General features: G+C 38.8%; 4 protein-coding genes, 1 non-coding gene and 1 pseudogene across 10 annotated transcripts; 2 read left to right on the top strand and 4 right to left on the bottom strand.

Annotated features, from left to right (window-relative positions):
* Positions 1-4625: 4625 nt before the first annotated feature.
* Positions 4626-42903, bottom strand: RALBP1 (ralA binding protein 1). Of its 3 annotated transcripts, none has more exons than XM_070420659.1 (10): positions 42732-42903; positions 29720-30015; positions 27282-27740; positions 24146-24495; positions 22589-22750; positions 20799-20930; positions 14972-15079; positions 8309-8430; positions 7946-8069; positions 4626-6337 (listed from the first exon to the last, which is right to left on the bottom strand). In XM_070420659.1, the coding sequence occupies exons 2-10, from the start codon at positions 29961-29963 to the stop codon at positions 6071-6073; spliced, it is 1968 nt and encodes a 655-aa protein (XP_070276760.1). In that variant the 5' UTR covers positions 29964-30015; positions 42732-42903; the 3' UTR covers positions 4626-6070. The 3 variants fall into 3 exon arrangements, with proteins under 3 accessions (XP_070276760.1, XP_070276762.1, XP_070276761.1); XM_070420661.1 differs by lacking the exon at positions 42732-42903 and adding an exon at positions 36956-36975; XM_070420660.1 differs by lacking the exon at positions 42732-42903 and adding an exon at positions 30135-30224.
* Positions 42904-72387: 29484 nt separating this feature from the next.
* TWSG1 (twisted gastrulation BMP signaling modulator 1) lies at positions 72388-110508 on the bottom strand. Of its 3 annotated transcripts, none has more exons than XM_070420665.1 (5): positions 110423-110508; positions 101365-101521; positions 85870-85969; positions 78256-78522; positions 72388-75425 (listed from the first exon to the last, which is right to left on the bottom strand). In XM_070420665.1, the coding sequence occupies exons 2-5, from the start codon at positions 101485-101487 to the stop codon at positions 75244-75246; spliced, it is 672 nt and encodes a 223-aa protein (XP_070276766.1). In that variant the 5' UTR covers positions 101488-101521; positions 110423-110508; the 3' UTR covers positions 72388-75243. The 3 variants fall into 3 exon arrangements, with proteins under 3 accessions (XP_070276766.1, XP_070276765.1, XP_070276767.1); XM_070420664.1 differs by lacking the exon at positions 110423-110508 and adding an exon at positions 103282-103462; XM_070420666.1 differs by lacking the exon at positions 110423-110508 and adding an exon at positions 102618-102680.
* On the top strand, positions 83570-83676 carry LOC139014702 (U6 spliceosomal RNA). The gene has a single exon (XR_011472268.1). It is a non-coding gene; the product is annotated as a U6 spliceosomal RNA (small nuclear RNA).
* Positions 106594-217149, bottom strand: ANKRD12 (ankyrin repeat domain 12). 2 transcript variants are annotated; one of them, XM_070420653.1, is made up of 13 exons: positions 216861-217149; positions 185073-185210; positions 172916-173063; positions 165073-165141; positions 159783-159929; positions 156420-156620; positions 153479-153621; positions 150287-150434; positions 125102-129801; positions 120992-121090; positions 115559-115702; positions 110423-110518; positions 106594-109418 (listed from the first exon to the last, which is right to left on the bottom strand). In XM_070420653.1, the coding sequence occupies exons 2-13, from the start codon at positions 185157-185159 to the stop codon at positions 109233-109235; spliced, it is 6168 nt and encodes a 2055-aa protein (XP_070276754.1). In that variant the 5' UTR covers positions 185160-185210; positions 216861-217149; the 3' UTR covers positions 106594-109232. The 2 variants fall into 2 exon arrangements, with proteins under 2 accessions (XP_070276754.1, XP_070276755.1); XM_070420654.1 differs by lacking the exon at positions 165073-165141.
* On the top strand, positions 208794-209201 carry LOC139014014 (small ribosomal subunit protein eS17-like; annotated as a pseudogene).
* A 4081-nt stretch (positions 217150-221230) lies between the features above and the next one.
* On the bottom strand, positions 221231-242264 carry NDUFV2 (NADH:ubiquinone oxidoreductase core subunit V2). Its single transcript, XM_070420663.1, has 8 exons — positions 242157-242264; positions 235021-235086; positions 233501-233563; positions 233297-233413; positions 230004-230172; positions 228263-228372; positions 224069-224145; positions 221231-221386 (listed from the first exon to the last, which is right to left on the bottom strand). Exons 1-8 carry the CDS (start codon positions 242208-242210, stop codon positions 221293-221295), a joined length of 750 nt encoding a protein of 249 aa, XP_070276764.1. The 5' UTR covers positions 242211-242264; the 3' UTR covers positions 221231-221292.
* Positions 242265-275005: the final 32741 nt, after the last annotated feature.

Genomic DNA, 275005 nt, shown 5'->3' with positions numbered 1-275005 from the left:
GCCTCTTTAAGATGAATAATCCTCTCAAACCGGAGGAAAAGAAGTTGAGCCTGAAATAATCGTAAGCAAGACTGTGGTTTCTGTTGTATTTTTGAATTTCTGCTATAAGCTTTTATAAACTCATGCTGGATGTAGAACATCTAGTAGGGCCGCTGGGAGGAGCTGGCCACAAGAGAGAGGCACCAATGGGAGGAATGGGAAGAAGGCTGGCTGGGCTCATTGCACCCAAATGCACCTTGCACTAAGCCCATGGATGGACACACTGGGGGACCCACATGGAGAGTGGCCAGACCCCATGACAGGGCCTACAAGTTCATGTAGTATTTCCTTCCCACTAGAAAACCAGTTGGCATTTTAGGGGAGAGTGGGGAAGGAGACCCAACTTTCAGATCCTCCATCAGAAATTCCAAACAGTAGTTTTGTGATCCCTTGAGTAGGAATATTTTGACCTTACAAAAATTCCAACAGCCCAGCCAAAGTGGCTCAGTTGGTTATGTCATCCTGTGTACCAGAAAGTTGACTACTCAAATTTGTCAGTTCACATACCTGGGTTTCAGGTTCGAGCCCCAGTTGGGGTACATACAGAAAGCAACTAATCAGCCCTGGCCGGCTTGGCTGAGTGGATAGAGTGCCAGCCTGTGGATTGAAGGGTCCCAGGTTCGATTCCGGCCAAGGGCATATGCCTGGGTTGCGGGCTTGATTCCCAGTGGGGGGCGTGCAGGAGGCAGCCAATCAATGATTCTCTCTCATCATTGATGTCTCTCTCTCCTTCTCCCTTCCTCTCTGAAATCAATAAATACATATTTTTTTTAAAAAGCAATTAATGTTTCTCACTTCGATGCCCTCTCTTCTCCCCCCTTTCCTCCTTTCTTCCCTCCCTCTCTCTAAACATGTCCTCAGGTGAGGATTAAAAAAAAAATTGCAACAGTAACATGTTTTTGATGAAGGAATTTTCTGAATTCCATTAAGCCAATTTTTATTTTTAATCATCACCCAAGGATACTGATTTTAGACGGAGGGAGGGAGGGAGGAGGGAGGGAGGGAGGGAGGGAGGGAGAGAAACATTGATTGCCTCCCATATGCATTCCTACAAGGGATCAGACCCACAACCTGGGTAAGTACCCCAACGACACTCCAACCAACTAAGCATCACTGGTCAGGGCCCATTAAGCCAATTTAATTCCTGAATCCATTTTCTATAGAGAATAAACTATTTTTAGTTTTATCCTACAGAAATTATTTTCCTTAGGAATTCTTTTCCTTGAAAACTTGACAAATATTCCATTCAGTTATTAGATTTTATCCTGTGACATTTTACAGTACTATTGTATTTATTTTTTAGGTTTTGTTGATTTAAATTTGGCAAGATTTGTTAGTTTGAGCTTTTACTTGGTAATTTTAGCTGATTTTACCATAAGACTCTTTCGTACTGATTAGGTGTCTTTTTGTTGTTTTTTGATTGGGGTAAAGTTGGTTAATAACATTGTTTCAGGTGTATAACGTTATGACATCTTACTACTGTATTGTGTGCTCACCATCCCAAGTCAAGTCTCTTTCCATCACTATTTGATCCTGCTTACCCTCATCTTCCTCCCTCCACCCCTCTGCCATTCTGTTCAATCTGAGTTTTTGTTCATTTGTTGCTTTTATTTTTAATATCCCACATGAGTGAAATCATACAATTGTCCTTTTCTGACTTATTTTCACTTAGCATGATACTCTGAAGATCCATCCATATTGTCCCAATTGGCAATATTTTACCTTTTTTTATAGCTGAGTAGTATTCCATTGTATATATGGTACCACATCTTTATTCAATCATCTGTCAGACACAGGTTGTTTCCATGTTTTGGCTATTGTGAATATTGCTGCAATGAACATAGGTGTACATATATCTTTATAAATAAGTGTTTTCAATTTTTGTGGGTAGATAACCAGCAAGAGGGATTACTGGGTCATAAAGTAGTGTATGAATATGTATGTATGAGTATATACATACACACACTTTTTAAAAAGATTTTTAAAATTGATTTTTAGAGAGTGAGAAACATCCATGTGAGAGTGAAACATTGCTTAGCTGCTTCCTGCACACCCCCTACCAGGGATCTAGCCCACAACCCGGACAATCCAGACAAGTGCCCTGACTAGGAATCAAATTGGCAAACTTTCGGTGCACTGGATGATGCCCAACCGAGTCACACTGCCAGGGCGGTAGCTTATATTTTTAATTTTTGAGGAAACTCCATACGTTATCTATAGTGACTGCACCAATTTACATTCCTACCAGCAGTGTATAAAGATTCCCTTTTCCTTATATCCTCTCCAGTACTTATTGTTGGTCTTATTGGTAACAGCCATTCTAACAAATGTGATGTAATATCTCATTGTGATTTTTATTTGTATTTCTCTTGATTAATGATGAGCTTATTTTCATATCCTCGGGAAAATGTCTAATTCAAATCCTCTGTCCATTTTTTAATTGGACACTCCAACCAAGCCATAGTTGGTTTGTTGTTGTTGAGTTCTTTATGTATTTAGGATATTAGCCCCATATTGGAGGTATGTTAGTTTGATGTAGTCCTATTCATTTATTTTTGCTTTTACTTCCCTTGCCTTTGGAGTTCACAAAAACCCCTAGGGTTTAGTGCCTATGTTTTCTTCTGTGTGTTTTGTTTCAGGTCTTATGTTGAAGTCTTTAATCCATTTTGAATTAATTTTTGTGTATAGTACTAGCATCTAATTTTCTTTTTGCATGTGACTTTCTAGTTTTCCCAACACCATTTATTGAAGAAACTTTCCTTTTTCCAGTGTATGTTTTTGGCTCCTTATATAGTTGGCATATACTAGTATGTGTGGTTTAGGCTTCTGGGCAATTCTGTTCTTATTGGTGTCTTTTTCTGCCAAAACCATACTGTTTTTATTACTGTAGCTTCATAAAATAGTTTGAAGCCAGGGAGTATGATACCTCTAGCTTTGCTTTTTTTCAATGTTGCTTTGGTTATTCAGAGCTTTAAGATTCCATAGAAATTTGAAGACTTTTTTGTTCTATTTCTGTGAAAAATGCCATATTGATGGGATTGCATTAAATTTGTAAATTGTTTTTTATATAGTAAGACCATTTCAACACCAACCTATGAACACAGAACATCTACATTTCCTTGTGTCTTCACTTTCTTTAAACATCATCTTGTAGTTTTCAGTATACAGGTAGGTCTCACCTTCACTTCCCCTAAGTTTATTATAGGTATGCTGTCATTTTTGATGCAATTCTAAATAGGATTGTTTTCTTCATTTTTCTTTCTGATGTTTCATTGGTAGTATAGAACACAAGGAATTTTTGTACATTGATTTTGTATCCTACGACTTTGCTGTTTATTGTTTTTAACAGTCTTTGGTGGAGTCTTTAGGGTTTCCTATATGTAGAATCATGTAATCTGCAAATAGTGAATTTTCTTTCTTTCCAATTTGGATGGCTTTTTTTTCTTTTGCCTGATTGTTGTGGCTAACAATGTCTTGTTCCTCTGATAGCTGTGTTCACTGTTAATGATACCAATAGCTGTTATTAATTGGATACAAAACATCTATTGGGCAGTGTTTTGAGATAGGAATCTCGAAGAACTGCTTGCAGTTTTCTCATGGAATGAGTCAAGCTGTCATGCAGCCTTGGGGAATGTCATGGTCCAACCCCCGTGGCTCTGTTATCAGGTATTTCAGTGTTACTCTGAGAAAGTACAAGTTTGGGCACAAAAATTTGAGGAAAGAAGTTGTGTAGGAAACATTTCCTAGGCCGACCTGAGGAAGAGCAGAAATGGAGGGGAGAGGCTTCTTACAGGGACTCAATTGGCTTACTCCTCCGTTTCAACTACTAATGATGCCAGAGTACGGGCTGACCCTCCCAGTAGGCCGGTGCCAGTCCACGAGAAAGATCTCAGGGGCTCGGGCAGAATGAGAATAGGAACAGTGGAGTGTGGTGTGTGCATGTGTCACATTGTAGGGCTGCCACCTATCTTACGTGGTCATTCTGAGATCTTTCTGTGTTTTTTGTTTTGGTCTTTAAATATCTACAGTAAAATATTGGTTAGGATGGTGCCTCTCAAATAATGTGCATTTCACTCACCTGGGAGCTGGGATGGCAGCACCAGCTGCTGAGCCCAAAGCCTAGGAACATCCAGCAGCAGCTTTCCTGCAGGTGCCGGGAAGCAGCGAGGGCCAGCCAGGTACAGGGTCACACATAGGATGAGTGTAGCTGCCTGCTCCAGCTGCCCCAGTGTTCCGTTTGGCTAACCATCGTTATTAGAGAGCTGAGGCTTCCATTTGTGACCAAGTAACTGGGTAAGGAACACAATGTGTGTGAGAACATTTTTTTCACTCTAGGACCTTAAAGAAATATCAAACCAACTCCTTGACAGCCAAAACCTACTCAATTATTTCAAAGAAAAAATGTATACAAAAAAATGAAAAGCATTTTTTTCTCAAATGGCTGTTGAATTTATTTCCTTGATCAATAATGGTCCTGGCAAAAATTAGTTAATCAACACTGAGAGAACTGTAATGAAATACTAAATTTTAAAAATCCATGATACCTTGATAGAAATTAGAGTTTACACAAAAAGAAACCTCCAATATTGCCAGCAAATATAAAATGAATGTAATATGACCAACAGGACAGCAAGAAGGCTTTTATACATTTATATTTGACACCTGATCATATTTTCAGTCACCATAGTATCTTCTCTCCAGGTTTAAAAAAATATTATGCTGATTTCTATAACAAAGCTTTCTTTTCGTACAAAAATCAAATAATGGCCAACAAGTCACAACAGTGCAATAGGTAGAAGATAAAAATGCATCAAACAGGTGCCGAAAATAAATACTAACTAGGAGGAGGGGAGGATGAGCCTCCTGGGGGGTTGTTTCCATCACCTTGGCTGTGGGTCTTCACAGCCATGAGCTGACCTCCCTCTTGGGTGCCATTGATCTGGGCGGAACAAAGCATGACTGAACAAAGGTGCCTGAGAGCCCCCTCAGGTCACCAGTGAAGTGGCAAAAGCAAGGAAACAGAGTCGGGGATCACAGCTATCGTTAAAAGGAAACGTTGTTTTTTCTATTGCTCAGTCTCATCAATTGGGAGTCCATCGGCAGTTCACTGAAACATATGGATAATTGAGAACTTTTGTTTAACAGCATATATATGGCTTATTCAGGCAGAGAGACATTTACATTCTAGCCCAAGCAAGCAATCAAAGTCATTCTGTTTGTAATGGAAGGTCAGTAACATAGATTTCTGGTTTGAGAAACAGATCCTTTATGTGGATTCCTTAGGTCAAGGTGGCTACCTCAGACCAACCCAGTGAAGAGCATTTGCTCATCAATAGCAATGAGGACCTAGAGGAGCCAGGCTGCTCCAGGGCTGGCAGGCCAGCTGCACAGGCAGCTCTGCCTGCCACCAGCCAGGCCATCCTGGTGACTCAGGAGCAAGGACTGTGTTTTAGGACGGTCGAAAGAGAGGGTGACAAGAGTGAGTAAAGGTAACCCCAGTAAGAGCCATTCTGGCCAGTCAGGAATTATGAGGCAGCTCCCCATGATATAATCTGCACCAAAAAGGTATAAAAGGCACAAGCAAGAGTGACTAGGTAAGCAGTGACCCTGGAGGGTGAGACGGGGGCGAGCCACAAGGCAAGAGCAGTATTTGCCTTGTTTGGTTCCTCCCCTTAAACGAGGGAGAGAGATCCGATTCTGCCGTAATAAAAAAGCAAAGATGATTTTTGGTTTAAAAAGAAGCCACTCAAGGGTTAAAATAGTTATTTTAAGTTAACAAAGAAAACTAATCTTCAAATAAGCTATCTGGAAAACTCATCTGTCCCCTGTAAGCCTACAGCGCGTCCACTGTGTTCTCCTCCCATAACCTGAGCCTGACGCAGAGAAGTGTGTGTGTGTGTGTGTTTAAGAAGGAAGAGTCTCTTGGAAGAAAAGGTATCTTTACAGAATGTACAGCAGAGAGTTGTCCAGTCTGACTCTCGGGATTACAGTAAGATGCACAGGTCTGGAGATTTCCATGACCTCAGGATGCTCAGATGGGTGTCTCCTTCCTGTCTCTGCTCGGGGACGGCTTGGCCTGCTCCTTGCCTGCTTTTGGCTGCTCTTTAGTTGCTTTTGTCTCTGGGGCGCTGTCTCTAGGTGGTTGGACAGCACCCCCACGCCTCTCAGGCTCCTCTTCCTCCGGTGCCTGTGGCTCAGACTTGGCTCGTTGCAGCTGGAGCAGGCGGAGCTGCACGCGCAATTCGATGATGGCCTCTCGCTCTTCATGGATTGCTTGATTCAAATGATTGTTCTTTATCTTAAGGAATGACAGAAAAGAACCATTCTCTCAAAATGACAATGATTCCCAAAAGACAAAGGGTAATTGACTGTACCTTCGCTACACTTCCCACTGGCTAATCAGGGCAATATGCCAATTAACCACCAACAAGATGGCGGTTAATTTGCATACATAGGCTCCAAGCGGTGGAGCGAAGCCAAATGGCCCCGAAGCCAGCTGAGCAGCGAGGCCTCCCGGCCCGAGATCAGTGGAGCCCCGAGGCCTCCTGGCCCCGGGAGCAGCGAAGCCTGACGGCGGGGGGGGGGGCGGGGGGGGGAGGGCCTCTGGCCAGAGCCCAGCCAGAGCGAAGGCCTGGGTCCCAGGTGCCAGAGAAAAACTGGTGCCAGCAGCCAAGGGAAGGGAAGGCCTATTGCACGAGTCTCTTCGTGCAACAGGCCTCTAGTCCTACATAAGAATCTATTTTTGTTTTAGTCAATTTAGTTGTGAAGTGAAAGACATGACCATGAATATGCAACTGAGGCCCATAAAAATTCAAGATATAAACTCTGTTCCAAAACACAAAAGAGTATCTTAAGACAAATGTACTAATAGAAAACAATTATTTTAATAAGGTTTCTAGTGTTTAAAAAGGCAGATCTGGACGTCTGTTGGATGAAAGATATTAACTATCTTGTTCAAACCATGAGAGTATTGTCTTTGTATCCCAAGTACTATAATCCTAGAATATATTTTCCTACATAGGATTTTTAATATAATCTGTAAAATGTGAAGAAAACAAAATAAGGTGCCAACATGAAATCTTCCTAAAGAATGGAAGCTACCTGGTGGCCGAGGTCTCAACGACTGCTCTGCTTTTCCCACCACACCCCTGGCTATATAGCAAGTGTCTTGACCTTGAGCCTCGCTGGGCAGCCTTTATGAACTCTGTCCACAGGTTCTGTGGAGAGGACTTTTGTGGGTGGTGGATTTGTATGGAATTCATCTAATTTTCTATGAGGTAGATAAGTTCTGGTTTCCCCAGGAGCTGAATGCACCTGAACAAGGGAAACAAAGCTGTTTCACTTTCTTACGTTTCCTTTCTAAGAAGAGAATGGCCTCTTTGAACCTTTAGATTAAACATCTAGAGACAATGTTTTATTTGGGTTAAGAAGGGAAATTCTGATCAAGATCATTTACTTTTGTTTTATAGCACAGTTGTCTCCCAGTTTCCTAGTGCCGAGTTTACTCTCTCCGGCTGCTTTACAGGTTAAGGTCTAAGAGAAAACTCCCAGAGGGAGGTTCAGGAGGTTTTTCCTTCTTGCATTAGCATTTCTTTTTCTGTTCACCTTCTCTGTGAACACAACAGACCACTAAAAGCTGCTCAAACTGGCACCGTCAGGTGAGGCTTAACCCAAGTGGGAGAGAGGTCTGTGTGGTACTCTACAGTCAGGGAAAGTCACCACCTCAGGGACCAGGCCACACCTGTGCCATCTGCTTGGCCAGCAGTCAACGTTCACCTAAGCTCCTCTCTACTCAACCTCCCCAGTTGGTTACCAAGGAGAAGAAAAATTCTAAGGGGAAATACATAGTTGCTACAACTTTCTAGAAATTAGTGTGATTTTTGGTTATTGTCCCCCAAAAACTCACTTCTAGTTCTTCATTCTGTCTCTGTAAATCTTCCAAAATGATCTGAAGCTCCTCTTCATCTTCACTCTCGCTCTCACTCTCAGAGGAGTACTCCTCCGTCTCACTCCGGCCGTGCTGCTGACGACTAAAGGGCGAGAGATCCAGAAAAGTATGCTTGTCTGTTACCTCCCTTCTTTTAGATTTACCAGGTTTTCACAAGTCTATTTGATATAACACCATTTTTAACATTTAATAAATAAGAAACTTAGGGTGATTAATTTTGCATGCCTAATTCTTTTATATGAAAGTCTGAGAGCTGAAATCATTATGCTTATATCTAAATAAACATCTGGGAAGTTTCAAAATCCTTTGCCTCTCCTTTACCTCTGAATTTCGGCAATCTCAGCTCTAAGGCGCTCGATCTCTTCTTTCTCTGAGGCAATCTGTCGGCGGAGAAACTGCTCCATGGCTAGAAGCTCCTCCTGTTCAGTCAGGATCTCATTCTCCTAAAATAATGATCAGGGTGAACACCTTTGAGAGTAGGACTGGAGTGTAAGATATGTCACTCTTTTGGGGTCTGTGTTGTCTTGAATTCTTTAGCCTCATACACATAACACACTAGTAATGGGAAAGCTTGCTGTACTGCACAACCAAAAAATACCCTGTTTCTTTAGTGCCAAGAAAAGGCTCCTTTGAGAAAAGGTAAACTAAGTTACTTGGGAGGAATGACTAAGTTTTTCTCAACACATAAAATGCCACTCAGGAGTCCATGTTCTCATTTTGCAAAGCTCCTGTGGGACTTGCACACTGGGCACAAGGCCGAAGTTCAAGTGTTTGCCTCCCAGTCCTCTCAACGCCTCCCCACTTCTCAATAAAGGGAGAATATTTGGGGCCCAGGTGGCCGGCCTCCAACAGTGTCACTGAGAAAAGAAGAACCAGATGTACAGCTGCTGTCAGCATCACCTACAGCAGATCCTGTGCAGAAAAGATGTTTACAGAAGAAATCTCACTGCAAGCCACCATCCTCCTTAAACCACGCCCCCAGAGATAACAAACAGTATATATTCTGCTTTAACAGAATATAGATTTCTAAGACTGATCAATTCAGCCCTGGCTGGTTTGGCTCAGTGGATAGAGCGTCAGCCTGAGGACTTAAGGGTCCCAGTTTCGAGTCCAGTCAATGGCACATGCCTGGGTTACTGGCTCCGTCCCCAGTAGGGGGCGTGCAGGAGGCAGCCGATCAGTGATTCTCTCTCATCATTGATGTTTCTATCTCTCCCCATTCCCTTCCTCTCTGAAATCAATAAAAATATATTTAAAAAAAAAAAAAAATATATATATATATATATATTTAACAAATAAATAAATAAATAAAACTGACCGATTCACCAAAGGGGGAAAATCCCTATCTGCCCAAGATCTAGCCTTTCAACATAACACAGACAAAACTTAGGAGGTAACAGATGGAAGGCTATAGAAATGAGGGCTAAGAGGCAGGTGTCTACAGCATTTTTTTTAACCTAAATAGCTCGTTTATTTAAAAAGATTCTTTGGAGGGGTCCTAGGTGAGGGAAGTAATGCCTTCTCTTCACCTTCAGCCCTGGCAGGGGTTACGGGCAGTTTTGCTAACACACACCACACACCACACACACCGGGTGCACCCAAGGGTGGCCTTTCATGGAGGCCAGAGATGTGATCCTTGGAGCTCAGAGTGCCCACTCTAGCTCCTGCCAAGGGTGCTCGGGCACCGTGAGGTGAGGGTACAGAGGTAGCCCCAGTCTAGTTGCAGCCTGGGTCTCCACGAAGCAGGGAAGGCAGCCCCCAGCCCCAGAGCTTATCTGGCAGGACCTCTCTCAGTGCTGCGAATGCCTGAGGGCAGGATCCCCTCATCCTGTTACAGAATTTCTTTCCAAACTAATAGGTATCAAGAGAATAAGTACCTATGATCAAACTTAAAGACATTATGGTCAAGTTCTAAAGTGAACCACTCAAGGCCCCCAAAATGCATGAGGAATCTCTTGGAGATGTAATATGCAATATTCCCCACATGTTTCTAAACAGACATGTTTATTTTCCAAGAAATATCGGATGGAAAAATTCTGAAATCAAAGCATAACCTGGGACTTCAGGGAAGAAGAGTTATGTGTTAAGCAGAACAAAATATTTTTCAGAAGTGACAGGAAAGAACTAAAACTTCACAGCCTTCAGGTATCCCACATACATGAGTTTTGGAGGCACAGGCTATTGTCAGAGCCTAGACCTCATTCCTTATTACTAGTAAACTGGGAGTTTCTAGAACAGATTAAGGCTGACTTGAGAGACTCATCTTCAGCTCTATTCCTGGAATAGGCACTCAAGAGCTATTGATCAAATCAATGAATGAAAAATAAAACAATTTATCAACAATTGACTTTCACTGCAAAGAATAAAATCAGAATATCTAAAAAGTGCTATTAGCAACAACTGTCTGTATTGGTACATTTCAAGGATCCCAAACTTTGTGATATCAGGAAGAATATATTTTAAATAGTTATTAAAGTTCAATATTATTAATATGAAACAAGTACCACTAATCTGTAAATCAGGGGAAGTACTTATAATTGGACCTATGTAGATGAAATGAGATTAAGTAAAGTATCTAGAACAGTGTCCAATAATCATTCAGTAGAAGATAGTTTTCTCTAGTTGAATATTTAAACAAACACCATAGGGGGTGGGCAAAAATAGGCTGCAGTTGTTCATATGGGAAATACAATAATTAGTAAATAATAACAATAGAACAAGAATAAACTGTGTCGTATATTCACAACTATACACCTACTTTTGCTGCACCCTGAATAAGTATGGCAAACAGCAGACAAGAGTCTAAAACCTCAAAATAAAGTTTGGTTAAAAGACTACACCTTTGGCCCAGTTGATGTGGCTCAGTGGTTGAGCACCCACCTAAAACAAACAAACCAGGAGGTTATGGTTCAATTCCTGGGTCAGGGCACACTAGTATGCCCGGGTTGTAGGCTCGATCCCCAGTAGGGGGCATGCAGGAGGCAGCCGATCAATGATTCTCTCTCATCATTGATGTTTCTCTCTCTCGCTCCCCTCCCATCTGAAATAAATACATTAAATTAAAAAAAAAAACTTACACCTTTGTAAATGAGCTTCTCAAATTATACAATAACCAATACAACTCCTGAATAACCAATGAGTCAAAGAAATCAAAACAATATCTTGAGACAAATTAAAATGGAAACACAACATACTAAAACTTATCAGATGAATAAAATTATAAACGATACCACAGAAATACAAAGGGTCATAGACTATTATAAACATTTATACACCAACAAATTGGAGAACCTAGAAGAAATGGGTAAGTTCTTAAAACATAAAATCTACCAAGACTGAATCATGAAGAAACAGAAAATCTGAACAGACCAATAATGAATAAGGAGATTAAATCAGTAATAAAAAATCTCCCAACAAACAAAAAAGACCCAGAAGAGAGGGCTTCATAGGTGAATTCTACCAAGCATTTAAAGAAGCATTGTCAATCCTTCTCAAACTCTTCCAGAAAACTGAAGAGGAGGCAACACTCCTAAATTTATTTTACAAGGTCAACATTACCTTCATACCAAGAGCCAGGTGAGGACACTATAAGAAAAGAAAATTACAAGCCAATATCCCTGCAAAAATTCTCAACAACATACTAACACCACATTAAAAAGATCAGATGGAATAATCAAGTGGAATTTATTTCTGGGATACGAGGATGGCTCAACATAATAAATGTGATGCTCCACATTACAGAATAAAGAATAAAAATCATATCCTCTCAATAGATGCAATAAAACAGTTGACAAAATTCAACTGGAAGTCCTAGCCAAAATGATTAGATAAGAAAAAAAATAAAAGGTAACCAAATTTGATAAAAATAAAAGCAAATGGTCATGATCTTATATGTAGAAAACCCTAAAGCCTGGCTGGTGTGGCACAGATGGTTGAGGGTCAGCCCATGCACCAGGAGGTTGCAGGTTCAATTCACCGCATATGCCTGGCTTGAAGGCTCGATCCCAGTAGGGGACATGTAGGAGGCACCCGATCAATGATTCTCATTGATGTTTCTATCTCTCCCTCTCCCTTTCCCTCTCTGAAATCAATAAAAACATTTTTTTAAGAAAGTTTATAAAAAAGAAAGAAAACCCTTAAAGACTCCACCAAATAATTGTTAGAGCTAATAAATAAAGAGTAAAGCTGCAGGATACAAAATCAACACTCAAAATCAGTTGCATTTCTATACACTAACAACAAACCATCTGAAAAATACATTAAGAAAACAATTCCTTTACAATAGCATCAAAAGATACTTGGAATAAATTTATGTAACAAGGTGAAAGGCCTAGACACTGAAACTATTAAACATTGATAAAAGAATTTGAAGATACAAATGGGAAAAATGTTCTATGTTCATGGATCAGAAGAAATATTTTTTAAAAATATTTTTTTATTAATTTCAGAGTGGAAGGGAGAGAGAGAGAGAAACATCGATGAAAGAGAATCATTGATTGGCTGCCTCCTGCACACCCCCTACTGGGGATGGAGCCCGCAACCCAGGCATGTGCCCTTGACTGGAATCGAACCTGGGACCCTTCAGTCTGTTGGCCGACACTATCCACTGAGCCAAACCAGCTAGGGCAGAAGAAATAATATTGTTGAAATGCCCATACTACCCAACGCAATCTACAGATTCAATGAATCTCTATCAAAGTTCCAATGGTCTTTTCCACAGAAATAGAAAAACAATTCTAGCCCTAACCGGTTTGGCTCAGTGGATAGAGCATCGGCCTGTGAACTGAAGGGTCGGTCCCAGGTTCGATTACGGTCACGGGCATGTACCTTGGTTGCGGGCACATCCCCAGTAGGGGGTGTGCAGGAGGCAGCTGATTGATGTTTCTCTCTCATTGATGTTTCTAACTCTGTATCCCTCACCCTTCCTCTCTGTAAAAAAAATCAATAAAACATTAAATTAATTCTAAAATTCATACAGAACCACAAAAAGCCAAAGCAATTTTAAACAAAATGAATAAAGTTAGAGGCATCACACTACCTGATTTCAAAATATACCACATAGTTATAATAATCAAAGCATTATGACACTGGCATATAACCAGACATCTAGACTAATGGAGCAGAATAGAGAGCCCAGGAATAAATCCACACATTTATGATCAATTAATCTTTGACTAAGGTGCCAGGAACACCTAATGGGGAAAGAACAATCTTTTCAAGAAATTATATTGGTACACTGGTTTTCCTCATGCAAAAGAATGAAATCAGACCCTTATCTCACTCCATATAAAAAAAAAATCAACTCAATATGGATTAAAGATTTCAATCTAAGACCTGAAACCATAAAACTATTGAAAGAAAACACAGGAAAGAGTTTCTTGACATTGGTGTGGACAATTAATTTTTTTAGATAGGACCCCAAAAACACAGGCAACAAACAAAAATAGATGGAATTGCATCAAATAAAAGGTTTCTGCATAGCAAAGCTTTTTTTCCCCAACAGAGTGAAGAGACAACCTATAAATAGAATATATTTGAAAACCATTCATGTGATAAGGGTTTTATATCCAAAATACATAAGGAACTCAACTCAATAGAAAGAAAACAACCCAATTAAAAAGTCGGCAAAGGACCTAACATCTCAAAAGATATACAAATGGCCAACAGATTTATGAAAACATGTTCAATGCCACGCATCATCAGGGAAATGCAAATCAAAACCACAATGAGATATCACCTTACACCAATTATGATGCAGAAAAAAGGAACCCCTGTACACTGTTGGTGGGAATGTAAACTGGTACAGCCATTATGAAAAACAGGAGGTTCCTCAAAAAATAAAAATAGAACAGTCATACTCCAGTAATCCCATTTATAAATATACATCCAAAGGAAATGAAAACAAGATACTGAAGAGATATATGCACACCCATATTCACTGCAGCATTATTCATAAGAATCAAACTACAAAAAAACCCCAATCAGCAACACATAAATGGATCAAGAAGTGGTGTGTACACACACATTCACAGAGGAATATTATTCAGCCACAACAAAGAAGGAAATCCTGCCATTTATGACAACATGAATGAACCTAAAGGACATGCTAAGTAAAATAAGCCAGACCGAGAAAGACAACTATTATATGATCTCACTTATACTAGTATGTGGAATCTAAAAAAAAGTCAAAACTCAAAGAAATATAGAGTAGAAAGGTTCTGAGGGGTGGGGGAAATAGGGAGATGTTGGTCAAAGGATTCAAAGTTGCAGTTATATAGGATGAGTAAGTCTAGAGACCTCATGTGCAGATATGATAACTATAGTTAACTAGAGGCCGGTGCACGAATTCGTGCACCAGTGGGGTCCCTCAGCCTGGCCTGCAGGATCAGACCGAAACCGGCTCTCCAACATCTCCCAAGGGGTCCCAGATTGTGAGAGGGTGCAGGCCAGGCCAAGGGATACCACTGCTGCATGATCGGGGCCAGGGAATGACACAGGAGGTTGGCCAGCCAGAGAGGGACTTCAGGGCACATCCGGCCCATCTCGCTCAGTCCCAATCGGCTGGACCTCAGCAGCAAGCTAACCTACCAGTCGTAGCATCTGCCCCCTGGTGGTCAGGGCACATCATAGTGATTGTTTGACCGGTCGACTGTCTGCTCCCTGGTGGTCAGTGCACATCATAGCGAGTGGCCTTAGCATATTACACTTTGATTGGTTGAACAGACAACTGGACGCTTAGCATTATTAGTCTTTTATTATATAGGATAATACTGTGTTGAATATTGAAAATGTACTAAGAGTAAATTTCAGGTACTCTCATCGCTAAAGAAAAAGTTAACAATGGGAGGCGATATATTAATTAACCTGACTGTAATAACCATCTCACTGTGTCTACCACCTCATCATTTTGTACACCTTAAATATATACAATTTTAATTTTCTTTAAAAAGGAAGCTTGCAGAACAGAAAAAGAGTTTAACTTACCTGGGCAAGGAGAATATTTATAACTTCTTCATTTTCATTCATTTCTTCTTTGGAAACATCCTCTTTTGAAAGACTGGCTATCTCTTGTGCAATCTTGGTTTCACACTCCTGTCAAGACAAATGAAAAAAAAAAAACTGGTCAGCCTATATGTAACACATATTCAACAAATCACACATTACCATTCTAGAAGTTTCCTTCTCATTTCCTAGAATTGAAAAAAATAACATTGTCAGAGGAACCATCTGGATAAATGGACATTTGTTAACAGGAAATGTTCATTGAAAAATGACATGTGGATCTTAACCTGTGGCTACAGTGTGAAAATGTGCAATTCTAGTTAATGTGCTCACCATTTCCAGAACCCTTTCACACAAATTGTCTTCTGTGGTACTTTTTTTGGTGGGGGATTTTAAGCATACAATTCGATTAGTTTTAACAAATGTATACAGCCAAGGAACCACCACCACAATCATAATCTAGAACAGTTCTATCACCACACAAAATACCCTTGGGTTCTTCCACCATCTGTTGTCCCTGGCAACCACTGATCTGCTTCCCACTGCTAAAGTTTTGCTTTTTCTTGAGTTTCATATAAATTGAATCAATTAGTAGTCGGTTTTATCTGGCTTCTTTCACTTAGCAAAATGTTCTTAACAATTCTATTTTGTTGTTTGTATCAGGAGTTTGCTGGATAATATGCCATGATGTGAATGTACCCCGATTTGTTTATCCATTCACCAGCTGATGAACATCTGGGTCCTTCCTAGTTTGACCGATTATAACTAGAACTGTTATGAACATTTTGTAAAAGCTCTGTGTGGGTATACGCTTTCTTAAATAACCACAAGTGGGATTGCTGGGTTATATGACAATCATACACTTAACTCTAAGAAACTGCCAAACTGTTTTCCAAAATTACTGTACTATTTTTGTACTATCAAGAGCAATATGAGTATCAGTTGCTCCATATTCTTGTCAACACTTGGTTTTTTTACTTTTAGCCATTCTGGTTGTTGTGCAGTGTTATGTCATTGTGGTTTTATTTTGTATTTCCTTAATAACCAATGATGTGGAACATCTTTGCACATGCTTACTTGCCATCTGTATATCATCTTTGGTGAACTGCCTATTCAAATTTTTGCCTATTTAAAATTGAATTGTTAATGTAATAAATATACCACTCTGGTGAGGGATGCTGATAATGGCAGAGGCTACACATGTGTGTTGGGGAGGGGATATATGCAAACTCTCTGTACCTTCCTCACATTTTGCTGTGAACTTAAAACTACTCTAGAAAAATAAAATCTAAAAAAAAATGAACTGTTTTGTCTTCCTATTTAGTTGTAAGAGGGCTTTTTAAAATAGATTTTTGTTCAAGTCCTCTATCAGATATGTGTTTTTTGCAAACATTTTGACACAGCTTCTGGCTTGTATATTCACTTTCTTAACAGTGTCTTTTGAAGTTTTAAAATTTTGGTGAAATGTAATTTATCAAATTTGTCTTTCAGAGTCCTATTTAACAAATCACTACCTAAGCAAGTCAGTAGATCTGTGTTTTCTCCTAGAAGTTTTCTTTAGCTCTTAGTTCAGTGGTTCTCAACCTTCTGGCCCTTTAAATACAGTTCCTCATGTTGTGACCCAACCATAAAATTATTTTTGTTGCTACTTCATAACTGTAATGTTGCTACTGTTATGAATCGTAATGTAAATATCTGATATGCAGGATGGTCTTAGGCGACCCCTGTGAAAGGGTCGTTCAACCGCCGAAGGGGTCGAGACCCACAGGTTGAGAACCGCTGTCTTAATGTATGATTCATCTATACCAGTGATGGCGAACCTTTTGAGCTCGGCGTGTCAGCATTTTTGAAAAACCCTAACTTAACTCTGGTGCCGTGTCACATACAGAATTTTTTTGATATTTGCAACCATAGTAAAACAAAGACTTATATTTTTGATATTTATTTTATATATTTAAATGCCATTTAACAAAGAAAAATCAACCAAAAAAATGAGTTCATGTGTCACCTCTGACACACGTGTCATAGGTTCGCCATCACTGATCTATACTAATAAAAGGGTAATATGCTAATTAGACCAGACGTTCTTCCAGACAAAGCCACAGCAGCTGCGAGGGCCGAGGGCCAGCAGTGCAGGAGGCAGCAGCGCAGGCTGGTCCAGCACTGTGGCCCCTTTCACAGAGGTCGCAGGAGAACCCGGTGCCGCAGAGAGGGTGGGGCCGCACGAGAGGGTGGGGACACAGCCAATTTCTCAGAGTTGTCGTGGTAGAGTCCTCTGCCCATGCCGGTCCAGTGTCACGGCCCCTTCTGCAGAGGCAGTGGGAGAGGGGGCTGCGTGATCCCGGTTCCAGTGCTGCCCCTTCCACAGAGGCAGCCACAGAGACGCGGCTTGGGCCAGTCCCAGTGCCACGCCTCTGCAGAGGCTGGACAGAGTGTGGCCTGCTGTGCCTCAACCTCCCAAAGCCCCTCCTCCAGCTGGCCTGGTCCAGGTCACCCCCCTGCCCACTAGTGGGCAGGGGGGCGGGGCCAGTGCTAAGAAGCAAGGATCGAGGGCCAGCAGTGGCAGCAGCAGCAGGGTGATGGGGGCTGTGCCTTCCCCTGATCACCCAGTGGCCTTCCACAGAGGGAGCAGGCCTAAGTTGTCAGTAGGTCATCCCCTGAGTGCTCCTGGACTGTGAGAGGGGGCAGGCCTGGCTGAGGGACACCCCCCACCCCCGTGCACGAATTTTCATGCACCAGGCCTCTAGTTTCTAATGAAAGGTTCTTCTTTGCATATAAAGATCCAATTGTTTCAGCACCATTTGTTGAAGAGAAACTTTTTCTCCCACTGAATTGTCATCTTTGTTGAAAATTAATTGCCCTTATATGTGTGAGTCTATTTATGACATTCTATTCTATATGTCTATCCTTGATTACTGTAGCTTCATAGTAAGTCTTAAAATCAGGTAGTGCAAGTCTGCTAATGTTTTTGTTTACACTACTCTAGGTCTTTTGTATTTCCATATACATTTTAGAAGAACTTGTTAATTTCTACAAAGCCACCTGTTTAGATTTTTATTGAATCCACAGATCAATTTGAGAAAACCTAACATCTTAACAATATTGAGATATACGGCTCTATGTTATTTAGATCTTTTTTCTATTTAGGTTCAATATCTAATTGTCCACTGCTAACATACAGAAATACAATAGGCTGTTGTATATCTGATCTTATATCCTACAACTTTGCTTATATCCTACAACTTTAGCTAAATTCACTTGTTAGTTTTTGGGGGGTTTTATTGATTGATTGATTTTTGAGAGGAAGGGTGAGGAGAGAGAAACACTGATTTGTTGTTCCACTTACTTATGCATTCTTTGGTTGAATCTTGTATGTGCCCCGACCAGGGATTGAACCCACAATCTTGGTGTATTGGGATGACACTCTAAAACTCACTGAGCTACCAGGCCAGGGCCTCACTTATTAGTTTTTTATAGATTCCTTAGGATTTTATAGATAGGTGATCATGTCATATACATACACTTAGTTCTCTCCAATCTGTATCCTTTTTTATTTTTTCTTGCTTTGCTGCACTGGCCTGAACAACCTCCAGTATGATGTTGAGTACAAGTGGCAAGAGCAAAATCCTTGCCTTATACACCCAATTTTAGGAGAAAGCATTTAGAGTTTTACTATTAAGCACACTAGTCATGGAATTTTTCACAGATGCACCTTTTATCAGGTTAAGAAAGTTGTTTGCTGAGAGGTTTGTTGTTTTTTATACCATGAGTAAGTGTTGGATTTTGTCAAATGGTTTTCTGTTCTGTTGATGTAATTTTGTGGTTTTTCTTATTTTTAATCCATTAATATAATGAACTAGAGGCCCAGTGCATGAAAATTCGTGCACTCAGAGGGGTCCCTTAGCCGAGCCTGCGCCCTCTCACAGCCCAGGAGCCCTCGGGAAATGTCCACCTGCCAGCTTAGGCCAGCTCCCCAGGGGATCTGGCCTAAGCTGGCAGTCAAGACATCCCTCTGGCAGCCTGGGAGCCCTGTGAATGCAGCTGTCAGCCCAACTTGTGGCTCAGCAAAGCTCCCCGTGGGAGTGCACTGACCAACAGGGGGCAGCTCCTGTGTTGAGCGTCTGCCCCAGGTGGTCAGTGTATGTTATAGCGACCGGCCATTCCCAGATAGGTCTGTTAGGGTCAATTTGCATATTACCCTTTTATTATATAGGATTATTTACTTTTATCTTTAAGTCATTTATTCCTTAAAGTTGAAAAACACTTGATAGAATCTTTGAGTATTTTGGGTATTAATGAGCAGGCATGGTAAGTTAACATAAAGAAAAACTGATAATGGTAATCCATTCCTTTCTATTATTGACTCTGGTTTATATCATGATTCCTTTATCCAAGAAATATGTAGAAGCAAGAGAAATAAAAGCCAAACCTACATTAGTTCTATTCTAAGTCAGAGGCCCTTCATTTAAAGACATGGACAATGCTACCTGGTTAACAACTGCAACCATGAGGATTGGCTGGTCATCTAAAACCCGATTCCAGGTTGAATCATGAGGGGAATAACAACAATGAAAATAGGCATAGGAAGCAAAATAAAAATAAGATAATCTGGTAAACAGGAGAAAAGAAGGAAGAGAAATACACAGAGCTACAGGGCTTCGGCTAGTCCTGGAGTTCGTGTGTAAAAATATTCATGAATGTTTCTCTTTTTCAATCACAGTTTACTTTCAATACTATTTCATATTAGTTCCAGGTGTACAGCATAGTCGTTACACGATTATATAATTTACAAAGTGATCCCCCGATAATTCAAGTACCCACTTGGCAGCATACATAGTCATTACAATATTACTGATTATATTCCCTATACTATACTTTATATGATTCTTGACTCCTATGTAACTGCCAATTTGTACTTCTTAATTCCTTCACCTTTTTCACCCAGTCCCCCAACCTCCTCCCTTCTGGCAACCATCAGTCTGTTCTCTACTTCTATGAGTCTGTTTCTGTTTTGTTTGTTCATTTATTTTGTTCTTTAGATTCCACATGTAAGTGAAATTATTGAGTGTTTCTTTTCTGACAAAGCTATCCTCTACATAAATGTAAATCTCTAGCCTCAAAGCAATAAAAGTCCTTGGGTTGTCTTTTATCTTTTGGCACAACCACAATGGCAACCCACCAGCAATCATGCTCTCCCAGTCTGATAAATGCTAATGTTCCGTGGCAGTGTTATTTGGATCCTGCCATTGAATTGGCATGTGGGTTGTAAGATGGTCCAGAAATTTCGACTCAGCCTTGGTGTGGCTGGGAAACTCAGTCCCAGAGCCAAGCAACATACACTAAACTACAGGGGAGATCCAAAGTCTGACTCACGTACCCACACTTATCAGGAGTCACATGCCACTCTTCCTATTCCTAGGTAAAGAAAATACCTCCTGATCTTTAGTACCTCCATGTGTTTCCAAATATCTGACTCAAACTCCCCAGTGAAAAGTATCACTCTCCAACTGCTTCTCATGCTTAGGAAGCTCCTTTTACAGGTACAACCAACCAGGAAATGAAAAAAATATTTTTTAGTAAAATAATTTGTTCAAATGAAACATTTCTCTGATGCCAAGCTGAAGAATTAATCATTTAAAACTGGGAACTTCTAAACAAATAAATTTCCCATCAGGACCTTCACTTCAAGAAATGTGTATATAATGTATTTTTAAAAGAAATAACTTAAAAGAGTATATGAAAGATCCTAGCACATTCTTTTTATATTTTATTATAAACATAATGTACCAAAAATAATAAATGTACTCACTTGTCTTTTAGCTTCTCTGAGTTTTCTTTTGAGGGCTGTCAAAATTCTTTGTACTTCCCATAATCTTTCTTCTTTAGATAAATCCTTTATCCCACCCTGCAGATCTCGATGTAAACAATTCAAAAGAAACTCCTAGGAAACAATAAATCACACACTTCTGATCATTCACATCCTATCACCTTAAAATAAAACCATGCAATTTCTAAAGATGTAGAATCAACTGTTTTTTCTTTTCTCTCTTTTTAAAATTCTCACCTGAGGGGATGTTTACTGATTTGAGAGAGAGGAAGGGAGAACGAAACATCAATGTAAGAGAGAAACATTGATCGGTTGCCTCCTGTAGGTGCCCTGACAGCGGGGAGGTCCAACCCACAACCTAGCTGTGTGCCCTGACTGGGGATTGAACCTGCAACCTTTTTGGTGTACAGGACGATGCTACCGGGCCAGGGCTCCACTATTTTTTAATCATTAAAAGAATGAAGTAGCAGCACAAATTATTTTTTAAGGATATGACTAAAAAATCATTCTTCTTTGTTTTGCCAAGGCATTGGGTTCTCATTATTTACATTAGCTCGATAGTAGTTTATTTACATTCCTTCCCCCAACACATCATCAACTACTAAAAAATGAGGGAGCTCAGAGCCGATGGAACGAAGGAAGCAAGGATTTGATCATGTGTATGCAAATAAAAGATGTAATAATAATAAAATGTAAGTTTCTTATTTAGTCCTGAGTTTCTTAGCTTGCCAAGCAAACACACATAACCAAATGGAGCTGTTTTCTTCTATCAAAGTAGCAAGTGGGAAAGCACAGGATATGGGGTCAAGTCCTGGTTTATAGCTTAGTAACCATGTGAGACAGAGTAAATTATTTATAACTAGAGGCCCGGTGCACCAAATTCGTGTACAGGGTGTGGGGAGAGGTCCATCAGCCCGGCCTGCCCCCTCTCCAATCTGGGACCCCTCAGGGGATGCCCGACTGCCCGTTTAGGCTAACTGCCTCTGCCTGCCGGCCTGATCGCCCCTACCTTGCCCCCTGCCAGCTTGATTGCTCCTACCTTGCCCCCCTGCCGGCCTGATCACCCCTAACCGCCTCTGCCTCAGCCCTCACCCTAAGCTGCAGTCTGGCCTCCCTCTGCGGGAGATGACCTGGAGGATCAGGGGAAGGCACTGCCCCCGATACCCCACTGCTGCTGCCACTGCCAACCTGAGCCTGGGCCCTTCACAGCTGCGCCTCAGCCCTCACAGCCGCTGCGGCTTTGTCCAGAAGGATGTTTGGAAGGTTATCCAGAAGACATCTGCCCTAATTAGCATATTACCCTTTTATTAGTATAGATGTCAGTATTCTTATATTTAATATATGGTCAATAGCAGCAATCTTATCTCGATAAGCTAACATTTTTAGACTGCTTAAGACATTCCCAGAACCATGCTGAGCATCTTTAATGCATTATTTTATTTATTGTAATCTTCACATCAAATTATGAGAGGCCCCATTTTAAAATGAGATAACTGAAGCTTAAAAAGGTTAAGCGATTTGCCTAAAATCCATCAGTTAATTAGAAGCAGAGCAAGAATTTAAAGCCAGGTTTTTATTTCAAAACCTGTGCTCTCTCCATGATATTGACTTATCTTCATAACATGTGCCTAACATAGCTCCAGACATACTTTAAAAAGTACTCTACGAACAACAGTTCATCTTCTTCATCACTATCATCATCATCAGTCTCCAAAACTGTCAGAGCAAAGGTAGGCTCTTTCAGGGCTAACACACAGGCTGGGCTCACACACCTGTCTTCTGATCTCCTCCTTGATGCTCTCCTGGGTCTCTGGCAGTGTGGGCATAGTGGCCATGTTAGACCAGCGAAGAGGTTTTGTCACTTGCTTTAGTATCACATTTCCAAAGAGCTCTTGCACATGTGTGAAAAACACATACAGGACACGGTTGCTAATCTAAGGGAAAAAAGGAAAGAAAAGGATTTGTAAGAAGACTATTAACATTGTCTTGTTTCATTTAATTTGTATTTATTGCACGTGCATCCTTTAATCCTGGACATGACAATGAAAATTCTCCTCGATAGTGACTAGACATGCTTTGCTAATAAGCGGACAATTTAAAGAAGAGAATGGAAAAAATATTACTTAAGTCTGTACTTAATCACCATAAGGAACTGGAAAGAAAAGGATACGGAAGCTGATAACCAATTTATTTCTTCTTAGCACTATAAATCTTACCTTCTTTCTTATAAGTTATTTTGAGACCTTTTAACACAAACATCTGGATCTACTGAAGAATATGAAGAAAGTAAGAGCACTTGCAGTTGTAAAGCTGGACTGAGAGTTTGAGACCTCCAGAAACAATATCATCTGGGCACATTTGCATGGCCAGTTTTTAAATATGATGTTTCATATGCTAGATCAGGACATGAGGTTGGCTGAAAAGCTAGTAAGAAATTACTTTCTACCTAAAACTTACTCCTACAGCACACTTGAATCTTCTATGATACTATCATCCTTATTATAGTAATATTAAATAACAATGTAATATTTACCAAATTCTGAAATTCTAAGAATGATAACATTGAAATTTGAGAAACATTTTGCTTCCAAAGTATAATCAATGAGCAATAAAAGAATCTTTAGTAAAAGAAAATACACTCTTATACAGTGTACTTAGACAATGACTAATAATAATACAGTATATTGGCCCAAAAGGCTTAAAATAAAAAATATAAACATTATCTGATTTTTTTGTCATTTGTATTTGACCTGAGTAAAATATCAATAACTCTAATTAAAGGAAAACACATCCTCTATGCCAGCACCAAGTGAGCAGCAATAAAAGAAGGCCAAATATTTTTGTTATAAACAGATACCAATTAACACATCTTCTCAGATTAAGATTGTATGAAATGCTTCCCTAGGACCTATCTTTAGGAATGGAATCCTCAGCTTAAATCCCTAACTAAGCAAATGCTAGATCCTTTTGTGCATGAGTCTGATATGTGTGTGTGATATAATTAAGCAATAATGCTATTTGCAGAAATAGTTGAAATTCTATGGATGAACTCTGTAACTGCAAGTAGCATGGGTTCCTCTTCTTCTAATGAGAGACCACTATTATCAGGAACTGGTTTATAAACCCACACCAAAGACTACAATATTAATATTACATAGCTACAAGCAAATGGGAAAATACATTCATCATCCTCTGTGTTGACATTGTCCACATTGTGAAAGAAAAAAATAATAATATTCAGGCTAAACCATTATCTACTTTTGCTGGTTAATTGCTTGTACGCAACTCAGCAATGAAAATGTTCCCCTCCACCCCCATGGCACATGTACCTGAACAGTTGGGCTGAGCACTATAGAAATGTTCTGTATATTCATTTTCGTTTCCAGTTCTTTCGCAATAACATGGTCCATGTGCACGATCAGCCAGGAAATCAGAAGAAAGTTACATTCTGGCAGTTCTTTCAGTAAGCGTTGGAATTCCTGCACTTTCTCACTCTCTGTGCTCCTCCCACAAGCCTCTTCAAAGCGAGGCATAAGCTCTTTGGTAAGCAGATTTTCCGGAAGGTCTCGCAAATACTGCTTCAGCAAACTGGCTACAGTGTTAGGCTCATACTCTTCCAGATTTGGAGACTCCTCTCTGTCATAGGCTGCTTTCAGCTCATCCACCTTTGATTTAATTCCTTAAAACATTCAAATTCAGAGAAAAAGAATATCGAGAAGAAGAAAAATCAAACAGCTTTATTTACCCTTGTGCCCACCCCTTGGGGCGACATATGAGAAAAGCCAATCTGACAATGACAAATCTCTAATTATGAAGTATTTATCTATACAAGGTTCACACAATTCCTCTGTAAACAAGATAATAGGAAAGACTATAATTGGAGGGTGAATTCTACCAAAAGTTAAATGATAACAGAAACTCAATATTCAGAAAAAGAGTCATAGCAATCACGGACATTTTAAACAAATATGCCAATCAACTCAGGAAAATATTATTTTGAAAGTTAAAGATAGGTAGGTAAAAATTCAGGCAAAAACTAAACTACAATCTAAGCATAAAGTCTTGCTCTACATGGGCAGCCAATTGCTTTTTATAACTAGTCACAAGACTGACAACATAAAATGACAACTCGGTATATATAGAAGCATGTTCCAATTTTTATAAGTAAAATGCAAACAGTGAGTTCACTATCAAAACAAACTCTTTGAAAATTATTCTCCATTAAATAATCCCCACCTAATTTTTATTTTTAAGTTTTAATTCTTTACATATTTTCTTAATCTGGAACAGAGCTGGAACAACAAAAGGTAAAATTTGGGTTTTGCTTTTCTTACTAGACTGAAAGAAACACTGACACACAAAACGAATGTTTTTTAAACATTACGTAAGTTTTTTAAGTCTTAAATCCAATCTGTATTTAAGTAACGTAACAGTGACTGCTCATAAGAGTACAAAGTAGCTTTCTGTTGTTTTTTAATACTTAAGACTTTAGGCTAATTATTTGAAACAAGAACAACTTAAGGCTGAGCAACTGTAATGGCAAATGTGAATACTAAAGTGTCATCTAGTCTAAACAGCATTTTTAACTTATAGCACTGACATCTGGGATTTGGCATTCCTTATTTTATGTGAAAACCTTTTAATGGCATGATAATCAATGTGTACCTTATCTAGAACTGACAAAATAAAATCAGTCACTCCAAAGATGAAAGTATTATGAATCTCATTTTTGTATAACCTTTATTTTGAGGCAGAAAAGTTAGAAAATAATCCCTATTTTCTTAAATATTTTCCTTTTAAAAATTGGACAATTCAAATAAAGTATTCCAGGTAGAGAAAGAGCACATACAAAATATTAATGTATTTTAAATTTTAAAACTGGAACTTATATATGAATAAGTGAGAATCAAAAATCTCCAGCAGAAAACAATATTATTAGCATTAAAATAAAAAACAAAAAGTCACAGCCTTAAACTGTAGTACAGTGTGCTGAATGCAGCATACTACAGGAGCTTAAAAAGGTAAATAACAAATTGATCAGAGCAGGAGCTCAACCTCCAGGAGTCCACGGGGATAGCTCAATTTGAATGCTTTAATATACAAATGAAGGGTTCTGCAACTTTGTCTCCCCAAAAGAACACAGACATCAAAAATAAATAAAGATAAAAGACAAAATAATTTGCCGAAACCGGTTTGGCTCAGTGGATAGAGCGTCGGCCTGCGGACTGAAAGGTCCCAGGTTCAATTCCGGTCAAGGGCATGTACCTGGGTTGCGGGCACATCTCCAGTAGGAGATGTGCAGTAGGCAGCTGGTCGATGTTTCTCTCTCATCGATGTTTCTAACTCTCTATCTCTCTCCCTTCCTCTCTGTAAAAAAAAAAAAAAAAAAAAAAAGACAAAATAATTTTTTGAACAAAGCTATAGAAACTCTTCAGAGAAACTTTCACCAAAACCAAAGTTTTTTCATGCCTACCAAAACCATGTGAGAGAAGCAGCTTGTTTTAATACTGTTTAATTCTTTAAAAATCAATTCATCATAAATTATTCTTAAAAGTCAAGATTTTAAACTTATTTAAATGCTTATTTTTATGTTGCTAATGAGTTATAAATAAGTCGTATTCAATTTTTAATGTTTTTTTTTTCTATAAAGTAGTACTCTTAAATGGTATGTTATCTATGAGATCATGTAAAGGGTTTCCCCAATTTAAAAAAATGCCTGCGCTTTTTCAATAAAACTTAAATATCAAATCTACCTTGTAGAAATGTGTATGAACCAATTAAATGGGAAAACTAAGTCTAATTTCTTTATATATTCTAATGTGTATTACTAACTCAATCCAGGCTGCTGCAAGCTATCATCAACTCATGTGTGCAAATCCTCCTAATGAAAAGGAGAATCATAATCAAACTGCCAAAATATACAACACACACACACACACACACACACACACACACACACACTGTGAGGGATTTCTTCTCAAATGGAAGAATCAAGGAAATGAATGTCTTTAGGACTCATGTCACAATTTTCCTCACAAGTTAATATTTGTCTTTCCTTTGAAAAAATGGATGCAATACACAGATGACATATCATAGAATTGTACACTTGAAACCTATATGCTTTTATTAACCAATGTTACCCCAATAAATTTAATTTTTTAAAAAGATACAAACAGCCATAACCGGTTTGGCTCAGTGGATAGAGTGTCGGCCTGTGGACTGAAAGGTCCCAGGTTCGATTCCGGTCAAGGGCATGTATCTTGGTTGTGGTCACATCCCCAGTGGGGGGTGTGCAGGAGGCAGCTGATTGATGTTTCTCTCTCTCATGGATGTTTCTAACTCTCTGTCCCTCTCCCTTCCTCTCTGTAAAAAATCAATAAAATATATATATTTTTAAAAAGATACAAACAAAAAAAAAATGAAAATGAAGCTAATTTTTAAAAACCACCAATGTGTCCCCAATACCTGAAACTCTGTAGATGCCTTCACACTTCATGCCATACTTCTCTACATAATCTACACATTCACGGAAAACTGCCGGTAGTCGAATGCCATCATACATCATGGTCCTCTCTGCTGCATCAGCCAAAGGAATTCCAAAAATGGGTTTAAGATTTGGAACATCAATCTGAGGCACCTCTGGCTCCTGAATTGGCTTCTTCTTTTTCTTCTTTTCCTTCCATTGTTTAACAACATCAGCTGCTGTCAAGTCTTTCGACTTCTTCTCCTTATGTTTTTCTTCTTTGTGCTTTTCTTCTTTATGTTTTTCCTCTTTGGGTTTCTCTTTTATTTTAAAATCCTTCTCTTTCTTTTTAGAAAAGCTGGGCTTCTTGAAAACATGGATTCCCTTGGATCTCTTCATTTTGGAAGGACTTTCAGCTTCATCTCCGGAGCTATCCTCCTGAAAGGCAGCATAGCCTTCAGCTGCCAAAGAAATGCAGGGAGTATAACTTATATGTTTGTTTAATGTCAAACTGTTCATGTGCTTTTTAAATACAGGACAAAAAAATTCCACCTGGCACTAGCTACCTACCTTTTCACATCATGGCCAATCCCTCCTGGGTACTCACTCCTAGCAAAAATTGGGTTTCCTCTCAGCTAAAATGAGATGTTGCAATGACATCTCCTGACCACAAGAGGGCAACACGGAGAGAGCTAGTTATTCTTGAATAGTAGGTGGTGAAAAATGGTTTTATTGTATGTGTTTAAGTGGAATTTTAGTATTACAAATACACAAGAAAGTCCTACACGGAAGGCTAAGCAAAAGAATCCTATAAAATAGAGCATTCTTTTGTCATCTGAATTTACTTTATTTAGCTTAGATTTATCATATTTGGTCCCTGTATTGAGTCAAGTTCAAACCATGACAGGAACTGTACTGCTATTTAGATGCTCCAGTCAGCCCTCTATCAAACTTTGCTCTCCTGTCACTGTTTAGTTCCTTCTGAAGGCTGCATCAGAGACTGAAGTTTCATTTGGTTGGAGGACAAAATCAGGAAACTCCCTAATCTCCAGACGGTGGCCGAATCCATCAGCCCACTTCCCTGCATCAGAAGCCCTAGTTCACACACACTGACAATTGCTTTATATCATATCAGTTATCCTAGTTTTGTTTTGTTTTTTAATACCTATAACTCTCCTATTCTTTTTTTTTAGATACCTACTTTACTAGCTATTTTATTTAAAAGATTCAAGTTTTTCATAAATACCCTTCTAATTAAAATATCACAAACCCCACACCAACCAGAATGACAGAAATCTTAAGGTCACACTACTATGATGCACAGCAACTTGAGTTCTCGGACACTGATGGTGGGAATGTAAACTGATACACCACTGTGGAAAACTGTTTTACAGGATCTACCTGTAATAAGCATGCCTGTGAGTGAGCAATCCCATTCCCAGGCATGTACACCACAGAAATACACAACCATGTACAGTGATGTTTATAGAAGCACAATTAGTGACAGTCACACACTGAAAATAATCCAAATGACCAGTAACAGAATGGATAAATTCTAGTATTTCTAGTATATAACACAATGGAACAAAATTCATCAATAAAAATGAACAAATTACTGCCACATGAAATAACACAGGTGAATCTAACCAACATAACATTGGGCAACAGAAACTAGACACAAAAGGAAATCTGCTTCCATTTACATAAGTACAAAACCAGGCAGCACCAAGCTACGCAGAAAGAAGAGTACCTTCGGGAGGGTGGGAGAGCCCCTGTGCAAGGGCAGTAAAGGGAATTTCTAGGGTGCTCATAATGTTCCATTTCAGATCCTTGTGGTCGCTACACAGGAGTATCGGTTCTGTGATAACTCATCAAGTTGTACACAATCTATGCCTTCTATCTGAATGTTATGCCTCAAAAATAAATTAACTGAAAAATACTGTGAAACTCAAAATAAAGCAATACTTAAAAAACTCACGTGATTTGCTTTTAATGTACTAAAGATATATGCTTAAACAATTCATCCTTTCTACCAAATAGTGACTATAAACAACTGCATCATGGCATTTACTTAAAACAAATTAATAACTTTGTCATAATTCCAATAATGTGTACCCTCACTGCCTACACAACTTAGCCAAAAAGTAAAATTCTATAAGGGCAAAATTCCAATATGTACTTTTTATACATTAATTAAAATGACCACTTTAAGATACTTCCACGAGAAAACTTGACCATTCCTGGAAATTCAGCATTCTTTTGTGTGTGAGAAAGACCCTAAAATATAACTCTAATATACAAAAATTGAGACCTTGAAAAATAAAGAACAATAAATGTCAAACAGAAGTTTTTGGATATATTTCCAGAAGACACCAGGTACATATGACTGGAGTAGACATTTATCTAAAATATATCAAAAACAGAGAAAAATGGCACTTACTCCTTTTTTCTTTTTTCTTAAATTTTCCTTTTTTCTTCCCATAGTCTTTTTCATCATCAGACACTATATCAGGAGGCTCATGGAGGCTGTCATGGGGAGGCGAGGGCTCACCAGTGCGGTACAATCCAGGAAATTTAGTAGGGCTGATTTCCTCAGAGCTGGGGGTTCTGGTAAGACCACTGCCATGCTCCACCCTGCGATGTTCACTGGGGCTGCTGGTGGGGGGCAGGAAGCACTCGGTCATTCTGCCTCCCTGATACAGTGCAGAGGGCTTCTCTGTTACCTATCCATTACACCTGCACAGAGGGAAAAAGATCATCAGAGTCATCAAATGCCAATCAAAACACAAAGCACCACACACACACAACAGGGCAATTAATCTTGCATTTATAAGTCAAAAGTATTTTTTCATTACCCTCCTTTAAAAAGATGCTTTCATTTTATCATCTCAAGTTACATTCCACACATCATACATTTCAGTTCTCAGAGTTAGAAGCCCTGGGATCTTCAAGCATTAGAAAAATAAACCAAATGAAAATCAGAGTTAGAGTACTCGAAGTAGAATACAGATTACTATCCATCTTAAATTATTACTGTTTTCCTTTAAGCTATGACCAAACAACTATAAATAATAAATTAAAAAGACTATATACCTACACATGAATAGTTCAGTACCAAAATTTACAATACAGTTAAAATTATATATTTAATGATTGACACAATTATAGATCAGTAACTGTAGTTCTATGTTGCAAATAGTCCATGTGTTGATAATAACTATTCATTTTGCACTGCAATTACCTCATTTGCTCAATCGTAAAATACAAATAGTTTCACAAGAATGGACATTACAAAGGATAAACATTAATAAGAAGTCAAGGTTTGTTTGCATTTTTTCTTCTTTAGATGGAGGGTACATCATAGTCAAGTACTGTGTTCCTAAGTTACTTGCATTAGTTCTCATGATATTCAATTGAAATACTATTGGAATCACTTGTTTCTCTTTGCACTCACTTTTAAGGTTAATTTGCAATTTTAAAAATCCATAAGCCATAAATAACAAGACTGATAAACCTCTGATCATAAAGTAAAAAAACAAGCAAATATGGGAAAAAATTCCAAATCAATTAAAATATAAACAAATCAAGAGACCTATACAAAGAATATGAACAAGCAGCTCATAGAAGAATGACTAATATCTATACAAAAACAATGTTTAGCTACAATTATAATTCTTAAAACAAATTAAGCCCAGCTGGCATGGGTTTGATTCCCAATCAGGGCACATGCCCGGGTTTTGGGCTTGCTCCCCAGTAGAGAGGCGTGCAGGAGGGAGCCGATCTATGATTCTCTCTCATCACTGATGTTTCTATCTCTCTCTCCCTCTCCCTTCCTCTCTGAAAGCAATACAAAATAAAGGGGGGGGGGGGGGGAGACAATAATTACATTAAATGCAATGGACTAAGCATTCTAATTAAGAGTCAGAGATAATCATACTGAAAGAAATAAACAAGAGTCAACTATATGTTGTTTACACGAGATGTGCTTTAAAAATACTACTATACAGAATGGTTAAAAGCAAATAAAGGGAGTTCCAGTTTGGCTCAGTGGATAGAGCATCGGCCTGCAGACTGAAAGGTCCCAATTCGATTCCAGTCAAGGCACATGCCCCAGGGTTATGGGCTCCATCCCCAGTGGGGGGCATGCAGGAGGCAGCCGATCAATGATTCTCTCTCATCATTGATGTTTCTATCTCCCTTCCTCTCTGAAATCAATAAAAATATATATATTTTTTAAAAGGCAAATGAAGGTATACCATGCAAACACATATCATAAAAAGGTAACTAGAAGTATTGTCTGAAATAAAAAAGGATATTCCCACAACCATAACAGACATAATTCTACATATGTACATGCGTAATAACAGATTCAACTATATGAAGCAAATTTTGACAGAAATAAAGGGACAAATCCCCAATTATCATTATTACAGAACTCCTCTCTCAGTAAACAATAGAACAAGCAGACAAATATAGGCAAGAGTACAAAGCTAGGACACTAAAAGCACAAACCATAGAACATATTGATAAAATGGTTTTCATCACAATTTAAAGCCTCCACTCTTTGAAAGAAAATGAAATTAGGAAAATCAAATGGCAAGTCACATACTTGATTAAAATACCTGTAATACATATAGCTGACAACTCATTTCTTCAGGGAAAAAATGTATATGTGTACATATCATTGATTTGTAAGATACATATATCTGTACTATATATGTAAGATATATGTATCTTATAAATCAGTTAAGACAACTCAGAATGCAATGAGCAAAAAATATGACTGGACACTTCACCCAATAAAACATATAGTCAAAAAAAACACATAAAAACAATCCTCAATATCATTACTCATTAGAAGAATGCAAATTAAAAGAACAAAATACCTATACACCTACTAGAATTACTAAAACAAAAAGCACTGACAATGCCAAGTGTTGGTATGAATGTGAAGCAACTGTTGATGGGAGTGTAAAATTGCAAAAGCAATTCAGAAAGCTGCTTAAGTTTCTTATAAAATTAATATACACTATTCACCTAAAAATTCCACTCCCAGATGTTTACTCAAGAGAAATGAAAATCTAAGACAACCAAAGACTTGTCAGGGAAAGTTCAACGTACCTTTATTTACAATAGACAAAAACTTAAAATAGTCCAAATATATGTCAACAAAGTAAATAGTTAACATAAATTATGATATATCCTTAAAATGGAATATTACTCAGCAATAAAGTGGAACAAATTACTATTAGACACAACATAGATGAGTCTCAAAAGCAATAATGAGGAAAGACTCCAGACACAAAAGAATTCACACTGTATGAGTTCATGTATATGGAATTCCAGAACAAGCAAAACTAATCTATAGAAAGCCAATCAGTGGTACTGTTGGGCCAGATGTGGTCAGCTAGTAAAGTGAATGCAAAGGAACATGACAGAGTCTTTGGCACGATACTGGTAAAATGTTCTATATCATGATTGCAGTAGTGGTTTCATAGGTATATACAATTGTCAAAACACAAAGAACCACACTTTCCACTGGGTATATTTTGCAGTATATATACGTCAACTAAAGGCCCAGTGCACAAATTCATGCACAGGTGGGTCCGGCTGGCCGGCCCCGACAGAGGCTGATCGGGCCAGCAGGGGGAAGGGGTCACGGGAGGTTGGCCACCCCTCCCCCGCATCGGGCCGGTTGGCCAACCGCAGTGCGCCTCATAGCAACCGGTCATTCCAGTGTTCCAGTCGCTTGGCTTTTATATATATAGATAAGTTTTTTTTAAACTTTTTGAAAGAAACTGTCAAGCTGATACTAAATTTTTTAGAAATGGAAATAACTTAAAAAAGCCACAATCATCTTGAAAAGGAACAAAGTTATTAAAGCCAAAGTAATGATATTAATGGAACAAAAGAAAATTCAGAAAGAGACCCACATGTATATAGTCAATTGATTTTTTTTCAATTTTTAAAATTGATTGATTTGAGAGAGGGAGAGAGAAACATCGATTTGTTGTTCCACTTATTTATACATTCACTGGATGATTCTTGTACATGCCCTGACCAAGGATCAAACCCGAAACCTTGGCGTATTGGGACAATGCTCTAACCAATTGAACTACCTGACCAGGGCATCAACTGATTTTCAACAATGATTCCAAAGGAATTCATGCGGGAAAGGAAAGACTTCAACAACTGGTGCTGAATAACCATGTGGAAAAAAAGAGTAGCTCGGCCCTCTCCTTCACATCACACACAAGATGTAATTAATGATAAATCACAGACCTAAAACTTAAAAGCTAAAAACCATAAGACTTCTAAAATAAACCATATTTTTGAGACCTTGGGATAGGAATTTTCCAGACAGGACCAGAAAGCATTAAGTAAAAAAATTAGAACTTGTCAAATTGGACTTTATCAAAAGTAAAAACCTCTGCACATCAAAAGACACTGTAAGAAAAATAATCAAGCCCTAACTGGTTTGGCTCAGTGGATAGAGTGTTGGCCTGCGGACTGAAGGGTCCCGGGTTCGATTCCGGTCAAGGGCATGTACCTTGATTGCAGGCACATCTCTAGTAGGGAGTGTGCAGGAGGCAGCTGATCGATGTTTCTCTCTCATCGATGTTTCTAACTCTCTATCCCTCTCCCTTCCTCTCTCTAAAAAAAACCAATAAAATATATTTTAAAAAAGAAAAAGAAAAATAATCAAGTCAAAAAGGCCTGGAGAACACATTTGAGATTACACACACCCACACACACACACACACACACACACACAGAAAAAGGCCTATTCCAGAAAACAAACAGCTTAACTGGCTTGTAAGTTAAACAAATTAAATATTTTATAAATGTTCTTTATTAATAACTACCAGGCTAAAATTCACTAGAAACAGCTTTTCCTCATTTTTATAGTTTTTAAAAAGCATCTATAAATTAAAAGTCTCTAATCTAAAACTCCACCAGGGAATCCAAATACAGCTCATTAATATATTACATACTAAACACTAACCAGTATTAACATACTATTTGAGAATGCCAAATTTTGTAAGCAGTATTTTTCTTCTTGAAATGGTGTGAAAAAATTTTTTCTCAGAATTAAAAGAGAAGAGTGTCCAGATCATAAGGGACTACTAGTACCCTGCAAAGCACATCATGAGGTTTCAGAACATGAGGGATAGAAAGCTGATACTAAGATTCCTGCTGGATCTGGGACAGGGTAAACAACTTGCATACAAAGGACCAGGACCAACTTATCAACAGAAACACTGGAAACTTAAAAACAATAAAGGAATATCTTCAAAATTTTGAAAGAAAATTAGTTCCAATAACCATTCAAGTATATAGGTAGAATAAAGGCATTTCCACACCATGGCAAGGAATGTAGTTCCCATACATTTTCTCAAAAATCCTGATTACCTGAAATGCAACCCTGGAGAGCAGCAAAAGAAGCCCCAGAAAAAGCAGGCTTATCACCAACATGTGACACACTTCACACTGACCCTGAGGAGAGAAGAGCTCCAGGTGACAATGGGAAACACAGACACATCTGACCATGTGGAAAAGAATAGTAAGATGTGGTAAAAAGCCACTGGTCATTTAGAATAAGCTTGTCATAAGAATAGACTAAAATAGCAAATAAAAGTAACCATTAACTCTAAGAAAAATAAAAAGGTAGATGAGAAAATGAAATTGTAGTCTACTGCCTGGCTCAACATTAGACAGTATTTCTCTAATCATCATAATGAAAACAATGAATAATGATTCAATCAAACAACGTGCCCCACATGAGTCTATCAGAGGACTGAGGCAGAAACTAGGGGGAGGGTATGTGAGACCTAAATTCTCATCTACCATAATATCTAGTTAATAGACAATGTCTAAAACAGTATCTTAAAAATTAGCAGTTGAAGTGTATTATTTAGAGATAAGAAAATACCAAAAGAAATAGAGTCAAGAAAAAAAACTTAGACTGAGAGAGATACAATAATGAAGCAGGGCATAGCATTCCATTGTAAGTCTTTTAGTTCTATGTTGGGGGTCTTCAAAACCACCCCAGGATAGGTAATTTTCTAGAAGGACTCACATATCTCAGTATATAGTCATACTCATGGCTAAGATTTATTACAATAAAAGGATACAAAGCTGAAACAGCAAAGGAAAAGAGAGTAACAGTAACAACAGTAACAACATGTGTTAAGTGTCTGCTGGGCCGCTCCTTAGGCTCAGAGGCCAAGGCCTTTGTGGAGCCTGACCATGTAGGCATGCTCCATCTAGCATGTACCAAAATTCCAGACTCCCAGAAAGAAAGCAGATACTCAGCATAAACCACATTGGTTTTATAAATGGTTTAGGCACAGTGAGCCACTCTTACGCATTTAGAAAAGGTTTTGTATATAAGGAACTTGAGCAGTCAAGTTCCCAGATGCCAGCCAAGGGCCAAAGGGCCAACCTCATAAGCAAGCCTTTCTAAAGACAGCAGTTCCAGGCCTGCTCCAGTAGTTTTGCTCCAGTACTATTTGACTTGTTTAACTATCCTTACGAATTACTCTGAAAAAATTTAAAACACAAAAAGTAAAATCATCTCTCACCAAAAAAAGATCATTACAAATCTTATTTTAAAATCTAATAAAAGAAATAGAGCTTTCTCTCAAATTTTTAAGTTTATAAACTGAAATGGGAGAGAAATAATCCTTCAGACAAAGCAGATGAGGTTTAAAGGGTTTGACATCATGAACAGTGAAATCTTTCCCATGATAATATGTTTGAGGTTTTATGGCTGGTACCCAGTAAAAATGTAAACTAGTATTCACATTTACAGCCTTGACAGTAATTTCTCATGCACATCCTCACAGACCAAATATCATCCAATTTAGTTATATAATCAGTCCCTTCATATCCCCTAACATTTGTTTAAGGCTGTACTTTAATAGAGATTTTACTCTTAATTTAGGTTATTTCTTTTCTGTATCCTTCTTATACATAATCAGATTTAATCTATTTTAGTTTCTCCCCTACCCCCAGGTGCTTATCCAAACTTTTAATTAGAATCCCATATGCCACTCACAGAAATTCAATGAATGACACAGTGAATTAATGTTTTTCACTCAGCTTCCCAACATTCTCAGTGTTACTGATTAAAACATGCCCAAGACATGTTTGTAAAATCAGTTTTAAAAATATGAAATTCTAAAGTTCTTCATAATGAATATGAAATACTTTTTAATGCTGACAAGTATTACATGATTAATAACATGAAAACAAAATAATTTAACAAGTTATTTTAGGAGACTGGCATAATAAAATATGTAAAATCAACCTCCAGATGAGACCGAAATATAAAGAGCACAGATTATGTCTATTATTTAAAATGAAAATTCAAACTCTTTGAGGATTAGAGTGTCAGGTGCTAGAAAATAAGCAGCCAAAACATATTGAACCTAGCAGACAAATAATCCACCGTCAGCCTACAAGGTTAGAAAGGCTGGAAAGGACAAAATTCAGTTCTACAAATAGCTGCCCAAATAAAATAATATATTTGCATATTAAGTATTGGGGAAAAACCCACATTGGACTCTTGCCTTTTAACAAAATCCAAAGTGTTATCACTAGCAGTCATTCTAATACAGAAGACAAAAAAAATTTTTTTGATAAAAAACAATAAATACCATTTGGTACCTACCAGTGAAACAGATTATTTTCACAGGGATGATATATCCTTTGGTGGAGGGCAGGCCTCTTTTCTGCCACATTTCATAATCACAGGCTCTATCCTCAAGTAAATCTTAAATTAGAACTTAACTAAGGGGTGGGGGAGGAGGAGAAAAAACCTTATTTATTAACCTTTTTAAAAGCACACCACCAGTTACAATAGAAATTGGCTAAAAGTATCCAGTCCATGATCCAAAACAATGCCCTGAGGCACCCGGAGCACCAACTGGTCAGCAAACTCATAGAGGAGCCACGGGGTTATCTTGAATTTGAGGGAAACGGAGGAGTACAACGGTCTCCCCCTTATCCGCAGTTTTGCTTTGTGGTTTGCTGCCCACGGTAAACTGTGGTCTGAAAATACTAAATGGAAAACTCCAGAAACAAACAATTCATAAGTTTTAAGTTGTACATCGTTCTGAGCAGTGTGATAAAATCTCATGCCATCTGGCTATGTCCTGCCCAAACTAGGAACAGAAAGGAACTTCTTCAAACTAGTAAAGGATATCAATGAAAAATCCACAGTTAACATCAGACTTAATGGTAAAAGATTAGAAGCTTTCCTCCTAAGATGAGGAACAAAACAAGGTTTGCTCTTCCCACTTCCATCCAATGCTGTACTGAAAGTTCTAGTCAGGGCAATTAGGCAAGAAAATAAATAAATAAATAGTATTTATATTAGAAAAGAAGAAGTAAATATCTCTCTATTCACAAATGACATGACCTTATATAGGAAACCCAAAAGAATACACAAGGAAACTATTGAAAGTTACAGGACACCAGGTGAAGGTGTAAGAAAATAAGCCCTGGCCAGGTGGCTCAGTTGGTTGGAGCGTTGTCCAGTACACCAAAAGGTTGCAGGTTTGATCCCTCGATGTTTCTCTCTCACATCTATCTCTCTCTATTCCTCTCTCTAAAAATCAATGGAAATACACCCTCAGGTGAGGATTAAAAAAAAAAAAACGACAAAACAAAAAACAGAAATGAAGTCCTGCTAAATGCTACAATATGGAGGAACCTTGGAAACATTATGCTAAGGAAAGGAAGTCAGTCATAAATGATCACATGTATCAGTGATGGCGAACCTATGACACGTGAACTCATTTTTTTGGTTGAGTTTTCTTTATTAAATGGCATTTAAATATATAAAATAAATATCAAAAACATAAATCTTTGTTGTACTATGGTTGCAAATATCAAAAAATTTCTATATGTGACAACGGCACCAGAGTTAAGGTAGGGTTTTTCAAAATGCTGACACGCCGAGCTCAAAAGGTTCGCCATCACTGACATATATGATTCCATTGATGTGAAATGTCCAGAGTAGGCAACTCCAGAGAGACAGAAAGTTGATTAGTGGTTGCTAGTGGATGGGAGAGGGGGAATGGTGAATGACTGATAATGAATAAGAAGTTTTTCTTTCAGAGTAAAATGTTCTAAAATTTATTGTGGAGATGGCTGCACAACTCAGTGAATATACTAAAAGCCACTGCATTGTAAACTTTATTTTTAAAAAGTATATTTATATTGATTTCAGAGAGACGGGAGGAGAAAAACATCAGAGAGAACAACCAGGCCAGTGGGGGGGGGGGGGGGGCAGTTAGGGGCGATCAGGTTGGCAGCCAGTGGTGGTTAGGGGTGATCAGACTTGCGGGGGGGGAGGGGGGGCAGTTAGGGGTGATCAGTCAGGCAGGCAGGCAAGCAGTTGGGAGCCAGCTGGCCGGATTGTGAGAGGGATGTCCAACTGCCCGATTGGCCCCGATTCCCCGGGATCAGGGCTAAACGGGCAGTCAGACATCCCCCAAGGGGTCCTGGATTGGAGAGAGTGCAGGCTGGGCTGAGCCCCACACCCCACCCCCGTAATTCATGCACCGGTCCTGTAGTTGTAAAATAATGTTTGAAGACTAAACTTTATCTCACTATCTTTTAACTCACCCTGGCAGTGAGATGCAGGCAGCAGAAGACAGTCATTGATTGTCTGCCTCCTGCACGACCCTACTGGGGACAGTGCCCAAAACCTGGGCATGTGCCCTGACCTGGAATCGAACCATGACCAGTCCACTGAGTCATTTGTAAACTTTAAGAGAATAAATTTTACGTTACCTTAATTATATATCAACAAAACTGTTAGAAAAAAAGCAGTCCCAAGTCTTTGCCATGTTAAAAATCCCTCCTTTAACCTTTTATTACCCCCTTCTAATACCTCCTTCTATTCTTCCCCTCACAGCTAAGATTTGCTTATTCTTGAAGTAGTCTACATTTGCTTTCTGTCTCTGACCCCCCAATTAAAGGAAACCTAGCTTCTTTCCCAATTGTTAGCATTAAGTAGAATGCTACAAAACTATTATCAAATTCAATAGAACCTTCATAATTCTTGTTTAAAGTTCTCGCAGCATTTGAAGTACAGCTTCCTTTTCTTAATTTTTATCTTTTCTGGAGTTGGTTATGAAGTATAGCTTCCTTTTAAAATGATCCCATTTGGGTTTCTACGACATTTTCTTATGGTTTCTCCACAACTCGAAACACTTTGGCATTTCCTTTCCCAGTTCTTCTTCTATCTGGCTTTACATGTTTTTTTTTCTCCATGTCCTATTTCCAGAACTATTCTCCATCAGTAAGCTCTTCCTATGCAGCGTCATCAAAGGCTTCAGCGACCACTTACAATATGCATAGCCTGATGATCTTACCAAGACCTCTCTTGTACTCCAAACCCACACATCTAACCCTACAGCCGCGGTTTCCACCTGGATGCTTCCTAAATGACTTCCACTCAATATATTCAAAAGCAAAATACTGTTCCTCCCCAAATCCAGAATTCTGTCTCAGTATACTTTACCATTGTTTATTCAATCACCCAAATTAAAATCCAAGTCATCTTATCCTATTATTTCTCATTTCCCAAATCTATGAATCCTACCTTCTAAATATTTGTGGTATTAACCTATTCCACTGTTTCTCCACTGACACTACCTTTGTTTAGGCCCTTATCTGTCACCTCAATTATTACAAAAACTTCTAACCTTTCTGCCTGCTGCCTTATCTTCCCTTTATCCCTTCTGAAATTTATATTCTCCAATACCAAGAATAACCTTTCTAAATAAAACCCTTATCGTGACTCTCCCCTGATTAAAATCCATAAATTCTATTACTATCTATAGGAAAAGATTTCTAGAACCCTTAGAATGCCAGATACTTGAGGATCTATTTGTGCAGCCTCATCTCCTGCTACTTACCATAAACCCAAAACTTAAAATAAACCCGATGATATAGCGGTAGAGAGCAACTTTCCATTCGTAAAAATGTACCATGCTCTCTCTCATCAAGTCCAACTTTCCCTCTGTCTTAAGTTCCTTTCTTCCTTCAGTCATGCCTATGCCTAAGTTTAAGGACCTAAGGTAGAAAGAACCTGATATAATACTTAACACACAGCAGGTGGTTAAAACAGGTTGTGCTGGCTTAAGCCTCTCTTGTTTATCCTGTCTCAATGACCCCCACTTACTTACATAGTAAAGTTGAAATCACTTCAACTGATATACAAGACTATCCATAATTTGGTTCTGCCTAGCTCCCCAATTTCATGTCTTGCCACCAGCCTATACTTTCTCTAGCTATACTTGCAGATCCAATTCATTATGTAAGTTTAGACTCCCGTGCTTCTTGGCTCACACTGTTCCTTCTACCTAAATGCCCATCTGTCTGTGTACTTTTTATGCCTGTATACTTAAATGTTTTCATCCCTCCTAAATATACTTTTTCCTTACTACTGCCCCCTTCCTCAATCTCTTTTCTCTTAAGAAACTGACCACTACCTCCTTCTCCTTTCTACACTCACTGTACCCCATACTTTCTACAATTAAAGCAATCTTAAAAACATACTGTACTTGTTGACAATTCAAATAAGAGAGAGTCTTACCACTCTGAAGGCAGGGGCACTGCCTTTTCCTTCTGCAAGTCCTCTTCACCTAGTACAGTAGATGCTACACAGTAATTCCTCTATACTAAATGATCCACATTTTCCCTTATTCTCTCCACATATACTAACACAAGTTTCTATTGTGATTTTTCTTTAAAAAAAAAAAAAAAAAAAAAGAGCCCTAGCCAGTTTGGCTCAGTGGATAGAGCATCGGCCTAAGAACTGAAGGGTCCCAGGTTCAATTCCGGTCAAGGGCACACGCGGGGGTTGTGGGCTCGATCCCCAGTAGGGGTGTGCAGGAGGCAGCAGATCAATGATTCTTTCTCATCATTGATGTTTCTAACTCTCTCTTCCCTCTCCCTTCCAAAAAAGAACATACTTTTAGATTACATCCAGGACCCAATCTCTTCTGGACAAGCAGACAACTGTGCAAATACAACTGTACAAATTAAAGTTACTATGCATTTTCTGATACCACTTCTTTCTCTAAATTAGGGACTAAATGGTCCCTGAAAAGATCTAACGTGAGAAATACTATTTTGAAGAGAAAGCATTTAAGTTATGGTCCACTGCTTGAAGATACTTTGTTTAAAGAATTCTCTATGGTTACTGTTACACTTGCCTACCTACCCCACTGAAATCAAGGGTCTCTTTGAAAAGTGGGAACCGCTCCACTAATTCCCTCCTACTGCCAATACAGCTTACAGCAATTATTCACCTTCGGGAAAATACTCAGAAAGGAATTATCAAATCACCGAGATCACTCACAGAAAGTGAGGTTACTTTCTCATTCGCCGCCCCATTTGGAAGCGCTGCCTCTGGGATCACCAAACCAAAAGCGGGCCTATGCCTTATCACCACCTAACTATGTTGAGATAAGAACGATGTTCTGCCAAGAACGATGGAATGCTACTAAAGCGTTCCAGCACTGGACATGCCCACTCCACTCCACAAAAAAATCCAGCGAAGAGCTTTTCGAACGCACTGTCCACGCCACTGCACCGGACTTCTTCGGTACGCACATGCACGCAATCTCGAATTAACATTTTAATTATCTTCAAGAATTCCATCAGGCCCTAGGGGGAATAATGATGCTTGCTCAAGAGGGAGGCTCTGTAGTAATGAATTCCCGAACTTGAAACAGCATAATTACTTCAGGCAGGACTGGGGTGTGGAATGTTTTGTAAAACCTGTTTTACAACGATTAAACACACACACACACAAAACAGCTGACCTCAACAACAGCATTTTGGCAAAAGCACAGGTGGAAATGTGCTGTGAAAGGCATTCTGGGCCCCAGATCTGTCCGTCCGTTCCCACTGAGCCCTGAACTAAGGACCGCAGCACGCGGAGGAGCCCCACTGCTTACACCGGCGGTGGGACACACCAGGAGCCCCTCCCGGTCCGCTGGGCAAGCACTGGAGACGGGCCAATATTCGGGGTGCAACTGGAAAACAGTACAGTTACATAAAAGACTGAGCCCCTCTCCCGTTCCGAGGTGCCCAAGAGCTGCCCCGAGGCCTGGAGCCCACGGGGGGAGGGGCTGGGTTCCGGGCGGCGCTCCTCCAGACCTCGAGCACCAAATTACAAACGCGGCTGCCACGAGGGAGGCCCGGCCGGGAAGTGGGAGGAACGCGCAGCAAAGGGCGAGATCGGAGGAAAAGCCAGCCTGGGAAGCACCCGCACTAGGGGCAGCCACGCCCCCCACCCCCAACTCCAGCCCAGCCCCGCAGGCTGCCTGACAGACGCTACTGCCAGGCGGGTGCGGAGAGGGCTCCCCGGGCACGCGAGGGGGGCGCCCTGCGACCCCTGCGCGCCACCGCTGCCCCTCACTAACCTGTGCCCGCCGCCGCGCGACCGCCCACCCGCGCCGCAGCCACCGCCTCCTCGCGCTCACGCTGCCGCCGCAGCCACCGAAGCCTCCTCCTGCGCTGCGCCCCTGGCCGGCCTCGGGCGCCCCATTCTCACCCCGCCCTGCCTCCGCCTGTTTACAATGATTGGGACGAACGGGACAGGCTGGCCCAGCGCGCAAGCGCATTCCCTCCTCCCGCCGCAGCCGGCTTCCCGGGTCCTCCACTCTGCGCTGACGGCTAAGGCCGACCTGGGCACACGCCCGGTGCCCGCGCGCGGGGTGCGTCGGGAGGCGTAGTTCTCGGAAACCCAGAGCTCAGTCCACAGGAGGGCCCTTTGTGAAGGAAGCACACTACAACTCCCAGGAAGCACCGCGCCTCCTGCGGCCCTGAAGCTCGCGGAGGAGACAGAGGGAGCGCGCGAAAGAACGCGCCGCGCTGGTGCCCTAGAAGCGCCTGCGCAGTTCCTGGTCCTGGGGGACTGGGTGGGACGTACACCTACCGCCGCTGCTCTTGGTTTGGGGGCAGCGCCTTGAGAAGGGACGTACCTTCCCTCTGCACGCTCTGGCCAGTCTGTTCCTCAGCTACCGAAGATCAGGCCTTCTGTGCCAGCGGCTTCAGTCTCCTAACCAGTTAAACCAGCCTGGAAGGCCGGCCCAGCCTGCGCCTGGGTGGGACATCTTCCCGGCCTGGGGCTGGGTGGGGCAGCTTTGGCTTGGGGCGAGGACTCCTGCTCTGAGGGCTGTTGGTTAAAGAAAGCGTCTGGGCCCGTGAGGAAAGACTTGAAGCTCTGGGCCATCCTCAGAATTTCTAAAATAAAAAATAAAAAAAATCCAGGCGGGTTTGGTTCAGGGGCTGGAGCGTGGGCCTGTGGACTGAAGGGTCTGGTTTCCATGCCGGGTCAGGGCACAGGCCCGGGTTGTGGGCTCGATCCCCAGTAGGGGGCGTGCAGGAGGCAGCTGATAAGTTCTCTCTCATTGATGTATCTCTCCCTCTCCCTCTCTCTGAAATCAATAGAAATAAACATCTTTTAAAAATAGGTATTGACAAGAGTCGGGTTTGCTCTCCCGCCACCTTCTTTGGTTCAACATTTACCAAGAAACATCTGAGTTAGAACTTAAGAATTGCGCAGTGCACCGTGAGCTTGCAAATAGAACTGAATCTCGAGGAAGGGTGGAAATAAGGAGTTCCCCCCGGAAGTCCTTCATAAAGTCTTAAGGAATTGTTCTGTTAATGCAGGGCTGGAAGTCAGGGGTCTTCTGAAATGTTCCTGTTTTATAAAGTTGGGCAGCTTGGTGAGGGAAATAGGATTTGGGATAGATAGTCCTTCCCAACCCCTTCCATTCCTGGGTCGATACTCTCTTCAGCGCCTCCTTGCACATTAGACCTCTGTAACCATCTTGCAGGGCACCTCCCAAATCAGCTCCCTCTGATCCGACAGGAGGTCTCTCCCTTGTACTCTGCATTTTCTACCCAGTGAAGCCAGGCCCTCCGCCTGACCTTCAAGAGCCTCCCACCATCAGACACCAAGATACTGTCTTCTGCCGAAACCGGTTTGGCTCAGTGGATAGAGCGTCGGCCTGCGGACTGAAGGGTCCCGGGTTCGATTCCGGTCAAGGGCATGTACCTGGGTTGCGGGCGCATCCCCAGTGGGAGATGTGCAGGAGGCAGCTGATCGGTGTTTCTCTCTCATCGATGTTTCTGGCTCTCTGTCTCTCTCCCTTCCTCTCTGTAAAGAATCAATAAAATATATTAAAAAAAAAAAAAAAAAGATACTGTCTTCTGACTGCGTGTGGAGCTTTCTGGTTTTCCCTCTGGCAACAAAAGTGTCAACAAAAGTGTCGCCTGGTTGCTAAGATGGGCAAGTCCCCGTACCAGTAACTGGGCGGAAGGTAGACACTGACTCAAGTTGGGGCATTTGTGAGCCCTTGCTTGAAATGGTTATATGGACGTAGACATGGAAGGGGGAAAGGTTTCTACTGAGGTGCCGGAAGGTGAACCTGGTGGATGGTTAGCATGGTGGTGTGCCCGGGGAGGCTAAATAGCCATCTCAGATGGTGATTTAATTGAATTTACTTAAGGGAAGGGGGTGGGGGATGGGACATTCGAAGGGAAGGGCTGCACAGCACCGAGCCAAGGGGACATCGGGTCAATGATGGCAGCTCCCAGGAGCTGGAGTCTCATCCTTATATGCAGTCACTGGTGGGTTTGGGGGCTGAGCTGGTGGGTTGGAATAGGAATGGAATATGCAGGTGTGTGGTCAGGTGCCTCCAGGCAGTTTTCATTCCTTGTATGGTCTTAGCCCTGGTGTCCAGCGAGTTTTTCCTGGTCTTTTGTTCTCCTGTGCCCGGAGGCTAACTAATGGCCCTGAAGGATTGGATTGCCCTGAAGTCCTAAGAGTAACAGCTGCTGGCCATGTTCTTCATCACATAAACAGGCCTGTCTACCGTAGGAATGAATGAGGCCAAGGGGGGCGCGGCCGGGGCAGGTGATGTGGATGGGAAGGGAGAGAAACCAAGAGCTGGCAGCAGCATGAAAACTGGTTTCCGTTTCAGAGGCCATGGTTTTTATAGCTCTTCTTTAAGTGCTTTGAGCATGTGAGCCTAGCTGGGTGAGCTGATACGTTTATTTGTTTTTTATTATTTAGGACAAATTTGTGTGGTTATAGAACATACTTGTTTTTTGCCTCCTGAGTTTTCATTCCTCCCAATTGAAGCCGTGCAGCATAACCATACCCTCCAGTGGCTGAGCGTTTCGGAGATGGTCATGTAACCCAATCAGAACCAAGGAGCCCCACAGAGACTTCAGTTGAGGAGTGCAGTAAATTGCAGTGCCCTTGTTTTTCTGGTGTGGTGTAAGTACAAGAAAGCTAAAAATGTGCAACCATTTTGCGCCTACGAGAGGAAAGCCTGAAGGAAATGGGCGTAAGGGACAGGCACCAGAGAGCCTGAAGATGCAGTCAATATTGTCAAATGCGTTCTGCAGAGGAGAAGAACCATATGTGTGGTGGCATCACTAGAGCTGCACTATCAGACCTCACCTGTTTGGCCTACAGACTAATATCTACACTGTTTAGAATGGTGTCATACATGCCCTGTGTTGTGTAAGCAGGTTTGTATTGGGGGTTTTCTGTGATTCAAAACTCTAAACGTCCTAACTAATTCTGTTGGATTTCTTTACATGACATTGCAAGGTCCTGTCGAATACAAATTAATACTTAAAAATAAACTGTGGAAGAGACTTTCAGCTATGGCTATGTGACATGGCCAACAATTCCTCTACACAAGCAATTTTCAACTGGTGTGCTGCAAGAATTTTTAAAACATGCAAAACATGCAATAACTGACTAGTTAGGGGCACTGACCTATTTTCCCTTAGACCAGTGGTTCTCAACCTTCCTAATGCCGCGACCCTTTAATACAGTTCCTCATGTTGTGGTGACCCCCAATCTCATTGTTACAAATTGAACATAATTAAAGCATAGTGATTAATCACAAAAACAATATGTAATTATATATGTGTTTTCCAATGGTCTTAGGCGACCCCTGTGAAAGGGTTGTTCGACCCCCTAAGGGGTTGTGACCCACAGGTTGAGAACCGCTGCCTTCGACTGTGAAATAAAAAAATGACAGCCAACAACACAATAGCCATTGGTGTGAATGAATCAATATTATATTATTTTGTCAGATTGGCAAAAAATATATACTTTTTGGTGTGCCACAGAATTTTAGTAATTAGTTTGTGTGTACATGAGATGAAAAATGTTGAAAATCACTGCTCTACACACAAAATTTCAAATGTTTGGGTGTCATTTACTAATGTCACATTAGCCAGAGCATGTCACAAGCCAAACCCCAGGATGTAGAAATAGACCCCACAAAAATCTGTGGTCATTTATTTGCACTCTATGACAAGAACTCTCGAATCTCCTTGGCTTCTGAGGGGATGATTATTTACCCTCCAAGCACCTGTGAATTACCATGAAATGACACCTTTTTCTGAACCAGCTGCTTCAGGTACTGGCTAGCACTGTAAAAGCAAATCCAAGAACAAAAATCGTAAGTATGTTCACCGTTCTGATTATTGATAGAGTGCCTGACACATAATACATGCCTGATAAATTTTTGTATTGTAAAGCTGCTAAAACTCTCAGTAGCAAGTGATGGAAATTCAATTCAATTTTGCTTAAACAAAAAAGGAGAATTTGCCCAGCTAGAGTGGCACAGTTGGTTGAGCAACATCTCTCATCCACCAGAAGGTTGCCAGTTCGATTCCAGTCAGGGCACATACCTGGGCTGTAAGTTTGATCCCTAGTCGGCCACAAACAGAAGGCAGCCTAGCGATGTTTCTCTCTCACATCAATGTTTCTCTTTCATATTGATGTTTCCCTCTCTTTCTCTCCCTCGCTTTCCATCATCCCTCCTTCCCTCTCTCCCTTCTCTTTAAGCATGTCCTCAGGTGAGGTTTAAAAAAAAAAAGGAGAATTTATTGGCACACATAACCAAGTCTAAGATACTGACTCCAGGCACAGCTGGTTCTTGGGCATCAAATGCATCATCAGGATTCTTTTTTACCGTATTTTGGTTCTCTTTTCTTTGTGTTGGGTTTATTTTCTGGTAGACTCTCTCCATGTAGTAACAAACACACCAAGTTTATATTCTTAGATAGTGTACCCTACAACTGTATATGTCTTCTTCCTCTACTTGAAATAATAACATCTACTACTCATAGACTTGACTATTCTGTGCTAAGCACTGTACATTTAAGTTAAATGTATGTTTACGTTCAGTTAAATAAATATTTATATCACATAGTGATTAAGAGCATGGATTCTAGAGCCAGTCTGCCTGGATTTAACCCTATATTTATACAAATCCCAGATTATACCAAATAATTTATAGTTAATACTAGAATGCAGTTTAATTATTGTGTTTGGATGTTCTTTGCAATCACTCAAATTAACAATGAAGCTATACTAAATGATGCGACTCAAAGTTTGGTGGGGTGAGGGGGTGATGGAAAATGATTTACTTATTTTTTGTCTATACTTCTGCCAAATTCTTTCTTCTTTCTCTTTCTTGCTGAAGTTGAAATAGCATTATCTCTAAAACTTCCCCTTTCCTTTTGAGTTTTTGAAATAGCTTATCGAACCCCTCCTCAAAAGAAAGCATGGTAAGGCTTTCTTCAGCTCCAAGAAACCACCAAAATAACTGCAGTAGACCTCCTTTATTCATGGTTTTGTTTTTTGTAGTTTTAGTTACCTACGGTCAACAGTGAACTGAAAATATTAAAAATTCCAGAAGTAAACCATTTAGAAGTTTGAAATTGCATGCTGCTCTGAGTAGCACAATGAAATCCTGCTCCATCTGCCAGGACGTGACTGAGGACGTAACTCAGCCCTTTGTACAGGGTACCCACACTGTGTACACTACCTCCCCTTTAGTCACTTAGTTGCCATCTCGGTTATCAGATTGACTGTTGTGGTATCTCAGTGCCTGTGTTCAATTTTACTTAGTTATACCCCAAAAGCCATTCACATAACTTTTATTACAGTATATTGTTATAATTGTTCTATTTTATTATTTATTGTTAATCCCTTACTGTGCCCAATTTATAAATTAAACTCTATCGTAGGTATGTTTGCATAGGAAAAAGCACAGTGTGTATAGGGTTCTTTGATACTATCTGTAGTTTCAGGCATTCAGTGGGGGTCTTGAAATGTATCCCTCACTAATGGGAGAGGACTACTAGCACTGTATATATAAAACATATATGTGACTGGCTGGGCAAGTCCAGTGGGGATGGCTGTGAGATGACCTTCACGGATAGACAGAATTGACATGTAACTATACTGTCATCCAGGCCACAGTACTCTAACACTCTAACGTGTCCACAAGGATAAGAGGAATACTGTCAAAAACTTTGCAAAAATCTGTATACACAATGAACAGGCATAATTACACTAAGTAATGGGGCATAAATTTTTGGAATTTGATTATTGACTCTAATTACTACTATATGCCAGGGTCAACAAACCTTTTTTAAAGATATATTTGTATTGATTTCAGAGAGGAAGGGAGAGGGAGAGAGATAGAAACATCTATGATGAGAGAGAATCATTGATTGGCTGCCTCCTGCACACCCCACACTGGGGATTGAGCCCATATTGGGCACGTGCCCTGACCGGGAATTGAACCGTGACCTCCTGGTTCACAGGTCAAAGTTCAACTACTGAGTCACATAGGCCAGGCAACAGACTTTTTATTACAGGGCCAGAAAGTAAGTTGTTAGGTTTTGGGGGGCCATATGGTCTCTGTTAGAACTACTCAACTCTGCTGTTGAAATGCAAAAGCAGCCAAAGACAACATATAGATAAATGAGTGTGGCTATGTTCCAAAAATTCTTTATTTAGAAAAGCAAGTGGAGGTGCTTTGCTAACTTCTGCTCTACGAACATATATATTCTTACCTCATTTGCAAAAATGGTCCTAATGCTAACTACTTTGTAAGGTTGTTCTGGCACTTATAGAAAATAATATGATGGATCTTAAAAGTTCGTTAAGAAATTGTAACTATGTGTGGTGATGGATGTTACCTAGACTTATTTTGGTGATCATTTTGCAATATATACAAATATGGAATCATGTTGTACACCCAAAACTAAGATAATGTTATATGTCAATTCTATCTCAATAAAAATAAAATAAAACTCCTATTTGAAGTTGGGAAAAATATGAACCAAGGCACCGAAATGAGTCCCAAAGTCAGATAGATTTGGGGCTGAGTCTGGATTTGTCACTAACTAGTAACAGGTGACCTTGGGCAAGTTTCTAACCTCTCTAAGCTCTTGCCTGGCTAGATTGGACAACAGCTGACACACTCTAATTTTGCAGGGTTGTTGAATGGAGCAGTAGCATTTCTGGCTCATTGACCTACCTATGGTCTGGCCCTGGTGCAGCTCTGCTTGTGGAGACATGTCTTTAATGACTACAGATCTACTTCTCAGGAAAAGGAATCAGGTATTTCATCTTTTCACTGAAGTTGAAACAAAAAGAAAAGAGCCTTAACCAAAACAAGGCTTTGAAGTTCCCCATCAAAAGGATTTCCTTGTAGTGGCTGTTGAAAGCTTTTAAAACTACATAGGCTTTTATAAATATGGTGGGTTGCCATCTCCCTGGGAAGTTTATGTGTGGGTCTAATTACAACAGAGTATCAATTGAAATAATCTTTAGAAAGTCTTTGATTGAAATAGGAGCCTTTGGTAAGTAAGGGATGAGAAGTCTTCTCCTGGTAAATATTTAAGAGTTCCTTTGTTAAATATTTTACTTTGCAAGATAGGAGCTGCAGGTTTCTAGAAGCTGACGTTGGTGGGACTATAAATTGCTACGGCCTTACAAGAGAGAAATGGAGGATTTCTAACAAAATTTAAAGTATGCATAAACTGTGATCCAAAAACTTATTCCAAGGCTATCCTAAGGCCAAGATAAACACAAGGCTATTTATACTATCGTTATTTTTAATAATGAACACATTGGGGTCCAGCAACAAGGGATTGATTAAATCAATTATGATACATCCACTGCAGTAGAATACTATGTTTCTTATAAAAAAAAAAAAAAAAAGGTACTGTGTAGCCCTAGCCGGTTTGGCTCAGTGGATAGAGTGTAGGCCTGCTAGGCCTGCGGACTGAAGGATCCCAGGTTCAATTTTGGTCAAGGGCACATGCCTGGGTTGCGGGCTCAATCCCCAGGAGGCAGCCAATCAATGATTCTCTCTCATCAATGATGTTTCTATCTCTCTCTCCCTCTTCCTTCCTCTCTGAAATCAATAAAAATATTTTTTAAAAAGTACTGTGTATCTTTATGTTTTGGCATGAAAGATGTCCTGATAGACAGCAAACAGCAAACTTAGTTATCTGGACAGAATGTGTATGAGAATGTGTTCACTGTTTCTGTATTATTTGAACTATTTATGAAAATGATGCATTATGAAGGAGAAAAATAATGATGCTTTCTGTTTGGGAAGAAAGCAGCTGTAATTTGTATTTTCATTGCTCAGGAAACAGAGCAAAAAAGCAGAATATTGGACTGAAGAGATCTATGGTCACCCAATTCAATTTCCTCACATGGGATATAGATAGTAAGACACTCAAAAAACTCATATAACATAATTCTTAACTTGAAAATACAAATAGTACCTATTTTTTTAAAAACGTGTTGCTGAGAACTGTGATACAGAGTAAATTATATTTTTTCCAAAAAATAATATAATTTATTTTAATATTAAAAGCATTACAGATCTGATCAAAATTGTGTCATAAATTCAAAAAGACATATATCAATTCATCTGATTTTTTGTATGCATTATTTTTGTATGCATTTCAAAGTAAATTGCAGACATGAGTATACTTTATCCCTAAACATTTCAGCTTGCAATATTTGTTCGATAGTTCTTTTTTAGTTTAAGATAAAATTTACATACAGTGAAATAGACAAATATTAAGTGAACCATTCTGGGTTCAGAAATATGCAACACTCAACCCAGCCCCTATCTAGATAGATAAATTTTCTAGTTTTTTTTCATATGCAAAAGTTATTTGTTATTGAATTTATATGAGGTGATATTGCTTAATGAAATTGTATATGTTTCAGGTGTATGATTCTATAATACATCATCTGTAAATTGTATTGTGTGTCTACCACCCCAAGTCAAGTCTCCTTCCATCACCATTTAGCCCTCTATACCAGCGGTTCTCAACCTGTGGGTCACGACCCCTGTGGGGGTTGAACGACCCTTTCACAGGGGTAGCCTAAGACCATCAGAAAACACATATATAATTACATATTGTTTCTGTGATTAATCACTATGCTTTTATTATGTTCAATTTGTAACAATGAGATTGGGGGTCACCACAACATGAGGAACTGTTTTAAAGGGTTGCAGCATTAGGGGACGGGGAGCTGCTATGAACAGGTCAAGAACTATGCAGAGTCTGAAGTTTCATGCCTCATGCATGATAACAAAGTAACCTGCCAGTTTCATGGATGCTGGCAGAAGACACACAGACTCCTGAGTCAGACATAAAGGGTTTTATTGCTCATAGGAATAGTGGTAGCCAGAGTTTCAGCATTTGCCCCAGTTCCCTAGGCCCCATTTCCACAGGGTGATGTAACAGAGCCAAGTGACACCTGCTACACCCAGTTATGTCACAGGAGACAAACCCTGATCTTAGGGAACCTGAATCATTTATGACTGCTCTGGAGAAAGACATTATCTTGATCTTCCAAAGTTTTCTTTATACAAACAGCTCAGAACAAAGGCACCCAGTGCTTCTGCTCATAAGACATGCAAAAAACCAGAGGCCCATGCAGAACTGTCCCCAAACAAAACCTTCTTATACATGCCTTTTTGTGAACATGTTTTTTTAAAATATATTTTTATTGATTTCAGAGAGAATGGGAAAGGGAGAAAGATTTAGAAACATCAATGATGAGAGAGAATCATTGATCAGCTGCCTCCTGCATGCCCCCTATTGGGGATCCAGTCCGCAACCCAGACATGTGCCCTTGACTAGAATTGAACCTGAGACCCTTCACAGCTAGGGCTGTAAACATGTTTTTAATTTCTCCCGGGTAAAATCCTAAGAGTAGAATTGCTGGTCACAAGGTAGATGTTTCTCTAATGTCAGAATTTTTTTCCAAAGTGATGAACCATTTTATAGCCACCAACAATGTCTGAGGGTTCTTGTTATTTCAACTCTATCAATGTTGATATTGTCAGTGTTTTTAATTATAGCCATTCTGTTTAGTTGAAGTGACAAGTTAATTATAGTTTAATTTGCACTTTTTTAATACATTAATGATGTTGAACATTTCTATTTGCTTATTGGCCATTAATACATTTTCCTTTGTAAGATGTCTGTTCAAATCTTTTGCCTTTAAAAAATAGCTTTTTGGGGGGTCGTTTTATTATTGAGTTGTGAGAGTTCTCTATATTCCGGATACACATCCTTTATTAAATATATACTGTATTTTGCAAATGTTTTCTTCTCGTTTGCTTATTTATCTTAAGTGTGCCTATCAGCGAGTAGGCTTTTTTCAATTTTGCTGAAGTTTACTATTTTATGATTACTACTTTCTGGGTTCTGTCTAAGAAATCTTTGCCTGCTTCATAGTCATAAATATTTTTTAAAATGTTTTCTTCTGGAAGCTTTATATTTAAGCTCTTGAGTCTAGGTCTGTGATACATTTTGCATTATTTATTGGGTAAGGATGAGGTACATATGAAAGGTTTGGTTTTGCTTTCCATATGAATATCTGGTTGATCCAGTACATTTATTGAAAAACCTTTCCTTTCTTCATTGAACTGCTTTGGTCAAAAATTAAATAACTGTGTAATTTGTGTCTAGTCAGTTTCATTGACTTGTCTGTCATTACACCAGCACCACACTGACTACTATAGCTTAATAATATGCTTAAAGTCAGACAGTGTAAATTCTTAAATTTTGTTCTACTTTTTCAAAATTACTTTGGATAATACAGCTCATTTTCATTTTCATATAAATTCTAAAATCAGCCCATGGAATATTAGAAGATAGGTAGATATTTAGATTTGCAAGGTATATAACAGAGCAGTTATTTTAAGTATCACAATAAGAAAAACATTTTAGTGACTATATATTAATTTTTATATTTATTTTACATTTCTAAATTGATTACACAGAAAGCCAAATTAGATTTTTTAAAAAATATATTTTTATTGATTTCAGAGAGGAAGGGAGAGGGAGAGGAAGCTAGAAACATCAATGATGAGAGAATCATTGATCGGCTGCCTCCTGCATGCCCCCTACTGGGGATTGAGCTCCCAACCTGGGCATGTGCCCCAACCATGAATCCAGTTGTTGCCTCCTGCCTTAGAGGTCAGTGCTCAACCACTGAACCCCACCGGCTGGGCACATGTGCCAGTATTAATTCAACATTGTGGTTTGTATCACACCATCACATTAAAAGTAATTCAATTCATTACACCACAAGCGTGAAAATACTAGTAAAAGTCTCTGCTGCTATCTTGTAATTCATGGCAACCCTTCATGAAGGGTAGAATCGTGACTAGTTTGCCAGAGAGTAAATATGAATAACTAAGAATTCACAGATATATAAGAAAATAAACAACAAAAAGGAAAGTGCCAAAATAAACAAATTTATTTTGAAGCAACAAGTGGTAAGTCAAGGTACCCTGACAAAATGTTTATATATAGTCCATTTGTCATCAATTAAATGAAAAAGCAAAATAAAGATATTTGCACACATGCAAAAATCTATATATGTACCTCACACATATTCTTTTTAAGGAAGTTCTTGAGAATATATTTCAGCGAGATGAATAGAAAAAAAAGGGGGGAGGAGGGGAGACATGGGATATAAGAAAGAGTAAAACTGACCCAGAAGCCTATTATCAAGAAGGCTTGTTTCTTTCTTCTTTTATCTTTTTTTTTTTTTTTTTTTACAAGACCTAAGAAAGACACTTAGAAACTCCAGGAAAAACATAAAGTTGTACAAGATAGTCATGATTCAAACAGGAAGCAATCTAGATGGTACATGATTTTGAGCAATTGGTAGAGTATTAGAAAAAGGATCTTTTTTTGCTTATGATTCTAGGAACGCTTCTTTCAGGTAACACTGGAGTGCTGACATTGACCACGTACAGAAATAAACGGAATCCTAGCATTAAACAAAAAACCTATGCAGCCCAGCCAGTATGGCTCAGTGGTGACCCATTAACTAGGAGGTCACTGTTCGGTGCCCAGTCAGGGCACATGCCCAGGTTCCGGGCTCCATCCCCAGTGTGGGGCATGAAGGAGGCAGCCGATCAATGATTCTCTCTCATCATTGATGTTTCTGTCTCTCTCTCCTTCTCTCTTCCTCTCTGAAATCAATAAAAATATATACATATATTTTTTTAAATTATGCAGTTAATAATATCTACCTAGTGATAATAATGAACATATTGTTTAACGGGTTTGAACTTTAAAAATTAATCTACAGACAATCCACAGAAGACTAAAACACCTAAGTTGAGAGATGAAGGTTGGAGAAATCTAATGTTACATCCTGGAGAGGCAAAAATATTGCATAAAATTAATTGGACAAGAAATAGAGGTCTAAGTATATTATTTTAGGTTATAAAGGTTTAAAAAAGAATAACCAAAAACAAAATAACTATAAAAAACTGAGAATATTATGGTAAGTAAAACAAGTCAGGCAGAAAAAGCTAAGGACCATATGATTTCACTCATATGTGGGATATAAAACGGAAACTCCTGGACATAAACAGCAGTGTGGGCGTTTCCAGAGGGAAGGGTCTGGGGAAGTGGCGGAGGGGGGGGGTGGGGGGGGTGGGTAGGGCCTGATATATGGTGATGGAAGATGATTTGACTTTGGGGGTGGGCACACAGTGCAATATACAGATCTTGTGATTAGACATCCACACCTAAAACCTGTATGGCCCTATTAACCAATGTCATCCCAATAAATTTAATTTAAAAATAAATAAAATTAAATTAACTTTCCATGAAGCATTTAAATAAATATCTTTCATCATAATATTTTTTAAAAAAACATTGAGAAGAGAAGGGCAATAGTGTGGATGGAAGTCATCTCTTGAAGCAGAAAGTTGTTAGATAATACCTTTCTAATCTAGAAGTAGAGATATGAACACATTATTTAAAATTATGAAGGCAACTGCCAGAGAACCAAAGATAGAAAAGTGCAGGCCTGGGTTGTGAGAGATGTGTTGATTTTCTCCACAAATCCTGCTGTAGTCCATGATTTTTTTAAAAAAGTAATTTACATCTATTATGTGGATAAAATTTTAAATGAGAAAAAAATTTAGATGAAAATTTTCTGCACTATGTTATGGCATCAAAAATAGATCAAAGCAGCTGTCTTAAATGCAAGCAGTTTTTGGTTAGAAAACACCAGTTGGTTTATTTTTATAATTTTTCTGTTGAGTTTCTAAAAGTGGAGATAGAGAAGATTTCGAACTGCTATTTGATATTATTTGTTCAGAAATCATACATTGTGAAGAGATGACTTTTTTTTTCTCCATAAGTGAAAAGCCAAGTTGGATTATTTTTACTACAATTTTCTCTTTTTACATTGATTTTTGAAGAAGCAGGAAGAGTTTGATGTGCTATGGTAAGAATTGTGCTCAGATAAGTACATGTTACAGATCTGGTGGAAAAAAATTTGAATACTTTCTTTGGAGAAATGTCTATTCAAGACCTTGGCCTACTTTAATCTGGTTGTTTTGTTACTGAGTTTTAGGAGTTCTTTGTATGTTCTGGATATCAATCCCTTATCAGATACATGATTTACAAATATGTTTTCCCATTCAGTGAGTTTCCTTTTCACTCTGCTTCCACACTTTATATAGACTAAATTAAATGATACAGAACTAAGGGTAATAGAATGAAAACTACATAATGGTCCACCCCATTCCGTGAGCCAGCTGTGTCTGGGTGATGACCTCCCCAAGTAACAAAATGTGAGCTGGCTCATCTGACTGCTCATTGGATAGGCATTTGTGTGTCTTAAACTTTCTGTTTTAAGGCTGAAATTTTAAAAAAAGTCATTACTGTATTCTTTTTTTAAACCCGATCTTCTAACAAAGCCCTTTACCCCTCTGATTTATGAAGTCACTGCTTTGAGATCTCCCCAAGAGGCTCCCTCACCGGGAGTGGGAAATGCCCCTCTAGAATTTCCGGACCTCTTACTCCCCCCAGCATTTCCTCCCTCAGACTCTATGGGATGGATGAGCCATTGACACAGGTCCTCTCGTACACTCACATTGGTGAGGAGAATTTGGAAATACAGTTTTACAATTTAAAATCTGCATTTTTGCCAAGAGAAATCCCCTGTGCACTAACAAGGAAGAGTCAAATCTCAACTCTCAGTCTAAGGCTCATCGGTCTCCTCTGCTGCCTGGGCAGTTGTTGAAACAAGTAAATTCTTGGGCAAGGAAAACAAAGCTGCCGGAGAAGCTCCTGGCGGGGAGGCAGGCCCACGGGAGGAACAGCTGCTTGGCGCCCAGCCCTGAGCCCAGCCCCAGGGTCAGGGTGTTGCCCCATTTCATTAACTTCTGCAAGCTAAGAAGATTCAGTGCCGTTCTTATGAAAAATAAATTGCCCGTTAATATTAAATTTCAGGTTATTTGAACATTCTGTGAAACAAAAGCCCAACTGTGATTTTGGGACAATTCCTGTTAAGACAGATGATTTTCAAAGACTATGAATCATATTTCAAGAATATTGCTGACCACTGACATTTGAAATAAGATTTTAAATTTTTTTCCCTTTCACAAATATCATTTTGACGTTTGCCCTGGGGAATTTCTTCCTTGGCAACACATATAAAAGCTTAAAACTGGATGACGTTGACATTCAAAAGATTTGAAGTTTGTCTTTGATTCTTTCAAAAAGGAGGAAAAGAAATAAAAGGAAGAAAAAACCATTTAATGTCATTAAAGTGTCTTTGAAGGCACGATAGGCTTGTGCTGTGGAAACCTTAGATGAAATAGAAATACTTTCAAAAGGTCCAAATGGGGGGATTTCCCCCGACCTTTCCCACCCTCCTTTGCAGAGATGTAGAGGCTGAGGCCAAGTAATATTTGGTGCCGCCCCAACCCCCTTAGGACATATCCCAGTTAATAGCAAGGCTTCTTCACGCCCAGTTAGGTGGCCTTACCAGTCTCTCTCCAGCCCTTTCCAGGTCACTCTCTCATCACCAGCCTCTTAATCTTAAATCAACTACAACAAAATAAACAGAGCACAACCACCCTCTAATTTTTAAAGAGAGGCAGTATGCATTAAAAAGAATGAGATGGCTCTACATATACTGACACGGAACACTGTAGCATAAGTGAAAAGAGCAAGTGACAGGAAAATCAATTCAATATGATTCTATTCACCTTTTTTTAAAAAAGATGTATGTGTATGCATGATTTTAAAAAAATGGAATCTCACACACACACACACACACACACAATGCTTCAACCAACTGATCCACTGGGCCAGCCCAATAAGTTTTGTGTGTTTTTTTTTAATTATTTTATTTTTATTTATTTTTTTTATTAAATCTTTATTGTTCAGATTATTACATTTGTTCCTCTTTTTTCCCCCCCATAACTCCCCTCCACCCAGTTCCCACCCCACCCTCCTCCCTCACTCCTCACCCACTGTCCTCATCCATAGGTGCACGATTTTTGTCCAGTCTCTTCCTGCATCCCCCACACCCCTATCCCCCGCAAGAATAGTCAGTCCCTTCCCTTTCTATGTCGCTGATTCTATTATAATCACCAGTTCAGTCTGTTCATCAGATTATTCACTTGATTTTCAGATTCACTTGTTGATAGATGTGTATTTGTTGTTCAAAATTTGTATCTTTACCTTTTTCTTCTTCTTCCTCTTCTTAAAGGATACCTTTCAGCATTTCATATAATACTGGTTTGGTGGTGATGAACTCCTTTAGCTTTTTCTTATCTGTGAAGCTCTTTATCTGACCTTCAATTCTGAATGATAGCTTTGCTGGATAAAGTAATCTTGGTTGTAGGTTCTTGGCATTCATCACTTTGAATATTTCTTGCCATTCCCTTCTGGCCTGCAAAGTTTCTGTTGAGAAATCAGCTGACATTCGTATGGGTACTCCCTTGTAGGTAATTGACTTTCTTACTCTTGCTGCTTTTAAGATTCTCTCTTTGTCTTTTGCTCTTGGCATTTTAATTATGATGTGTCTTGGTGTGGTTGTCTTTGGATTCCTTTTGTTTGGGGTTCTCTGCGCTTCCTGGACTTGTAAGTCTATTTCTTTCACCCGGTAGGGGAAGTTTTCTGTCATTATTTCTTCAAATAGGTTTTCAATATCTTGCTCTCTCTCTTCTTCTAGCACCCCTATAATTCGGATGTTGGCACACTTGAAGCTGTCCCAGAGGCTCCTTACACTATCTTTGTATTTTTGGATTCTTTTTTTCATTTTGCTTTCCTGGTTAGGTATTTTTTGCTTCTTTGTATTTCAAACTGTTGACTTGATTCTTGCGATCCTCTGGTCTGCTGTTGGGAGTCTGTATAATATTCTTTATTTCAGTCAGTGCATGCCTAATTTCTAGTTGGTCCTTTATCACAACATCGAGGGTCTCATTAGGTTTCTTGTAGATCTCATTAAGTCTATCGACAGTTTCTAGAAAATTATTGAAAAACCTTAAAAGTGTGGTTTTGAACTCTATATCCAGTAGTTTGCTTTCCTCCATTTCTGTCATTTGTGTCCTTTTTCTTTGTCTCTGCATTTTTTATGCTTCCCTGTGTTGATACAGTGGTTTTCTGTGCTAAGTGTCCTCTAGGGCCCAGTGGTTCAGCCTCCCCAATTACCTGAGGTGGACACTCTTGGTGCACCCCTTTGTGGGCTTTGTGCACAGTCTTGTTGTAGCTAAGCCTTGATTGTTGTAGGTATCACTGGGAGGAATTGGCCTCCAGGCCAATTGTCTGTGAGAATCAGCTGTGTCTGCAGTGGGAGAACTTCTGTGCTGGAGACACCCCTCTGGGGCAAGACTTGCTTCAATGGGGCTTTGGTGCTCACTGAGTCTGCTCCCTGAATGTGTCCTTTATGTTTCCACGGAGCTGCAAACTGGATGGTCCCACTCTGACCTCTGGGCTTCCTGGCTCCTGGATCTCTAGGGAGGTGCTAATCTAGCCTTTGCCTGAGGCTACCCAGCAAAAGCCTCCCTGCAGGGCTTGGTGGGGGGGTCCCACGGGATCAACAGGGCGGGGCTAGCAGTTATGGCTGCTCTCAGTCCTGCCCTCAGAGGCTTTGCTTCTCAATGTCCCGGTAATTGCTGCAAGCCCCTTGGAGAGAAAGCTGCCCTCGAGTTCCGACTGCTGCCAGACAGACCCGCTTCTCCTGTATGAGTCTGGGTCCCTAGAGATTCGCCCGGAACTGGAGCTCAGAGCCTGAGACTCCCTCCCGATTGAAAACGACAACCGCGCCCTCAGCCGCCAGCCCGCTCTGCATGCACTCCGCACCTTAGTATTTTACTTCCGCACCGCACCTCCTCTGAGTATCGGTATGCTTTTCTCTTTCCTTCTAGTTGTAGAATTTCCACTCAGCCAGCCTTCCTGTGGTTCTGGATGATGTCCGTTCCGTCTTTTAGTTGTATTTTTGAAGTGGTGTGCGAGGCAGCAGTCTCTGGTGTTTACCTATGCCGCCATCTTGGTTTCTCTCCCAATAAGTTTTGACAGTTGTATAACCTATGTGACCACCAGGATGGTGGTTAAAAGGTAACTCCCAGGTTCAGACACTGTGAGGAGTGAGCAACATTTAAAACTTTTTTCCCTACCATTCATCTAAGACAAATTGCCTGGAACAATGCCGGCATTATAGCCTTCTGAGTTCTTAATTTCCTCCCCTCCTCTGGATGACCTTAGAGAAATTATGAAGGGGGAGAGACAGGAAGAAACCTCAGTTGGGCACCAGTGTAAACTGCATGCCAGGTGTTGACAGTATCATGGCCCTGACATCTCCCATGGCACAGCCTCACAACCAAACTGGAAAGCAGGAAGGACAGAGCTGCCCTCAGAGGCTGTGTGTGTTCTTAGGTCAAGCAAATGAAGGAGGCTCTTGGCAACCAAGAGTGAACAGCTACAGGTCAAGCACAATGGACTTTTCTTAGAAACTCCCAGGTCAGTGTTCAACCATTAGAGCTCCCGGGAAGCACCTCTGAAACAGTGACCGAGCAAGCTCCTCACATCCTTTAGCACAGGGACCGGGATGGAGCTTGGCCCAGGGCAGCAAGGGCCGGAGGGAGAGGCCACCACACAGCTTGTGCAAGGAACAGGCTGAGGAGGGACCCAGGGACAGATGGTGCTTGTACCAGACCTACTAGTAAAAGGGCCTGAGGCTCCCGCATCAGCGTCTTTAGGTCCAGGCTGCAGTGCCACCAATGCCCTCCTGGCTGCAGCTGCCATTGTAAATGCTCCAAGAGCGGACATTTAAAGCCGTAGGTAGCATGAAAGTTGTGGGCTGAAGGTGACTAAATGTTGTCTGAAAGGCCCATTTTTCTTTTAAAAAAATTATTTTTATTGATTTCAGAGAGGAAGGGAGAGAGAGAGAGAGAGAGAAATAGAGAGAGAGATAGAAACATCAATGATGAGAGAGAATCATAAATCAGCTGCCTCCTGTGCGCCCCATACTGGGGATCGAGCCCACAACCCGGGCATGTTCCCTGACCGGGAATCGAATCATGACCTCCTGGTTCATAGGTCGACGCTCAACACTGAGCCCAGGGGAGGGCAGGCCCATTTTAGTTGGCAGCACTCTGAGACGGTCCAATTGCAGGATCATCTTCACTTGAGTTATACCAGAGTGCTCAGACTTTCTGTTTCTGTTTCAGTTTTTTTTTTTTTATGACAGACTTGCTATTTTGAATATCTTTTTATTGATTTCAGAGAGGAAAGGAGAGAGATAGATAGAAACATCAATTATGAGAGAGAATCATTGATTGGCTGCCACCTGCACATCCCCCACTGAGGGGGAATTGAGCCCGCAACCCAGGCATGTGCCCTTGGCTGGAATCGAACCTGGGACCCTTTAGTCCACAGGCCAATGCTTTATCCACTGAGCCAAACCAACTAGGGCCAGATTTGCTATTTTTAAAATGTCACAGAACAAATAGATCTGTAAGTTATGCTTCATACATTTGGGGGTTCATTTTACGTTCTTCTGACAGTTCCAATATGTTTCTGCTATTTAAAAATTGGTTTTGGACCCTGAAAGTGAGAACTGTTGCAAGAGCTCACTGGGGACTTCCTGGGAAGGCAACCAATACCAACAGCTGGAGGGGCTCCGGGGAATGGAGAGAATTTCACTCAACTTTGCGGTGGGTTTCTGTGCAAGATGACATGTTGTTAGTAGGACGGCTGCAAATTGGACTTTGTGTGATGATAGCTATTCAGAAGTTTGAGTAACTTGCAAGGAAATTCTATAAAGTGTTAGCAATATTTAGAATTCTCATAATACATTGTCCGGTTAAAAAAACAGCATTTCATGATCCAGTTTCATATGAAAACGCTCAGAGAGAAAAAGAGCAGCAGAACATTGCATGACTTAGGAACTGGGGCTATAAGAAACGGAGACTCACAGAAACTTCTCAAGAAAACAGAGGTTCGTTGCCAGGACGCACCTACACAAGGATTCAGGAACAGCCAGGCCCGCCAGGACTGATGGTCATTCTGGACTCGGGCAGGTCTAGAGGATGAGCCTGCGCTATGGAGTGTGTGTGTGTGAGAGGGAGGGGGGGGAGCGGGGGGGGGGGGTGGGGACGCTTCTCTCTGCCATTTTCACGGGCCAGCTAGCTCCCTCACACCATCTTCTGCACCTTCTTTCTCACAGCTGCTACTTGGATTTTCTGTGCCTTCACAATGTTGGCTTGCACAGGGCCATCCGGGCTGCGCTGGTCCTCCTCGTGTGATTCTTTCCGCTAAGTCCCCACGGCTAACCTCCATTCTTTCAGCAGCTTCCCGTCCTAATGCCCAGGAGAGAATAGCCATGGCCCACCTCGTGTGTGCCAGCCTCCTTATTAGCCCAGCGCTGACAACTGGGCTGCTTTGGCAAACCTGCGCTCCCTGATCCAATTGGCAAGGTGACATGGGTTACTGTGAGGTAGCCCCTCCGTGCTGTGGCCAGTGGGAAATATGAGGTGCACTTGCCCCACTGGCCACAGGTAACACGCACGACACAGATAATATGCACAACCTGTTAACCAACTGACATGGGAATGAGAAAGGACGTGGCTCCACGCGGGAGACACGCCGCCGCCCTGCAGTGCCCTCGGCAGCACCTGCACCCACGTCTGGCAGAGCCTGCGTGGCCCTGCTTCCGGCTGCTGCGGCTCTCCGCTTCAAGTTTGGGCTTGAAACATTCAGAGAAGGCCCAGCCCTCACCCGCCAGGCCTGTCTGCTCGGTGCTCCAGTTTCCCAGCAGAAAAATCTGAATCTGCAAATGATTGCATTATGGGCTGGTGCTTTTTCAATCTGTTTTATGAACCCATTATTATCAGGAAAATCAAGTGTTAAATGAAAAATAGCGCCCCTCCCTTTCAGTGAATGTTTATTTTTCTTTTCACCTAGATAACAAAGAGAACCAGAAGAGCAGAGTCTGACAAAAAGACACAATGTTTGGTGATGTGGGTGCAGAAGTGCTGAGTGAGCGCCCGCGGTTCACTGACATGCACCTCTTTCTATGCGGCAGCAGGGGAGGGGATCTGCTGTTTGAATTTTGCCTCCAGAACTGCCGAGCACCTGCACTCTTGAATGCCATTCAGAACTTGTAACCCAGCGATTCTCAACCTGTGGGTTGCGACCCCTTTGGGGGTCAAACGACCCTTTCACAGGGGTCGCCTAAGACCATCAGAAAACACATATATAATTACATATTGTTTTTGTGATTAATCACTATGCTTTAATTATGTTCAATTTGTAACAATGAAATTGGGGGTCACCACAACATGAGGAACTGTATTAAAGGGTCGCAGCATTAGGAAGGTTGAGAACCACTGTCCTAACCAATAAGAGAACGTGTGCTTTCAAGAGCGCAGCTCCATTGCGGGAGCGGGAGTACGCCTGGCCTCCTGCCCCTGGCCCGGGAACCACCTGAGAGTCTGTGCTCCGGGCCCCTCTGCAACCAGCTCTTTGTTCTGAGTTCTGCACTTGAGCAGCAAGGTCTTCGGAGGGAATCTGGAATGTCTATTCAGAACAACTCACAAGAGGGGAGAGTTGTAAACACTCTTATAGACAAGGTTTGTTGTAAATTAAGTTACCTTAAAGTGAGTACACTCTCGTGTTCCTCCTCCCCACCCTCGCAGCGCTGGGTCCTGCCCAAATGGATGGAGCTCTTTTTTTTTTTTTAATATATTTTATTGAATTTTTACAGAGAGGAAGGGAGAGGGATAGAGAGTTAGAAACATCGATGAGAGAGAAACATCGATCAGCTGCCTCCTGCACACTCCCCACTGGGGATGTGCCCGCAACCAAGGTACATGCCCTTGACCGGAATCGAACCTGGGACCCCTGAGTCCGCAGGCCGATGCTCTATCCACTGAGCCAAACCAGTTAGGGCTACATATATTTTTTGATAGACACATACTTCTTTTTTAAATATTTTGACTTCAGAGAGGCAGGGAGAGGGAAAGAGGGATAGAAGCATCAATGATAAGAGAGAATCATTGATTGGCTGCCTCCTGCATGCCCCCCACTGGGGATCAAGCCTGCAACCCAGGCATGTGTCCTTGGCTGGAATGGAACATGGGACCCTTCAGTCTGCAGACCAACACTCTATCTACTGAGCCAAACCAGCTAGGGCCAAAATATATATTTTAAAAAAATGTATTTCTGTTCATGTCTTCTTTAAATTTTAGTTATTAGTTTTTGAAAAGTAATACATTATATGGCGCACAATTCAAAGGTATAAAAGGGTAGAATGACGTCTCCTTCCTACCTTCTCCTTCAGCCTCTGGGTGCCCCTCCCTGGAGACAGCCAGCGTTTTTGCTTTCTCGTGAATCTTTCCAGATATTTTATTTGTATACAAGCAAATATGTACATAAATTTTTCTCCGTGTTAAACAAATTGTAGAATATTATACAGTATTACACTTTTTTTCTGTTAATAATACATTTTAGGTATTATCCATTATTCTTCACAGCATTCTATTATAAGAATGCGCCATGGTGCATCAGCTACTTTTGGACACTTAGGTCCAATGTTTTGCATGACAACTAATGCTGAGTGGATGCCCTGTAGCACACGTGTGAGTGATATCTGTAGGATAGATTTCCAGACATGAAATAGTTGGGCCAGTGCCAAATGGACCCATCCCTTCCCCAGGGGTTGTGGAAAATTGCATTCCCATAAATAATGTATGACTGGTTTCCCACAACCTCCTCAATATTCAGTGTTTATGGTTTTTTTAAAAAAATATAATTCTTTATTGATTTCAGAGAGAAAGGGAGAAGGAGAGAGAGATAGAAACATCAATGATGAGAGAGAATCATTGATCGGCTGCCTCCTGCACAACCCCTACTGGGGATCGAGCCCGCAACCCAGGGTGTGCCCTTGGCCGGAATCGAACCTGGGACCCTTCAGTCCACAGGCTGATGCTTTATCCACTGAGCCAAACCGGCTAGGGCATCAGTGTTTATGGTTTTTTAAACACTGTTGTAAAAAATAATAACGTAAACGGAGCCATTTTAAAATGGAGTTGGAGCTGCCATCCAGAAGCGTTACCTTACATGTCTTTGGATTTGGAATGTTAAAACTGGGCAAAATGCCCTGGCCTGGGTTGCTCAGTGGCTGGAATATCAGCCTGCGCACTGAAGGGTCGCCAAGTTCTATTTCAGTCAAGGGCACCCACCTGGGTTGCAGGTTCAACCTCTGGCCCTAGTCAGGGCGCACGTGGGAGGCAATCAAGAGATGTGTCTCCCTCACATGATGTTTCTCTTTCTCTCTCTCCCTCTCCCTACCTCCCTCCCTTCCACTCTCTCTGAGAGCTCAATGGAAAAAATATCCTTAGGTGAGGATTAACAAGAACAACAACAAAAACACTGGGCAAAATAACCTTTGGACTGAGCCTAAAGTAACATTGTTTTCTAAGCAACTGTTTGCAAAGATAATAAGAAAGCAGATATGACTAATAGACTGAAAATTAGAAATTTTCTTTAGATTAACATCACTGCTAGCTTACTGCATCCATAGAAATGTCTTCCTTTTATTGTAATTTTCCCCTTTTGTCAATTTAATTATTCCTCTTCCCTTTCTCATAAACACCCCTTGCCTTTGCCTCCTAATTGGCACACTATTTGAGTTTCTGCCTGAATCAGTGCTTCCCGAAGAGCTATTCCTGGGATCTCCAACACATTCTTGTTGCCTCTCACTTCTTTTTAGGTTAACACTGTCGATTTCATAGGTGAAAAATGTTGACCACTGTCAATTTGATAGATGAAAATGCTATTCCCATGTTTTTATTTTGTGTTCATATTCTAATTTGCATTTCTTAAATTTTGTGAGAGGTTGAGAACCTTTAATAGTAATTGTTATTTCCTGTTCTTTGCATAGTCCATTTGTATACTTTCAACTATTTTTATATCAGGTTGCTATTCTTTTTTCTTACTGACTTATCAAAAAAACCTTCCCATTTTATCATATCTTATCATTGTTTATGATGTCTTTTTTTAAATTCCCAAATTCAAATTTTGGGTTTGTAGTAAAATGTATCAATCTTTACTGGCTTTTAAAATTTTAATTATAATTAGAAAGGCCTGCTCTATGCTAAGATTAAACATTAATTCTCTTTTCTGGGGGAAATTTTGTAGTTTAAGTTTTTTTATTTAAATCTTTGATTGATATGGAATTTTTTAAAAATATATATTTTATTGATATTTTACAGAGAGGAAGGGAGAGGGATAGAGAGTTAGAAACATCGATGAGAGAGAAACATTGATCAGCTGCCTCTTGCACACCCCCTATTGCGGATGTGCCCGCAACCAAGGTACATGCCCTTGACTGGAACCAAACCTGGGACCCTTCAGTCCATAGACCGATGCTCTATCCACTGAGCCAAACCAGTTAGGGCTGGAATTTCTTTTGGAATAAGATGTGAGGTATTATTCCAGTTTTATTCTCTTCTGGATGGTTAACGCTGTGGATTGAATGTGTTCTCCCCAAAGTTCACATGTTGAAGCCCTAATCCTCAAAGTGATGGTGTTTGGAGATGGGGCCATTGGGAGGTAAATGGGTTTATATGATGAGATTAGAGCTCCCAGGAGGAGCTTATAAAAGAAAGAAACAGAGAATCTCTTCCTCTGTGTGCACACACCAAGGAAAGACCCTGTGAGCACATAGTCAGGAAGTGGGCCCTCAGCAAGGACCTGGCCAAACTGGCATGCTGACCTCAGACTTCCTAGCCTGCAGGCCTGTGAGAGAATAAATGCTGCTGTTTCTGCCATCCAGTCTATGGTATTTGTTAGAGCAGCCCAAACTGACTTGGACAGTTGTTCCCACCACCTTTATCCTATACTTCACATTTTATGCATTTGGGACTTTTTTGGACTTTGTACCATAGATATGTTATTATGTCAGTGCCACTCTGTTTTAATTACTCTAACACTTATCACATGTTGAAAGTCCCTACCCTGATTTTAAATATACTTTGTAAAAAATATAGTATTGTTGTAGTGTTCTTGGTGTCCCGGATCTGTCTCTTGCTTTAACAGTGTTTGGACGGAACAGACCCAAGGACACCCCTTCTTCCAGCCTCCAACCACTCTCCAGCGTCTTATCCAGTCACCACCTTCAGAACCAATTCTGAGACCAGCCAACACACCGTTGTTGTTTTTTGTTTTTTCTACCTTAACACCCTATTGCCGAACAACCATGAGCTCCCACATTCGTCAGAATTATTCCACCGAGGTGGAGGCTGCGGTCAATCGCCTGCCCAGCCTGCATCTGCAGGCCTCCTACACCTACCTCTCTCTGGGCTTCTATTTTGACTGCGATGGTGTGGCTCTCGAGGGCGGCGGCCACTTCTTCGGCGAGTTAGTGGAGAAGCCAGGGCGCTGAGCGTCTCTTAAAGCTGCAAAACCAACGCAGTAGCCGCATTCTCTTCCAGGACATGCTGAAGCCTCCCCAAGAGGAGTGGGCAAAACTCAGGACGCCATGGCAGCCGCCTGGCCTTGGAGAGGCACCTGAACCAGGCCCTTTGGAGCTGTAGGCCCTGGGTTCTACCCGCGCAGCCCCTCATCCTGTGACTTCCTGCAGAACCACTTCCGGGTGAGGAGGTGAAACTCATCAAGAAGATGGGCAACACCTGACTCACATCCGCAGGCGGCGGGCCCCAGGCTGGGCTGGGCGAGGATCTCTTGGAAAGGCTCACCCTCCAGCACGACTAGGAGCCTTTGGAGCCCAGAGGCCTTTCAGAGGCCCCTCTGCATCCCCTGTGTCTGGCTTTTACCTGAGCCTCTTCCCGAAACTACTAGCCATTCTTTTAACCACCCTGAAGCCCTCTCCCATGCATTGGACCAAATGAAACAATAAAGCTTTTTTGCAGAAAAAATAAATTAGTATTGTTGCAAGCAACAGAAATAGATTCTTAAGCAAGATAAAGCATTTAACTGGAAGGCTGTTGCGGTAGCTCTTGGAATCAAAGGTATTAAATTGGGAAGGGCAGCATGTTAACTCCAGAGAATTCCATTGGTAGAACTTCTCTCCAGAGTGTGTCATCAATGTGACTGGGTTTCTGGGTCACTGTCTTCAACTTTCAAATTCTTGAGCTAGAGGTGGGCTTTCCTCACTTAGGTCAGGTGTCTTGACCACAGGGTCAATCAGCTGTGACTGGAATGCTGCATAATTACAACACAGAAGAGGCCACCTTGCGGTCACAGGGAGAAGGAAGTTACCCTAGTTAATGTCTACTACAAATTTGAATTCTTGACACTATCCTTCTCTGAATCCTCAACTTTGCTAATATGAAAATTTTTATATTGAAAAGTACGTGTTCAGACCTTTATTTAAGGCAGCTCTCCAGATCAGAAACAAAAAAAATGACTCTGAAGCTAAAAGCCAGACTGATGCAATGGTTACTCCTGCCCTGGGGGTGTTAGCTGATCTCAGTAACCAAGAGACTCGAACCTTAATTTGGCAAGAAAAAGACAGAGGGATGAAGGACAGGCCCATACAATGTAGGAAGTATAGCTTAGAAGCCCACCCCCAGGAAGCTGGAACCCTTTCAAGAGTCCCCCAAAAATATGGACGGGAAATAATTCTCTCTCTGGCAATGGGAGAACAAAGGATGAGGCAACTGTCTCCCTGAGAGTTCATGATCATGCACCTCCGTGCTGCTCTGGAGTTCAGATGTCTACTACTGATGTATACTTTAGTCCTGTAAACCAAGAAATTCACATCAAGGTTTTCTGGGTTGGTAACCCCTGGAGGAGTTTCAGATACAAAAACTCTTCCCAGAAAGTATATATCCACAATCCAGGCTACCTTGGACTGGCAAGGAGTCCTGATGAACACAAGCTTACCCTCCAAAAGTATAAAACGTATACAAAAGAGGCCACCAGGAAGGAATGAGACATAAAAGTTTAACCACTGAAATGAAACACATCAGAATGCTACTCTGGCAAAAATCTGTAGCTACAGAAAAACCTCAAAGTTGTGCCACTAGTTAGTCAAAATCATCCTGAGATAACCCAAATTCAGTAGGATATTATTTTAAAACAGTTGTGTGATCTTTGGAACATGAACAGATACAAGATCTCATCAGGTTCAGAGCTCTTGAGTTTTGCCTAAAGACATTTCCATACCTGAGGATTTCAACAAAGGGTACTTAGAGAAAAAGACAAAAACATATCTTAATAGTCAAAGATATGCAAAGTCCAATTTTGTTTTTAACCTCAGTGGGATGTGCAGACGTCTCTGAGAAGTTGGGAAAAGTAGGTAATGTGTATCATTTGGACCTAAAGGACCTGGATTATGGGGCTACTTGTTTCAGAATACTTTCCCTCTAACCCTGATGTTTCCTTCCTGGGTAGGAAATAATGTAGTGTCCCACTGGGCTTTTCTCTGCCCTCTATATTTATTGCCACAGCCCCCACTTCCCACCCCTGGGGTTCGGGGCAGACGAATAACTTGATTGATAAATTTGGGAAGAAAAATGGGCATGCTCTTCCTCTTGTTAATCAGTTGTCCATAAAGGACATATATTTTGTCCATAAAGGACAAAACAAGGCCCTCCTTTAGGCCTTGTTTTGGGGGCATGTCTGGCTAAATCTCAAGTCTTGACCTCTAATCTGGCCTCTATCCATTTTCAATCAGTCATAAGAAATGAGTTAACTGTCTTGCTCAATAGGAACCTGTTTTTCAACCTTGGAATGATTTAGAGGACTAGAATAATGATTTGAGACCTTTATGAGTGAGTCAGTGAAAGTGGTAAGGCGAGGGCGCAGAGGGAAAAGTGTCCCAGGCTGGTGAAACAGCATTTACAGGAGGACTGATGCAGCTCAGTGGGACTGCAATTGGACTGTGAAATGAAGAGGTCTCAGGTAGGCCTGGCAGGGTGGACCCAAGAGGCCTGCTGAGGAGTTGCAGAAGTGTGCTAGGATGTGCTATCACTCATTCATCCATAAAACAGTTTGTGCCTGCCGTTTTAGGGTGCTGGGGAACTGTGTCTAAGGTTTCAGAAAGGAAGAGAGAGGGAAAGACAGAAACATCAATGATGAGAGAGAATCATTTATCAGCTGTCTCCTGCATAACCCTCTCCGGGGACAGCCTGCAATATGGGCATGTGCCCTGACCCGGAATTGAACCATGACCCCCTTCCTGCTGTATAGCTTGATGCTTAACCACTCACCCACACCATCTGGGCTGAGAAATACTTTTGGAGAGTTACTTGCTGTTAAAAAAATAAAACAGGGTAAAAGGATTGGAGTGATGAAGGAAGGGGCTGCTACTTTATTATTAATTTTTTTTGGAGGGGGCAGCTACTTTAGAAATGGTGGTGGAAATATTTGAGCTGAGACCTGAATTAGAACAAGAAACCAAAATCTGCATAAAAAGCATACAGAGCAGAGGTAACAACTCATGCAAAACCCAAGGGTGGAATGAACTTGGTGTGCTGCAGAAGGGCACAGCCAGACGCAAGGGGATGGAGAGAACAAGAGAGAAGGTGGTGTGAGATGATGTGGCAGGGGATAGAGCTGCCATTCTGCAAACTCAAGGGTGCAACATTTCACACCTCATCATTTTCTTTAAGAACTGACTCTGAGCACGATCTCACCCAATGTCTGTCATGAGAGAGGATCTGTCACCTATCTCGCTGGGGTCTCACATAATCCTAGAGTTTGGGGGGCCCTCGACAATGAGGGCTGAGCTGAGCTCTAATATTCACAGGTTGAAACCTCTAGAAAAAGGCAACTGTAGGCTCAGGACCCAGGCCTCCTCGTGAGCTGCTGGGCAAGTCTTAGAACTTTAGCCTCTTCTAGGGCAGGTGAAGCTGGGGCAGGCTGCAGGGTCTGGGAGATCCACGCTACTTCCAGTTTTCTCTCTCAGGGCCCCAAAGTCACTCGCACTCTCCCTGCCCCAGCCAAATCCCTTAGAGCAGGCAAGGCTTCCGGAAAACAAAAGGCATGGCTCAGTGGTTGAGCCTCCACCTATGAACCAGGTCACGGTACATGCCTGGGTTGCGGGCTTGATCTCCAGTGGGGGGCATGTGGGAGGTAGCCAATTGATTCTCTCTCATCATTGATGTTTCTTTCTCTCTCTCTGAAATCAATAAAAATATATTTAAAAATACACCAAAAGGCAGGTTGTCTGTGCTGCTCTACTTCCTATTGAGTAACTCAAACCCTCTGAGGTAAAGGAGCAAAAAGGCCTTGATATTTGCTCAAACTGAAACTGGTTGGGGCACTAACTGCTGCTCCCATATTTCAGACCCATCACTCTGCTGCAGCGTGGAGGACAGAGGCAAGGAGGGTCGGAAACACAATGTCTGCCCTAAGGACATTTCAGTGGTGACTGTGTCTAACTTCAGTGGCTACCTTCAGTCAAGTGAGGGGATTTCTGTCCCAGTGACGGGCGGGGGGGGGGGGGGGGGGGGGGTTCTGCACTTTCCCAGGCTGCACTCTGAGTCACAGTGCCAGTGTGGGAGGGCAGGAATCTTTTCTCTTTGCTTCCGCACTGAGAGTTCTCATTTCAAAAGACCTTAGAATTATTGCTGACTCCATCCTTCCAGCACAGAGTTCAAAGTAAAATAAATGAGATTATTTTTTTATTGGTTAGGAAAAATCTAACCGTCTGAGTCATCACTCCTAACACCCACCGCTAAGGGCGTGTCTGGCAGCTTAGAAACTCAAAACATGCCAGGTGTGGCCAGGCCAGTGCACCTGTCTGGCCCTGTTGGGTCCTGCTGACTTTTCAAGCTTGGAGATATTCCCTCTCAACTCTGCACCTCCAGGCTGACCCTCTGCCTCTCGGCTCCACAGACAAACTGCCATGGGGACACTTCAGTGAAAAGACAGCTTTCCTGACCAAATGTACTGTCTTTCTTGAAACTAATCCTACACCCCCAAATTCGTCAGATCTGTCATACCCTCAAGTCACTCAGGCTGGTAATCTTGTCGCCTTGAATTTTCTGGTCCCCAGATCCCCTACCCATTAGGCTGTCAAAATGTGGATTCTGTGAAATGGCCAACTCTAATATCACCCCGAGAGGACTACTACAGGAGAGCTGGGAGCTATTTTCCTACTGTGATCTTTCTGTAACTACTTCCTACCATCAAATGATTGTGAGGCTAGTTGGCATCACAAGACCTTCGGAGCAAGGAGAACAGTTAATTATTTCATTTCAAAGGTTGCGCCATGTTGGAATAAAGCATATTTTTGAAAAGCAGAGAGCAAACTGCTACAGATCCTTTGTTCCAACAGAGTCGGTAGGGATATCCAGAGAAGGGGACATGCTTCGGCTGATACCTTAAACAATAACTTCACTAGACAGAAACCTCAAACTTATTTTGATGTTCTATGCTGAAGTTTACAAAATATACACACTCATTTCAATTTTTTATTAAAATACTTTTTTGTTCATAGGGACAACCAAAGGAAAAAGTACATAATTTTGTATGTTGTAGATCACGTAAAATACAACAAACAGAGGCTCATGGGAATGCAGAATAGATTTAAAAATATTCAAAGAAGCTTTAATAAAAACAAACTTTAAATATGTGGCTTATTTATATGTTTACCTCATTTTTCAGGAGTTTCATTTCTATTTTCCATTTTAATGCTACTGTGATTTATAAATAATTGTTCAAATAGTCTAACATCTCATAAATTTTTGTTTTCTGAAACCTCGGAAATCGTATTCTAAATGAAGGCCTCTCCTTTACAACATTCTATGTAAACAAAGACTTACTTTATTTGAATTACCATTTGATTTGGTGCCACTATAATTTCAGTAATAATTAGATGTTATTAGAAGATGGGGCAGAAAAACCTGCTAGCAAGGACATGTTTTACTATAGGAAAGAACCTTTTATATATGGCTTTTATAATGCCTACTGATTTAAAATTTAGTGTTTTTTAATCTAGTCATAAAAAAGGTAAGAACCTAATTTTTCATTTAAAAGAAAAATATTTTTTACCAGGGCTTCTGTTTGGTAGTGAATTGTGCTTAGAATGGTAATAGAAGGTCTACATTTTAGTGGTGCTACTTGCTTCCCAAATGTTATACTTTTAATTTGAAAAAAATATTGTTATTCAAAACCTGAAATAGAATGTTTCAGGTGAACTCTGTGTTTCAACACCTTCATAATCCAGAAAAATTAAGCATTACATTTAGGGATAATTTCTATTGGGAGAAAGAGAATATGAAAAAATCAGTTAAAACATAATATGGGTCAAGAAATTATCTTCCCAATGTAAGGGGAAAAGGTAAAGTACATTTAAAATTTTAATGATGAAGACCTAAAAAAGATGATAAATGCAGTTTTAAAAAGTTTGTTACTGTATTTAAGAAAACTTTAAGCATGTTGTTAATAAACTCAGAAGTATTCCTCTATTCACAGATAAATATAAAATTACTTTGAAAAACTGCAAAGTTGAATGAATCAACAGGCTACAGATTCCTTTAAAATTTTCTTAAGTCCAAGAAAACCTTCACCTTTTTTGGTATTAATGAAGAAAGGGAGCTAAAATGTTTTCAAGGCACTTTAAACAGAGGCATTCTAGGTACAAGTAAGAAAAGGATATCCCCAATGTCTTCCTATTAAATTCATTATCTAAATTTCAACTTTATAAAAAAGCTAAAGTACCTTGAGTATTTATTAGAGTTATCTGAAAGAGCAGAAAAGATATTAAGGCTTCCAACTTTATGAGGATAGTTCATAGCATTACATATGATCTTGTAACTAACTACTGTTCAGATAATGAATACAAATACAAAGTGTCTAACAGCATCCTCTATTTTTATGTAGTAAAATATTTAGACATACAAAGGTATTCCTAAAAAATTATGTGTAATTCAAATGTGTCCTATTTGAGAAATTAATAATTTTGTAAAGTTAAGAGTCTCTGTAATATAAATATGTTCTAGATGCTTGAAGATTGCAAGGGCACAGCTAAGCTTATCTTTATTGAAGCATTATATGAAAAGCTGACAAAATGTTCTGTAGTGTATTTGAAGTTAATATTATCTTGAACAAAGATTTTTTTGTTTCAAAATCTTAACCTCCTACTGTATGATATTTAATAAAAACATTTGATCTAGATATAAACCTAAAAAAAGATGACAAAGTAACAAAATAATTAATGTAAATAGTTTTACGTTTGTTTCCTGTTAGAATCCCCAGTATTTTCGACCTTCCCAATTCATACCCGTGAGTTCTCTTCTCTAGCCCCTCCTATCACTCATCCATAGCAGAACGTGGCTGTGTGTACTGAGGCCGAGTGGGCTCAGGCTTTGCCTGAGCACAGCTTCATCTTTCATCTTCGCCTTCTGTATAAGGGACAAATTGTTTCTTTGCTGCTCTTCTTGGAGTCTGACCTGGCAGTCATTTCCCATTCCTAGTGCTCTTCAAGCTGGTACCTTAAGTGAGAGAGATGCTTGAACTTCCTAACAATTTATTCTAGCAGTATATTTACTGTGGTTTCCTGGGTGTGCCCTGAAATTCTTGATAAATATTCTTCATTACTACCTACATCAGCACTTTGGGCAGGGGGATGGAAGAGAAGGAGAAACCTTCCCTAAAGTATGTGTATTATAGAATGGATTCCACTATGTAAGAATTTTAAATTGTAAAACATAGGAAGTATTTACTTTCTAAAACCAACATAAAAAGGTTTGAAATTAAGCTTTTTATGGCGATTTTAATGAATTCTCAGGGTAATGCATTGAGTATCTACACTATTTATAGAACAGATAAACAAGGCAAAGTAAAGAATGGCATACAACTATAAAAACTCAGTGTCCTAGTAGTACATGAAGAAATCATAACTTATGCTAACATGCTCTAACACTTCCAACACAAAAGGTTTTTGGCATGTTAGAAGAAAATGACATCAGGCTTTCTGTTAGAAACCTCAGCTCTTTCAAGTATTCTCTGTGCAATTGCTTCTCATGTGACCAAAGCTGACATGTATTTTTACGTTTGTTTCCCATTAGAATCCCCAGTATTCTAATGGGAAACAAACAAGAGAAAGGGCTTATTGCTGGTGGACAGTAAAATCAATATGAGCAGTTATCACAATTTAAAACATTGCTGAATTTGACATACTTTAAAAGCAACTCAGTCCAAATTCTTCACATCTTCTTAATCTGCTGGCATTCTGATGCAACCAGCAGACATCAGTGAATAGCTTTTCGTACCTTTCTTTTTGATTCAATTGCTTTGGTTTCCTTTTTTTTGCTTTCTTTAAAACATGCAGTTCATACATTTGACAGTTTTACTACCATAGTCAATACATTCTGGACCAATACACTCGCAGCAGGCGTTATGGAACCAGCGATATTTGGATGCCCCCATGGACTCACAGGATATTTTACATTGATGTATGGACATGCAGTCATCAAAATAAACCACTGTACACATGTGTTCTGAAAAATAAAAAATTAAGATTTCAGAGAAAGAAATAATAAAATGCTTTAGTACTTGGCTGGATGTTATTAACAGTTATTTTATCTTAGTTCTCTTACTGCTAGTCTGCACAGAACAACAGATGAAGTATAGGAAAAAAGATCTCATTTGCTAACTACATGGAGAAGGAAGCCAGAGTCTCCCACCCCAGCTGAAGAACGCAAAGGGCTTACTTAGTCACGTTGTTAGGTTTCAGATTTTGATCTGAAAGTTAGATTACTGGGCTTAACAACATGTGCCTTTTAAACTGGACATTTCTGATAAAATTTCCTATGAGAGAATTTTACAACTAAAAGAGGTTTGAAGAATACTATTCTAAAGTTATACAGAGAATTTATAATAAAATAAAACAAATAAGTAATTCAAATGATGATGAATGACTAGCAATGCTTGGTACAATTCAGCATTAGCTATTAAACTCTTAAGTCATATTAAGCAGACTGGGCATTGGCAGTGTAGTTGTAACTTTCTGATGTTAGTAAAAACTAAACTGACTTGAAATTAAATCATTCCAAGGTTTGATACACTTGTCTTAAGATATTAATGAAATACTTCAAAACACTGATATGTAGTGTCCAGATTCTCAGATGTTTGTTGTGTGAGTTTTGTTTAGTTGTGTGTATTTTCCCCCAGGAAATGTCTGGAACACTGCAGTCCTCAAACATGTGGTTGTCTTTGTTGTATTGGCATAATCAGGGACTTGTACAACCAGCAATAGCATTTGAGTAAGTTCTATCAGTAAGCAATATTTTCAGTTATAAGGTTTAAAAAATGTAAAAATGGATTTAAACTTGCTGAATGTAAGGACTGAACCTCATGTCACTGTAGCTTTAGTAATTGCTTATTGTATTATTTTAGATGCTAGCACTGTGTTGTGCATATCCTGATTTTATTAAAATAAAAAGTTGAACTGCAGATTCAAAAAAAAGAGAAAATACTTTTCTTACTATTAACAATTTCTAGTCCTGCTTTCCAAGCAACCACTTTTGATTGTTTCAATTTAAGTTCTACTGGTGGTTAACCCCATATGACTACCTAGGTAGGAGGATTTATTTATCTGAAATAAATAAATAAAGGACAATACAAACCATTAATTGAAAGTATATGACTAAAGGCTAAGTTATTTTAAAGAGCCATTTATAGAACTGATAAATCACCAGGGGTCTGAATAATAAGGGAAGGCTTAATGGCCAAAAACTGGACTTGTATTAGGAAGAATTAAAAGCAATGCTACCATGTAACAAAATAAGGAAAGTCACAAGGAGATGAGTGTAGTGTGCACAGGGATGGAGTGGAGGCAAGTCCGACTGCAGTGGATAGTTCGCATCAGAAGATAGTAGAACCACCGCTGGCTCCAGAAGATGGGATCTGGTTAAAGAGGGAAACTGAGGAGACTGGCAGAGCACTATGCCAGGCAAACTACAGGGGTCACCAGTGAGCCGGTCGGGTGGGGGAGCATTTAAATCTCCAAGTGATTGGTGCCTACCAAACTCACTTTGTTATTTATTCTACTAGTATTTACTGAATATCTACTAGGAAATAGCTATTGGGGAGTCAAAGAGTAATCAGAGAATTCAAGAAACTAAGTAGAAAATGTTAGACCTATGAGTTAACAGATGACAAATCAAACTGTAAATGTGGGAGGAGTAGGAAGTGGCTCACTCTACCTGGGGGGAGGGGCATCTAGGGAAGGTGTCACAGAGGAGAAACTTTAGTTCTGTCTTGAAGGATAATAACCTTCCTGATTATTATTTCATGAATTTAAATAACCTTTGAGAACATTTAATGAATTATTATTTAATATCTATTATGTTGATTATTTACATTATTATCATGGGGAAAATGGTAGCAAGACACATTCCATTCATTTATGATATCTTCCATAAGAATTTGTCTTATAGAGTACTTCAACTTAAAAGGAAATAAGAATTCTTACTTTGTGTATGATTAACAACTGCTGTTTTGCCTTTACTATCAATGGCCAAAGTTCATACTATTTTAGACAGGTAGGATTGAAATGGAAGGCACGCGCGCACACACACACACACAAAGAGCACAAATTATACTGTTTATGCATAATTCACCTCAGTTTGAGAAATGACTGCATTTCTCATAATTGCCTTATTCTTCCACAATAAAACTGTAAAACTTTTTATTTGAAAATATCATAGACTTTAAAAGTTATGTGCCTTTTTCATTCCAAAATAAATGTATGACCTATCCTAACAAATGTTCTTTAATATGTTTCTCAAAGTTGTATATGTCATTCTTTCCTTTAGTTTCCCTTCTGACCAATATTACTCACGGAGAACTGGATGCGGTTAATTTATACCTGGAAATTAGATGTCTGTAATATCATCTTGCTTACAAGGAAATTTAGCTGATAGATAACCTGGCATCATTTGTGGTACCAAGGCTATCATGAAAATCTGATTTCTAAGGACAGTTTGAATGTTATCTGATGGTGAGCAATACTGTAGTAAGCATCTCTGTTACTATCTTATGAGAAGAACAATTAAAATCTAACACAAATATCAAAATTAGGACCATGTATCCTATCACCTACTATAGCCTCTATCACTGCCTGTATGAAGGACTTGTGACAATATGCTTGACATGCCTCCTTATCTACTCAGGGATTTGTGGTTATTAAAATCTAGAGTTTACTTAAGAGTATACAAACTCAAAACCAAAAAGCTACTTTAAAAAGATAACCTTAATATAGGCTTCACAGACCACACAGAAAGTGAGGGGGCAGGATAGGAAAAGTCAACTGTTGGCAATAATTACCTTTGTCACTGGAATAAGGTGCGTGAACATTATTGCTGGGAACAGACACATTTTGGTGGTGTGGCTGGTTTACAGTCTCTAAAAATGAAACCAGATTCTCATGATGTGAAAGTTCTTCAGCAACAGGGAAGGAAACGATGTTCCAGTTCAGCTGAGTGTCTCCTTCGGTGAGTGCCCGGAAGAGAGAAGGGATTGGCTCATGAAGCTCCTCCACTGTGCTCTTTGAAGTGGGAGGCGTGTCGCTATAATTTCGAGGATTACACATACCTGGGGGTGTGAGGGGCAAAGAGAGTAAGTTTACTCTTTTCACTAATTGTAATGTCTTGAATTCTTGTTAGTTATTGCCCTGCAATCAAAGCTCCAACATATTAAAATTATGTGACGTCTAGCATTATACATATTTTTCTAGCTTTTGTTGCTGTTGAGAGGGACTTGAAGAGATGACACATCAGGATCATCACTGAGTGCCCATACTTGTTTTCTAAGTACCCATCCTCCACTAAGAGGAGCCAGAAGTCCTTGGAGAAAAGAATGATTCTAGGGATGGATCCTGGAAAGTACAAAAGGACCCTTTACGTGCCAGAAAGTAAAGAAGGGTGGGACATGTTAAAAGCACAGGAGGCAACCAGAAGGGGCTCCCCCACTGGCCAAATTGATAATTTACCACTAAAATAAGTAATGACAGAAATGGATTGCCACTTTGTGAATAAAATAGAAATTGATGAGTCCTTATATTATAAATAAATGAATGAGGACATGGAGGAGAATGGAAAGCTCTTCCTTTTACTTGAGTGCCAACTGATAAATGTGGAAGGAATGAAGGAAATAAAAGAGTGGTTCTCAACCTTCCTAATGCCGCGACCCTTTAATACAGTTTCCCATGTTGTGGTGACCCCCAATTTCATTGTTACAAATTGAACATAATTAAAGCATAGTGATTAATCACAAAAACAATATGTAATTATATATGTGTTTTCCGATGGTCTTAGGCGACCCCTGTGAAAGGGTCGCGCCCCACAGGTTGAGAATCGCTGAAATAGAAAAATCTCCATTTGGCAACCATCATAGAAGTGTATGATTCATGGAAGTTGTCAATGGATGGTAAGACCAGTGGGTGGAGGTTTGATGAGGAACATATTGATGTACTCTTAGAAAACTCTCTACACAACACTAATTGATTACAAAGGGGTTAATTAATGTGGAAAAATCTGGCAGACACCAGTGTAACCAGGAGATGAAGGTTAGCATCGCCAGTTATGGGACAGTTTGGTGTTGTGAGTCCCTTAATGTCCTGCATATCTTCATTTCGGTGATAGTGTTGCCAAGAATGTGTGACTTAAGTATGATCATCAGTCAACATTAGGTGGATCAAAACTGAGGATCATCCTACGTAACATAAAGTCTGTAGTCATTAAACCATCAAGGGAAAGACTAAGAGAATGCTTCAGTTGAATGAGTCTGAAGAGATAGACAACTAAATGGATAAGATCCTGGACCAGAAAGAAACAAGAGATACTGTTGAAATGGTTGGCAAAATATATATGGGGTTTGTGATTGGGAGGATTATATGCTAGTTATGTAGGAGAATGTCCTTGTTGTTGGAAAATACAGACTGGATTATTGAGTAATGATGGGACATCATTGGTCAAGCCTGCTTTCCAAACGTTCAAAAGAGATGAATGGTCATGGGGGTGTGTGCCCATAAATGTGTGTGTGTGTGTGTATGTGTGCGCGCGCGCATGCAGGGAAAGGGAGAGAGTCGGGGTACTAAGTAATGGAGCAAATTCATTAATGTTAATAACTGGGGAATCAGGGTGAGGGGTAAGTGAGTCTTTTTACCCTTCTGGCAAATTTTCTCTACATTTGAAATTATCTCAAAATGATGTCTTTTAAAAAGTATTTTTAAAAAGAGAAAATGGCAGAAAAAAAATAAGAAATGGTGACCATAGAAACTTCTTAAAGGAATCTTGCTATAGAAGAGAGAGCTGTTTAACCAAACCCAGCTTTTGAGCTGTCCCAGCTGACACTATGTGGAGTAGAAAAGAGCTACCCCAAAGAACCATGGCCAAAATGCAGGTTCGAAGCTAATTAAGTTATTATTACTATAAACCACTATGTTTTGGGGTAGGTTGTTTATAGTAGCAATAACACTAAACAGAGTTCTCTGGACTTCCTTTTGTGAATATTGTATTTTTTAAAAAAGATTTTTAATTAAGGGGTGGGATAGAGAAACATCGAACTGAGTGCAAAACATCTATCGGCTGCCTCCTGCACCCCCCACCACTGATCAAGCCTGCAACCCTGGCATGTACCCTGACCAGGAATCGTACTGGGAACCTAGACACATAGTCCACGCAGTAGTATACTTTTAAAGACTAAATTATGTTTCATTCTTGCTTAGCAACTATTAGGTCAAAGTGGAGTTTTTCTTCTTTCCTAGATTAAAAGTTTGAAAAGTTAGAGGAAATTTATAAATTCCTATATTTTATAAACTTAGAAGGAAAAACCATCTCATGTGTTTTCCACATTTTAGTTGAAGGAATATGCCAGAACCGAGGATAACAAGGTTGTGTGCGTGCTCTTTGTAAAATCTTTCAATATGCCTGAAAGTTTATGATTTAGGTTGTGTGACAGAGTGAGGGATTAAATGATCAAATATGATTCCTATGTTCATAAAGGAGGAAATATGCCCAGTTAAATTAAATGATTTGTCCAATGTTATATAATCTAGGACTAGAGCCAAGATTATGATGCAGCCTGATTTCGTGTCCACTTCTCTGATAATAAGTTGAATAATACTTAGAATATTTGTTTATATAAATGTACATGGTATATTCTTTCAGATTCTATAATTAATGAAAATTAGTAATCAGAGATAAAAAGGCAAACAACTTAGTTCAACAGAAGAATTAACTCAACATCTGCTGAGACTTTAAAGAAACTCCAGTGGACATTACAGATTTCATTGCATTAAAAAAACTGTTTTGGAGTTTTGTGCATTTAATAAACTTAGGTCAAAAATGATTCTAATTTAACTCTCAATACACTGCATTAAAACCTATAAGCATGAAGTAAATGTGTGCCAGGTAACAGTTTCTGTGGCACCCTCCATTGCCTGCCTAAAGCACTCTTCAAGTTCTGTATTTTTTTGTGGGGGCTATCCTACTGGAGGGAGGAGTCACCTTTTAAAATTTCTGTAAATTCTTTAGTTGTCCATATTCATTATGTACAACGGGTCAATTTCTGTGGAGAGTTACTAACCACCCACAGTTTAAATCAGTTAATGAAACATCTGACCATTATCCTGATGTTTATCACTGTTACAGAGCTTTTCTTTAGTTGACTAGAGAGTTTATTTTTGGAGCTCTCCTTTCTTTTCATGATCATTTTCTTGAGATAGTTTGTTACTTAGTGGCATTTTCACACAACAACAAAATTTAAATACTAATTACACTAAAAATTTTAAAGAAATTGGCTCTGCATATGACAGTTAGGGAGGCCAAATAATCAGGAAGCAGATGGCAACAATTGAAAAGGCAAGCATTTCAAATCCTTTCAGTACACAGAATTCTAATACTATTTCTTTCTCTGTCTTTTAACTTTATTTTTATTGTTTACATTATTACAGATGTCCCCATTTTCCACCAAAACAAAACAAACAAAACAAAAACAAAAAAAACCTGTGGTAGAGATCTAGGTTCCAAAATCCATGGGATTTGAGGAATACATTGGATGGCAGGGATGAAAATGAGCTGTAGTGGTTCCTCTTGCCTTAAGAGAAAGTCAGAAAAGAAACTAATTTTCTTGTACAAGGCAGTTGGAGGACAAAGCTTGGTAGACAACATATGAGCTGAAAGTCCACAGTTAAACAGGAAGGGAAGGCTGTACTCTAATGTGGGTCCTTTCAGAGGTCTGTGCACCACCCATGAAAAGTATGGGGACTGTTTCAACTTAGAAGGGAGGAGTGGCCACAGGCTTGCAAAGGACATCAAAAAAGCCTAAATTGGAAGAGAAATGCCTACAAGGGAAAGAGTATTGCTGTACAAAAGAAACTGAAATATCTACATTTTATCCTAGAAAATAGAAAGATTAACTGAACTTAAAATGAAAGATTAAGTTACATTATAAACTCACTCAAAATTTGAAACTGGTATTCAATCCTTAAAGGACAATAATTTTTTTTAAAGGTAACTAGCTCAGAAAAACACAAGTTGCTTCTAAAATTGTAGAGATATGAGCATGTGTAATTATTCTTACTCAGTAGAATTACAGACCTCCTTTCCTAGAAGTTGAATGGCACTGTTACCACTGTGCAATGGTTAAAATACACACACACAACACACTCACACATACACACATACACATGTTATTTTAGGCAATGCTACAAGTGCAATGCACTTGTGTGTTTGGCATCCATGTTTAAATTAAATGCTTACATATGCATATTAGGGGTTAATATGCTTATTTCCCTTTTTGCTTTCATTGTACATATTAAATTAACTTACATTTATTGATGTAAAATAATTCAAAGCTTCTTTTAGTTGACCTGACATAATAAAAAATAACTATAGCCATCAAATGCACAGAATAAACTGTTCATCTTGGGAGAATAATACATTAAGAATTCATTTATTAACAGTCATAAAACACTTTTATGTGCTGGAGTACCTTTTATGTGCTAGATACTATACTAGCTGTTAGAAATACCAAGATTAATCTAAGACCACAGAGGAAAAGATACTTCTGTCCTGGTTTTCTCAGAATTCACTACGAAACAATGAGGAAGAACAAACTGAAACACCAACTCCACCGTGGAAGAATATAAGAGCGAAATGTAATGGATTCAGCAGTCTCCCTCCCAAGCAAATGCAGCCACAGACTTCTGGGAAGACTCAGGAGCTGGAGACACCAGGTATTATTGCAGAGGCAAGCTTATTTGAGAATAGTTATGCTTCCACGACCCTGTCTCCCTTCTCCACAACTACAGGAGATGAGAGGGCTATTCTTTACAAAAATTAAACCAAAGAAGCCTGACCTAGAGAGCGGAGATGAGGATGAAAAGAAACAGAAGAGTAAATGACAGTATGCTGACATGGCCCCTCAGAAACCCAGAACATTTGCAGCCAGCCAAATCACTCCAGTTCCACCCCAGGCAAGAAACTCACCGGTCCTTCTCTGAAAAAGCTGGACAACCCTGAAGGGAAAGATCTACAGACAGTGAGATGGAGAGGGCTCCTCCGTGAACAAGCCAGCGCATCCTCCACTCACCTGAGAATGAGGCAAACTAGACTCCACGCCCTAAGTGACTAAGCCTGTGCTCACTTCGGCAGCACATACACTAAAATTGGAATGATACAGAGAAGATTAGCATGGCCCCTGTGCAATGATGACACCCAAATTCGGGAAGCAAATTTTTTTTAAAAGGGACTAAGTTTTACATATGAATAGATGGCCCAGGATTACCAGACATTTGAGGAAATGGAAATAGGGCAAAGAGTAGAAGGAAAAACTTTAACAACAAAACTCTGTAATTATTAGTCCCAGAAAGATATATAACACAAGAACAGTATGTTCCCCAAAAGGGACATTCACAGAAGGGCTCTTGGAAATTAAAAATAAAAGTCAAAATTTTAAACATTAATACAAAGCCTGAAAGAAAAGGCAATCTCTCAGTACGTATATTCCAATACAAAAAAACAAATACTAGGATTATTCATTTAATAAATCAGTGTTTACACCATTATGTATCAAACTAGTATGTAATACTATTTTACTCAATGGGTTGTTAAATTACTGATTTAACTAGAAGTACTGATAAAACTATATTGGAAAGATAAGCGATAAAGAGAGTTAAATCATCATCTACCATAATAAGAAGTCAATAGTTTCTAACATCAAAGAATCACGAAAACAACATAAGGATATTTAGAATTATAGAACAAATACAATACCGAAAAGATGAAAGTGGTTGTCTCTGGCACAGGATCAAAGGATTGGAAAAAGAAGCATGACACAGGCTTACTTTGGCATTGTATGCATATATCTAAAATATGTACGTATATCCCACTTTCATAAAAATAGACATTAATTTTAAAAGATTAATTTGGTGTCAATATGACACCATCCCTGTTATTAAAAAGTTTATACTCTATTAGAAAGGACATGCAAAATAACAAGTACAGTAGCACGTAACAGAAGCAATCTGAAGAGCACAGAGGCTCCAACTCTGTCAAGTGAGGAAGGTTCCTGAGACAAGACACCTGAACTTCAGTTTTAAGGACAGAAAAGAATTAACTGACCAGAGAGAGGATGATGAGTATTTCTCTAGCAACAGCCTATGTTAAGTTTTCTTTCTAAAACACAAATGGTGCCCGGCCAGTGTGGTTCAGTAGCTGAGCATTGATCCATGAACAAGAGGTCCCTGGTTTGATTCCTTGTCAGGGGACATGCCCGGGTTGTGAGCGCGATCCCCAGTATGGGCATACAGGAGGCAGCCGATTGATGTTTCTATCTCTCCATCCCTTCCTCACTTTCTAAAACAAACAAACAAACAAACAAACAAACCTACAAATGATAGCATTCCATAAACACACTTTTGCAACTTGCTATTTTTTTATTTAATACACTATGTAGACTGTTCCTCAGAAAACCTTAAAAACAGATTTTAGTTTCTGAAGGATCTTTTAGTGAAATCTTATATAAAGGAAGATAACCTATATTTTTTTAACATGTTAAGTACTTATTTTTTATTTACAACTATAAGACATGCTTCTTATAAAAAATTCAACAGTGTAAAAAAATTAAAAAGTAAAAAAAAATCCCATTTTTCCTCCATTCCTACTTCCTAAGAATAAGCTTTTAATTTCCTCTAAGACCATTTTCTATAAAAATACAGATAAACAGGGTAAGGCAAAAGTAGGTTTACAGTTGTTCATATGGAAAATAATATAATAAAATACAAAAATAAACTCTTATGTACTCACAACTGTAAACCTACTTTTGCCCCACCCTATATGTAAATACCATCTAATAAAGCAAATATAAAATAATGTTCTATATACGTATTATGTTGTTTTTTTTTTTTATATTTTATTGATTTTTTACAGAGAGGAAGGGAGAGAGATAGAGAGTTAGAAACATCGATGAGAGAGAAACATCGATCAGCTGCCTCCTGCACATCTCCCACTGGGGATGTGCCCGCAACCCAGGTACATGCCCTTGACCGGAATCGAACCTGGGACCTTTCAGTCCGCAGGCCGACGCTCTATCCACTGAGCCAAACCGGTTTCGGCCGTATTATGTTTTTTAAAAAACTGTTTTTATTGATTTGAGAGAGAGAGGAAGGGAGAGGTAGAGAGAAACATCAATGTGAGAGAGAAACATCGAATGGCTGCCTCCTGCAAGCCCCTCACTGGGGATTGAGCCTGCAACCTGGGCATGTGCCCTGACCTTTTGGTGCATACGACGATGCTCAACCAACTGAACCACACTAGCAAGGGCTACCTATTATATCTTATTTACACCCTAGTCTATACATTTATGTTCGTTAAAATTGCTTGCAGTCAGGACTCTCAGATAAGAAATATTAAGAAACTTTACTTCATGTCAACTTACCAACACAATCACAGCACTCATCCCAGAGGGTCCCAAGACACAGCATACATTCCTTGCAGCAGGAACAATTTCCTTCCCCAGGTCGGCACTGGCAGAGTTCCTACAAATAGATGTTCAAATTTAAAATTCCAAATAACTATATTTAAAATTGTTGATTATTTGCAGTAAAAAACATACAATATTTGCATTTATAGTAATTTACTCTTCATATAATTTTTAAAAAATACCTTAAAAAGAAAGAAGAAAGAAGAAGAGGGAGAGAGAGGTAGAAACATCAATGATGAGAGAATCATAATGCCTGGTCAGTGTGGCACAGTGGCTGCATCAGTATGTATTCCCACCAGCAGTGTACTAGGGTTCTCTTATCTCCACATCCTCACCAGCACTTGTCATTTGTTGATTTATTGATGGTAGCCATTCTGGCAGGTGTGAAGTGATACCTCATTGTACAGTCAAACCTCAGTTCATAGAAAAAAATGTTTCTGTTTTCAAACAAAACTTCAGTTCTCCACCCGACAAAATCCAGCACCCATTTTTGATAAAAACTCTCAGCAAAGTGGGAATAGAGGGAACATACCTCAATATAATAAAGGTCATGTATGAAAAACCTACAGCCAACATCATACTCAGTGGGCAAAAACTAAAAGCATTTCTCTTAAGAACAGTTACAAGACAGGGATGCCTGTTTTCACCACTCTTATTCTACATAGTGCTGGAAGTTCTAGCCACAGCAAGCAGACAAAAAGAAAAAATAAAAGGCATTCAAATTGGAAAGCGGGAAGTAAAACTGTTGTTATTCACAGATGACATGATATTGTATATAGAAAACCCTAAAGACTCCACCAAAAAACTACTAGATTTAATAAATAATTTAGCAAAGTAGCAGGATACAAATTTAACATCCTGAAATCAATGGCATTTTTATCCTATATAATAAAAGGCTAATATGCAAATTGACTGAACTGCGGAACAACCGGTCACTATGACGCCCACTGACCACCAGGGGGCAGATGCTCAATGCCTGAGCTGCCCACACAGGGAGCGCAGCTCAGCCAGAAGCCCTGAGCCGGGCTCATGGCTGGCAAGCTCAGTGGCAGTGGCGGGAGCCTCTCCCGCCTCCACAGCAGCGCTAAGGATGTCTGACTGCGAAAGGGCATAGGCTGAGCTGAGGGACCCCCCCCTCCCCCTGAAGTGCATGAATTTCATGCACCGGGCCTCTAGTATACCAATAATGAACTCTCAGAGAAACTAAAAAACCAACACTCTCCATTTACCACTGCAACAACAACAACAAAATAAGATACCGTGGAATAAACTTAACCAAGGAGGTAAAAGACCTGTACTCAGAAAACTACAGAACATTGAGAAAAGAAACACAAGATAAAAACAGGTAGAAGTATATACCATGTTCATGGGTTGGAAAAATTAACATCATTCAAATGTCCATATTACCCACAGCAATCTATAGATTCCAACACATCCCTTTTAAAATACCATGAGCATATTTCACAGATCTAGAATATACCAAACATTTATATAGAACCAAAAGAGACCCTAAATAACCACAGCAATCTTGAGAAAGAATAACAAAATTAGAGGAATCACAATACCAGATATCAAATTATATTACAAATCTATTGCATCAAAACAGCCTAGTACTGGCACAAGAACCAGCATATAGATCAATGGAACATAACAGAGACCCCAGAAATGATTATTGTTTTATTTTTTATTTTTAAAAATATATTTTATTGATTTTTCACAGAGAGGAAGGGAGAGAGATAGAGAGTCAGAAACATCGATGAGAGAGAAACATCGACCAGCCGCCTCCTGCATATCTCCCACTGGGGATAGGCTGGCAACCCAGGTACATGCCCCTGACCGGAATCAAACCTGAGACCTTTCAGTCCGCAGGCCGACGCTCTATCCACTGAGCCAAACCGGTCCCGGCGATTATTGTTTTAAACCACTAAACTCTGAGGTGGTGAAAGCTAATTAATACAGCTTGCTTCATAATCAAAGATTCCAGGTAATTCCTTTAGCCCTTAACACCAGACAGACACTCCTAAACAAACCCAACTTAAAGGGAAATTCTGTAGCCACCATTGCCCACTTGGCTTTCCCTGAGTCATGAGAACTTAAACACAACACATAATATTTATCCCTATTAAATTCATCTTATTACATTTATATACTACTGGAGTCACTTCATCATTCTAAAATTCCATGTTTTTGTCACTGATATTTAATCATACTGATAATAAACACTGACATGTAATTCCTAATTTTTCTTCTCCAAAAGTCCCCTAGCTGTTACACAGCACTTTCAAGAATCAACACTTGTACTATTCTCTAACCATTTAATTAGTTTGATGTCAATGTATATCTGAGACACAATAAGTACAAATTATAATATTTTAATACTGTGGAATTCTGTAGGGTTGGGCTGTTTTTCATGTATAGGTAACTTTGCTAGGTCTGTGAGAAAGAGAAGGACTAAATGGGCAAAGATTTTGTGAGAATTTCAGATGCCTCATCACAAAACTGGTGATGCTTGATTCAGAGAAGCTCAAACTTACTTGGAAATCTAGAAAAACAGTCACCAAAAGTAATCTTTGTGACTTGTTTCTCCATGAAAACCTGTCAGTCCTGTCTTTGGAATGAGAGAACATTTTCTGAGTATACATTTTTTTTAAAAAATACCATCAGAGTTAAGGATATGGATACTTTTGGTTTTTAGTATTATAAAGATTGCCACCTAGTCACAAGAAATAAAGGTTCTTTTAAAATTTTAATTTACATTTTACATAGAAAATATCCCTTTACTATTTTAGTTGCTTATATTTGCATTATCTATTTAGCTCAGGAGAAATGATTTAGAAAAGTAACAAATTTATTCAAAGAATATATGTTTCTCCTTTTTCTCTATCAATTTCCAAATGGTAGCCTGCTAAATGAATTAATATATGTTATGCTAAATAATTTTTAAATAAATGTCAATTTAATAGCTTCCATTAGAAAAACTGAGTTTGTAAAGCATTCATTATGCCTTTTATTTTAAAGTCAGGTATTTGTGAGGTGTTTTAAATTGGAACGAAAGGGTGAGTGATATCCTAAGATTACCTCTAACTAATGGAAGGTTAAAACTATGACGAAAGGTTGCTTGAGCCCTGGCTGGTGTGGCTCAGTTGGTCGGGCGTCGTCCCATGCACTGAAAGGTTGATTCCTGGTCAGGGTACATGCCTGTGTTGTCGGTTCCATTTCAGGTAGGGGGCATGCAGGAGGCAGACGATTGATGTTTTACTATCAGTGGATGTTTCTCTCTCTCCCTCTCCTTCCTGTCTCTCTCTCAAAATCAATTAAAAAATAAAAATAAATTAAAGATGCTTGAACTTGCCTGGATTACCCAGCCCTCAAGATTCAAATCTATTTCACACACTCTTACTAGATGCCTGTACTTTTACATGTCAGTGTGATAGAATAATGTATAGTAGTGATATACTTAATGATTATAATTTACTGACAGAACACAAAGTGAGAGGCTATAGAAAGCTGAGACATAGCTAATATTTTTCTGTCTTTCCATCTTACTATAGAAAAGACTGAAAAAACCTTTGTTTTAAGAAAACAAATTTAATCACATAAACTAAGAAATTTTACAAGTAAATAAGCCTCAGAACATATTTTTAAAATATCTATTTTTCATAACGAATGCAGTATCCTTTTCAGGAGATTGGGAAAGAAGAAAAACGAGATCCTCACACCAACCTTTTAGACAGCATTTGTAGCTTTTCAGTTTTCAAAAATACATTTAACTTCTCACTTTTCAGGAGAAAATTCCAGGCAAACTTAACATATGACATTTAGGATCTCAAAAACCTAACTTTAAATCAAGAGAGCAAAAATATATGGTAATCATTTGCTTTATGACTATTAAGTCAAGAAAAAATGGAAACAATTAATTTCCATGTGTAAATAATTATAATAGTCACATGTAGTGCACCAAGTAATTCATTTTTCCTATTCAATTTACATGTCTTTTAAAATCACACTATTGAATAATATTTGGTCATAAACATATTTGAAAAAGTATACTTTAATTTTTTGACAGCAAGCAAACTGTGGTTAGGATGAATGTTTCAAAATATAAAACACATTTCTAAAGTGCTTTGAACCTAAGTATTGGAAATACAAAAGAAAACAAAACAACTCAAAATGTAATTCTCTGTGATGAATCAAGGAACACAGAAAAAATTACTCCATTTAAAAATGTTCAGCAGAATCTTTCCAAGACACTTAAAAAGAAATCTTTTCCGCTAGCTGTTTTAGTTGTGAGGATATAAATGAATCCACCATAACCAGAAAGAGGTTGGGTCAAGATAAAGGTAATGCCTTAACATTTTTTTGATATTTATTTGATTTATAAATATTTTAAAAAATATTTACTAGAATACAAGGAAAAAACACCCAAATTCCTCCCATTTTGGTAAATTCCTATGCATTTCTAAGAAAATAATGATTGTATACTGTCCTATGCTAAAAAAAAAATAAGCAATTCCCTATTATAAAAATCTGTCAACATAATTTAGTGGCTGCATAATAGGACTTAAGTTCCTGACCCACACCTTGCCCATGTTCTCACCCTTTATCATTACCTTCAAAGACTTCATTATCTTCCATTTTACTATTATTTCAAGGTCTCCCATTTACTAAATTAAAAAAAAAGGTTGTGTTGAGAAGTTGAATTTTCTATTTGGAAAATTTGACTATTTATATGTTTTACTAACCTCACTATAACTAAACTTGAGTACTGCTCAGTTGAATGGAACATGTGATCACAAAGTTCACAGGAGTCCAAAAAAGACTGACTCAATGCTTCCATTTATTTACTGCACCACCTCCCTAAGTTCCTAACAGGGTTTTATTTTATCACTAACAGGCAATGTGCTAAGTGTTTTAAATGCAGTATCTTGAATCTCAAAGAGTCCTAATAATATAGTTATTTGATTTTTCAAGGAAGGTTATGACATTTGTGTATCATTCAATTAGTAAGTGGCTAAGGTTTGACCCAAGTTTTGGTTTGATATGACTGTTTTTGGAATGAGATATATGAAACTTATTTTTTTTATTAATTTAGCATTTCAATAATTATTGTTACTACTTTCTTAGAGAGAATGAGCCCACAATTAAATTTAGATAATCCTTTAGGTTGTTTAATTAATAGTATTATATAATTCATTCTCAGTACCTGAATACAATTAGAACTGCTATTGCCCAAGTTTAATCATTGTTTGTAAAGGTAAAGTATCATTGGTCAAGAGCTGCAAAACCAGAGTTGGAATTTAATGGTTAATTCTTCTGTTGCTTTAGTCAGTTAATGACCATATCACCTGCTTCCCTAGTCTGCAATTCTCAGAAAAAGTGTGGCTGTTGCTCATGGTGCTGGTACTGATGAAAAGGCTGAGGGAATGGGTTACTGATTCATTTGAGTTCATGCAAATGAGGCTCTGACATCAGGTCTTCTGACTCAAAGTTGTTCTGACTACCACTGCTCTTACATGTGAGAGCCAGCGTAATAATGAAATAAAACATCTGTTCTCTGTGTGAAGGGCTATACTAAATGTTCCTTACAGTTGGGTAATCGCACTGTTCAATAATTTTATAATGGAAAAAACAAAAACTTTATACTAAATGGAAAACAAAATTTTATACATTTGGCCTATCCCATATTACCAGCATGGGTATCTACAGAATTAGGCAAGATCCTCAAAAAGCTTATATGAAATGAAAATCTGGCAGGATGTAAAGTTTTGAGAAAGAGCCTAATCATTTAAAAATGTATTTCACTACATTTTAATTAGAAAAAACCTCCAATATGACATAGAATTTCAAATTTTTGAATGCCAAAAGACAGAGGTTTTATTTATTTATTTAGTTAATCCTCACCCGAGGATTTTTTTTCATTGATTTTTAGAGTGGAAGGGAGGGTGAGAGACAGAGAAACATTGATGTGAGAGAGACACATTGATTGGTTGTTTCCCGCACCTGCCCCAACTGGGCCGGGGATCAAGCCTGCAACCAAGGTACAGACCCTTGACCAGAATCGAACCTGGGACCTGTCAGTCTTCTGGCCGACTCTCTAACCACAGAGCAAAACCAGGTAAGGCTTAACATAACTATTTAATCAACTTTAACAGAGAATCTTATTCAAAGTTCTGGTGAGAGCTTAATCCTCTATGCAAAATAAATGGGGGAGGGGGACTATCATTCACCTAAGACTAAGACTAGACTGTAAGAGTAGAAATTTATTTTATGAACTTCCGAATTTCTAGGCTAGACATGGAAATTAATACATTGAGGAAGAATCTTATTTGCAACATATAACACTGAGTCTCATTTTGTCAGTCATAAAAAGGAAGTGGTATTGTTGGGTTTACCCTTATAAACTTTGGTATCCAAGTGAGATAATGGCAATCAAAATGCTTTTGTGACTCAACAATCCCTCTCGAAGATATTTACTCCAGAGAAATGAAACATGTTCACACAAAGACCCATATGTGAAAGTATATATCAACTTTATTCATAATCACCAAAAACTGGAAACAACCCAATGTCCATCAACCAGTAAATGAATAAACAAATTATGGTACAGCCATACAATAGACTACAACTCAACAATACAAAGGAAAGAAATACCTGAAACACACAATAATGTGGATGAATCTAAAAAGCATTATACTAGATGAAAGAAATCTGAGAAAAACAAAAGGCTACGTACTGTACGATTCTATTTAAATGTCATTCTGGAAAAAGTGAAACTATAGAGACAAAAATCCAATCAGTGGTAGCCAGGCACTGAGGCTGTGGAGGGGCTAGTTTTGACTACATAGGAGCACGAGGTAACTTGTAAAAGTGATGAAAATATTCCCTCTCTTGACTGTATAGAGCATATGTTTGTCAAAAATCATAGAACTCTATACCAAAAAAGAGAAAACTGTATGTAATTATATCTCAATAAATCTGACCCCCCAACATGCACTGGGAAATCAGGGAACACCTTATTTCACCTTTGAAAGACCAGAATGGTATACTATGGTACATAAATTTATTATTTTGATAAACCAGAATTGAAAAATATAAAGCACTATTTAAATGTAAGCTGATATTAAAGAAAGCAATACTGAAGATAGTTCTAACTCTGAAATCATAGTCCTCTATTTATTTATTTATTTAAAAATATATCTTATTGATTTTACAGAGAGGAAGGGAGGGATAGAGAGTTAGAAACATCAATGAGAGGGAAATATTGATCAGCTTCCTCCTGCATGCCCCCCACTGGGGATGAGCCCACAACCAAGGTTAATGCCCTTGCCAGAATCAAACTCCAGACCCTTCAGTCCACAGCCAACACTCTATCCACTGAATCAAACCGGTTAGGGCTATTTTATTTTTAAGCTAAAACTATATTTCTTTTAACTAACATAAATACTGTACTTTCTTTTTATAAAGAAGCATAAAATAATGCTAATAAAAAATGCAGAACAGAAAAGTTATATGTATAATATAGTTGTTAAAATCACCTCAACGTAGAATTAAAATCTGGAAAGTACTATATTGAAATATTAAGAGTAATCTGTGCTTGTAAAACATAACTATGAATGATTTACTTTTTTCTATTTCTATGCATTCTGTAAATTTTTTAAAATTATGAAAAATTTTTATAATGGCAAATAAACATTTAATTTATTTGGGTAGTATGATTTAAGAGCCAGATTAATGTCTGTACAATTATGAAAACAAATACTAAAAACACAAACTGAGGTTCTTAAATACTAAATTAAGTAAACTCTAAATATTTATAATATCTTGATTAGAAAAAAATAAAAAGACCCCGGGAATGTAAGAACAAAGCTAGTTAGTAAATGCATATTGCGTAAGCATCAGTAATCAAGGAAGCATTAGGTTGTACCTATGCTGATATTACACATTTTCTTAGATCAAATGGGTATTCAAAAACAAATATATAAAACAAAACATCTTCAAACAATTAGCCTTTATTCAAAAGAATAAACATAATCATATTATGCTAGGTTACAATAAATATATTTTAACATATTAATACTCTTTAAGGCAGTGGTTCTCAACCTTCCTAATGCCGCGACCCTTTAATACAGTTCCTCTTGTTGTGGTGACCCCCAACCATAAAATTATTTTCGTTGCTACTTCATAACTGTAATTTTGCTACTGTTATGAATCATAATGTAAATATCTGATATGCAGGATGTATTTTCATTGTTACAGACTGAACATAATTAAAGCATAGTGATTAATCACAAAAACAATATGTAATTATATATGTGTTTTCCTATGGTCTTAGGCAACCCCTGTGAAAGGGTTGTTTGACCTCCAAAGGGGTCGCGACCCACAGGTTGGCAACCCACAGGTTGGCGACCCACAGGTTGAGAACCGCTGCTTTAAGGAGACCATCAGACAAAACTTTCAAACTGAACAAAAATATCTCAGCTGAATCTTATTATCATGTTGTTTTTTATAAATTTCAACTGGTTGGTAATCTTTTGTTCTGAAAATAATATAAACTTAAGTGAAACACTACTGAGAACAGTAGTGTTCTCTGTGAGCTAAATAAATCAGCATACGAGTTCATGTATATACATGAACTTCCAACATGTTAAATAGCACCCATTTCTTACATAAACCTAGTAATAAAATTTTAAACCTTAATTTACTGTATAAGTTCCCCAACAAGTTTCTTTAAAATACTCCCATTGGGGTAAGGTGGAGGTAGGTACAGATAAGACTGGACCAGCTATTTGTGAATCACTGTTGAAGCTGAGTGATAGTTTAATGGGGGATTATTTGACTATTTATTTTTTCTATTTTATACTTGAAAATTTCTCCGTTTTATATTTGAAAATGTCCACGTCTTCCAATGATATCCTAATTTTTGTTTTAATATAATAATTTAACAAGTGAAACAGCCAGTGAAAATAAATTTGTCTCTACTTACAAATTTCAGCAGCTATTCTAACTGCATTACACATTTAAAGGGAAACAATGACTTATTCTTCTCTTAAATTACATCAGGCCTAATTCATTACTTTTGGACATTAATTCAAAGATTTTCACGAGGTGTTAACAGAAGCAAAAGAGGACAAAAATGAGTTAGAGCCACAACTTTTATGAGCAGGAAGTAAAATGAAGAGGAAAAAAACACTATAAGAAATAAGGTAATGTTTTTAAGAGAAAAAAGGAAACACTGTATATTATAAACCAAAATATTACTAGTATTAGTGACAAACCAAGATAATGTAGCAAGAAAATAATGTAGGATTTAATTAGCACTGATTAAGGAAAAAGGAAGAGAAAGTTAATTTTTTTTGTTTACTGTGATTAAGAAAGTCCTTAAGTTATCTGAACTATTTATATTTTTAACCTAAGACAAAAATACATTTAAAAAATTATAATTATTAATAAACTATTTTGATATCCCAACTTATTTCAATAAATCTAAGATTTATTTAATAGTTAAATAAGTTTTTAGAATAAAAAAGCAGACTGTTGATTTAGTACATGAAAGTGCTAAGTAAACACTCAGATAAAATAAATAATAAAATAATACATCAACAATCTCTGACCCTAAGTTTGAATATTTTCATTAAATATAATGTTTACATCATCCTAAATATGACCCTAAATATTTGCCAAAAGTACTCACAAGTCAATTAGGGTTTTGTGGGGTTTTTTTAGTTCTTAATACAAAAATGGATCTTGAGTTCTGAGGTAAAAGCATAATATTGATCCAAATTTTATATTCTTTTCCCACAGCAGAAGAAAAAAATAGAAAGATCTTGTTAAAAGGAAAATCCTATATTACCATTTTTTTTCCTGACATAGGAAAACTAAACCACTCATTATATCAGCAAGGAAATACACCATGATGACAATTTTACTTTCTTAATGTTTAAAGTTAGATTTCTTTCCTGTCAGAAGTACAAAATAAATATTTATGTAGGGACTACCCTTATTTGTAGCAACTGGTAGGAGTGGCAGGAATGACTGTGCTGCTTGTGGCCATGCTGGTAAAAATATTTACATAACTATGAGCTTCCAGGGAAATTTTTTTATATTTAGTTATTTCAAGAGTTGCAGAGAGCTCAATATAAACAAATGTTCTAGCTTATCCTCACAGTACATCATTTCAACACTACAGACGCTGTTTAAACCAAACCAAAATAACAAAAGGAAAATCTAAATTCCCTCTAAGATGTAGGAAGTAATATCTTTCTTTAAACTTTAATAGCATTGCCTTTCCTAAAGTATTCTCCAATGTTCATTTTTGTACATATTCTTGTTCTGTAAGTGTAAGGAGAGAAGCTATTATTATCATCTAAAATGTCAATATGCCTTGTACTTTGATGAATATAAAAGCAAAATTTTAATAACTTACTTTGTGCAATGGAAAGCAAAACTCCAGCAATTCGTAACACTCTTTTTTATTTCTTTAATCCTCACCCGAGGATATGTTGATTGATTTTAGAAAGACAGGAAGGGACACACAGAGAGAGAAACATTGATGTGAGAGAGAGAAACGCCCCACCAGGGATTAAACCTGCAACCCAGGAATGTGCCCTGACCAGGAATGGAACCCACAACTTTTCTGTGTATGGGACGATGCTTCAACCAACTGAACCACACTGGCAATTCTTAATCTTTCAGAGCATCAACCACCTTGAGAACCTCCTGAAAGCTATGGACTTTTTTCCTTTTTCATACTGTACATATACAATTTTTGATTCTGAGGATACCATAAACCTTTAAGAGATCCAAAGACCCCACTTAACAATCCTTGCTACATGAAACACCAATAGCCAAATTGTTCTTCAATTGAAAAAAAACAGGAATGGAAGAGGGCATCAAAGTTCAAGTTTCTATCAGTCCTGTTAGGCTACCCTCCACACTAGAGCAAAAGACAAGAATAGGGATCTACTGTCCACCTGCCCACTCCAACCACAGCAATAAAACCAGCCAATCAAAGAAACACACCAAAAACTTCTGCTCAGGAAAATGATCAGTCTCAGAGCAGAAGGGCTTCCCTGCCCCTCGAGTGAAACCCTCCAGTCTGTGTCCGTCAGCCCTGCCCACATATAGTCTCCCAACCACGCTTTGAATGCCTCATTCTTAACTATAATGGACAACTAAATAAAAATTGTGGAAGGCCTGCCACACCAGAGACATTAAAAGAAAAAATAATCTTGGAAGAAATATAAATACAGGTAACAGAATAAATTTCCAGTAAATATCTTCAGGGATACTTGATGAGAAAAAAGTTCATTAAAAAACAAGTGAAAGTTTTAATCTCTTCCCATCCCCTCCACCCAACTCCCCTCTGTGCCATGCATTCATGCCTCTGGACCTATTTTTGTTCATTAGATCCCACATATAACTGAGATCATGTGATATTTGTCTTTCTCTAACTGGCTTATTTTGCTTAGCATAATAATCTCCAGGTCCATCCATGCTGTCACAAAGGGTAAGAGATCCTCTTTTTTAACAGATGGGTAGTGTTCCACTGTGAAAATGTACCAAAGGCTTTTTTAATCCACTCATCTACTGATGAAGCACTTGGACTGTTTCCAGATCTTAGCTATAGTAGCAGCTTTATTTTTATACTAGAGGCCTGGTGCACAAAATTCGTGCACTGGGGTGGGGGTGGGGGTCTCCCGCAGCCCAGTCTGCACCCTCTCCAATCCGGGACCCATCGGGGGATGTCCAACTGCTGATTTAGGCCCCAGATCGGGCCTAAACCAGCAGCTGGACAACCCTCTTACAATCCAGGACTGCTGGCTCCCAACCGCTCGCCTGCCTGCCTGCCTGCCTGCCTACCTAATTGCCCCTAACCGTTTCTGCCTGCCAGCCTGATCACCCCCTAACCACGCCCCTGCCAGCCTGATCAACACCTAACTGCTCCCCTGCCAGCCCGATTGCCCCTAACTGCCCTCCCTTGCTGGCCCAGTCGCTCCCAACTGCTCTCCCCTGCAGGCCTGGTTGCCCCCAACTGCCCTCCCCTGCCGGCCCGGTCCCCCCCAACTGCCCTCCCTTGCCAGCCTGGTCACCCCCAACTGCCCTCCCCTTCAGGCCTGGTCTCCCCTAACTGCCCTCCCCTGCCAGCCTGGTTACCCCACCTGCCCTCCCCTTCAGGCCTGGTTGCCCCCAACTGCCCTCCCCTGCAGGCTTGGTCGCCCCCAACTGCCCTCTCCTGCAGGCTTGGTTGCCCCCAACTGCCCTCCCCTGCAGGCCTGGTTGCTCCCAACTGCCCTCCCCTGCTGGCCCGGTCCCCCTCAACTGCCCTCCCCTGCAGGGCTGGTCCCCCCCAACTGCCCTCCCCTGCCAGCCTGGTTGCCCCTAACTGCCTTCCCCTGCCAGCCATCTTGTGGTGGCTATCTTTTGACCACATGGGGGTGGCCATCTTGTGCGAGGGTGTGATGGTCAATTTGCATATTACCTCTTTAGTATATAGGATGTCTTTTATTAATTTCAGAGAGGAAAGGAGAGGGAAATAGAAACATCAATACTGAGAGAGAATCACTGATTGGCTGCCTCCTTCATGCCCTCCACTGGGGATCAAGCCTGCAACCCGGGCATGTGCCCTGACCAGGAATTGAACTGTGATCTCCTGATTCTTAGGTTGACGCTAAACCACTGAGCCACACCAGCCAGGCAAGCTTTATGTTTAATTGCCCAAACCTAGAAGCAATGAAGATGAATCTTAATAGGTGAATGGATAAACAAATTGTGGTACATCCAAAAAATGGAATATAGCTCTGGCTGATTTGGCTCAGTGGTTAGAGCACTGGACTGCCAAATGAAGGGTCACAGGTTTGATTCCCGGTCAAAGGCACATACCTCTTTGGGGCCATCTATCGAGGAGCCCCAGATGGGTGAGCAAGGCCTACCTCTTTGGGGAGATTGATTGCGGGGCTCCTGCACTGTGAGAGGGCACAGGCCAGGCTGGGGGGACCCTCCCCCCCAACTGAGTGCACAAATTTTGTGCACCAGGCCTCTAGTTTGACCATAAAAGAATGAAGTGCTGATACCTGCTATAACATGCATGAATCCTGAAAACATTATGTTCAATAACATAAGATAGACATAAAAGACAACATATTATATGATTCCATTCATATTAAATGTACAGAATAGGCATATAAAGACATAGAAAGTAGATTACTGGTTGCCTAGAGGTGGGGAAGAAGAAATGGGGAGTGACTGCTAATGGGTATGAGGTTTCTTTTTAGGGTGATGGAAATGTTCTAAAATTACATTATGGTGATGGATGCATAACTCTGAATACACCAAAATACTTTGAATTATACATTTAAATCAGTGAAATTTATAATATTAGAAGCTGTTTAAAAAAATCTAAGACAGAACATTTGATCACAGAATCATATTAATCAGTTTCAATAAGATATTATATGTAAAAACAATAATAAAAGGGAATGTTCTAGTTTTCATTATTTGAACTAATAGAAATTACAGACCTCTGAGAGTCAAAAAATAATTTGGAATTTAAGTGAATTTCCACCTAAACATGAATATAGTAATTGTTATGAGACTTTATTTCTATAATGAACAACGAAGCTACATTGAAACAACTGGGAAGTGAGCACAGATTCCCCATCTGACCATAGCACAAAGCTGGAATTAATGTACAGACTCTAAAATTTTCAGCAAGCATAAGCCTAAGCAGACATGCCATATCAAAACTTCCATGTATAAAATTAGGTGATATTAAAGAATTACTGGTAACTTTAAAATTGCTAATAGCTATGTGTTAAAGAGTTCTTATCTTTAAGAGATGGGTATTAGAATTATGGCAAAATAGTATCAGGGATTTGCTTGAAATTAAAACAGAACCGCAGTGGTCATTAACCATGAGTTAATGATTGCTGCAACTGTTGATTGTAATTGTTATCTATTATACTCTCATCTTTTCTATTTGTGCTTGAAATGTTCATAGTAAAAAAATTAAAAACCAACCACTCAACTAACAAACTTTTCTATTAAATGTTTTGGTTTGAAATGCAAAGTAAGAGTAAACAGAATTGAGATGGTGGCAAACTACATTCACATAAAGGCCATGCTTCCTAGAATTTCAATAATTAATGAAAAGAACCAAACTGTCAGAATTAAGCACAAAATGCCTCTGATCTATAAAAATCATTATTACTTCTAGTACAAACACACAATTGCTCTTATGTCAGCGTTATAGCCAAGAGGTAGCTGAATCATACTTACATAGAATTCTAGTATGTGTGGTTACTGAATTTCTTAGCCAACAGCCAATAATTAGAAGGGAGGCTAATAAACACACACACAAAGAGCATAAGACTGCTGATGATCTAATAGGATGGAAAAGAGAGAACAGCTATATAAGACATGAAGTTCACCACTAATGAACACAACTTTATGAAGAGTAATAACCAGTATGATTAGGGGAAAGGCCACAGGCTTTGGAGTCAAACACAGACCCACATTCTATAGCCACTTACTGGCTATGTGAACCGAGCCAAATTACATAACCTCACTTTTCTCTTGAAATGAGAAAATGACAATGGTAGCTACATTACTAGGCTTGCTTTGATGACTAAAAAAGATAATTATCATGTATTTTGGAAGCTGATTTTCCAATCCCAGATAACAACTTGCTTGCAACCCTGTAAGGAAACCTAAGCCAAACCACCCAGATCAACTGCTCCAGATTCCCAATCCTAAGAAACTACATGAGCTCTAGCTGGTTTGGCTCAGTGGATAGAGCATCGGCCTGGAGACTGAAGGGTCCCAAGTTCGATTCTGGTCAAGGGCACATGCCTGGGTTGTGAGCTCAATCCCCAGCAGGGGGCATGCAGGAGGCAGCCGGTGAATGATTCTCTCTCAACATTGATGTTTTTATCTCTCCCTCTCCCTTCCTCTCTGAAATCAATAAAGATATATTTTAAAAAAGAGCAGAAAAAGAAACTGCATGAAATAATAAATGTCTACTAAATGAAGTTGCTACATTTGGAGGTAATTTCTTACATAGAATAGACAACTAATACATTACGTCTAGCGTACAATTTGTCTATTATTTGACTAGCTAAATTTCCCCCCTAAATATAGTTAATCTCTTTGCTATGTAAACTAGAGTATACAAGAGAAACCCTTTAATTCCTCTGAACAGAGTGCTCATCACCTTGTAACAGCATGTTTATAAAGCTGGATATTATTTTTAGTACTGAACCTCTTGAATCTAACCTTGCTTGTATACAAGTGAACTAAGGGGGCAAAAACCCAGACCACTGTGTCTGTCATAACTCCGTACCTCATTTCTCACCTAATACACTGAATTACATGTACACTCTATATCTGTATATCTGTGCTCTATCTCTGCTCTACAATACACTTTAATATTAATAATAATACTCTTAGTCCTACCTGAATGAGGCATTTGCTCACATCACTAGCACAGAGTGCTTTGTTACAACTCAGGGACACAGGGATCCATGTCAGGAACACCAAGATGGCTAGAGTAAGCATAACAACAGAATGTGACTTCATGTTTCTTCAAAGACAATCAGTAATTCCCAGGAAGCTAAACCAAAACAAACAACAAACAAAAAACTTTAATTCAAAGGCAAGTGCTAGGGTAAAAACAAAATACAAAAGTGAAAAACAACATAAATAAACCAAACTCATTGTGTTAGAAGACTTTTGAGGGATCATTTAAAGGTCACTCAATGAAAGATTAAACATGAAAAACACCCTACAATTTTATATAATAATGTCTTGTTGGCCATCTTCAAAGATTTAGAATACTTAAATTTCTCAGACTACCTAGAAACAGTGACTATTAAAGTGGAGATATATATATATATAAATATAAATAAATATATATGTATTTATAGGTCATCAGTAACTTGAGAGTATATCAAGCAAATAACTAATTTTAAAACTACACTGATACTATTCAACTTTAGTTTTAGGCCTATTATTCAACTTTATGCCGGTATAAAAACTATTAGTACTGTATTCTAATCTAAAAACATTAAACAATATTTTAATTCTTAGAATTAAAACAAAGATTTTAAATGCAAATAATTCTAGTAATGATGATTATCTCATTGTTTCTTAACATAATTAGAATGAAGCAGCTCAAAGAAAGGAGTTGACAGTCATTCCTTAACTAATTTAGCAAGTAACAAAGGGGATGGTAAATTATTAACTGCATTATGCGAAGCTCTTCTTTTGATTCTATACCACAGGTACCATAGATTCTTCAAAATCATTAAGATGATATTACACTTTCAAACAAAGAAAGAAAAAAAAACCCAGGACGAATTCTGACAGTGGTTAAACAACCAATGTGGCTATTAACATTTTTAAAAAGCGAAGATATAACTTCTTAAGGTTAAAACACCCCCCCCCTATAGAACCAATTAAAATAAATGACTACTGATGTAAGAGGGATAAAAGGTACGTTTATAGGGCCTTTATAATTACCGTAAACTTTTATACTAAGTATTACGAAGTACAATTAAAGCAAAAACAGTAAGGTGAACGCGGAGAAGGCTTCGTTCCCAGTATGACTCAATTTTGAAAGAGAAAGCCCTGGTGACTGCTCCCGAGGCCACAGGTTTTCTTAAAGACCGTTAGCAACCCAATTACCTAATTTATTTAACAACACGTACCAAGTGGAATGACTTTTGGAGCCACCAGTGAAGGCCGAGAAAGGTATATGAAAACTGATTTTATCCAGAACTAGTTTCCATCCTACAGCTACCAAAAAGGGGGTTTTAATTTTTTCGTCTCTTACGGTTGTCTTCATCCTACTCCCAAAATCTTACTGGGAAGATATTCGAGTAAACAGGGGCAGACACAAAGCAGGCGGCAGAATGATCTAAGCGGCTTCCTGCTGTCTTTCTGAGTTAAGAACAAGCCCCATCACCACGGTCCCCGCCCGCCCTGAGCTGCTGCTGGGCTCCGGCGACCGTGCGTGGCCCGGGGAGCCGGCGCTGACAGCCGCCTTTGTGCCGCCGGGGAGGCGGCGGAGGCCCTCGCCCTCGCCCCAGCTCCCGGCGCGCGGAGCACCAGGCCAGGAGCGCGGGCCCCAGCGGCGCAGGAAAAGGGGCGCAGAGGGACCGCGGCTCGTGGCGCTAGGGCCGCCCGGCACCCCCCCGGCGGCGGTACCCCACTTTGTCCTCCGCGGAGGCGGGGCTCCGGCCGCGCGAGCGCTCCCATTCCTCCCGGCTCCCGAGAAGCCCACCGCGGGCACGGCCTCCGGAGGCCCGAGCTCGGGGCACCGACGCTCCCGGCCGCGGACGCCAGTCCCGGCCCGCGCCCGCTCCCGCTCACCGTGCGCCGCGGCACCGCTGGGCGGCCTGGCCCGGCTCCCGGCGGCTCGGCCAAGCTCGGACGCGCTGCGGGGCTGTGCTAGGGAGGCAGGCCGCGCCTCCGCGCAGTCCCTCCGCGCGACGCCGCGAGCTTCCAACACCTCAAAGGCACAGGCCCTCCCGGCCCCCGCTCCCGCCTCCCGCTCAGCACTCGTCCCTCTCCTCCTCCGCCTGCCCTCGGCTCCCCGCCACCGCCAGCTCCGCCGGGAGACGTCTCTCAGGCCCCGACGCCCCGGAGAGCGCACGCCCCCGGCCCCGCCCCGGCCCCGCCCCCGCCGGGCCATGGCTCCGCCCCCAGGAACACACCCACCCTGGCGCCCCACGCGCGCTTTCTCTCAGCCCTCTTCCCTGCCCCACATCAGGCTTCGCAGGCCCTACTGCCAGGCCCATTTCTCTGCACTTATGTGCTAGTCACGGAACTGAGCTCACCGAATCCTCACAGCAGCCCTGTGAGGCAGCTAGCTGTTACATGTCCTCTCAGAGCAGCGGTTCTCAACCTTCCTAATGCCGCCACCCTTTAATACAGTTCCTCATGTTGTGGTGACCCCCAACCATAACATTATCTTCGTTGCTACTTCATAACTGTAATGTTGCTACTGTTATGAATCGTAATGTAAATATCTGATATGCAGGGTGTATTTAGGCGACCCCTGTGAAAGGGTCGTTGGACCGCCCAAGGGGTCGCGTCCCACAGGTTGAGAACCGCTGGACTAGAGGGATGCTAGACTGAGGCACTGAGTGATCAGTGGAGCTGACCTTGTTCTTTGACATCAGGGTCGGGGTTGTTAAAATACAGGATTCTGGGATCTGCATGAGACCGACTGAATAAGGATCCCCCAGGGCAGAGCCTTCTTCCAGCAGCTCACTAAAGTCTGCTGTGCCCTGAGGGAGTGCCTGGCACTGTGCTTAGCATTGTGAATAGAAGTGAGGACATGCCATAGGAGCAGGCCAAGAAAAAGCTTACTGGCCTTTGGAGAAGACAGACAACTCGACAAATGGCTACAGTGCACCACTCCAAGCCTCAGTAGGAGAGGGCAGACCTAGCAAGCAGGATGCCAGAACTCATTGCAGCCCATATTTCAAGAAAGTGAATTCATTTCAACAACAGCTAGCATGTAGATAAAGGCAATGGAGAATTGTATTCAGTTCCTTCCCACAACCCTGGGAATTTGCAGTTGTGGCTCAGTGGTTGAGGGTGGACCTATGAACCAGAAGTCGTGGTTGGATTCCCAGTCAGGGCACATGCCCGGTTGCAGGCTCCATCCCTAGTAGGGGGCTACAGGAGGCAGCCTATCAATGATCCTTATCATTGATGTTTCTATCTCTCTCTCCCTTTCCCTTCCTCTCTGAAATCAATAAAAATATATTTTTAAAAAAGATTCCAGAAAGATTAAGTTGGAGCCCATTGGGCTATGATTCCCAAGGTATTTCTCCTTGGAAATACTGACCTAGTGCTAAAGTCTTAAGCTAGAAGCAGTCTTAAATGCCTTATATGTGGAATCCTGTTATCAAAATTAATTGAACAAAATAGAAAAAGAGGCATGGATACATGGGACAGACTGGCAGCTGTCAGAGGGGTGGGAGAAGGGTTACTGGATGAAGGTGAAGGGATTAGCCAAAGAACATATATGCATGACACCCAGACACAGAGAACAGTGTGGAGATGGCCAGAGGGAAGGTGAGGCAGGGGCTGGGTTGAAGTGGGTAAAGGGGAAGAAAATGGGGACATCTGTAATAGTATCAACAATAAAAATAAATTTAAAAAAGTACTTGGTAATAGTAAACTTAACAAAAAATTCTTATGTTAATATGAAGTTATCCTCTTTTGGGTAAGTATTTGTGTGAAATTGATGGTATTTTTTATAGTAAGTGTATTTTTTATATTGTAAACTACTAAATGGATATCCAAAATGGTGGTAGCATTTTGCATTTTTACCAGCAATCGAAGAGTTCTAGTTGCTCAACAGTTTCTCCAATTCTTGGTATTTTAAACATTAATTTTAGCCATTCTAGTTGGTAGATACTGGTATAACATTGTGGTTTTAATTTGATTTCCCTAATGACTAATGATGTTGAGCACTTTGCTATGTGTTTTTTTCCTTGCCATTCATATATCTTCTTTAGTAAAATGTTAATTGTTTTCTCATTGAGTTGAAAACTTTATCTTTACATTTTCCCGAATAAGATATTTTATCATATTTAAAAAATATATATTTTTATTTATTTCAGAGAGGAAGGAAGAGGGATAGAAATATCAATCATCAGAATTACTGATCGGCTGCCTCCTGCACGCCCCCTACTGAGGACCTAGGCCGCAACCCGGGCATGTGCCCTTGACTGGAATAGAACCCGGGACCCTTCGGTCTGCAGGCACTCTATCCACTGAGCCAAACCGGCTAGGACCAGATATGTTTTTAACCTATCTTTTCTCACTTACATTTTCATTTTAAGTGATTTTAAAGAAAAAACGTTTTAAATTTTAATGAAGTCCTATTTATCAAGTTTTTTCTTTTATGGTTTGTACTTTTTCTATCCTAATTAAGGAATTGTTGCCTAACTGAATGTCACTAAGACATGAATATGTTCAAGACCAATGTTAGTTTGTAGTTTTAAGTTTACTTTCTGATTTTTGTTTTTTTGGATAACTACTTCTGTGGAGGTTTTGTATCACCATTTTAGGTACAAGGGAAACTATGGTCCCAAGAAGCCACTAAGAAATGAATTACAAGGTATTTTAACCAATTAAACTTCAAACAAGCTTTTCCAAAGATTAGTATCTCTTGTAATAATCTTTTTGCCTTGAATGTTTGAAAGGATTTTTTAAAAATATGAAAATGCTTTCTTTAAAATACAAGAAGATAAAACTGTATCATGAGTTTCAAATGGGTAAGTTCCTCTGTATCAAGTTTTGGGGTTTTATGTCAGGATATCATAGAATAAAAAATACTGCTCACATGTTGGATAACTAAGGAAAATATTTAGTACAGTACCCAATTTCTAGAATAAGTGTATAATTCATAAGTCCATTAAAATGAGCTTCATGGGGTCTTTCCATAAGGTTTTTGCAGTTATGAAGTTTTGCAGCATGTGTAACATTTAAAATTCATTTTTGAGACATTACTGAATAGACTTGAAAGACCAATTCTTCAGATGCTGTTTGTTTCCCCAAAGTGAGTATTTCTTCCATTTTGCTAGCTGCCCAGGTAAATATTAGTGTTTGGTGTAGAGTCATATGGGAGTGGAAAATTAAAAAAAAAATTAGCACACACTTCACTTTTCTATAAAAATATAACTCTTTATTAAATAACATGCACAAATATCTAGTCATTTATTAAACAGATATGATTTAGAACAAGATTTAAAGAAATACAAATCCTTAGGTACAATTTAGTATCTTGTTCATAATATTTGAATAGTTAAGAAAAAAACCACTGATTAAATTAACCATCCTTTGTTCCTCTTTCAGATCCTAAATCTTTTTAAGCATATATATACTACATTCCAAGTTTTTTCTAGCATTTCAGAGCTTCAGAATATTTTTAATATCATAAGCCCTTAGCTACTTACTTATGTTTCCAGGAAAGGCATTCACTTTTCTTTTAAGCTATCCTGATTAGCTTTGTCATTTTACAAAGGAAATCTGCACAAGCAGAGTCATGGCAGAGATGCTCCAGCCACTTGAGGTACCATTGTAGAGGGTGAGAACTGTGGTTAATGCTAAAAAGCTGGGATGACTAAAACATGCCAGATTCCTGCGTGCTTGCTTTTTCTCTTCTGCAGCTTGTTTTGTTTGGCCAAACTGTTCTACCACACCCCCTTCTCAGGTTGGACCATCAGCACAAAATGCTTACAAACTTACCCTCTCATATTTTCTATGACTTCAATGCTCAAAAATCTGTTTGTTTTTTGTTTAGGCAAAAGAATACACAAAATTTGCATTAAGTTTTTCATATTAAAAAGTATTGCTTTTATAAATTAGCTTTTAATGTTCCCAGACTTAATAAACTTAACTTCAACAAAACCAGTGCTTCAAAATCTACCCTGCCTTTCTTGGCCCCATTTATCCAATAAAAAAGGCCAAAATATCTCATCTAAATTTCTAAACACTACTACATCCAACCTCTATATTAAAGTCCTTGCACTGTGTATTTCTTACACGTGCTTCTTTATTGCGCATGCCAAGTACAATATGAATTTAAATATAAATTGATGTAAAAATTCAAAAATCCCTAAGCTTAATATGTACCTTTGCACTCAACAACTTCAATTTTTCCATCAGCTGGAATTTCCAACTTGCAAGCTGAATTTTAAACACTTTATTTCTCATATATTCTTTTTACTTTGCTCTATCAGAATAAAAAACATCCAGTATTATTTTATAATTCAAGAAAGTATTGTGGAAAGTTCTATAAATTTTAATCTCATACACTTATAATCAATTTTACACATAACCTAACTTTCCTTTCAAAAATGTTTAATAAGTTTAGCAGCAGGTTTCAGATCAGAAATATTCCTGAATATTTAATCTGTATCATGGTATAGGAGGAGCTGGACTTTTTCTAAGTATATTGCTAATTATTTTATTAAAAACAGCATACCAAATCTTAATTATAAAATTCTGAAAATTATGCTTTATATCTTGATACAAGGAAAAAATACAGCATATTAATGAATTTTTCATAAACATTGTAGAGATCAATTGGAATATGCCTGTTTCTTTTACTCAATTTGACTACCAAATATCTCTCTTTTCATTGGAGTACTCAGCTTTTATTTTAAAAGTGCAAAGGTTATTAAGCTTAAAACATTATGCTTTAGCAAGTAAAAAAGTTTTACAATGATTTAACATGACCAATAAAATTTATTAAACATATTTTACATATATTCACAGATTCATCATACTTGAGTATTAAAATAGACATTTACAATTTCAGAATTTTCATTCAAAGGCATTTGGGGGTGGGAGGAGAGAATAAGCTCTACTATGAGGTGAAAAAAAGAGCTGTTTCTTTGTATGACTAATTCTAAATAATACACCCAACATAGTAAGTCATAGGTACTATGCCAGGAGATTAGTATGGAACACCTTACACTACTTTAGGCATCACTTATGGAGAGTTAAATTATAGGAAGAAGCATGCAATACAACTAAGTCACAACTTTACAGTTATGGTGATAAAAACAAGCTCACTCAAACACATGCATGCCTTACTTAAAAGTTCTGCTATCTGACCACACTACTGCTACACTCCATACAAACTACAACTTTGGTCCAATAAAACATCAGACAAAACAGGTTTACAATTATTCCTTTGTACATGTTTTGACTACTAATCCCTTTGTATACATTTTGACCATTAATTACAAGATTTACATCTGCACAATATGTATAAAATAAGTTATTAAAAAGAAAGACAATATCAAACTTTTGAAAAGAAAACTGTACAATTTACAAATATAATAAACTGAAGAAAATTTGTGCCAAGTTTTGCTTCCACATTAGAAACTATTTGGTAGGAATTGAACCTTTTAGTTTACTGATATATCTTAATAAAACTTGAAAAAGATTTGCATACTAGTGGTTATTTTGTTACTTAGAGTGCTAACAACTTCCAGCGCCATTAGCAGATTCTCAACTTTTTTAATATCTACCACAGCCTGCCAAATGTAATCATGACCTTTCACCGATATAAATAATAGTTTTCAATTAGAAACTGTTTGGACCCAAGAGCCAAAATATTTCTTTTCATTTTTTATAAAATGACAGTGTTTGCTACATAACCAATTTTAGTTGAACTTTACCAACAATTGTAAAGGCATGATATCAGTATTTTTGTCAAAAAGCAATTTTCCATAATATAACACTCTTGAGTCTCCATCAGTTTAAGATGACACGCGAGGAAGTAATGGCTGCTATATAGGAGTCAATTCAAAGTCATCATTAACATCAACAAGGGGAACATAAAACTCCTGGATTTCATAAATGCTGATAGATTTATAGGTGGCAGGATCAAGTTCCTGGAGTTTGAGCTGCCATTCTAATCTCTGAACGGCATTTAAAGCTGCAGCTTCATGTTGTTGCCTCATTAAAAGACAGGTCTATTAAAATAGAAGAGAAAAGTTAATCGATTATTCTATTAAATATGCTTTGTTTACTTCATGGACATAGTAGAGGTATAAAAAGTTTTTGAGTTATACAGGGTAAGTGTTTTACCCTGTCTGTATCCATATGCCAACTATTTCTGGGTCTTCAACTTCACGTACATCTTAATATTTAAAACTGCTGCTTCAAATAATGAGATTTCAAATTAACAAAAGAATCAAGACAATCTAAGGAGAAGTGATTTGTACTGAAGATCTAAAACTAAATACTTTTCTTTATAGATTTGCAAAATATATTTCTCTTATTGTTTTCTCATTCTTTCATATGTTAGAACTATAACCAGACTTGTATATTGGACAATAAACATAAAGATCCCCATTAGAAACTCATTTTTCTACACTGGTCCTGAAGAATAATATGGCTTTTATTTTCCAAGTGTGACCTAGTGTGAGGATTCGTGACCAGTATTTCCTTTCCTAATCATTCCTAATACAGCTGCAGGATCTGTTTGTGAAGGGGGAAACAGCCTGGCCAGGTACCTCAGTTGGTTAACATGTCGACCCAATACATCAAGGTTGTGGGTTCGATCCCTGATCAGGGCACATACAAAAATCAACCAATAAATGCATAAATAAATGGAACAACAAGTTGATGTTTCTCTCTCTATAACCCCTCCTCTCTCTTTCTAAAAATCAATCATTTTTTTTAAAGTTAAAATGAGCCCTAACTGGTTTGGCTCAATGGATAGAGCGTCGGCCTGCGGACTGAAGGGTCCCAGGTTCGATTCCGGTCAAGGGCATGTACCTTAGTTGTGGGCACATACCCAGTAGGGAGTGTGCAGGAGGCAGCTGAACGATGTTTCTCTCTCATCGATGTTTCTAATTCTCTATCCCTCTCCCTTCCTCTCTGTAAAAAATCAATAAAATATATATTTTTTAAAAAATGAAAAAAAAGAGAAGGGGAAAGCATCCATTTAAACTGAACTTCTCAATATACATACCTTTAATTTGTCAAATTTATCATCCACATCTTGTAACCAAGACATGAACTGTCTTGCATTAAAGCGATCCCTCACAGAAGTTTTACTGTCATCAGACTGAAAGAGAACATTAAATATAGTTGAATATAATAAAATAGAAAACCCACTTTAAAATCTATTATGTCATTATATCTTTTCATGTTATATTCCATTTTTTAAGGAATGATGAAAATATATTTTGAAAATATATATTTTGAATATATTTTGAAAATATATTTTGAAATATATTTTAAATTATTATCTGAATATTTTAAAAATTTGATAAAGCATTTATTTCCATATTGAGTGGACAGAGTAGTTATTAGAATTCTTAGGATGCTGGGTTTAATTAAATAAATAGAATCCTATTGCTCTGTGAGTCAAAGATGTTTCTCCAAAAGGCATGCCATATCAAGTATTATGCCTGTGACATTCTTTTTAAAGTAAAATTTATTTCATATTTAATTTAATGTTAAAGTTTATCATCAACATTAATGTAGGGAGAAAAAGTGTTAAGGTGGGAGACAATCCTTTGAGACAGATATTTTTTTTACAGGACCAGTATTTTGGAGTGCTCATAATGAAATTTTATATACCAGTTTTGAGGTAGGCTATATTCAACTGTCAGCTTTGTATCATACTGTGTAATCTTGAACTCATTATGTACTCTCTCAATTTTCAATTCTGTAAAATAGGATAAAAATAGCTCTTTTAATCTTTTTTTGAGAATTTAAGAGTCTCTTAACACTTGTAAATACAGGAAGCACTCAATCTAATAAACATCCTATATAATAAAAGTGTAATATGCAAATCAACTGAATGGTGGAACGACTGGTCGCTATGACACGCACTGACCACCAAGGGGCAGATGCTCAACGCAGGAGCTGCCCCCTGGTGGTCAGTGCGCTCCCACTGGGGGAGCGCCACTCAGCCAGAAGCCAGGCTCATGGCTGGCGAGTGCAGTGGCGGTGGCAGGAGCCTCTCTTGCCTCTGCTGCAGGTGGGCAGTAAGGAGCGAGAGATCCTGGACTGTGAAAGGGATGTCTGATTGTCGGCTTAGGCCTAATCCCCAGCAGGCAGGTATCCCCCAAGGGGTCCCAGACTGAGAGAGGGTGCAGACCAGGCTGAGGGATCCCCCCCACCCTCCCAGTGCACTGTCATGCACCGGGCCTCTAGTTTGCTATAATTATTACTACTATTACTACCAGTGCTATCAAAATGACATCCACGCATCAGGTAGCTTCACACTCACATATTTAGCCATTATCACTTCCTCCTTGGTCCTCAAGTAAGATGTTTTGACTACTTTACATTTTATTGTTGAATCTCTTTTTAATATTACAAGTTTATTTAGAAAAGAAAGAAGTGTAATAAGAGAGTAGGCTAATGAATGATCCAAGCCCTTACTCAGGAAAGATAGATTTATTTTTTTTCTTAGCTCCTCAGAGGCTATTCTCATATGAAACAAACCTGTTACTCAGATCTTCTCCTCTAAAGTCAGCTGTAAAATGATGGGTAATAGGTTCTATAGTTTTCCTTAAGAATAAGAATTTACTTTGCCTTTTAATTATCAGGCAGATTTAATTTAATTATTAAGACTGATCCTCCTTTTCAATGATTTTATAATTATTCTTAAGGTTTACTGGGAAAATTCACTTATTTTTGAAATTCTCTTTATAACCCATCTGGGGCTACAGATTTCTCAATAAAGCTGTATTTGTTCAGTATCAATATGTTTTCATCTGTCTTTCAGCAGAAAAGTCTGAATGTTCTGGTCCAGTGGCTTTCCATCTCTACTTTCAGTTTGCCTATGAATTTGTTTCTATTTTTACATGTCTTTGTCATTTCAATGAGTTTTGGGAGGAAAAAAAGTAAACAGATGTGTTTACTTAACCATTCTGAACTAGAAATCCTCAGAGACTTTCCTTATAGCTTGATTTATAGTTCTAAAATTGATTCATGACTCTGTAATTGCATGAAACTTAAAAAGTCATCAAGATACCACATGGTCTAGAGCCCGGCCTTTAGCAAGAGGGCTAAACTGTTCATTTAACTTTATTAAAAACTATTCATTCTTCCCTTTAAAATTGGAAATTATGTAAAGTCCTTTCTAGAAATGTCTATTTTCCTAAGGGTCAAATAGTTCTTTCCTAAGATAGATCCAATTATTCATTTTAATAATAGTTTCTGTTACCTTTGAACGCTCTCATTTGAATAAAACAGTTGGTGGCTTAAGAAAGTTAGAAATTGCCGAAACTGGTTTGGCTCAGTGGATAGAGCGTCGGCCTGCGGACTGAGGGGTCCCAGGTTCGATTCCGGTCAGGGGCATGTGCCTGGGCTGCGGGCACATCCCCAGTGGGAGATGTGCAGGAGGCAGCTGATCGATGTTTCTCTCTCATCGATGTTTCTAACTCTCTATCTCTCTCCCTTCCTCTCTGTAAAAAAATCAATAAAATATATTAAAAAAAAAAGAAAGTTAGAAATCTACTTATTTTGTTTAATCTCCTTTTTAGCACATGAGAAAAATAAAACATAAAATAAAACCAGAGAGAAATCAGTAACTTTCTCTGTAATATACTTTATATCCCTTGTATTTCTAGCTTGTCCAATTTAAAACAGCATTTCCTAGTCTCTTTTTTTTTTTTTGATGATATTTTATTGTCCACGTTTACACTTTTTATCTTAATTATTATATTCTCTTATGACCAATGAATTTCATTCTGGTTTATGAAACAAAAATATTCTGACAACTGATATGTCTAATTCAGGTAATTCATATGCAGCAGTAAACTTTGTTCAAGATACAACTACAGTTTTTCAATTATAGTAGGCACTTGAATAATATTTTGTTCTGTGCTGTGTTTCAATATAACGCTGATGAGATGCCATAGAAACTTAACCCTTGTTTGTATCAATGAGCCTATGGTAATACTAATTTCATTATATGTTGTTTTGCTTAAAGTTGCAGAACCTGTTGACTATGTTAAGTGAGGACTTACTGAGTATTAATTTATTCGAAAGACATCCAAGATCAAAACAAAACCTGGCCCTATTATAGCACGGTCGCAACTTAGAGGTTCGGTCTGCCTGTACTGTTTTCCAGCTTACAGTATCTTTCCAGCTGCTTGAAGGCCAGACTGAATGTACAAGTATCCACTTTAGAACCAAATTATAAATTACCTATAGGGACACTATCCTAAACACATATTTACTTTTATGGTATAAAGGTTTATGACATACACACACACACACACACACACACACGCATACACTAGAGGCCTGGTGTACGAAAATTCATGCACTGGAGGGGTTCCCTCAACCCAGCCTGCTCACAGTCTGGGAGCCCTCAGGGGCAGAAGGTGACTTGGCCATCAGGGGAAGGCGATGCCCCCATCACACCTCTGCTGCTGCCACTGCTGGCAGTGCAAGGCTCGGCTGGCCCTGGTTACCTGAGCCTCGGCTGGGCAGCTGACATCTGAGGCTTGCCTGCACCTTGGGCTGGCCCTGGCCGGCTGGTGGGCTGAACCGCACCATGAGCCTGCCGCCCCCCCCCCCAGCTGAGCTGAAAGGACTGGGGGATTCCAACAGGGCTGAGGGGACTGGGTGCCACCATCTTGTGGTTATGGGTGCTACCATCTTTGTGATGTGTGATGGTCAATTTGCATATTCCATTTTTATTAGATAGGATATATGTATATCCTTATATATGGGGTGAACAAAAGAAGGTTTACAGTTGTGAGTACATGAAACAGTTTATTCTTGTATTATTATTAATTATTGTACTAGAGGCCCAATGCACGAAATTTCATGCAAGAGTAGGCCTTCCTTTTCCAGCTGCCAGCACCGGCTTCCCTCTGGCACCCATGACCTGGGCTTCCCTCCAGCCACTGGCAGGCACCCAGGACCCGGCTTCCCTTGCAGAGGGAGGCCCCGCCCACCCGCTGCAGCTGGTCAGTGGCCTGGGCCTCCCTCTTTGGAGTGATTGTGGGGTGGGGCGATGGCTGGGCCCCTGACCAATTGCATCACACCTGCCTTGGCTGGCCTGGCGCCAGTTGGTGTCATAGAGTGGTCCCGGATGGTAATCTGACGGTCGTTCCGCTGTATGGTCTAATTAGCATATTATGCTTTTATTATTATAGATTATATTTTTCCATATGAACAACTGTAAACCTACTTTTGCCCATCCCTATATCCTATATAATAAAAGGCTAATACGAAAATTGACCGAATGGCGGAACGACTGGTCACTATGACGTGCACTGACCACCTGGGGCAGACGCTCAACGCAGGAGCTGCCCCCTGGTAGTCAGTGTGCTCCCACAGGGCGAGCGCCGCTCAGCCAGAAGCCAAGCTCACAGCTGATGAGCGCAGCAGCAGTGGTAGGAGCCTCTCCTGCCTCCACGGCAGCGCTAAGGATGTCCGACTGCTGGCTTAGGCCTGCTTCCCGTGGGGACATCCCCCAAGGGCCCCCGGACTGTGAGAGGGTGTAGGCTGGGCTGAGGAAACCCCCTCTAGTATATATAATACACTAGAGGCCCGGTGCACGAAATTTATGCTCAGGTAGGTCCCTAGGTCTGGCCAGCGATCAAGGCTTATCAGCTTCCCCACCTCCTCCTTCCCTTGCTCGCTCAGCACCCCACCACCGCCGCTGGTTGCCCACCATGTTCCGCGCCGTCCCCTGGTAGTCAGGGCACATCACAGCGAGCAATCGAACTCCTGGTCTCCCCTTGGAAGTCCTCAGGGGACCATTTCCATATTGGCCTTTTATTATATAGGATAAACTTTTATGCTATAAATATTATTAGACATGGTATTATATTAGAGCAGTGGTTGCCAACTGGTGGTCCGCGGACCACTGGTGGTCCATGAGGTCTGAAAGGTTGGCAACCGTTGGTTTAAGGAAACCTTTGGAGCAGCGGTCGCCAACCAGTGGTCTGTGGACCACTGGAGGTCTGTGAGGTCTGAAATGCTGGCGGCTGCTGTATTAGAGGACTTTAGAAAATGTTTTTCTCATTTGAGCTTTACTGATTGTTGAATTCAAATTTCTTCAATGGAAATACATTACAAAAAACCCCAAATTGTATTAAGAACATTCTAATTGTATCAGTGAGCACTGTACCTGAGCATCCAGTGGCACACTGTAGACTTCTGCATCCAGTAAAACAGTGCACGCACTAAATGGCAGTGTCTGATTTGCCAGTGTTCTTGCAGCTCTGTAATGAACTCGTAGAACTTCCTGTTCATTGGATACAATGAGTTTTTCCTAGTTGAACAAAGAATTTAAAAAAATAATTCTTTAACTACTTGTTTTTAAATAAAATATAAAACACTTAAAATATGCTAAAGAACTTTAATCTCAGAGTAGTTTTTTCTTTATAGTAAGCTTGAGAAACTTGAGAACTAGTGTTCGAAAAGTGTAAGTAAACTTTCTCTTTTTAAAACTGGCAGTCTCTTTTTAAAAATGATCTTGTACAGTGTACAATGGTGACTTTTAGTTTATTCACAAGATGTTTAATCACTACCACCAATTCCAGATCATTTTCATCACTCCAAAAAGAAGCCCCATACCCATCAGCAAAGCTACTCCCCATTTACCCTCTTTCCCTGGCAACTACCTCTATTTTTGCTTTTATGAATTTTTAAAAAATAAATCTTTATTGTTCAGATTATTACAGTTGTTCCTTTTATTTTTTTACCTCCATAGCTCCCTTCCTCCCGGTTCCGACCCCACCCTCTGTCCTTACCCCTCCCCCCGCACTGTCCTCATCCATAGGTGTACGATTTTTGTCCAATCTCTTCCCACACTCCCCCCACTCCCTTCCCCCAGAGAATTGTCAGTCCACTCCCTTTCTATGCCCCTGATTTTATTATATTCACCAGTTTATTCTGTTCATCAGATTTTTTATTCACTTGATTTTTAGATTCACTTGTTGATAGATATGTATTTGTTGTTCATAATTTTTATCTTTACCTTTTTCTTCTTCTTCCTCTTCTTAAAGAATACCTTTCAGCATTTTATATAATACTGGTTTGGTGGTGCTGAATTCCTTTAGCTTTTCCTTATCTGTGAAACTCTTTATCTGACCTTCAATTCTGAATGATAGCTTTGCTGGGTAAAGTAATCTTGGTTGTAGGTTCTTGTTATTCATCACTTTGAATATTTCTTGCCACTCCCTTCTGGCCTGCATAGTTTCGGTTGAGAAATCAGCAGACAATCATATGGGTACAACCTTGTAGGTAACTAATTGTTTTTCTCTTGCTGCTTTTAAGATTCTGTCTTTTGCTCTTGGCATTTTAATTATGATGTGTCTTGGTGTGGTTGTCTTTGGATTCTTTTGTTTGGGGTTCTCTGTGCTTCCTGGACTTAAAAGTCTATTTCTTTCACCAGGTAAGGGACGTTTTCTGTCATTATTTCTTCAAATAGGTTTTCAATATCTTGCTCTCTCTCTTCTTCTGGCACCCCCATAATTTGGATGTTGGTACGCTTGAAGTTGTCCCAGAGGCTCCTTACACTATCTTCATATTTTTGGATTCTTTTTTCTTTTTGTTTTTCCAGGTGGGCGTTTTTTGCTTCTTTGTATTTCAAATCTTTGACTTGATTCTTGCAATCCTCTAGTCTGCTGTTGGATCTCTGTATAGTATTCTTTATTTCAGTCAGTGTATGCTTAATTTCTACTTGGTCCTTTCTCATATCCTCGAGGGTCTCACTAAATTTATCGGCGGTTTCTAGAAAATTCTTGAAAAACCTTATAACTGTGGTTTTGAACTCTATATCCAGTAGTTTGCTTTCCTCCATTTCTGTCATTTGTGACCTGTTTCTTTGTCTCCGCATTTTGGCTGCTTCCCTGTGTTGATAAGAGTGGCTTTGTGCCGAAATCGGTTTGGCTCAGTGGATAGAGCGTCGGCCTGCGGACTGAAAGGTCCCAGGTTCGATTCCGGTCAAGGGCATGTACCTGGGTTGCAGGCACATCCCCAGTGGGAGATGTGCAGGAGGCAGCTGATCGATGTTTCTCTCTCATCGATGTTTCTAACTCTCTATCTCTCTCCCTTCCTCTCTGTAAAAAATCAATAAAATATATTTAAAAAAAAAAAAAAAAAAAAAGAGTGGCTTTGTGTGCTAGGTGTCCTATAGGGCCCAGTGGCTCAGCCTCCCCAATTACCTAGGGTGGACACTCTTGGTGCACCCCTTTGTGGGCTGTGTGCACAGTCTTGTTGTAGTTAAGCCTTGATTGTTGTAGGTATCACTGGGAGGAATTGACCTCCAGGCCAATTGGCTGTGAGAATCAGCTGTGTCTACAGTGGGAGAACTTCTGTGCTGAAGACACCCTTCTGGGGCAAGACTTGCTTCAGTGGGGCTTTGGTGCTCACTTGAGTCTGCCCCCTGAGTGTGTCCCTTATGGATCTGAGGAGTTGTAATCTGGATGGTCCCACTCTGACCACTGGGTACACTGGCTCTTGGATCTCTAAGGAGGTGCTAATTTAGCCTCTGCCTGAGGCTACCCAGCAGGAGCTACGGAGAGATCTGCAGATTCCTCTTCTTTGTTTGGGGTTTGGAGGTGCCCAGATGAGGCCCAGCTGTGAAGCAATGCAAGCTGCTGTGGGGCCTTGGGCCTTCTTTTGGATGTTCTAGGTCTCTCTGACCCAGCTGCAGTTTGTTAGGTAATTTTAGATTGCAAAGGTCCAGCCCATTCATATGCAAAAGCCTCTGGGCACAGTTTGGGTGGGCGGGTCTCAGGGAATCAACAGGGCGGAGCAAACAGCTATGGCTGATCCTCAACCCTGCCCTGAGAGGCCCTGGGTCTCAGTGTCCCATGGTAATCGCTGCAAGCACCTCTGAGAGAAAGCCGCCCTCGAGTTCAACCCAATGCCAGACAGTCCAGTTTCTCCCCATATGAGTCTGGGTCCCCAGAGACTCGCCCGGAACTGGAGTTCAGAGCAGTCGGGAGCTTGTGTCTCCCTCCCGATTGAAAAAGACAATCGTGTCCTCAGTTGCCAGCCCTTTCCACGTGTGCCTCCGTACCTCTGCACTTCACTTCCGCACCTCTTCTGAGTCTCAGTGTGCTTTTCTCTTTCGTTCTAGTTGTAGAATTTCCACTCAGCCAGCCTTCCTGTGGTTCTGGATGATGTCCGTTTTGTCTTTTAATTGTAGTTTTGAAGTGGTTGTGTGAGGCAGCAATTTTAGGTGTTTACCTATGCCGCCATCTTGGTTTCTCGCTTTTATGAATTTTATCTATTCTGAACACTTTATATAAATGTAATCATATAATATGTGACCTTTTGTAACTGGCTTCTTTCATGTCACATGTTTTCAAGGTTCATCTATGTCATACCATGTATTAATTAGTACACTGTTCCTTTTTATGGCTGAATAATATTCCATTGTATGAATATACCACATTTTATTCATCCATTCATCAGTTGTCGATCTTTTGGGTCGTTTCCAGCATTGGGCTATCATGAATAATGCTGCTATGAATATTTCATGCTTAAGTTTTTGTTTCAATGTATGTTTTTATTTCTCTTGGGTAAATAAGAGAACTGCTAGGTCACACAGTAATTCTATGTTTAACTTGTCGAGGAACTACCACACTGTCTTAAATAGCAGTTGTACCATTTTATATTCCCCCCACCAATGTATGAAGGTTCCAATTTTTTCACATCCTTGCCAATACTCACTATCTGTCTTTTAAAATTACAGCCATTCTAGCCCTGTGCGGTGGTTAGAGTATCAGCTTGCATACCGAACGATTGTGGGTCCAATTCCCAGTCAAGGGCACATACCTGGGTTGCTGGTTTGATCCCTGCTTAGGGTGTATGACAGAGGCAACCAATTGATGTTTCTCTCTTTCTTTCTCTATCTCTCTCTCTTCTCCCTCCCCTCCACTTTCTAAAAAAATCAAAGGAAAAAAATATTCCTGGGTGAGGATTAAAAACAAAAACAAAACCCAAAATAAAAATCACAAATATTTTCAATTCATATTACAGTTGTTGCAGATATTGCCCCCATATTTTTATACTCACTTCTTCTTTGAAATTCTATAGTTATTAGACCTGCGACTTCATGACACATGACAGCAGCTTTCTGTGTAAATTGTGCAACACAGCTGGCCAACTATCAAGCAATTCTGTAGCCAGTAGTTCATTCAGCCAACAAATGATAAAGCTGTTTGTCTTCATATTGGTCAGACATTTAAATTGCTTGGTAGTATTATGCAATTCTAAATTGTGTGATGGTCAATACGAAGGAGAATGAGTCATTTTCACTATCAAGATTCTGCAAGTTGCACAGTTCAAATGACAATTCTTAACTGTCTGTAAAAAGCATGGCTTCTGTAGTAGGTGCTTGATAGTTAAAACAACTATTGATATATGTGTTATATGATCTAACTTACTGCTCAATGACATGGGTCATGCATTATAAGTTCTGTATCAGTGCTTCCTTCTTTTATTTGTTCTCACTGTAATGCTATCAATTTATTGATTTAAAAACATTATTCTGAAAAAAACCCCCACAAAAACATTATTCTGAGAAAAGGTCTTATATTTACCAGATTGTTATAGGGGTCCATGGCACAAAAAAGATTAAGCTCTGCCCTAAGGAATTAATCATGTATGAATCAAAGACTTGTAGACAAGGTTTTGTTTGTATATAACTACGTTATATCATATTTGCAGAAGTCCCTGACTATCCCAAAAGATTAAGAAGGTGTTTTTTTATTTCAGAAAGGGAGGGTGTTCGTGAGAGAGAAATAGCAATGTGAAACAGACACATCAATTGGCTATACCTCCCTAACCCCAGCCCAGTACTCTCCCCTTGACTGGGTTTGAACCTGTGACCTTCTGGTGCGTGGGACGATGCTCCAACAAATTGAACCACACCGACCAGGGCCTTTTATGATTTTCATAAATAATTAGATAGGTTTCCCCCCTGTCATTTCATGCCAAGACTAACCACTAGAAACTGAAATACTAAAGTAAGGATCAGTAAGCACAGCCTCTGTAAGTACTTTGCAATAAACTAACTGGTACCAAGCAACAGTTCTAAAATGTAGAAATCCAAATGTCCAACTAGGAATTCACTGTTATAGTTCTGCAAATTCAATAAGAAAATTAGCCTGGCTGGCGTGGCTCAGTGGTTGAGCAAACCAGGAGGTCATGGTTCAATTCCCAGTCAGGGCACATGCCCGGGTTATGGGCTCAATCCCCAGTGTGGGGCTTGCAGGAGGCAGCCAATCAATGATTCTTTCTCATCATTGATGTTTTTCTCTCACTCTCTCCCTCTCCAAAATCAGTAAAAGTATTTTTTTTAAAAGAGAAAATTATTAGAAATTTTTATAAATTGAAAATATACTGAACATAAATTGTAACATGGGAACAGCTACCCTAAAACAGGCTTACAAATTCTCCATCTAATCAGATATGCACAAGGTAACAAACCATATCTCAAAATGGATCTAAATAAGAAAAATTCACTAATAAAAAACTGTAGGCCATTGTAATATATTGTTAAAAGTTATTTCTTAGCATAAATGTAAATGTAAACATCTCTTACCCTCTCAATGCTGTGTTGCAAACGTAGTTTCATCCTTACAACTTCCTGTTGCCGAAACAGCTCTTTGAGCGGATCTGACAGTGAAGGGGGTGGTGTAATCTAATTTTAAAAATATAATAGTTAAAAGTATTAGGTTTTATTTATAATAATGGGCTACACTTATAAAATTAAAACCTGTTAGTAGATAACTTAAAATGAAGATATAAATTCAGATGTTCTCTGAATTAAATAATATAGTAACAATTATACAATTACTTTTCAATTTCACCTGTTTGAAACCCTAAATATTCTTCCACTAGATACCTTAGAGCAGAGGTCACCAAACTTTCAGACCACTGGTTGGCGACTGCTGCCTTAGAGAATCTATATTTCCCCCTCTCTCATCCCAGCTTATAATTATTGTCAGCATTATTAGGACAAAGTAAGATAGCTCAGTATATTTGGCACAGTATACTAACTTAGTTGACTCTTTTGACTTTTCTGAAGGTTAAGAGAAACAGATAGTGTGTTTCATGATGTACAATAGGAATTATACAACACCATATATGAAAAGCTCTTGCCAAAGAATCAAACCTGGATCTAATCAAGACTCTATAATCAGTAAACAGTTTACAGGAATTATGGAAGACTGAAAAACCTGTTAAATATCATAAGGATTCAATTAGTCGAATCAATATGGAAAATATAAGACATAACTTTTTGGGGCTGATCATTTTTCAATAAGCTGGCCTCTAATTGCAATGATACATTTGCTTGATTTCTATGTCCTGTAAACTTTAAATTTATAACAAGAAGAGTTAAGTGGAGTGTTTGGTGCTATTGTTGTAGTTTGCAATCATGCACGCCTCTTTCAAGCAACACAGAGGAAAAGTATCTATTCCTTTGAGGCTGGAGTGTCAGAGAAAGCTTCTTTCAGAGGGTAATGCCTGAGCCTTAACCTAAAAGAAGAGTTAAGAGAAATGAATTGTGGGAAAAAAGGAAAGAGAAAGAAGAGAGGGAGGTAATTCCCAGAAGAGAGGATGGTATAATCAAATGCATGAAACAAACAGTATGGAGCTTGGAGGCAATTATAAGCAGGCTTGAGTCCCAGGAACATAACAGGAAGGAAAGAATGATGGATATGAGGATAGAGAGATCAGCAGGGGCAAAGTAATAAAGATTGTAGTCTAGTTTGTAAACCAGTTTTTCTTAAAATATGTTCCACTGAGCACTTTTGAGATAAGACAAGATTGGTATTAGATATGATTTTTTTTTGTTAATCATTCCAAGGATATTTTTTTCCATTTATATGTTTGTTTTAGAGAGAGAGGAAGAGAGGAGTGTCAGGAGAGAGAGAGAGAGAGAGAGAGAGAGAGAGAGAGAGAGAGAGACACAGAAAGAAACATCAATGTGAAAGAAACACATCAATTGGTTGCCTCCTGCACACCCCTTGACCAGGGCTAGGGATCCAATCTGCAATTCAGGAATGTGCCCTTGACTGGGAATCGAACCGCAACTCTTTGGTGTGTGGGCTGATGCTCTAACCACTGAGAAACACTAGATATAGGGCTAGATATACTGATTTTAAGGATAGTGTGGGGCATTCAGCTGTCTAGAAGCAGCTAGAAACATGGTTATAGAAATCAGTAGTGTATTCATGGCTGAAGATAAACTTGGAACTATTCTACAAGAGATAGTGCCCTAGCCCTTAATAAAATTATCACTGAGAGACAGAGACAGACACCTAAACAGTTATCTACAATATTATAGGGGAAGTATAAGGAAGACACAAGCAATTCTGCCTTGACTAGATTTCATACAGGGGTGACATCACAGCTTAGAACAAAGGCATGAAAGAGGATTATAAAAGGGGACCTGAAGAGAGCATTTCAGGCAGGGAGAACAGCACTGCCAAACTACCAAAACTAATGAACAAGAGATTTCCATAGAAGAGTTCAGATTGGCTGATGTAGTGGGTGAGTTTGGAAGTAGCAGTAAGAAAATGAAGCCAGATGGGTAGATTGGGGTCAGAATATGAAGTGAATGATTGTGCTATACTTAGATATAGATTTTAAGCTGTAGAAGACGGGAAGTCAGCTAATCACAGCTGAGATCTTTACATAAGAAAATAGCTTTCTATTGTTTTTAAAGAAATATAAATTTAACAAAAGAAAATGCTCCAGCAGAAAGACATGAAGAGAAAAAAGTAGTAAAAAGTTCTGGCCGGTGTGGCTCAGTTGGTTGGAGAGTTGTCCCATACACTAGAAAGTAGTGGGTTCAATTCCCAGTCAGGGCATATATCCAGATTGTGGGTTCAATCCCCAGTCAGGGAGAATGCAGGAGGCAACCAATTGATAGATGTTTCTTTTTCACATCAATGTTTCTCTCAAAAAAAAAAAAAAAAGGTGAAAAAATTCTTTTAATGTTCTAAATGACAGATAATGATGAGGGCCCTAAGCCAGGTATAGAAGAAGGTATAGATTCTGCAGAAAGTTCTAAGGTAGAATGGTTAGAATTTGCTGACTGGTAGGTTTCTACTTTGGTATCATCACTAATGGATAAAGATGTGTTTTTGAGGGAGAGAGAAATCATTCCTTGTAGTCTATGTGAAGTCTGAGGTCAGAGTGAATGCCATGGTGCATGGTTAAATCTTCCCCTTCCGCCTGCTTCAGCAATGAGACACTCATCCCCCAGCATCTAGGAGTGTTGGCTGACAGCTCTCACTGGAGTGCCTCTATAAGAATTACCTTTCAGGTAAGTGAGTTGGCCTGGCCAAGGTTATGTTTCTTCTCTGAGTGCAGGCTACTTATCAGGAAGGCCATCTCTGTAGAGCTCTTGTGGTTTCAGCTGAGGTCACTGTTGCAACTGCATTTCAGTTCAACTTCTTGCTCTGCCCAATTTGGCTTCCCTCACACACTTATAGGTATTGTTCCTGATAGCACTAACTAGTAAGTCTCTCACAAACAATTCCATAGTTAGCTTATGTGCAAGTTAGCTTCCTATGACAGGTTATCGGAAAGTCATTTAGGTAAGGATGCCTGGAGGCACCTATGTTTGATTCTGGAGGTCAACAAAAATGATATGTAGCTAGATAATAATTTTTTGGGACTAACTGGCACATGAAAAATTACTGAAACCATAGCAATAGGTAAGACCACACTGGCAAAAAGCTGACAAAATAATTGATTCCTAGAGAACTCTGATGTTTAAAGGGTGGGTAGAGGAGTCATTAAAAGAGAGAAAGGATTCATCAGTGGGGCAAGGGAATTAGAAAAGAGTGCCACCAAAAGACCAGGGTGGGAGTGGGAGAGGGAGAATTTGATTTAGACCAAGATGGTCACAATGTCAATAATTGAAGTCAAGTAGAAAGAAAAAGAAAGAGGCCAATGGATCTGGTAGTTGCAAGCTCACTGGTGACCTCTGCCAATACCTAATAGTCAAGGGGGAACAGGAAGTGATGCAGAGGACACAGGAGGCACAGACTACTCTCCAAGAGTGCAGTAATAAAGGAAAGAGAGGGCGAGCTTGACAACCTGGCAGAGTTACCAAGGGGTAACTTTTTCTCCCTTGGATGAAGGAGACTCAAATATGTTCGAAATGGGGGGATATAGGCCAATGTAGAAGGAAAATTGAAAAATATACTAGTGAGAAGTACTGTAATAGAGGAAGGTTCCAGAGAAGAGTGGACTGTATGGAATCAAAAGCACATATAAAGGAATTACCCTTTAAAGCAATAAAAACATATTTTTGGGACAGAAAGAAAAGCAGGTAATGAGAAACAAAATACTGTAGCTCAGTGTTGTTCAATAAGGCAACCACTAACCACATATGGCTACTGACCACTTACTGAAATGTGGGTAGGTTAAATTGAGATGTACTGTAGATACACCAGCACACCAGATTTCAAATACTTAGTATAACGAAAAAAGAATATCGACGGTCTCAATGATAACTTGTCCATATTGATTATATTTTGAAATATGTATACAGCTGGTTAAATATTAAAATTAATTTACCAGTTTATTTTTACGTTTTAAAATGAGGCTACCAGAAAATTTAAAACTCCATGTGACTTGCATTATTATTTCTATTGTACAGCATTGCAGATGTATATCAAGTAATCTTACTTACTGTGGGAATGCAAATCTTGCTTAAGGGATTTCCATCCAAGAGATATGATCCATTAAATGTCACATATTCATCATAATACTGAGGTGCTTGAGGAATAACACTACATAACAATTTGCGCTTTTCTTCAATTTTTTTTCTTATGTGCAAATACTCAAAATATGGATTTGCTCTCTCTGAACTGTATGGCTGAATCTCATCTAGTTTCAGAGAATCTACAATGGCTGCCAGAGACTGCTGAGTTTTCTCTTTTGCTTGTAGTAAAGAGGGACTCACTTGCACAGGCTGAGGTACACGTGACACTTTCCTTTTCCGTGGGTGGTGAACTTGAGGATCATCTTCTTCAGTTAATCTTATTCTTCCTCTAGGAGATGAAGATTCACTGTCTTTTTCTGGTAATATTGTACAACTAGCAAGAATCTGTTTGCTTTGATTTGCCACTGTATTTGCTTTGTTTCTAGTCATCCTCTGAGGAATTTGGTTTTCAGTTTTATCATCTTCAGCATTTTCTTCTAATTCTACTTTAATTAATTGCCCATATTTATGCATTTCTGGTTGAGCTGGTTGTTGTGAATGGTTTTCCAGACATGATAAAGTGCTTTGTTGTGATTCTTCCTCTTCGATGGAAAGCAAACACTTTTCACTTTCAAGACAAAGCTTTGGATTATCTTGTTCATTTAGGTTTCCTTTTGGCATTCCTGCATTAATTTCACATAAATCAGAATCACACTTATCATTCAAATGAGTTAAAACCAAACTTTCCAGCTTGCTTTCTTTTTCGTGTGAAATAACCTGAATATCAGAAGTGCTATTTTCAACTTCATGGCTATTGGAAGACTTATATATATGTTTGCTAAATGCATAATGTATATTTAGCTGGGAAGAGTAATCACTTCCATTAAAGTCCTTCTCTAATGGTAATATAGGCAAAGTATTAGCCTTCTCAAAATTTGGTGATGCTTCTTGAACAGAGTTTTCAGAGTACACTGGAACAAAGGTATCTGTCTTCTGAACATCTGTTAGGGCAAAAGTATTCTCCATATCTTTTGTAGATTCATTATCAGTATCTAAAACAGTACTGATAATCTGAACTGCATTTTTATGTTGTAAAATACCTGGATCTTGATTGGCAGCATATGACGAAGACGTATGTTTAGAAATAGATTCAGTGTCTGAAAGTGATTGGCTGTGGAAAGAGCCTGGTTGCTGTGAAGGTAGAAAGGATGCTGCATCCTGAGCACAAGAGTTTACTGGCAGTTCATTCTGGTGCAGGCATAAAAAGTCAGTATTCTGTTCTTTCAGTATTTTGTTTTCAGAATTACAAAAAACCTGAACAGAAGAATCTTGACCGGAAGTACTAGAATTTGGGCCGATGAAGTCACTGGTGCTTACTGAGTCCAGTCTATCTACATGTATCTCCCATGATTTATTTTGGATCACACCAATCTGATTAGATGGCTCTAAATGAACAGGACTGTCCATTGAAGTGCCCACTGGAGCAGAACTCTTGATAACATTTATATCAGCTGAAATATATTTGCTGTTTATAGATCTAGTTGGAGAGGTGGCAAAACTGGAATTTATGTTTGATACATTTGAAAGTTCTCTTTCAGGCACATTTGAGGATACCTCAGATTTGGGAGAAGGGCAAATATCTTTTGGCACAGCTAAGCCACCTTGATTGCTTTCTTCTGATGTTGTTTGGAATTGTTTTGTATGTTCACAAATGACAGATGGCATGCTACATCTTCGAACTTCTACAGTTGCTCTCCCCTCATTTATAACAAGTTTAACATCTTCTACAGAAGATGATCGGAGATGGGATGTTGGAAGTCTGCTTGTATATGGTGGTTTAATCCGCTCTGGTAGTTCAGCTAGGCTATCGAAGTCCTTTTCATGAAGTGCAGGAGATTTGGCAATTGGCAGAAAAGGTGACTGGGAAAAGGACATTTGGGAATCTGAACCCTCTAACAAAAAGTCAGAGTCATACTCAACTGGAGGTCTTGGGGTGGTTACTGTAGTATGACAAGAATCTTCTGAACTAGCAACAGAAATCATGGATACAGATCTGGAGCTGAGACCTGGCTTTTCATTCTCTGATCTAGGAGATCTGTTTAAGCTATTATCTGAGACAAAAGATGACTTCCCTAAATTCATTATATTTTTGGTGTCAACGGATTGTGATCTGTTACTTACAGCATCTTTAGACTGTTTCTCCTTGGTATAAGGCTCAGTCAACTCTGAACTCTTTGACCTAGTAAGCGCTTTATTTTTGGACTCAGCTAGTGTATGCTTTGTTTTTTCTTTATCTTTTACTTTAAGTTCTAAACAGTTACGGTTTTTCAACCGCTCCTTTTCTTTTTGCTTTATTTTTTCCTTATGTTTTTTGTGCCACTGCTCTATTTCTAGGTCTTTAAGACTTAGCATTCGTTCAAAACTTGTCTGCATTAAATCATCATTCACCAACCTCTTTTCTTTAGGTCGAGTATCTTTTGAAGCTGGTGATAACTTAGGTTTGGGCTTATCTGCTTCAGATTTTAGTTTGAATAAACTATTCAGCTGAATTTTATCCTTATGTTTATCTCTTTCTTTGTATCTGTCTATGTCTTTATCTTTTTTATCTTTTTCCTTTCCATCAGTTTTGAAAGGTTCATCTTTTGTTTTTTCCTTAAGGGATGTTTTTTCCTGTTGTGCTTTACTACTGTCTGCTATACTTGACCTCTTCTCTTCCTGAAAGTGTTTGGAATTACTTATATTTACACTTTCTTTATCTCTAGATTTTTCCTTTTTATCTACCTCCCTGTCTTTATTTTTGCTTTTTTCTGATTTAGTGTAGTCACTATTATCTGACTGCTTGCTTTTCTTCTCCATCATGTGCTTTTCTTTGCTTTCTGCTAGGTGCCTCTCTTTTTCAGGTTTGTCTTTGTCATGTCTTCTGTCTGTTTTTTCTCTACTTTTCTCTCTGTCATCAGGTTTTTTAATAGTAATATTTTTTATCTTCTCGCCTTCTTTATGACATTTCTCTGTATGATGTGAATATAGTTTGTCTCTGTCTTTTATTCTGTCAACACATTCACTAAGATCTAATTTGTCTTTGTCTGACTTATGCTCATGTTTTATTTTCTTCTCTTTTTCAGAATTTCTTCTTTCAGCTTTCTCAATGTCCTTTTCTTTACTTTGAAATCGTTTGTCAGATTTTTCCTTACTTTCTTTTATGTGCTTTTCTTGTTTTTCAATTTCTATTTCCTTTTCCATTGAATGTAACCTTATAGATTCCTCACTGGCACTTATACCTAAAGAACTAAATTCTGTTTCTTTACCTATAGGTATATTCTCTCTTTCTTCTTTTAAATCTTTTATTTTTTCCTCCTTACACGATTTCTCACTTTCCTTTTTAATCTTTTCTCGTTCTTCTTTAAAATTCCTCTCTTTTGAGACATGCTTTTCCTTGGTTGATTTATCATCTTTTATATTTTTTTCCAATTTTGACTTTTTTTCTGTTAGGGGGTCATGTTCTATACTCAAAAATATATCTTCAGTTTCATCACTTTTAAAAAAATTCTCTTTCCAAAATTCTCTATCAAATTCAACACTCCGCTGTAGCTCTTTAACCCCATCCCTATTTTTGTATTTTTCTTTTTCACCTTCAATTTCCTTTTTATGTTTTTCTTTTTCCCTCTCTTTATGTTTCAATTTATGCTTTTTTAATGTTTTACCTTCTTTGTCCATTTTTTTCAGTGTACAATCTGAGTTTTCAAATGTTGAACTATGGTCTTCATCCTTTATTTTAGCATTTGACTTTTCACCAAATTCTAAGTGGAAATCTTTCTGATGTTTGTTTTTTTCCTTATGCTTACAAGGTTTTACACTTGAACTTTCTGGCAAGAATTCCGATTCTGTATTATCATATCGAACAAGATCAGGCTGTAATGACATTTCAGAACTTCCTGGTGATAAACATGTTTTAGTGTGTTCTTGTTTTAGTGGTGTTGACTGCTTTTCACTTAGTCCACAAGAATGTTTGGGAGATTTACCACTGGAAATATGAAATAAATGTAATGAAGTATCATCTTTAGGGCTAAAAGATTTCCGAAAATTCCCCTCCTCTCTTGTCTTTTCTGAACAATCTACTGTAGCAATTGTCAAATTTGTTACTCTGGTATTTTCTTTCCCCTCTTTTTCTTGCTTCAGCTCTTGGTTCTCTTTATTTTTGTTCTGGTTCTTTAACTTTCTTTTAACTTTACCTTTCTGTTTGTGCTCATTTGAAACTCCATATTCCTTTTTGGTCTGTGTGTCGGAATTTGATGTTTCAGGTACAGAGCATGGAGTAGAAACCTTTTTGTTTGGAAGAATTTCTTCATCTGAACTTTCAGAACTTGAATACAAAACCCTAGATGGCTTTTGTTTTTTATTTTTAAATGATTTAGGGTAGAAAGCTTTATCCTGTTTTGCAAATAAGCTATTCTTTTCTACTTCAGATTCATTCTCTTTTCGGAGCTCTTTCCTAAGAATATGCCTATCATCAATCATTTTATTTATTTCTTCATCATCATCATCTTTGAACTCATACTCATCAAGGGCAGTTGAAAGAGGTGCTTTGGGAATTATTTGTTTACTTTCACAGATGATAGAGTCTTTCTCTGTCTCAGAGTCAATATTTTCATCAACACTGGAAGGATTTACAGACTGAGCCTCTTCAGAATCTAGAATAAGAAAAAAAAAAATCTATTGTTGGTTGAAAGACAAATGTCAGAAAAATAAGACAGAGAAAAACATAGCATATACAATAAACATTTCAAACAATTCAGAAAAAAATTTCAGAATTACATGTGAATAATGCAATAAAAACATGTAAGAACTCTGCTACAGTGTCATGGAAAAGTTTTATAGAGAATCTACTTCAGGATAGGATTCCTTAATACATCTAAAAGCACATGATATACTGAATTTACAATACAGTATCAGAAATAGGTAATATAAAGCAGGGGACTGGATTTCAGGGGAAATATTGAATACTAATGTTATATAAAACTTTTACATATATGTACTGTTTTTCTGGAAAGGATATTTAACTTAATATTCTTTGATGCAAAGAAAGATTAAAAACCACTGATTTAAAGGGTTTAATTATGTAAATATCACAGATTGTTTTATGTTTCAGAATTTTTATTAATAAAGGTATCAAGTGGTTCCCATAAAGGACAGTAACTTAAGTAAAAGTAGATCATTTTGACTATACAAGAAATGATTATCTAGTTTTTAAAAATTAGAAAAATTAAAAGAACTATATCCCCATAATCAAGTGTATAACAAATAGATACACAATCTGAAGAAGGCTACTCTATTCCTTAATTTTCTTATCTATAGTAATCTTGATAATAATAATATATATATGTACAATAAAAGAAATAACAGGCTCAACTCCTGTTTTTAAGTATATATTTATATTAAGTGCATGAAAATTTAATTGCATCCAAACTTTTGCATTAATATAGCCAAAGCACTGCTAGATTCTACTTCATAGCATATTTTTTGTTAATCCTTACCCAAGGGTATTTTCCGCATTTATTTTTAGAGAGAGTGGAAGGGAAGGAGGGCGAGGAGGAAGGGGAAAGAAAGAGAGGAAGGAAAGAAAGGAGGGATGGAGAAAGGGAGGGAAAAACTGAGAGAGAGAGACAGAGAGAGAGAGAGAGAGAAAGGGAGAGAAATAGGTGAATTGGTTGCCTCCAGCACATGCCCTGACTGGGGGCAGGAATTGAACCTGCAACCCAGATACATGCCCTTGACTTGGAATCAAACCCTCAACTCTTCCTTGTGTGGGCTGATGCTCTAACCACTGAATCACATCAGCCAGGGCAAGCGCCTTTTCTTAGCTGAAATGTATTTTGCATAAATGGGCCTCTAACTGAAAACAAAACCCAGGTCTCTAACTAAAAAAAAAGAAAACTGAGGCCTCTGACCAAGGAAAGGGAATACAAAAAATCATTCCAAATATGATAAAACTTCATTTGCTAAGTATTTAATAAAAAAATTAAAAATTTATTGTAATATATTGTTTCCTCTAAAGTGATCTAGCTCTCAAATATTTGCTTCACATGAAAATTTAAATTCCAGAAGTATTTCGGAGAATCTATAAAGTTACTGGGCACTACTATAGAGGAGCTCTAGACAGATCACAACCTTGTTTTTGGAGACGATATGGTAATATTCTAAGACAATATTATTACTAAATGCCAATGAGTGATATAGTTATACTGACACATGATATAAAAAAAGAACATTTTTGGATTTTAACTACTCGTACATATGTAAAAAAATATAATTCTTCATTCCCAATTACCAATATTGCAATATATAATACCAAACTATAAAACTTTATGTTGCAAAAAAGGAACAACTATTTTGGGAGTATTTATTTTGGTCCTTGATTAAATGAATACAAAAATATGTACTTATACAGCAGATGTTATTTTTTTCTGATAACATCTTATTTATAATTTGTTCTTAAGGAGTTCCATACTTGCAGTCTTCAAGGATTTAATTCTTACGTTTATATATAACTATTCTATTTATATTCTGTTTCTCATCAAATGATTAGTTTTACTGGAAATTGGGAATAATTTTTTCCTTTGGATATCCCATAAAATATCAGTTCTACACTAAGCATGAGTCTTAAATATTAATTATGCTCTGCCAGGCACACAGTGCTAGGAGATAGGGGTGAAAAGATGAAAAAACCCAGTCCTGCCCCTTAACAGTTATATAATCTGCCAATTGCTAAAATGGCAGTAGATACTAGGTCCAAAGGGTGTACTTGGGAAAGTCTGCTTGGGAGAACTGGAGAATGAAAGCAGGCTTCTCAAAAACATAGCACTGAAACTAAGGTATAAAGGATATATAAAAATTTCAGGTAGAATTTAAGGGTATAAACAAGCAGCTCAAATTACAGTATGTATACCATTTCATGTATTTTTCTTTTCATTTAACAGATCATAGAAATTTTCTTTTGAAGTTACATTTCTTTATTACTGTTTTTAAGGGCAGTGTATTACCTTGAATTAATATGTAATCATTTAAACTGATTTTTCTACTGACAGGACATTCGGTTTGCCTCTATTTAATATCATAGATATTTAACAATGTAGAAAAATGTATGTAGAGTTGTGAGGGGCAAAACAAGATTGAACATACGGTGATAACTATTAAAACTGAATAATAAATATGTGGGCTTACAATACTACTATTTCTACTTTTGCAAATATTCAAAGGTTTCTATAATAAAAGTAAAAACATTTGTACAGAATAAAACAAAAACCCTTAAATACATACTATAGTTTTAAATATAATTTTCCTAATTTTCTGAACAAAATCAGGTAAGATGCAAAATATTTTCAGAAATACATTATATATGAGCATATATCATTTCATCAAAGATTTTAAATTAGTTAATGGTAGACTCTATAGCAAAAAAAACCAAAAAAAACCCCCAACTAGTTTCTTTCATTTTCAGAACCCTTTTGCCCAACAGAAGGTGCTACACTCAAATATAATGAAGACTGTAGTCTCAGCATAAATCATAACAGGTATCATTAAGTCAAATAAACACACACTAAATTCATACTGCAGGTATATGCTGACATTAGGGTCATCTGACTCTGAATGTATACAGGTTCTGCCATTAACTCTAGGTTCAAATCTTTGCTCTGTCACTTAATAGGTCAGTAATCTGTTATGAGGGATTAGCTCATAGGGTTACTGTGAGGATTAAATGAACTTATTAATGTAATGTGCCTAGCATATGCTGACACATACCATGAATGTGATAAATATTAACTCACTGCCTAGAAAAAAAAGAGAAAAAGGTTATCATTAAATTAAAATATTTAAATAAAATATGTTTAACATCAAATACTGCCTTATTCAATAAAGCACACATTAATTTAAAAAGGCCAAAGCTGAATTCCAGAATTTTTCATATTTGCTTAACTTTGTACCAGAAGATTAAAGACATGAAGATTCAAGTTAACTCTAGGCACTTCACTTATTATAGGGTTACAATGGAAGTCAGTGGTCCTTTAGACTGAGGGCAGTGGAAAACATTAGTCTTTCAAGTAAACAAAAAGCATATATACAAATATGGACTTTTCATGGAGGGGAAAAGGGAGGGTAATGAAGGGAGAGAAGAAATAGAACGAACCAAGAACTAATTTTCTTATATTAATGTCTGGTGGAATTTATATTTTTATAAATAAAAGCACTAGTCATAATTGATGACCACTTGCATAAAATATTTTTTAGTATTCCTCAAAGAAGGGAGAAGGGAAATGGGAGTGGAGATAGTGAAGAGGGGACACAATTACATAAACTCTATTTCATGTGCTAACTGTAATAAAATGCCATTATGTCATGATTTAAAAAGAGTTTCTACAACTTATGTGGAAGAAAATTATCCTTGGCAAAAGCTTAAAATGAACACTGTATTTATGCAAGTCTGTAAGTTGTCTTATTCATCTTTGTATCTACCTTATAGGCCAGTGATGGCGAACCTATGACACGCGTGTCAGAGGTGACACGCGAACTCATTTTTTTGGTTGATTTTTCTTTGTTAAATGGCATTTAAATATATAAAATAAATATCAAAAATATGTCTTTGTTTTACTGGTTGCAAATATCAAAAAATTTCTGTATGTGACACGGCACCAGAGTTAAGTTAGGGTTTTTCAAAATGCTGACACGCCGAGCTCAAAAGGTTCGCCATCACTGTTATAGGCCCAGAATATGACTACGTAATAATGTTAAAAAAATTTTTCCTGACCAGTTAGTAAGTGGCAGAGCAAGGTCTTCAAATCCAATTTTTTTTTTTACTCCAAAATTGGTACTTAACAACCATTATGCCATATTACTTCTGAGTACATAAAAGACACTAAATATAGTCAAGATGAACTATACAAACACCCAGGAAGATAAAGCCATAATTTGTGATCATTCATAAGACCTCAATAAATACCTTCCACTTCTATGTTTTTCATGATTAAATAAACAACTCTGACACAATATCTAGGATCTAAAATAAAGTATGGTATTAAATGAGGTTTATTGTTAGTTTACATATAAAAGGCTTTGAACAAAAAAGAAAAAGCAGTAACAATGCTTTAAACATACCCACCTGAGGTTACAGTTGAATTTCAAATATAAACGTGCTATTTATCTATTCTTTGCTTGATCCTGAAATATTCACATCTTAGATACACAATACCTTGATTTATATATTCCATATGTACATGAAATAACATAGATTAAAAACACCTTATTCATGACTATAAAGCAATTCAATTTATAGAAAATAAAAAAGTCCAGTAAGGGGAAAATAGGTAGTGGTCAAAGGGTACAAATTTCCAGTGATAAGATGAAAAAGCTCTGAAGATATAATGTACAGCATGGTGACTATAATTAATAATACTGTATTATCTATTTGAAAGTTGCAACAGATTTTAACTTAAAAAAAAAAAATCCTCACCCAAGGATGTTTATTGATTTTTAGAGAGAGAGAAAGGGAAACACTGGTCAGTTGCCTACCATATGTGCCCCAATGGGAGATGGAACCTGAAACCAAAGTATGTGCCCTGGCCAGGAATTGAACCTGCAAACCTTTTGGTGTATGAGATGACATTCCAACCAACCACGCCAGTCAGCCAGGGCACTAACAGCTTTATTTTAAATACTAGAGGCCCGGTGCACGAAATTCGGGGGTAGTGAGCCTAAGCTGTCAGTCGGACATCCTTAGTGCTGCCGTGGAGGCGGGAGAGAGGCTCCCGCCACTGTCGCTACACTCGCCAGCCATGAGCCTGGCTTCTAGCTGAGCGGCGCTCCCCTTGGGGAGTGCACTGACCACCAGGGGGCAGATTCTGCATTGAGCATCTGCCCCTGGTGGTCAGTGCACGTTATAACGACTGGTTTACCTGTCATTTGGTTGCTTAGGCTTTTATATATATAGACTAGAGGCCCAATGCACGAAATTCGTGCAAGAGTAGGCCTTCCTTCCCCTGGCTGCTGGCACCAGCTTCCCTCTGGCACCCGGGATCCGGGCTTCCCTCGGCCACTGGCAGCACCCGGGTCCCGGGCTTCCCTCGCAGCCCGGCTTCGTCTGGAAGGTCCGGAAGGACGTCTGGTCTAATTAGCATATTACACTTATATTATTATAGATGAGAAATCTGATGTCAATCTCTTTCCTTTGTAGGTAACATGTTTCCTTCTGATTCTGGAAGCTTGTAGGTTTTTAAAAAATTTTTATCCTTGAGGTTGTGATTTATCCAGATGTGAGGTTTCCTACCCCTGCTCCCCCCCCCCCCCCTTTTTTTTACACCATTCCCCTTTGATCTACAAACACAAGTCTTTCTTCAGTTAAAGGGCACTTTCTTTAATTTAAAAATATTTTCTATTTACTAATTTTTGTAAGATAAATACTATATATCCTGGGTATGGTTTTATGGTTTTTTAAAATCATTTTTCTTATATTTCCAATGTCTTTTAAAAAGTGTCTTATATTTTTTCCTTCTCTTAGACCTCTCAGATCTTCAGCAATGCCCAGTGTACTCTTTAGTCCTATATAGAATATTTACTTTCAGCAGTTATAATTATTATTAATTCTAAGGATTTTCCTGGTCTAATTTTTCACAGTAGCCTTTTGTTATTATGGTTAGTGGATCAATTCCCACCAAGAATCTCCAGAAATACTGAGAATAACTTACCCTTCTGCTTCCTATATTATTTACATTCTCCAGGATCAATGGTTCTGTTTGTTCATCTTGGCCCTTCTTGTCTTTCATTCAGTTGGTTTTCCTAAAATATCTGGATTTCTTTTCATATTAATAGAGAGAGAAACTAGTTTCTTCAGCCTTTTGTGGAGAATCTTTAAAACAGGCTCCACCCTTGAGTTAGAGGCCTGTTCATAGTGATTTGTGGTTCTCTCTAATCTTTCAGCCTGTTGCTAAGACCATTCCCTGAACAAGCTGAGTCTTACTTTCAGAGAATCTCTCAGGTTTCATTGGGATGAATATTTCACAATGGTTGCAGGCCTCTCATGTCTATTTTGGGTTGTTCCTTTGCTCTGCAATAATTCACTAACACAACTAATATATTTAAGAATTATACAAATATAACTTATTTATGTTACTTAGGCAAAGAAGTAACATTAGAAAAAGACTTGCATTTTCAGAAACAAAACTTTATAGGTTTCATATTCCTAAACTGATTGAGAAATGTAGCTCACAGATAGGGAAATATAATATTAGGTAATTTTATACAGTCTCATCTAAATTTTCATTTCTTTACCTCAATTTTCCTAAGTAAAGATTAGGTATTTTAATTCTATTTTGTAAGAGAAGAGAAGTTATACATCTAGTTGGAAATAAATATGCCATATAAGAACATATTTTCACTTTATTTCTATAATACTAGATATAGGTAGATAATTAAGTTAATTTAGGGGTAAGCTGGGGAGGGAAGAGAATATAATAAGTTGAAAATACTGTCTAAAAGAAAATCTACATAAGAATTAAAATAAAGTACCACAGCACTCTGTATACTCCCTCAATTAGTTATTACACTGTCTTTCTACTAAAATACCAGTAACAGAAACTGATTCTATAAAATATAAATTTATCAAGATATTCAATCCCCCTCTGATAATAGTGGTATCACTACAAAAATTTTGATGTCACTAAAGGAAACTGACAAAATCACCCAGTCTTAGCTATTCCATCATAAATATAGATATTACATGGAGGTCCTTTTAACCATGACTAGATAAAACATTTTTTTCTGCAGGCAGGATGATATAGCTAAGGCCGAACTCATTTAAATGTATGCATATATAATTAATATTTTTAATTCAAATCTCTTTATTTAAGGGTTCTGCCCAAATGTACCCTTTATAGAGTTTTAGTTTTAAATATTCAGCAATATCTCAACTATTATAATTATGTGACAGACTCACTTTAAGTTGCTAGGCACCAGTAGAAATTCAATTTTTAAGGAAAACCATCAAGTTAACATATTTAAATGAAAAACCGATTAGTTTTGGTATTTGCAATAAACAGTTTTACATATTTTGGGCAAATACACTTGAAATTTCTTGACTACTATATTTATATTAATTTCAAAGAGAGATATTTGGCAGACTACTATTTTATGTAACATACATAATGTAAAGACATATATTAATTTGCAGATATCCAAAAAACATCTTAGATGCAACCACAATCTTCTATTTATTTTTCTGATATCTAAGCATGTAAAAAATATAGAACTATATAATTTTTATACTGATAAAGGGTGAATGTTTACAATATATGGTAATTTAGGTATTCATTAACTTCTTTCCCTTTTTCTCCACTTAGCAAAATTTGACATAGATATTTCTCTTTAAAAAACACTCCACCTAGAATTAAAAATTCTTAAGCTTTAGAACTAGGTTGATATAATTAATACACATAAAACACATGATACAATCTGATTTAAAAGTATTGACTTTCAAAAAAAGTTAAATGTAGAGGTTTTGTTTAAGATTCAGGTTTGTTTAAGATATTTAGAAAAAAGTGTACCATAAATCACAAAGCAGAAGGGAAAATGTAGAGAATGCAAAACACTATAATGGAATTTCTTTTAACTGGTCATTAAATAAAAGAATATCTCATTGTCTATCCATGCTGTATGCCACCTCTCTGCACATCATAGACACCTAACTGCCTTTTCATTTCTTCTAAGTACTGATACCACAGGGATATGTGAAAAATAAAAGTGATAAGTACCAAACATGGTGCTCGTTGCTACTCAACAAGTTGAGAAATAGATTTAATCAAATTAGTTGTTTACAGCACTGGTTAAATTAAATAAGGTTCTTGGGTTATAAATGGATTATAATTTTTCATACTAGGCCTAATCTGTTATCTAACATAGACACTGGAATTGATTTTAAAATGCCATTTGGAAAGCAAGAAGATAAAATATTTTTTACATGTTAAATGGAGTAATCTTGAATTTTAAGTATACACTAGTACACAAACTCCTTTCCCTATAAAATGCTCTATCAAGTTTAAATCTCTAATGATCAATTATGATATAGATATTAATGCTCTAAAAACACCCTATGTAACTTCTTCCTGTAGTTTTTATACTTCTAAGGTTAAATGGTTTGCTTTAAAACTTTTTAAGGTGATGATTCTTCTTCCTTATGGATAAATTGTTAACATCACATAATCATTTAGTAAAAATGTATGGTATATTTTGGTTTAAATAATTGGTTTTTGGAGCTCTTGAATTATTAAATGTTATAGTTCCATATATGCATGCATCAACACTTGAATTTCACAATTCCTGAAATATAAAACTGAGGAAGTGAATTTAATAAATTATGACAATATATTTAAAATAGTTACAATTTACTGTTTTGACATTAAGAAAATAAGGCTTCAAAATATTGGTCATTTTGTGTATTTTTTGACACACAGATGCTCTCAGTAAGCACCAGTTTCCTAATCTATTTTATGTCAGTCTCTAAAAGTAGCCTGTCTGTTTATTATGATGGAGCATTTGAGCATTTCTTAGGTTAAGTTTAAGTATGCAAGTAAGGGAAGTTTATAGCAGCTGCTTAATAAATAAGGCCAGATTATTAGCAGTCAAAGTAAGATAAGAAAAAGGTTAATAATACTGACAATGACTGGCATTTTCAACATTGTACACTGAGAGCTCTGTTTAAGTAATAAAATCAGTGTCTGCAAACTTTAACAGAATCTCTACTCTGGCAATTAATGAATGTTGAAAGTATGGGCAGGGACACTATGTGACACAGTTACCCTCATCTCTACTACCATAATTATGCTTTATGAGCACAATCTCTGAATAACTGAATTCTCAGCACAATAGCAAGAAGCAATTGTCTGTAGCAAATACTATTATTAAATGGAATTCCTGTATAGGAATGTAATTGAAATGAAACCATGGGAAAAGGGCAAAAGTTAAGGGGGGGAAAGACTAAAGAATTATGCAAATTTAAAAGTGTCACACATTTGTATACAAATAAGCTGTATTAACCAGGACATGTATTCTTGCAACAAGAGCGTAAATGTCTGATATGAACAACATAAAACTGCTATGCAGTGTAGTTCATGAACTGAGGCCAGTCTGCATATTGTTTATTACAAATCCATGATGAAATAGGATCTTGTACCAGAAATGGGAATTAATTAGTCACTAGAACACTGAGTTCAGCTAACATTTTTTTTTAATTTTTTTTTTTTTAGCATTTTTACCTTTTTGATGAAGAAAGCAGTACATTTACATTCTGGCAGAAGTTCTTTATCATGAGAAACAGCAATAGTTTGTGGAATAGCTACTCTGAGTAGCACTGTCATAAAGCATAGCGCAATGCCTAATGGAATAAACCACACTTAAATGCTACATATATAACACCCTTTATTTACTCCAAATGTATTAACTTCTTTGAAATTCATAGTCTTGACCTTATTCTCTAACTTTGCAACACTTAAAGTGTATCTGTCACATGGATGACATGATATACCAGATGGGTAACAATGCTATCAGACTTTATACACAAACATCTCTGGGCAGTTAAGTTAATTCTCTATTAAATATTAACATATTCTGAATTTAGATTGGATGGTGTTTGATAAAGTTAAGTCTAACAAGGACCTCATGTAAATTAAGCAATAAATTTGGGTATTTTCATCAGTCTTTTTTAGCAACTCCAAAATCTTTGTAAGATACTTACTGATGATTTTTGCATCATTCCTTGAAGGACTTTGATCAAGCAATAATTCAGGCACTTTCACCATGTAGAAAATAAATATTCTGAAAAATCAACAGATAGCTAATGAACACATGAAATAATCAAAATTAATGAAAATCAAAAAAGGTTCTAGAAGGTCGTGTTCCACTCTAATTAAATATGTAAGTTCAAATAAAACAGCTTTCTTCTTCCATGGGAAAAATCTGTTGCAGACCTTCTTTTTAAAAGAAAGCTTTATAACAAGGCTGCTTTCCACAGCTACTGCTTTCTAAAGAGACCAGAATTAGAGTTTGTAGCCACAAAACATGTAAAAATTAACATACCATATAAAATTTCTATTTTTCAAATCGTATTTTCTTGCTTTCTTATGGAAGCCAATGTAATTTCGGCTATCATAATCCTCATTTTACACAACGATGTTCAAGTGACCTTCAGCTTGTCACTGCTAGATGGATTTATAAATTCTTTGAAAGTAGGAATGACAGGGATTAGTAGATAATTATGTTATTATCTGCACTTTCTTAATAGGCTGTATCTCCAGTGCATAAACAATGCCCAACACATAATGGGTGCTCAAAAATAGTCGCTAAATAATTGAGCTGAAGGAAAAGGAGGAAGAGGAGTTTAGGATGACTATCAAGCATATGACATAAGTATAGCTGATTTACATTACCATTGAGAGAAAAAACAAAACACAAGAGGAGTGTAAATAGAGAACCAAGTTCCATTCAGGTACTCTGATTTCTGTGGAAATCTTAAGTGGTAATAGCCAGAGGGGCAGCTAAATATATAGGTTTGAAAGCTCAAGAGAAATGTATGGGATAAAGAGATATTTGGAAGGCTTCACCATATAGATGGCAGTTAGGACTATAAGTGTGGGTGGGAGAATATAAGTGTGCGTGGTAAAAGAGGGTCCAGAAAGTAAAATCTTCAGAAAAATCAACACATGGGAGTATGTGAAGGGAATGAGGGGGAAAATGAAGATGAGATTCTAGAAGGAAACTGAGAAGAAACAGTCTGGAAAGCTAAATGAAAGCCAGAGAATTATGTCTCAGAAACCAAGACAGAATTTTAGGAAGAATATGGTTAACACTGTCAAATTCTACAGAGAAACCGAGAAGACAGTTAAGGGATCTGGCAGTTAGATCATCTATACTAATAAAAGGGTAATATGCTAATTAAGACTGTATAGTTGCAGTGGCTGCGAGAGCCGAGGAGGGCCAACAGTGGCAGCAGCATCGGATGATGGGGGTGGCGCCTTCCCCTGATCAGCCCGGTTGCCTACCGCAGAGGGAGGTCAGACTGTGGCTTAGGCCTGCTCCCCAGCCCTCAGTAGAACATCCCCTGAGGGCTCCCAGACTGTGCACGAATTTTCATGCACCGGGCCTCTAGTGTTAGTAATAATGATGTTAATAAACACAGATTCAATAGAGTGTACTACAATGCACTTTAAGAAGATTCACTGTGAAGGGAAGGGCATAAGAGGTTAAATAAACAGGGATGCAGGGTAAGGGAAGATTCTGCTGAGTTGTATATTTATGTATACAAAAATATTTTCACATGATTGCGTTCAGCTCCCTTCCTTCCACCCAAATTACCCCCTTCTCTGCCACTCACCACCCCTCACCTGACACATGCCTTATTAGCAGCCTGATATACATGCTTCTGGATTTTCTCCATGCTTATAAAATTTTGCACAAATATATGTACATATATGAACATATATATTGCTTTTTAAAACATTGTTCATTTTACAAAATTAGATATTATAATTATTCATCTTAATTTTTTAAGTCAATTTCTTATGAAAATTCTTCCAAGTAACTGGTACAGCATTAAGATATATTTTTTCATAGTTGTACAATAACCCATGGTGTGGCTATATACATCAATTTATACAACCAATGCCCTATCTGACTATATATTTATGCTTTTACTAGTCAAAACAGCGCTATAATAAACACTGGATATTCCCAGAAGTGACTGATAGTTCAAAGTGCATAAGTATCTTTAAAAATGTTTTATAATAAACTTCGAACTCAACATTGTAGACAGAATGTTATGTTATACTGAACCCCGAGGTACCCATTACTCAGCTCCAATAGGCATCAATCTTTGGCCAATCCATACCCTCTATTCATCTTACTGCTATATCATTTTGAAGCATATCCCCATTCAAGTTATTTTATCTAGAAATATTTCAGCATGTATCTTCAAAAGATAAGAGCTCTTGTATTTCACCAGCTGTTGTCAGACTGTTTTTCAAGACTGTAACAATTCACACATACCTCCCTTTACCCTTTTCTCCTATTAGGTAACCAAGTTTATAAGTTGTTGGTTTATTCTTCCATTATTTTTTTAAAAATTTTTCAATTACAGCTTACATTCAATATCATTTTATACTAGTAGCTCTGCGCACGAATCCGTGCACCAGGTCACTGCCGTCCTCCTGTAGTGCCCCCCGCACCCCCTTATAGCTTATTGCCCTGCCCTCTCCTGTAGCTCTCTGCCTCCTGCTTGCTTGCTGCCCTGCCCCGTCCTGTAGCTCTCTGCCATCCACTTGTAGCCAGTAGGTCACTGCTGCCCTCTTGTAGCTCTCCACCCGCTGCCCCACCCTCCTGTAGCTCCCCCTGCCCCCCCCCCCCATAGCTTGCTTCCCTGCCCCCTCCTGTAGCTCTCCACAGCCCGCTAGTACCTTACTGGCCCACCCTCCTGCAGATCTGTGATCTGGTCATGATGCGCTTGGTCGTTACACCTCAGGGCATAATGGCTAATTAGCATATTCCTCTCTTATTATATAGGATTAGTTTCAGGTGTACAGCGCAGTGGTTAGACAATCATATACTTACAAAATGTTCCCCCCAGTACTTCCAGTATCCACCTGGCACCATATACAGTTATTATGATACTAGAGGCCTGATGCATGAAATTCATGCAAGGGGCTTGGCCCTCGCAGCCCCAGCTTTGTCTGGAAGGTCATTCGGCTGTCTGGTCTAATTAGCATATTATGCTTTTATTATTATAGATTATTGACTATATTCCTCATGCAGTACCTTACATCTCCATGACTATTTTGTAACTACCAATTTGTACTTCTTAATCCCTTCATTTTTTTCACCTCCTCCATCTAACGTCCTCCCTCCATTATTTCTTTTAAAATGTATAAGAATATATACATATTGATATACCTTTAAATCCTTAATGTCTACAGTGATTTTTCTTTTATCCTGACAGGTGAATAATACCGTAGTCAGGTAGAGGACTCTTTTTTTTTTTTCTCCAAGTTTGATTTTTTTAAAGCATTTAATTTTTTTAAATTTCAATTCTTTATTGTTTAAAGTATTACATATGTCTCCTTTTCCCCCTGACCTCTCCCCGCCTGCCCCCACCCCCCAATGCATGTCCTCACTTATCCCCCGACCTCCACCCCCGTCTGTGTCCATTGGTTATGCTCATATGCATGCATACAAGTCCTTTGGTTGACCTCTTATCCCCTCACCCCTCTCCCCACCTTCCCTCATAGGTTGGACAGTCTGTTTGATGCTTCTATGACTCTGATTCTATCTTTGTTCATCAGTTTATGTTGTTCATTATATTCCACAAATGAGTGAGATCATGTGATGTTTATCTTTCTCTGACTGGCTTATTTCACTTAGCATAATGCTCTCTAGTTCCATCCATACTGTTGCAAATGGTAAGAATTCCTTCTTTTTTTACAGCAGCATAGTATTCCATTGTGTAGATGTACCAGTTTTCTAATCCACTCATCTGCTGATGGGCACTTAGGCTGTTTCCAAATCTTAGCAATTGTAAATTGTGCTGTTATGAACATAGGGGTGCATATATCCTTTCTGATTGGTGTTTCTGTTTTCTTGGGATCTTATCAGCCACTAAAACTTAGGCTTTCTTCAGCTTGGGAAAAATTTCTATTTGTATAATTGTGGACTATATTCCACCTTTATTTGCCTTTTAAATTCCCACAAGAATTATTCACACGTTAGATCTGTTAGGTCTCCGTGATTTATTTCCTAAGTATTTTTCATCTTCTTTAAGAAGTCGTTCTCTATAATATTGCTGTATTGTGAGGACTTATTTTACTTGATTTTCCAATAATAATTTAAGTCCCAACAATGATCATTTCTCACTCATCCACGGAGTTGTCTGGTTGTATAATCATGTTTTTTTTTTGTTTGTTTGTTTTTTATTAGCTCCAAAAAGTCTTTTGAGCTATAACTGAATTTTCTTAAGTATTCATTTCTGTTGTTTGCTGAACGATCTGGTAGTTTTATTTAGCTGGGTTAACATTCTGTTTGTTCAAATGATTGTTCTCTTAGGTTTCTAGGTTCTTGGAGTGTTGTCTTTCTTCGATAACTCATTGAAACCCCATATTGGAGTAGTCGAAGAGGCAGCCCTCCTGCTGGAGGTAGAAGGTAAAGTGGCCTTCACACCGGTGACTGCCAGTTAGCAGCTGAAGCACCAGGAGGAACCGTTCCTGTTGTTTGATTCTAGGTCTTCTCAAACTTTTCCAGTCTCAGTAATGAATGAACCTGGCTTACAGGTTCAGTTATTTCTTAGATTTGTGGAATTTGGAGAGTCCTAAAAAATCCCTAAGGGCCAGTAACCACTCTCCACCAATTTAACAAATATTTATTGAGCAATATCTTTGTACCAAACACTTAAGCAGTTTATTTACATTTACTGGAAGGTGAAAATATATACTAAAAGGGATGTTGCTCCATTTGTTAACATTACCACTAATAAATACTGCTTTAACCAATGTTATATTTTTCTCTTTTTATTCACCCTTCCAACCTTGGTCTCCTCATTTTATAATTAGTCCCACTTTTGGATACGTGATAGTTAAGTAGAAGTCCTAATCATTTCCTAAGTAAAATAAAGGAACTATCACCATTGCTGGACCCTTCTCAAAACTATTAAAAAACCTAGCAGACCCCAGATGGGTTGCTCAGTTGGTTGGAGCATTGTCCCATACACCAAAAAGGTTGTGGGTTCAAATCCCCAGTTGGGGCACATACGGAGGCAACAGATAGATCTTTCTCACATCGATGTTTCTCTCTCTTCTTCTCTCCCTAAAATCCATAAACATATCCTCAGGCAAGGATTAAAAAACCCCCCAACATATTAGGTTTTCCCCTTAACATAAGAATTTCTTTGAATTAAAAAAAAATATCCTGCCCTGCCAGTGTTGCTCAGTGGTTGAGTGTTGACCCATAAACCAAGAGGTCACTGTTTTGATTCCCGGTCAGGGCATATTCCCAGTTTTCCGGCTCCATCCCCAGCAGGGGGCATGTAGGAGGCAGCAGATTGAGATTTCTCCCTCATGGATGTTTCTATCTCTCTATCCCTCTCCCTTCCTCCTTCTCTAAAATCAATAAAAACATATTTTTTAAAGAATATTCTGGATCTTCTATGTGCCATTTATCTTAACTAAATTTTGTACAAATTTCCCCCAGAGAAGTATAAATCACCTACTAAATACATTATTTTTTTAGTGTTGCCTATTTTTCAACTTTGATATGCCTTTTAACATTAACATTTTTTTCCCTACAGATTCTTCTTTTTTCATTCCCATACAATTTATCTCTTGAAAAATCAAAGCCATTTGAGTTTCCCACAGTCTAGATTTTGCTTGGTGCAGTTCAGCAGCATGTTCCTCTGACTTTGGTATTTTCTGAAAATGGCAGCTGGATCCTGAGGATTGAAGAATAGTAGTGTAATGTGTTCTTTCAGCAGGGAGCATGCAATGCTTTTATTCCCCCTCTTTTAAAAAAATCTAATGTTAGCAACTGTTGATGCTCAATGCTTACACATATTAACTGATATGTGGTTTACAAAATGGTCAAACTTTTTTCTTTTTTACCTGCATTAACCTTATTTAAAAAACACTTCTCACCCAGCCGATGTGGCTCACTGGTTGAGGGTCAACCCATGAACCAGGAGGTCATGGTTTGATTCCTGGTCAGGGCACATGCCAGGGTTTCGGACTTGATCCCCAGTAGGGAGCATGCAGGAGACAGCCAATTGATGATTCTCTCATCATTGATGTTTCTATATCTCTCCTCCCTCTCATTTCCTCTCTCTGAAATCAATAAAAACATATTAAAAAAAACCAAGACCAAAACCAAAAACTTCTCACCTATAATGAGGTTACCTAGTGACAGAGTTCATGTAAGAAAAGATACATAATTTATTATTTTCTTTTATTTCTGCCTAATTTTTAAGATAAATTGGTTCTCTTATGATAAATTAATTAAAATAATTATGACCATGGACTATGGATTTAAACTTATTTAATGAATTTCAAATATTTATTATTAATAGCCTTATTGAAGCTCAAACTATCCCATCTTTAGTCAATGGGAAACTGATCTAAGTTGTCTCCTAAGGCCTTTTGACAAAATCTTATAGTAATCTTTCATAGCTTCCTTGTAATCAGCAATGACAAGATGCTGACAGCTCATCTTATATATTTCCTATCCCAGACTTAAAATCACCTATTTTTTTCTAAAAAGCCTTGGTTTTCTTTTAGTAGAAAGCATGTCAAGATTATAGTCTGGGTACTAGGAAAGATTATTAGAATTGTGGGGATTATTGGAATCAATGCTTTTAGATCTTTTCAATGGACAAAGCAAGGCAATTTTATGTATTTGTATATATTTGAAATTTTATTTGGAAATAATTTCAAACTCACAGAAATTAAAAAATAAAAACTACTAAAAATTTTATATTCTTTATCCAGATTTGCCCATTGTTAATGTTTTCATTTTCTTGCTTTATAATTTGCTTTCACTATATATGCAAATATGTATATATATTTTTTTCCTGAACTAGATGAGGTCAAATTATATACATCATGGCTCTTTACCCCTATATACTTGAGTAACTCCTAAGAAATAAATATTTCCTAAGACATAAGGATATTCTCTTGTCAACAAAGTACAGTTGTCAACTTCAAAATTTACAATGATACAACACTAATTTACTGTCCATATTCCTTGTTAAATTATCTAATAATGTTATTTATAATCATTTTCCCTCTCCAGTACAGGATCTACTCTGGGAACAGGTATTGCCTTTAATTTACTATCTCTGTCTGGAACATTTCTATTGCCTTTTTAGTTTTTCATGACATTGCCATTTCTTAATCTTTCACCATTCTTAAAAAGAAAAAACCCAGAACATTCCTCATAATTATGCATTCTCAGAAAGCCACAAAAGTGATAATGTACCCTTTTCATGAAATCATATCTGGAGGTACATGATGTGCATTTGTCTCTCCTTTGATGTTTGTTTTTTGTTGTTTTTTTATTTGTTAATCTTCATCCGAGGATATTTTTTCCACTGATTTTTTTTAAGGGAGAGTGGAAGGGAGGGATATAGAGAGAGAAAAACAAAGAGAGAGAGAGAGAGAGAGAGAGAGAGAGAGAGAAACATCGATGTGAGAGAGACACACAGATTGGTTGCCTCCTGCACAAGCCCAGACCATGGCTGAGCTCAAACCTGCAACCCAGGTACATGCCCTTGACCAGGAATAGAACCCTGAACCCTCCACCCTCTGGTCCGTGAGCCAATGCTCCACCACTGAACCAAACCAGCCAGGGGTGAAGATGTTAATTTTGATCACAGTTCAGGTGCTGCTTGATTTCTCCACTATACAACCATTGGTTTTTATCCTTTCCTCTCTCAGAACTGGAGAAGACAATGTAAATATCCTGTTCTTCATAAACAAATTCCACCTAGACTTATCTATTAGTGATTCCTGTCTAATCTTTATTTACCATAAAGGGTATACATGATCAGGTAGGGGCAGGGATTGAGTAAGAAGGGGCAGCATAAGAAAACAATAAAATAAAATTAAAAAAGAAACTTGCTGGAATGATATAGTCTGTATCTTTATAAGATTGAATTATATAGGTCTATGAATTTCTCAAAACTAAAAGAATGTTTTATTAAATAAAAAATTATTAATTTCTCAAATATAAATATTACCTAAAATATTCATACACAAAAATTGAACCTAGTTAATGAATAAAATGCATGCTAAAGTATTTAGAGAGGTCTGCAACTTATTTTGAAATGCATCAAAAATTAAGATGGATTAAATGGGGAACTTATATGCATACATGCATAACCCACAGACACAGATAATAGTGTGGTGAAGGCCTGGGAGGGGTGGGTGCAGGGTGAAGGGGGTCAAAGGGGAAAAAAGGGGGAGAGCATCTATAATACTTTCAACAATAAAGATAAATTAAGAAATAAAAAATAAATAAGATAGATTGAAGGGTAGAGAGAGATATATGTAATAATGTAGTAAAGGAACTATAGCAAAAAGTTAACTGTAAAATGTAGTTGGTGGGTACATGGTGTTCACTGTACAATTCTTTGAACTTTGCAGTATTTTTGACCATTTTCATAATAAAACATTGGGATTTTAACTTCTGCATAACAAAGGACATCATCAATAGCATGAAAAGCAATGTACTGAATGGAACAAAATATTTGCAAATCATATATATGATAAGGGGTTAATATCTAAAATATATAAAGAATTCATTCAACTCAACAGCAAACAAACAATTCAACTGAAAAATGGAGAGAGGATTTCAATGACTGAGAAACTGGCAGAGGATCGCAATAGACGTTTTTCCAAAGAAGACATACAGATGGCCAATGGGTACATAAAAGATGCTCTACATCATTAAGCACCAGGGAAATGCAAATCAAAACTACAATCAGATATCATCTCATACCTGTTTGAGTGAAAATTATAAAAAAGACAAAAAATAACAAGTTGTGGTAAGAATGTGAAATAAAAGAAAACTTGTGCACTACTGATCAAAATTTAAACTGGTATAGCCATAGAAAACAGCAATTTCGGTTATTTATCCGAAGAATCCAAAAACTAATTTAAAAAGATATATGCACCCACATATTCGGAACAGCATTATTTACAATAGCCAAGATATGGTAAACAACCTAAGTATCCATAGATGAATGAATAGATAAGGTGTAGTATACAGTATATACACAATGGAATATATTCAGCCATGAAAGTTTGCCATTTGCAACAGCATGAATGAACCTAGAGGGTATTATTCTAAGTGAAATAAATCAGCCAGAGAAGACAAATACTGTACATTCTAACTTATATGTGAAACCTAAAAACAAAAATAAGCTCACAGTTACAGAGAACAGATTGGTGGTTGCTCGAGTTGAGGATGGTGGGAGTGAGCAAAACAGATGAAGAGCGTCAAAGGTATAAACTTAAATATAAAATAATTTATGGGGCAGTAATCTACAGCATAGTGACTACCATTAATACTGTATTGCATATTTGAAGGTTGCTAAGAGAATAGATCTTAAAAGTCCCTCATCTCAAGGAAAAAGAAAATAATTTTAACTATGTATAATGATGGATGTTAACTAAACTTATTGTGGTGATCATTTCACAATATATGCAAATACAAAATCATTATGTTGTATACTTGAAACTAATATAATGTTCACTTCTACCTCAATTAAGGAAAAAAAAGTACAGATGTTTATATCATAGACCTTTTTTGCCTCAAAACTATAGATGTCATTCTATTGCCTTTGGGCAGTGACTGAGATTAAATGAGTGTGGTTTGATTTTTATTCCCTTACATATAACAATATAATAGCAATATGACTTAACTGTTCCTAGGAATTCTTTAGATATTTTGGACATATGGTCAGTTATGAAACTTACTACATTCTTTTTAATGGATTTTTACCTGAAACATGGTGAACGTTTCTAGTCTGTACACAAAAGATTTTCTTCAATACAAGGAAGTTTTTTCTGTTATATTTTAAACTGTTTATGCTTTTTAAAAAAATTCTGAGTACACCAAAATTTTTCTGAAATATTATTTTGGCTCTTCCTTTTAAAAATTGTGTTTGTGAAACTGTGCCCCTACCTTCAAACAATGACCAGAGTTCAACCACCTAAATGACAAAAGTTAAAAATGTAAAGACAATTCATTAATGCCAGGAAAAGACAGAAAGGGTTTGGTTAGTCTATCTCTAATTTATGAAAGAATGTAAAGAAACCAGAAGAGCAGTGGTGGTAGCTATTAATGGGGAAAGGTTCTACAATGGGCTTGAACGTAGTATCAGCAATTTATGGGAGGAAAATCATGAAAATAGGGCAATGGCATCATGACTCCATTTACACAGAGGACATGTAGCAAATAACTAGGTTACTAAATTCACCAGTCTTACTAGCTAGCTAGCATTATTCTAAGGTATTCAAACATTTTATGTACTATAAAGTAGAAGTAAAATGTCCTACTAAACACCATGTCAAACAAACAGTTGAATACAGATTATCTGAAACAAACCTGTGTAACTTTCATCATCATCAGATAAAGGCACCTCTCTTTTTAGTAGCAATTCCAACTCCTCTGTTTCTGCAACATCCACTGGACGCTCTCCGTGTTTATTAGCTTGAAATGGATTTCCACCATGACGAAGTAACAGTTTCACTATCTGAATTAAATAGTAGGAAGATTTAGTCACTTCATATTTTGTATCATTTCAACCAATCTCTTGATAACATTCATAACATCATTCTGCCTCATTTATTCTGCCTCCATTCCTTACAGTGTGTCTCTTCTAAATCATGATTACTCTCTTCAAGTTTCATTTTCATTGCCTTCCCCCATCTGATGATTATACCTGCTACAAAGAAATTTCCTCCTTAAAATTTAAACTGGGCAATTTTAGCAGTGAATCTCATCAGTTTCTTCCCTTTTCATCATACGTTCAATAAATTATTTATTGAGAACCTACTAACAAGTACTGCTCCAAGTTCTGAAGATACATCAATAAACAAGAATAACAAGTCCCTTGGCTTCATGGAACATATACAGTTGACCCTTGAACAATGCAGGGATTAGGGATGCCAACCCTGCACTGCTGACAATCCACATATAACTTTTGACCCCCCAAATCCTGACTATTAATAGTGTACTGTTGATCAGAAGCCTTACCAATAATGATCAATTAACACATATTTTGTATATTACATACTGTATTCTTATCATAGAGTAAGCCAGAAAAAATAAAATTTTATTAAAGAAAATCATAAGGATTGGTCAAGATTGGCAGCGAAAGAAAATGTGGTACTCATATCCTCCCACAACCTTATCAAAATTACTACTAAACTACTCAATAAGCAAGAACTACAAGTGCTCCCCTTTCAACCGGGAATAAGACAGGGATGGGTGTCTGCTTTCATCACTCTTAACATAGCACTGGAAGTCCTAATCACAGTAAACAGATAAGAAGGAGAAACAAAGACATCCAAACTGGAAAGGAAGAAGTAAAACTGTCATTATTTGCAGATGACATGATACTATTAATAGAGCACTATAAAGATTCCATCAAAAAAGTACTAGAACTGACATACAGATCAAGAGAACAGAACAGGGAGCCCAGATATAAACCAACACCTTTATAGTCAATTATTATTTCACAAAGGAGGCAAAAAGATACAATGGGCTAAAGATTTCAATAAATGGTGCTGGGAAAATGGGACAGATATGTACAAAAAATAAAACTAGATCACCTTCTTACACCACACACAAGAATAAACTCAAAATGGTTTAAAACTTAAATGTTTGACTTGAAACCATTAGTATCCGACAAAACATAGGCAGGCAGTAAAATCTTCGACATTTCTCAGACAATATTTTTTTTCTGATATATCTCCTCTGGCAAGGGAAACAAAAGAAAAAATAAATGGAACTACATCAAACTAAAAAGTTTTCGCACAAAAAAGAAAGCCATCAACAAAATGAAAATACAGCCCACTAAATGGGAGAACATTATTTGCTGATACATCTGATAAGGGCTTAATATCCAAAATATAAAGAACTTATACAACTCAACACCAAAGAAAAGAAAACACCCCAAAAATAACCCAATTAAAAAATGGGCAGAGGACCTCAATAGACACTTCTTCAAAGAGGAGATATGGATGACCAATAAACATACGAAAAGATACTCAATGTTACGAAATGCAAAATAAAACCACAATGAGATAACACTTCACACCTGTCAGAATGGCTATCATCAATAAATCAACAAACAACAAGTGTTGCCTAGAATGTGCAGAAAAGGGAACTCTTATGCACTATTGGTGGGAATGTAGACTGATGCAGCCACTGTAGAAAGCAGTACGAAGTTATGGCAAAAAATTAAAAAAGGAACTGCTTTATGACCCAGCAATTCCACTTCTGAGAATTCATCTAAAGAAACCCGAATCAAACTCACACTAATTAGAAAGAATATATGCACCCCCATGTTCACTGCAGTTATTTACAATAGGCAAGATTTAGAACCAGTCCAAGTGTCCATCAGTAGATGTTGGGATAAAACAGCTATGGTACATTTACACAATGGAATATTACTTGGCCATAAAAAAGAAGAAAAATTTATCCTTTACTATATGATTTCGCTCATATATAGAATCTAATGAACAAACTGAACTGACAAGCAAAACAGAGACACTCATAAATAGAGAAGAGTTAACAGCTCTGGGGTGAGGAGGCTTGGGGGGTAAAGGGACTGAGCAAAAAAGAAAAAAAAAAAAGAGAAAGAACTGCCCTGCTGGCGTGGCTAGGTGATTGAGTGTCAACCCATGAACCAGGAGGTCAGGGTTCGATTCATGGTCAGGCCACATGCCTAGGCTCAATTCCCAGTGTGAGCGTGCAGGAGGCAGACGATCAATGACTCTCTTTTATCTCTGATGTTTCTATCTCTCCCTCATCTTTCTTCTCTAAAGTCAATAAAAATATATTTAAAAAAAAGAAAACCTATTTGAAAAAATAGTGATGGAAAACTTCCCTAACCTGGTGAGAGTAATAAACACACAAGTCCAAGAAGCACAAGAAGTCCAAAACAAAATGAATCCAAAGAGGCCCACACCAAGAATGGTTTAGCTTTGATATCAACATGCCAAAGGTTGAAAATTCAAATGAAACTTAAAACCCAGTATGGTTCATAATATTACAGCAAAACTACTAAACATGATGTTTAGAGATACCATTAATTTGTGAGCATTTATAATCATGTTTGATTATAATATGTTATTATTATTATACAAATAAACCATCTGAAAAATGTCAGCTAAAATGCAGGCATAAATGTTATGTACACAGGAATCATTAAATATTAACAAGTCTAAAAAAAGATAGGCAGTATGACACTGTACAATTTTTATTGTAAGAAAAATCCACTTTAACCACTATATCTAGTTGTACGGTGAATGGCCTGGAAATAAAATTTTGCCAACCTATATAATTAATTATCAAATTAAATAAATTTTATGTAAGTATAATACTAAACCTGACTATGATAGGAATTAACAGTTCAAAGGCAGATAAAAGGAAAAATAAAATACAGATAAGCTGATTAAAGCAATGAGTGAAATATGACAGGAGATCGCATGACTAAGAAGCAAACGAAATTACTCTGGGTTGAATTTATATTTTGAAAATGAGTTTTATTGATTTTTCTATCATACTTACATCTCTATGCCCACTACTAGCAGAATCATGGAGTGGAGTGTCATCATCTAATCCTTGTGTGTTAACATCTGCTCCAGCTGCTATAAGTATCTTAGCAACATCGTAATATCCAACATTGCAGGCTTCATGCAGTGGTGTCCAACCTAAGGTTAGAATACTAACTTAAGCATATAGTTCACTAAAATGCAGGAATAAATGTTATATATAGAGGGATCATTAAATATTAACAAGTCTAAAAAAAGATAGGGAGCATGACACTGTACAATTTTTATTGTAAATAACATCCACTTTAACCACTACATCTAGCTATTTGACAGATTGGCCTTGTAATAAAAATAATTATATATATATTTCCATATACATAAGCATGTGTGACATACTGATTTTAAATGCACATACTACAGAAAGAAAAAGGAGTGACGGACAAGAAATAAATACCTGGGAACACCACTAATCTTACAGAAGGTTCATTCATGATAATATTATTTCCATTAAAGCTAAATTATTTGGCAAAATATTAAACATTTAAGCTTATCCAATAAATATAAACTTGCTAAAATTTATAATCAACTGACTATAGAAAAAAATAGAAAAAGAGACAAAATATTAATAACCTTGTAAGGGTCTTTCATTCAGCAAACAAAAACCCCTTTGTTTTAAGAGCTTTCATCTGTTAAGTCAATACAATCTTTTCTGAATTTAATATTTATTTAAACTGGAATAAATTTATCATTTTAATTACTTTTATATTAAAATAAAGTTATATGTTCATGAAAGAAAAATTCGAAAACATAAGAACGACAAAGCACAACCCTAGCTGGTTTGGTTCAGTGGATAGAGCGTCAGCCTACAGACTAAAGGGTCTCGGGTTTGATTCCTGGTCAAGGTCACATGCCTCCGTTGCAGGCTCCTTCCTGGCCCAGGCCTGGTTGGGGCTCATGCAGGAGGCAACCAATCGATGTGTTTCTCTCACATCGATGTTTCTGTCTTTCCCTCTCTCTTCACTCTCTCTAAAAATCAATGGAAAAATATCCTAGGGTGAGGATTTAAAAGAAACAAAAATCTACAAAGCACAAAATAAGCATTACCCATAATTCCAACACCTAGATACAATAATTTAAATAATTTAAAATAAATCCTACTAGATTCTCTCCCTCTCATATCTATAATTTTAAAACAAAACTTGGAAGATTGTTTAACCTGCTTCTTTTACTTACTACAATGAAAATAATCCCCCATGTCACTTTTCTACAATATAGTATCACATTGATTGAACATGCCATAATTTGTTTAAACAAGTACCTATTGCTGGACATTTAAATTATTTCTAATTTTTAAAAATTTGAAACAATGCTGCAATAAACAACCATACATCTGAATCTTTATGCACATTCATAATTGTACATTTAAGATAAATGCTAGGAAGTGAATTGTTAGGCCAAAAAAAAGTACAAATTTTTGGTTTCCGATAGATAATATCAAGTTTAAGTTCATTCTTTAAAGTTGATATTGTATATCACCCTTTCCCTAATTCACACCCAATAGAGAAATAAATTCCAGATGTATTTTAGTAGGGCTATGTGTAAAAACAAAACAAAAATAAAATTTGGAAAAAAAGAAAATATAAGGGTATGGTTTTATGATTTAGGGGCAGAAAAGGCCGCCTTAAATAAAATACCAAAGAACCCAAAAATGAAAACAATAACATATAATTACATTAAAAACTTTAATACAATAACACTGTAATGAAAATTCAAACATGGCTACAGAAAGTAAAAACCTTTACATATTCAATAATTAAAATCTACACTAAAATGAAGGGCTCTTACATATTAATACTACCAAACATAAGAAAAATGGGCAAAGAACTGAATCTCACAATCACAGAATATAAGAAATATTCACTGTCATTACTGATTAAGAAAGTCCAAATTAAAGATATATTTTTCAATTGCCAGAGTGCTAATAATTAAATCTATAATATCCACTTTTAGTGAAGATGTGAAGAAAAGAGCTCTTTCTATAGTACTCTTGATGGTAGGGTAAACTGATAAAAGATTTTTCTGGAGGGTCATGTGCCTGTATTTCAAATATTTTAAAATATGCATTCCCTTTGATTCAGCAGTTTTCCTTCTAACTGTAATACTGACAATCCTTCCACCATAACTATACACAAAGATTTCTACAAGTGTTCACTAAAGTATTGTCCATAGAATCTATACTATACAATACCATACAGTTATTGAAATTAATGAAGTAGAACTATCTGTATGTACTGACAGAAATATCTGTAACGCATTAAGCAAAAAAAGGCAGGTTGTAGAACTGAAGGCTGATAGATATATTTGAGTAACTAAAATAAAACACCACTGCCCTGATCAGTGTGGCTCAGTTGGTTGGAGCATCAACCCAAACAACGAAAGGTCTTGGGTTTGATTCCCAGTCAAGGCACAAACCCAGGTTGCAAGTTTGATCCCTGGTCAGGTTTCTTTCTCTCTCTTTCTCTCTCTCTCTCTCTCTCTAATCAAGAAAAACCTAACCTTTAAGGATTAAAAAATAAAAAATAAAACACCACCACACCTCTTTATAGTCCTTTATGTTCAAGTTAATATCTTGAAAGACTTATAAATTAACTACTATGAAAACTTTATATAACTCTAATTCACCTAGAATAAAACCTAAATAAGATTTTAAAATGTTATAATCTGTCAACTAAAAAAAATTTAACATTTAAAAATCTGAGTAATTATTGACATGGAATTGTAGTAAAGATCAGGGTTTTATGTACACAATCCAAAACAGTTCTGTAATAAAGTAAGGTTTTAGAATTCTTTTTTTTTTAACAAGAATAAAAAAATGTAGATTAAATTGTATTCAAAACCTGTTTAGATAAATTTTAAATTTTAGTTCCTGATAATTAGTATTTAATTATAAGTATTACCTGCAAAATCTTTCACATTCACATTTGCTCCTAAACTTATTAATTCTTTGACTTGTTTCACATCTCCTCGAATAGCTGCCATGTGTAAAGGCGTTTCACCACGTTCATTTCGTTTATTAACTTTATCTTTTTGTCGAGATGAGGAACTGGGAGTTTTCTTTTGGGCTGGTGTTGTTTGTGATGGATGATTTGGTGTGGAATCTATAAGAAAGGAGAAAGTTAAAAGTTCTAGGCTAAATATTTTGTATATTCATTTAAAGGCTTTTATAGATAATGTGCTAATTTCTGGAACAGGAAGAATATCTTCTCACCTTCACAATTCAAAACTTGACTTGGATTTTACCCAAATACTTGGAGTAGATTTTCCTTTAGGGTTATCAAATATTGCATGAACCAATTTAGAAAAAATATTTTATTCAATCTATTCATAAAATTGGTCTAAAATGAATAATAAAGTATCAGGTATGCATGCTAAAAGTGTTTGTTCAATGAATAATTTGATAAAACTGCTATTATTCTAAGACCTAGATGAAATGACATTAAGACTAGAGACACACCTCTGACTCAGACAAAGCATTGGAGTTGTACTTGGATATTAAGTGCAAACTAAGGTTGTGATGATTTTAGTATGAAAATGAAATTTAACAACTATAAGAAATAAGGAGAGGCTGGGGAAAGGCCTTTAAAGAGAAAAAAAAGTGCTTTGCTATGATTCCCATCTTTTGATTTGTTTTGGTTTCTCTATCACTAGATGATGTCCAATGTCCTCTCCTCCACATTTCATAACTATTGGGGAAAAAACAAAAACCAGTTTCTTAATCAGTTAAGGATTCAAGACGTATGTATAACATTACTAATTAATTCTAAAATTTACAACTATTTAAAAGAAACAACTGCTCTAAGAGAAAAGTCCATGGAAAATAATTTTCTAGTGTAGTTAGAGCACTAACGTAACATCATCCTTTCCTCAATAAGAAAAAAGGTTAAAGTTTACCTTTTGACTTTTAAAGTATATTTTGTCATTATAAGCTTCCTATCTGTATCTATAACATACTCTCCATAAGAGCAAGGACTTTGTATATCTTATTTATCACTACATCTTGACGTCTTAGACTCCTTGGTACATGGTACTCATGCAATATTTGTTGAATGAATAAATGTATTTTATAATTTTTATAGTCACGTTATTTATTAAGAAAACTAATTGTTGAACTTCTTAGAAACAAAAGAACATACTTTTTAATTCATACAACTTGCAAGGAATTTATAAAATATTGTTAGCCATACCAAAACAGTAATCACACAGACAAGTAGTACTATCCATAATGGCAAGCGGGTTAAACATAACAAAAACATGAAAAATTAATTATGAAACAGATAAAACAATGAATAATATATCAATATGCTGTTGGCAAACAGTTTGATATTCCTAAAGCTTTGCACTCTAATTCTATATTCTATAAATATAAAAGCCTAAGCAACTGTTATGACCGAACAACCAGTTGACTAGTCACTATGATGCGCACTGACCACCAGGGGGCAGACGCTCGACACAGGAGCTGCCCCCTGGTGGTCAGTGCGCTCCCACAGCCAGCCACCCGTGGCACCTCCCCCCGGCTGGCCAACCTCCCACGGCCCTTTCCCCCACCCCCCCCACCCCCTCTGCTGGCCAACCTCCTACGGCCCCTCCCCCTGGCCGGCTGGCCCCCCCCCCTGCCCCGTTAGGCCTCAATCGGGGGTCTGGCTGGCCAACCTTCCAGGGTCCCTCCCCCTGGCTGGCTGGCCCCCCGATAGGCCTTGATCGCCGGCCAGGCCAAGGGACCCCACCCGTGCACAAATTCATGCACCGGGCCTCTAGTATATTAATAAGTTGACTGAGATATTTCCTTGAATAAAAAGAACCTATTGCAGAACAGTATTAAAAAATGATCTTTTTTATAGTTAAAAACAATCTATAACAAAAGATGTAATATATTTACATGCTTATGGCTAGTACATTTCTAGAAGAAACTGATAATAGTCATTGTCTGTCAAGATAGGAGGCTATTAAGATAAGGAAGGGCTTTAACTTAATGCCTTATTGTATTAACTCTTTAATTTATTCTAAGGATAGAAGTTCATGCTATAAAAAATCAGTTTTAAAAATTAAAAGTCTTTCCATCTAACTATTATATCTGATTCAAAGTCAGTATTTTACAGAAACATTTCAAGTTTTAACACTGTAAAAAATCCTTAACTTGGCTACATTCTTTACCAAGGTAGGGGTGGAAAGGTGGGGCAATAACCAAAACCTATTCTACTTAAAATGGCAGAAAGCCCTAACATTTTTATTAGTGAAAGATATTAGGTACACACATGCTTTGATACACAAACTCTAGAAATTTTAGCATGCTGTCTCAGTTTTTAAAAAAAGAGCCAACACAGGAAAAGTTCACTGGAAAAATTGTGCCTTTTTCAATGCACTTCAACAGGGTCTGTTATGTTACCCAAAGTCTTATGCAAAGATGCCTTGAATTTAGAGCTAAAATAACTTTTTTTCTATAGACAAAAGAGATTTACTTTCTTGTATCACTCAATGAGAATTATACAACTCAAAACTTTTCTTTTGTGTTGTTAGCTGCCAGAATGCACAGCAAAATTCAATGCTCAAAGTAATAACTATATCAGTCCAGCTATCTGAGTTCCTTTTAATAAATCAACAGGTTGATTTGTTTGTTCTGTTTTGTTTTGGTCCTGCTGGTAAGCCATTTTCAATTATTTCTGGGGGACACAGTACATGAAAACACACACACACACACTTCCTTAACTGGAAGTGTGAAATGAAATATGAGATAAATTTATACAACATACTGCAGACATTTTTTCTTTTATAATTACCTAGATCTTAAACAATAAAATAACAGTAAAACATGAATTAAACTCTTACTTCTAAAAGTAATAATATGATAAGATCATCAGTTTATCACCAGGATGCTAGTGAACTGAAAAGTAAACTATAAACCTAGAAGCAGCTTTATAGAAACAGGAGTAAAGAAATTCTTCAGTGAGATAAAAGCACCCAGTTCAGCAACAGATTTCTCAAGCTGACTGACCAATTTCTAAATTGCTCATTTTAATTGACAAGTATTTACTGAATGTCCACTAATGCAATGATCCCTGCTCTTGCATAGTTTCTCATCTAGTGGAGGATACAGACAATAAACAATTGTCACACAAATAAATGTAGTTACAAACTTATGTTACAAGAAATTCTGACTAAATCTAGGAATAAAAATTTAAAGTAGTTAAAAATAACTGTTAAGACAAGGCTGGATTTGGAGGAATACTAAGAGTAAACATGAACTCAGTGATGGTAAATTTCACCTGGACTGTTGTCTCTTGCTGTCATCTGCATAAGAAGTGCCATCTGCTTTCGCTCTGAGAGTGGATAACCAAAAAGAATGCTAACTGGTGTGGACTTCTTATTTCCAGCTTCCTTTTTTGTTTTCTTCTTTTCTGGACCTTCTTTCTCTGGAATTATTAATAAGTATATAAGAATTTGAAACAAATGTAAGCACTCAAAAGCAAAACTCGGGGGGACGGGACGGGGGACATCTGTAATACTTTCAACAATAAAGATTAAAAAAGCAAAACATAAAATGACTTTTTAAAAATAGATGTTATACATGTATATGGGAACGTGTGTATGAACCAACAATAGGCAGACGAAAGAGTACCATACTTTTATTATATTATACAATCAATTTTATTACTGAATGTTTTTAAAAATGTTATTAATTCTATTGTTTTCAGAGAACTAAAAACATTTGGAAATTTACTCCAAGTAAAATTTGTATTTAATGATTTGTTCTATTAAAATTTAACTTCAATAACATTTCAAACATTCCTTAGTGTTACATCTTTGAAACTTCTCTTTCACTCACTATAATTTTACACTTTTTAATTATTGGGAAGTCTACATAGCAATGCTCCTTCAAATTACTTCCTGAATTTCACTAATGATTTATACAATCTTCTAAAAAGATAAGTATATGAGACAAGTCTCATCACACAGACCTATTATTGATTTAAAAAACAATGAATCACTTTATTCCAGTCATAGGAAAGTTGAACAAGAAATATTAAAGTTAAAAATGAACAAATTAAAGATTCTGTGTGTATGTGTGTGTGTGGCGGGGGGGGGGGGGTAAGAGAGATCCGGCAAAAATTCAAAAATGTCTAAAGATTTTTCAAAGCGATTTGATCTGTCTTAAGTTAGCGCTAAACTTAGCTATTTGGGAAATTCTTTGGCAATACAGACAGTATTCCCCAATAATTAAGATGCGAGAAAAATAAGATGGAACTGGATTCTACAGGTCAAAGAGATACAGATGTCTGTTCTTTTTCTTTTTTTTTTTTGGATTTCTCTGGGAGTTAATTCAGGAGGTCCTAAAAGAGCTAATGCAGCCCAGCCAGTGTGGCTCAGTGGTTGAGCATCGACCTATGAACCAGGAGGTCACAGTTTGATTCCAGGTCAAGGCACATGCCTGGATTGTGGGCTCAATCCCCAGTGTGGGGCATATAAAAAAGGCACCCAATCAATCATCCTCTCTTATCATTTATGTTTCTGTCTCTCTCTCCCTCTCCCTTCCTCTCTGAAATCAATAAAAATATTTTTTTAAAAATATAAAGATTGAAAAACAAATGACAAATTATAATGGGCTGATGGCTGCCAGCACAGCGGTGGTGGTGGGAGCCTCTCCTGCCTCCTCAGCAGCGCTAAGGATGTCCGACTGCAGCTTAGGTCTGCTCCCCGCTGGCAAGTGGTCATCCCCCGAGGGCTGCCGGGCTGCCAGAGGGATGTCTGATTGCCATCTTAGGGCAATCCCCTGGGGAGTGGGCCTAAGCCAGCAGGTGGTCATCCCCTGAGGGGTCCCAGATTGCGAGAGGGCACAGGCTGGGCTGAGGGACCCCCCCGCAGTGCACAAATCTTTGTGCACCGGGCCTCTAGTGTGTGTGTGTGTGTGTGTGTGTATGTATTTTAAAAAGAATTAATGCTGATGGTCAGCCTATTAACTATTGAGGCATCTACTAGTATTTCTTGGGAAACCCTAAACAAATATCTGGGATTTACTGATCCAGATTTGAGGGTCTTGCAGAGGGGCTACAAAAATAAATTAATAAGTAAAATTTAAAAACAAACTTAAAAGCAGCAAAAATGAGTGGAAGAAAAGGCTTATTCATAAGTATTGTGGCCAGCAGCTAAACTACTCTAGGAGATAGCATTTATTAATCTGGCAAGTTTCAAGAAACCAATAAAAGCTTGATATTAAACATTAAATATTATTAATAGCATAGAACTTAAAGTAATACTTCTTGCAGTGTACCAGTTAATTAAAATATATTGGCATTGTAATGATCTAGAACAATTCGAGTTCCTAATATTTAAACTCCTCTGCCCACAAATCACTCAAAATTCAATAGTTCCTAAGTTGGCCCTTTTGTTGACATTTGATTTTCTATAATAAAACATTTCAAGCCCGGCTGGTGTGGTTCAGTGGGTAAGCATCATCTTATGAACCAGTAGGTCATGGTTTGATTCCTGGTCAGGGCACAGGCCCAGGTTGCGGGCTTAAGCCCTGCTGGTGTGGGAGGCAACTGATCGATGACTGTCTCTCATCACTGATGTTTCTATCTCTCTCTCCCTCTCACTTCCTCTAAAATCAATAAAAAACACACACATATATTTAAATTTTTTTAAAGATTTAAGTCAGTCTTTATTGAGTTCTTAATATATTATCTTAATTTTCCTCATTTCATTATCATTAATGATCCAATTTAGTATAAATCCAGTTTCAGCAAGGTTTCATCTAACTTACTAAATATCTTATAAGGTACTAAACAGGTCTTTTAGAGAAGCCTATATTTTTCCGAAAGATATACTTTATCCTATTAATGTTCTGTTCATTTTGGTTCTCTTGTATTATTTCCCTTAATATATCTTTTCTACTTTCTATAAAATTTTCACACTGTAAAGTATTTTATTCTTAAAATATTTTGTTTCCGCCTAAAAATATTTCACAATGTGAAAATTTTATAGAAAGTAGAAAAGATATATTAAGGGAATTAAGTTAAAGCTAGTAATTGGAGGAAACAAAATAAAGAATACATAATATCTGGCCTTAAAAATAATTTCTAAAATTTTGGGGGAAACTTTTATTTTCTCATTTGCAAAACAATTATTTTTGTTTTTTTATTGCATTTTAATACAGTGTTTTAAAAAGAAAATGCTCTTAAAAATAAATGAATAAAATGCTCTTAAGTGATATGCACTCCGTTTAGAGAAAACGTGAGACATTTACAAATTCATTATTAGAATTCCATGCTACCAAATGATCAAAAATACAATCATTACATTTTGAAAAAGAATACACAAACTGGATATACTCCAAATATTCAAGCAAATATTCAAATTAGATACTAGCATCCGATCTGAATTCTGTTTTTTCCTTTGAGAGTCTCTAGTCATTTGTCTGAGTTCATGTTTAAATGAGCTAGAAGAAGAAGGTAAGTAAACAGTAGCAGGTGTAAACAGTTAGGTTAAAGATAACTATATATCATTCTTCAAAATTATAAAAGTGTTACATTAACATGTCTCTAAGTATGCTTTTTCAAGTTTAAAGCATTGAACAAAACTTTGGCTATTTTGGATCTATCTTGTGAAGAACCTGTTTCCTTTGACCTGTCTTCTCAAGTTTCAGTAACTGAAGTATGTGTTTATATGTCTGAACAGCCAGTCAGCATTTAAAAAATTTAAACACAGGAATACTGACACATGTACTTATTTAAGGTACAGTCTACTATAGACTTGAAATTGCAGTCAGCCACCTTATATTTATATATTTTAATTCAAGCGATTCACTTATGACTAAAGAAAAACAGAAAAATGGACTTTTCAGCAATCTAACACTATTTCAATGTTCAGAGAGGATCTTTAGAAATATGGAGATGTTTCAGTCTTATAATCTCAAAAATGCTTTTTTTCCCCATGTCTTGTCAGAATAAATAGAAAGCTCAACACTGTCACATCCAAATTAAGTAGAGTATATTAAGGAAAAGAGACAAAATTGTTTTCCTTGGGCCCTGGCTGGGTGGCTTAGTTAGGTGAAGTGTCATCCATACACCAAAAAGGTTGCAGGTTTGATTCTTGGTGGGGGTGCATACAGGAGGCAACTGATTGATGTTTTTCTCTCACATCAATGTTTCTCTTTCTTTCTCCTCCTCCTTCCTCACTCTCTTAGCACATATCCTCTGGTGAGGATATGTAAAAAAATGTGTCTTTCTTTGGAAATTGGTTGATAAATTTACCAGTGTCTCAAAACCTAGAGAATATGGCATTTTTCCACTAAGCAACCCCTGTGTAAGACAACAATTCAAATACAGATAAATATAACTACATGAATCATGTCTGGAATGTGTATATTTAAAGGCTGAGGAAAAAAATGTTGCCATTACTCTTTGGTTCTAACCTATCTATCCAAATCTCTAACAGCTGGGTGCCTATATATTTGGATTTCCATAAAATCATGGATGGCTTCATCACATACAGCTCTTTCAGATGCACCCTGGCACTTAGGAGTCTCATTTTAGAAAAGTACACCTAACTCCACAATAAGTGTAGGTCTTTTAAATTTAATGCCGATTATAAACATGACCTCACCCCCAAATTTGGATAATCAAATAAAACTGACTTATCAGCTCAATTAACAGTTTTCAGAATAATTTAAAAAATAATTAGTTGGTTCTATACCACCCCTACAAATTTATTAAATACAGTATATCAGAAACATAAGGTTTATTTCATATTTTATAGCTAAATGTCATATGTTGAAAAGTAGACACTTAGAGACCTAGCAACTAAGTAACATTTTATATTAAAAAACATTCAAACATAAGAATGCAAGCCCATTAAAAAAAGACTAAGTGTGTTGTCACATTCTAAAATATACATTTATTTTTTATTTTAAAATAATATATTTATATGTTCTCTTGTATACTTCTATCTGGAGCAATTATGAAGCATAATACCTGGTGTCATAACCAAATAGAGAGGTTCCAACACAGCTAATAGTAATGACATTTTTCCAGGAAATCTGGTGTTTTAACTCATTTTTAATTTCAACATAGGCAGCAAAGTCTATAGATTCAAGAGTTCAACTTGAAAATTTTCTAAAACATGTTTTTTAAAAAATGCTGCATAACTGAAGGGTCACATGACATTGTCTATAAAAAAAAACAAAACTTGGTATACCTTATGAAGGGTATACAACAAAAGAGACTAAGCACCTTGGGTATCTTTCCATAGGGGGGCTGTTACAAGGGGTTGACTTTCACATTATTTTCTACGTGAATGATGCCCCATGCTGTACTGCACAACACCTGAGTGGCAGTTAAACAGTAATCCTGCTTATAATGTTCATACATAGCATTTGTTGGATGTGATGTACTGATATCTCAAACAAAAGCTGGGAAATCTGGTGTCATGATGTAGTTCACTTATTCAACCAAAGATATCTATATACTGGTTTGAAAAGAAATTATTTATAGTATAATACTTAATTTTAAATGTGACAGAAACCACTGGCTAAACAGGAGCCCCTGATAATCTAATTACCTGAATATGTCCTGTAAGAAGATATAAGTCTCTCCCCCCAATTTTCACTTGTATGTCCTGGATCTGAATCTACAGAATGAGAAGAGACAGGAGAAAAGAAAAAAGCACACGAAGGGAAATGCAGAATTCAACAAGCCAACATTTTTCAAAAGACCACTAGTTAGTCAATGATAATGCATTGTTTTTCCAAAAGTTTATTTTTAGGTAAAGCCAAAAGTACACATAAGTAAAACACAGGTTTGGCCCATACCTAAGATTTCAGTTTCTTCAATTAGAATATTAAAGTTAGGAAAATCAACCATGCAGTTTTCAGTAGATATTACTGATGCTGTTTATTAAAACATATCATGGCCTTTAAAGTTATATACATTTTTAAATTTGTGAATAATGATAAAAGATGCAGTACTCTATCACTGTTTTTCTGTTTAGAATTTGTCTTTAGAAAACTTGAATAACGGACTTTAATCAGCATTTTTGTTTTAAAAGGGCAAACATATTCAGAAAACAATGGAATACTTTGGAGTACAGTATCATTCTAGACCACAGAACTTTCTATAAATTATACACATTTCTAATGGTTTGCAATACTACACTAACCACTACTAAAGACCTCTTGGAAAGAGTAGCTCAATCAAAATATGTTTATCAGCTAAGAATATGGAATTCTGCCTAACAATTCAAGACATATACAATATGGAGAATTGACTTTTGGTAATATGGCTAGAGCAGATATGCCATTTTAACCTACAATAATATTATTCTGATATTCATATTCTCAACTTATTGAGACATACTTTTCTTTCCAGTATCATTATTATAGACATCATTATGAGCTCAGTCAGGTATAAGAAAACAAAAGTATTTAAAAAGCCATTTAGAGACCAAGCAACCCCAAAATATAGCATTTGAAAAATTTAAAGATAAGTCTAAAAGTTTAGTAATGAGAAGGCTCACTCAACTGAAAGTGAAATCTAATAAAAAAACATTTAGGCCAATTCTAAAGCAAGTGGGTAAATGGATTGAATGACAAGCCTTTTGATGGACACTTACATTTCAAAACAGAACACATTAAATTAACAACTAGAAGAATTCCATGGAGAATATTTAAAATTTCATTTAAGGACAAGCAAAAATTCAAAATGGTCTCCACAGATTACATAGCAAAGAAAAAGTGACAAACAATAAGCTGTGCCAACAAATAGAATTAAAGTGATTATCAAAAGCAGATCATATTATTGTGATAGATGAAAGCATAGTGGATAAACTTAACTTTCAATTACATTCATTAATTTAATGTAGTAGTGTTAACAGTTTATCCAGATCTTCCTTTGGAAGTAATCAACACATCTGAACTCCACACACCCCTTGGATTTTACTCAAAAAAGTATGTTCGTATTTGGGGCATCTGAATGTGTATTCTACGAAGATTTAATTGAGGAATGGAAAACTATATGCTACCATATCCTATTCCTTCAATCAAGCCACTTCTTTCTATGATATACTGCATCTAGACCAGTGGTTCTCAACCTGTGGGTCGCGACCCCTTTGGGGGTCAAACGACCCTTTCACAGGGGTCGCCAAAGACCATCGGAAAACACATATATAATTACATATTGTTTTTGTGATTAATCACTATGCTTTAATTATGTTCAATTTGTAACAATGAAAATACATCCTGCATATCAGATATTTACATTACGATTCATAACAGTAGCAAAATTACAGTTATGAAGTAGCAACGAAAATAATTTTATGGCTGGGGATCACTACAACATGAGGAACTGTATTAAAGGGTCGCAGCATTAGGAAGGTTGAGAACCACTGATCTAGATGGTAATGAGACTATTGCTACTTACTGAGGTTTTTGTAAAACTCTTAAGTGTTAAGCAGAGCTACTATCTCTCCCTGATATGTTATGCATAGCAAGGCAAGACAAGCAATACTTATATTTTAAAAGCTGTCTTTAAAGTTACTATGCTGTTTTGGGTTGTAGGAGAATAAGAAAAAAATACCAAGAATGATTTAAAAGGTTTGCACTGTATGTTTGAAAATTTTATAATAAAGGGATGAGAGTAAGTCTGTAGTAAATAATCTCCATGAAAATCTTCAAAAGGTGATAAGCATTGATTTTATTTGCTATTTTAACAGTTAGCAGAAAAATTGTTTTTTTAAAAACATTTTTATTGTTTTTTGTGGTTGTTGTTTTGTTTTTGTTTTTTTGTTGTTAGAGAGAGAAAGGGGGAAGAGGAAGAGAGGGAGGGAGACAAACTTCAATTTGTTGTTCTACTTATTTATGCATTCAGTGCCCTGACCAGGAACTGAACTAGCAACGTTGGTGTATCAGGACAATGCTCCAACCAACAGCTATCTGGCCAGGGCCTTGCTTTCTTTCTTCCTGCTTCTTCTTCTTTTTTTTTTTTTTTTAAATCCTCACCTGAGGATATTTTGCCATTGATTTTTAGAGAGTGAACATGAATGAGGGAGGGAGAGAGGGAGAAACATCAGTGTGACAGACATCAACTGGCTGCCTCCCACACACACCCAATAAGGCGAGGGATCAAACCTGCAACCCAGGAAGGTGCCTGGACTGAGAATGAACCAGCAACCCTTCGGTGCATGGGCTGACGCTCTAACAACTGAACAACACTGGCCAGGGCAGGCTTTGTTTTCTTATTTTAACCAGTTAACTGCCATGATATTTTGAACTGAATTTAAAAAGGTCCGCTGATTGCATCTATAGACGCTTATGGCGTACAAATGGTTAAAAAACTCCACTTTCCAAATTTGCTTAAGTCATATTAAATAAAGTAAATCCTCTAATGGCATCTAAAGCTTAAGGAAAGTAAAGCTTCTAAGGCTAGCTGGCAGAGAAGATTTAGTGCAAAACATTTGAACATGCTCTACAACTGTCACCATAAGAGGAAACAAATATTTTAAAAGTGAAGAATTTTATAACTTTCCACTTATATAAGCATATAAACTAAAATGCTGAATTACTACTCATTTACCTCTATAGAACATAGATCTATCAAACCTAAAGAAAAACATGTGTCCCAATGTTATTTGAGATTAAAGAATATTCATATACTGTTGGAGGCTTAGTAACTAAATATAATTATTTTGGAGAAACATCACAGAAATGGTTAATCCTTTAAGCCTGTAACCCTTCTTCTAGGAATGAAAAGAAAGAAAATAGCCCTGGTTGGGTGGCTCAATTGTTTGGAGCATCATTCGTATACCAAAAAGGTTGTGGGTTTGATTCCTGTCAGGGCATATATCATCAGTATGTAGGTTTTGGGTTTGATCCCTGATGGGGGTACATGTGGGAGGCAGCCAACTCATGTTTCTCTCTCTCCTTCCCTCTATCTCTAAAATAAAAATTTTAAAAACACACACATATCCTTGGGTGAGGATTAAAAAAAAAGAAAGAATTCACGGTATAATAAAAATACAATGTGAAAAATGCTTTTTATGGCATTACTCATAATAAAATAATTGAAAATTTAGTTTGGAGGTCAAGAAGAGATTCTCTCACGTGTAGACTCAAGATAGCTGTTCAGTACTTGATGTCAAGGGATTACGGCTTTCCCTCGGATGCCATTAGACTAGGAAAGAAAATAACTATGATTTTATGACTGATTGTGTAAGAATAAAACTTGCTTAGGAAGAAACATCAGTTACTTATTACTGTGCTAAAAAGTTTATACTATACAGTGGCAGTGTTGTAAGGCACTTATCCAATATTCATTTTCTCCTTCTTACCAGAAATACTCCAATTTTGATTAGTGTGACAATCTGCCCAGCTAAAAGTATTAGACTTTTCCAGACTCCCCAGCAACTAGGGTAGCCTAAGCAATGAGATGCAGGCAGAAGTTCCTAGGGAAGTTGTTTCATCAGTAAAAAAGGCAAAGTCTCACTGGTAGAAAGATTCCTTTGCCCTTGGTCATTCCTCCCTATTTTCTGCCCAGGAAGAAGCAGGCAATTTCTTGTGACGATAAGGCAAAATGCTAAAGACAAAGCCCATATATGAGCTAACGGTGGCAGAACAGAAAGATAAAAACAGCCCAGTCCCTGATGGCATTACTGAACTGCTATGGCATAGGCATAGCAGTTCATACTAGGGTATCTCCAAATGAAGACTGAGAATGACTCATTCCGCTGATGGCATTATTGCTGATTTTGGGACCATTGAGCCTTCCTTGGACAATATGAATATCTTTTTAAAAAACAGTAATGACTGTTTCATTCAAATATGTTCATTATTTTAAAAATTCAAGCCATAAAAAATATACAAAGAAAGTAACAAATCACCCCAAATCCTGGATATAAAATGTTAACATTTGAGTATCCCTTTAAATATAAGTAAACTCAAAGGAAGTAGGAGACAGAGAAAGAGACAGAAAGAAATTTATGTAAGATTTGGAAAATATCATATACATGCACTATCCTATATAGTAAAAGGGTAATATGCAAATTGACCCTAACAGCAGAATGACTGGGAATGACTGGACACTATGACACACACTGACCATCAAGGGGCAGATGCTCAATGCAGGAGCTGCCCTCTGGTGGTCAGTGTGCTCCCACAGGGGGAGCTCTGCTCAGCCACAAGCCAGGCTGCCAGATGCCAGCACAGCGGTGGTGGCGGGAGCCTCTCCTGCCTCCTCAGCAGCGCTAAGGATGTCCGAATGCAGCTTAGGCCTGCTCCCTGCTGGCTAGTGGATATCCCCCGAGGGCTCCCAGGCTGCCAGAGGAATGTCTGACTGCCAGCTTAGGCCTGATCCCCTGGGGAGTGGGCCTAAGCCAGCAGGTGGTCATCCCCCGAGGGGTCCCAGACTGCGAGAGGGCACAGGCTGGGCTGAGGGACCCCCCCCCCCCCAGTGCACAAATTTTTGTGCACCGGGCCTCTAGTTTTAAAATATAAAGCTGTTATGATTAATTTTATTTTAATCCAATATAAAAAGAAAAAAACTAAAGAAATTACTTCTCTATATCATATACTAAATATAAACTCATATATAAACACACATAAAAATTTCTGAATATGGAAAGCTTTAAAATTTTAAGCAATCATTTAAAAATATATATGTATTTCAGTTTTAGACAATATCAGTGACTCGTTTAGTATGAGACCCACAACACATCCACTAAGTTGTAGAATCTCGTTCTACAATGAAACAGTCTTTTAAACAATCTTCTTTCCATATGTGTGTGAATATCTGTTCTGTATGCACATACATATAAATACACAGAATGTGATCTTTAATGCAACCAAACAGTACATATTCTTTTATAACCTAGTTTTAAGTTTACATACTGTGAACAACTTTGCACACTGCACATTCTTCTGCAATATTGTTTTTAAGGATAAAATAATATTTCTTTTTAGATTTACTGTAATTTAACAAATCCTGTATTACTTAACAGTATTTTCCTGGTTTTTGTTTTTGCTATTAACACAATGCTGAGATAAATGTACTTAAAGATCATTTTTGCTCTCATCAATAATTATTTATAGACTAACTGCCAAAGAATAAGTCAAGTGTTAACAAATCTTTAGTTTTTTATATATGCTGTCATATATACCTCCAACAATGTATTACTATAATTTAAACCTACTAAATAAAGCAAGTTCCTATTTCCAACCAGGGACCACTTCATATGATTTAGGCCAACAGTAATTTTATCAATCGTTATAAAATTTTTTCATATATTTATTTGCCAATTGTAATTTTGTTGTTCTAAACTACTTCCTTGTACCTTTTGTCCATTTTTCCATTTTTGTGTTTTTCTTTTCACATTTAAGAGATTTTAAAATACTAAATATATTAAGATAAGGGTTGTTATATATACAAAAAAAAAATCTTGCCCTGGCTGGTATGGCTCAGTGGGTTGGGAATCATTTAATGCACAGAAAGGTTGCCTGTTTGATTCCCAGTCAGGGCTCATGTCTAGGTTGCTGGCTCAATCCCCGGTAGGGGGTGTGCACAAGATAGCCAATCAATGTGTCTCTCTGTCTCCCTCTCCCTTCCTCTCTCTCTGAAAAAAAATCAATAAAAAAATCTTAAAATAGAAATCTTCTGAATTTTTATCTTTACAATTTTAGCTAATTTAAAATATAGTACACTGTATAAAAAAGATCAATGTCAAATGTGAGATTTGGTGTTATAATTATTTTTATATGAAAAGTATCACTGAATGGTACTTTGCATTCTATTTTTAAAAAATATTTTTATTGACTTTTAGAGAGAGAGGAAGGGAGACTGAGAGAGATAAGAAAACAATGATGTGAAAAAACAACAACACTGATGTGAAAATGCAACATCAGTTGGCTGGCTGCCTCCTGCATACCCCCAACTGGGGATCGAGCCAACCTGGGTATGTATCCTGACTGGGAATCAATCCAGCAACCTTTTGGTGCATGGGATGACTCTCAACCAAGTAAGCCACACCAGCCAGGGCTATTTTATTTTTTTAAATAATAAAAATAAGACAGCTGGATTGAAAAGAAAATATTTTGCTTTGGGCCAGGGAAAGAGGGAGAGAGGGATGGGAGGAGAGAGGGAGGGAGAGAGAGAAAGAGAAAGAGAGAGGAAGACAGAGGAAGAGAAAGAGAGAGAGAGAGAGGGAGAGAGAGAGAGAGAGAGAGAGTGTCAGAGTCTGTGTGTGGCAAAAGGACCTCTAGGGAGAAAATATAAGTTAAATCTTATTAATCTAAAAGTACATAAGCACCTTCTTCTGAGCTAAGTGACTTAGTAACAGCTTGGAAACACTGCTTAAGGATAAGGAAAATCACATTTCAGAAAAAACAAAAAGATTTTGAATTTCTAGAAAAAGCCACTGTAACTTACAATGAACAAAGCACACAAGTTCTTAATTACTTCAAAAAAAAGAGTAATTTTCAAGATTTAAAAATATGAGTGTTTAAGAACAATTTGTAGTTCAAGCTAAGAAACCTACCTACTACCTACCTACTTCTAAAAGTGTATACTAAAAATTAAATATTTTCTAATGCTTTGTTAATATAGGGCATTTCAAAAGTCTTTAGGGTATTTTTGTAGATTTCAGAATCAAGATCATTTCCATATTGCTGATTAAGATGGTTACAAAGTTAGAAATAGCACATAATTTATGTACATAAACTCAGAATGGAACACTAATTTTCTGTGAGTGAAGCTAAAACAGTCATAAGATTAGTTCATTAATATAGTACTTAATGCAAGGTATAAAAGGATTATGATAAATATATAAACATTCAAGTTTAAATTAGTTTCAAGAAATGGTTAGTTCAGGGCTAAAACAAAATCTAGTAATTTATCAGTGGTAATAAGGTCCAAATCTATTATGAATAAGTGAAACTGATTGATGTCAAGTATCATTTCTGATATACAAGTTTTTAGAAAAAAAGTATTATGAGTTAGGAAGTTAGCCTCAATAATTTCCCCTTCTTTTTTAGTGGAGGGTGATTTATTTCTGAATCTAAGATGCCTAAACTTTTTTCTTGGTGGGTTCAACAATGTCCACAAAAACTCAACAACTTTTTCTCACATGTACCATATCCTATGCTCCCTATCATTGAGTAAATTTCACTATTAAATGCGCCTCCCAAAATTAAATCTGAAAGTGATGAGATTTGTAATAAACACTGAGAGAGTAAGAAAAAAAGAAAATTTTTTTTCCATCTTGGATTAGAAATCATGTTTGGTGAGAATTATTTGAATTTCTGCCCCCAAAACGGTAAAACTGAAATACAAAAATTTTTCTATTAAGGTGAAAGAATGATATGAGAAAAATCAGAATAAAAGATGATTAACATTTTACAGAAAACAACAAATTATTCTACCTGTGTCTGAATCTCGTTCTTCATTTCTTGATGGGCTAATGGTAAAAGGAAGTTTACGTTTCATGGACGATTTCTCTTTCATCTCCTTGCCCACATCACTTCGATCAATTTTTGGAGTTCTGCTATAGGATGCAATCTTATCTTTACTCTATTAAAAAATAAAATATGAATAAATTATAACAATATTAGCTAAGCAATATAGTATTAAAAAACACTTTATGAAGGAACTTTTCAAACATACACAAAAGTAGAGAGGGTATTATAAACCATCATTGTCCTCAATGCATTCAAGACTACTTTCAACAATTACAACTTATTTTAATTTGTTCCCATACTTTTACTTAATATATTAATACCAATGAATAAATATAAATCTGAAAAATTGATTCTGTATTTAATTAAACAGTGTGTTTTATTAATATCATGTGCTCACCCATTCAGGTGAAGTGTCCTACCCTCATGGTCTACAGTTATTACCAATCTAACATCCAAATTGGTGCAGCACAGCTAAACTGGGCTATGATGATGACTCTTTTGTGAAAAATATGCTAGATACTAAGAACTAAGTGACATCACCTTAGCAGGAGAGTTTAAAAGAATAGTCTTCAAACAATAATAAATAGACATCATAATTGTAGAGAATCTCAGAAGCAAATTAGAAGTAGACTCAGATTGAAGAAAACACTAGCTTTCAACCCAAAACAGAAAACAAACTAAAGGAAGAACAAGGTGGGAAAAAAGGACATAAAAATAAAAGCACTGACTTTTTTTTAAATGTAGAATTTGTCAATATCAAAAAGTGGTTCTAAAAGAGCAATAGAATACAACTTTTAGTGAGTCTAATAATAAAAATGAGAGAGAAGAGGAAAATAAAACTTGAGAGACCTAAATACAATTCCAGAGGAGTTGTTAAAAAGATACAGAAAATTACTATATTCATTTTTCTACCACCCAAAATTTAAGACCTGAAAAATGGATTATTTTCTAAACATGCATTTCTAAAATTAGTTTATGAAAGAAAAATCCAAGAAACAGATATTTCTCATTTCATATAAATAATAGTATACAGCATAAAAGATGGTACCCAATTCATTTTTTAAGTCTAAACTGATACCTAAGAAGAGTCCAAAACAGAAATTATAGACTAAATTACTTATAAAATAAATGCAAACATAAACTATCCTAAATAAACTGTGAAATAAAATTAGTATCTTAGAAAGCTAATACAGTAAAACCTTGATATATCGGACTAATTTGGGAGTCTGGGTGTCTGTTAAAGCCAAAAGTCCATTATATAATAAAGTAGGTTTTCAGAACGCATACGTTAAAAAATTGACAAATTAGTTAGTTTACGTTTTTTACTTACGTAGGCACACTTGTGTAATTAAAATTAAGTATGTATGAAAAGTTTAATTTCACATAGTTTTCTATATTGTGTTATAATAATTTTAAATTTATACTGAATAGTTCTAGTATATGTGTGCATTCACCAGTCACTGCAAGTAGAAATGCACACAGTTGGAGAATGGCTTAGTACATGTGTTAAAACTGCTATAGGAAGTCACGTCACGGGAAAACAGAACCAATTACATTGTGCACAGTGTGTTGTGATCACATGCTAATCATTCACCAAACATTGTTTAGGAGTGGTGACTCAGATTAAAATATGTAGACAATAGTTGTAGATATGTAATATTTATTTATGTAGGGGAAATTACTACAGTGTTTTTCCCAACATATGGCCTATTTGCTAAAATTTGTTAAAAATAATAGTGAATTAATAACAAAAAATAATCTGTTAATTTAATTATAAGCAAATTGTGATTAAAATCATTTAAAAATTAACAGGGTGTTAATTTTCACATATGACATATGCACTGGACATTTGGTTGGTTAAGTCCAAGGTCCGTAAAATCAAGGGCCGCAAAATTGAGGGTTTACTGTACTAGTATATCATAGTCAAGCAGGATTCATCCAAAGAATGCAAGAATAGTTCATTATTAGATAATCTTATAGCAATTCATTGTATCAAAATATTAAAGAAAGCCCTGGCAGGTGTGGTTCAGTTAGCTGAATGTCATCCCATGCACTGAAAGGCTGCTGGTTTGATTCCAGGATCAGGGCACATGGCCAGGTTGCGGTGCTCAATCTCAGGTAGAAGGCATGCAGAAGATGGCCCATTGATGCTTCACTCTCAAATCGATGTTTCTCTCTCTCTCCCCCACATCCTCTCTCTCTTTAAAAAATCAATAAAATAGTATTTAAAAAATATTAAAGAAAAACCAGTGACAGGTGATATCATCTGAATAGACTACATTAATTCTTAATAAATCTATTAGCAAATTAGGAAGAGACGGTGACTACCTTGTATCTTAAGTGGTAAAGACTGCTTAAAAATAAAAGCTTCTTATTTCCCAGTTATAAAGTAAAATCCTATTAACTTGTTTTTTTCACTTCTGCCAATGAAATGGAGCTTCACAGGCATGCATTTTGTTCATAAAGATTCTTTAAAATTTAGGTTTAATTATTATTCACATACTAGAGGCCCAGTGCATGGATTTGTGCATGGATTCACCCTCTCACAATCTGGGACCCCTTGGGAAATGTGGGTTGCTGGTTTCAGCCTGATTCCTGCAGGCCACGCTGAGGGACCCCATAAGTGCACGAATCTGTGCACTGGGCCTCTAGTACGCATATAAGATCTTTGGTTAATCTCTTCCTGCCCTCCCTCCACCCCCTCCCCTCTGAGATTCATCAGTCTATTCCATGTTTCCATGCATTGCCCCTAACTGCCCCCCTGCTGACCTGGTCGCCTCTTACTGCCCCCCCCCTGCCGGCCTGGTTGCCCCCAACTGCTCCCCCTGCCGGCCTGGTCGCCCCACGCAGCCTGCTTGTTCAGTTGTTTGGTCGTCCCTCACTAACCCCCTGCTGGCCTGGTCATAGGCAGCCATCTTGTGAGGGCGTTCCTGTGCATTGAGCATCTGCCCCCTGGTGGTCAGTGCGTGTCATAGCTACCAGTCAAACAGTGGAACAATCAAATGGTCCAATGGTCACTTAGGCTTTTATATATATACCAGAGGCCTGGTGCACAAAATTTGTACGGGGGGGGGGGGGGGGTCGTCCCTCAGTCCGACCTGTGCCCTCTCACAATCCAGGACCACTCAGGGGATGTCCAACTGCCAGATCAGGCCTAAACTGGCAGTCGGACATCCCTCTCACAATCCAGGACCACTTGCCCTTAACCACTCGCCTGCCTGCCAGCTCGCCCCTAACCGCTCGCCTGCCTGCCTGCTCAGTATGTGTCACAGTGATCCGTTGTTCCGCCATAACGGTCGCTTAGGCTTCCTATATAATAAAGAGGTAATATGCAAATTAACCCTCACGCCCTCACAAGATGGCTGCCTATGACCAGGCCGGCAGGGGGAGCAGTTGGGGGCAACCAGGCCGGCAGGGGGGGCAGTAAGAGGCGACCAGGTCAGCACGGGGGCAGTTAGGGGCAACCTGGCCAGCAGGGAAAGGTGTATTTGGGGGTGACCAGGCTGGCGGGGGGGGGCAGTTGGGGGCGATTAGGTTGGCAGGGAGGGCAGTGAGGGGCAACCAGGCTGGCAGAGGGGGGCAGTTGGGGGTGACCAGGCCGGCAGGAGGGCAGTTGGGGGCAACCAGGCCAGTGGGGGGGGACAGTTAGGGGCGACCAGGCCAGCACGCAGAAGCAGTGAGGAGCGATCAGGCCAGCGGTGGGAGAGGGGGCAGTTAGGGCTGACCAGGCAAGCAGGTGAGTGATTAGGAGTCAGTGGTCCAGTATTGTGAGAGGGATCCCAGATTGGAGTGGGTGCAGGCTGGGCTGAGGGGACCCCACCCCCACCCCATGCATGAATTTTGTGCACTGGGCCTCTAGTTTACATATAGATAGATAGATAGATGATGAGGCCAATAGATCAGGAGACCGCTGCCATTGAAAGACAGTTTGCTCCTCATAGTTCCCAAGAGGGGGTATGCCATATTATGCAGGGCCATATCAGGAAGCACCAAGGTAGGTCAAAGAACAAAGGGAGAGGAGGGGAGTGTGGACAAAAGCTTTTATTGTGGTTTCAACAGGCTATGAAGGTATAGGTACTGTTTCTCTAGTTATCTGATACCTGATTCTGGGGTACTTAGGGCAGAGGGATAGTATGACCCAGAGTATAAGAGCTGAATAAATTTGGTGGTTGGGGATGGACTCTGGATTGATTGGTTTGCTTATGAAAGATGTGGACAAAAGGGAATTGTTTACTATCTCTAGAAATTGACTAGCACTGGGAAGGACAGTCTCCCCATATTCAGCAAGGCCCCAGATGTCAAAATATCTATAATAATAAAAGCGTAATATGCAAATCAACCGAATGGCCATTGGGACATCATCCTGGACGACCTTCCGGACGAAGCCAGGGCTGCAGTTGCCGCGGCTGCGAAGGCTTACTCTTGCACAAATTTCGTGCATCAGGCCTCTACTAATAAATAAAAAGGCATGATTAACACCAACAAAATTCAAGAGACTTCCCTTAAAAATACGAATCTTGTTATTAATGAGAGAACCTGTGCCATATAACAAGTGGAAAGAAACCAACTTGGTGACATGTTAAATGGAAAATGTTTACATGAATATATTGATCAGGCTCTTCTGTGTAATACGGTGATTGGTATGACTATTCATAATTGACACCAACCTGTCCTGTTCTCTGTAAAATAAAACTGCTTTTGGATGTGTTATTTAAACTAAGAGTTTTGTGAGATTCTTAATACTTTAAAAATTATTTTCAGATATGAGGAAAAACACTTTCTTTTTTAAAAAAATTTTTTTTATTGATTTCAGAGAAGGGAGAGGGAGAGAGAGACAGAAACATCAATGATAAGAGAGAATAATTGATTGGCTGCCTCCTGCATGCCCCCTACTGGGGATCAAGCCAGCAACTTGGGCAGGTGCCCTGACCAGGAATCAAATTGTGAGCTCCTAGTTCATAAGTTGATGCTCAACCAGTGAGCCACACCACCTGGGCTGTAAATACCAATTTATTGCTAAAAACTATAGTGGAAAAATTTCTAAACTAAAATTAATGGGGGGAAAATCTCACAGGTTAACAAGAAGATGTTTGAAGAATTCTAAGTAGGTATTTTTTTTTAAGGTTCATTGAATTTTTTCTTTTTGTGTGAGTAGATATTTTTGATGAAGCTCTAACTACTGACATATTTAACGAGGCAATGAAAGCACTTTATATAAAAGTATATTACTATAGAATGTATTATTTAAAATTATGCTCTATTTAAATGCATTTAAGAAATTAAATTTTGGTTCAGGTTATTTTATTAATTTGGGATCTCATAATAGCAATAGTCTGTGCCACAAACTGTAAATAAAGTCTCTTTTACATAACAGAACAATTGCATATTCACTTCTAAAAAGTTGTTGGAAGAAAAACTTAGCAGAAGCTAGAGGCTGGCTTCAAGGCCAATCACTCACTACAAAAAGACAATTGTGATAATATGCTTTATAAATGTATAGGTGAGTAATATTGTCATGTCTTCTTCTCTCCTAAACTCCCTTCTAACTTAATTTTGTAAGAAGTAGAAGTAACATCGTCTATATGCAGAAAATTTGGAATGGAAATTATGGCTAGGGTTGGGCTGGTAACAAAAACTAGAATCTTTGCTGCCAGAGTGCCGACCTGAACTGATATAGAGAGTCAAAACCACACACCCAATCATATTGTTAATAAAAATATCAAACAGTAGAACATAAAAGTAGGGGGGGTAAAAACATAGTTCTAGTACCCTAATGTTGTGGTCCCACTGCAGAGGAGCAGCAGCTTGTGGATAAGCCAGAAATTTAGTAGGGAGATAGCAGAAATAAGAGATGTAGGGGGTGCTAATAAGATTGCCACATATGCCCTGCTGACAGGGAAGCTATGTAAATGTGCAGGAAAGACTTAAGAAGGGCTAAGTTCTCCACACACAGCTCTCTAACTGGGAGATTGTATGCATGTGCAGGAGAGATCTACACATCCTTGGTTGACTAAGATGCTTTACACAAGTAAACCCAAGATCTGGGTGAGCCCAGCAGAAAGAAAATGCTAGGGATGATTTGAAAAATGCCTGTACTTCTCAACACACATATAAGTCTATCAGCAGGTGAAAGACAGTTATCCAGTCAAGATGGTGGTGTAGGTAAATGCAGTGCTCACATCCTCCCACAACCACATCAAAATAACAATTACAGAAAAACCATCATTCAGAACCACCTGACATCTACCTGAATGGAAGTCCTACAACTAAGGATTTAAAGAAGCAGCCAAATTGAGACTGGTAGGAGGGGCAGAGATGCAAAACAAGCTGATCCCACATGGTGAATAAAAATTGGGAGGGATATTTCAGCTGAGCAGGTCCCCCCTGAGGAGCTAAGGGTCCCAGCCCCTTACGAGGCTCCCCAGCCTAGGGTTTGAGAGCCAAGAAAAGAAGTCCCCATAACTTCTGGCTGTAAAAACCAGCAGGGATTGTGGCTCAGTGAGATGGAGGGCCGCAGAGTCCCAGGAATTCCTCTCAAAGAGCTCACTGAAGACTTACTCAGACTCACTCCCTGAGTTCCAGTACTGCAGCGGTTCTCAACCTGTGGTTCACGACCCCTTTGGCAGTTGAACGACCCTTTCACAGGGGTCGCCTAAGACCATCCTGCATATCAGATATTTACATTACGATTCATAACAGTAGCAACATTACAGTTATGAAGTAGCAACAAAAATAATTTTATGGTTGGGTCACAACATGAGGAACTGTATTTAAAGGACCAGAAGGTTGAGAACCACTGCAGTACTGAGACAGTGGCTCAAAAGGTACCAGGGACATAGAGGGAGAAACTGAATTATCCAGCATCAGGATGAGAGCTGGAGGGGCAGTTTTCTATCAGACAGAAGTGCTGGCAGAGGTCACTGCTCCTTTTCTGAAACTCCCCCCACAGAGCCGGCAAGCACTACCCTTATCTGTATCTCCATCATCATGGCTAACAATGTTTGCCTAGACCTGGTGATTCTCTGAGACCCCACCCCACCCATCTTGAGGGCCCACCCAAATTATTTCCAGAGGCTTTTTCCTACAAATAGTCATGGCTTGCCCTGACTGGTTTGGCTCAGTGGATAGAGCATCGGCCTGTGGACTGAAGGGTCCCGGGTTTGATTCCAGTCAAGGGCATGTACCTTGGTTGCAGGCACATCCCCAGTGGGGGGTGTGCAGGAGGCAGCTGATCGATGCTTCTCTCTCATCGATGTTTCTAACTCTCTTTCCCTCTCCCTTCCTCTCTGTAAAAAAATCAATAAAATATATTAAAACAACAACAACAACAACAACAACAACAACAACAAAACAAATATCATGGCTTATGCTTCAAGCTTTCCTAAAATCTCTCAAACAAGTAGCATCAAACAAGTTCCATCTGGCCTCCAAGTGCCCCAAACCTCTTGCTAAGTGGCCCCAGGCCTGGCACTAGCAGCAGCTGGCCTTGGTTTGTAGCTTTGCCTTGCCTTGCACCTCCAACCCCGGTACAAGTAGCAGACATCCACATATAGCTTTGTAGCATATGCCCAGTGGCTTTGGGCAGAAAAAGGCCATGGTTCCTTTTCTGGGACTCCTCCCACAGAGTCAGCAGTCAGTTGCCATATCTGAGTGTCCATCAACATGGCTATCACTGTTCATCTCATGCTGGTGATTTCCTGAGACCATGCTTCACCTGACCTGTGTGCCCACCCAAGCTATTTCCAATGGTTTTTCCATACCAGTGGCCTGTCTTGGCTCATGCTTCAGACTTTCCTAAAATCTCTCAAACAAGCAGCATCTGGCCTCTGCTAGCCCTGTACCTCTTGCTAAATGATCCCAGGCCTGTCATTAGTGATAGCTGGCCATGGTTTGCAGCTTGGCCTCTCCTGGGCACCTCTGAGCCCAGCACAAGTAGCAGTCCTCTGAAAATCATTTTGTAGCTCATGCTGAGTGACCTGGGTGGCAGAACACAGGTGGCAGCTGACCTTGACCTGCACCTCTGGGGAGATCCGAGCCAGTGCACATGGTGGACAGCTTCAGACCACATTGAAGCACCACCCAACCACCTCCACAAGAGACACACTCAAGGGGTGGACTCAGGTGGCACCAGAGCCCTGCTGAAGTAAATCCTGCTCTATGGTGTGGGCCCTTGCACAGCTGATCCTCCTTGGTGGTCCCAGCCAGTCCTTATAGCTTATAGGCCTAGAGGTAAATCCCTCCCATTGACGTGCTAACAGCAATCAAGGCTCAACTATAACAGGAAAGTGTATACAGCCCACATAGGGGTGGGAAATACCTGGAAAGCTCAGTTCAGGAATGGGACTGCTGTGCCACTGTACCCTATAGGACAGCTACTACATTAGGCCACTCTACCAAGCATGGGAGATGTAGCAGCTCTACCCAATACATAAAAACAAACACAGGAAGGCTGCCAAAATGAGGAGACAAAGAAACATGTCCCAAATGAAAGAACTCCAGAAAAAAACCCAAAACTAAACACAACAAAGACAGCAAACTACTAGATGCAAAGTTCAAAACATTGGTTATAAGGATGATCAATGAACTTAAAAGGACATGGAAACCCTAAAAGAGAACCAGTTAGAAATGAAGGATATACTGACATGAAGAATAATTTACAGGTAATTAACAATTAAGTAGTTGAAATAGAGAATCAAATCAGTGATTTGGAATATAAGGAAGCAAAAAATACCCAATCAGAACAGCAAAAAGAAAAAAGAATCTGACACATCATCAGGGTGCCAGAAGGGGAAGAGAGAGAGCAATAAATTGAAATCCTATTTGAAAAAATAATGATGGAAAACTTCCCTGACCTGAGGGAAATAGACATACAAGTCCAGGAAGTGCAAACAGTTCCAAACAAAATGAACCCAAAGAGGTCCACACCAAGATACATCATCATTAAAATGCCAAAGTTTAAAGACAAAGAATCTTAAAAATAGAAAGAGAAAAGCAGTTAGTTACCTACAAGGGAGCTCCCATAAGACTGTCAGCTGATTTCTCAACAGAAACTTTGCAGGCCAGAGGGACTGGCAAGAAATATTCAAAGTGATGCAAAGCAAGGAAGAACAACCAAGATTACTCTACCTAGCAAAGCTATCATTTAAAACTGAAGGACAGACAAAGAGCTTCCCAGACAAGAAAAAGCTAAAGGAGTTCATTGCCACCAAACCAGTATTACATGAAATATTAAAGGGTCTTCTTTAATAGGAAAAAGATAAAATATATGAACAGTAAAATGGCAATAAATATATATCTATCAACTATTGAATCTATAATACAAAATAAACAAACAAGCAGAGAAGAAACAGAATCAAAAATACAAAAAGTTTTGATGGTTACCAGAGAGGAGGGGGATTGAGGGTAAGTGAAAATAGTAAAGGGATTAAGAAGTACAAATTGGTTGTTACAAAACAGTCATGGGGATATAAAGTATATCATAGGGAGTATAGTAATAATAACTATGTATGGTGTCAGATGGGTATGAGATTTATTGGGATGATCACTTAGCAAGTTATATAATGTCTAACACTGGAGTGTACACACCTGAAACTAATATAATTTTGTATGTCAACTTTAACTTTGTAAAAATGATTTAAATTTTTAAAAAATGAAGGTGAAAGAAAGTCTTACTGGCTCATGATGTCTGAGTACAATCTCTGACCAATCAATGGCTGCTGACTTATCTATGCAGACACAGGGGCAATCCCTAGGAAGCAAGACTAAAAAAAAGAAAGAGAAAAATGGACACCAGTATCATGACAAATTCCACAGGTAAGCTCCTGACATTTTACTAAAAACAAATCAAAACAATAACCCTATCAACAATGACAACATCCTTGGGAAGTAATGAGAATGAATCCAGGGCTGCTATAATATATGACCTAAATTGTCCAGTTTTTAATAAAAATTAAGATATATAAAAAAGGCAAGGAACACATATTCAATAGAATCTTCTCTGAGTGAGCCCAGATATTAGATGTGGCAAGACTAGAAAGCAATAAAATTTTTTTAATGAATTAAAATATGACAACAATGACATCAAATAGAGAATATCAATTTTAGAAAATTACAAAAAGAGCCAAATGGAAATACTGGATTTGAAAATAGTAACTGAAAATGTATTAGATATGTTCAACAGCAGGTATGAGATGGCCAAAAAGAAAAGAAAAAGATAAATGAAACACCCCAAATTTCATGAAAAACCATTAATCTATACATCCATGAAGCTGAACAAATCCCACACAAAATAAGGGAGCGTAAACACATTACAGTTAAACTATTTAACAGTTTTCTCATCAGAAACAGTTAAAGCAGGAAAGAAGTGGGATGACATATTCAATCTAATAAAAAAAAAAGTCAACTAAAAATTCAAGTAGCCAACAAAACCATCCTTTGAAAATAAAGGCAAATAATCATGAAAGACCACCTATTGCATACCTTCATTTATATGAAATGTCCAGAATAGGCAAGTCTATCTATATAAAAAACAGACTGGTGACTGCCTACGGCTATGAAAGTTGGGGACAGAACAGCCAGGACTGCTAATGGGTACAGAGTGTTTTTCAGGTGAAAATATTCTAAAATTGATAGTGATGATTGCACAACTCTGTAAATACAGTAAAAACTCCTGCATTGTACACTTTGAATGAGTAAATTGTACGGTATATGAATTATAGCTCAATAAAACTGTTTGTTTTCTTAATGGTAAAATCAAGATAGTCCTAGATCAATGAAGACAGAGAGAAATCATGGATGAAGATTTTACAATAAATACTAAGGAAAATTCTCAGAGACTGAAAGGAAATGATACTGACAGTAACTTTAATCCACAGAAAGAAAGAAAGAGTGCCAAAATTGGTAAGTATGTAGGTAAAAACAAAAACCAGTAAAAAAACCATATTTTTTTCTCCTCTTATTTCTTTAAAAGAGAAGATTGTATAAAATAATTATAACATTCTGTTGTCGCATTAATTAACAAATACAGATATAATATAAATTACAGATAACATGAAGGGGAGAAAATGAAGCTATATTGGAGCAATGTTGCTATTTTTACTGGAATTAAGTGAATATTAACCTGTAGTAATTAGGATGCACATTATAATCCCTAGATCAATATTTTAAGATAATTCAAGAAACATTCTTTAAAAAACACAGAAATTTAAATAATAAACTGAAAAATATCCTTTAAAAGGCAGCATAGATAAGAAACAAAGACATAAAACATATAAGAACAAAGAGCAAAATAGCAGATATAAATACCACCTTATCAACAATTACAGTAAATGTGAGATTAAACACTACAGTCAAAAAGCAGAAAGTGCCAGTGCAATCAGCAAGAAAGAGAAATAAAAGTATCCATATTTAAAAAGAAGTAAAATTATCTTCATATGCCAATGACATCATCTCATTTGTAGAAAATCTTAAGGAATCCACAAAGTTTTAGAACTAAAAAAATGAGTTCAGTAGTCACTGTTGATATAGGATCACTATATAAAAAACAAATATATTTCTGTATCCTAGCCATGAAAAATCCAAAATGAAATTATCTACAATAGTGTCCAAAAGAATAAAACAGGAATAATTGAACAACTGAAGCACATGATTTGTACACTGAAAACGACAAACCATCTCTCAGAGAAGCTGAAGATCTAAATCAATGGAGAGATATTCTGTGGGGATGGATAGGAAGACATATTGTTAATATGGTAATACCATTCAAGTGATCTACGATTCAATAATATCCTTATTAAAATACCAGCAGGCTTTTTTTTCTAAAATAAACTGACAAGCTAATCCTATGAAAATTCAAAGGACCTTGAACAGCCAAAACAATTTTTGAAAAGAAATTTGAAAACTTACAATTCCTGATTTTGAAAGCAGACTTAGGGTTTATCTGAGGGTTGGGGTAGGAATGGACTGATTGTAAATGGGTGTGAGGATCTTTTAGCAATAATGGAAATGGTCTAAACTAGATTGTGATGATGGTTGCACAACTCTTTTCCCCAAGAGTTCAGTAAAGTCACTGTTGATATAGGATCCAAGAGTAAACAATAAACAAATATTTAGTATATCATACCTTTCTTCCATATGGTTTTTCTACCATATTGCTGTCACTGTCAGAATTTTCACTCTGAACTGATTTTGTGAACCCAGATTTGGGCATTTTATAGCTCTTCAGCTAGCTTCTTCTTTTATCAGTCTTCTCATTCTGGATCTATAAAGAATGAATATATAAGGGTTATGTGTATACCTCCACAATAAAACCTACTTAAGGTTTATACAGTTTAGTACAATTAGGTTTTCTCTATGTCTCTCTAAGATTATTTTCTCAGAGAGGCTATCATAACCTAAAATAAGTTTTCATCAAACAAACTGTGCCTCTAATTAAAGTTTTCTTGTTCAAGTCCACTCAACTGAAGAGAAAAAAAGGGAACTACTTTTATAATTCTTCCCACCTTCTCTAGACTAATATTAAATCTCCATTATTCTGGGTAACAGAAGCAACTGAGTGGAAGCAATGACAAAGGTTTTGTCATTCGAGCATGGCTCCAGAGGTAGGAACTCCTAATATATTCCCTGGTAATTCTGTATTGATCTGGCAGTTATTTCTAAAGGTCCAACTAAGAACCTTATAGGTTTGATTGGTAATTTTACAACATTTAACTCTACTTTAAATTAAATAAAATTAATTAAACCTTTCTTTTAAAAAATAAATGTTTTTATTGATTTTAGAGAGACAGGAAGGGAGGGGAGAGAAACATCAATGTGAGAGAGATATATTGATCATTGTCCCCCCTCAAACCTGCAACCTGGCATGTGCCCTGACTGGCACAACCTTTCAGTGCATGGGACAATGCCCAACCAACTGAACAACACTGGCCAGGGCTAAGCCTTCTTACTTAAAATCCTGGAGTGGTTTATTTTCCTTTACCTAACTCCCAGACATCACCAGGCATTTAGTCACTTTATCAACCTATTCACTGATTTAATCCTTATCATACTGCACTGTAATTATCACTACATGTATCATTTTCTTTCCAATTTTTTCAGTCTTCCACTCTGAAAGCTGGCTTAATAGGGCAAGAACCCTTTAATAAGCTTATGCTTATGTCCAAGCTTGAGAGATTTAGGAAAGTTCCAAGGGAGAAAGCCATGAGGTTGCTGTTTGAGAACTTATTAGCCACATGTGGTTGTTGAAAGTTAAAGTAATTAAAATTAAATTACGGACTACCAAGTGCAGACATAACAATATTTCTATTATCACAGAAAGTTCTACTGCTCAACAATGAACTACACTGAGGCTGCTGGCCAATGGGACCATGAATTGGGCCACAACAACAAGCAGAATGACTGACATGTTGTAAATTTCCTATAAATGGATGCATAGGTCTAAACACACTACATTCTAGCCCTCTTAGTGCCGGGGAGCGCGATTGCGCTCCTCCTGTCTTTTGCCAAAAGTGCCGGGAGCGCTATCAGCAATTTTTTTTTCTACTAGTATTTTATAATACAATCAGCAAACAATATATGTCAAAGATGAAAACAAATGTAGTAAAGGTTTCCTTAAGTTTTTGAATATGTAACTTCATTTACTTGCGATTCATAATTTTTTTCCTAAACTGCTGTAAAATCAGCAAAAATGCCTTGGCAATTTTAGCATAGTTCCTAGGATATTGGTTGACACTCAAAGTGCTAGTATCTATGTGAATTATTAATAGACACCTTGAACAGAGGATTAGTAAAAATGTTTTATGTTCTTTAAATTCTTCTAATGGTACTTTAATATTTGTTTGATTATTAAAACCATATATCTCTTAAATTAACTAAGTTAATTTGTATTATATTAATCTGGATATAGCCAAATTAGAGTATACTCCAACACAAAAACTATCAGAATTCAAAGAGTTCAAAACTTTCATTTTTAAACTTTTTGACTCTACACACAGAAATAGAATTTACCTTGGGGTCATTTAACTATTTTAACTATTACCATATAAATAATCATTGAAACATACCACTGTCCTCAAAGCTCTGTGTAAAGCTTACAGAGTTATAAATCATATAAACAGAAAAATTATTGCTCAAAAGCAAAACTGAGCTGCTTGATATCAATGGGCAATAGCCTAGGCAAGACTATGAGGATGAAAAAAGGAGTGGCATAAATATTGAGAAAATTACACATGACAATAATATCCTATCTAATAAAAGACAAAAAGGGTAATTAACCGTACCTCCACTACTCTTCCCATTGGCTAATCAGGGTGCTATGCAAATTAACTGCCAACCAAGATGGCGGCCAGCACCACGCAGCTAAAGTGAACATGAGGCTTCCTTGTTCCAGTGATGGAGGAAGCCAAGGTTCCCGGCCTGCCACGGCCTGGCTCTGAGCCCGAAAGCAACAATGTTTCAATTATAGAAGCTAAACAAACCCCAGATACCTGCTTTCAGCCGGCTGCGGCGTCAGAGCTGGGAGCGCAAGTGACAGCAACAATGTTTCAATTATAGAAGGTAAATAAATCTCAGAATAAAAAAAAATAGAAAAAAAGGAGAGGCTGGGAGCTTCAGTCGCTGGCCAGCCTGAAAACGGCCCTCAGCCCGTCACCAAGACTGGCCAGGCACCCCAGTGGGGACCCCCACCCTGAAGGTGGTGTGACCAGCTGAAAACAGCCATCAGCCCCTCACCCAGGCTGGCCAGGCACCCCAGCGGGACCTCCACCCTGATCCGGGACACCCTTCAGGGAAAACCAGCAGGCCCCCACCCATGCACCAGGCCTCTATCCTATATAGTAAAAGGGTAATATGCAAACTGGCCCTAACAGCAGAAGGACTGGGAATGACTGGTCACTATAACACACACTGACCACCAGGGGGCAGATGCTCAATTCAGGAGCTGCCCTCTGGTGGTCAGTGTGCTCCCACAGGGGGGAGCTCTGCTCAGCCACAAGCCAGGCGGATGGCTGCCAGTACAGCGGTGGTGATGGGAGCCTCTCCTGCCTCCTCAGCAGCGCTAAGGATGTCCGACTGCAGCTTAGGCCTGCTCCCCGCTGGCAAGTGGACATCCCCCGAGGGCTGCCGGACTGCCAGAGGGATGCCTGATTGCCATCTTAGGCCCAATCCCCCGGGGTGCAGGCCTAAGCCAGCAGATGGTCATCCCCCGAGGGGTCCCAGACTGCGAGAGGGCACAGGCCGGGCTGAGGGACCTCCCACCCCTGAGTGCACAAATTTTTGTGCACCGGGCCTCTAGTTAATACTATATGTCAGAAAAAACTTTTATTTTTTTATTTTTTTTTATTTTTATTTTTTTTTCTTTTTCGCTTAAAGTATTACAAAGGGTATTACACAAGTGTCCTTTTCCCCCCCCCCCCGCCCTTGACAAACCCCTACCCTCCCTTACCCCCCAGTGTCTTATGTCCATTAGTTATGCTTATATGCATGCATACAAGTCCTTCGGTTGATCTCTTACTCCCCTCCCTCCTGCCCCCCAACTCTCTCTGGCCTTCCCACTGCAGTTTGACAATCAGTTTGAGGCAGCTCTGCCTCTGTATCTATTATTGTTCAAAAGTTTGTAATGGTCTTTATTATCCATGAATGAGTGAGATCATGTGGTATTTTTCCTTCATTGACTGGCTTGTTTCACTTAGCATAATGCTCTCCAGTTCCATCCATGATGTTGCAAATGGTAGGAGTTCCTTCTTTTTAACAGCAGCATAGTATTCCATCGTGTAGATGTACCACAGTTTTCTAATCCATTCATCTACTGATGGGCACTTAGGCTGTTTCCAGATCTTAGCTATGGTGAATTGTGCTGCTATGAACATCTGGGTGCATATATCCTTTCTGATTGGTGTTTCTGGTTTCTTGGGATATATTCCTAGAAGTGGGATCACAGGGTCAAATGGGAGTTCCATTTCCAATTTTTTGAGGAACCTCCATACTGCCTTCCATAGTGGCTGCACCAGTCTGCATTCCCACCAGCAGTGCACAAGTGTTCCTTTTTCTCCACATCCTCTCCAGCACTTGTCGTTTGTTGATTTGTTGATGATGGCCATTCTGACAGGTGTGAGATGGTACCTCATTGTTGTTTTGATTTGCATCTCTCGGATGATTAGTGACTTTGAGCATGTTTTCGTATGTCTCTTGGCTTTCTGAATGTCCTCTTTTGAAAGGTGTCTATTTAGATCCTTTGCCCATTTTTTGATTGGATTGTTTATCTTCTTTTTGTTAAGTTGTATGAGTTCCCTATAAATTTTGGAGATTAAGCCCTTATCAGATATGACGTTGGCAAATATGTTTTCCCACGAGGTGGGTTTTCTTGTTGTTTTGTTGATGGTTTCTTTTGCTGTGCAGAAGCTTTTTATTTTGATGTAGTCCCATTTGTTCATTTTCTCTTTAGTTTCAACTGCCCTAGGAGCTGTATCAGTGAAGAAATTGTTTTGGCATATGTCTGAGATTTTGTTGCCTTTGTATTCTTCTAGAATTTTTATGGTTTCCTGTCGTACATTTAAGTCCTTTATCCATTTTGAGTTTATTCTTGTGTATGGTGTAAGTTGGTGCTCTAGTTTCATTTTCTTGCATATGTCTGTCCAATTTTCCCAACACCATTTATTGAAGAGACTATCTTGGCTCCATTGTATGTTCATGCCTCCTTTGTCAAAAATTAATTGAGCATATTGGTTCGGGCTAATTTCTGGACTCTCTATTCTATTCCACTGATCTATATGTCTGTTCTTGTGCCAGTACCAGGCAGTTTTGAGAACAGTGGCTTTGTAATACAGCTTGATATCTGGCATTGAGATCCCACCTACTTTGTTCTTTCTCAGGATCGTTGCAGCTATTCGGGGTCTTTTTTTATTCCAGATGAATTTTTGGAGAGTTCGTTCTAGATCTGTGAAGAAGGCCATTGGTATTTTAATGGGAAGTGCGTTGAATGTATAGATTGCTTTGGGTAGTATGGACATTTTAATGATGTTGATTCTACCAATCCAAGAACATGGTATGTTCTTCCATCTGTTTATGTCTTCCTCTATCTCTTTTTTCAACGTCCTGTAGTTTTCTGAGTAGAGGTCTTTAACCTCTTTAGTTAAGTTTATTCCTAGGTATCTTAAATTTTTTGGTGCGATGGTAAATGGGATTGTTTTTCTGATCTCCCTTTCTGAAAGTTCACTATTGGTGTATAGAAATGCCTCAGATTTCTTGGGGTTAATTTTGTATCCTGCTACATTGCCAAATTCATGTATTAAGTCTAGTAGCTTTTTGATGGAGTCTCTAGGGTTTTGTATGTATAATATCATGTCATCTGCAAATAAGGACAGTTTTACTTTCTCTTTTCCAATTTGGATGCCTTTTATTTCTTCTTCTTGCCTAATTGCAATGGCTAATACTTCCAGTACTATGTTGAACAGGAGTGGTGAGAGTGGGCATCCCTGTCTTGTTCCTGTTCTTAGGGGAAATGGTGTTAGTTTTTGTCCATTGAGTATGATGTTGGCTGTGGGCCTGTCATATATGGCTTTTATTATGTTGAGGTATGATCCTTCTATTCCCACCTTTCTGAGAGTTTTTATCAAAAATGGGTGTTGGATTTTGTCGAATGCTTTTTCTGCATCAATTGATATGACCATGTGGTTTTTTTCTTTCAATTTGTTTATGTGATGTATCACATTTATTGATTTACGGATGTTGTACCATCCTTGCATCTCTGGGATAAATCCTACTTGGTCATGGTGTATGATCCTTCTGATGTACTGCTGGATCCGATTTGCTAAGATTTTGTTGAGGATTTTGGCATCTATGTTCATGAGGGATATTGGCCTGTAATTCTCTTTCATTGTGATGTCTTTACCTGGTTTTGGTATTAGGGTGATGCTGGCTTCATAGAATGAGCTTGGAAGCGTTCCTTCCTCTTGAATTTTTTGTAGTAGTCTGAGGAGGGTAGGTTTTAGTTCTTCCTTGAATGTTTGGTAGAACTCCCCTGTGAAGCCGTCTGGCCCTGGGCTTTTGTTTGCTGGAAGCTTTCTGATGACTGCTTCAATTTCTTCCATAGTTATTGGCCTATTGAGGTTTTTAGATTCTTCCTGATTGAGTTTTGGAATGTTGTATTTTTCTAGGAATTTGTCCATTTCCTCCAGGTTGTCTAGTTTGTTGGAGTAGAGTTGCCTGTAGTATTGTTTAACAATCATTTGTATTTCTGTGGGGTCTGTTGTTATTTCGCCTCTATCATTTCTGATTTGGTTTATTTGGGACCTCTCTCTTTGCTTCTTGGTGAGCCTGGCTAGGGGTTTGTCAATCTTGTTTATCCTTTCAAAGAACCAGCTCTTGGTTTCATTGATTTTCTGTATTGTTTTTTTTGGTCTCTATTTCATTGATTTCTGCTCTAATCTTTATTATCTCCTTCCTTCTGCTCACTCTGGGGTTTTCTTGTTGCTCTCTTTCTAATTCTTTGAGTTGTAGAGTTAGATGATTGACTACCATTTTTTCTTGTTTTTTGAGATAGGCCTGTAGAGCTATAAACTTTCCTCTCAGGACTGCTTTCATTGTGTCCCAGAGGTTTTGGATTGTTGTGTTTTCATTGTCATTAGTGTCCAGGATGTTTTTAATTTCTTCTTTGATGTCATCGGTAACCCAATCAATATTTAATAACATGCTATTCAGCTTCCAAGTGTTTGAGTATTTTGGGTTGTTTTTATTGTAGTTTAAAACTTTTATTTTTAATAATTTTATTTAGGAAATTTCAGAACTAACAATAAAAATTAGATTCCAAAATATTACATCAATCAACAAATATTAAGCATTTAATACAGGTCTGGGCCCACGATATCTACTACAATCACTAGAGCACCACTATATAAACTACAGGGATAATCAAAATCACATTAGGTAAATTAAAATGTTTTTAAATGCACAAATAACCCAATATAAGGCAGGGGGGAAAAACACCTTGCAGAATAAAAAATAGAAGAAACAAACTAAACAGTAAGAAAATAAAAGGCATAACAAAAATATCAATAATTATATGAAAAGCAAATGGTTTAACCATGCCAATTACGAGACGGATTTTCAGGAGGGAAAAAAATAATGAAACTATATGGTACTAACAGGAAATTCACTTCAAATATAAGGACATATATAGTTAAAAGTAAAAGAATGAAAAAAAAAATATCCCATGAAGAAGCTAATAAAAGCAAAGATAAGACAAACAGATCTCAGAGCAAAGAGGACATTATATATTACATACTGATAAAAGAGCCAGTTCACTAATTGTGTATGCAACTAGCAACAGAGCTTCAAAATACAGGAAGCAAAAAATGACAAAATTGACAGGAGAAACAGACAAATTCATAATTATAGCTAGAGGTTTCAACAACTCTTTCAGTGAGACAGGAAATCAACAAGGATATTAAAAAACTGAAAAAAAAATGCCATTGATTGAAACTGTCATTTATAGAAAAATCTGTCCAAGAACAGTTGAATACTCTTTCTTTCTCAAGGGCACACAGAATATATAAGATAGAGCATCACGGGTCCTAAGTAAATGCAATAAATTTAATATAATTAAAATTAAAATCATACAAAGTTTGTTCTCACACAATAAAAAGTTAAAGGAGAACCAATTATAGAAAGGTATCAGGGATATAGCCAAATTAAAAAATAATGAAAAACCAATGAAACTGAAAACTGGTTCTTAAAAGATCAATTAAGTTTATATATCATTAGCCAGACCTATCCTATATTATAAAAGCCTAATATGCTGTGTCCAGTCGTCAGTTCTACCAATCAAAGTGTAATATGCTAATGATATGCTAAGGCTGCTCAACCGCTCGCTATGATGTGCACTGATCACCAGGGGGCAGACAGTCGACCGGTCGACCAGTCGTGACGACGTGCACTGATCACCAGGGGGTAAACACTCTGACCGGTAGGTTAGCTTGCTGCTGGGGTCCGGCCGATCAGGACTGAGCGAAACGGGCTGGACACGCGCCCCACCCCCCCCACCGTGTCCCTCCCTGGCCCTGATAGTGCACCAGAGGGGTCCCTCTGCCTGGCCTGCGCCCTCTCACAATCCGGGACCCCTCAGGGGATGTTAGAGAGCCGGTTTTGGCCCAATCCTCCTGCTCAATGCGGGAGCTGCCCCCTGGTGGTGAGTGCGCTCCCACAGGGGGAGTGCTGCTCAGCCAGAAGCCAGGCTCACAGCTAGCGAGTGCAGTGGTGGTGGCGGAAGCCTCTCCCGCCTCCACAGCAGTGGTAAGGATGTCTGACTGACAGCTGGGAGCGGGCCTAGGCCGTCAGTCAGACATCCCCCAAGGGCTCCTGGACTGTGAGAGGGTGCAGGATGGGCTAAGGCTCCCCCAAGTGCACGATTTTCGTGCACTGGGCCTCTAGTCTATCTATATAAAAGGCTAAGTGTCTTTCCCTCCATTTGGGTAATGACGTCAAGTAGCAACACCTGGCTTCCTCTCCCTAGCAACTACTAGCCTCCTTGCAGTTTCTTCAGTCCAGGAAAACGGCTTGCTTTATATCTAGGTGCAAACATTTACACTGTAACCAAATGTCTGTAAAGTGTTTTTTCCGTGCCTCATCTCATTTGATCCTCACAGAAGTCTTAGAGTAGGTAGATAGGAGACTCGGTGGAATCCTATTTTCTTTTCATTGGCCAGAAAAGGAAGATTTAGAAAGCTCAGGAACTTGACCCGACCGAAAAGAAGTAAAAAATGGTGGACCTTGAAAATGACTTCAGGTTTTCTCACTGCGCAGAATATAGTTAAACACTGCTGCAGTTAAATATTTTACCCTTTGTTCTCCATGCGTGATCTACAATAATAATGTGCTTTGTGTTGATATTTATTGCTGTGTTACTGACAATTATCTGAAAGAGAAGTTGGGGTGCTTCACTGGGCTGAAAAAAGTTTAGCTAAATCAGAAAGCAGGCCTAATTAAGCAAGTTTGTTCTATATCTATAAAAGGCTAAGTTGACTCGCACATGCGTGACACATATAAAGCTCTTGCTGGCGCCAATCGCAGGTGTGTTTCCATCTGTCATTGTCGATCGTGAATTTGATTGACACTTCTATTATAGAGAAAGGGCAAATAGCGATATTAAAATCTTTCTTCTAATTAATTTCCTTACAATGTGCACGAATTTGTGCACTGGGCTACTAGTTAGAAACAAAAGAGAGAAGACCTACATAACCAAAATCAATAATGAAAGAGAAAATATCATTACAGATCCTATAAACACATAAAGGATAACAAGGATTATGAACAAGTTTATGCTAATAAATCCAGCAAACTAAATAAAATTCCTTGAAAGGCACACACTATCAAATCTTACTAAAAAAACACACAATCTCAATAGCTTGATATTTATTAAAGATTTTGATTTCATATTTAAAAACAAAAAACTCCAGGGCCAAATGACTTCAATGGTGAATTCTACAAAACATGTAAGGAAGAAATAATGCCAATTCTACACAAACACTTATAAAATAGAAAAGAGGCAGAAATATCTTATGAGGCCATCAATATCCTGATACCAAAACCAGAATAAGTCTTTTATTAAAAAACTACAAACTAATTTACCTCATGATCATACACAAAAAAATCCTCAACAAAATATTACCAAATAAAATTTAACTACACATAAAAAGGATAACACATCATAACAAACTGGGACTTACCCAGAACTTAAGGTTGGCTTAATGTTAGAAAATCAACCTAAGTAATTCATTAAATTAACAGACTAAAAACAAACAAAAAAAACAAATGAGCATCTCAAAAAGATACAGAAAAAGCATTTGATAAGATTTAATACCTATTAATGACAAACTCTTAAGAACATCCTATATAATAAAAGCATAATATGCAAATCAACCGAACGGTGGAACAACCAGTTGGCAGGGGGTGGGGCTGGCGAGCAGGCAGCGCCAGGCCAGCCAAGGTGTGTGCCAGCAGGCAGAGGGAGGGAACGGCAATTGGCGGGGGAAGGGGGGGAGCGGCAACCAGCGGCGGCAGAAGGGAGATGGGGGGGCAGCACCGTCCCCTGATCGGCCCATCTGGTTGTCTCCCGCAGAGGGAGGCCAGGTGGCAATGGCAGGGTGATGAGGGCAGTGCCATCCCCTGGTCCCCTGTCTGGTCGCCTCCTGCAGAGGGAGGCCGGGCGGCAGCAGCAGCAGGGTGATGGGGGTGGCACTGTACCCTGATCACCCATCCAGTCGCCTCCCGCAGAGGAAGGTCGGGCAGCGGCAAGTGGCGGAGTGATGGGGGCGGCACCGTCCCCTGATCGGCCGGCCCGGTCATCTCCCACAGAAGGAGGCCAGACGGCAGCTTAGCCATCAGTAGGACATTCCCTGAGGACTCCCAGACTGCGAGAGGGCACAGGCCAGGCTGAGGGATCCCGCCCCCCGCCCCCCGCCCCCCCCAGTGCATGAATTTTTGTGCACCGGGCCTCTAGTCTATATATAAAAGTATAGTATGCAAATCGACCAGACAGCAGAACGACTGGTTGCTATGATGCGCACTGACCACCAGGAGGCAGACGCTCAATGCAGGAGCTGCTCTCAGCCCGCAGGCCCCGATCACCCCATGGGGAACAGGGAACTGGGGTTGGTGGTGGTGGATGCGGGTGGCACCAGGCCAAGGCGGGTGTAAGCAAGTGGGGCCCCAGTCACCCCACACACAGAGGGCGGGTGGCGGTGGCAGCAGTGGGCAGGGCCGGCTGCCGGCAGCCAGGGAAGATCAGCCCTGATTGCTGGCCAGGCCTAGGGACCCTACCCATGCACGAATTTCATGCACCGGGCCTCTAGTTAGGAATAGAACAGAACTTGAATACCTTCTTTCTCTATTGAGATCAACAATGAGGCAAGGATGTCAGCTCTCACCCCCCCCCCCACCAACTTTATTGAGGTATAATTGACAAACAAAAATTGTATATATTGAAGGTGTACACTGTGATGATTTGATATGCATATACATTGCAAAATGACCACAATCAAGCTAATTAACACATCCATCGCCTCACAGTTAGAATTTTCTGTGTGTGGTGAGAACACATAAGATCTACTCTATTAGCAAATACCAAGTATACAATACAGTATTATTAACACCTTTTGTACCACATAGAAATCTCTAAGACATACGCCAGGGACTGCACGTTTTCGGGCAAACTGCACGTTATTTAAATCATCATAATGCACTTTAGGTGTCGTTTTTCAATAATTATAACATTTTTATTTACAAAAACAATTAAACAATTAGACAATTAAAGTTCCTAGTACTTTTTTAATGTATGGTACTGTGTAAAACATTTTCCTCTATGAAGAGGGACCAAACAAAATTTACACAAGTATCTAGATTTGCTCCTTTTTCCATGGGCGTGAAAAACAAGAAAACTCGTGAGCGGTCCTTAACAGATGACGCGCGAAACACGAGAAAACTCGTGAGCGGTACGAAAGGTGTTAACTATAGTCACCATATTGTACATTAGGTTTCCAAAATTTATTCACCTTATAACTGAAAGTTTGTACCTTTTGACCAACATCTCCCCATTTCCCACATCCCCAGTCCCAGGCAATGACCATTCTACTTTCTGCTTCTGTGAGTTCAATGTTTTTAGATTCCACATATAAGTGAGATCGGTAATATTTGTTTTTCTGTGTCTGGATTATTTCACTTAGCATACATGTCCTCCAGGTTCATCCATGTTGTCACAAATGGCAGGATTTCCTTTTAATTTAATGGGTGAATAATAATAGTGTGTGTGTGTGTGTGTGTGTGTGTGTATACATATATGTGCGCACACACACACACACATATATGTATATATAACATTTATCTACTCATCCATTAACAGACACCTAAAAGTGGCCTTGCTAGGTCACACTGAAGTTTTATTTTTAATTTTTTGAGGAACCTCTACACTGTTTCCCATATTGGCTATACCAATTTACATTTCCACCAATAGTGTACATGGAATCCTTTTTGCCACATCCTCACCAACACTTGCTATCTTTTGTCTTTTTTATAATAGCCGCCCTAAAAGGCAGAATACGATATTTCATTGTGGTTTTGATTTGAATTTCCGTGATGATTAGTGATGTTGAGTACCTTTCATATACTTGGCAATTTGTATATCTTCTTTGGAAAAATGTCTGCTCAGGTTCTTTGCCCATTTTTAAAATCAGGTTATTTTTTGCTACTGAGTTGTATAATTTCCTTACATATTTTGGATGTTAACCCATTGTCAGATTTTTCCCCCATAGGTTGCCTTTTCATTTTGTGTTTCCTTTGCTGTACAGAAGATGTTTAATTTGGTGTAGTCCCACTTATTTTTCTTTTGGTGTCATATCCATGAAATCACTCCTAAGACCAATGTCATTAAGCTTTTCCCCTATGTTTTCATGTAGGAATTTTATGGTTTTAGGTTTTACATTGAAGCCTTTAATCCATTTTGAGTTAATTTTTGTATAAGGGTCCAATTTCATTCTTTTGCATGAGCATATGCAGTTTTCTCAATACCATGTACAGAAAAGACTATTCTTGACCCATTTTGTGTTTTTGACATTCTTATCAGAGGGTTGTTGACCATATATGCATGGGTTCATTTCTGAGCTCTCTATTTTGTGTCTGTTTTTATGTCAGTACCATACTGATTTGATTACCACAGCTTTGTAATATTTTATCTGGAAGTGTGATGCCTCCAGCTTTGTTCCCTTTTTCTCAAGGTTGCTTTGGCTATTCGAGATCTTTTGTGGGTCTATGTGAATTTTAGGATTGGCTTTTCTAATTCTGTGAAAAATGCCACTATAAGATTGACAGAGATTGCACTAAATCTGTAGATCACTTAGGATAGTACGGACATTTTAATATTATTGATTATTCCCTATCCACGAACATAGAGTATTTCTCCATTTATTTGTGACTTCAATTTCTGTCATCAATGTATTATACTTTTCAGTGTAAAGATTTTCACCTCCTTGGTTAAACTTATTTCTTATTTCTTTTTGGTGCTATTTTAAATGAATTTTTTCTTAATTTCTTTATCAGACAGTTCATTGTTAGTGTACAGAAATACAACGGCGCCCTGGCCAAGTGCCTCAGTTGGTTGGAACGTTGTCCAAAAGGTTGCAGGTTCGATCCCCAGTCAGGGTGCATACGGGAGGGAGGCAACTGATTGATGTTTCTATCTCACATAGATCTCTCCTCCCCCCCACCCCCCCGCCCTAAAATCAATAAACATACCCTTGGGTGAGGATTTTAAAGAAAGAAAGAAATGCAACTGCTTTTTGTATGTTGAATTTGTATGTGGCAACTACTGAATTCATTTATTAGTTCTAACAGTTTCTTTTTGTGGTCTTCAAAATTTTTTTATATATAAGGTCATGTCTCTGCAAACAAACAATACAACTTCCTCTTTTCTGATTTATATGTCTCTTATTTATTTTCTAACCTAATTGCAATTTTGATATTGTGTCAAGATTATAGCGTGCCCCGTTTGAGGAAAGCATCCAGGAGGTGGTGTAGAGAAAGGATGTAAGACATGAAATAACCATTCTGCCTCTAGATTTTTGCAATCTACTGTTTCTCCCTAGATTGTGAACATGAGCTGCAGCCATCAGCCAGGTTTCCTGCCTGTGATCCACCACCGATTGTCAGGAGCCAGAGATTTAACAGGTCTTGCTATTTCTCCTGGTACAGGCTGGGCAAGGACCAACTGCTGACAGCAACCAAGGACCTCGGTTCAGCCCTGATTGGGTTTTTCCAACAATTGCAACTAGATTATCAGTCTCTGGTTTCCTTGGGCAGCCCCTAAAAGTGAATTCCTTACTGTATAACCTCACCCTTACAGGAGCTGCCATCCAAAACTCTGGACATAGAGCCCAGTAATATTTAATGGTCATGTATAAAGTACAATAAAATTTGAAATTCTTGCCATGAAAAAAAAAAAAAAAAGATGATAGAGTGCACTTACACAAACCTAAATTGTATAGCGTGCTATACATCTAGGCTGTATGGTATGGCAGCCTATTGCTCAAAGGCTATGAACCTATACAACACATTACTGTACTGAATACCGTAGGCAACTTTGATAAACATAGAAAAGGTACAGTAAAAAAATGGTATATATGATAAACAATGGTATACTTGTACAGGTATATGACTGGAGCCTGCAGGACTGGAAGCTGCTCTTGGTAAGTGATTAGATAATGAATGTGAAGGCTTAGTACATTGCTACATACTACTGCAGACTTTATAAACACTGTTCCACAAACTTTACCTGCTTACTTCTGAAAAGGTCAGAAATAGAACATCAAAGCTGTCAATGCTATTCCATGAAAAAGAATGTAGACTGGACTGATTGAAAATTATCGAGGAAAACACCCCTAACAATCCAGAACTAAAATTCTACAGAACATTAACATGCCTGTTGGGAAACTTGGGGGTAAGGGGTGGAGTGGAAGAGACTAGAGATGAGTGAGAAAGTGATTAAAGTACTTGTCTTCCTTGGAGGAATACACACACACACGTATATACATGCTGGGTGTCCCAAAAAATGTATACACACTTTGAATAATTATAAAGGTGGTATTCATTAAAATACATTTTGTTGTAAAAATGCTATAGAAACTACAGACATTCTGTGTATACATTTTTGAGACATTCTGTATATATGTATACACAACATATATTTGAGATTAAGAAACTGACTATGGGAAATAAATATAAGTATAGTAAATAAAATATAAATAATTTTCAATATATGTTACTAGAGGCCCGGTGTACAAAAATTTGGGGGGGAGTCCCTCAGCCAGTCCTGTGCCCTCTCACAGTCTGGGACCCCTCGGGGGATGTCCACCTGCTGGCTTAGGCCCGTTCCCTGGGGGATCAGGCCTAAGCTGGCAGTCAGACATCCCTCTGGCAGCCCAGGAGCCCTCGAGGGATGTCCACTTGCCAGCGGGGAGCAGGCCTAAGCTGCAGTTGGACATCCTTAGCGCTGCTGAGGCGGGAGAGGCTCCCGCCACCACCGCTGTGCTGGCAACCATCAGCCTGGCTTGTGGCTGAACAGAGCTCCCTCTGTGGGAGCGCACTGACCACCAAGGGGCAGCTCCTGCATTGAGCATCTGCCCCCTGGTGGTCAGTGTGTGTCATAGTGACCAGTCATTCCCAGTCGTTCTGCTGTTAGGGTCAATTTGCATATTACCCTTTTATTATATAGGGTTACATTAAATGAAAATGGATTAAGGTCATTAATAAAAATATAAGTCTGTAAGGCTGTATAAAAATAAGATTCAACAATATACTTTGTAAAAGAGACCACAAAGAGTATTCAAAGGTTAAAAATAAAATAATTGGAAGAAGTTTTATCAGGAAATATAAACCCAGGTTGGAAGATTAACTTTTTTTAAAGGCCCCATTCATGAATAATTCAGATTCTTCCTAATCTGGGCTCAGCTCCCTGCCATTCCTGGGCCTGTAGATTCCAGTACTGCATTAAAGCTCACACACTAAGAAGTATCTGTCTATTTTCCTTTTAGGACAGGGCTTAAATTTGTTTTCTATTATGACTTTGAATTTTTTCTTTCCTATTTAGGCACCTGCAGATTCATCTTTCTTGCTTTGAAGCTGAGCTGTGTATTTTTTACACCTTTTATTTTTATCTAGCATTTCCATATATTTGAAAAAAGGAGCTCATTCAGTCCGCCTTCTTGTCCTGAAATCCTCAAAACATGCACTTTAGATTAAATACACTGAAAACAAAGTCCAAGTTATTTAATTTCTTCATCTGTCATGAAATGATAAAGCTCAGCTGTTAAGGCTATGAGAACTAAAATGATGTCTTAGCTCAGTACTTGGTGTATATAAAAATATTCAAATGCTGCCCTATAAATTTATCAATTTTACATTCTACTTAAAGAAAGTAAAGGCAGAACCATAAGGATGGAATGGAAATTGCTAACATTTTTCCTATTCCAGCTTTCACTGAACTGAAGTTGCTGTGGGGGTAAAAAATGCTTCCTCCAAAATTATTGAGAATAAAGGCAACTGGTAAAGGATCAAATCACAGCAACAGAATTCAATGATCCTTAACAGTCATTCAGTTAGGAAAGTGACCATTCCTTTCTCAGTGATTTGAGCAGGGGACTTGAAGTCCACTATTCTATTCTGAGATCTACCACTGGCTTTTTGGTTGACTTTCATCAATACTCAATATTCCTGTTTCTTCTTCTTTTTTAAATATATTTTTTATTGTTAATAGTATTATAAATCCTGTTTCTTCTTAAAAGTAAAGTTAGGTTAGATGACTAACACTGAAGATCATCAATCCTTCCAAAATTCTAATATCAGACTAAGAGGTTTAGAAAAATTTCAGTCCATATTCTATATTTCTATGAATGCAAAAATGATAGCTTAAATTATTAAATAATTATTATCTCCCCCAGACAGAAAAAAATAAACGATTAGAATAAAGAATAAACCAAAATAAAAACTAAGTATTTCCTAGTTAAACAAACACCAAAGAGCTTAATTCCGTCATCATACTTTAAAAAGTGGTTTTAAAAAAACAATGGAAAAGGCTTCAAAATAAATGGTGTGCTTCTGGAATATTACTAGATTCCCCTATCTCTCCACTACCCGCCTCCACCCTCACCACCTCCCCATTACAGTAACTACTTAAATCACACAAGGGAGAATTTATATCTTGAAAAGGATGAGTGCTTTCTTTATCACACCTTCCAGGTTGATTTTCACCACAATGTTTTCTGGCAGCTATTCCATACCATTTTCCCTTAAGAATATGATGGTTTTAATTTCAGACCAAGAAATTAGTATAATAAAATCACAAATTTAACCAACAGCATGCCAAAGATGAAGACAAAACATCCACATCCTTTAAAATAAACTGTTCTCAACAATGTCCTTAAAAGTCCTTAATGGATATTTATAGTTTATTTTATACAGTTCTATATTAGCTTTTATAATGAACAGGTATTGTATAATCTTCAAATATAAACTAAAAATATATACATAATAGGTTGACTTACACTTGATTTCCTCTGGATGACTACAATTCTCTGGGTAAAACACAAGGGGAAAGAATAATAATAAGATGGCAAGTGAGAGACTGCTTTAGACAAAGGTAGAGCAAGAGATAAAAAGGTGTTTTATGTTTTTTAACCCAGCCACCAGAATATAAAGGACGCAAATATTCAGGACAGAAGCTCAATCCAGTAAAGACAGGCTGCACTTTGGGTTGGTGCTGCTAAGTATTATATCTTTTAGGAATCTGAGCATGGCAGATAACTCAAGACTTATTATACAAAGTAAATCCTCCTATCTAATAATAGAGAAACATGGTAATTAGCCATACCTCCGCTACCCTTCCCATTGGCTAATCAGCGAGATATGCAAATTAACTGCCAACCAAGATGGTGGCCGGCAGCTGGGCAGCTTGAAGCTAACAGGAGGCTTGCTTGCTTCAGTGACGGAGGAAGCCAACGTTCCCCGCCTGCGGCTGCCGGCCTCTGAGCTTGAAGTTTGAAACATTGTTACAAATATAGAAGCTAAACAAAACCCCAGAAACCTGCTTTCAGCCAGCCGGGATCTCAGAGCTGGAGTTGAAACAGTGTTTCGATTATAGAACCCAAACAAACCAGATACCTGCTTTCAGCAGCCGAGGCCTCAGAGCTGGAGGCAAGCCTCAGAGCTAAAGCTGGCCCAGAATAAAAAAAAAAAAGAAAAAAAGGAGCGGTTGGGAGCTTCAGTCACCCGCCAGCCTGAAAACGGCCCTCAGCCCCTCACCCAGACTGGCCAGGCACCCCAGTGGGGACCCCCACCCTGAAGGGGGTGTGACCAGATGCAAACAGCCATCATCCCCTCATCCAGGCTGGCCAGGCACCCCAGTGGGGACCCCCACCCTGACCTAGGACACTCTTCAGGGCAAACCAGCTGGCCCCCACCCGTGCACCAGGCCTCTATCCTATATAGTAAAAGGGTAATATGCCTCCCAGCACCGGGATCAGCGGAGCCGCGAGGCCTCCTGGCACCGGGATCAGCGTGACGGGGGCAGCGCCCAAACCCCCTGATCGCCCTGCGGCTCTGTGTGTGACAGGGGGCGGGGCTACAACCTCCCTATCCGCCCTGCTCTGTTCGTGACGGGGAAGGCACCCCAACCCCCTGATCAGCCCTGCTCTGTGCCTGATAGGGGGGAGCTCCCCAACCCCCTGATCGCCCTGCGGCTCTGTGTGTGACAGGGTGCAGCGCCCTAACCCCCTGATCGGCCCTGCTCTGTGTGTGACAGGGTGTGGCGCCCCAACCCCCCCACAGGCCCTGCTCTGTGTGTGACGGGGTAGAGCCATAACCTCCCCATCGGCCCTCCCCTGAGTGTGACAGTTGCGGCGCCCCAACCCCCTGATCGGCCCTGCTCTGTGGGTGATAGAGGGCAGTGCCCCAACCCCCTGATCCACCCTGCTCTGTGTGTGACAGGGGGCAGTGCCCCAACTCCCCTATCGGTCCTACTCTGTGCGTGACAGGGGGGAGCTCCTCAACCCCCTGATCGGCCCTGCTCTGTGCCTGACAGGGGGGAGCTCTCCAACCCCCTGATGGGCCCTGCTCTGTGTGTGACAAGGGGGAGCTCCCCAACCCCAATCGACCCTGCTATGTGCGTGACAGGGTACGGAGCCCCAACCCCCCTGGTGGGCCCTGCTCTGTGAGTGACAGGGGGCAGCGCCCCAACCCCTGATCGGTCCTGCTCTGTGCGTGACAGGGGGTGGCGCCGCAACCTCCCCATCGACCCTGCCTTGAGTGGGACAGAGGGCGGTGCCCCAACCCTCCAATTGGCTCTATCCTGAGCATGACTAGGGGTGGCATCGCAACCTCCCAATCCGCCCTGCTCTGTGCATGAGAGGGGGCAGCGCCCCAACTCCCCAATCGGCCCTGCTCTGAGCCCGACCAGGGGCTGCACCTAGGGATTGGGCGTGCCCTCTGCCACCCGGGAGCAGGCCTAAGCCAGCAGGTCGTTATCTCCCGAGGGGTCCCAGACTGCGAGAGGGCACAGGCCGGGCTGAGGGACCCCCCCTCCCCGCCGAGTGCACAAATTTTTGTGCACCGGGCCTCTAGTACATTATAAATGGTCAATTTGGTTTGGCTAAATGAGTGTATCACCTTCAAAATTCCACAAAGGTAAACCTATGATATAAAAGAGCAATATATTTCAATGCTTGAAATATAAACAACCAATAGCCACTAATCTTAGCCAAGTCTAAGGCAAAATATATTAGGAGGAATTGAGCAATATAAAAATGTACTAGAACACCTGGGTTATTCTAACTTTTTCTAGTAAACTCTTTAGGTTTCAGTTTCTACATTTTAAAATGAGGTCCATTCCAGTCCTAAAATTCTACAATTCTTTATCTCCTCTTTTTCCTAAATATATAGTATGAAATAAGCAAAAAAAGAATTAGTGTTAAAATTATTCAATTATGGTTATTTCCTTTAGCTATCATACCCATTTCCTCATGTAATTATTCATTTACTAAATGCCAAGCAATAGAACTAAAGATGAATAAGTCACAATTCTAGTCTAAAGGAAATTTACAGTTTTTAAGGAACAAAAGATAAGTTAATTACCACATGAAATAATAAATGCTGCAAAAATGATAGTACTAGCACAAAGGGATCACCCAACTTGGGTGCTGTATATAGGGGTATAGGTGGGGAATTTAGAGAAGAGGTTAATACTGAAATAGAGTCTTAAGGATGACTATGAGGAGATAGACACAGATGGAACAGACATAGATGGTGCTGTAGAGGAAAGAGCATGAGCACAAGTGTGAACGCACACAACCCACAAGAAAGCAGACCACACTGAAGGTACAGCGAAAACTGAAAAACAGTGCAGTAGAAAATGAGGCTAAAAAAAGTAGCATAAAAAAAGTAGCAAAGGGTCACATCATGAAGCATCTTGTATTGTTTCAACATTATGACAAAAAGCAAATTAAGCATGGTCAATGTGGTTCAGTGACTGAGCGTCAAGCCATGAGCCAAGAGGTTGCCAGTTCGATTCCAGGTCAGGACACACGCCAGGGTTTTGGGCTTGATCCCCAGTAGTGGGTGTGCAGAAGGCAGCCAGTCGATGATGCTTCTCTCATTGATGTTTCTCTCTCTCTCTATCCCTCTCCCTTCCTTTCTCTCTAAAATATAAACATTAAAAAAAGGAACAAATTAAGGCTTTTAAAAAAGTAGTAACAATTCGAATAGAAATATGCTTTTGCTGAAACTTTGAAGGCATACTAAAGAGGAATTAGATGAGACAAGGAGACCACTTAAAGTACAATGACTATATTGTGTGTTAGAAAGAAACAGTAAATAAGCAAGTAGGCTAGAATAACACCCACATTTCTGACTCCAGCAACAAGAAGTAAAAACGCTTTGAAAATAATTTAAAAGAAGTAATTGACATTTATGTTATATTTAATTTATAACAAATAGTAATTTATCTTCTAATAGTAATAACTAAACAATACCTCATAAAAATTTTTTAAATTTTCACCCAAGGAGTGAGGATATTTTTTCTATTTATTTTTAGAGAGAGTGGAAGGGAGAGTGGGAAGAGAGAGAAAGATCAACATGAAATAGACACATCGATTGGTTGCCTCCCGCTGGCGCCCTAACGGAGGGCCGGGGATTGAACCTGCAACTGAGGTATTTGCCCTTGACTGGGAATCGAACCTGTGACCCTTCAGTCCAATGAACAACTGAGTAAAACTGGCCAGGGCTCAAATTTTTTTAAAATAAAATTCTCGCCCTGGCTGGGTGGGCTTGGTTGGTTGGAGAGTCATACTGTGCACCAAAAAGGTTGTGGGTGGATTCCCAGTCAGGGCACATACCTAGATTGCAGATTTCATCCCTGGTTGGGGCATGTACTAGAGGCAACTGATCAATGTGTCTCTTTAACTATTTCTTTCTCTCTCTCTCTCTCTCTCTCTTCCACTCTCTCTAAAAGTCAATGGGAAAAATGTCCTCAGGTGAGGACTAAAAAATAACAAATAAATAAATTAATTAATTAATTCTACTTCATTAGATAATGGTAACAAAAAAGATTAGTGGGAAAAATATTTATTTATACAGTCAAACACTGGACCATAAAGGACCACATTCTAACAATACATTTAGAGTTTTAAAAAGAAAGTAATACCGGCAGTTGTGTTTATAATTATCTATTTGTCCTGGGTATTTAATATCTATATCTGTATTATATTTACTTCCAGAATTAAGGTGAATATATAAAATACTCATTTCCAATTGGGACAGTTGACATAAATGTTGTCTAAAGTTCTAAAAAAGTTGCTGAGTTTACTGACCTCCTTCTAGCTCTATTGGGTTCTACACTGTGCAGCTTCAACAGACCAGTAGAGGGCTGCAACAACTCAGAGAAATGGTTAGGCAGTTTTACTTGTAACTCCGGCACTTAGAGCTGAAAAAAATCTACGAGCCATTACATTTCCACTTTGCTGTCAACAGATTCTAAAAGGGGACAGGAATAATCTCCCAAATCCTGAAAATTAGAAACACCAGTAATTCAGCACTTTGCCACCAGCTCCTTTCTCCTTTCAAAATGGTAAAGTGTTTGGAGGCCAAATAAAATCTCACTAACAGTGATTAGGAGAAAAGGTCAGTCGAAATGAGTTAGCAATTCTCTACTTCCTTTCAGACCCACTGCTCCACACGCTACTACCAGACTAATATTCCTAAAATAATTATTTCATTAGGTTACTTTCACATCTACTTTATCAATTCTGTTCTGCACTATGCAGCATTGAAGTCTAACTTTCCTTTGCCTAGATTTTAAGTCAGATTTCTACCTCATGTATACAACTTATTTTCAACTCCCCTAGTCAGACCACTCTTACTGTTATATAAAATATAAAATAGAGTTAAAATGAAAAGGTCATTGAGGTGAAATTTGAAGAAAGAAACAAGTTTACACAGGTCTGCAGAGAAAGGAAAAAGTCACTGTTGGAAAAAAGTTTATGCATAGAAAGGGAGACAGAAATTCCCCTGGGGGAGTTAGAACTGGACCAAAGGTATATAGGGGCCTTAACTGAATTTATAATGTTTAATTCTTAATTGGTGATAGGCACCCAGGTGCTCATTTTGCTATTTTCTGTGCCTTTTAAATTATCTGAAATATTTCAAAATAAAAAGTTTTTGATATTGTAAGTTTGCCCCCTCTCCTGCTCTCAAAAGACAAGCAGCTGATCTTTGCAACATATACCTCAGGTGCCATTTTAAGTACTACTCAAAATTTAATCCCAAATGCCCTAACTCACTTTTACTGCTTTTGTTAAAAAAAAAATGATCGGCACATACTTTAGGCTTAAATGAAAGTAAAGGACTTTTGCCGAAACCGGTTTGGCTCAGTGGATAGAGCGTCGGCTTGCGGACTGAAAGGTCCCAGGTTCGATTCCGGTCAAGGGCATGTACCTGGGTTGCGGGCACATCTCCAGTAGGAGATGTGCAGGAGGCAGCTGATCGATGTTTCTCTCTCATCGATGTTTCTAACTCTCTATCTCTCTCCCTTCCTCTCTGTAAAAAATCAATAAAATATATTTAAAAAAAAAAAAAGGAAAGGACTTTTAATTGCTTACATAATTGGGTGTAGTTTTAATAGTGGCACATGGAAATAGAAGAGATTTAGGATAAAGGTCACAACATAAAAAACCAGAATAGTTTTTTAATCACTGCTTTTAAAAAAAATGTTTTTAATGATTTTTAGGAGAGGAAGAGAGAAGTATAGAGAAATAGAAACATGAATGAGAGAGAAATATCGATTGGCTGCCTCCTGCACACCTGCTACTGGGGATCCAGCCCACAACCCAGGGATGTGCCCAGGCTGGAAAGGAACTATGACCTTTTGGTTCCTGGGTCCATGCTGAACCACTGAGCCACATGGGCCAAGCATAATCACTGCTTTTGAAATATAAGTCTGTGATCCTGAAAATCAGCTTTATTGATGCCCAAACTCTTTTTGCAGTTATAGGTAGCTGAAATCAGTCCCCTATATGACAGAGCAATGCTAATATCAGTATTAAGTTATTTATAATCTGCATACCATACTATTCCCACCCAAACCCAACAATAGTGTAGATTATAAACAATACTGCTTAAATTATAGACAAAATGAAAGCTTCCATATGACTTCACACCAGGATTGAATTGTTTAAGCCCTGATCTGCTATTTCACTTTTTCTGTATCCTGCTCACTTTCCAACGTAAGTCTACTTACTATAGTACACACACGAATTCAGGATAACTGCATATTTCAAGGAATTTAAAAGAAAACATGCTCTAAACTGGCTGAGGGTAGCAGTATGTATTATCGGTAGCTCTTCTGGCCAGACCAGTTTAGAATTATAAACTGTTTCCCTGCCAAAGTATGCTGAGAAGAATAAAGAGAAAATATGGTAATGAGGGACCAGTGCAGAGTAAATTCACTGTATTCTAATAGCTGTTAAGAAAGTAACAAGAAAAAGGTGGTACTGTGAAAACTCCAACCCCACTGGGAAAGAATACGTGCATTCTTTGGTTTTACTTTTAAAATAAAACATGTCTTAATCACACAAATGTTATGAATTGGGGGAAAAAATAGACAAGCCCCACTGATGGTACCATTATTAAAAAGCTTTATCTATTAAAGGAAATATACTGTAAAAATAATGCCTAAAACCTAAGTTTAGGACTATTTAAGAATGGTATAGTTCTACATCAATAAACTGAACTTAAGCTTTTCCACCAGGGACTCGGCAATATGGGTTGCATTCGCACCAACACCGTGAAGAAGGTGCCGGGGTCATCATCGAGAGTACTACACGTGCTTGGGCAACGACTTCCACACCAACAAGTGCAAGTTCAAGATCATCATTATCCCCCGCAAGAAGCTCCAAAACAAGATCTCGGGCTATGGGGGCCCATGAGAGGCATCTCCATCAAGCTGCAGGAGGAGGAGATGGAGAGGAGAGACAACTATGTGCCTGAGGTCTCAGCCTTGGATCAGGAGATCATTGAAGTTGATCCTGACACTAAGGAAATGCTGAAGCTCTTGGACTTTGGCAGTCTGTCCAACCTGCAGGTCACTCAGCCTACAGTTGAGATGAATTTCAAAACACCATGTGGAGCCGTTTGAATCTTTTGCTATGCTATAATATTATCAATAAACCATGGATAACCAAAAAAACAATTGAACTTAAATTTCCAAGTTAGTGATTCTTAATCTTTTATGGACAGACCTGTTTCAGAGCCTGAAAGCCATTAGGTCCTTTCTCCTGAACACATATTTAGCAAAGAATTTGCAATATAACTTTACAATGTTTATAGGACCTCTCCCTAATTATGGATCCTTGTTTTACATAATCTTTTTCTGCTAAATTTTAAGTTCCATATAAGCAGTGTCTTCTGCTTGTACTTAGCATTGGAACCTAATACCTTAAAACCTAAAAACCTTTTCAATAATCTCCTTGCCTTCTAACTGAATTCCATACTTCTAGAATTATTTTCTTTTAAAAAATGGTATTACATCATTCCCCATTTTGGAAATTCATTTCTATTAAGCCCCTTATTCTAGTAATCATTGCCTTTTTCATCTGCTACCCATCTTTTCTCCCTTACTCCCAGTTCATCCTCTTATGTCAGTCAGACCATTCTCCTGACATTCTTAGCCAATCAATAAATATACACTGACCTTTTACAGTGTGATGGACTTGGAGGTGCAACTGTGGCTCAGTGGTTGAGCATCGACCTATGAACTAGGAAGTCATGGTTCGATTCCTGGTCAGGGCACATGCCCGGGATCCCCAGTGTGAGGCTTGCAGGAAGTAGCCTATCAATGATTCTCTCTCATTATTGATGTTTCTATCTCCCTCTCCCTCTCCTTTCCTCTCTGAAATCATTAAAAATAAATATTTTTAAAAGTCAGAATGTCAACAAAACTCCTATGTATGAGGGAGAACAATCTGAAATCTGAACTTTCACCCACTCTTTCAAGCAATAAGGTAGCTTAAAAATAAGATATTTATCACTAATATTTGTGATATTTTCCCCAATTATGGCCCCAATACAATTTAGGAGGTTAGTGAGTTATCTTTTTCTTTAGTCACTCTGATTAAAATGTTTCTTTAGGACAATGATATCAATATCAATGTGAAGTTTATTAGAATAGCCTCTTGAAATGTTAACTGTAGTCCTTCTGTAGCTATTGAAAATAATTTGCTTCTGACAGCTCAGATAAAAAGGACCAACAACTGCCCTAGCCAGTTTGGCTCAATGGATAGAGAATCAATCTGAAGACTGAAGGGTCCCGGGTTCGATTCTGGTCAAGGGCACATGCCTGGGTTGTGGGCTCGATCTCCAGTGGGGGGAGCATGCAAGAGGCAGCTGGTCAATGATTCTCTCTCATCATTAATGTTTCTATCGCTCTCTCACTCTTTCCTCTCTGAAATCAATAAAAAGCGTTAAAAAAAACAACCAACAACTATATCAGGATCTCATAGGCTTGCTGTCCAATCTTCCATGATTCTAATAAGGTATTTTTCTTTTTTTTAATTTTTATTAAATCTTTATTGTTCAGATTACATTTGTTCCTCTTCCCCCCCCCCCATAACTCCCCTCCTTCCAGTTCCCCGCCCCACCCTCCGCCCTCACTCCCCACCCACTGTCCTCATCCATAGGTGCACGATTTTTGTCCAGTCTCTTCCCGCATCTCCCATTCCCCTCCCCCCCCCCCCCCCCCCAAGAATAGTCAGTCCATTCCCTTTCTATGTCCCTGAAATCACCAGTTCATTCTGTACATCAGGTTATTTATTCACTTGATTCTTAGATTCACTTGTTGATAGATGCATGTTTGTTGTTCACAATTTCTATCTTTACCTTTTTCTTCTTCCTCTTCTTAAAGGATACCTTTCAGCATTTCGTATAATACTGGTTTAGTGGTGATGAACTCCTTTAGCTTTTCCTTATCTGTGAAGCTCTTTATCTGACCTTCAATTCTGAATGATAGCTTTGCTGGATAAAGTAATCTTGGTTGTAGGTTCTTGGCATTCATCACTTTGAATATTTCTTGCCACTCCCTTCTGGCCTGCAAAGTTTCTGTTGAGAAATCAGCTGACAGTCGTATGGGTATTCCCTTGTAGGTAATTGAGTCTCTTTCTCTTGCTGCTTTTAAGATTCTCTCTTTGTCTTTTGCTCTTGGCATTTTAATTATGATGTGTCTTGGTGTGGTCCTCTTTGGATTCCTTTTGTTTGGGGTTCTCTGCGCTTCTTGGACCTGTAAGTCCATTTCTTTCACCAGGTGGGGGAAGTTTTCTGCCATTATTTCTTCAAATAGGTTTTCAATATCTTGCTGTCTCTCATCTTCTGGCACTCCTATAATTCTGCTATTAGTGCGCTTGAAGCTGTCCCAGAGGCTCCTTACACTATCTTCGTATTTTCGGATTCTTTTTTCATTTTGCTTTTCCAGTTGGGTGTTTTTTGCTTCTTCGAATTTCAAATCTTTGGCTTGATTCTTGTGCTCCTCTGGTCTGCTATTGGGTATAATATTCTTTATTTCAGTCCGTGTATGCTTAATTTCTAGTTTCTTTATCATAGCATCGAGGGTCTCATTAGTTTTCATGAGGCTCTCAAGTTTATTGCAAGCCCTCAAAATTGCGTTTTTTAGCTCTACATCCTCCATTTCTGTCATGTTTTTTTGTCTCCGCTTTTCTTATGCTTTCTTGGTGCACCCCCTTGTGGTCTTTGTGCGCAGTCCTGTTCTAGTTAAGCCTTGATTGTTGTAGTTAATACTAGAGGGATTTGACCACCAGGCCGACTGGCTGTGAGAATCAGCTGTGTGGAAAACTTCTGTCCTCTGGGGAGGTGCTAATCTAGCCTTTGCCTGAGGCGATCCGGCAAATGGCTCTGCGCAGGGCTTGGGCGGGGCAGGCTCAACAGGGCGGGCGGAGGGAGCAGTTATGGCTGCTCTCAGTCCGTCCCCAGGAGCTCTGCCTCTCTGTCCCAGCAACCGCTGCAAACCTTGGAGGGACCGTAGCCAGACAGTCCTGCTTCTCCCGTTTGAGTCTGGGTCCCTAGAGACTCGCCCGGATCTGGAGCTCAGAGTCTGAGACTCCCTCCTGATTGAAAACGACAACCGCGCCCTCAGCCACCAGCCCGCTCTGCGCGCGCACCTCCACACCTTTAAATTTTCCACACTGCGCCTCCTCTGAGCCTCGGAATGCTGTTCTCTTTCCTTCTAGTTGAAGAGCCTCTCCTCAGCCAGCCTTCCTGTGGTTCTGGGTGATGTCCGTTCCGTCTTTTAGTTGTATTTTTGAAGTGGTTGTTTGCGGCAGCAGACTCTGGTGTTTACCTATGCCGCCATCTTGGTCCCATCTTGACCCAAAAGTAAAAAGTAGAATAGCTGGTCCCTAAATATTTTTCATTAAGTCCCAAATTTAAGAAACTGCCTCTTTTTCAAAATCAGCTAAGACTCTTAGTGGCAGAACACAGAGAAGTGATTAAGAATGGGGACAACAGAAATGTCACTCTTTTAGGCCTGTGAATATCTACACCTCACATAAATGTTCAAAGCCTCATTTTCCTCAGCAATATGTTAGAATAATAGTATCTGTTTTACAAAGTTGTTATAAAAATTGTCTGAACGTTTCACTTAAAACTTTGAACACAGATATTCTAAACTAGAGGCCCAGTGCACAGATTCATGCACCAGTGTGGTCCCTCGGCCTGGCCTGCACCCTCTTGCAATCCGGGACCCCTTGGAGGATGTCAGACTGCTGGTTTCAGCCCGATCCCTGCAGGCCAGGCCAAGGGACCCCACTGGTGCATGAATCCATGCACTGGGCCTCTAGTATGCATATAAGATCTTTAGTTAATCTCTTCCTGTCCTCCTGCTTCCCTCTGAGATTAATCAGTCTGTTCCATGTTTCCATGCCTGGGCATTGAGCGTCTGCCCCCTCGTTGTCAGTGTGCATCATAGCTACCGGTCGAACGGTCACTTAGGCTTTTATATATATAGATGCTCAACAACTGTTTATTGTAAACTTTAGCTTCAAATTTACAAGTAATCTGTGCAATACTAAAATATGCTATTTGGTTTCTAATATTATCAATTTAAAACACTAGAAAAAAAAGTCTTTAAACTTAACAGCATAAGCCAGTAAACAAAACCTCTGTCTTAACATTTCAATGTATTTTAGTTCTACAAGATAACCTTAACATGAACTACTCAAAGCTAAGTTTACAAAGGAAAATTATCTCCTGTTATTGCTGTATCTGGAAACTAGTAACAGACAGCATTGCAACTAAGATACTTTCACTATTACTTTTTTTAAAAACCACTGTTAAACTGATTATGTATGCATGAGTGTATAGGAGAATGTTTTCAAATGCTATATGAAGAAATTTTATATTCTCTCCAGAGGAAGTCAACTACAATTTTTAAAATGTTCCATAAGTGGCTTTACTAAGATTAGAACTAAGTGGGGATCAGAAAAGGTATCTGCAGGGAGTTATATCTATAAAACAGCAGGTGCTGAAAACAAAGCTAAGGCTAAGCAAAAACCAAGGGATCTTGACACCTTCTTACACAGTAAGATCTGTATTTGTTTTAAAAATAGCATCACCACTTCTTATATGTATAAAAAGTTTATAACATACAATGTGCTGTCCATATGTAATCACATTTGTTCCTTCGAGCAGCTCTGTAAATTATGTAGAAAAAAATTTTATAGATTAAGGCGGCAAGGTTCTGAAAGTTAATGTGATTTGTCAAAAACCACAGTTAGGAAGTGACAAATCAATAATTTAAACCCTGGCCTGCTCACTTATATTTCAACTAGAGGCCTGGTGCACAAATTCATGCATTCGTGGGGTCCCTCGGCCTGGCCTGTGAGGATCAGGCTGAAACCAGCTCTCCGACATCCTGCGAGGGGTCCCGGATTGCAAGAGGGCAGTTCTCGGGTGACACACCCCAGAATTGGTCTCCCTCCTCTCTGGTTCTGGGTGTGTCATCCGAGAACTACAGCTGCCAAGTGACTGCAGCTGGGCAGCTCCTGCATTGGGTGTCTGCCCCCTGGTGGTCAGTGTGTGTCATAGCTACTGGCCGGTCTACTGGTCGCTTTGGCATATATATGTAGTTCTTTCCACTACTCCATAAAGCTACTTCTTAAGGAAAGAGGCAAATTAGCATCTTCACAGAAAGAAACCTCTTCTAGTCCCAAACCAGACTGTTTTAACTAGTTGTGCTGACGTTGTCATTTCACCTTTCTAGGCCTTTATTTTCTCATCTGTAAAATGAGGAAAAGAGATTAGAAAATTTGAGGTCTCTTCCAGTTTTAAGGATAAATCTCCAAGATTGTACTCTTTACACAGTAAGGTATTTTACAAATAGATGTTGATAATTAGTTTTAACAAGTTCCAAGTCAGAAAGTAGTGTCACTAGCTCTTAGGCAACCTATTACAATTACTGTATAAATTCTTCATGCCTATCTGATAGATGTTGCTTCAGTATCACCAAGTTTATATAAAGAAAATAGTCTAGGCCTAGCCGGCTTGGCTCAATGGATAGAGCGTCTGCCTGCGGACCAAAGGGTCCCAGGTTCGATTCTGATCAAAGGCATGTACCTTGGTTGTAGGCTCCTCCCTAGGGCTCTCACAGGAGGCAACCAGTAGATGTGTTTCTCTCACATTGATGTTTCTCTGTCTTTCCCTCTCTCTTCCACTCTCTGTAAAAAAATCAATGGAAAAATATCCTAGGGTGCAGATTAACAAAACAAACAAACAAAACCAGTTATCTCACTAATCATTCTCTTTTTAGACTGAAATGATGTTCTTAAAACTTGAGAACAGTTTTAAAGAAAATGTAACTGCTAGTCAAGTAAGAAATTTAAATTTATTATTATTATTTAGAAAAGCCTCTTTTCTAATGTTTTCCAAATATCCCTACTGACTGCCATTTCTCCAGTCTACCTCAGAAGAATGTCACATTTTCAAACAATTCTATAGAAAAAAAGTGACATTTAAAAAAAAAAGTAACATAAAAGGAGGGGAGGGGAGAGGAGGTGAGAGCCCTCCCTTCTTGATATTAAAGAACGAAAAGCAGAGATCACACAACATATATCCAACTAAGTTTTTTCCTTATCTGAATACTTTTGTTCTCTCTACTCTTCCTCAATTATTCTTTATGGAACACACACTAGAGATTCCCACTTTCCCAGCTCTACTTGTTCATAAGCCATTCTAGCAACAACCATGGAAACTATAGAAATTAAGACATTAAGGGCATCCTGTTTTTTTGTTTGTTTGTTTTACTTTTCCTTCCATGAAAACAACTTAACTTGGGTTTTACTTCATTTTAACACCGTGCCTGTTCCTAAAAAGAACACACTCTGAACAGTTAGGCTTAACCTTAGTCAAACCATATGCAGATCTTTAGACATTTAGTTAGTGCTTGTGTCAAATATAAAAGATCTTTAAGCAGTAAAACACTTCTACTTTTGCCTATAATCTCCTGGGGAAACATTTCAAATCATTAAATGTTTTTGTGTTTAGCCCAAATTAAAGACTCTGCTCAACAACATGATTGGTTAATATAGAGACTTGATCTTATACAGTCCGACACTATCTCATTTGTTTTTAAGCCACTTGGCACCAATAGAACATATGTTTTGCCAGTTCTGAGCTAATCTCCAGGAAAGCCTTTGTATGATTGAAGAAACTGAAACACATCAGTGCCCAAGATTTTTTAACAGCCTACTTTAACATGTGTTTTTAATAGTCCATTAAAAATAGCTACTTTATTAGTCTTACTTTATTTACATAAACCGTTTTTAAAATTTAAAAAAAGGAATACATGATTGAAAACACCGATTCATTGCAACTTCAGGATTAGAGAGAGTAATTGCAAAACGTTCCAGACCACGGGATCTGCAACCCATTTCACCCGCGTCCGCCTTCTGGCCGCGGGTGAGCAGGGGAAATGACAGCCTCGATGACTACGCTGCTTAAAATGTGTCCTACGACTTCAACTGGTGCGACAGTGTGAACTTCCCATCCGAATCTGTTCCTGTTATTACCGAAACAGCTGTCAGCTGGGCTTCGGTACCTGCTTTGTACAACCGTTCGCTCCACGCTCTGAGATCTCCCGGGATACGTCACACCATATTACACCTCAACATAAGCCCCGAGAGCCGGACGCGCTCTGAAGGTCTACTCTAGACCATCCTTCCAAGGGACACTCGCGAAACCATGGAGAGCCGACTGCCCGCTGCGGCCAGGACCGCACCGGCATTTGAGAGAGGACTGCAGCGCGGCCGCGCTCCCTCCCCTGAGACTATGCAAGTGGCAATTCTCCCCTCGCCGCCCTCTCCTCCGACCCCCGGCGCCTCCGAGGCTGCCCCGGGAGGGGCCGCGGCGGTCTCCAGCGGACGGCGGGAGGGCCGCGGGCTGGGCGCGCCCCCGCCCCCTCCCGCCCCGCCCCGCCCCGCCGGGTCCGGTCGCGGCAAGCCGGCGGCGCCCTCTCGGTCGCGCGCACTCACACGCACACGCTCCTCCCGACCCCGCCATGTTCCGAGTGGCGGCAGCGGCAGCCCAGCCCCGGGAACGGAGAGTGGTGGCGGGGGGCACCCCGCCCGGGCCCCCGCCCCGCGCGGCGCCCCTCGCCCGGCCGGCAGCTGCCAGCTGCGCCGCGGCTCCCCGACACGGCTGGAGGGGCGTCGGCGGGCGGGGTGGCCCCGCGCCCGGCCACTAACGGCCTGTCACCGCCAGCCCGGCGGCTCCCCGGGCCAGCCCGGCGGCGCGGAAAGGAACGAGGTGGGCAGGGCACGTCCCCTACCTTGCTCTGGGGAGGGGGACGGGAGCAGCGCAGAACTGACGGGTCTCCTCCCGGGCGCCAGGGACGGGGTCGAAACCGCGCCCCTCCTTCCTCCTCGCCTGTCGCCACGCCCCCCTCACACTCACGGACCCCAGGCACCGTCGACACAGGCGGCTTTAGCCCCTGAGCGAGTGCCTAGGTGTTGCCGTCGCTGTCGTTGTCTTCGTCGCCGCTGCAACCGCCACTAACGCCGCCAGCGCCGGGCTTAAAAACATCTCCGGTCTCGGTCTGTCTCTCACCACAGCCTCCTCGCTCTCAGGGCAGCGCCGCCCGGCGATTGGCTGCGGCGCGGGCACGTGACTCCGCGGGCACGGGACAGGCGGCGTGACCGCCCCGCCCTTTCCGCCGGCCCCTCCCCGCGGCCCGCCTCTCTTTCAGCTCAGTGTCAGCGGCGGGGCGCGGCGGTGGGAGCGTACCAAGTGGGGGGTGGAGGTGGGAGGTGCGGTCGGAACTCCTCTCGGCTCACTCGTCCGCCTCGCCACCCCACCCGGCTGTCACTGCTTCCCCTAAGCCGGCACGGGGAAGAGGAATCGAAGGGTGAGCAGAAGAGGCGCAGGCGCCGCTGACGCTGACGCTGCTGGGCCAGGCGGGATCTGCAGTAGCTTTTTGTGGCGACAAGGGCAATGGATAGGACTGCAAGTTTCATGAAATGGCGACGACGGCAATGAAAAATAGACTTTAGATAGAGTATTCACGTTATTTTTGCATGTGGACAAGTTTGTGAGCTCGGTCGGGGAAAATGATGCTGCGATCTCGGCTAGAGGCAAAGGAGGCATCTACCGCTATGTTGTGGGCATTGGGGGAGGCGGACCGCCCTTGCCCGCACAGCAGGGCGCCTGCGCGGCAACACCTGTGCTGGACCCTGCGGGACCTCGACCGGTGTCTGGGAGTTCCACGGAACCGGAGCCGCTGCGTGCGGACTTTCACCAGCGCCAGGTGGGTCCGCAATGCCGCCCCGAAAGAACGTGAACGTGCACCTGAGACAGCACAGACTCAATACGCTCTCCCATTCACACCTCCCAATGACCTTCGTCAAGAAATTTAAGTGCATTTTTCTACATTGAGTTTGGTATTTAAGAGGGAACTTCTCAGGTACTGGAGAAGAGTGCGTGAGGAAAATTTACCCTCTCCCAGCAGCAGGTGGACTTCCCTCTGAACGCGTCTTATTTATATTGAGTTTAATCTGCGACAATTTGTACATGCTTTTATTTAACCACCAAAAGGGTTACATAATCGGAAGGAAACCATTTTATTCTGACTTCCTTCTGGGCGCTTTATTTACATCAAGGTTAACTCTCGCTTTAGTCGGTTTGGCTCAATGGATAGAGCGACGGCCTGCGGACTGAAGGGTTCTGGGTTCGATTCCGGTCAAGAGCAATTTTTCAAAAAAAGGGTAACTCTTGAAATTGTGTACATGCCTTATTTAACCACCAAAGGGATTATAATTGGAGTGAAATCACTTCTTGCATCGTTAATAGTGGCCTCTAAGCTACAACACCCACCTGTGACTTAATGAGTACAGTTACAACTTTGTCACCAATCACAGATGATGTGCCATTTCAGACCTGACTGAGAAAGCTAAATCCCAACAAATTACTACATAAAGCATAAACCTGCATTAAAGATCAGTATTTTTTTCTTTACTAGGTTCCTCATTTCCCTACTCTAAAACATAGGGTCAATATTAATAGTAAGAGAGCACCTTGTGGCTAGAGATGGAAGATTATTAAATTTAATTTGGATATTTTTGGCATGAAATACAAAGAAAAAAATCCATTAAACATTTAAATAACTGATATCGCTTAAGTCATTGAATTGGTTCTCATTTAAGTCACTGTCATAGAGGTCAAGTAGTATTGATTGCAATGGGATTAGCTATTTCTGTAACACTAAGTACCTCACTTAAAAATTGAAAGGTAGCTAATCTTGAATTTGCTGAAGTACATTAACCATAATTTATGGCAGCAGCCATATGTACAACCTTATCAAAATCAATGAATACAGGAAGACTCGTAGGCAATCATGATCCAAGGTATTGTTATTGACTGCTCAATAGGACACTACCTGTAAAAGTTATTTGAAGAAATCAAGTTGCAAAATATCTTTTAATGAAGCTCATATTAAGATTATACATGGAAAATTATAAATCAGGAACAATCTGTTATTTGAAAGGTTCTAATGAAACTCATGAAGGCAAGAGGACCTTATTTTCCTTTTTGATGTGAAGCTAGAAATATAAATCAAGAAAGTAATTCTTATTATAGATATTATGAATAGGTCTCAAAAGAAACCTGAAGAAAACTAGTTGATTAGTAAGCTGCTAATAAGGCTTTTAACTGTATAGCTTGGTTTTTTGTTGGTTCAAGTCCTAAAATCCATCTTCAGTAAGTGGGTAAAATGTTTTCCTTACAGTACCAGGAGATCAAGGACCTCAAGCATTAAACATCACTCTTAGTCAAAGAAAAATTTTATCACATATATTTAGGATTAGTTATTATTAGCAGACACCCAAAATGTGTATATTTGATTTATATGAACTAGAACCCATCCTACAAAATCTACTTTCCAACTTATTTAGAGCTTCACACCTTTAGCATCAATGACCCTTATGTTTTAACTACAGTAAGTCCAGATAGATCATTCAAAAAGCTGTCAGCCCTGGCCAGTATGGCTACGTTGGTTGGACATCTCCCCATGCTCTGAAAGGTTGTCATTCAATTCCCAATCAGAGCACATGCCTAGGCTTTCCGGCTGGGTCCCAGGTAGGGGGTGTGCAGAAGGTAGCCAATTGATTTTCCCCTGATGTTTCCTCTCAAGTCAATGTTTTTCTCTCTGTGTCTCCCCCTCTCCCTTCCTCTCTAAAAATCAATTAAAGAAATCTTTAAAAATTTTTTTTAAAAACTGCCATATTTCAGGAAGGTGAATATAATAAATGTAAAATAAAATCTCAGATGATAAATTATCATATGACTTAGTCTCTACAGATGTAAGACCTTTGCACTGAGTACTTTTTAAACAACATTTTAAAAACATTAGAGAAAGGAGGGGGGAGGGAGAGAGAGAGAGGGAGAGAGAAAGAGAGAGAGAACATCTAGGTGCCTCCCCCAGGAGCCGCAACCTGTGTACCTGCCCTGACTGGGATTCGAACTTACCACCTTTTGGTGTTCGGGACAACACTCCAACCAACCAAGCCACACTGGCCAGGGCTGCAAAACTATTATCATGTGCTGTAGAATTTTCTGGAGCAATGGCCTCTTCCAGTTACAGCAAGTAAATCTGAGCAATCAGTAACTTTTCCCCTAATAACTTTCAGTAGCAACTCAAAAACCAAAACAGATATTAAGATTCTTTGCCAATAGGGAGGATGAAAAGTTGAATTTTTAGTTTATTTTTGCCATTAAACAGCAATAAGTAAATTTCCTCCCCAAAGGTACCTTTTTAAAACCAGCACAGTTAAGAACTGAGAAGAAATGAGGGATTGAGTGGTGGTAAACACATAAGCTAGGACATAGCTGTTACCTCCAGCTCCTGGAAATTGGCAAAAAAATTTTACTCACTGTATCCATATACATTTTGGAACCATCTTGGATTACTGTAGTGAAATTTTACCTGTCAAATGTTTTTAAAAGCTATTCAGGACATCATCATTAGAAACAGTGCTTTTGTGTTAAATATAATAGATTTTCAAGAAAAATGGGCAAAAAAAAATTAAGCAAGATTCAACTCAAATGACCTACAGACAACTACCTTATCCTCCTTACACTTACAGCCTGCTTGAAGTATCACCACAGTTGGAAATACAGTAACAATTGTATGCTGTAAATATAAAAATATTTCAAGAGTGCACTGACATAAATAAAGTTTATAGAAAGATCATGTTAACTTAAGACTTGGCTATGGCTAAACATGGAAAAGCAAAATGTATTTGAAATGTGAATTTTTATTTCACAATAACCTGTAATCTTGATAAAAATAACCTGGCAGTTGAAAACGGGAGTGGGAATGGGGTTTTGGAGTTACTATTAACTAGATTATGGAATAACGTCTTCATAGTTAGCCAAAGCTAGCAGAAGACTTTAAAATGGAGCTTTGAAGCCCTGGCCGGTGTGGCTCAGTAGGTTGAAGTGTTGTCTCATACACCAAAAGGTGGAGGCAACCAATCAATGTTTCCCTCAATGTTTCTCTCTCTCTTTTTCAAATCAATGGAAACATATTCTCAAGTGAGGATTAAAAAAAAAAAATGGAGCTATTAAGTTTGACATGGTACTTACAGAGCTATAAGTTGCTAAGTTACCACTAAGGTGTTCACAGGTTGAAATAAATATTAAAAATTTATGTAGATAGGAAATTCATATTTTATTTCTCCAGTGACATATTTACAGTTGAATATAAATTAAAGGCCTGCTTGCACACCAAAACCAGGTCCTTTGGGTGGTTCGGTCAAAGAGGTAAGACCCCCAGCTGGCTCACAAGAGAAGCGTCCACTCCTGAAAAGAAAAGCAAGTTAACATTAAATTGACTATTAATTATTACTATTTATAAATTTTTACTTAAAAAATTATGTTACCTCACAACAGCCCAGTTAAGTAACTATTTTTCACCTAATAACTAGCACATATTATTTAATCCAAACATTTCAACTGCTGCAAGATTTTCTCTTCGTAAAGTTGAACATGAAAACTGACATATCAAATTCACTATATAAATATGAAAAATATAAAAATAACCTAATACTAGCTCCCATTTATTGAGCAGTGTATATACAGTATTAGCTCCTTTAATCTCAACAATGCCATGAGATAAGTGATTACTGGCCTTATTTTATACAGAAACCAAGTGTTGGGGGATTCAGCAAGTGCCCCAGTATCAGAGCTTAACTACAGGAAAATAACCTAACCCAGAGGACATTTTAAAAAATCATGTTTTAATAAACTAGACACTACATCTTTTATATTTGGATTTTATTTAGAATGAGATCTGTCATTGTGAACAAAGGGAATACACACTTATATATTATACTTTAAATAGAAACTGGATTTCTTGAGGAATTTGAAGATTTGGGAGGGATGTCTCTTAGAAGTAGTAAATACAAAATCTATTTGTATTTATATTTTTAGGCCATAATAGTACTAATTTTTCAAAAAACAGGACCCAGACCAGGGTTGCTAATAGCCAGAAAGGAAACAAGAACAGGTACTTATATAGGAATCTATGAAGAAAAGCAACACAGAGGTAGAAGAACCTGTCCGGTTTTTGTTTCACCCACACACATACTTTCCCAGGTATTGCCTCAACCTCTGCCCTGTCTAACCTCTGTTGCTAGAGCTCAACTCAGCACCTACCATTTCACCCCTCCTATTCCCTAGCTTTGTTCATTTACTTTGTTCCTCCCATCGATTTTAGCTGAAGAATTTGTTCAATTTACATCTTTTTTACTCCCTCTGGCTTTGCCCTTCACATTCTGTCATTAATCTTGTAAGTCTGTTTTTGAGTCCTAGGAAATCATTTTTTATTGAGAGGACAGAAAAGTGATACCACAATCATTTATAAGATCTTTCTAGCTATTACTAGTACATTACATAATGCAAGTAGCTAAGTAGAGTATTGTAATGAGGAATGGCTACAAAGTCAGAAATTAGTATATTTGCATTATAAGTTACTATGAAAACCAGATAAAAAAACAGACACTGTGTACTGTCAAAGCCTAAAAGTTTCAGGGTAAATGGCAAAATGACATTTAGTTTTAATAAAAACAATACTTGGCTTTGTAATTTTTTTATGTTAACTAGTCACACAGGTATACCTGCTGCTCTTTTACTAGGTTCCCCCTTGTGGTTTAAGCTCTTTATCCAACACAAAGGACCGATTTAAGAAGATTATAAAAACCAAAATTTCTGGAACAATAAATGGAAGAGTTAATTATGTATACTGCCTGAGTTCTTCACAGGATTATAGAATTTTATAGAAGACAGTTATTTTAAGAATAACCTGGTCCAGATTCCTAAAGTTTGTTCTATGAAATGACAGTCGCATGACATACTTGAGGGGAAAAACAGAGCCCCAGGGGTTCTTATGTCTGCCCACAAATGTTCTCCTTCCCCTACCATTCACAAAAGACATATTAAGATGTTATAAAAGCAGTAAAATCTTCCAGTAAAGCCTACAAACTTTGTTTAATCTACTAGTTGTAACTTTCCTCATTTTATCTGTAAACATTCCTCAGAACACAAATAGAGAGGCAGTGATCTAAGCCCGATTCATTCACCTGACAGTTACAATTTAAATTAGGGTTTTCACTTAATAAAAACCAAAAAAATTGTTTTCCTGATAATTTATGATTAAAACGCCATCCACTAATTACCCTATTCTCTTCATCACAATTCAAAAGGTAAATCTGGTTTTTTTTAGCCATTCCAACACTATTTGTGTGTGTGTATATATATATATTTTTTTTAAATAAGAGTTTATTTAGAAAGTCACAGAGGTAAAAGAAGTGAGCCATAGAAGAAATGAGCTCAGGTAACAGGTTACCTAGGTATAAAAAGGGCCCTTGGAGCTTAGGAGAAAGGCAAGGAAAATGTACCTGAGGGAAGAGGTTAGGAAAAGGTGAGGGCAGACATGCTCCATAGAAAGAGCAGCTCTATACAGATTTTATGGCTTAAAAAAGTGCTTTTTAAAGAAAATCTACTTAATGAAAGTTTAGTGCTTATTTTTAAAAAAATATTGTTGAGATATATCCACCACTGTCCCTACTTTTATTATTTAAAAAAAAGTGACTTTAATGTCTAGAGTTATCCATTGGCCACCACCTATATATTTTTATGTATACTTTATAGCCTACCTATATATTTTTTACATCTAAAATATTCTGCATCCCACAGAATTCTGCAAAATTTAAGATGTCTTTATAAAACTAAACATGAAGAATTCAAACTGGATTCAAAATTATTTTTAGCTAATCCATACTGAAAAATAAACTTCTATTTAATAATTTGAAAACAAGTTTAGAAGTTATTTTCAATACTTTAACTTAAAATAAGAACAATCTAAGCACACAAATATTTGTTTATAATGTCAAAATAAAGAAAGTATTGTCTTACCATCAGTTTATATGAAAGACTAATTTAGGTTAAACCATTAAAATTTATTATATAAAAATAAAAGCGTACCTTGGCCCAGGTTTTGGCATTTTGCCAGCCTTGAGCTCATCAATAATTTCTTCAATATCCTTAGGCGTCAGATCCTCCTATAAAAAAAATATTAAAATTACTTTCGCCCTAGCTGGTGTGGCTCAGTGGATAGAGCATCAGCCTGCAGACTGAAGGGTCTCAGGTTCAATTCCAGTCAAGGTCACATGCCTGAGTTGCAGGCTCAATCCCCAGTGGGAGGCATGGAAGAGGCAGCCAGTCAGTGATTCTCTCTCATCATTGATGTTTCTATCTCTCTCTCCCTCTCCCTTCCTCTCTGAAATCAATAAAAATGTATTTTTTTAAAAAAATTACTTTCTACTTGAAATCTGTGCAAATCCCTTATATCAATTAGTTTATTATTTGTCTTTCTCAACTTACAAGTTAGTTACCAAGATAGCAGCAATGGAATAACTTCTACATATAGTATAAACTGCTAAATGCTATATGTATTAAGAGCTGCAGCTAAAGAGGCAATAGAGTAGTGCTTTGGAGCGAAACAGTTCTGCATTTGAGTCCTCAACCCTATCACTTACTAGCTAGTAATCTCAGACAAGTTACTTAGCCTCCCTAAGTCTGTTTCTTCATTTGTAAACCTACTTGAGAATTAAATGAGAAAATATATAAAACAGAACAGTGCTCTATCTATGGCACATGCTCAACAATGCTGAGGCAGCACATCTATAATAATAAAAGTGTAACATGCAAATCGACCAAACAGCAGAACGACCGTCTGGACGACCACGCTACGCGACACGCACTGGTGCCAGGCCAGCCAAGGCGGGTGTGATGTGATTGGTTGGGGGACCCACTATCACTCCACCACTGCCCTGCAGAGGGAGGCCCAGGCCACCACCCAAAGGGGCGATCAATGGAGGGGCTCCGCAATTGCCCCAAAGAGGGAGGCCCAGACCACCCTCTGTGGGGTGATCATTGGGGGGCTCTGCGGAACCGGGGGTATGTGGCAGCGGATGTGGGCAGCACCAGGCCAAGGCGGGTGTGGGAGGGGGGCAAGGCCGTGAGGCAGCCAGGGCTGCAAAGGCCTACCCTTGCCCGAATTTCGTGCATCAGGCCTCTAGTAGTAAATAAAATAGCACCAGCAGGCATAGTAACTTAAAAGTAGATGACTAATATCTATCCCTAACCTAAAGATCTAATATCCTAGGGATATCTTTTTTTCCCAGGTGAATTTTACCATTTCAAAATTCATTTAATTTTCAAAGGGAAAGGTAAGAAAACAACAACAATAACAAAAACCCACCTTATTTTTGACACATTTTAATGATCCAGACCCTCAAAACCCCATTTCAACTAGAACAGCTCTATATTTTATATATTACACCTGTGTAAAATATTTGACTCAAGAAAGGGTTGTTATTTAAAATAAAAAAAAGAAATAAAACACATAAACACATGCCCACTGTATGCCTAGTTGCTGCAACCTACATTTAATCAAAAGAGTCAAACAGAATGGCAAGATTAAACTAGGAGAAAACTATCTAAACTACATTATATCCATTCATCCCCCTCTAAAACTGTTCAGTATTTAACAAAATGTTTTGCAGTACCACCTAGTAATCTTAGACAAGTTACTTAGCCTCCCTAAGTCTGTTTCTTCATTTGTAAACTTACTTGAGAATTAAATGAGAAAATGCTAGAGAAATCATGATTCAATACTATTTTTCCAGTGCCTAGTCAAAAATTGCCTTTAATATTTGTTGAATAAGGAAACATTTTTGAAACTAAAAAGCTGCTTTGAAACTGCTTAGGGTTTAACAGATGTTAAGAACTTCATAGCTAGAACACATCTTTAAATTATCTATTGATTTTATTCCTCCCCCAAATCTTTATTATGAGAATTTGAAAACTATATGTGAATACCATATCTCTACCACCTAGACTGAACAATTTTTAATTTGCCATATTTGCATTATGTACACACATGCTTTGGGGCTATACCATTTGAAAGCAAGTTGCAGACATCATAACACTCCATCCCTAATACTTCAGGAGGCCATTTCCCAAGAATAAGAAAATTTTCTTAAATAACATAATGCCATTTCCACACCTCATTAACTAACAATAATTCCTTTAATAAAATCAAATGTCAAGTCCATATTCAAATCTATCTAACCATCATCAAAATGTGTTTTCCCTAGGTAGGATCCAATCCAAGTTTATGTGACTATTTCATTTTATCCACTCATCAACTGAGATACATACAAGTTACTAACTGCCTTGCCAAAGACTATACTAAAGACTATACTATATTGAAAGAATCTTTAGCTCTTGGGTAAGTCCATGGGCTACCATATTTAGACTTATTATGCTTCAAAGAAAGCCTTGGCCACTCTAATTCTTGCTTAAATCAAGATCCTCATTATTATGAATAAATTGCAGAATGTTGGGAAAGAGAAAATTGTTGCCATATTTTTTAAGGACTTTTTTTTAAAGTAGGGGAAATGGAGAAGAAATTTAAATCACTGATCATTAAAATGAAGAATATCACTATAGGGAATGAAAACACCCTAGAAATCTAAAAGGCCAAAGAAATATAATTTTATCTTCATTAAAAAGTTATAGATATCCATTTCAGGCATTATGGCAGAATAACTATCCTGACTGAACTTCCTGTTGTAACAACTACAGGTGCTTTTAAATTTCATCAATATACTGACAAAGAAATACCCAGAAACCAAAACCTCAAAATTCAGGTAGAGAGAAGTGGAACACCAAGCAAATTTGGCTTCAGGATTTCATAGTCTAGAGCAGCAATTTTCAACTGGTGTGCCAAAAGAATTTTTTAAAATATGCAATACCTGACTCCTTAGTCAGGGGCACTGAACTCTTTTCCCTTAGGTTGTCAAATAAAAAAAAAATGACAACAGCCAATACAATAATAGCTGTCTGGTGTGAATGAATCAATTATATCCTTTGTTTTTTTTTTGGTCAGATTGGCAAAAATATATATTTTTTGGTATGCTGCAGAATTTTAGTAATTAGTTTATGTGCTAGGAGATGAAAAAGGTTGAAAATCACTGGTCTGGAGGGGCAAGGGACAAAGCCCCAGGTCACAAGAAACATCCAAATCACATGAAGTTAAGACCCCAAAAAGCTATATCCTCAATATAAGTGTAAACAGAAATTAAACTGTCCCTAAAAAGTCTGCTAGCATAGAATCTTACACATTGAAGGCTGAGGGAAGGGTGTAAAGAGAGGGTCTCTCTTTTGGGACAGTAGCATTTCCAGGAGCAAGAGAGTAGCAAAGCAAATCTCTTCTTGAAGAATCCACCTTTAATACAGGCCTCTAAGAATTTCCATAAGCAAATTTCTAAGAAGTATGAGCTAACAAGATATTATAAATGAAAACCATGATACAATTAGGGTAGCAGGCAATTAAAAAAAGATAACTAGACTCCACCCACTTGGATATTAAAAACATGTTTAAGGAAAAACTGCAAATTTAAAAATATTTAGAACTAAATGAAGAAAATATTACTTATCAAAACTTGTGAGACCTGGCTAAAACAGCACTAAAAGACAGGTATGATACCACCTCTATAAAATTGTTAGAAAAAGCAATATAGTATTACATTATTAGTGTGACTTATACATATTATTTTAAAAGTTTAAGAACATGTTCAAGAAGAATATACACTAAATTTATGATAATAGTTACCTCTGGGAATGAATGGAAAGGAATAGGATTTTTGGTGGTAATGAGAATGGTTTACTTGCATCTGTAGGTTAATCCTACAAATAATAATAAGGATAAAAATAATTTCCTTAAGTGTGGAAAGTACTATTATCTGTTAAATCTTGATAGCTATTTTCTGTATTTGTATGTAAATTAAATTTTTCATAATTTAAAAGTTTTAAAAATATATCATTACCTCCAAGACTTAAATGCAAAAATATTTAAAGATAAATTTTTAAAAACTATCTGATGGGCACTAACGTGTAAGCTAAAATTGACATTTTTATGAAAGGTTTTCCATTCCTATGACATTTTTATGAGTAGGAAGCCAAGAAAGAAACAAACAAAACAAACCCTGGATATTCATGCCAAGTTTCTTCTAAATGCATAATTTAGAAACCAACATTTATAGGACGGGAAAACAAGTATTTTAAACATGACATCATACAGTTTTAATTCATATTAAGTGAAATACTCACATAGTAGTTGTCATTTATTTGAACCATTGGTGCATTTACACAGGCCCCTAAACATTCCACCTCTATAAGAGTGAAAAGTTTGTCAGGTGTAGTCTCTCCGACCTTTATTCCTAAAAATATAAATGATCATTGTAAGGACCAGATTATATTTTTTCCAGTTTTTTTAAACTTATAAATAATTCTTTATTGTTGAAAGTATTACATATGGCCCCCTTATTCCCCCATTGACCCCCTTCAGTTCGCCCCTGCCCCCCAGGTTATATTTTAATAGCAATATGATTTAAGAAAAAAAGAAAAGAAAACCAACGACATGTTACGGAGATATACAAAAAATATTTAAAAGCACTAAATTTCTTAAACAAAACAAGCCTGCACAATTATACTAGAAAATTCAAGGATTCCTTAAGTGAACTCGTTCCTTTAAGAACAATCAAATTTCAGGTGACTCATCTCCAGTGTTTGTTGTCAAATAGCAGTAAAACCGACAGTACAATTTTCATTTGGACAGTGATAATTAACCTACTAAAATCATATTGTAAGACTAGCAAAGCCTCAGAAAACTGCTAATATCAAACATCATTAAGAATGTGACGCCCTAGCTGGTTTGGTTCAGTGGATAGAGTGTTGGCCTGTGGACTGAAGGGTCCCGGGTTTGATTCTGGTCAAGGGCATGTACCTTGGTTGCAAGCTCCTCCTCAGCCCAGGCCCTGGTCGAGTGCGTGCAGGAGGCAACCAATCAATGTGTTTCACATCGATATTTCTCTGTCTTTCCCTCTCTCTTCCATCTCTCTAAAGATCAATCGAAAAATATCCTCGGATAAGGATAAAAAAATAAATTTAAAAATAGAATGAGAGAAGGCATTTTGTCAAAATCTGACACAGCAATTCTACTTCCTGTAAATAATCTCAGTATATAGCAGGTATGCAAAGAGGAATATACATAAAAGTAACAGCAAAATAACTTAAGAAATAATAGAAATGAGGCAGACATACTTATTATGCTGTAGTCAAAAAAAGTACAAAAAGCAAACACAGACACATTACATTTATGTATTTAATAATGAAAACAATATAAAACCTAAAACTAATTATTCAACTATTATCAGAATTTGTATCTTGAAGGTGGAGGGTAGGATTATGAACAGATTTCAGATTTCTGTTTTATATACATCAATACTGCTCAAATTTTACCACATCCAAGTACTTTATATTCAGTAACAAAAATTTTTTAAAAAACCAAAAACCTCCTTTTACTTTACTTGATTATGTATAGTTATATGTGCAGTAATGACAGTTTTGTGTGGAAAAATGCCCTTTCAGTTTTGTAAATGCTACTATAATAAAAACCCCATTTCAAATTTCTCTTCCTGACACATTCTTACTATTTTATTTGTCCAAAGGCTAATTTGAAAGGACCTAAGGATAAGATAGTCACTTTTTACATACCACATGCTACTATTACACAATGAAACTTAATTTGTAAATAATAAAAACTTTAAAATTCCTAGCTTTTCCAACATACTTAATGACTAGAAAAAGATAAGATGAAAATACAACTTTGAGGCTGAGAACTAGGAGTACAAAATAAGAAATAAATGTAGACAAACAGTAAGACAAAATTTACTCATGAAGTAGAGATCCAATAAGATGACAAAAGTTGGAAAAGTTAGGTAGAAATTGATCAACTCTAGAAAGACAATTATAATTTTCATAAAAGTTATATGTATAATGTGTCCCATACCAAGCTTTTTCTGAATGGCCTCCAGTATGCTGTCAGAGTTTCGAAGCATGCAAGGTGTAGTAGTGCAGATCTGAATGTGATACTTTCCAACTGGCTTTCGATTATACATTGTATAAAAAGTTGCTACTTCATATACTCTCATTGGAGGTACTTGTAAAACTTCTGCAACCTAAAAGTAGTAGGAAGTTTTTTAAAAACATAATTATAAGGTTTAATAATTGAGCTTGGTTAAAAGCATATTTTGTTACTGCTTCAATTTGGTAAAAACAGAAAAGTTCTTCAAAAGCAGAAAATATACCTGTATTTCGTATTTGCTAAGTATAAATCCTTTAATTTTTACAGACATTTTACACTTACACTACAAAGCCCAGAAGCTAATTAATGGTTACCCCAGCCCTTATCTCTGCAAAAGTGTCTTTTTCTCTAAATTTTTAAGTCTCTCATTAAGAATTTCTACTTTGATCATTCAAAGGCCTTGATGTAACTGGTGAAGTATAGTGTGTGCAAATGGTATGGGGACAGAAAAAGTTGAGAATCAAAGCTTACCCACTAGCCTGTATTGGTACGTACATACACACACACACACACACACACACACACACACACACACACCCCTTCAGAACAATCAAACCTTATTATTTCCAATGGATCTTCTGGACTAGTACTTCCCAACCTTTCACATCAATGAATTTACAGAAAATACTTGTTTTGATATACTGGGGATGCAGTGGGGAGGTGAGAGGTGGAGAGTGAAGGGGTGTGGGGGTGGGTGGTGTTCAGGACCAAGGGACTCAATATTTGAGCACAACTCTCTCGGTCAGGGCAAGTGTGTTAGAGAAAACAGGTTTTTTAGCTATTTGCTAGGGTTGGTCCACACACAGTCTATCATGACTATGATCCTGGCTACAACTTTCTGGGTGATTTAATATTACCTGATCAGGTCTTAAGATTTGATATCTGATATTCTTTATATATATATATATATTTTATTGATTTTTTACAGAGAGGAGGGGAGAGGGATAGAGAGTTAGAAACATCGATGAGAGAGAAACATTGATCAGCTGCCTCCTGCACGCCCCCTACTGGGGATGTGCCTGAAACCAAGGTACACGCCCTTGACCAGAATCGAACCTGGGACCCTTGAGTCCGCAGGCCGATGCTCTATCCGCTGAGCCAAACCAGTCAGGGCTGATATTCCTAAAAATTATGTATATATTCTCGTTTTGACATGAAAGAAGAGCTCATTAAACTGCATTTCTGATGTGTTCTCAGAAGACATCTAAACACAGCTCACCTGTGAAAAGATTAATTTGGTAATACTAAACCAGGTATGTACCTCTAAATCTGGGGAGCTCTCTCAAAATACACATGCTGAAGCCTGAAAATATATGTACTGGAGCCCTACCACTGGGAGTAAGGCCCTGGCGTCTACTTTGAAAAAACTTCCCTGGGGCTGCTACTGTACACCATAGTGATGGTTAAGGAACTAATGTGTGAGTTTTTGGATTTTGTTATTGTTGTAAGGCTGGGCTTTGGGGTCAGAGAGAAACAGTAATATTAAAAGTCTCAGATGTAAAATGGAAAGAATCTTGATCCTATTCCAGTGATGGCGAACCTTTTGAGCTCGGCATGTCAGCATTTTGAAAAACCCTAACTTAACTCTGGTGCCGTGTCACATATAGAAATTTTTTGATATTTGCAACCATAGTAAAATAAAGATTTATATTTTTGATATTTGTTTTATATATTTAAATGCCATTTAACAAAGAAAAATCAACCAAAAAAATAAGTTCGCGTGTCACCTCTGACACGCGTGTCATAGGTTCACCATCACTGTTATTCTTTATATGCTATTTTCTGCTTTTACACATACACATCCAATTCGAAATAGGACAGTATTTCTGAAATGTTCTCACATTAGTTTCTGATTTATTTTATTTTGCTCTACTAAATTTGCCATGCTGCAAGACTTTCAACAAGCTTGTCATTATTTAAAAAATACATTTTTGCTAAAAGGTATCTATGATTTAAAAACATACCTCAATAATTATTTATAAAGTTGGCTATTATACTATAGAAACCAATATAAGTTATTTAGAAACCACCAAAGAAATATGTGATTAATTGAAGAAAAAAACAAACAAACACACATCTGGCTATGTTTACTAACTATGGTACCAACCAAACTTGCTTTATAACATTTTTTCATAGTCAAAAAAATACTAAGGGTCCACAACAGTGTTAGGGTACTATACAAAGCAAGTAAGAGATAAATGAACTAAATAAAAAATCTGCACTTGGGATTCCATTAGATAAATTGAGGACATTCCTACTCTCCAAGAAAGATGACAATGGTAACAGACCAAATAAAATTTAAAAAGTGAAAAGAGAAATAAAGTAGAGCAGAATCCCTGTAAGTCAATTAGAAAATGTAAAGAATTAGAAGTAGTTCCCAGCTCTTATAATTTAGAAATCATAACAACACTTAGAAAATATCTACTTAGTTCAAAATCTTCATTGCAGTTGAGGAAGTATGTCCAAAGAAAAATGACTTAACTCAAAGTCAAATATATTTTCCATTACATCACACTTACTAGTTTTGTGATTCTCGTAAGAATCAAATACTGTATATGGTTTTGTATAAGCACTTTGTAAACTATACACTTTAACATAATACCACACAAATGTAGTTATATTAATAGTAGGAATAAACTTGATATTTGGATTAGTACTGAAAATACAATTAGTAAAAGAAACCTGAAATCTTGAATATGTATGAATAGACTAACTTCATTTAAATGGGTCACTCATAACATTTCTGTGGGTTGCTGATTCCAAGGTGCCACAATCAAGTGTCATATATCATATATTGTATAGGTTTTTGTTAAAGCCTGTCACCAAAGATAAAAATATTATAAAGATTCACCATTAGCTATAAGCAGATCCTTTTTTCTTTAATTCTGGTGTTTAAATAGTACATTGATTTTCAGAATATCTTGATAGCAAATTATACACATTTGGGATCTCTTATCTGTAGTATGACCAAAAAGAAGGGAAAAAAAGAAAACCTCATTATAATGCTTTTACTATTTCTTACAAGGATAAAAAAACTCTACTTTTTCTGTGTTACTAAGGGAACCAACAAAAACATATGTAATTTGAGAAAACATAAATAATTAATGGACTTCAAACTCTTATATTTTGACATTAATGACTGTCAGAGGAATTTCTATACAAGAAAGTTCATACACAATCTCCTTTTTTTTGAACTAAGGCAAAAATGAATTCAGTACCTTGTTCATAGCAGAGATAGGCAGCCATCCATTCTGTCTTTGGGCCAAATCTAAGACTGGAAGCACAGCTGCTGCTTTATGCCCTTCTGGATAGTTTTTTACAATTGCCTCTATCCTCTGTATCAAAGGAAAAGCACCCGTTTTTATAAATCTGGAAGATACTAAATATTTTGTACCATTAATTATAACATTAATTTATCATACCTTATAGTTTTCCGGTGTGAAATCAAATGGAGTATCTGGGTTATTCTCAGGAGTATCTCTGTGCTATACAAAAGGAAAAAAATATTTTCCAAAATGATCAAAATTCCTCAAAAGTGTGAATAATTTTGCACATTACTGTTGCTCATTTAATCTCTTCACTTTATTTTCAACACAATACAAATCAATCTATCCTTGCATCAAAAAGAATGGCTAAACTAATTAGTAAATACACATGTGATGAGTATGATTACCCAAGTAATGTTAGCAGAATTCAAAATTTTAGACAGTTTTAGAAATTACCATTCAATGGTTTAAGAGAAGTAGCTTTAGGACCAAAAAACAAAGGGTTATCCAACTTGATTAGAGGATAGGATCTTCAAATGTAATTACCAAAACATTACTAATTATTGGAAGCCTTATGAAGACAGAATTTTCGGTGTGAACATACGTGTATTTTTCCAAAGAGAGTGTATCAAATTGTCAAAGGGATTCACTTACTTTAGGGAAGGTACAAAAGCCTTCTCCACGTAACAGAAACTAGCCAACAGCTAGTTTTCTGTAATAAAAACTAGCCAACAGCAAGAAGCTTTATTTTTTCTCCATAAAAAAGCAAGCCCTCTTTAAAAACTGACAAGAAATGGCATGTCAACAGGAAATCAAATGAGTCACACTAAGATTAACACTTACAATGATTAATGTTTTGTACGTAAGGTGAACACAGAACTGAATCTCTTAATATGTTAACTCTCAGTTCTTTTTCAAAGACACACAAGAAAAAAGAAAATTAAAACTTTGGACAATGATCTCAAACACATGGCATATTTGATATGTCTTTAGACAAAGATGATAAAATATAAAGCAGAAATCTACTTATTGATAGTATGCCAACTAACATTAAGATTCATCTTGGGAATAACTCAGTTTACAAGACTATACCACTAACTCTAAATCATACTAGTCCAGTAAATTGCCTTTGAACAACACCAGATTAATTCCTGAACACTGTACCTTTGCCAGAGAAGAGGGATAAATTATCTTATATTTTCTGAAATTGTGCAACTAAGCTAGGGAGTTCGCTGACCTTTACCTGTAGTTAACCTTGGGAACCAAAAATACAAAGGCCAACTACCAACGTATTCATTCTATTACTAAAATCTGTAAGTTTCAAACTGGTGCCATTTTGGGATTCCCCAAGTTGCAGCCTCAGAATCTTCAGTGAACCAAAATGACTGAGTTTTAAGAATTCAAAGTGTGAAATTGGGTTAAGGCTCATTCATAGTAATTTCACCGAATAATAATCTAAATTCTTATTCTTAGATTTGCTCTGGTACCAATTTAAACTTAAGAAGTTCAACTGGAACCACATATATCTTTTTAAAAGTAGTGAATTCAATTATCTATAATTAAATTCCCACAATGGCCAGGATATACTAAAGACATGGCTATTTAGGATTATTATAACAAAGTTACCCAAATTTTCAAGTCTTTTCATTCTGAAGAAATCTAAGTTAATTACTTACCACAAATAAGGCTCCTCCAGCTCCATTTTGCACAGATGTCTTATGCAAATTCCTTATATGTCTTCCCTAAAATTTTAAGAAAATTTTGTAAATCACAAGCCTTAAGAAATTTTTCATATGGAAATACTTTAAGATCCATAACTAAAAACAATAGAATCAACTTATAGAAGTAAAAGATCTTAAGAGTTATAGTCTACTACAGTACATCCTGCCCATTCTATTTTAGGAGAGGTATAAAAAAGCAGAGGTCCAAAGGTAAGGTTATTTACTTGCCTAAGGTCACACATAGAGTTAGTGGAAGAGCCAAGATCAAACCCAGTCATGTATCCTTTCTACAACACTCTGTTAGCATACATTTGAAGAGTTAATATACCATTAACTTACAGCCTTTCACTTTTGTGTGAATCAAGTTGGAGGCCAGCTTTCATTTAGTGTGGATATTCATAAACATGTTTTCATTCTGTACAAATGAGTCATATACTCTGTATTAATGAGTCAACTGCATCCTCCTTTTCAATTCTTTACTAAATTAGTTTAAAAACTCCAGCCATAAAAAGTTTCAGAAAGCTGCTTATGATGGATGCTCTATAGACTAACCATACTCAATTGTTTGGAAGAAACCCATTTGAATCCCCTCTCCTTTGCATTTCATTTCTCTTTGCTCTGTTGCTTCTCCTATCATTCCTGCCTTCTCCACCTCTCCCCCACCCAACACCCACTCCCCCTCAAAGCAATTCAACTGTGGTTCAGAAATCCTCCAATGTCTGAGTTCTACTAAACACAGATGGTAGAACATTGGATTACCAAGCATGGAACTGGCGAAGAGTTGGACAATTCAAAGAAGGCAAACATAACAGAAGTAAAGGTAGTGATATAACACAATCATATATTTACCTGTTCCTGATAGTTAAATTTATTAGCCATCATAGCTATGTAATTCTGCGATTTAATCCCAAATAACTGCTTCTCTACAGAAAGGATTCATAGATTTGTCATATACTTCTACAAATAGGTAGGTTCTGCACCTTTTCACCTCTGAAATTTTCAAATACGTTTGCCTACTATATCGATCCCCAAGGAAACCTAATAACTTTTTTATGCAGAGAAATGCCGTATTATGATTACATTTTGTTTCCTATCTTTATGTCAATTTGCTATTCATGACAACTTTTAAAAAATTATGCCTCACCTTGCTTAAAAAAAAAAGTAACAAAATATTTCTTTTAACCCAATGGTAATTCAGCTTTAGACAGTCATTACAGACAGTGGCTTAAACCATGATCATGAAAAACATTCCACGATCCCCTTCTCTCACTTACTCTCTCTCATTTTAGATAGTCACCAAGTCCTACCCATTCTACCTAAACAACTTTTAAATTCTGTTTTTCATACTACTTCATGTTTCTTACAACTATCCCCAGTTCAAACTCTTCATTTCCCTCTTAGATTACCGCAACAGCCTTCTGTCTCTTGCCTTGCAATCTCACCCTTCTCCACATCTCCAGAGATTTTTGTACTAAAATTATGATGGGGGAGAAGGAGGTGGCCGCGGTGGGGATCAATCTAAACTCACTGCCTACAGAATAAAATCTAAACTCTGTGGTATGACATACCAAAGGCCTCTACTCTGTGACCTATTCCAGTCTCACCTTCCACAGCAGGTTATTCTTGTTCATACTGTCATGCTCTCTCACATTCACTGTCCTTGTACGTGGAGCTACCTGTACTGACAATGTTATGTCACCCTATACCTCCCTCATCCATCATGACCAAGGTTAACCTCCTCCTCTTATCTCTCTAAGGCCCCTGAACCAGAGTCTCTCTTCCCTAAGCAAAGTGAAACCACTTTATAGCACCTATTAAATTTAAAACTTCACCATCTACACCAACTTTCCTCAGTAAACTTGAGCGATTTCAGAAAGGTAGGTTAAAAAAAATTTTTTTAAATAGGACTTGCAAACAAACCCAGTTCAGGCTTATTCTATGTAATTTTGGGCACATTTGCGTGGGCATCTTCAGATTCTCACCTACAAAATGGGATAACACCCAGCAAAGTATCCCACATATAAAGTTGCTTTCCTTCTCCCCCAACAAGGCAAAGCAAAAAGTGTTTGAACATGGTCCTTAATGTTTACTGAAAGAAATTTCCTGATTTATAACATGCTTCCTGACCTGACTCCAAAAGTGGTGAGTCAAGGTTTCCCAATGGAAAACCAGACCAACATGGTAAATGAACCTACAATTTATTACCAAATGTACTGCACTGATATTAAACAGTGCTAAAGAGAGGGAAGTTCAGCTTTTTAGATATTTGAAATGGAGACTGAGTTCACATATCCAATAGAAAGATCTGAATTTGTAGTATGCCAAAAATGGCCTACTGAACCTCACTGAATACTTAAAAATCTGTCATTTTCTCTTTCCCCTAAATTGTTTAAGGCTGAAAAAAGAAATTGTTTAGGGCTGTGTTAGGCAGAATAATAATGCCTCAAAGATACCCATGTCCTAATTCTGGGGAGCGGTGAATATGTTAATATACACAGCAAAGGAGCTGGAATTAAGGTTGCTAATCAGTTCACCTTAAAATAGGGAGATCATTCTGGATAATCAAAGTCCAAGGTAATCAGAGGGGCCCTTAAAATTTGGAAGAGGGAGCAAAGTCAGAAAAGGATATGTGACAAATGGCAGAAGCAAGGTCAGAGTGATGTGACATGACGTGACATGAGAAACTCCTCGGCCCTTGCTGGCTTTGAAGATGGAAGAGGGCCATCATCCAACAAATGAGAGCAGCTTCTAGAAGCTGGAAAAGCTAAGAAAAAAGATTCTCCCCTAGAGTCTCCAGAGAGAAGTGTACCTTGATTTTAGACCATGTCAGACTTTTAACCTACAGAATCGTAAGACAGCAAATTTGTGTTGTGTTATGTCACCAAGCTTGTGGTAATTTGTTACAGCAGCAATAGAAAATTAACACAAATGCCTTTTTTCTTTTTACTTTTAAGAACTTTAGAATCTTTAAGGCAAAATGGAGATACCTTGGGACATTGCAAAATCAGGTTTAAAAATCAACAAATAGGTCTAGAGACATGGAAGCATGGAACAGATTCACAGATCTCAGAGGGAAGGGAGGAAGGCAGCGGTGCTGGGGGTGGGGGAGTGGCGGTTAACCAAAGAACTTATATGCATATATGCATAGCCCATGGACACAGACAATAGTGTGGTGAAGGCCTGGCGTGGGGTGAGAGTCAAGTGGAGGGGGGCAAAGGGGGCAAAATGGGGACATCTGTAATACTCTCAACAATGAAAGTAAATTAAGAAAAGCAATATATAAAAAATGAATCTCTAATGGAATGAGAGCATTTCATTCTATAAAACTTAAAATTTAGAAAGAAAAATGCCACCACAGAAGGTTCTACTTCTAGTGTAGTTGAATAGATATTATCAGTCCAAACCACTGAGTAACAATTACAAACTCTGGACGAAATATTTCTTTTAAAAAATAAGAGAACAAAAAACTTTCTGAAAGCACTGGAGAAAAACCAAATGCATGCAGACACAGGAGGGAGGGGAAGCCTATACTTAGAAGAGAAGTGAGTTGTTGTTTTTTCCTTACATCTTTTAGCCTGAAGGTAGGCCCTCAACAGTACAGGGCAGTAAACCCCTAAGGGAAAAACCTGCAACCTTAATGGTATGAATAAACACAGGTGAGTTTGGGACAATCACAGGCACGGGAAAGTGGGAAATCCCAAAAAAGGAATAGCTAGGAGAAAACCCAAATTCTGTGGATGACCCCAAATCATTCATGCTCATGAGGCAGATTCCAAGCAGCTCTGGTAAAAGAACTGAACCAATATCTGAGTTGCTGCCCTCAAGGGAGTTGAATTGCAGTTTGAGTTCAATTACATTAACTGCTTACAACTCTTTGGAGGAATTAACAAAATCTAAAGCCTCTATGTCACATACCATCCTCAATCCAAAATCACTCAACATAAAAAACAAACAAACAATAACAACAAAAAACCCACATGCGCATACATACACACAAAAGAAAACAACCCATTTTCAAGAAAAAAATCAATGGGTATTACCAGACAATTTCAAAACAGCTGCAACTCTGCTTAAGGACATAAAGAAAAATATCAATGACTGAAAAGACAGAAATAGAAACCATAAAAATGAAACATGAAAATTCTAAAACTGAAAACACAATCCCTGAAAATGCCACAACCCTCTCACCCCTACAAAACTAAGTACTGGCTTAGGTGTGAGGCATTAATGAGCTGTATACAGTGGTGTCAACATTACAGAAAGCCACAGGCAGTTACTAAAGGAAAGAAGAAAAGTCTATTCTGAGTACCTATTCATCCATAATTCATAATTTTTAGGCAATTCTTGACAATCACTCAAGGTATTACTGCAATGTACAGAAAAGGAGGAGCAAAGAGATTAAGAAATATGGCTCAAGGTTATAGAAGTAGTGTCTTCCAAGCAATTCTAGACACAGTACTAAGTTCTTGATATTTTTTAAGCAATGATGAGCTGAAAAGCCTGTTGCTGAAGAAAACAGCAGCTAGCTAACAAAGCATAAATTATAACAGAATAAGCAATGTAAATGGTTTGAAAATGTAAATGGTTTAGGTTTCTCTTTTAGGAAAGCAATTTTATTAGGAACCTCTTTATTCATACTTTTCCTGATTTTTCCTAGGTCATCTGATATCCCACTATTTGTAAAATATTAGAAGACGGGCCTAGTTATATAAATTATAGAACATACAATGGAATGCTATGCAGCATTAAAAATGACCGTATAAAATGTCTGCTGATAAGGAAAGCTGATCAAAATGTATTATGAGGAATAAAACAGGCTACAAAATTGTGTGAACAATATCACCTGATTTTTTTAAAGTTCTGTTAAGGTCTATTAATTGCAGACTTCAAAATGTTAAACATTTTGGTAATTTCTAAGTTGAGACTATGGGTGATTTTCATCTTTTGAGCTTATTCTATTTGCTGTTCTTAATATTATATTTTTCTGACAATATGTTACTTGTGTAATTAAAAAATTAAACTTGTAAATCACACCATCATGCTGTATACCTTAAACTTCTACAGTAATGTATGTTGATTATTTCTCAATAAAATTGAGGGGAAAATGAACAAAAAAATTAAACTTATTCATCAACTCAACAAATATTTACTAGGTACATACTACATACCAGGTAATGATTAATAAAAAAAAGAGAAAGTTGCCAAAGTTAACATAAAACAATGTGATTTGCCTGGCTGGTGTGGCTCAGTGGTTGAGTGTCGACCTATGACGGTTCGATTCCCGGTCAGGGCACACGCCCAGGCTGCAGTCTTGATCCCCAGCGTGGGGCATGTAGGAGGCAGCCGATCAATGATTCTCTCTCATCATTGATGTTTCTATCTCTCTCTCCCTCTCCATTCCTCCCTCAAATCAATAAAAACATATATTAAATTAAAAAAAACACAATTTGATTTTCTTCCACTACCTGAAGTTTTTTTTTTTCAGTTAACACTGTTTTTCAATTTACACCCTGACCTCTTCCCTCAAAAACAAAAGAAACCAAAATCTATCTGTACTCTATATCCTTTCTACTAGTAGACAAGGTCTGATCCTCATTAGTCTCACCTGGGGTTCTGCAAGAGCCTCTAATCTGGTCTCCCTGCCTTTGGCTCCCATCAAACCTATTTTCCTTTCAGTCCCATCCAGAGATCCATCCAAGGCAGAAACCTGACCATGTCCCTCTGCTCCTCTAGAACCTTTCACTGATTCTCCACTGCCTCTAAGATAAAGTCAAATTCTTCAGGACAGCACGAAAGGACCTCCAAGATCTGGGCCCTGCCACCTTTCTCATTTCATCTTGGAACTTTCCTTACCTCCCAACAATGGACTCTAGCAACACAGCTTGTGCTTCTCATACCTTCAAGCTTTCTCTTGCCAACTATCAATAGTCTTTTCTTGCCTTGTCTTTCCTCTTATACAAGACTATTAACGCCACAAGAACAGGGGCTGTCTAAATCTGATTATGTAAAATGGGGAAATCAGAGTACCAACCTCACAGAAGATTTAGAACGTAAATATTTAACACAGTGCTTGGCACATAGAACGTAGTCACCAAGTGTCACCTACCCTCCTTACCCACACTGTTACCTGGAGTCCATCAGTGCATGACCCACCGTGGGGCCACAAACATTTATTAAAAGACTAAACTCTGCAAATTACAATATTCCCATTTTACAACTGAGGAAACTGAGAAAAACAACAGCCAAAGCCACAAAGCGGAAAAACGCCGTGAGGTCACCATCCAAACTCTGGTGTCACCCTAAAGCCCTGAGCTCATTCTACACCCCTGGGCGCTATCTACATCCCTCTCTTACGCTGCGAACTGACCAACCCTTCTATTTTACTGCAGAGACAAAAAGGCGGCGTTCTTTCCAGCAAATGCCCTGTGGTTACAATTTCTGGGATCTGCATTTTAAGTGAACTTGAATGTTGCAACCTTTCTGAGATTCCATTTCTTGGCCTACAATGAGATGCAGTTGGATCTCACAACCACCATTCAAGCTCTAAAATCCTGCTGTGCAGTATTTGTGCCGCTGTTCCTTTACGTCGCTCGATACGACGTGCCGAACTTTTCCGACACGCAAGGCACAAAAGAAAACACTGTGGTCGCCCTTCTCTTGGCCTCGGGAGACGCTCCTAAACCAAGCAAGCCAGACCTACTACCCAGAGTTCTCTCCAGAACAATGCGGCCCGACCGCCACAAGGGCACCAGGCATCGGGAGCACGGGCACTAGGCCGACCCAGGCGCTAGAGTGAGACAGGGCAAAACACAACACCGAGCGGCCCTCCTGCAGCCTCTTCTTCACAAAATCAGGCGGGCACTTCCCCGTCCTGCAGAGGAGGCCACGCACCCGCCTCCGTTAAATTTGCCGACCCTCCCTCGGAGCTCCTCGCTGCAACCTCTCCGGGGAGAGGGCGAAGGCCGCAGTGTCCTTGCCGCCGCCTGAAGGCTGGTCCGGAGCCCGGGGCTCTCGTGTGCTCACCACCAGAGAGGCAAGGAGAGAGGGAGAAGGGCGGCGCCAGTGCCCGGGCTCATTCCGAGCCTCCTTACCCACTGGGCGGTGAGGCCAGCCGCCCGGGCCCGGAACGCCGCGGCGAAGAACATGGCGGACCAAACTGTCAGTCTTTCCCCGCAGCGCCCGGCGCGGATCCCCGGCGAGCCCGGGACGCACGGCGTGCGCGCTCCGGAGTCAGGCCCAGCGCGTCCGGGGCGGCGAGCCGCTCCCTACGCCGAGGCCGCGGGGGCGCGCGAGGGCGCGCGGGGGCTGCTGGGGCCTAGTGGGCGGAGACTTCCCGGGGAGAGGGGCGGGGCGAGGATCAGCCAGCGCCCTAAAAGGCTGGGTCTTGCCGGCTGCGCTGGGGTCCCAGCCTTGAAAGGAAGGGTGCCTTGGGCTCTTGGGGGAATGAAGCCGGGACCTGGATTTATGGGGTGAGATTCCCTTCTGGAGAGCCTTATTAGGATGTAATCATCTTTTTTTCTTCTTCTTTTTTTTTTTTTACCGTGGTTACTTAAAAAAAAATCCCTTTCACCCCCTACAAATCATTTTACAAATGATGGAATTGAAGATGCAGAGGGCTGTCACCGAGTGAGCTAGGCATAGACCCCCCCAAATGCCTTGGTTCCCATTCTTTTGCTTTAAAGATACTTGCCGACTTATTTAAGGGTGAAATAATATGATATCTGGAGTTTGCTTCAGATAAGAGGGGTGGGAGATATAAATGAAACAGGATTGGGCATGAGTGATTGACTGTTGAGGCTGCGTGGTGGTTCTCATTACTATTCTTGGTACTTTTGTGCATGTTAGAAATTTTCCATAATAAAACTTAAAAAAAAAAATCACTTCCTTCTTGATGTTTGGTCATCTCTGGAAGTTCCAGTAAGTACTTATTCAGTAACAGCTACAATATGCACAGCAAGTTTCCTGCTGTGGAGGGTTTGCCAGCCACTTACTGCCTCCTGATTTTACCCTCCTCTGCTTTCTGTTCTTGTGTTTCATGTCCTGTATCCACGCCCTTTATTTTGCCCATTTTATTTGCTATAACAAAGAAATAATTATGAATAACTTCTGGAACGTTCACAGCATTGCAAGGGTTTTTAGGACTTATTCCTCATTAATTTAAACACTCTAAAATATTCCATTTCAACTCCTGATGAATCATATTTTACAAATTATGGAATTCAAGTCACAGAGGGCTGCCAGCCAGTGAGCTAGAAATAGGCGCCAAATACCCTGGTTCCCTTTCCTTTGTTTTGTCTTTTATATTAGTTTGCTTCTCCAAAATTGGCTGCAGTACTTCCCCTTTAAAAGGGGAAAATATTCTGGTCCTCAGTGCTGATTTAAATTATTTTATTATGAAGTTACCTTAATACATATAAACCCAACACAATTATGCACACAACACTGTAGTTACAGTTCTTACACAACTAAAACCAAAGTATATCACCAATTAGCTACATACACACTAAACGTGGATGGTACTAACTGATATGGCATGGATTCTTTGAATCTGGTATGTATGCTTTTGTTAGATTCTATTAGGGCCTTCTCTAACTTCCTAGTCTAGATTAGTCCTCATGATAGCTTCCCTAAATATGCCTGCTTCCACTTTCATGACCACATTTTCCACACAATTATAACCTCCATAGGTACAGAAACCTGCCCTTCCCAACCTGTTCCGTTCAACAATTTGCAATGTACCTGGCATATGAAGGATATTCAATATTTGTTGGCTGAATGAAAAGCTGTGCATGGTGCCAATATTTGGCCTCCCTACATGTGTTGTATGCCTCAGGTTGAATTTATGCGTATATGTATGTGTATCAGTGAGAGTGCTTTTTGCCGCAAGTAACAGGAGACCTAACTAAAATAGATTAAACAGTATTGGATTCATTATCTCACATGAAAAGAATTCCAGAGGTGGAACAGTTCCAAGGCTAGATAATTCAGTTGCTCAAGGATGTCCTCAAAAACTTGAGTACCTTCCATCTTTCTCCTCCACCAGACTCAGTTGTAACTCACAAGATAGCTGCAGCAGTTCCAGGTATTCTATGTAGATGACAGCTTTCCAAGAAGGAAAATAATTCTTACCTCAAGTGTCCCAGATGTGCCTTCAGCTGATTTCTTTGTCTCATTGGCATACCTGTCATGATAGTTAAGAGAATAGGCTCTAGAATCAGACTGCTGGTTCGGATCCTGTCTCTGCTGCTTTCTAGCTATGTGGCTTTAGGCAAGTTAGTCTTTCTGGGCTTCAGTTTAGTAACAGTACATACCTTCTTCATAGTTTTACTAGAGGCCCGGTGCACAAATTCGTGCACTGGGAGGGAGGGTGAGGGGGTTCCCTCAGCCTTGCTTGTGCCTGCTTGCAATCCAGGACCCCTTGGGGGATGTAGCAGTGCGCCAAGTGGCAGGCAGCCAGGGAGGAGCTGGCACCGCTCCGCTTGTGCTCATCCCTGCCCACTGCACCTGCCGCTCGGTAGTGCTGCTACAGAGTCGGGAGAGGCTCCTGCCACCACAGCTGCACTTGCCAGCCATGAGCCCAGCTTCTGGCTGAGCAGCGCTCCCCCTGTGGAAGCACACTGACCACCAGGGGGCAGCTCCTGTGTTGAACGTCTGCCCCCTGGTGGTCAGTTCGCATTGTAGTGTCTGGTCTACTGGTCATTCCGGTCATTCTGGTCATTCAGTTGTAACGATTGCTTAGGCTTTTATATATATGCTAGAGGCCTGTTGCATGAAAAGATTTGTGCAACAGGCCTTCCCTTCCCCTGGCTGCTGGCACCAGTTTTCCTCCGGCACCCGGGACCCAGGCCTTTTCTCCGGTTGGAGCCTTCAGTCTTCGCCGCTCCCACTCTGCCGCTTTGCTCCTACATATAAAAAATTAGCCGAAACCGGTTTGGCTCAGTGGATAGAGCGTCGGCCTGCGGACTGAAGGGTCCCAGGTTCGATTCCGGTCAAGGGCATGTACCTGGCTTGCGGGCACATCCCCAGTGGGGGGTGTGCAGGAGGCAGCTGATCGATGTTTCTCTCCCATCGATGTTTCTGACTATCTATCTCTCTCCCTTCCTCTCTGTGAAAAATCAATAAAATATATTAAAAAAAAAAAAAATTAACTGCCATCTTTGTTGGGTTAATTTGCATACTCTCCTGATTGGCTGGTGAGCATAGCGGAGGGACGGTCAATTTACATGTTTGTCTATTATTAGGTAAGATATAGATGTTATTCTTGCTAAATGTTAAAAATGTGGCTTAGTATTTTGCAGACTAGATGTAAACAGGATGAATTTAACAGGAACTCAATAGGATAATGTAGCCAACTGCAAAGAAGAAATCAACATGTAATTGACTAAATAGTGTTTATAAACAATGACTTAGCCTCCCTTCAGAGAAACAGAGCTTTGGATATGAATGGCTTGTCTCCTTTACTTGCACCAAGTAAATAAAACCACCCACAACAACCATATCTTGTTCTTGAATAAAGCACTGAAGAGGTGAACCCCTTGAGTTTGGTTGCTACCTTCTTGGGTAGATCTTACACACTGCAGAGAAACAATTGTGATACAGATGAAATTGGAACTTAGAGGAAGGAGCCAAAGTCTTACTGGGGGTGTTAGTGTTGGGCTGCCACTTGAAGGCTCCATAGGAATTTGCCTTAAATAGGATTTCTAGGAGAGACATTTTCACCTAAAAGAAGTTGAAGAAAAGCATTATTAGCAGCTAAAAGGTGGCAAATAGCCTCCTAAACTGATTCTTCTGATAAAATAAAGATTGGAGGAGACATTTCCCCTATTCCTCTGGGGGCCACTTCCTACCAGGTAATTTCAGTGCATAATAACAGGGCACTTCATGTTGGTGCTAGGGCCTTTGTTGTCTTTTATAGAAGCAAGATACTTTTGGCAGGGACTTGCACACTACTGTGTGTTAACTGTTGTGTGTTAATGTCAAGATGGCATGTGTGGGTTCTGAGATAGTCTGATTTGATGAGTCCCAACATTAAAATTTTAGAGAGGGGAAAAAAACTAGAAAAGATCTGTTCCAGTTTACTCACTTAACAGATTTTTTAAAGTTGCCGAGATTGCCAAGATCTTAAAACTGCCTTCTTCTTTAATAATACATTATTAAGTCAAGTGTTCTGTGTGATGGTGCTCTCATATATCTTTGTAAAGCTCAATGGAAAGATTCATTTAGTGCTTCTGGATAGCAGGGAAGGAACACTGTTTCCTAGCTCTATCTAGCTCATGTGTTTCTTGTGTTTATATAGTCAAAGGTCAAAAGCTGACTAAGAACAGATGAGTCCTTTCCATTTGCATCATTTTTCAACTTTTCAAAGGACTTAAAATAAACTATCATTTTCCATTATTTACTTAAGGGATCTGTTTTGCAGAATCTGTAGCTCTTGGGAACCCCCCTGTAGTTCCTATGAAGTACACAATCTGAGTCTTACTCATCTGTCAACAGCTAAGAAATGCTAGTATTACTATGCATGATTTAAATCACCCAGAACAGAGAAGACAACTGAATTGGCCAGTAATATGTATGATTTTCACAAATATCTGACATGAATACTCTTCCCTGAAATAGAGGAAATGATAGAGATGGAGATGGAGAGAGGAAGAAAGGGAGAAAGTGAGGGGAAGGGAGGGAGGGAGAGAGAGAGATTCAGAGAGAGAGAGAGAGAGATATTCAGAGAGAGAAATGAGAAGATGTATATCAGTTCTGAGGCCAATGATTAATTTCTCTGTATAAAAAAACTTTCTTTCCTAACCAGCATTTTCTTTCTTTTTTTTTTTTCTTTTTAAATATATTTTATTGATTTTCCACAGAGAGGAAGGGAGAGAGACAGAGAGTTAGAAACATCGATGAGAGAGAAACATCGATCAGCCGCCTCTTGCACATCCCCCACTGGGGATGTGCCCGCAACTCAGGTACATGCCCTTGACCGGAATCGAACCCGGGACCTCCCAGTCCGCAGGCCGACGCTCTATCCACTGAGCCAAACCGGTTTTGGCTAACCAGCATTTTCATCTGGAAATGTGAGGGTGGTAAAGGAGGCCAAATATTTGGTGATGGAAGATGATTTGACTTTGGGTGGTGGTCACACAATGCAATATACAGATCATGTATCATAGAAATGTATACTTGAAATCTATATGATCCTATTAACCAATGCCACCCCAATGAATTTAATTTCAAAAAAGAGAATGTGTCATTATTACCTCAGATGAAATGCTGGTTAGGAAAGAAAGTTTTTTTATACAGAGAAATTAATCATTGGTTTCAGAACTGATATACATCTTCTCATTCCTCTCTCTCTCTCTCTCTGATAGTCTATACTTTAAAAAAATTTAAAAGAAAAATCATACCATCTTCAGTAACTTGGAAGAGGTTTAAATAAGGGACTCAAGTCTGTGATTCTGGCATTTCAATTCTAGTCTCAAGATAACTTGATTTCTGTTCTTATAGATTTCCTAGCTGGAAAATCTAGTTTTTCTACTTTTTAAGCAACTCACCCTTTTAGTTCTTACCCCGTATTCTTCCATCAAAGAAGAATAACAATACACATTGCAATTGCCCAACTAGACTACAGGTTCCTTGAGAGTACGAAGAGTATTTCATTAGTGCTCTTCAGAGCCACTAGTTCATCCCTTTCATATGAGGAGAGCACTCACTAAATATGAATGATGAACTATATTCTCACAGTTAGTAAAAGAGCAAAAAACACAGGAAAGACCTCTGAGTTTCCTGAAAGACCTGAGAATTCTGGTGCATGTTCTGAAGATGGGGAGGGGGCTCTACGGCAATCCTAATAGGCTCTGATGTATAATTCATGAGCCAAATATAAGAAACTTTGGAAGACTTCCATAGGCAATATTCATATATATATATATATATATATATATATATAAAAATTTCAGAGAGGGAGAGAAAGACAGAAACATCAATGATGGGAGAGAATCATTGATTAGTTGCCTCCTGCGTGCCCCCTACTGGGGATCAAGCCCACAACCCAGGCATGTGCTCCTGATCGGAATCGAACCCCGGATCCTTCAGTCCTCAGGCTGACGCTCTATCTACTGAGCTAAACCAGCTAGGGCTAGGCAATATTCTTTGTGACTGAATACTTCCTCCAGAGGCTTTCCAGAATCACTAAAACAGCAGCTTTAAATGCTATTTTTACTGACTATATCAGATGCTATCTGTGCTCTGTCTATAACTCCTAGGTATTTGTCATAACAGCTTATGCCAGAGCAACCAACTGTAAACACCCACAACTCTCCACTTGAGGGCTTAAGCCCAAAGTGCAGGGTGCAGCCCTTAGCCAATGACCACGAGAATGGGAGGGGAAAAAAATCCCCAAGCTTCCTTGCCTTACTTCAGTGGGTTGACTCAGAGGTATGTTCTATGCTGTCATCCATAGTTCCTCAGTGACACTGAACCCTAGGTACTCACAGGGGAAACCCGCTCAACATTTCCTTGGGTCACCCCCAAAATAAACTTCTTGGCCTCAAATCTTTGTCTGAAAGCTGGCTTCTGGGGAAACCCAACTTATGACGCCAGTGAACAAATAAACAAAGATAAGAGGCTTAAGTCAGAGTCTTGTTGAATTAGTTCTGCTGAGGCTGTCCTGCTCAGGGCCTCAGGGGAGAACTATACAGCTTGTTGAAGTGGGATCCAATGGAGAAGGCTGGGGAGGGGGGCAGGACTGGTAGGTAGACTTGATCACTGGGGTGGGGTGAACACTGGAGACTCCGCTCCAGCTGCTGGTGGAGAGAAAATTAGGTTCCATGGCAGTAGGCAAAGGGTGTGGAACAAGAGCTGTGGTTTCTGCCAGCAGTCAGCTTCCAAATGCTGGCCTGCATGAGTCTACCACCCTACCTGAGATGGGAGCATGATCACTGCGGGGTTGTGTTGTGTTTGGATAGCCAGGCAGCCAGGCAGTGAGAGGGACCGGTACCAATACAGAGTTAGGTGTGGGTGCTCAGTCAGGGTCAGAGGGAGCCTTCCATTTGTGGAGGATGAGCTGTGGGACAAAGCCGGGCGGCAGTCCTAGAGACTTTGGTACTGACCATGTAACAACACATGAACTCTGGCAACAGGGCCAAAAAAGAAGTGAGTCTAAGACTGGGCCATGGAGATAGTAATGAAGAGCTTTGAAATCTAAGAAGCTAGCTTCCTAACTTCCCAAAAGGGTGATTTTGGGTGAGTAGTGTAGCGTTTCTGAGCTCAGTCTCCTCATCAGTAGAATGGGGATACAGTGGAAGCTCGGTTCTCAAACTTAATTTTGTTCCAGAAGGCTGTTGGGGAAGCATGTGTTAAAAAACTGAATCATTTTTTCCCCATCAGAAATAATGTAAATTAAATTAGTTTGTTCCAGACCCCCAATGGATCTGTTTTAACCTTTCTTATAATGTACTGTTTAATCTAGAAACAAACACTTCTTTTATTAAATTTATTGAACCGCCCCCTACTAGCCTCAAACGAATCACTTTCAGCACTCAGTCCAGGGGTATCTTTCAGGAGGTCAGTCTTTGGCATCTTCGCTTTCCCACCTGTCACTGCCTCTGAAATGCTGTCACTGGCTAACTGCTTTTCGTTTATCTAAATCAACAACTCTTTTTCTACCTCTTCAATTGCCTGTGATCAATGTTTCTTTCCCATCCTTAGCAACATTAGCACTCCTGATGGCCTCTTTATGTTTTAAAATTATGCTAATCATCCATTTCACCAGCAACAAAAGCAAAAAATATTCATAGCACAGGTTTAGCGGTAAATCAACTCGCATTCTCTCCTTTGTGTCCCGAGGAGAGATGCATCAGCATGAAATAGTTGTCAGGTCAAGAACCGAAGTTTTGTTCAATGATTGAGACATTTTTTCTCCCCTTGAACAACTTGGTCAAAAACCGAATTGTTTGAGATGGGAGACATTCGAGAACCGAGGTTTGATTGTAATGGTTCTTCCCTCACAAAAGTTGTAGAAGGATTTTAATGGTAGCATGTAAAGTAGGAGTACAAGGTGAGTGTATTACTTGTATGACAGGGGAAGCCGGGCAGCCTGCAGAGGCCACGCTTTCCGCTGGAACTAGAAAAAAAGGTAATAGTGTTCAAAGAAACATGAGTGATCAAAGAACCCTATCGTATCAGCCAACCACTTTTGCTGAAAAATGATGCATTCCAGGCAGAGGAGAGAACATTCCAGGCAGAGGAAAGCAGTGTGACTGAGGACATGACTGGGTTATTCAACAGGCTGGCACATCCTGAGAACAACTCTGTGTGTGTGTGTGTGTGTGTGTGTGTGTGTGTGTGTGTGTGTGTAAAGAGGAGGGAAGGAGGGAAGAAAGGCTGTAGAGGTCCTCAGGTGTCAGACCTTGTATTCCTTATTAGAGACTCAGCACTACATCCAGGTGGTGAGTTAGAGAAGTTCAGATGCTTCCTTACGGGTGGCAATGAGGACCAGACTGTGCTCCAGCAATGGGGACGGGAAGGCTGGAAAAGCAATGGGCCAGGAAGGGCTCAACCAGATTTCAGTCCTGAGATACTAAATCTGCCCAGACCCACGCATCTGGGGCCATAATGATCTTCCAGGACAGGGTGGTAGGCACAGCGTTGAACTCCCGTAAGGCTCAGGTACTAGCCAACTAAAAGGGACACTGGCCGGTATGCCAGATGGGTGTCAGCACCTGCTGATCACCGGCCTTGTCTCCAGGGCCTGTCAAAAACACGGAGTGCATATCTGTGAGTGCCCCAGGTATCATTAATACACAGCACTGGTGGAATTGCAATTTCCAAGACACATCAGGCTAAATTTGTTTTAATTAGGCCTGTTAAAATGGAGAGGAGGTTACAAAAAACATAGGAGTCTTCTGAGAAAGGTAGCTATTTCAATCACAACACTTGTGATGCTCGTATCAAACGTCCAACAGTTTATCCTTATACTGACCTAGAAATCTAGAGGGGGAAAATATCAAGCTGTACTTTTCTCAAAAGAAAACCGCTTACCTGCCATGGCCGGTGGCTGTATTGGTTGGAGTGTGTGCACCAGAAGGTGGCAGGTTTGGTTCCCAGTGAGGGTGCATGCCCAGGTTGTGAATTCAGTCCTGGTTGGGGTGCATGTGGGAGGCAACCGATCTCTCTCTCTCTCTCTCCCTCCCTCATCAATAATAAAATAAAAAAGCCAGGCTGAGATACAGCAAGGAATATTGATGACTTTAAAGAAAACTGCTTGCCTTATCTTTGAGTTGAGAGATAATTTTTTAAAGATGCAGATTTCCCAATAATCTTTTGGAAAATTGACAAATAAAAATAGTCACTAACAGCTATACATCAACACAGAGCTTGGCTTCCTTCAGCAAAGCAGGGGGAAGATTTGTCATCCCACCAGCCCCACCTCTGCCCAAGCAGCGTCCAGTGAGGTCCCAGAGGAGTGGCTGTGCTTTTGTTTTGGTCTCTTGACCTTCTAAGCGCGCCGAGGTCTTGCATGGTAAAAACCAAAGATACGGTCGCTCCTGTCGCTGCTACTGGGTCCAGCTGTAATCACCCAAGCCGGCCAGAAAGGTCCCCAAGTAACATCGGGGAAGAACAAATGTTTATTTTTAAGTAAATTACCCTTTTTTTGATTTAATAAAAAAGCTTTGATAAAGTTTCGTTTTAAACCATATGCAAATACAGTAATCTCTGAAGGATTTGGCAAAGATTTTTTTTCTATTTCCAGTTTTTTTTAACGTCGCCACAGACATGCTTAGAATAAGGCTGATTGTAAGAGCCTCCAAAAGTTCAGCACAAAGGATAAGGTTAAACAGAGCAACGTGCACTGATGAAGAGTCTGAAGCAGAAACGCCCTCTTTCTCCATAATGTGTGTTCCTCATGCTGAGAGAGCCTGGTGTGCTTTGGCTGCGTACAGATGTTTAAGGCAGGTGTTGTTGTTGTTTCCAGAGGAGAGATATTCTCAGATTGACTTAACCAACCCTATATTTAATCTGAGTTTTCCTTCAAAATGCTTTCAGTTTCTTTTTGCAGTATACTCTTCTTCAGGCTGAGAGCTGTTTTTCCCTCCAGCCATGGGATTCTGTTTCAGAACGTCTTATTAGTACCTTGTAGTGTCTATGAGTGAGGTGGGTCACGGTGGGCGCTCTTAGGGGGACACCACCAACTTCTTGTGGGCATCCAGTAGTGTTTTATCCATGTCATGATTATGAATAGAAATTGAGGCTGGAGCACTGCTCTGTCCTATGAGTGCTAGATTGCAGTCCCACCCAAGGGCCCTGCAGGTCTTCCTCCTGCAGACCGGGTGCTCTGTGACTCTGGTCTGCTGGTTGCATCTGTGACCAGTGGAAACGAGAGTCCGAGTATATTACTTTTGTATTTTGCAATATGCTTTGTGTGTGTTTTAGTAACAGTAATATAATATTCAGAAAAAATTGAGGTCCGTTTTGTTCCTCTCCTCAATTGCCTTCCTCTACTTTTCTCCCAGGAGATAACTCTTATAGTATCTTTAGATAAATGATTCTATTTATTATATAATTTAAAAAATTAAATAATTTAATTTAAATATGCATCTATTCTGCATATTTTCAATAGTGTTTTTTAAATTTAAAATAATTTGTATCATAGTGTTTAAATATTTCTGCAATCTGTTTTTTTCCTTCCAATGTTATGTTTTTGTGGTCTATATTAATAATGTTAATTTACATAGAGACTTAGTTCATTTTTTAAAACTGCTCTTTTAATGACCTTGGGGATATGATGTCCTTTATTTTTCATCCCCCCTTCTAATGGATTTTAGATTGTTCCCAACTTTGTGTAGCTGTCTCCTGTGCACATATTTGCAAGCTTCTCCAGATGAGGACTTTCAAGGTCATGAGGAACATAAATTTTTAGTTTTATTGTATTGTGCATTGATATCAAAATAGTTGCATTTAGCCCTGACTGGTTTGGCTCAGTGGATGGAGCGTCGGCCTGCAGACTGAAAGGTCCCAGGTTCAATTCCGGTCAAGGGCATGTACCTTGATTGGGGGCACATCCCCAGTAGGGGGTGTACAGGAGGCAACTGATCGATGTTTCTCTCTCATCAGTGTTTCTGACTCTCTATCTCTCTCCCTTCCTCTCTGTAAGAAATCAATAAAATATATTTTTAAAAAATAGTTGCATTTATTTTTACTCCATACAAGTTTATATTTTCTGTATCTATTCTGCATATTTTCAGGCTAAGCATTTTGTAGATAATCAGAGGGATATAAGGTGGTATCTACTTTAATTTGTACTCCTCTAAGTATAGTGAGGAGCATATTTTTGTGAATTTTGTTTCCCTTTTCTCTTCATATTTTTGCCCATTTTTAAAAAATTTGGGGCTTTGTTTTATTGCTTAGTAATATTAACTCTTGTAGTTTAGCTACTTAATACATATTACAAATATCTTCTCATCTGTGGCTTGTTTTTAAATAAAAATTTAAAGTTAAGCATTAATTTTGGTGTCATTTAAAATTTATAAGCAGCCCTAGCCTGTTTGGCCCAGGAGATGGAACGTTGGCCTGCGGACTGAAGGGTCCCGGGTTTAATTCCAGTCAAGGGCACATGCCTGGGTTGCAGGGTTGATACCCATCAGGGGGCAGCTGATCAATGATTCTCTCTCATCATTGATGTTTCTATCTCTCTCTTCCAGACTGAAATCAATAAAAAAATTTTTTTAATTATAAGCAAATTTATAAACCTTGCCATTTATGTTGCATGCGCTTTCTGCCTTGTTTTAAGAAATTCTGCTGAACTCAAGGTCATGAAGATAATCTGTATATTTCCTTCTATTAATAAAAGTTTGCTTCATATATTTTGGGCTTTATCCTTTCTATTACATTTATAAAGAGAGTATTAGGTAAAGATCTCATTTTATTTACTTATATATAGGAAACCATTTTTTCCAATACTGTAAATTTTACAATGGAAATAACTTTCTGATTATATAAACAATTCATGATCATTATTAAAATTCAAGCAATTATTTAAAATATGAAGAAATATATTTAAAGTCACCTGAAACCCTACTGCTCTTAGATAGTCACCAAGTCACCACTGATGTATTTTTTAAAATATGTTTTTATTATTTTTTATTTGTAAGGCTTTTTAAAAAAATCCTCATCCAAGGATATTTTTCCATTGATTTTTAGAGAGAATGGAAGAGAGAGGGAAAGACAGAAAGAAATATCAGTCTGAGAGAAACACATCAATTGCTTGCCTCCTGCATGCGCCCTGACCAGGCCTGGAGTCAGGGAGGAGCCTGCAATCGAGGTATGTGCCCTTGATCGAAATCGAACCCGTGATCCTTTGGTCCGCAGGCCGATGCTCTATCTGCTGAGCCAAACTGGCTAGGGCTAAATATATTTTTACTAATTTCAGAGAGGAAGGGAGAGGGAGAGAGAGATAGAAACATCAATGATAAGGGAGGATCATTGGATCAGTTGCCCCCTGCATGCCCCACACTGGGGGTTGAGCCCACAACCCGGGCATGTGCCCTGACTGGGAATTGAACCGTGACTTCCTGGTTCATAGGTTGACACTCAACCACTGAGCCGTGCCTGCTGGGCACCACTGATATTTTTAACATCATTTATTGATAGTCTGTCCTTTCCCCACTTGTTTATAATATCACCTCTTTAATACAAGGAGAGGACTTTTCTGGCATTCAGACAAACTTAGAGAATTATTATTATTATTATTTTTTTAATTGCTTATTATTTTATTATCTGCAATCACACAAATATCCTAGGTTGACCAGATAACAGATTTTCTTCTAAGTGATAGTTAGATAATGTGCTGTATGTTTGTATGTTTTATTTTCTAACATATTTTAAACATTGCCATAATACAATTAAATATTGCATATTAAATAATATGGACAATAAGTAAGGGGAAAAAAGCCAGAGACTTCCCTCTATTTGACTAAAAATTTTTAAATTATACTAAAATGAACTGTCAAATAAAATGAAGATAATGAACCACAGGCCAGTACATATTTTTATAAAATATTAAAAATATTAAAAAACATGGAATTTTTTCTATACTGTACAGATAAAACCAACGGCTAAGCACAGCAATTGTTTGACTAATTTAATCATTATAGACCAGTGGTTCTCAACCTGTGGGTCGCGACCCCTTTGGGGGTCGAACAACCCTTTCACAGGGGTCGGCTAAGACCATCGGAAAACACATATATAATTACATATTCAAACTTAGAGAATTAATATTAAATCTGGACATAATTTATAGAATTTGAAGCATCAGCTTAAAGGATTTTTCAAGATAGAGTATATCATGTGACTGCCTGATTTCATCCAGCAGCAATGAATAAGCAAATAGAATAAAATGGAGCATTATGTGAGAAGTAAGGATCCCCCAGGAATGGCAGTTCTCCTATGATTTGGGAAATATGAAAACTAGGAACTGCAAGCTTATGAGACTGAGGCACGGCTCTCTCAGGTTCACATCCAGCATGCCAGGTTCATCTTGCAAATGTTTTCAAATGAAGACAATTAGTATTTCCTCTTGAATTTTGGCACAGAAGCGTGCAAGGAAAAACAGAACCAATTCCTAGAAAAGCATTGTCTAACTTCAATCGAACATGAATACAGTAGTCCTTCTCATCCTCAGTTTAGCTTCCTGTGGTTTGTTGCTCAGAGAGAACTGTGGTTTGAAAATAAATGGAAAATTCCACAATTCATAAGCTTAAATTATGTGCCATTCTGAGTATTGTGATAAAATTGTGCGAGTCTCAGGCAGGCCAGGACGTGACTCATCCCAACATCCTTCATCTCCATGCTGTGTACACTCCTCCCTGTTATTCACTTAGTAGCCAACTTGGTTATCAGATGGACTGTAGCTATATCACAGAGCTTATGTTCAAGGAACCCTTATTTTACTTAGTAATGGTTCAAAGTGCAAGAGTAGTGAAGCTAACAATGCCAGAGAAGCTGTAAAATACTTCCTTTAAGTGGAAAGGTGAGTACAGTACAACAAAATGTTTTGAGAGACAGACAACATTCATATAACTTTTATTATTGTGTGGTCATGATGGTTCTATTTTATTATTAGTTATTCTTGTCAATTTCTTATTGTGCTTAATTTATAAATGATACTTTAGCATAAATATGTACATGTAGGAAAAAACACTTTACACAGGGTTCGGTGCTATCTGTGGTTTCATGCATCCACGGGGGGTTTTGGAACATCTCCTCTGTGGATAAGGGGGGACTCCTGTACCTGTATCACTCTATTTTTGAGGTTCATTTATCATATTTTATACTACCGAGAAATAGGTGATCATATCTCTCCTCTGTACACACGAATACTCTCCCTTCATTATCTTAATACTTGCTGTTCTTCACGAAATTCGTATATAAATTCCTCCCTGGGTACATTCAGTATACATTTGATTTGTGAATTAAAAATATCATTGATTACACACATAGACCATGTTTATCAACATACAGGATAAAAAGACTCCTGTTTTCTGCCCTTACCTGATGTGAAATGAACTCTGATGAAGTTACTCCGCTTTTATGTAGACATTCTAACGAAACATAGGGCAGGGGTTTTTACAAAAGTATTCAGTCATTACTCATTTCTGTTCCAAGGTCGTTTAAAATGTACTAAACGATAAGAACATTCAGTGTAGAGTTCAGATATAAGTTGCAGCACTATAGGGAGAGATTTGGAAGAGCTACATAAGGATTAAGTCCCTGATCCCAAATATAACCACGTTAGGGAGTTTAAAAAATAAGTTACTTCCCTTATTATTTTGCCTTGTCTCAGTTCTCATCTTCCCCTTTTGCCACAATCTAAAACCAAGTTGACAGAAAACAACAACCGCCTGTTAGTGGGACCGTATTCCTAGTTGCCTTATGAGTTTGTGTAGACTCAGGTGAATCAGAATAACTCCTTTTCAAGGCACGTGCAATTTAGTCAGACACTGGCACGCCCAGGTTCTCCCTGACCATGGGGTACTTTACTACTCAGGGAGCACTTACTGCTCAATTCAGAATTAACCCCGGCTGCTAAACTGCCCCACTGGTCTAACCCTGCAGACTTGGGAAGCTGTTTCCTTTGAGGACAGTCCTAAAGAGAAAAGAGGAAATTGCCTGTATGTGTGTTTCTGAGACAACTTCGAGGGGTTTTTAGCGGGCAAAAAATTTCCAGTATGTGGTTTTTTTGTTTCATCTGAAAGACACTGTGGTTTTCAACTAGCTTGGTGCAGTTACTACAGTCATTTTACCTGACCTCTTTTTTTTAAAACAGGCTTAAGGCAAGGCTGAGCTCAAATTTTCATGAAAGCCACTCTGCCATCTAAGCAGAACTAACACTGTTAGAAGAGCATGCAAATTGTAATTTCAAAAAGTCCGTAAGCCAGCAGTTTCTTTTAACCACAGTGGCTTCTTCCTCCTGCTCATTCTGCTGAAACAGCAGCATTGGTGTACACTGCGAGGCTTTAGCTTTCTGCTCTAATTTGCTGTTCTTCTGATGAGAATTGTGCATTTGGGAACGTTTTGTTTCGTGTTAAGCATTGTACATCCAGCTGGATTTTAAGTTTCTAAAGCTCTGAACCCCTCCTTTCTTTTTTTCTTCTTCTTTTTTTTAACTCCTCCTTTCTTTACCCATCTTTTCTCTTCCATAGGATTCAATATGGCATTCTATTGTGGGTGCTTGATTACTGTATGTTGAATGAATGGTTGAATAAATGACTGACTGAACAAATATTTACAGTTCCATTTCCCAAACTAAACAGTGCAAACTGGATGGGATCCATTTCACTCTGAGAGGAGGGTCTGCAGCAATGCACAAACAGAAAGATGAGAATTAGAGCCCAACAGAAGGAGACAGGAGGTCGAGTTCACAGTCCCATAGTGGTTTAGATTAGATTATGTGGATGAATGCATGCAGCAGGGTATATATACATGTATGTATATGTATACACAATATGTATTATAGCCCTAACCAGTTTGGCTCAGTGGATAGAGCATCAGCCTATGGACTGAAGGGTCCCAGGTTTGATTTCGGTCAAGGGCATGTACCTTGGTTGCAGGCACATCCCCAGTGGGGTGTGTGTGTGTGTGTGTGTGTGTGTGTGTGTGTGTGTGTAGGAGGCAGCTGATTGATGTTTCTCTCTCATCGATGTTTCTAACTCTCTATCCCTCTCCCTTCCCCTCTGTAAAAAATCAATAAAATATATTTAAAAATATGTATTATATATTCAATTACCTAGTTATGCAATTATTTATATATTTCTATGTATTATATAATATGCACATGTATGATATGTATTAGGTATATGCATGTGTATATATGTGTGTTTTTGTGTGTTTCTATGTGTGTGTGCATATATCTTTTAAAATTTGCACGAAAGTTACTCTTTTTTTTTAATCCTCACCCAAGGACATACTTAGAGAAAGGAAGGGAGAGAAAGCGAGAGAGAAACATTGATCAGCTACTCCCCCACCTCAACCCCCACCCCCCAAGTGAGGCCCCCCCTCCAACCTTTTGGTGCATAGAATGAAGCTCAACTGAATCACTCTGGCCAGGCTGTACCAAAGTTACTCTTAAGAGAACTATCTTTGTTTAGAGTAATACCTTGATTATCTACTTGTAGATGGAAAGTAAGGCCCTGGGCCAGGGATAGAAAATACAAGGAAGTAAAGTCATAGCTAAATCAATCTGAACCTAAACGGCAACAGGAGTTTGGGAATGGGGGCACAACAGTCAAGAGAGTAGAAGGGAGAGAGATTATAGAGAGAAATGGAATTCCAAAAGGCTCTGCTTGGGAAAGCTGTTGGGGGAAATCAAAGCAGAGGCTGAATTCTGTGTCTGGGTTGGCCAGAACAGAACAAAAGTCAGAAGTAGGAGTGGACCCCAAGAGGTTATGTGAGTTCAGCAAGACCAGAATTTTGGAACCAGAAGTAAAGACAAGTCTGTAAATTCTCAACAATTAATAAGCAAATCTGGGGAGATTGGGGAAAAGGCTCAAGCAAATTTTAATTGAATCTTAAAAGGCGCTGCTACCTCAACTATGCCTCTGGGTTCCTTAAAACCAGGCTTAGGATTGAGAAACCTTCTCTTCCACAAATCACTCTCATGTATGATCTTCTTAAATCCCAGAGTTACAAAACAAACAAAGCAAGAAAATAAACAAATAACTGACCCATACCCTCTTTCAGGGGTTAATAATAGACATTTGAACTGGGGAGACCAAGTTAGAAACTTTAGTCCTGATTCCACTGCCAAATCTGAGCAGGTGCAACACTCTGCACAGAAGGTCCCTGATTCAGGCCTGTGTCCTCCAGGCCTCACCTTAGCACTGTGGGGAGAGAGAGCACCCGTGGGGCAAACTGAAAATACATCAGGTTAGGGGAAATGTTCACGGCCTGCTATGAACCCCAGGGCTATATTAGTTAATATATGAAAACACCAATTAATTTTGTCCTTGTAGGATACAGATGGTTATTGTTCCGGTTTTACAAATAAGAGGCCGGTGGGTGGCATAAGCTTGCTCAGCACCAGCAGAGCAGGATTCTGCTGGAGGAATTATGATTTCCCCAGTTGGGGTGGGTTCACTGGACACCATTGTCCTTCTCTACAAAGAGTTTATTGTAAAATGTGTACAATAGCACTTTTAGGAAGAGTTCAATGTCTATTTCTATCTGGGTGAAAATGTGGGTGAATCTATATGAGTGGTGGTAGAGACCGCTGGCAGAAGGAAGAAGGGAATTAACACTTGCTGTGCTTTTTTGTTTGTTTGTTTTATTAATAATCGTCACCCAAGGATATTTTTCCATTGATTTTTAGAGTGAAAGGGTGTGGCGGGGGGGTGGGGAGGAGGACATTGATGTGAGAGAGACACATCAGTTGGTTGCCTCCCGCACATCCCAGTACAGGGCTGGGGATCGAGCCTGCAATGGAGGTACCTGCCCTTGACCGGAATCAAACCCTGGACCCTTCAGTGCCTTGGCCGAAGCTGTATCCACTGAGCCAAACAGTTAAGGCTGCTGATTTTTGTGTGTGTTTGTTGTGTGTGTGTGTGTGTGTGTTTTAAATATTTTTATTGATTTCAGAGAGGAAAGGAGAGGGAGAGATAGAAACATCAATGATGAGAGAGAATCATCGATCGGCTGCCACCTGTTCCCAGACTACAGTAGGCACCTCTGAGCTGATGTTCCACTGTGAACCCTTACTCCATTCAATCTCATCAAAACTGCTGATGTCATTTTTTAGAAACATAAAGATTCCATATATTCCCTACTTATCAATGGCTTACCACTGTTGTTAGGATAAAATCCAAAATTCTTAATATGGACAACAAGGTCCCAATGCTGGGGCCCCTGCCTGCCTCTCTGTCCCCAGCTTCTACCACCTACCTTTGCTCACTCTACTGGGGCCACAGGAGCTCCTGTTCCTCCAACAAGTAAAACATTTTCCTACCTCAGGGCCTTTGTATAGCACAGTCCTTCTTGGAACATTTCCTCCAATCTTCCCTGGTAAATCCGGACTCACTCAGCTTAAATAATGCTTCTTGAGAGAAACTTCCTGACACACCCCTCCCTCTAAACTATGCCTGACTCTGTAATTGACTCTCATATAGCCTTTACATTTGTCTTACAGTGGAATTAGTGATTATATGTTTGTCTGTGTGCTGATTTTGTAAGTGTCTGTGTACCCTGCTAGACTTCAGACTCCATGTGGGCCGGGAGCCTGTCTGCGCTCACCTCCGTGCATGCAGCACCTGATACAAGTCCCTGGCACTCAACATGCTTATCAGTTGAATGAACACATGCTATATACCTCAGGGAGTTGCAGTTTGAAAGGTGATGATGGACAATGTCACAAATCAATATGACATCAAGAGTCAGCATCATTAGGACCTATACAGTCTACCCCACAGGTGTCGGGAAGGGCCCATTCACCACTGGGTGTGAGCATGATGGGCACACACAGCCTGTTCTGAGTCATTCCTGTGCCTCCCCTGGCTCACTCCCCACGTAGGTGAAGAAAAAGCTAGAAGGACCATCCAATACTTTAAATATCTGCTAAAAAGACTTCCTCATCCATGTGTAGGGAACATTTGTGGGCTCAGTTTTCAAGCACACAAAAATTAAAAAACAAATAGCCTGAACTCAGAATCATGGGGCCCTAACCGGTTTGGCTCAGTGGATAGAGCGTCAGCCTGAGGACTCAAGGGTCCCAGGTTCGATTCAGGTCAAGGGAGTGTGCAGGAGGCAGCTGATCAATGTTTCTCTCTCATCGAAGTTTCTAACTCTCTATCCTTCTCCCTTCCTCTCTGTAAAAAATCAATAAAATATATTTAAAAAAAAAAGAATCATGGGGTTTGTCCTTTCCTGGCTCTGGAACTCATTAGATGTATGACCTTATGTAGAAATTGTTTTTCTTAGAACCTTGATATGCACCCCCCCGCCCCCCCCCCCCCCCCCCCCCGTATGTCATACACCTATTACAAGTGTAAAATGAGCTAATGTAAGCGGGTTACTATGCAGCTTGAAGCATGGTAAAATATTCAATATGCTGATTTTTCTGTTTTTAACAACTAGAAGTGCTACTACCAATTGTCTTACTAGTTGTTTTGCAATAATGATAATGAACAACTTGATATTCTTTCCACTTTAAGGAGAGTTAATTATTGATAAGAATACAGTGGAAATGACCTAAATTAAGAAATATTATTTCTAAAACCAGCAATTCACAGCCAAAGTTAACATACACGGCACTTAAATTGTGTGAGCATTCAACTGATCTGTTAGTAATAACTTTCCAAATGATGCCATAATAAAGTTCATGTTTTCCCTCATCATTACATATTATTTTTATAACAAAACATCTTTATTTTCCTCTTTGTAAAAATAATATGGACTCACGAAAATTCAAATTATATACAAATACAAGTAGCAAGAGACAATCATTCATAAATATATTTTCTTTGCCTATGTTAAAAAATTATTCAAATAAGTGAGACTTGCAAGTAAGTGTAAATAAGTCTTATGAACAGGCATCATTTGATGAAAATTTAAAAAGTCTCTCACACATATGATTATTTCAAAAGACTCTTTCCATATTGCAAAAAGCATACATTTTTGTTTATGATACATTTTCAACTTACAGTTACAGTGGGGCCTTGACTTACGAGTGTCCCGACTAACGAGTTTTTTGAGATACCAGCTATCTCTCCGCCGATTTTTTGCATTGAGTTGATAGAGTAATTTGAGTTAACGAGCTCCTCAACGAGCTCCTTAACGAGCTTGGTCTCGGAATGAATTAAACTTGTAAGTCAAGGCCCCACTGTATTAGTTCTTTCAGGGGAAATGGCCTGCCCATGTGTATTTGAGAATACCATTACCATTTTTTTTTTCAGTTAAATGATAAGAACTAAAATTTCCATTAAATATTTCTGGCAACTTTACGATATGTAGAATAATTTAGAGAGATAGACATTGTTAACAATGGGAAATGACACAGTGACCCATAAGGTTTCTTAAATGTTACATGGAAGAGGCAATAAATAAAAGCTTAATGGTATATGGTAAATTTTCAGATTATTAATAAATGCAGACATTATGATGGCTTCGATTTTACACAGCAGCAGTTCATCAGTACTGCCACAGGAAATAGCCAAGAATATTACTAATTTTAAATGGCAGTCTGTCAGCAAGAATAAAGCTAAAATCCTGCGATGGGCCAAGAAGAGGCAGGAACATGCCAGGAGCAGTGAGTAAACTTTCAGGCTAAATTCAGGTGAATTCTTGGGTAGCCCTGGGTTTAGAAATTGTGTAGCATAGATCAACCTACCAGTCAGTAAATATGGCTAAGTAAGGGGCTACTCCTGTTCTATGTCGCCATCTAGTGGACAACGATATCCATGCTCTTTGGTGCATTTGCTTCAGAGAGACTTGCCCTAGTTAGCAAGTGAGCTGATGAGTACTATTTGAGACTCGGAAGATGAATTAATCTTTGAGTTTTAGTTTTCTTTGGACTTTAAAATGTCTACTGAGTGAAGCCAATCTGGTATTTCATCATCTTTAATCAGCCTGTAGGGAAAAAAAGCAGCATTTATAAAAGCGGCATCTCTTCCTCGGTTCAAGAATTAAGAATGCATGAGGATGTTAATATTTCCACTGTGTTGCCATCAATAATTCATTTTTAAAATCTCTCTCTCTTTTTGTCCCTTCTCTGTCTCTTCCTACCTACGTCACATGTCTTCCATACCACCTTTACTGTACTATTTAATTTAAAGCAAAAAAAAAAATTTCAAAGTCCCTTGCAATGAATGTAATTCAAACACGTATGTGGATCCTGACATCAATACAGTGGATCATGACTATCTTGAAAAAAGAAAGGATCTGTTTCACATTTTTGAGGAGTCTTTATAGTGTTTCCCACTGCAGAATCCCACTAATAGGAGATTTCTAAAATAGAGGCACAGGCGCTCCGTCTGGTTTCCAGGGACCAGGGGGAGAAATCGGGAGATGTTCAATGGGTGCAGAGTTTCAATCATAAAAGATAAATAAGTTTTAGAGACCCACTGAACCACATTGTGTCCGTAGTTAACAACACTGTATTGTAAACTTAAAATTTTGTTAAGCGGGTAGATCTCATGTTAGGTATTCTTACCACAGTAATAAAAATAAAGGATCATCAAGGAAGACTATGAACACCAACTAAGACTAGCCTAGAAACTAAAATGTCCGAGTGCTTCTCGAGTGTGTAGCGAGGATTGTCCTGTGAAACTTCTGTCACACGTGTGTGCATTCGTGTGAACTAGGACGTGATGTAAAGGGCTTTTCATTCCGTGGTTCGGGTTCAAAAGAGTTAAAAAGCCTCTGCTCTATTGTTCTAAAAATAAATCTAACTAAAGCTAAAAATCTATGTTGTATTTCAAATGAATTAGATTTCCTTGTAGGTAAGCCCTCTCATGCTTCTTTGTTTATTAAAAAAAGGCAATTTAAGATGCCCCGAGGCAGTGAGTGGGATAGCATCAGAGGTGCATAAATGGGGACTCTGTGTTTGCCAGCCCAGTCTAGTATTTTCTCTTTGATGTAAGGATAAGGTAGGACTGATCCGGGAGCTTTATCGGAATACGACACAGCCTTTGGAGCAGGACAAACCTGGTTTTGAATCTCGATACAGAAACTTCTAGCTGTTATGTTAGCCTTTCTGAGTCCCAGCAGCCTAATCTGAAGTGAAGCTAATAACTCTTACTGCATGGTGTCGTTGTGAGAAACAAATGGGTAAGTAGGTGATGTGCCCACCACATGGAAGGTGTGCAATCTAAGTAGCTATTAGAAACTGCCAGAGTCACCCATTCATGGACACCATTTTAAATAGTTCTTGTCTTGCTGCATTGCCATAGATTTCTCATTCTTGGAATTGCAAGTCTCCCTAAAACAATTTAAAACCTATGTACTAGCTCGAACCCCAATACGGATTTTTTTTTTCCTTCTTCTTCAGGGCAGTCAAGTGAGAGCCTTAACTCTGCACTCTCTTATTCTGTTGATGACTGTTTCATTTATGGTAAATTTCTGGAAGTGTTCTTCTTGCTTCTGTAATGCCTTCTATATTTTACAGAGAACCTGGCTCTCTTATGGTTTTTCCTTCTCAAGGTGGGGTGCCATTCTGGGGGACTTACTAACAGGACAACAGTGTTTTGTGTGAGCAGAGCAGGTCCCAACAGGAGAGCGACATATAAATGGACATACAACATTATATTAGTTTCAGATGTATACCATAATTACTTGATATTTTTATCTTGCTAAATGATCACCACAATAAGTCTAGTTCCCATCCATCACCACACATAGTTATAATTTTTTACTTGTGATGAGAACTTTAAAGGTTTACTTTCTTAGCAACTTTCAAATATGCAATACAGCATTATTGACTATAGTGATCATGCTATACCATCTATCCCCAGGACTGATTAATGTTATAACTGGGAGTTTGTAACTTTTGACCACCTTCACCTATTATTCCTCTCCCCCAGCTACCACCTCTGGCAACCTCCAATCTGTTCTTTGTATCTGTGTTCAACTGCATTTTGCGCCCTTTCCCTTCAGCTTGGTCTCTCCTCAGTCCCTTTCTGCTTCTTCCTTCTTCCGTCCCCAACCTGCTGCTGCAGTCTTATCCCAGAGGAAACCGAACTGACAAACTGTTGCTAAAAGTAGCATCTAGCTTGCCTCCTCAAGGGGGAGTCCTGATGAGGAAAAAAGAAAACAAATGTAGGCCTGGCTGGGTGGCTCAGTTAGTTGGAGCATCATCTAGTACACCAAAAGGTTGTGGGTTCGATTCCCAGTCAGGGCAAATACCTAGGTTGCAGGTTCTATTCCCAGTAGGGGCATGTGCAGGAGGCAGCCAAGCAATGTTTCTCTTTTGCATCGATCTCTCTCTCTCTCCCATCAATGAAAAATGTATCCTCGGGTGAGGATTGAAAAAATAAAGAAGTTAAATGTATAAACTGTAAGAACAATGAGGATTGTACCAATGTCAGATTTTTAAAAAATTTATTTTAGAGACTGAGGAAAAGTGGGAGAGAGTGGGAGAGAGAAACATCTATCTGAGAGAGGCACATAGACCCATTGCCTCCCATAGGGGTTTGAACCCACAACCTAGGTATGTGCCCTGGCTGGGAATCAAACCCGCCTCCCATGGCCAATGCTCTAACCAACTGAGCTACAATGGCCAGGCCTATCAGATGTTGTTTATGTATTATTCAACCGCTCCCCATAATGTTAGGGAAGCAGTAATGTGGTGAGACTGCCTGGGCCTGCCTCTTACCAGCTGTGTGAATTTGGGCAAGTTAACCAACACGTTGAAACCTTGATTTCCTCATCTCTAAATTTGGGAAAACAGTACCTTCCATTCACAGGGTTCTTTAAAAATCCAAACACACAATGCACACTGACACCTTTAAACAGACCCTAGCAATAGTAAATGATTGCTAGGAACTGAATGTTTTTGTCCCCACAATTCATATATTGAAGCCCAATGTGATTGTATTTGGAGGTGGGGCCTGTAGGAGGTGATTAAGTCAGGAGAGGGGAGCCCTCATGAATGGGGATTAGTGCCCTTTTGAGAAGAGATATGAGATTGCTCTCTCTCTGTCTCTAAGAACACAGAGAGAAGGCAGCCATCTGCAAACCAGAAAGAGGGTCCTCATCAAACACAGACGTGCTAGCACCTTGATCTTGGATTTCTAGCCTCCAGAACTTTAACAATCAATATTTGTTGTTGAAGCTAACAAATATCAGTCTGAACTGACTGATCAATAAACACCAATAGTTGTTATTCCCAGATTTTGTGCCTTCAAAGCACCAGAAAGGGAGTTCTTAAGTTAAAGTTAATGTTTTCCTTAAGTTAAAGTTAAAATTTCATATTCTATAAAACCTGTGCATTAAAGAAACCATCAACAAAAAACAAGAAAGCCCACTGCATGGGAGAACATATTTGCAATGTTATCTCAGATAAGGGTTTAATCTCCAACATTTACAGGGAACTCATACAACTTAACAAAAGGAAGATAAACAACCCAATTAAAAAATGGGCAACGGACCTAAATAGATACTTTTCTAAAGAAGACATACAGAAGGCCAAGAGACATATGAAAACATGCTCAAAGTCACTAATCATCCGAGAGATGCAAATCAAAACAACAATGAGGTACCATCTTACACCTGTCAGAATGGCTATCATCAACAAATCAACAAATGACAAATGCTGGTGAGGATGCAGAGAAAAAGGAACCCTCGTGCACTGCTGGTGGGAATGCAGACTGGTGCAGCCACTGTGGAGAACAGTATGAAGTTTCCTCAAAACACTAAAAATGGAACTCCCCTTTGACCCAGTGATCCCACTTCTAGGAATATATCCCAAGAAACTAGAAACACCAACCAGAAAGGATATATGCACCCCTATGTTCATAGCAGCACAATTCACTATAGCTAAGATTTGGAAACAGCCTAAGTGCCCATCAGCAGATGAGTGGATTAGAAAACTGTGGTACATCTACACAATGGAATACTACACTGCAGTAAAAAGGAAGGAACTCCTACCGTTCGCAACAGCATGGATGGGCCTGGAGAGCATTATGCTAAGCAAAATAAGCCAGTCAGAGAAAGATAAATATCACATGATCACATGATCTCATTATGAACAACATAAACTGATGAACAAAAACAGATCCAGAGATAGAGAAGCATCGATCAGACCGTCAAACCTCAGAGAGAAGGTAGGGGAGAGTCGGGGGAAGGAGGAGAGATCAACCAAAGGACTTGTATGCATGCATATAAGCATAACCAATGGACACAAGACACTGGGAGGTAGGGGAGGCCGGGGGAATGTCAAGGGGGCGGGGGGAAGGAGACATATGTAATACTCTTTGTAATACTTTAAGCAATAAAACAAAATTAAAAAAAAATAAAATCATACCATGTGAGCAACTACCCGGGCTTGATACTGCTCTGTACTGGAATGGTAAATTTTAACATTTACTTGAAATTTGACTACAGAGTGGCCAATGTAACAAGTGGCTCCGTGAATGGCTTATTATTCTGTCTTAGGTTAACAATCTTTCAAACCACAGCGTCTGGTATTACTTTCTAACTTTCACGATATTATCTGCTCAACAGTCAGATTTTCTCCCTTAGTTCCTGCCTTTAAAGTCATAGAAGGAGGGGAGAAATCAGGCACCAAAAGGACCTTGGTGATGAGGACATGAGGAGAAGAAAATAAGGGAGGGGAGGGCGGGGGGCGGAGAGGGGGAGAGAGCACAGTGCTGGAACAACCACTTCCCTCTCGTTTGCTTTAAAGGGAATGTTTGTCAACGGGTACTCTGTGTACCATTCATAGTGAATGAGGTGATTTTACTTGGTACACAGTTAAACGTTTTAAAATTTCATAGTTTCGGTCAGCTCCCAAAAGACCACCAGAAAAACCTGTTGAGCGAGCAAAGCTGTTTATTAGGCTCACTGCAAAAAGAGCTCACCACCTTGACAATTTCAGTTAGTTATGCCTCAGAAAGAAAGTTCAAAGAAGAATATTTATAGGGTTTCGAGGTCTGGGCTCAAATGTTTGAAGTGGGTCTCTCAAGGCAGAGAACGGATTCGGGTTGGGCAGTTTATGACATAATGGTTCCGTCCTCCCAACGGGGAAGATGTGTCATCCACAGACGAATAATCAGAGAGAGCCGAGGGAAGAGAGTGGGCTAGCAAGAGCTGGTCACCTGGGCTGGGGAGGGGGGAGGGTGATATGGGAGCCCCTGGGTTCAGTGCCATCTCTGTTGTGCAAATGAGCTAAGGGCCAGAAAAATCCCCCAGGCTGGAAACTGACGTAGTGGTGGGTCTACTTGGGGTTTGAGCTTTCAAACAGAAAGTAACAGCTGCTGTTGGAAGGTCTTATGCAAGGTAGATGGGTTCCCCAAGAGTAGCACCTGCCATTGTGGTCAGCAGGCTCCATGGCCCCAGATGCCAACGGAACAGTATAGAAAAGGGGGGCCAAGACTCATTTAAAGGCAAACCAGCCAGAAAGGTTTGGTGATGAATATATTGGACAAACTAAAAGGATAGAAAAAAAGACAAGAGCAGTTTCTGGTTTTCTAGAAACCAGAGCCATAGCAACTTCTGGCCTGGGCTTGTTACAGGGGAAGGAGAACACGTGCCAGTCAATTCAGACCGGCGTTAGCTTGAATTCAAGGAGAGGAACCTTCCAGACCAGATAGAGAGGGTCCTATCAGAAAACCCAGAGATCAGGGGCAGAATCCTGCAGGATTGACTGTCCTTAGGAGACAAAATATGCTTGGTCCTGGCCAGAGGGATGATGGGTGGAAGGCAGCAGGTATGCCGAGGCAGGTCCTGCGAGTTGCTGAGGATTTCACCGTTGTGCTCATCAGTGGTGCCACTTGCATGATCCTGGCACCTGCATCTGAGAGGCTTTACCACCATTCTACTGAATTAGGGGGTCCCCATTCCAGAGCAAAGCCAGGGCCACTAGGAACGGAGCCTTTCTCAAGCTAATCCTATCACCCTTTCTCAAAGACAAGGACCAAATATTGCCACTGTTGTACAAGTCAGCAATTCCTGAAGTTTTCTGTGACAGCTGCAATTTCGCTCACTTCTTTGTCAGCTTCCTGGACCAGTGTTGCATGGTTTAGTACCACCAGCCTCCCCAGTCACCTTTATCATCAGCAGGTGACCTAAAGAATCAATCTCCATTCAAAATAACAACAACAAAACCAAGCAAAAAGCAGACTGTGGCCTTACCAAAACCAGACACATCCAAGCAATAAAGTGGAAGACTAACCAAGATGTGGACATTAGAATGTTTACTGTTATTCTTTACAAAACAAACAATTACAAAGAAAAAATGTCAGCAAAATTTTCCAGTAAGCAGAGATCCTGGAATGCTTCCACAGACACTAGAGCAACCTCTTCAGTTTCAGCAGCCACTAGGTTTATATATTTTTTCCTGCTTTTATTTTTCCAAAAACATTTTTTTATTGATTTAAGGGTGGAGGGAGAGAGATAGAAACATCAATGATGAGAAAGAATCATCTATTGGCTACCTCCTTCGCGCCCCCTACTGGGGATAGAGCCCACAATGCAGGCATGTGCCCTGACTGGGAATCGAACCATGACCTCCTGGTTCATAGGTTGATGCTCAACCACTGAGCTACACCGGCTGGGCCTGGTTTTTACTGTTTTGGTGATATGAATTGAAAGAAGAAATATCATTACCACATGGGGAAACCCCCAACCAAATAAATATAAAATAGATATTTAATGCTTTCCCCCTTCCATTGTTGTTCATTTTGGGATGCTGGTACTAAACTTCTAAATGTTGTGATTTAAAAAGAAGTTTTATGCCCTACTTGTTTGTTTCTAGGATGAGGGGAAGATAACATTTTTTTTTCTTTCTCATGTGACTCTTAAAAAAATGTGCAGTGTGAAGTTCCTCAAAATTAAATCTTTACCCTTAAAGAAAAAAAAAAGCACCTCAGATAAGGTGCTTACCCTCGCTGAGAACTGAGGGTTGTATTTATGCTGACCTTGAGACATTGATTGACCTGTTGCCTCCTGCACCTGCCCTGACCGAGGATGGAACCGCAACCTAGGGGTGTGCCCTGACTGGCAGTTGAACCTGAAACCTTTTGGTCTCCAGGATGATGCTCCAATCAAATTAGCCACAAGCCAAGGCTTGGACTATCATTTTTTTTTTAAAAATATATTTTATTGATTTTTTACAGAGAGGAAGGGAGAGAGATAAAGAGTTAGAAACATCAATCAGCTGCCTCCTGCACATCTCCCACTGGGGATGTGCCCACAACCCAGGTACATGCCCTTGATCAGAATCGAACCTGTGACCTTTCAGTCTGCAGGACGACGCTCTATCCACTGAGCCAAACTGGTTTTGGCGGACTATCATTTTTGATAAGTAAATGTTCCCTCATTTTGCTATTACCTATGAAGACAATGACTGACATTTATAATCACGATGAAAACAAAACCACCAGAACTCCTTGGGTGGGCTAGGATTCTGGGTAGGCCAAACTAGAACAAAGCAGGATGTCAGAGGGCCTTCTCTGGGAGTCCTTATTTGTTTTGTGTGTTTTTTAAAATATATTTTTATTGACTTCAGAGAGGAAGGGATAGGGAGAGAGAGATAAAAACATTAATGACGAGAGAGAATCATTGATTGGCTGCCTCCTGCACACCCCCTACCGGGGATCGAGCCCACAACCCGGGTATGTGCCCTTGACCGGAATTGAATTTGGGACCCCTCAGTCTGCAGGCCAACGCTCTATCCACTGAGCCAAACTAGCTAGGCCCCGTGGTCGGCAAACTGCGGCTCGAGAGCCACATGTGGCTCTTTGGCCCCTTGAGTGTGGCTCTTCCACAAAATACCACGTGCGGGCGCACGTACAGTGCGATTGAAACTTCGTGGCCCATGCGCAGAAGTCGGTTTTCCGCCTGGGCGAGTCTATTTTGAAGAAGTACTGTTGATATTTGGCTCTGTTGACTAATGAGTTTGCCGACCACTGAGCTAGGGCATGAGAGTCCTTTTTTTAAAAAAAATAATTCCCATCTGGCTCTCCTCAATCTAGTCCTTCTTTATGACCCTGGAATACTTTAAACTCCTCTAAATTTGGCTCTAAACCCACTGTATTATAGTTTCCTGTTGATTTGTCTTTCTCTTGCTCTTGGACTGCAAACTGAAAAGATAGATGCTGCACTTGCTGAATTAATGAAGTCAACAATCTTTTATTGGATTTCTAGTGTATGGCAGGCACAGTTCTAGTTACTGGGGATATAGCAAGGAGCATAATTGGAGAAAGAATCCTCAATTTTCATTCTAGTGGGAGGAAACAGTTAATAAGGAAACAACATCTGTAGTGTGTCAAATGTTGGTAAGTGCCATGGATAAAAATAGAGAAGAGGTGTGGGGGCTGCTGGGCAGGCAGTGAGCAGATACCTGTGGACATTTAGGGGAGGAGCATGGCAGAGGAAATAGCAGTGCAAGTGCCCGGGCCAGGGTGCACCCAGTGTGTTCCGGAGCAGACAGGAGGCCTGAGTGATTGGAGGGGAGGCAGTTAGGAGGGTAGTCAGAGATCAGATCAGAGAAGTAAGCAGGGGTTGCAGATTGTATAAGACCTGGCTGGCCAGGGTAAGAGCTTTTAAAACTTCTGAATGAGGAGTCAATGGGAAGTTTTGAGCAGAGGAGTGATATGATCTGGCTTTTCATGTTGAAAGAATCACTTTAGCTATTGGATTGAGATATAACACAAGAAAGCAAAGACTAAAGTAGCAAAATAGTTGGCAGGTAATTGTAATAACCCAGGCAAGAAATTATGGTGGCTTTACCATGGAGCAAGCGCACAGGTTAGGGTCTGGATTCACTGAGCAGGCTGTGAAATGAGATAGATAGATAGATAGATAGATAGATAGATAGATAGACAGACAGACAGATAGATATGGCAAGCATGATTCTAAATGGTTGGTTTGAGCAACCAGGAGGATGGAGCTGCCTTCTGCTATGCAGGGAGGTGTGAGGTATGGGGAAGACCAGAAGCTTTGTTTTTGGACATATGAAGTTTGAATTGCTTATTGGACACATATTTCTTTTTTTTGTTGTTGACTTCTCCATCCAAATTGGAGAGTGGGTGGTGTTTCTTTTTCAGTATCACAATCTAAGGGAACTGAGAGTTTATGTAAACAGTCTGGCAGGAATTGAAACTGTGGAAGAGTTGGGGGTTATGTTTGGGTGTTTTTGTTCAAACATAGGAAGACAGATTTACATCCTACAATCCCATTTTCCTTCAGCGATGAGTACAACACTTTATGCAGTCTTCAACAGCCAGCCCAGGGCTATGAGCCCTCGGTGTTGTGGGCTTTTGGATTAAGGTAATTTTGAATGGAAGCTGGGAATGATAAATGTGTGTGAGCGCCGTAGGGAGAGGCAGTCCGCGGAGGGCCCTGACTGTCCCAGCATGCTCTTGAGCATGTTAGGCTGATCTGTCTTCTGATACAGAGCAGTTTCTCTGGTTAGTCACAGAGGTGATTAAGTAGGTCACCGTGGGGAAGTGGCTTGTTTGCTGCCTGCTGGGCCCTTGACCCTATCATGTAAGCCACTGCTTGTGCAGGTGTCATGTGGGGGCCAGGGAAACTGATGCCAATGTGCTGATGTTATAGGCTGCGCTGTTAGTAATAAAGCCTTTTGTCTATGGCCCAGGAGTTTTCTGTCTTCTGCTGCATTCACAGAACAGTAACAGGATAACTTGTTAGAGTGTAAGTAAGAGCCGAGCTACCCCCAAAGAGCTGAGCCTAACCGCCAAGGGCTGAGACTAGCCTTAAGAGCTGAAGCCAGCCCCGAAGGGATAACCTTATTTCCTAAGAGCTGAGCCCAAACCCAAAGAGCCCAGCCTAGCCCTGAACAGCTGAGCCAAGTCTGGAAGGACGAGCCCAGCCCCAAAGAGTAGCTCTAAGGAGCCGATTCAAGGCCTGAAGAGGTAAAGCTAGTCCCCAATGCATGAACCTAGACCAGTGGTTCTCAACCTTCCTAATGCTGTGACCCTTTAATACAGTTCCTCATGTTGTGGTGACCCCCAACCATAAAATTATTTTCGTTGCTACTTCATAACTGTAATTTTGCTACTGTTATGAATCGTAATGTAAATATCTGATATGCAGGATGTATTTTCATTGTTACAAATTGAACATAATTAAAGCATAGTGATCAATCACAAAAACAGTATGTAATTATGTATGTGTTTCCGATGGTCTTAGGTGACCCCTGTGAAAGGGTCGTTTGATCCCCAAAGGGGTCGAGACTCACAGGTTGAGAACCGCTGACCTAGACCCAGAGAACCCAACCTAGCCCGGTAGAGTTGAGCCCCGACCTGAAGGGCAGAGTCAAGACCCTCAGAGGTGAACCTTATCCCTAAGGGTGGAGCCCAGTCCCAAAGGGTGGAGCCTTGTGCTTTATGAAGGAATGATTTACTTCATTTTATTCCTTATAGGAGTAGAGAGATAGGCTCAACTCTCTACTCCTCAGATGGCCAGGACCAGTTGGGGAAGGACTCTATCCCCCCCCAACCCCCCGCAAGGACTTTGCTTCTGAATGAAATACTTGAGGGGGCAAAATGAAGAAAACTGATTGCATGAATCTTGAAGGACTTAGGCTAATTTTTAATTTACTCAGTATGGAGTGGTAAATGTGAGTCTTTCCCACAATCTCTTAGCGTTGAGTAAAGGATGGGAATAGGAGGAAAGATCATTTTTGGGGTAAAAGTAGAAGATAATGGCTGGTGAAAATGAAGGAAGTCTTAGTCCACTTTTGCCTAGGGATAGACAGGTAGCCAGACCACAAAAAATGCAGGACTTTTATTTTTACAAAGAAAATCCGTTTGCATTTATTTTTAAGAAATTTAAGACTAATGAGGCCACTGAACCGCTTAACCTTCCCTGTTCACATTAATTATTCTAGAGTCCACCTCCCTCCTCTGTGGAACTGATGCTCAGACACCCGTAGCAACTGGGAAGCGTACAAGGACCCAGAAGAGTTAGTAATTGTCCAAGGGAACACTGGAATGGGGCATCATTTCAGCAAGTGTCAACTCTTCAAAAATGTACAGTACTAATGTGATGTACTGAATTCAGGCAGCGTTGTAATTCTGATCTTTACACTGTGTACACTGCAATCTCTCTTCCTTCTCTTAGAGCTCTTTTTGAATTGATACCAATGATGACAAAGGGAGGGAGAGCATGATGGTGCTTGTGTGGAACCATCAACATCAAGAGCACACAGATCAATCGGCATCACAGCAGTGGGTTTGGTGTAATGAGACTTCTTTTTCCCACCAGTGATTTTCTCAGAGGCGTATCTGATGTCGATGTTACACCCCACCCCGACCCCACTCCCCAGTGTCTGTATAAATCTGTTCTTAGAGGGATGAAGGAGAGAGTGGGAGAGGCACACTGTGACAAACTATACCTAAGTAAGCTGATGTTGATCTAGATAATCTGTACTCATATTTTTTTCCCCTAAGAAAGTAGGAAATACAGTGGAACCTCGGTTCTCAAACTTAATTTGTTCCAGAAGGCTGTTTGAGAAGTGTTTTGTTAGAGAACTGAACCATCCCCCCACCATTAGAAATTATGTAAATTGAATTAATCCGTCCCAGACCCCAAATGATTCCGCTTCTCAATTGCCTGTGATTGTTTTGTGAGCACTTCTATACCCTTAACAACATCAGCACTCTCGATGGCCTTTTTATGTTTTAAAATTGTGCTAATCATTGATTTTGCCATGCCATACCTGGTAGCCAGATCAGACACATGAACACCTCTATCATACTTTGCAATTATTTATTTTTTAGCT

This window comes from Myotis yumanensis, unplaced genomic scaffold, assembly GCF_028538775.1.
Source record: "Myotis yumanensis isolate MYYU_CA2020_CCGP unplaced genomic scaffold, mMyoYum1.0.hap1 SCAF_7, whole genome shotgun sequence".
Classification (NCBI taxonomy): domain Eukaryota; kingdom Metazoa; phylum Chordata; class Mammalia; order Chiroptera; family Vespertilionidae; genus Myotis; species Myotis yumanensis.
Note: the sequence above shows the minus strand (reverse complement) of the source record. Positions and strands in the feature narration are given on the sequence as shown.

What these genes read in the sequence shown, in the direction of transcription:
- TWSG1 (XM_070420665.1), bottom strand. Translation starts at nt 101,487, where the DNA reads ATGAAGTCACATTCTGTTGTTATGCTTACTCTAGCCATCTTGGTGTTC. An exon ending in TGAGTGCTGTGATTGTGTTG is followed by an intron (nt 78,523 to 85,869) that starts GTAAGTTGACAT and finishes TCACACCCCCAG; the next exon opens with GTATGTGTAATCCTCGAAAT. An exon ending in ACCTTATTCCAGTGACAAAG is followed by an intron (nt 75,426 to 78,255) that starts GTAATTATTGCC and finishes TTTATTTTTCAG; the next exon opens with AACACATGTGTACAGTGGTT.
- NDUFV2 (XM_070420663.1), bottom strand. Translation starts at nt 242,210, where the DNA reads ATGTTCTTCGCCGCGGCGTTCCGGGCCCGGGCGGCTGGCCTCACCGCC. An exon ending in CTATCTCTGCTATGAACAAG is followed by an intron (nt 230,173 to 233,296) that starts GTACTGAATTCA and finishes TACTACTTTTAG; the next exon opens with GTTGCAGAAGTTTTACAAGT. An exon ending in AAATAAATGACAACTACTAT is followed by an intron (nt 224,146 to 228,262) that starts GTGAGTATTTCA and finishes TTTTTTTTATAG; the next exon opens with GAGGATCTGACGCCTAAGGA.
- ANKRD12 (XM_070420653.1), bottom strand. Translation starts at nt 185,159, where the DNA reads ATGCCCAAATCTGGGTTCACAAAATCAGTTCAGAGTGAAAATTCTGAC. An exon ending in TTCTTACAGGACATATTCAG is followed by an intron (nt 159,930 to 165,072) that starts GTAATTAGATTA and finishes TAATAATTCCAG; the next exon opens with AGAAAGAAGGTCCAGAAAAG. An exon ending in TGATGATGAAAGTTACACAG is followed by an intron (nt 129,802 to 150,286) that starts GTTTGTTTCAGA and finishes TTCTTATTCTAG; the next exon opens with ATTCTGAAGAGGCTCAGTCT.
- RALBP1 (XM_070420659.1), bottom strand. Translation starts at nt 29,963, where the DNA reads ATGACCGAGTGCTTCCTGCCCCCCACCAGCAGCCCCAGTGAACATCGC. An exon ending in TAAATATTCTCCTTGCCCAG is followed by an intron (nt 8,431 to 14,971) that starts GTAAGTTAAACT and finishes TCATTATTTTAG; the next exon opens with GAGAATGAGATCCTGACTGA. An exon ending in GACAGAATGAAGAACTAGAA is followed by an intron (nt 6,338 to 7,945) that starts GTGAGTTTTTGG and finishes TCATTCCTTAAG; the next exon opens with ATAAAGAACAATCATTTGAA.